The sequence below is a fragment of the Pelophylax lessonae genome, assembly GCF_965119305.1.
Source record: "Pelophylax lessonae genome assembly, chromosome: 6".
NCBI lineage: Eukaryota > Metazoa > Chordata > Amphibia > Anura > Ranidae > Pelophylax > Pelophylax lessonae.
In genome coordinates this window covers 178,726,713-178,974,600 of record NC_138773.1, presented here as the reverse complement: position 1 = coordinate 178,974,600, position 247,888 = coordinate 178,726,713, and the positions used below count along the sequence as shown (strand labels likewise).

Sequence of the window (247,888 nt, the reverse complement as noted above, 5' to 3'; positions counted from 1 at the left end):
GTCCCACGTCTCTGTCCCTATCTCGGCTTCCTATCCAGTACTGACTCACCCATCTCTCTCTTCCCCTTGTTGGATTGAGTAGGAATGGTTTGAATTCTCAGTACAAACCCACGTATACATCTCCCGGCATGTGATTCTGGGGAAGGCTAAAACTATCAAGTTTTTAAATACGACTCTTTACAGATCGAATGACCAAAAAAAGACATGGTATGTATATGATGAGATATGATGAATAATATACAACTAAAAACAAATGATACATAACTAGAAGTTGTACTATGATATAAAATTAACAATTTTGTTTCTATCTTTGTAGAACAATGTAAAATAGTTATAAAACATTCAATTGGAACCAAGGTCTAAAAATACCCCTGAAGAAGAATATAATTGAAACGCGTAGGGTCTTCAAGACCACATTACAGGTTCCTCCATGTCGAAATAATCTTTGGATCTACCAATATAAAGAGTCGCTCAATTTTTAACGTTGTCTTTCAAAATTGTGCAATTGTGTAATATTTTTGGCCCTTTTGCCAATTAATGTATATATATATTTTTTATTGTGTTTAAAACAAATAAACCTTTTTCTTTGGTTATACCCACCTGTGTCGTTACCCGTTATAGTCCCAATCTGGGGGATATTATCCATATTTATGCTTTATACTAGCTAAAGGGATGAGGGTTTAAAACGACCCAGCACTTTTTCAAACCTACCCAACTCCCACAACCCCTCTTGTTATCTATATAACCGGGTGGAAGACACCCAAAACCCCCCTTTTCCTTTTTCATTGTGGTTGTTGGCGCAAATAAGTAATTAATCTACAACATACAAAGAAGTATATATTTGGAACAATGATGAGATACAGAGGTAAGGGCTGGGAGACCTTTGTCTCCCAGGCTTACCTTGATTTCTCAAACAAAGAGAAAAAAGATTCAGAAATTAACACAATATTTTTCAATCTTAGAAAGCTACTGGAGAGAAAGTCATCATATTATTGGCATACACATTCATTTGAGCAATATAATCTCAATAATGTAGCACCATTTGGACTAAGAGTACAGATTTTCCCCACCCTGGAAAACCCAGACTCTTCTTTCAAAAAAGAATGGGAAACAATCCTATTAAGATGCTCTCAGGATATGATGGCACTTCTGACAGTCCAATATAAAAAGAAAATGAAAGAGATTGAGAAGGAATTAGAGACCGTATATGAACAACTCTCAAAACTAAAGACCCACCCTGCATTTTCAAGACTTGAAAAAGAACTTGATGAACATCTAGATAAATACAATAAAGATATTATTATCAAAAAAGACAAAAAATTACATAGAGATATAAAGGCCTTTAATGATGAAAGAGCATATACATGGAATACAATAAGAAATCCAATCAAAAAACAATTTCAAAGAAATAGAGGTCCCCAAAAACAGGAAGACTACTCTTCTCTATCTGATGCATCTTCAACTTCTTCTCTTTATAACAGGTCTGATCTTCCCACACGTATAAAGCACGGAAACAAAAAGAAACGTAGCTCTCAGGAAGAGGGCTCGCACGAAAACCAATATAAAAAACGAATCACTGAAAAAGCAACACATGCACCTCCATCTTCAAAAACTTCACTGGTGACAGGTAATACTACGGGTGGTTTGGCCTCCTCCTCACTATCTCTTCCACCTCCGTCTCGAAGTGACACCCCTATTTCTCACAATTCTAACACGCTTTCCATTCATGAAGGCAACACGTCTGAATCTATGTCTACTTCCTTTCCGGGTTTTTCCCGCTCTCTTGTGGACCCTCTGCCACCCAGCTAACACAAGTTGTCGATGATAAAAAAGATATGAGCTCTAATTTAAATGTTGTAAACTTGTCGAGTTACCCTTTGAATGATATAGAGAGGCGCGTTTTGATGCGAGGATTAAGTTTCTGTCCAAACGAAGATATAGATAATTTCGAGGTCATCAAGGACCTTCAACTTTTTGCCAGAAAATTAATTTTAAAACAAATGTACAGTAAAAAAAGTTCAGAGCCAAACACCCAGCTAGATAAAAAAGAAGAAGAGGCAGTAAATACTCTAGTGAGCCTCCTCGATGAAAACGATCCCCCTGACCTTATTGATCAAGTGAATTTAGAAGTCCTTCTAGTGGGTGAGGACACACAAAATAGAGATCCCTCGACATCGATAGCCACCGATAAAAATAAAAAGAAATCAGATTTCTTTCCGGCACTAAATACCAATCCTAATGTGCAAGCTTTTGTCAATTTCACCACTAATGAAATAAAAAAGATTAAACCAAAAAAATCTACGGGCAATCTATCACGAGAAGAACAAAAAGCACTACGGGACCTATCAGATAATACCGACCTTGTCATAAAACAATCAGACAAAGGCGGTAATATTGTCGTACTGGACAAGGAGATCTATGTCAGTATGTGCATGAGAATTCTAAATAATACAGAATGGTATAAACCAATTACAGCATCAAAAATTAAAAATTTCTACACAGAATTCTACCACCTAGTGGATACTGCCCGAACCAAGAATGTCCTGAACAAAAACGATTGGGAATTCGTGCGCACTAAAATACCACGCACTCCCACGTTTTATGCTCTTCCGAAATTGCATAAAAGTCTATCGCAACCAACAGGACGCCCAATAATATCAGGGAATGGCTCACTAACCGAAAATCTCAGCCAATTTATAGACAATTTTTTACGCCCATACGTTATAGGTCTACCGAGTTATATAAAAGATACCATTCATCTGCTTCAAAATGTAGAGGGAATACAAGTTCCCCTACAAACATATCTGGTGGCTATCGATGTCGAGGCCCTATACAGTTCCATCCCCCACGACAAAGGTTTGGCCTGTATCCAACACATATTGTCACAAAATTGTCGATATGATTGGCCTCTAAACAATTTCCTTTTGGATTCTCTCAACTTTATTTTACATCACAACTTTTTCACCTTCAATGGTTCCCACTACCTCCAGGTACAGGGCGTTGCGATGGGGACAGGTTGTGCCCCATCGTACGCAAACCTGTACCTGGGGGAGTGGGAACGCTCCCTACATATGGGGGATTTTGGAAGTGATGGTATGGAACATGCCATTATATGGCTAAGATATATCGATGACGTCCTAATGATCTGGGACGGTAATCTGACTGAACTCGATCAGTTCCTTAAAAAACTGAACAACAATACATTCAACCTAAAATTTACTGCAAATTGGGATCCGGAGATGATTACCTTCTTAGACATTCAACTAATCAAGGACTCAGAGGGCTTTATAAGAAGTAATCTATATAGAAAGCCAACGGCAGGGAACTGCATATTACACGCCAGCAGTTTCCACCCAAAACCACTTATAAATTCCATACCGTTCAGTCAATATTTAAGAATCAGGAGAAATTGCTCACGTGAACAAGACTACAAAAAAGAAGCTGATAATCTGAGAAAAAGCCTATCAGATCGAGGATATTCTAAATCCTGTTTAAAAAAAGCCTTTCATAAAGCCAACGAAAAAAATAGGCAGGAACTCCTTTTCAAAACACGGACAAAGAAAGAGATAGATGACACTCCTCGCATCATTACGCGCTTCTCTAATCAGCAAAGAGATATCCAACGTATCATAGAAAAATATTGGCACCTCCTCAAAATGGATCCAAACATCAAACAATTTGTCTCTGAAAAACCACATTTTACCTTTAAACGTGCAACATCGTTAAAAGACAAGCTTGTTGCTAGCGAATTTAAAACTGGACCCTCAAAGGATCCATGTAAATATCATGGTACCTTTAAATGTGGGGGTTGCCAATACTGTCAATTCATGAATGTAAGGAAGGGCATTAAATTGCCAAATGGAGAGTTGTACCGTCCACACCACTTTGCAAACTGTAGGACCCAAGGGGTAGTGTATATGCTTAAATGTGAATGCCCCTCTTTCTACATAGGAAAAACTAAGTTAGAATTTTGGCAGAGAGCATACAAACATATCCATTCAATGAAAACTAAAAATCCAGATCTGCCCCTAGGCAGACATGTCATCCAGATGCATGATGGGAGATTCCCTAAAATCTCCTTCATCATCTTAGATAGGGTCCATATAGGTATTCGAGGTGGAGACTGGAACAAAATTCTCCTTCAAAAAGAACAAAAATGGATCTTCAGACTTCAAGCCACTACACCTCCAGGCTTGAATGAGATGATCTCATACAAGCCCTTCCTGGAGGGATTCGTATCGGGAAAATCTGAGTGGAAAATGACTTAAAACAAAAAATCCTATATTAGGTCCCATGGTCTATGTCCCTCTCTTCCCTTCCCTTCTCTTTAAAAACGATGAAGAGAAGGAAAAGGAAGGGAGAGTAAAGAGAAACAAAAAATCCTTTTTCCCCTTCCCCCCCCCCTCCCCTTTTTTTTTTTTTTTTTTTTTTTTTTATCTCTGCCTGTGTTATGCCTAAAGATCTAGGTGATGATGTCACGCTTTAAACATTTGATGCCATGGGCTATATCTACTCAAAAAGTTCCCTGGGAATTTATGTAGTGACTGGGGAACAATATGACTACATATCCTATACTTTCATTTTATTTTATTTATTTTTAAATGTAGCAGGCATATCTGTTTCAAGAAAGTGACAACAAAGATATCATTCGTGACATCATGACCCAAGATACGATAGGCAAAATAAAATCAGAAGTGCAATATTGTATTATAGAATAATTTTTTGTATTCAGTGATATATTATTGGCATCAATATCCATGAATGTATATTGTCTCCATCAATGTATGTAAATGTATAATAATAACAAAGAAATCCTGTCAATATACCTGCATGATGTGGAAATACATCCCTTTTGTTATACATATTTAACAATAATGTAAATACCAACAAACTTCAAAACGATAGTTAGATACATTGTATGGTTTAGATAATACATTATGTCCAATGTATGTTGTTATTTACATCTTCCTTTCTCTCCTTTTGCTTTCTTTAAATCCATGATTTGTCATACAGATCGTAGGCCTCCCCAGGGGCATTCTGGGACTTGTATGCGGAAAGATCGGGTAAGCCACACAACGTGTGACATCACATCCGCCCTTGGAGGAAGCGGAGATGGGACGGTTCCAAAGTGGGCGGTCCGCACAGTCGCTGCCCGGCACACGTAAGCCATCCGATCTCTGGCAATCCATGCCTTAGAGATGGATGGCTTTGCGGGTCAGGATGGTCAAAACTGACCGCCCTGTTTCCCCCTCTCGTGCGTCGGTGGGGGAGCGATGCGGATCGCGATCCCGAGTTTGTTGACGGCGGGGTTGCCGTGGTGACGGTCGGATTCCATCCTGACGTATCATGACGGCTGGCCCCGATTGGCTGGCATCCCGTGGGACCCCCCTCCGCACCGCCCCCTCAGGGGGCCCTCCCACCATATACACCTGTTTTAGATCAGTCAATCCAGTCTCACAAATTCAGACATAAAAAGCCATCCCTCCCACAACCATTTAGGCATTTCTTCACTCACAGGAGGAGAGGGACACACACTCTGCAATCGGCCTATTTCCCAGGAGGTAATCTTTGAAATATAAACACTTCTTAAGATACTTATAGACAGATGCATTTTCTGGTCTGACTTTCTTCTTTAGAAGTACAGACTACAACCATACACCAAATTTGTTGTATGAATAAATGCATACTTACCTACTGACACATAACTTTACATTTAAAATAGATGTCTCCTCTGTCTCTTTGGAAATTATATGGCCATTGAAAATACCTGGCAAGTGTGATTATCTGACCTGTCGCACCCTCCAAAGCCTCCTTCCTTTCTTGACAACATATCTGTATAAGGTAGGCATCCCTTTGAGAGCACGAATGTATTTTGCAAAGGGAACAATCTATATCCTGCAAGATGATATCTATCTGGTTTTATTTTTTAACCCATATTTCTATTATAATATTTAAATGATTACTCAAGACCTAGGAATATGTAAACCTAAAATCCTACAAACCTGATTTAAATTTTAAATAGGTTAAGAGATAAATCTCTTTATACTGTTATTTTCTAACTAAGAAAGTATGTTACCAACAAATAAGAATACAACATTTATATTTTCTAACTTAATTTTTTAGAATGGCGGACTGAATAAGCTGGTGTTCTTTTTTGGGTAAGGACCCCTTGTAGTGACTCAGTGCTTCCGTCCCACGTCTCTGTCCCTATCTCGGCTTCCTATCCAGTACTGACTCACCCATCTCTCTCTTCCCCTTGTTGGATTGAGTAGGAATGGTTTGAATTCTCAGTACAAACCCACGTATACATCTCCCGGCATGTGATTCTGGGGAAGGCTAAAACGATCAAGTTTTTAAATACGACTCTTTACAGATCGAATGACCAAAAAAAGACATGGTATGTATATGATGAGATATGATGAATAATATACAACTAAAAACAAATGATACATAACTAGAAGTTGTACTATGATATAAAATTAACAATTTTGTTTCTATCTTTGTAGAACAATGTAAAATATTTATAAAACATTCAATTGGAACCAAGGTCTAAAAATACCCCTGAAGAAGAATATAATTGAAACGCGTAGGGTCTTCAAGACCACATTACAGGTTCCTCCATGTCGAAATAATCTTTGGATCTACCAATATAAAGAGTCGCTCAATTTTTAACGTTGTCTTTCAAAATTGTGCAATTGTGTAATATTTTTGGCCCTTTTGCCAATTAATGTATATATATATTTTTTATTGTGTTTAAAACAAATAAACCTTTTTCTTTGGTTATACCCACCTGTGTCGTTACCCGTTATAGTCCCAATCTGGGGGATATTATCCATATTTATGCTTTATACTAGCTAAAGGGATGAGGGTTTAAAACGACCCAGCACTTTTTCAAACCTACCCAACTCCCACAACCCCTCTTGTTATGGTTACAAGATCGAGTTTCTCTCTCGGCCGGCGAGCAGATTTTTTCCCTCAAATCTTCAGCTGTCTCCGGAGCGCTTGCAGGATCTGCACCTGGCGGTGCGGGCCCAGGGAGTGGTGATTCCGGTGCCTCATCGGGACAGATTTCGGGGGTTCTACTCCAATCTGTTCACTGTGCCCAGAAAGGAGGGCAAGGTGCGTCCGATTCTGGACATGAAAGCTCTGAACCGCTTTGTGCGGGTTCGCAAGTTCCGCATGGAATCCCTGCGCTCAGTGGTGGCTGCCCTGGTTCCGGGGGAATTCATGGCATCTATCGACTTGAAGGATGCGTACCTTCACATCCCCATTTTCGAGGGTCACCAGAGGTACCTTCGATTCGCCATTGCGGAGGATCATTACCAATTTGTGGCGTTACCCTTCGGTCTCGCTTCAGCTCCGCGGGTTTTCACCAAGGTGCTTGCGCCGGTCCTGGCGTTGTTGAGAGCCCAGGGCATCTCTGTCTTGGGGTATCTAGACGATATCTTGATTCGGTCTGCGACCAGTCAGGGCCTGGTGAACGACCTGTCCGTCACGATGCAGAGTCTACAGGAGTTCGGTTGGACGATAAATTTTCCAAAGTCGACGCTGTGTCCGTCGGTTCGTCTTCCCTACCTGGGGATGATCCTGGACTCTGTTCAAGCGAAGGTCTTCCTGCCGGAAGACAAGCTCCGGACACTTCAGGGCGAAGTCAGGTCCCTCAGGGACACTCAGTGCTCATCCATCCGGACATGTATGAGGTGTCTGGGATTGATGGTCTCGGCTTTCGAGGTGATTCCCTTCGCCCAGTTTCACACACGGGATCTTCAGGCGGAGATCCTGGCCAAGTGGGACGGGCGTTCGCAATCTCTGGATCTGCGGATTTCGTTGAGCCGCCTCACCCGAAGGGGTCTTTTATGGTGGCTCCGGTCCCCGGCGGTGTCGGGGGGCAAGTCCTTTCGTCCTTTGTCGTGGACGGTGATCACCACGGATGCCAGCCTGTCGGGCTGGGGTGGTGTTCTGGGCGTTCTATCCGCCCAGGGAACTTGGTCGGGGGAGGAATCCTCCCTTCCGATCAACATTCTGGAATTGCGAGCAATAAATCTCTGCCTTCTGCGTTGGACGGACAGGCTTCAGGGCCGTCCGGTTCGGGTGCATACGGACAATGCCACAGCGGTGGCCTACATCAACCACCAAGGGGGCACCAGGAGTGCCCGAGCGGCACGTCCCGGCGATATCTGCAGTTCACATTCCCGGAGTGGAGAACTGGAAGGCGGATTATCTGAGTCGCCAGACCCTGGACCAGGGAGAATGGTCCCTCCACCCTGATGTCTTTCAGATGTTGTGCGCAAAGTGGGGTTCCCCAGATGTGGACCTGTTCGTGTCTCGTCTAAACAACAAGGTGGAAAGGTTCGTAGCAAGGACGCGCGATCCTCGGGCAGACGCCTCAGACGCGTTAGTGGCGCCCTGGCATCAGTATCGTCTGATGTATGCCTTTCCACCGATTCAGCTGCTGTCGAGGCTCCTTCGCAGGTGTGCCTCGGAACCGCACACGGTGATTCTGGTGGCGCCAGACTGGCCTCGCCGGTTTTGGTACGCAGACCTCGTGAATCTGGCGGTCGACACTCCGTGGCGTCTGCCTCTTCGAGAAGATCTCCTGTCTCAAGGACCGATATTCCATCCTGCTTTACAGTCGCTGGCTTTAACGGCCTGGCTGTTGAAAGCCAGGTCCTGAAGGATAGGGGTCTCTCCCCACTTTGATCAAGGCTAGGAAGGCCTCTTCGGGGAAGATTTACTACCGTACTTGGAAGGCGTATTTTGCCTGGTGTGAGTCCCGGGGGTACTCCCCTCGCTCATACTCGGTATCGAGAGTGTTGGCCTTCCTTCAAATGGGCGTGGACCAGCGTTTGGCGTTGGCCACGATTAAGGGTCAGATTTCTGCGCTGGCCGTTCTTTCAACGCCCTGTGGCGTCTAATTCTTTGGTTAGCACTTTTGTTCAAGGGGTGCGGCACTTGGCCCCTCCTCGGAGGGATCCTTTACCTCCATGGGATTTGAACCTTGTTCTGTCCGTGTTACAGCATGCTCCCTTTGAGAAGATCAGGGAGATCTCGTTGTCTCTGTTGTCCAAGAAGGTTGCCTTTTTGGTAGCGATCACTTCGGCTCGCAGGGTGTCGGAGCTGGCGGCCTTGTCCTGCAGCTCTCCCTACTTGGTGATTCACTTGGATAAGGTGGTCTTATGACCTAACCCTTCTTTTCTTCCGAAGAGGATCTCGGAATTTCACCTCAATGAGGACATTGTCTTGCCTTCGATTTGCGCGAAGCCTAAGCATCCAAAGGAGGTGGCTTTGCATTCCTTGGATGTTGTTCGGGCGATCAGGGTTTACCTGTCGTCGACGAAATCCTTTCGCAAGTCGGAATCTCTATTTGTCCTTCCAGAGGGTCCTCGGAAGGGCATGGCAGCGTCGGCTGCGACCATCGCCAAATGGATCAGACAGACCATTGTGCAAGCCTATGCTTTGAAGGGGAAGGTTCCTCCTTTCCCTGTGAAGGTGCACTCTACCAGGTCTCTGAGTACATCTTGGGCCTATCGTCATCAGGCTTCTGTGGCCCAGGTGTGTAAGGCGGCGACTTGGTCGTCCGTTCACACCTTCTCCAAATTTTACAAAGTGGATGTTCAGGCATCGGCAGATGCTTCCTTTGGCCGTAAAGTTCTTAGTGCGGCAGTGCCTTAGGGTCCCTTGTTTGGGTCCTTGGCTGTTGGGGTGTTTTTACCCCTAGGTTACTTGTTCTTTCCTGGGTTGTTGCTTCTGTTGAGCACGTTTTTTCCTGTTGCCCAGTTGGTTCTCTTACTTTGCTAAGGTTCCTTTCTCTGCTGTGGGTACTGCGTTGCTTTAGGCGTGGCTGCGTTTTCCCACCCCTCATGTCTACACTGCTCTGGGACGTCCCCATTAGTGAAGATTATGAAGTGGCGGCGACTGTCGGAGGACGTAAGAGAAAACTGAATTTTTGTAAAATCTTACCGTAAAATTCCTTTCTCTGAGTCCTCCGACAGTCGCCGCCCCCGCCCCTCTTTTGGGGTTTGTTTATGTACTCTACTGCTATGCTACTGAAACTGAGTTGAGAATGCAGGAAGCAGGGAGGTATTGACTGAGGGGACCGCCCCCTAGGGGTGTGATATGCTAAAAGCTTTTATATTAACAAATCTTGTTGCCTAGCTACTCCTACGGAGCAAAGGTCAATACTCCATTAGTGAAGATTATGAAGTGGCGGCGACTGTCGGAGGACTCAGAGAAAGGAATTTTACGGTAAGATTTTACAAAAATTCCATTTTTCTCTGGGGCTGATTGAGCTTATGGATCAAATGGCTCAAGCCCTGCTGTATATATGTGATGCGTCGCTGCATGCGGCTTCCCTGGTGGCCAGAGTTTCTGCAGTGGGGATTGCTATTAGACGCATGGTGTGGTTAAAGAGCTGGTCTGCGGACCAGGCTTCCAAAAAAGGCTCTTTCTGACCTTCCCTTTATAGGGGAGAGATTGTTTGGATCATCCCTGGATGAGTTGATCCAAAGGCCTTATGGGTGGGAAGAGTACTTCTTCCTCAATCTTCTAAGGGCAAGGCACCACGTCCTAGACGGGGACTTCTTTTACTGTTTATAGGCGGCTTTTTTGTGCCTCCGGATCGCAGGAAAAGGGAAAGGTTTTCAGGTCTTCTGGGGGACCCAAGAAGACATGGTTAGGTAAACCAGACAGGCCAATCTGGATCTGCAGACAAATCATTGCCTGCATGAAGGGGCGCCCGCAGCTGTTTCTGGGGTGGAGGGACGTCTGCTTCTTTCCGGAAACCATGGACTTCCTTGTTTCAGGACAAATGGGTTCACAAACTAATCCGATCAGGGTACAAGATTGAATTCCAGTCTCAACCGTCAGGCAGGTTCTTCCCGTCCAACCTGCGCCTATCTCCAGACCATTTAAGGGGTCTACGAGAGGCGGTACAAGACAGGCTGTCACAAGGAGTGATTGTGCCGGTTCCTTCTCAGGAACACTTTCAAGGGTTTTATTCAAACCAGTTTACTGTGCCCAGGAAGGAAGGCAAAGTGCGTCCAATCCTGGACCTCAAGGCTCTGAACCGCTTGGTGCTGGTACAGAAGTTTCAAAGGGAGTCTATTTGCACGGCAGTGGCCTCCCTACACCAGGGAGACTTTTTGGCCTCCATAGATATCAAGGACGCATATCTACGCTGGACACCAGTGTTTTCTTGGCTTCCCTATAGGAGAGGAGTATTATCAGTTTGCGGCGTTACCCTTTGGTCTCGCCTCTGCCCCCAGGGTCTTTACCAAGATGCTGGCCCTGGTGTTGGCATTACTGCGGCAACAGGGGATTTCGGTACTGGGGTACCTGAACAGTCTCCTATTGAGGGCGGACTCATTCAGCCCTGTTGGGCGACTTGATGATCACTGTCCAAACACTGCAAGAGTTTGGTTGGAATATAGATTTAAAAAAATCTGCCCTGATACTTCACTGAGATTAGATTATCTGGGCCTGACTCTGGATTCTGCTTTGGCGAGGGTCTTTCTTCCCCTTGACAAGCTGCATAAGTTGCAGGGGGAGATCCGGTTGTTGTTGGAAAACAATCTATCCTCTCTGCGGACTTGCATGCGGGCCTTGGGTCTGATGGTATCAGCCTTCGAGGTGGTTCCATTTGCTCAGTTCCACACGAGATCCTTACAAAGGGAGATTCTTGTAAAGTGGAACAAGGATCTGAAATCCTTGGACAACTTGATTCGGTTGTGGTGGCTTCACTCGTCAGCACTATGCCAAGGCAAGTGCTTTCTTCCGTTGTATTGGATGGTGGTAACCATGGACGCCAGCCTGTTAGGCTGGGGAAGAGTGCTGGGAAGGCTCTGCTCCCAGGGATCCTGGACAGTACAAGAGCCCAACCTGCTAAATATCTTGGAGCTCAGAGCGATTAAAGCTTTGCCTGAGTCATTGGCCACCTCGTCTGCAAGGTTGTCCGGTCCGGATCCAATCAGACAATGTCATGGCGTACATTATTCAAGGGGGCACGAAGAGTCTTTGCGGCTGAGATTCTGTATTGGGCGGAGAAGTTTGATCCAGCTCTCTGCTGTGCACATCCCAGGTGTGGACAACTGGCAGGCGGATTACCTGAGTCCTCAGGTGTTGGATCAGGGGGGGACTGGTCCCTGCACCCAGAGGTGTTTCACCTCCTGTGTGTCCATTGGGGGATGCCCGATGTCTATCTGTTTGCTTCTCGAATCAATGAGAAGGCAGAGGTTTGTAGGCGGGTCAAGGGATCCTCTGGCCGAGGCCACAGACGCACTGGTGGCTCCTTGGGGGTAAGTATCGGCTTATCTATGCGTTCCCTCTGCTGAAACTCCTGCAGAGGATTCTGTGCAGAATAGAGGTGGAAGGGATTCTGGTCATTCTGGTGGCTCCAGACTGGCCTCGCTGGGCTTGGTAGGCAGACCTGGTAAAGTTGGTTGTCGATGCTCCTTGGAGACTTCCTCTCAGGGAAGATCTGCTGTCTCAAGGGCCGATCTTCCATCCTGCTTTACAGTCAATGGCTTTAACGACGTGGCTGTTGAAAGCCAGGTATTGAAGGATGTAATAAGAAGGACATGGGGAAAAAGGGGAGGAAAGGGGATGTGGATTAAAGGGAAAGAAAGGGGAATTTGGGACTTTATATGAAACTCGTGCCATTGAGTCTCCATCCCTATGTATATGAAAAAAATTTGAGAACACATAGTGTTCAAGAAAAATGTGGGACTTTACATGAGGTGTAACCAGAATAGACATAATGATAACACTATCACATATACATCTGCTGGTAAGCATAGAGAAGCATAGGATTGGTCATTATGTGTTTATTAAACTGTACATGGCAGATAATATTAGGTACAATGGATACGAGACAAATAGGAGGGGACATACACAAAATACATATTTATAAATGACATACTAAGACCATAACAAATGTTTGAAAATGATAACAGGATAAACCAAAACTTATGGAGTAGCAATGAATGTTGATGTTGGGATGCATGTTGAGTATGGTGAAAAAATTGGAATGGCCTCCATGGCTCGACGCGTTTCGTGAATTATTTTCACTTCCTCAGGAGCAGGCACATTTCTAATTTCTAAAAAATATGATATATATGTAAGGTAGAACCAATCATGCATCCAAAGCAAGTATTTGGGAACGACTAAAGTATAAATAGCTTACAGTGGAATGGTGGTTGTCAATGAGATGGATGATCTCCCAGAGAAACGTCCCCATTGGGAACTGAGGGGGCGCTGTCTCCGCACAAAGCCACACCGCATGTCCAGTAAAGTGATGTGAATGGCCCAGGATAGGTCTTGGGCTGGATAATAGGTAACAATCTGATAAAAGGGTACCAAAGGAATATATATTAGAAATGGGACCATAAATATATAATTAGAGTCATTGAGCCCAAGACCGAAGTGAGCAAGGAAATATCTGTGTGGAAGTTGGGACCAGAAGGCACCAATAGATCAAAAAAAGTGAAAGGTAATCAGTGAAAAGGATAAAATAACCATAGATAGGTGCATAAGTTATGATATCAAAAGTGATGCTAGAACAAAATAGATAAAAGAGACACCTGGTGCATAAAGGTAAAAAAATTTTTTAAAACCCCATTAACGAAATAGTGAGCCAATGTAGAGATTAAAGTGCCAAAAGTGATGATGAAACAAAAATAAAGGGAAAAGGCGTCAGGTGCAAAGAAAGTGGAACCCCAGTGGCAGAGATAGTGCACCTAAGTTATGAAACAGGAGACAAAAGGTAGACCTGCATTGTGGCATCGGCAGGGATGGCTCCCAGCGTCACGAACTGTTCAACGAGAGGACAGCCACCGGGCAGACTGAGCTGGCCGGTTGGCGTCCCAGTAATGAACAGTGATGGAAATCACGTGCAGGGACGCCGACGCCAGGAAATGACGTCGTGCTCCGGACGGAAAATCGTGGCGCCGATTCGCCGTGGCCACACCTACATCCCTCACACCAGTCCCGCCTAACAGGCCGGGGCGGGGGAGGGGGAGCAGAAGCGGCCAGGGAGAATCGCAGTTCCCATAAAGGAACGGTCTGGGGATAGCAACCAGCCCCGATGACAACAGCCAACCATCGATTGAATGAGAAAGTAAAATACAAGGGTGACCACCTGGGGGTCATCCCAATATTAAAAAATAAAAAATATAATTAGCAATTGTTAATAATGAATAATGGGAAATGGGGGAATAAAAATGGGATATCTTGGATATAATTGGGTATATAAAGTTAAGGTATAATGGTTAGAAACACTGGTGAACACCTCCATCCCTAAATCAATGTAATAAGAAGGACATGGGGAAAAAGGGGAGGAAAGGGGATGTGGATTAAAGGGAAAGAAAGGGGAATTTGGGACTTTATATGAAACTCGTGCCATTGAGTCTCCATCCCTATGTATATGAAAAAAATTTGAGAACACATAGTGTTCAAGAAAAATGTGGGACTTTACATGAGGTGTAACCAGAATAGACATAATGATAACACTATCACATATACATCTGCTGGTAAGCATAGAGAAGCATAGGATTGGTCATTATGTGTTTATTAAACTGTACATGGCAGATAATATTAGGTACAATGGATACGAGACAAATAGGAGGGGACATACACAGAATACATATTTATAAATGACATACTAAGACCATAACAAATGTTTGAAAATGATAACAGGATAAACCAAAACTTATGGAGTAGCAATGAATGTTGATGTTGGGATGCATGTTGAGTATGGTGAAAAAATTGGAATGGCCTCCATGGCTCGACGCGTTTCGTGAATTATTTTCACTTCCTCAGGAGCAGGCACATTTCTAATTTCTAAAAAATATGATATATATGTAAGGTAGAACCAATCATGCATCCAAAGCAAGTATTTGGGAACGACTAAAGTATAAATAGCTTACAGTGGAATGGTGGTTGTCAATGAGATGGATGATCTCCCAGAGAAACGTCCCCATTGGGAACTGAGGGGGCGCTGTCTCCGCACAAAGCCACACCGCATGTCCAGTAAAGTGATGTGAATGGCCCAGGATAGGTCTTGGGCTGGATAATAGGTAACAATCTGATAAAAGGGTACCAAAGGAATATATATTAGAAATGGGACCATAAATATATAATTAGAGTCATTGAGCCCAAGACCGAAGTGAGCAAGGAAATATCTGTGTGGAAGTTGGGACCAGAAGGCACCAATAGATCAAAAAAAGTGAAAGGTAATCAGTGAAAAGGATAAAATAACCATAGATAGGTGCATAAGTTATGATATCAAAAGTGATGCTAGAACAAAATAGATAAAAGAGACACCTGGTGCATAAAGGTAAAAAAATTTTTAAAAACCCCATTAACGAAATAGTGAGCCAATGTAGAGATTAAAGTGCCAAAAGTGATGATGAAACAAAAATAAAGGGAAAAGGCGTCAGGTGCAAAGAAAGTGGAACCCCAGTGGCAGAGATAGTGCACCTAAGTTATGAAACAGGAGACAAAAGGTAGACCTGCATTGTGGCATCGGCAGGGATGGCTCCCAGCGTCACGAACTGTTCAACGAGAGGACAGCCACCAGGCAGACTGAGCTGGCCGGTTGGCGTCCCAGTAATGAACAGTGATGGAAATCACGTGCAGGGACGCCGACGCCAGGAAATGACGTCGTGCTCCGGACGGAAAATCGTGGCGCCGATTCGCCGTGGCCACACCTACATCCCTCACACCAGTCCCGCCTAACAGGCCGGGGCGGGGGAGGGGGAGCAGAAGCGGCCAGGGAGAATCGCAGTTCCCATAAAGGAACGGTCTGGGGATAGCAACCAGCCCCGATGACAACAGCCAACCATCGATTGAATGAGAAAGTAAAATACAAGGGTGACCACCTGGGGGTCATCCCAATATTAAAAAATAAAAAATATAATTAGCAATTGTTAATAATGAATAATGGGAAATGGGGGAATAAAAATGGGATATCTTGGATATAATTGGGTATATAAAGTTAAGGTATAATGGTTAGAAACACTGGTGAACACCTCCATCCCTAAATCAATGTAATAAGAAGGACATGGGGAAAAAGGGGAGGAAAGGGGATGTGGATTAAAGGGAAAGAAAGGGGAATTTGGGACTTTATATGAAACTCGTGCCATTGAGTCTCCATCCCTATGTATATGAAAAAAATTTGAGAACACATAGTGTTCAAGAAAAATGTGGGACTTTACATGAGGTGTAACCAGAATAGACATAATGATAACACTATCACATATACATCTGCTGGTAAGCATAGAGAAGCATAGGATTGGTCATTATGTGTTTATTAAACTGTACATGGCAGATAATATTAGGTACAATGGATACGAGACAAATAGGAGGGGACATACACAAAATACATATTTATAAATGACATACTAAGACCATAACAAATGTTTGAAAATGATAACAGGATAAACCAAAACTTATGGAGTAGCAATGAATGTTGATGTTGGGATGCATGTTGAGTATGGTGAAAAAATTGGAATGGCCTCCATGGCTCGACGCGTTTCGTGAATTATTTTCACTTCCTCAGGAGCAGGCACATTTCTAATTTCTAAAAAATATGATATATATGTAAGGTAGAACCAATCATGCATCCAAAGCAAGTATTTGGGAACGACTAAAGTATAAATAGCTTACAGTGGAATGGTGGTTGTCAATGAGATGGATGATCTCCCAGAGAAACGTCCCCATTGGGAACTGAGGGGGCGCTGTCTCCGCACAAAGCCACACCGCATGTCCAGTAAAGTGATGTGAATGGCCCAGGATAGGTCTTGGGCTGGATAATAGGTAACAATCTGATAAAAGGGTACCAAAGGAATATATATTAGAAATGGGACCATAAATATATAATTAGAGTCATTGAGCCCAAGACCGAAGTGAGCAAGGAAATATCTGTGTGGAAGTTGGGACCAGAAGGCACCAATAGATCAAAAAAAGTGAAAGGTAATCAGTGAAAAGGATAAAATAACCATAGATAGGTGCATAAGTTATGATATCAAAAGTGATGCTAGAACAAAATAGATAAAAGAGACACCTGGTGCATAAAGGTAAAAAAATGTAAAACCCCATTAACGAAATAGTGAGCCAATGTAGAGATTAAAGTGCCAAAAGTGATGATGAAACAAAAATAAAGGGAAAAGGCGTCAGGTGCAAAGAAAGTGGAACCCCAGTGGCAGAGATAGTGCACCTAAGTTATGAAACAGGAGACAAATGGTAGACCTGCATTGTGGCATCGGCAGGGATGGCTCCCAGCGTCACGAACTGTTCAACGAGAGGACAGCCACCGGGCAGACTGAGCTGGCCGGTTGGCGTCCCAGTAATGAACAGTGATGGAAATCACGTGCAGGGACGCCGACACCAGGAAATGACGTCGTGCTCCGGACGGAAAATCGTGGCGCCGATTCGCCGTGGCCACACCTACATCCCTCACACCAGTCCCGCCTAACAGGCCGGGGCGGGGGAGGGGGAGCAGAAGCGGCCAGGGAGAATCGCAGATCCGGTGGCTGTCCTCTCGTTGAACAGTTCGTGACGCTGGGAGCCATCCCTGCCGATGCCACAATGCAGGTCTACCATTTGTTTCCTGTTTCATAAGTTAGGTGCACTATCTCTGCCACTGGGGTTCCACTTTCTTTGCACCTGACGCCTTTTCCCTTTATTTTTGTTTCATCATCACTTTTGGCACTTTAATCTCTACATTGGCTCACTATTTCGTTAATGGGGTTTTACATTTTTTTACCTTTATGCACCAGGTGTCTCTTTTATCTATTTTGTTCTAGCATCACTTTTGATATCATAACTTATGCACCTATCTATGGTTATTTTATCCTTTTCACTGATTACCTTTCACTTTTTTTGATCTATTGGTGCCTTCTGGTCCCAACTTCCACACAGATATTTCCTTGCTCACTTCGGTCTTGGGCTCAATGACTCTAATTATATATTTATGGTCCCATTTCTAATATATATTCCTTTGGTACCCTTTTATCAGATTGTTACCTATTATCCAGCCCAAGACCTATCCTGGGCCATTCACATCACTTTACTGGACATGCGGTGTGGCTTTGTGCGGAGACAGCGCCCCCTCAGTTCCCAATGGGGACGTTTCTCTGGGAGATCATCCATCTCATTGACAACCACCATTCCACTGTAAGCTATTTATACTTTAGTCGTTCCCAAATACTTGCTTTGGATGCATGATTGGTTCTACCTTACATATATATCATATTTTTTAGAAATTAGAAATGTGCCTGCTCCTGAGGAAGTGAAAATAATTCACGAAACGCGTCGAGCCATGGAGGCCATTCCAATTTTTTCACCATACTCAACATGCATCCCAACATCAACATTCATTGCTACTCCATAAGTTTTGGTTTATCCTGTTATCATTTTCAAACATTTGTTATGGTCTTAGTATGTCATTTATAAATATGTATTTTGTGTATGTCCCCTCCTATTTGTCTCGTATCCATTGTACCTAATATTATCTGCCATGTACAGTTTAATAAACACATAATGACCAATCCTATGCTTCTCTATGCTTACCAGCAGATGTATATGTGATAGTGTTATCATTATGTCTATTCTGGTTACACCTCATGTAAAGTCCCACATTTTTCTTGAACACTATGTGTTCTCAAATTTTTTTCATATACATAGGGATGGAGACTCAATGGCACGAGTTTCATATAAAGTCCCAAATTCCCCTTTCTTTCCCTTTAATCCACATCCCCTTTCCTCCCCTTTTTCCCCATGTCCTTCTTATTACATTGATTTAGGGATGGAGGTGTTCACCAGTGTTTCTAACCATTATACCTTAACTTTATATACCCAATTATATCCAAGATATCCCATTTTTATTCCCCCATTTCCCATTATTCATTATTAACAATTGCTAATTATATTTTTTATTTTTTAATATTGGGATGACCCCCAGGTGGTCACCCTTGTATTTTACTTTCTCATTCAATCGATGGTTGGCTGTTGTCATCGGGGCTGGTTGCTATCCCCAGACCGTTCCTTTATGGGAACTGCGATTCTCCCTGGCCGCTTCTGCTCCCCCTCCCCCGCCCCGGCCTGTTAGGCGGGACTGGTGTGAGGGATGTAGGTGTGGCCACGGCGAATCGGCGCCACGATTTTCCGTCCGGAGCACGACGTCATTTCCTGGCGTCGGCGTCCCTGCACGTGATTTCCATCACTGTTCATTACTGGGACGCCAACCGGCCAGCTCAGTCTGCCCGGTGGCTGTCCTCTCGTTGAACAGTTCGTGACGCTGGGAGCCATCCCTGCCGATGCCACAATGCAGGTCTACCTTTTGTCTCCTGTTTCATAACTTAGGTGCACTATCTCTGCCACTGGGGTTCCACTTTCTTTGCACCTGACGCCTTTTCCCTTTATTTTTGTTTCATCATCACTTTTGGCACTTTAATCTCTACATTGGCTCACTATTTCGTTAATGGGGTTTTAAATTTTTTTACCTTTATGCACCAGGTGTCTCTTTTATCTATTTTGTTCTAGCATCACTTTTGATATCATAACTTATGCACCTATCTATGGTTATTTTATCCTTTTCACTGATTACCTTTCACTTTTTTTGATCTATTGGTGCCTTCTGGTCCCAACTTCCACACAGATATTTCCTTGCTCACTTCGGTCTTGGGCTCAATGACTCTAATTATATATTTATGGTCCCATTTCTAATATATATTCCTTTGGTACCCTTTTATCAGATTGTTACCTATTATCCAGCCCAAGACCTATCCTGGGCCATTCACATCACTTTACTGGACATGCGGTGTGGCTTTGTGCGGAGACAGCGCCCCCTCAGTTCCCAATGGGGACGTTTCTCTGGGAGATCATCCATCTCATTGACAACCACCATTCCACTGTAAGCTATTTATACTTTAGTCGTTCCCAAATACTTGCTTTGGATGCATGATTGGTTCTACCTTACATATATATCATATTTTTTAGAAATTAGAAATGTGCCTGCTCCTGAGGAAGTGAAAATAATTCACGAAACGCGTCGAGCCATGGAGGCCATTCCAATTTTTTCACCATACTCAACATGCATCCCAACATCAACATTCATTGCTACTCCATAAGTTTTGGTTTATCCTGTTATCATTTTCAAACATTTGTTATGGTCTTAGTATGTCATTTATAAATATGTATTTTGTGTATGTCCCCTCCTATTTGTCTCGTATCCATTGTACCTAATATTATCTGCCATGTACAGTTTAATAAACACATAATGACCAATCCTATGCTTCTCTATGCTTACCAGCAGATGTATATGTGATAGTGTTATCATTATGTCTATTCTGGTTACACCTCATGTAAAGTCCCACATTTTTCTTGAACACTATGTGTTCTCAAATTTTTTTCATATACATAGGGATGGAGACTCAATGGCACGAGTTTCATATAAAGTCCCAAATTCCCCTTTCTTTCCCTTTAATCCACATCCCCTTTCCTCCCCTTTTTCCCCATGTCCTTCTTATTACATTGATTTAGGGATGGAGGTGTTCACCAGTGTTTCTAACCATTATACCTTAACTTTATATACCCAATTATATCCAAGATATCCCATTTTTATTCCCCCATTTCCCATTATTCATTATTAACAATTGCTAATTATATTTTTTATTTTTTAATATTGGGATGACCCCCAGGTGGTCACCCTTGTATTTTACTTTCTCATTCAATCGATGGTTGGCTGTTGTCATCGGGGCTGGTTGCTATCCCCAGACCGTTCCTTTATGGGAACTGCGATTCTCCCTGGCCGCTTCTGCTCCCCCTCCCCCGCCCCGGCCTGTTAGGCGGGACTGGTGTGAGGGATGTAGGTGTGGCCACGGCGAATCGGCGCCACGATTTTCCGTCCGGAGCACGACGTCATTTCCTGGCGTCGGCGTCCCTGCACGTGATTTCCATCACTGTTCATTACTGGGACGCCAACCGGCCAGCTCAGTCTGCCCGGTGGCTGTCCTCTCGTTGAACAGTTCGTGACGCTGGGAGCCATCCCTGCCGATGCCACAATGCAGGTCTACCTTTTGTCTCCTGTTTCATAACTTAGGTGCACTATCTCTGCCACTGGGGTTCCACTTTCTTTGCACCTGACGCCTTTTCCCTTTATTTTTGTTTCATCATCACTTTTGGCACTTTAATCTCTACATTGGCTCACTATTTCGTTAATGGGGTTTTAAATTTTTTTACCTTTATGCACCAGGTGTCTCTTTTATCTATTTTGTTCTAGCATCACTTTTGATATCATAACTTATGCACCTATCTATGGTTATTTTATCCTTTTCACTGATTACCTTTCACTTTTTTTGATCTATTGGTGCCTTCTGGTCCCAACTTCCACACAGATATTTCCTTGCTCACTTCGGTCTTGGGCTCAATGACTCTAATTATATATTTATGGTCCCATTTCTAATATATATTCCTTTGGTACCCTTTTATCAGATTGTTACCTATTATCCAGCCCAAGACCTATCCTGGGCCATTCACATCACTTTACTGGACATGCGGTGTGGCTTTGTGCGGAGACAGCGCCCCCTCAGTTCCCAATGGGGACGTTTCTCTGGGAGATCATCCATCTCATTGACAACCACCATTCCACTGTAAGCTATTTATACTTTAGTCGTTCCCAAATACTTGCTTTGGATGCATGATTGGTTCTACCTTACATATATATCATATTTTTTAGAAATTAGAAATGTGCCTGCTCCTGAGGAAGTGAAAATAATTCACGAAACGCGTCGAGCCATGGAGGCCATTCCAATTTTTTCACCATACTCAACATGCATCCCAACATCAACATTCATTGCTACTCCATAAGTTTTGGTTTATCCTGTTATCATTTTCAAACATTTGTTATGGTCTTAGTATGTCATTTATAAATATGTATTTTGTGTATGTCCCCTCCTATTTGTCTCGTATCCATTGTACCTAATATTATCTGCCATGTACAGTTTAATAAACACATAATGACCAATCCTATGCTTCTCTATGCTTACCAGCAGATGTATATGTGATAGTGTTATCATTATGTCTATTCTGGTTACACCTCATGTAAAGTCCCACATTTTTCTTGAACACTATGTGTTCTCAAATTTTTTTCATATACATAGGGATGGAGACTCAATGGCACGAGTTTCATATAAAGTCCCAAATTCCCCTTTCTTTCCCTTTAATCCACATCCCCTTTCCTCCCCTTTTTCCCCATGTCCTTCTTATTACATTGATTTAGGGATGGAGGTGTTCACCAGTGTTTCTAACCATTATACCTTAACTTTATATACCCAATTATATCCAAGATATCCCATTTTTATTCCCCCATTTCCCATTATTCATTATTAACAATTGCTAATTATATTTTTTATTTTTTAATATTGGGATGACCCCCAGGTGGTCACCCTTGTATTTTACTTTCTCATTCAATCGATGGTTGGCTGTTGTCATCGGGGCTGGTTGCTATCCCCAGACCGTTCCTTTATGGGAACTGCGATTCTCCCTGGCCGCTTCTGCTCCCCCTCCCCCGCCCCGGCCTGTTAGGCGGGACTGGTGTGAGGGATGTAGGTGTGGCCACGGCGAATCGGCGCCACGATTTTCCGTCCGGAGCACGACGTCATTTCCTGGCGTCGGCGTCCCTGCACGTGATTTCCATCACTGTTCATTACTGGGACGCCAACCGGCCAGCTCAGTCTGCCCGGTGGCTGTCCTCTCGTTGAACAGTTCGTGACGCTGGGAGCCATCCCTGCCGATGCCACAATGCAGGTCTACCTTTTGTCTCCTGTTTCATAACTTAGGTGCACTATCTCTGCCACTGGGGTTCCACTTTCTTTGCACCTGACGCCTTTTCCCTTTATTTTTGTTTCATCATCACTTTTGGCACTTTAATCTCTACATTGGCTCACTATTTCGTTAATGGGGTTTTAAATTTTTTTACCTTTATGCACCAGGTGTCTCTTTTATCTATTTTGTTCTAGCATCACTTTTGATATCATAACTTATGCACCTATCTATGGTTATTTTATCCTTTTCACTGATTACCTTTCACTTTTTTTGATCTATTGGTGCCTTCTGGTCCCAACTTCCACACAGATATTTCCTTGCTCACTTCGGTCTTGGGCTCAATGACTCTAATTATATATTTATGGTCCCATTTCTAATATATATTCCTTTGGTACCCTTTTATCAGATTGTTACCTATTATCCAGCCCAAGACCTATCCTGGGCCATTCACATCACTTTACTGGACATGCGGTGTGGCTTTGTGCGGAGACAGCGCCCCCTCAGTTCCCAATGGGGACGTTTCTCTGGGAGATCATCCATCTCATTGACAACCACCATTCCACTGTAAGCTATTTATACTTTAGTCGTTCCCAAATACTTGCTTTGGATGCATGATTGGTTCTACCTTACATATATATCATATTTTTTAGAAATTAGAAATGTGCCTGCTCCTGAGGAAGTGAAAATAATTCACGAAACGCGTCGAGCCATGGAGGCCATTCCAATTTTTTCACCATACTCAACATGCATCCCAACATCAACATTCATTGCTACTCCATAAGTTTTGGTTTATCCTGTTATCATTTTCAAACATTTGTTATGGTCTTAGTATGTCATTTATAAATATGTATTTTGTGTATGTCCCCTCCTATTTGTCTCGTATCCATTGTACCTAATATTATCTGCCATGTACAGTTTAATAAACACATAATGACCAATCCTATGCTTCTCTATGCTTACCAGCAGATGTATATGTGATAGTGTTATCATTATGTCTATTCTGGTTACACCTCATGTAAAGTCCCACATTTCAAATTTTTTTCAGGTATTGAAGGATAGAGGTCTTTCTGACTCTGTGATTCCTACACTATTGAAGGCCAGGAAGTCTACTTCCCAGGAAGATCTATCATTGTACGTGAAAATCATACATTTCATGGTGTGAATCGCTGAAGGGCACCCTCGCTTGTTCTCGGTAGCTAGGGTTTTGACCCTTCTTTAAAAAGGGGTTGAATAGCGTTTGGTTTTAGGCACTATCAAAGGCCAAGTGTCTGCTTTAGCTATTTTTTTCCCAACGTCCTTTAGCTACACATGCCCTGATTCACACTTTTATTCAGTGAGTGCGTCATATGGTTCCTTCAAGGCGATCCTCACTGCCTCCGCTGGATCGGTCAATGAACGATGAAGAACTGGATTTTTGACTTAACGTAAAATCCTTTTCTCTAGTTCATTGACAGATGCAGCACCCGCCCCTCTAATTTTGAGTGGAATGGGGTTGTTGTCTTCTAAACACTGCTTGCAATGAAACTGAGGGCTGTAGCAGAGTGTGTGGGGTTATGCCTGCAGGGACTGCTCCATAGGCGTGGTGAAGTTTTTTTTTTTTTTCTTGCCTAGTGTCCTACTCCCTTTAGGGAGCAGCATAACCCAATGGTCAAGAAGATATTAAGTCTGCGTTTGTCAATGAACTTCAGAGAAAACGATTTTACGGTAAGTCAAAAATCCAGATTTTTTGTTCATTGATGGACACAGCTCCATATCTTCTTTCACCCATGGGTTATGCTGCTCTTCTTAGGAGTAGGACACTAGGTGGAAAAGATTAAAAAAAAAAAAGCTTGACTACGCCCCTAGGGCAGTCCCAGGGGGTGTACTCCCACTTCCTGCTATAGGAAACAAGTTTTTTGGGGGTTTTTTTTCTGGGCAGTCAGGACTTCCTTGCTGGGAATGTCTGATCCTAGCATGTTTTTATTTTTAAACTGAACTTTTTTTTCCTTTTTTTGTTTTCTTCTACAATCAAGTCTGTTCCAGTGAGAATTGCAATCAACCACTGGACTGGGTGATGCACTGGATATCCTAGATCTGCAGACCTCAGCTCCATGCTAGGTCAGCCGCAACAAAGCCCCACTGGAAGGGGGCTGGCCGGCGAGTGAAACTCCTCCCGAAGACACACAGGACCGGATCGTGGCCTGAGTCGAAGAGTCGCTCTGGCCCGCAGCACCCCCCATTCCAAGATGGGGAGGTGATCTGTCCGGAGTGGTGCCCATCCGGTTCCGAAGGTATGGGGAGTAGTGTTCCTCATTTCCTATGGGAATTTGGGGGTGGATGCAGCCCCTCCCTGGGTTGGTCAGCCCCTCGTGCCCTTCCTTCCCTGATGGCACTCCCTCCTCATTTGTGGGTCACCTGCACTAGCTACCCCCCCCTTATGGCTGGGGTGGCGGTACTGATTGGTGGGATGGGTGAGAACTGTGGCTAGAGAGGGGATAGGGGTGAACTGCAGCAGCTCCATTTGCCATTTTTACATGTGGCATATGCCTGGAAGGGGGGTCCCTAGCTAAGCCCCCCTTGCTGATAGGTATCTGTTTGGGTCCCTGAAGCCTAGGGAGTCACGTTTTTCCATAGTTTAATGCATGGGAGCTCGGCAGCCATGTTTGTGTAGTCCGGTGATCATGTTTTCTTAGTTTCCCATTGAAGTCTATGGGCAGCCATTTTCTTGTAGCCTACAGGAGCGGTGCTCGGCGGTGGCCTCTAGCAGCAGTGTAGTTCTCTTCTTCCTCTCTGAACAACATGGAGCGAGCAGCTTGGCGCTTTCTCTCTCCTGCTGCAGCGGTGGTGGTGAGTCCTGGGGCGATAGATACTCCATCCTCCTGCTATAGTAGCGCTGATAGGTGCGCTGGGACTTTTAGCGGTGGTTGTTTGTCACTGCGAGTTTCTCAGTCTTTTTGGGCAAATGTCACTGGTGGTCCCCAGGTTACTCTTGAGCCCCCAGAGTGCGGGTCACCACCTGACCCACTATCGGAGGCTGCGGGACCCTCTGGGTCTCAGTCTGCCCTGGCAGCCATGACCGCAGTCCTGCAGTCATTGGTGTCTAAAGTGGATATGGCTAGGAAAAGACCTAGTAAAAAGTGCTCTCCGCCTTCACCTGCTTCCTCTGCATCCTCAGATTCTAAGGCTAATCTGGCCGCCACGAACACGAGTCACCCCACAGGGTCTGTGTCCATGCACTTTGAGTGTTCAGACAGTAAAGATGAGTCCTCTTCCACTACCTCTGCGCAAGAGAAAGTGCTTGCGGAGGCACTGATTATATCAGTGCGGTAGACTTTAAAAATGGAGGACACAGCTACTGCTGCATTGGTGCAATTTGGTACCCGCATGCCTTCCAGGGCGACTAAAACATTCCCTTTTCACCGCAAATTTTGACGATTGTTGCTGGTTAGTGTGGTTCCCCAAAATGCATGGTTGGGATACCTAAGCGTTTCGCTGCTAGCTGTGGAGGATGCTCTGTCTTTTAAAGACCCTGTAGACAGGAAGGCCGATTCTCTAGTTGGCCACCTGTTCACTGTGGCTGGTTTGATCTTGAGGCCGGTGTTCGCCATTTCCTTGGTCTCTCAGACCTTAACAGAATGGGCAAAGCTTCTGCGCCAGAATTTAAAATCCCTCCCATGCCTTTTCGGGAGGTTCCAAGAGTCCCTGGATTAAAAAGTCAAAAGCGGGCTCTGCTGGTCCCGCAGACAAGTCCTCCTCTGCCTGAAGTGTCGCCCTTAACCGTACATGAGGTGGGGGGGACGTCTTCACTTCTTTCCGGAACCGTGGACCGCCTTCATTTAAGACAAATGGGTTCATGAGTTGATCTGGTCCATTTACAAGATCGAGTTACGGTCTTCGCCCCCAGCAAGGTTCTTTCCTTCCAACCTGCGCCTGTCCCCGGATCGGATGCAGTGCCTTCTCTGAGCGGTTCAGGATTTGCTCTGTACCAGTTCCCGAGTCAGGGGTATTATTCGAACCAATTTACTGTTCCAAGAAAGGAGGGCAAGGTCCGTCCAATCTTGGACCACAAGGCCCTGAACTGATTTGTGCGGGTTCAGAAATTCAGAATGGAATCCATTCACACTGTAGTGGCATCCCTTCATCAAGGGGATTTTCTGGTCTTTATCAATATCGAGGATGCTTACATTCATATCCCAATATATGTTGAGCACCAGCATTTTCTTCGCTTTGCCGTGGGCACTATAATTTTGTAGCATTACCCTTTGGTCTCGCTTCAGCTCCTCGGGTGTTCACAAAAGTGTTGGTCCCGGTGTTGGCCTTTCTCAGGCAGAGGGGAATCGCGGTACTGCAAGAGTTCGGCTGGCCACTGAATTTTCAGAAATCAGCTCTAACTCCGTCCAACAAACTGGACTACCTGGGTCTGACTCTAGATTCAGCTGGAGCCTGGGTTTTCTGCAGCAGACGATTCGGCTTCTGTTATCCAACCGCCGGTCATCTGTTGGACTTGCATGCAAGTGCTGAGCTTGATGGTCTCCACCTTTGAGGTGGTTCTGTTGGCTCAATTCCATACCAGACCTCTGCAAAAGGAGATTCTGTCCAAGCGGGACAAGATTTCACGGCCCCTGGCCACTTATGGTGGCTTCGTTCCGTGGCTCTTTAGCAGGGGGAAGTCTTTTCTACCCCTGTACTGGACAGTGATTTCCACAGACGCGAGCCTGTCCGTATGGAGAGGTGTTCCAGGCTCAGAATCAGCCCAGGGGTTCTGGAAATTCGGGCGATCAGGCTTTGCCTGTCCCAGTGGACAGATCGTCAGCAAGGGTGCCCGGTAAGGCAACGCCACAGTGGTGGCATATGTCAATCAAGGGGGCACCAGAAGTGCCCTGGCAGCTGGAGAAGTGGCCAGCATTCCAAGGTGGGCAGAACGTTTTGTTCCAGCCCTCTCTGCTGTGCACATTCCAGGGGTCCCGGAGGTGTTTCAACAACTGTATCTCTAGTGGGGGACCTCCCAATGTGGACCTGTTTGCCTCCCGCATCATCCGGAAGGTTCCCGAAGCTTGTTGCAAGGTCTCGAAACCCTCTGCCAGATGCCGCAGATGCTCTGGTGGCCCCTTGGGGCCAGTATCAACTCATATATGCCTTTCCTCTGCTCCAGCTTCTGTCGTGACTTGTGCGCAGAACCAGGGCAGAAAGGATTCCAGTCATTCTGGTGGCCCCAGACTGGCCTCGTCGGTCTTGGTACATGGGCCTGGTATGACAGGTAACCGACGCCCCTTGGCGGCTTCCTCTCAGAGAAGATCTTTTGTCTCAAGGACCAATCTTCCATCATGCTTTGTGGTTGCTGGCTTAAGGGCCTGGCTTTCAAAAGCCAGGTACTGAAGGACAGAGGGTTGTCAGATTCAGTAATTCCTACTCTAAATAAAGCTAGAAAATCTACTTCTCAGAAGATTTACCATAGAGTTTGGAAGGCGAATATTACTTGGTGTGAATCTTGTTTTTTCGACGTTACGTCTGCTGGAATTTCTACAAGTGGTGTCGATCAGTGTTTGGCCCTGGGTACCATCAAGGGCCAGATTTTGGCAATTTTCTTCCAACAGCCGTTGGCTTAAAATTCTGCTTGAAAGTTCACACTTTCAAGCAGGGGGTCCACCACTTGGCTCCTCCGGTAAGGTCCCCGTGGGATATTAATCTGGTACTGTCAGTTCTTCAAAAACCGCCTTTTGAACATATTCGTGAACTTCCTCTGCTTACTCTGTCACAGAAGGTGGCTTTCTTGGTAGCTATTACTTCTGCACGCAGGGTCTTGCTGGCTGCGTTGTCCTGTCGGTCACCTTGCTTGGTGGTCCACAGAGACAAGGTGGTACTGCGTCCCCGTCAGTCGTTCCTTCCTAAGGTTGTCACGGGGCTCCACTTGATGACATTGTGTTGCCTTCATTGTGTCCTAAGCCAAAACACCCAAAAGAAATTGCATTACATTCCCTGGATGGGGTTTGGGCTATCAGGGTGTATTTGGCAGCAACTGAGTCGATCTCCCTATCGGATTCCTTATTTGTCCTTACGGATGGTTCTCGTAAGGGGCAGACCGCATCTTCTGCGACCATTCTCAGATGGATTAGGCAGACGGTTGTGCAGGCCTATTCCATCAAGAATCAGGTTCTTTCTTTCCCTGTTAAGGCACATTTTACAAGGGTGCTTGGTGCATCCTGGGCCTTCCGTCATCAGGCGTCAGTGGTCCAGGTTTGCAAGGTGGCCACCTGGTCCTCTCTACTGTAAGATCCTGGCACTCTCAGTGCCTTTCTATCTCCTCACTTCCGGGTTGCGTTCCACCACTCAGGTAGGTGGAACGCATATAGGTGTGTATTCCTTTAACAGTGCTGACGTCATCATCAGGCGCCGCACTGAGCGGCTATTTCAACTGACAGTCTGCACTCACACATTGTTCGTGCAACCGCTCCTGATACCTGCCTAACCTGACGCTGCCGAATCTTCCAGCTACATACCCTATACCTGGATTGACCGGAGCCTCGCTACCTTGTCCTGCACTCCCTCACTACTGGCTATTGATAAGTACCCCACAGGGGACCCCCTCTTATCAACAACACTTGCTAACTAATACCTGCATTACAGAACTGTTGCTAGCTCTAGGATACATGCTCTCTAGTATCTATCACCTGCATTACTAAACTAGATTGCTAGCTCTTGTGCCTACTGCTTACTAAACCCTGCATTCCTGAACTAGATTGCTAGCTCTTGTGTCTGCTGCTATCTGTTACCCTGCAACTCTGTTTGTGCATACCTCTGAACACCACATCGGTTACCAGCCTATCCGATTCTCACATCGGTTACCAGCCTATCCGATTCTCACATCGGTTACCAGCCTATCCGATTCCCACATCGGTTACCAGCCTATCCGATTCTCACATCGGTTACCAGCCCTATCCGATTCTCACATCGGTTACCAGCCCTATCCGATTCTCACATCGGTTACCAGCCTAGCTGATTCTCACATCAGTTACCAGCCCTATCCGATTCTCACATCGGTTACCAGCTATATCCGATTCTCGCATCAGTTACCAACCTACCTCCACACACCTACAAAGAGACTAACATACCTGTGTTATCCATTGTAACTATTACTTCTACCTATCATCATCTACTATCACTCCTGCAACATCACTATCTGAGTGCTTATCATCATCTACTGTCACTCTTCAAAGCCTATACCTTCAGTGTATCATTTCACTGCTACTTGCATAATTACCTATCACTCCTGCAACATCATTAACTGAGTGTTTGTGTATGTGCATACTGAATCAGGCCGAACCACTGTGATGAGTCAAGAGTGTTGGATCAGGTGATTTAACATATCTCTACAAGACTACTGAGTGGAATTCTGCAGCTGTAGATCCAGCCCCATTGAACTAAGAACCCAGAGCGTTACATCTACATACATTCACAAAATTTTACACGGTGGGTGTGTTGGCATCTGCGGATTCTTCTTTTGGCCGCAATGTTTTGCAGGCCACTGTTGCAGAGGCTTCTGCCTCTTGAGGGTGTATTTTTTTCCTGGTAGGTGAGCTCCAGTTGCTGCTGGTTGAGCTCTTTGGTTACCTGGTTGGCTATGTTTAACCCTCTTTGTGAATTCTGTTTATTGCTGTGTTTTTCCCACCCGTCGTGCTGACACTGCTTTGGAACGTCCAAACGGTCAAAGAAGATATGGAGCTGTGTCCGTCAATGAACAAAAGAAAATGGGATTTTTGTCTTACCGTAAAATCTTTTTCTCTGATGTTCATTGACAGACACAGCACCCACCCCTCTGTGGAGTTGGGTTATGTATTCTTCTAACACTGCTTGTTACAAAACTGAGATCCTATAGCAGGAAGTGGGAGTATACCCCCTGGGACTGCCCTAGGGGAGTAGTCAAGCTTTAACTCTTTTCCGCTTAGTGTCCTACTCCCAAGAAGCAGCAGCATAACCCAATTGTCAAAGAAGATATGGAGCTGTGTCCATCAATAAATATCAGAGAAAAGGATTTTACGGTAAGACAAAAATCATCCCATTTTCTCTTTCGTTCATTGACTGACACAGCTACTGATCTTCTTAATAACTGGGTTATACTGCCCCCCACAGGAGTAGGACACTAGGCAGAAAAAGTCTGGGTATGCCTATAGGCAGTCCCGGGGGGGGGGGGGGAGTGGGGGTATACTCTCTCTGCTATAGGTACTAGTCAGCAGTAAGGACCTAGTTTCATGTTGGGATCTCTGGTCCTTGCAATTTTTTCTGCCAGACTTGGCGACGGGCTGGATAATCTACATCCAGTGGTCACCCCAATTTGGCCAGCGAGCGCATACATACTTTAACTCTGTGCTAGGTCGGCCATGACATAGCCCCACCGGACGGGGGCTGGCCTTAGAGTTAAATGCCTCGTGAGGTATGGTGAGTAGCTGCCCCCCTCTCCCCCTGGAGGGTTTTGGGTTGGATGTGGGCCCCTCCTTTTGACGGTCAGACCCCCAGGTTCCCCTCCCTGTCAGGCACCCTACTTAATCTGTCTCCCCCCCCCCTCCATTTATGCTGGGGCTTTGTGGGTGGTCTGGTCCCCCGGGGTGGGGACAGGACAATATTGGGGGGGGATGCGCCACTGGCGACCAGACGATCGGCTGTGGGGGGGAGTTTGTACCTGGTGGGAGCTGCCCGGGCCTGTCCTTGAGGCCTAGGGATCCCTCCTGGGAGCCTTGTGGGGCTCCGCAGTGCTGCCATTTTGCTGTAGCCTATGTGCTCAATGCACAATTGCCATGTTTGTGTAGTCCGGTGGCCATTTTGCGGTAGTTTGCCATTGAAAATGGCGGCAGCCATGACTGTGGAGCCCTGTGGGTGGCGATTTCGGCAGTGGGAGCCCCCCCTTCTCCCCTGTGCTGACTCCTGGATCTTTTCACTTCCTGATCGCCGCACGTGGAGTGCAGATTATCCTGGTTGCTGCAGGTGCCTGCTTCTGCTGTGTGGTGAGTCTGGTGGGGTCCTCTCCCTCTCTGCTGAGGATCGCTTGGTGCTTTGTGCCTGGCGACCAGGTGGTGCCAGCACAGTGGGGGTTGTCCCTTTGCAGTGTTTTACACTTTTTGTGGGGTCTCCCTGGTGACTCATGGAGTCTTTGGAGCACATCTCCCCACCTGATTCCTTCTGAGGCTGCGGAGCCCTCCAGATCCCAACCATCCATCGGTGCACTGATGGTGGTCCTGGAGTTCTTTGTGTCCCGGGTGTAGTTGGACTTCAGGCAACGAGCTAGCAAAAAAACGTCTTCCCCTGCCTCATCTGTCTCATCAGATCCTGAATCTGATTCGGCCACCCTGGATGTGGGTCTCCCTGCTGGGTCTTCGACCACGCGCCCAGTATCCTCAGATAGCGAGGATGATTCCTCCACATCTGCAGCCACGCAGGAAAAGGCACTGGTGAAAGCACTGATTTTTATCTGCGCGTGAGACCTTAAAGACACAGCTACGATAGAGGCACAGATTCTCTTTAGCACTCACAAGCCATCCAGAGCAGCAAAGGTGTTTCCTTTCCCCGCCTATTTTGACAGAATTGTCGCTGAAGAGTGGGGACGACCAAAGCATCACCTTGGGGTCCCTAAGCGATTTGCTAGGCGATGCTTCTATGAGGAGTCCCTTATTAAAAAGGGGACTGTTCCACCGGTGGTGGACCCTCCGGTTTCCATATTGAACAAGGCAACCATGATACGGTGGAAGAGTCCCCGGTCTTTAAGGATCCAGCTGACAGGAAGGCGGAGGTGTGGTTCGCAATATGTACACTCTGGCTGGTGCGGCACTGAGGCCAGTATTCACCATTGCCCTGGTGTCGCAAACTCTGACTGAGTGGGCTAAGCTTTTGCTTTTGCAGCTCTTCCCCTGCCTTTACTTAGCTGGCAGACCAGCTGGTCCATGGGCTGCAGTTTATCTGTGATGCGGCTTTCCTAGTGGGCTCGGCTCTCTGTTTCGGCAGTGGTCCTTCAGCGTGTCTTCTGGCTCAAATGCTGGTCTGCGGACCAGACTTCTAAAAAGGCCTTGACTGATCTCCCTTTTCAAGGAGATTGCCTGTTTGGGGCTACCCTGGATGACCTCATTATAGGTCTCGCAGGGGGGAAAGAGTACCTTTCTTCCACAGGCTACAAAGGGCAGGGATCCTCGTCGTAGATGTGGGCTCTCTTTCTCGGCTCATACGTTTTTTCATAGTTCAGGATCGACTGATAAGGACTTGAAGCCTTTTGGGGCCTCTTCTGGAGGATCCAAGCAAACCTGGTCTGGCAAGCCAAGAGCGGGTTTCTCCAGACCTGCGGTCAAGGCTTATTCAACATGCTCCCTCACCCATATCAGGGGTGGGGGACATTTTCACTGGTTTCCTGACCCGTGGACTTCCCTGATACAAGACATGTGGGTCCACAAAGTCATTCGGTCCTACTACAAGATCGAGTTTGGCTCTTGTCCCCTGGAAAGGTTCTTTCCTTCCAACTTGCGACTGTCCCCGGACAGCTTACAGGGTCTGTTTGGGGCGGTAGAAGACCTGTTGCTTCAAGGAGTGATTGTCCCGGTTCTGACTTTGGAAAGTTTTCAGGGTTTTTACTCAAACCTGTTTACAGTTCCCAGGAAGGAAGGCAAGGTGCATCCAGTCCTGGACATCAAGGCGCTGAACTGCTTTGTGCGGGTGCAGAAGTTCAGAATAGAGTCCATTCGCACCATGGTGGCATCCCTGCATCAGGGAGATTTTCTTGCTTCTATCAACATCAAGGATGCTTACCTTACGCTTCCTCCGCTTTGCTGTGGGAGAGGAGCAATATCAGTTTGTGGCGTTACCCTTTGGTCTCGCTTCTGCTTCTCGGGTCTTCACAAAAGAGTTAGCCCCAGTGCTAGCATTGTTACGCCTACGAGGGATCGTGGTACTGGGCTACTTGGATGAGCTTCTGCGAGCGGACTCTCCGACTGCTCTGGTGGAAAACCCGGAAATCACCATACAAACTCTGAGGGAGTATGGCTGGATTCTGCATTTTCATCCAGAGGTGTTTCATCAGTTGTGTCTTCAGAGGGGCATCCTGAGATGGTTATTTTGGTCCTTCGGCTCAACAGAAAGGTGCAGAGGTTTTTGGCACGGTTAGGGGATCCTCTGGCGGACGGCACAGACGCGCTGGTGGCACCTTGGGGTCAGTATCGTCTGATTTACGCCTTCCCTCCTCTTAAGCTTCTGCCCAGACATCTACACAGGATCGAGGCAGAAAGGATTCCAATCATCTTAGTTGCCCTACAGACTGCCCTCGCTGGGCCTGGTATGCCGATCTGGTGTGGCTGGTCCCCGACGTTCCTTGGAAGCTTCCTCTCAGGGAGAATCTGCTGTCCCAAGGGCCAATCTTCCAACCTGCTTTACAGTCGCTGGCTTTGACGGCTTGGCTGTTGAACGCCAAGTGCTGAAGGATAGAGGTTTGTCATGATTCCAACACTGTTAAAAGCTAGGCAATCTACTTCTAGGAAGAGCTACCCTCGTAAATGGAAGACGTACATCGTGTGGTGTGAGTCTCTTGGGGTTCTTCCTCGCTCTTTTTCGGTTGCTCGGATCTTGACCTTCCTTTAACGGGCGGGTTGTGAAGAAACTCGCCTTGAGTACTATCCAGGGCCAGGTGTCAGCCTTGGCAGTCTTCTTTCACTCCCTTGGCCACACACTCCCTGTGCGCACTTTTCTTCAGGGAGTTCAGCACTTGGCTCCCCTGGTGCTGTACGTTACTGCCTTGGGACCTCAATTTGGTGTTCTTAATCCTCCAGAAGCCTCCTTTTGAGAATTTTCGCGAGATTTCCCTGCTTACGCTGTCTCAGAAGGTGGCCTTTTAGGTGGCTATCACTTCTGCACACAGGGTGTCAGAATTGGCGGTGTTATCCTGTGGTTCAAAGAGATAAGGTGGTTCTACGCCCCTGTCCGTCGTTCCTTCCAAAGGTTGTTTTTAATTTTCATTTGAATAAAGACATTGTGTTGCCTACCCTGTGCCTCAGGCCAAAACATCCAAAGGAAATTGCTTTGCATGCCTTGGTTGTGGTCCGGGCAATAAGGGTGGACCTGGCAGCTACGGAGTCTTTTTGGAAGTCAGACTCGTTATTTGTGCTCGCGAATGGGCCTCCCAAAGGGTTGCTCGCTTCCTCTGCAACTTTTCCAGATGGATCAGACAGATGGTGATTCAGGCCTATTCCATTAAGGGTTAGGTTCCTCCTTTCCCTGTCAAGGCGCACTCTACTCAGGCGCTCAGTGCCTCCTGGGCCTTCCTTCATCAGGCGTCAGTAACGCAGGTTTGCAAGGCGGCCACGTGGCCGTCAGTGGACACTTTCACAAAGCTCTATAAAGTGGATGTGTTGGCATTTGCGGATGCTTCTTTTGGCCGCAGGGTTGGGCTGGTGATTTGAGGACCTAGTCCTCATTGAGGTTGTATTGTTTTTTCAGATGGGCTCCAGTTTTGGTTGAGCTGTCATTTACCTGGTTGGCTATAGTTTAGCCTTTAGAAATTTATTTTTTGCTGTTCTACCCAGGGCTGCTGTGGTAATTCATGGGGCCCCATACTGCCTACCTGTCAGGACCCCTCCCCCAGAAAATATCACATATTTTAGCAACAAATACACTAAAATCATTATGATATGACTTGTTTACTGGGCCCCCTCCACTCCCTATCCTGAAATATCCCCTTGTGTGCAGGCAGCAGCTGCTGGCAGGAGAGGAAGGAAGCCAGCTAAGCTGTGGGTAAAAATGGTGCACGGGGGGGCCCAGAAAACAGAGGAATGGGGGGTGCAGATCCCAGAACTCATTCCCCTGAAGCACAGCTGAAGGGAGGGAGTGGAAGAGAAGCTGGCAGTGCTGCAGGGGAAGGCAGAAGAGGATCAGTGTCTGCAGTAAGCTAGTACAGCCAGCCGTCGTCCGCAGGTGCCTGGGCCCCCTTTTTGAACTGATGGAGTCCAGGCCCAGTACGGGACGGCTGACTGTACTGCCTTATCAGCAGCCCTGTGTCCCACCCCTCATGTTTAACACTGCTTTGGAGTGTCCCAATGGCCAAGAAGATCAGGAGCTGTGTCTGTCAATGAACAAAAGAGAAAATGGGATTTTTGACTTTCCATAAAATCCATTTCTCTGATGTTCATTGACGTACACAGCACCCACCCCTCTTTGGAGTTGTAATTCTTCTGAAACTGCTTGTACCAAAACTGAGTACCTATAGCAGAGAGAGGGAGTATATCCCTGGGATTGCCCATAGGCGTAGTCAGACTTTTTTTCTGCCTAGTGTCCTACTGCTGTAGGGGGTAGTATAACCCACTGGTCAAGATAAAAAGATCAGGAGCTCTGTCTGTCAATGAACATCAGAGAAATGGATTTTACGGTAAGTCAAAAATCCCTTTTTTTTTTTAATACACTTGTTTGAATAATTATTTTTCTGTAATGTGAAAGATAATGTTACGCTGAGTAAATTTATACCTAACAGAACTGGTGATTAAGGAGAAACATGGACTTTAAAGGCACAGGGTAAAATAAAACATATACATTTTATTGTTGTACATTTAAAAGCAAACACGTTGCCTAAAGGCAACAATACACTAGAAATTGATGTGATCAATAAAGGATGATATTCATAAACAAGCAAGTAGGTGCTAATCAGTCGGTAATTAAATAGTTATCTGAGAAATGTTCTACTTGTTCTACAATGATCCATTGAAGACGACAGGAATTGTAGCTGTCCCCCAAAAGATCTGTCGGTGTGGTGGTCACAGATGCAAATAGAAATTCTTTGAGCTATAACACTCTAACATGTTTCGCATAATGCGTCATCTGGAGCTTACAGTTCATTGCTCTATATTAGTGGTCCTCAACTCCGGTCCTCAGGGCCCACTAACAGGCCAGATTTTAAGTATTACCTTGAGGAAATGCAGACTAGAGTACTGCAATCACTGAGCAGCAAATGATATCACATGGGATGTATTTCAGTTATCTTGCAAATCTGGCCTGTTAGTGGGCCCTGTAGGCCAGGGTTGAGGACCACTGCTTTATATAATAGAACATAGAAGTTAGCTATAATACATAGACATATAGTAATAATATAAAGCATAATTCCTTTGATATTCCAAGAAAAACCTACACATCACATTGATTTGAAGACATTAATTTGAGATATTGAGCACAAACTTCACAGATCTAACTGGAATAAGTGCCACTGTTTTGTGTTTTCTCCATTTAGGAGTACAAATGGCAAAAAATGTGGCTCTTTAAGGCCATTGGGCAGAAGTGACCTTTGATGTCGCTCTTGTCCTCCAAGGGCACAGAGTCGAGTGGGGGACATCTTGCCCTCACTCGAATTCCTGCCTATCAGGAGAGGGTTACGGTGCCGGTAAGCGGAAAAAACAACCGGGAATCGTGGGCACCTCTCCCGCCGCTCATAAAAGTGACCCTGTGGCGAATTCGCTATTGGGACTTAGGTATTTAACTTCAAATTATCAAAGTAAATACACGGTGGGCAGTCCGGAAGTAGTTAAATGAAAATGAGGTACAAAGAAGCATATTTAAAATATTTGTTTCTACTATTGTGGTTAGTGTTTAGCAGAGAGTTGAAGGGGAGCCTTTCCTTCAACTTTAAGGGTGACTTACTGACTGTATTAGCACCAGCAGATTGACGAAAAGTAAATGGTACGGATATTAATAAAAAAGCCTGCGATATACTGTATACCAGAAAGCTACAGACAAGTGAGCCCAACATCTGTAGAATGTAAACTATTGAAAGGAATAATAAGAGACCATTTCCAAGAATTTGCTAATGAGAATAGTATCATTAGTGGTAACCAACATTGATGTATAAAAGACCATTCTTGCCAGACCAACCTTTTAACTCTGAGGGGGAGGTGAGTTGTAATTTTCATAAAGAAAGGCATGCGGACATTAGTTTATCTAGATGTCTGTGGAGTGGTGCTGCAGACAGGCACAGCTCGTTGACAGGAATCAGGTGAGTTTTTAGGAATGGGTACAAGAGCTAACTGGACGTTTTTTACCTTAATTTGTTAGTAAAGTTTTTTTTGGACTCGTGCCTACAGTTAAGCCTATCATAAGGCTTACTGGTAGGTACATTGAATCTGCTAAACTTGCGGTGTTTAGGAGATATTCCTGATGCATGCAGCTGATGACTTCACTGGCGTATGCACTCTGAGGGTTCGGCATACCATGGCAAACCTTGAAAAGCTTTGTGCTACAATTGACACCCTAGCTGCTCCGGCCTTTTATACAGCCGGAGCCCGCTAACCCAGAAGGAAGACCGGGTGAAGAGGGAGGCCCTCTCAGCGGTGACAGCGCGCTGCTGGAGTCCTTCGTTCTAAGGGAAGTATTTCATAATGTGCTAATATGCAATGCATCCATTGGTTACCGTGGCTGTCAATTAAAGTCAGCCAATTAGGAGAGAGGGAGGCAGGGCTGGGCTAGGGCCAGGGCCGGATTAAGAGCATCATGGGCTTGGTGCTGAGGATTTTGAAGGGCTTTAAGGACCGTGCCTTGGCATGCACCCAGAGGAGGAAGGGTGCAGCCATGCATGCCTAATTCAACATGGGATGCTGTCTCTGAAGCCCATAAATACATCCATGCATCGGCAACTGTCCCTCCTTGTCCGGCCTTCGTGCTGTGTGGGGAGGTTATGAGGGAGCTGCCTGGGGAAGCGAGCATAGAAGCCAGACTTCTGTGTTTACAAGTGACAGAAGAGCGGTAACAGTGAATATGGCCAACCCGGGGCCTATATTAAGGTAGGGGCCTGGAGCTGCAGCTCCAATAGCCCCTATGTTAATCTGGCCCTGGCTAGGGCTGAATGGCAGCTCCATGTCTGAATGAATACACGGAGCTGCAGCTCTGCTCAGGTGCCCCCATAGCAAGCTGCTTGCTGGGGGGGGCACTTGACAGGAGGGAGGGGCCAGGAGCAGCAACGAGGGACCAGAGAAGAGGAGGATCCGGGCTGCTCTGTGCAAAACCAACTGCACAGAGGTAACTATAACATGTTTGTTATTAAAAAATAAAAAAGACGAGACTTTACAATCACTTTAAGGTAAAAAATGTTTTGACTTTGGAACCACTTTATTATTAAAAAATGTAAAGTAATGCACTTTGGAGCTAAAAATCTGAATGCAAGTTCCTTGATAGGGAGAATCAATACTGGAAAAGGATCTGGGGGTCCTAGTATATCGAACTCAGAAATACCAAGCTGCAGCAAGCAAAGATCAGATATTTTCGGTGTGTTTAGACAGCTTGTCTGCTTTTAATTATTGTGAGTGCGAATTGCTTTTATGACTTTATTAAATCTGAGAATCAGCTTTTACTACACTATGAGAGTCTTTCTATTTTATATAAGGTTGTTGCTGGACCACATCAACTAATAACCAGGAGATATGTGTTTCAATGGCTTACCTACATTCAGGCGTGGATCTGTCTCCAACCAAAATAAGAACAATTTAATAGTCCAGAGGACAGACCTCTGGAAAATAAGTTACTTAGGTAATCCAAGCAGTGTAATTTTGATACAAAAAAATCTTTATTAAAACATAACTCAATTAGGCCCCTTTCACACGTGTGGGACTTGTCCTGCGACTTGGGACTGCAAAGTCACATGACAAGTCGTACCCCATGATTTCAAATGAGTAGCATTCGTATCTGTGCAACTTCAAAGTAGTCCCTGCACTACTTTGGTCCGTATGACTTATTTGGAACTCATTGATTGTAAAACATGAGGTATGACTTTGCAGTTCCAAGTCACATAAGTGTGAAAGGGGCCTTAATTAAAAAATACTAAAATTGATTAAAAAAAAAAAAACTGCAAAAAGTTTAAAGCGGAGTTCCGCCTCCCCCTCCAAAAATTAAAAGTCAGCAGCTACACATACTGTAGCTGCTGACTTTAAATATTAGGACACTTACCTGTCCTGGAGTCCAGCGATGTCGGCACCACAGCTGATGTTTCCATCAGCTGTCGGGTGCTGCCGCTACCATTGCCGGTAAGGGAACCCGGCAGTGAAGCCTTGCGGCTTCACTGGGCGGGTCCTTACTGTGCATGTGCGAAGTGTGCTGCGCATTCCTACTGGCTTGGCGGAGGAGGGAGGAGGAGGGGGCCGAGCTTCCGAGGGATGGTGCCGTATCCCGGAAGTGGGGAAGGGTACCTGTTCCACCCTCCCCCCTGAAAGGTGCCAAATGTGGCACTGGAGGGGGGGGGAGGAAACAAAAGAGCGGAAGTTCCACTTTTGGGTGGAACTCCGCTTTCAGTACCTCCACCTTTCACCAATAAAATTGACAACATTTTTAAAGTTCCTAAACAAACTTTGTCTGGACTAGGGGCTAAACACAAAAGATTATTAGAAGGATCACAATAATCTATCTAAAATTCCAAGTAAAAGGAGTATCGTGTAGAATGCATTAATTGAATAAGAGACAAAAGTAGTGACTGCAATCGCTCCACAGTCACTTTTGTCTCTTAAAGAGGTTGTAAACCCTGGGGGGGGGTAAAAAAAAAAATCCTGTAATGCAAAGGCACAATGGGCTATTATGCATCGAATAGTAGCTCATAATAAAATACCTTAGAATGAAGCTGTCTCAGCGACACCCGCACATTGCTGAGACAACTGACATGTTCCCCAGGGTTTCTTCCGGGTTTGCGGGCTCTGTGTAATGTTCTGGTACCTTTGGGTACCCTAATTACTCTTTCATAAGTGTATGCGCCCCACCATTCTCTTTTGGTAAGGTGCGCATACACCTTTAAGACTGATGCTGTTATCACTGAGCGCCGGACTGGATGGCTATTTAGATCGCCGGCTCTCACTCACATGTGTTCGTTCAAACTGCTTTGTGCCTTGATGCTAACCTGTCTTGAAGCTCTCATGTGTAATGTTCTGATACCTTTGGGTACCCTAATTACTCTTTCATAAGTGTATGCGCCCCACCATTCTCTTTTGGTAAGGTGCGCATACACCTTTAAGACTGATGCTGTCATCACTGAGCGCCGGACTGGATGGCTATTTAGATCGCTGGCTCTCACTCACATGTGTTCGTTCAAACTGCTTTGTGCCTTGATGCTAACCTGTCTTGAAGCTCTCATGCTTGCAAGCATACCTCGCTGTCGGAACCACGCTGCGCTGATCCCTGTATCCCGCTACGGGATCATCCGCTCTTGCCGAACCTCTCCTCTGCTACATTGCTATTAGTGATAAGTACCCCACAGGGGAAACCTCTATAACCTTCATACTAAAGCTTACACTATCTAGCTCTGCATACTAAGGACTATTACTACATCTGCATTATCTAAGATTGCTAGCTCTTGAGCCTACTACCACCTGTTCTTGCACTGGGTTGATCTCTCTTGTATGTCCACCTGCTACTCTGTCATCTGCTACCATACATGATTGCTAAACCTATCTGCATCCCATCTGCTACTATCTTACTTTCAAGAACATTTCCTTTCAAGTGTCTGTCATCTACCATCTCTACCCAACCTGTCTCTTCAGCCTATCATCACTGTGTTACTATATACATAAGTCACTCTAGGAAACATCTTATTGAGTGTGTGTATTTACTTGCTGAATTGAGATCATCCACACATGATGAGTCATTGGGAGTTGGGATTGGTGTCTCAGCGTTTCTCTACATGACTACTGAAGTGGAATATTTCTGCAGCTGAAAATCCACATCATACATAAAACGCAGGAGCGTTACAGATTGAACGAACCACAAATGGATTCAGCAGAAATAACCACTCAGATGACACAATTAAAACAGCAAGTAACTGCGTTAATACACGCACTTGCTGAATTAAAAGAAGGCAATCAGGCTCTGTCGCAGCAGGTAATTAGACTGACACAACTTGCCACTGCTCAGTCCCCTGAACCCAAAATAAATCCTCCTTTGGTATTTACAGGCGATCGCAAAAAATTTCGCGAATTTAAAAACACATGTGAGTTACTTTTCTTGCTAAAACCCCGTACCTACCTTACTGATCACATTAAGGTTTGTACTATTATTTCTTACCTAACAGGCGATCCTCGGGCCTGGGCAGACTCTCTTTTTGAGAAAAGCGACCAGCTTCTCAACTCCTATGCCTTGTTCCTAGCAGAACTCACTAGCCTATATGATGATCGCAATAGGCAGAGTACTGCCGATCTTCAATTAAGATCCTTGAAACAAGGTAGGAGACCTGTAGAAGACTTTGTCGCAGAATTCAAGAGATGGACCCTTGATTCAGAATGGAATGATGCATCTCTGAAAACCCAATTTAGGCTTGGCCTATCAGAGGCCGTTAAAGACGAGCTCGCCCGAGCGGATCTGCCAAAAACCCTGGATGCATTGATACAACTCAGTATCACCATAGATAGAAGACTACGAGAAAGAAAGGCTGAGAAAATGGGAATGCCATTGTCCAGTTCTTCTCGGATTTCGGCCGTTGACCCCGTTCCTATGGAGGTAGGAACCATACGCCCACCTCTATCAACTATGGAAAGAGCCAAAAGACGATCTGGTAATCTCTGCTTGTACTGTGCATCCCCGGATCACAAGATAAACGTCTGTCCCCTAGTCTACAAAAAGAAGGGTGAATGTTTACATGTCCTCCTAGGGGGATTGACAACTTCAATCACTAACCCTTACCTTTCTGTTTGCTTAACATTACAGTGGGACCAGAACAGGATTACTACTAAGGCCATGATTGACACAGGATCTTGTGGAATTATATTGACATACGTTTTGCTGCTTTAAATAAAGTTCCTATTATTTCTAAACTTAAACCTGTCTCAGTGAGTCTTATTAACGGTGTTCCTTTATCCTCTGGTCCGATCACTGATCAGACACAGGCACTCCTAGTCACTACTAACGGGTCTCATATGGAGACCACTACCTTCGATCTAATACCTTCACCCCACTTTCCCATTGTGTTGGGACTTCCCTGGTTGCACACACATCAACCAACCATAGATTGGAAGGAACGGACCCTGGCCTTCCTCTCTTGCTATTGCGAGGGTACGTGTAACCTCCCGTCTTTCGGGAAGATCCTGTCTGTGGTGACAGATGAGATTGCACCACTATGTTATCAGGACCTCTCTGAGGTTTTTCTTGAGAAAAATGCTCAAGCACTACCTCCCCATCGAGACTATGATTGTAGCATTGATCTACTCCCAAATAGCAAATTGCCGTTCGGTCATGTTTATCCTCTTTCACAGGATGAACTTTCCCATCTCAAAGACTATTTGGATGAGAATTTGAAGAAAGGTTTTATTAGACCTTCCACTTCTTCCACAGCAGCAGGACTCTTTTTTGTCCGCAAAAGGACTCAAGTCTCAGGCCTATCATCGACTATAGGCAATTGAATGATATTACAATAAAAGATCGCTATCCTCTACCGCTTATCCCTGAGCTCATTGAGCAGGTGCGTGGAGCTACCTATTTTTCAAAATTGGACCTGAAAGGAGCATACAATCTCATTTGAATCCGTGATGGACACGAGTGGAAGACTGCATTCAGAACCAGATACGGATTGTTCGAATATCTTGTAATGCCATTCGGGCTATGCAACGCCCCTGCAGTTTTTCAACGATTTATAAACGATATTTTCAGAGACTTACTAGATGTCTGTGTTGTGGTATATCTGGACGATATACTTATATATTCACGATCCCTGTCTGAACACATAAGACATGTAAGACTAGTATTATCGAGATTGCTTGCACACAACCTTTATGTGAAACTGAAAAAATGCTTGTTCCATAAAGAAGAAGTACTGTTTCTAGGCTACATCATATCCAAAACAGGAATCGAGATGGACATGAGTAAGATATCCTGCATTCAGGATTGGCCTACACCAACCACACGCAAGGCGCTACAGCGATTCCTTGGATTTTCGAATTTCTACAGGAAGTTCATCAGAAACTTCTCTGCCATTGTGAGACCCCTCACACAGCTCACTAGCATTAAAAAACCATTCAAATGGTCAGATGAAGCAAATAAAGCTTTTCACCTGTTAAAGACAAGGTTTACTTCTGCTCCCATACTACGCCATCCAGACCCATCCCTCCAATACATTCTGGAAGTAGATGCGTCAAACATGGCAGTAGGAGCAATACTCTCCCAACGACCAACTCACACTTCACCACTTCATCCAGTCGCCTTTTTTTCTAAATCCCTAAGCAGTCCAGAGATAAATTACCCCGTGGGTGAAAAGGAACTGCTTGCTATAAAATTGGCTCTGGAGAATTGGCGACATCTACTCGAAGGCACCCAATTACCAATACTTATATACACGGACCATAAAAATCTCCAATATCTTCAGACTAACAAAACTCTCTCTCACCGACAGGTACGATGGTCACTATTCTTTCTAAGGTTTAACTTCCTAGTGACCTGCACACCTGCAGATAAGAACAAAAAGGCGGATGCACTATCACGACTAACTGAAGAAAACTACTTCGAAATCCCTTCCGTTCCTATAATACCTCACAAACGCATTATTGGAGTTGTCCGTTCCTTGAAGGAAGAGGTTTTGCATGGTATAAGTTTGGATTCACCCCCACCACAACTAAATACTGATGCAGAAGGCTTCCTCTACTACAACGACAAACTTTACATACCACCTACCATACGCACCAAGATCTTGGAATTATCGCATGATGTGCCTATGGCAGGACATATGGGTATGACAAAGACTCTTAATCTGATTACCAGGCAATTCTGGTGGCCTGACATGAAAACATCTATACAAAAATTCGTCTCTTCATGCAATGTCTGTGCCAGGTCCAAAATTGACACTACGAGACCATCCGGTCTACTATGCAGTCTACCAATACCCCAAACTCCATGGGAAGTTGTGTCCTTGGACTTTATAGTGGAATTGCCTCCTTCCAAAGGATTTAATACCATCTTAGTGTCAGTGGACCATCTGACAAAAATGGCACATTTCATTGCTATTCGCAGACTACCTTCGTCCAAACAAACGGCAGAACTCCTGATGAAACATGTCTTTAAGTTACATGGTATCCCAAAAACTCTTCTGTCTGACCGTGGATCACAATTTATTTCCAAGTTCTGGCAAGAACTATGTCACATACTACGGATCGAGCGGAAGCTCACTTCTCCTTACCATCCGCAGACCAACGGACAGACTGAAAGAGTCAACCAATGCATCGAGCAATATTTACGTTGTTACACTTCTTACCAACAGGATGATTGGGTGGATCTTCTCCCTCTGGCAGAATTTGCCTACAACAACGCAACCCACAGTACGACCAAGCAGAGTCCGTTCTACTTGAACTATGGGTTTCATCCCTCGATTCTTCCACCACGCATCTTTCCTTCAAATAACCCAGTAGCCTCAGACTATCTTACCCAAATAAAGGACTCTCTGGGTTTGCTTAATACTACCATTGCACACGCTCATAGTCAACAAAAGAAGTACTATGATCTTCGCAGAAGACCTTCTCCTCAGTACGCTATCGGGGACCTCGTTTGGCTCTCAACAAAAAATTTAAGACTGAAAATCCCTAGCAAAAAGCTTGGACCTCTGTTCTTGGGACCTTTCCCAATCAAGAAACTTATTGGAAAAGCTGCAGTACAGCTTACATTGCCAATAGACCTCAAAATACATCCCATTTTCCATGTGTCGCTACTGAAGCCCCATGTTCCTGACCAAGGAATAAGGCCTACTATCCCACCTCCTCCTCCTGTACAAGTTGAAGGTGGAGAAGAATATGAGATAAAAAGAGATTCTGGATTCTCGTATCCACAGAGGAAGACTTCAGTACTTGGTTCGATGGAAGAACTATGGGCCCCAAGACGACACCTGGCTAAACACCTCTGACATACATGCCTCTAGATTAATCCGCAATTTTCATGCGAAGTACCCAGACAAGCCAGCTCCAGAGGCCTTCAGGAGCCGGCCTTAAGGGGGGGGGGTACTGTAATGTTCTGGTACCTTTGGGTACCCTAATTACTCTTTCATAAGTGTATGCGCCCCACCATTCTCTTTTGGTAAGGTGCGCATACACCTTTAAGACTGATGCTGTCATCACTGAGCGCCGGACTGGATGGCTATTTAGGTCGCCGGCTCTCACTCACATGTGTTCGTTCAAACTGCTTTGTGCCTTGATGCTAACCTGTCTTGAAGCTCTCATGCTTGCAAGCATACCTCGCTGTCGGAACCACGCTGCGCTGATCCCTGTATCCCGCTATCGGATCATCCGCTCTTGCCGAACCTCTCCTCTGCTACATTGCTATTAGTGATAAGTACCCCACAGGGGAAACCTCTATAACCTTCATACTAAAGCTTACACTATCTAGCTCTGCATACTAAGGACTATTACTACATCTGCATTATCTAAGATTGCTAGCTCTTGAGCCTACTACCACCTGTTCTTGCACTGGGTTGATCTCTCTTGTATGTCCACCTGCTACTCTGTCATCTGCTACCATACATGATTGCTAAACCTATCTGCATCCCATCTGCTACTATCTTACTTTCAAGAACATTTCCTTTCAAGTGTCTGTCATCTACCATCTCTACCCAACCTGTCTCTTCAGCCTATCATCACTGTGTTACTATATACATAAGTCACTCTAGGAAACATCTTATTGAGTGTGTGTATTTACTTGCTGAATTGAGATCATCCACACATGATGAGTCATTGGGAGTTGGGATTGGTGTCTCAGCGTTTCTCTACATGACTACTGAAGTGGAATATTTCTGCAGCTGAAAATCCACATCATACATAAAACGCAGGAGCGTTACATAATGCTTGCAAGCATACCTTGCTGTCGGAACCACGCTGCGCTGATCCCTGTATCCCGCTACCGGATCATCCGCTCTTGCCGAACCTCTCCTCTGCTACATTGCTATTAGTGATAAGAACCCCACAGGGGAAACCTCTATAACCTTCATACTAAAGCTTACACTATCTAGCTCTGCATACTAAGGACTATTACTACATCTGCATTATCTAAGATTGCTAGCTCTTGAGCCTACTACCACCTGTTCTTGCACTGGGTTGATCTCTCTTGTATGTCCACCTGCTACTCTGTCATCTGCTACCATACATGATTGCTAAACCCATCTGCATCCCATCTGCTACTATCTTACTTTCAAGAACATTTCCTTTCAAGTGTCTGTCATCTACCATCTCTACCCAACCTGTCTCTTCAGCCTATCATCACTGTGTTACTATATACATAAGTCACTCTAGGAAACATCTTATTGAGTGTGTGTATTTACTTGCTGAATTGAGATCATCCACACATGATGAGCCATTGGGAGTTGGGATTGGTGTCTCAGCGTTTCTCTACATGACTACTGAAGTGGAATATTTCTGCAGCTGAAAATCCACATCATACATAAAACGCAGGAGCGTTACAGATTGAACGAACCACAAATGGATTCAGCAGAAATAACCACTCAGATGACACAATTAAAACAGCAAGTAACTGCGTTAATACACGCACTTGCTGAATTAAAAGAAGACAATCAGGCTCTGTCGCAGCAGGTAATTAGACTGACACAACTTACCACTACTCAGTCCCCTGAACCCAAAATAAATCCTCCTTTGGTATTTACAGGCGATCGCAAAAAATTTCGCGAATTTAAAAACGCATGTGAGTTACTTTTCTTGCTAAAACCCCGTACCTACCTTACTGATCACATTAAGGTTTGTACTATTATTTCTTACCTAACAGGCGATCCTCGGGCCTGGGCAGACTCTCTTTTTGAGAAAAGCGACCAGCTTCTCAACTCCTATGCCTTGTTCCTAGCAGAACTCACTAGCCTATATGATGATCCCAATAGGCAGAGTACTGCCGATCTTCAATTAAGATCCTTGAAACAAGGTAGGAGACCTGAAGAAGACTTTGTCGCAGAATTCAAGAGATGGACCCTTGATTCAGAATGGAATGATGCATCTCTGAAAACCCAATTTAGGCTTGGCCTATCAGAGGCCGTTAAAGACGAGCTCGCCCGAGCGGATCTGCCAAAAACCCTGGATGCATTGATACAACTCAGTATCACCATAGATAGAAGACTACGAGAAAGAAAGGCTGAGAAAATGGGAATGCCATTATCCAGTTCTTCTCGGATTTCGGCCGTTGACCCCGTTCCTATGGAGGTAGGAACCATACGCCCACCTCTATCAACTATGGAAAGAGCCAAAAGACGATCTGGTAATCTCTGCTTGTACTGTGCATCCCCGGATCACAAGATAAAGCTTTGTGCCTTGATGCTAACCTGTCTTGAAGCTCTCATGCTTGCAAGCATACCTCGCTGTCGGAACTACGCTGCGCTGATCCCTGTATCCCGCTACCGGATCATCCGCTCTTGCCGAACCTCTCCTCTGCTATATTGCTATTAGTGATAAGTACCCCACAGGGGAAACCTCTATAACCTTCATACTAAAGCTTACACTATCTAGCTCTGCATACTAAGGACTATTACTACATCTGCATTATCTAAGATTGCTAGCTCTTGAGCCTACTACCACCTGTTCTTGCACTGGGTTGATCTCTCTTGTATGTCCACCTGCTACTCTGTCATCTGCTACCATACATGATTGCTAAACCTATCTGCATCCCATCTGCTACTATCTTACTTTCAAGAACATTTCCTTTCAAGTGTCTGTCATCTACCATCTCTACCCAACCTGTCTCTTCAGCCTATCATTACTGTGTTACTATATACATAAGTCACTCTAGGAAACATCTTATTGAGTGTGTGTATTTACTTGCTGAATTGAGATCATCCACACATGATGAGTCATTGGGAGTTGGGATTGGTGTCTCAGCGTTTCTCTACATGACTACTGAAGTGGAATATTTCTGCAGCTGAAAATCCACATCATACATAAAACGCAGGAGCGTTACACTCTGGCGCTTTGAGTGGCCAGAGCCGCGATAACGTCACGCCCGTGCATGCACACGGGAACCGCTGTTTACGTCACAGGCTCTGAAGGTCTGGCACGGTATGCCGGACCTTTCAAAACGCATGCGCTGATGACGTCATCGGCTGCATGCACTCTGATTTACTTCTAAACTGTGCAAGTTTAGGAGATATTTACAGTACCTACATGTAGGTCCCAGTAAAAAAAGAGTTTATCATTATTATACAGGATTTATATAGCACCAACAGTTTGTGCAGCGCTTTACAATGTGAGGGAAGACAATACAGTTACGATACAATTCAATACAGGAGGAATTAGAGGGCTCTGCTCGTTAGAGCTTACAATCTAGAAGGAAGGGTCAAGTGAAACAAAAGGCAATAACCGTGGGGGATGGGCAGATGGAGAAAATTGAGGTATAGTTGTTAGGTGTGGGTAGGATAGGCTTCTCTGAAGAGGAGGGTTTTCAGAGATCGCCTAAAAGCTAATAGAGTATGAGATAATCTCACAGATAAGGGTAAGGAGTTCCATAGGATTGGAGAGGCTCTGGCAAAGTCCTGGAGGCGAGCATGGGAGGAGGTGACGAGGCAGCTAGAGAGCAGGAGGTTTTGAGAGAAACGAAGAGAGCGATTAGGTTGGTATTTTGCAGAGATGTATAGTAACGAAGTAGAACTACTTAAGTACTGTACTTAAGTACCGAAATGCGGTATCTGTACTTTCCTAGAGTAGAATTTTTTTCTCCTACTTCTACTTTTACTTCACTACATTTTTTCGATGATTTTGATACTTCTACTCCGATATTTTTTTTTGTGCTGCATAGTTACTCGTTACAATTATAAAAATTACCACTGCCAGAACAGTAGATGGCAGGTTGCATAAAGCTCAAAAAATGTGTATAATGTCATTTGTAAATCAGCGCATACGAAAATAAAGGCTGTGTATAATAAAAGCTTCTATACCAAATCTTTCCAATAAAAAGAAAATATGAAACAAACAAATAAATGGTGCTACAGCGCTTAAAGTGCATCAAGAAACTACTAACAAACACAGGTTAATCATTTGAATAAATCATTTGAAATAATAAAAAACAATATGATGTTCAAACTTTTGACTTCTTTCTTTAACTACCTCAATACTGGGCACTTAAACCCCCTTCCTTCCCAGACCAATTTTCAGCTTTTAGCGCTGTTGCAATTTGAATGACAATTGCGCGGTCATGCAACACTGTACCTAAACCAAATTTGTGTCATTTTTTCCCCACAAATAGAGCTTTCTTTTGGTGGTATTTGATCACCGCCAGGTTTTTTCTTTTTTGGTGCACAAATAAAAAAAGACTGAAAAGTTTGAAAAAAAAAAAAAGTTTTTTTGTTTAGGTTATAAAATTTTGTAAATAGATATGTTTTTTCCTGCACTGATGAGCACTGATGATGCCGCACTGACAGGCACTGATGAGGAGACACTGATGGGGTGGCACTGATGGGGTGGCACTGATATGCAGCACTGATGGGCACTGATAGGTAGCACTGATATGCAGCACTGATGGGCACTGATATGTGGCACTGATAGATAGCACTGATATGCAGCATTGGTGGGCACTGATAGGCAGCGCTGATGGGCACTGATAGGCAGCACTGATGGGCACTGATTGGTGGCACTGATGGGCACTGATAGGTGGCACTGTTGGGCGGCAATGATCGGCACTGATCGGCACTGATGGGGGGCACTGATCGGCACTGATGGGGGGCACTGATGGGCACTGATAGGCGGCACTGGTGGGCAGTAATGGGCACTGGTGGGCGGCACTGATAGATGGCAATAACGGCACTGGTGGGCAGCACTGATAGATGGCATTGGTGGGCAACACTGATAGGGAGGGCACTGGGGGGCTCTCTGAGCCCTGCTTGCCATCCCTGGTGGCCATGGTGGGCATCCCTGGTGGTCATGGGTGGGCATCCCTGGTGGCTTAGTGGCACCCCTCCCCCCCCAAGGCTGTACTGGTAATCAATCATCTGATTACCAGCACAGACCCCCCCTGTGATCAGTGAGTAATTAGAAATACTCACTGATCCCCCCAGCAGCAGCACCGATCCTCTTCTCTTCTCCTCACTGACAGGATCTGTCAGGAGGAGAAGAGATCGAAGCCGTTACAACGGCTCTATTGACATTACATGACGGCTGTGATTGGACACAGCCGTCATGTGATCAGGAGGGCCAATCACAGGGCCCTCCTGCCGAATGATGTTGCTCTGTGTCCGAGGGACACAGGCACATCGAGATCGCGCCGCTGCGCGTGCCCGCGGCGGCGCGATCTCTCTCCTTCTGAAGGATGTTCCAGAACGTCCATTCAGAAGGACGAGACTCCCACCCGGCCGTATATTTACAATTACTTACAATTACTTAAGTACTTGTACTTTTACTTTCAGTACTTGGAGTAGAAATTTTTTTTCAAAACTACTGGTACTTTTTACTTTTAGTACTTAAGTAGCAAATTTTTTGAAAAAACTACTTGCAATACTTAAGTAAAAAAAATGTTGAATACTTTAGTACTTCTACTTAAGTAACTTTTTCTGCGAGCACTTCCACTTCTACTTAAGTCACTTTTTGATCGAGCACTTGTACTTTTACTCAAGTAGAAATTTTGAGTACTTTATACAAGTCTGGTATTTTGAGACTAGGTTAGTGATGTAGCTGGGGGCTAAGCTGTGGATGGCTTTGTAAGATTTTGTTAGTATTTAGAATTTAATTCGTTGGGTGAGCGGAAGCCAGTGGAGGGCTTGACAGAGAGGAGCAGCGGACACTGAGCGATTGGTAAGGTGGATGAGTCTGGCGGCTGCATTCATGATGGATTGACGGGGGATAGCCTGTGTAGAGGTAAGCCAATGAGAAGGGAATTGCAGTAGTTGAGGCGCGAGATTACCAGGGAGTGAACTAAAAGCTTTGTTGAGTCTTTGGTTAGAAAGGGGCGTATTGGACCAGGCTGGCAGGTGGGTGACCCATCTAACACATATCCTGAGGGGAGGTTCTCTGTTGTCCTTTGAGCAACTACAGGATCGCTTCTTGATTCCTGGAACCAGTGGCGGTTCTACATTAAATTGCTCCCCAGGCGAGACTCCCTCCCGGCGCCCCCCCCCCACCCCCCCAAAAAAAAAATAACATGACAAAACTTCACATTTTGTACACACCACACGTTTTATTGTAGTAATACTATGTCATTCCATAACAGACCAATTTTTGCATAAAAAATAAATAAATAAATAAACTGCTCATAACTTAAATATACTCTGTACAAACCAATATTATTTAAGAAAAAATATTTTAAATTATTAAGAATAATATACAAATAAAATATAGAATAAATCACACTAAAGAAAATTAAATTATTTCACTGCAGAACAGAAAACACAAACTGAAACTAAAATCTGACATTTCTGGCCTTTCTAGATGCAAAGTCATCAATAATGGCATCATATGAGATATGCTCCCCTACTGAATGATTAATGCTTATGATAGCAAGGCCAGTGAGCCGTTCCTGAGACATGGTTGACCTCAGGTATGTCTTGATTAACTTCAGTTTGGAAAAGCTCCTCTCTGCTCAGGCACAGTCACTGGCAGGGTAACTGCAATCCTGAGAGCAGTCCAAAAGTTGGGGTAGATCTCATATAGATCCTTATCGTGCATGAAAGTGATAAGCTCAAGGAGGCTCATGGTTTTTTGATGGCAGGTGAGGGAAGTTCTTGATTTCCTGCAAAAGCTCTCTACTGTCCAAATCAGAATGCCCTTCGAGGTGCAGTGTGGTACCTAGTGCATTGCACTGCTCTGCCAGCTCCTCATCTGCAAGACTAGGGAAATTTGTCAAAACCCCAAATTTGTTTTCCACATTTTCCAATGTGGTAAATCTCTCCGCGATGGCTGACAGGGCTGCATCATGAACAACATTGAAGAATCCAATCTCCAACTTCCTAAGGGCATCACTGAAAGGCTCATCATGTGATTCATATGAGAAGTGGCGCTTTGTGGACCTCAGCCTTTTTTGTTTCAAAACAGCTTCCACATTCATTTCTTCACAAATGTCTTTGGCCGCCATCTGTGCAGTCACAAAGCCACTTGCCCTGTAGCTCTGGAGACCTTGCTCAGTCTTCTTCAAAAGATTCACAGCTAGGTCGACATGCATATTTGGAGACTGCATGAGTTTGCTGACATGCTGTATTGCAGATAACATGTCATACCAAACAACTGTGCAGATGCTGAAGCGGTATGACCCCCAATTTCTGTGATGGTTTGTATATTAGGCTTTTACTGTGGTTTTTTTTTTTTTTTTTTTTAGCAAGGTAAGCATAGCATGCACCATAAGCAAGAAGGCTAACAACAAACCTTAACGTTAGACCACTAATTAACACAATGACATGAATACAGAGAGAATATTGTTGCATACCTTTATCTTTTGCCCGTTTCTCCTCATCTTCTTTTCTTTTTTTCCTAAATTGGGCACCTGACAGCTTTGGCCTTTTTCTCTCCAAGTAATCAGCAATCAATAGATTTCCCATCCCCCAACGCTGTCACTCACGACCAGAAGTCAAGACTAAACCAATTCACCTCCACATCATAATCGTTTTATATTACCTATTTTTATTAGCCATTTCACACAATTAAATAAATAAAAAAAATGTGCAAATTATTGGTCTGTGTTTAAAATATTTTGAATGAAATGTGCATTATTTGTAAGAAAGTCAGGTGTGTCACTGACATAGTTTAGCCCCCCTCCTTGTCCGCTTCATTTGGGAGAGGTGAACTGTACTCTTCACCTCCCCCCACACCCCCCGTCCCTTATCCCCTTCCTCCCCTCTCCGCTCGCTCAGCTTCTGTGCGGCTCCTTCAGCAGCAGGGGCGGCGCAGGTATCATAGATAATAGAAAACCGCTTAGCGGCACAGATGATTTTTTTTTTCCTCCAAGTTCATGTGCCGCCCCCCACGTGTCATGAAAAAATGCCGCCCCGGGCGGCTGTCCTGTTCGCCCATGTATAAAACCGCCACTGCCTGGAACTATAGGATTCTATTATCTGCAACTGCAACATGCTGTGCGGGCTCAGGCCACCCTGGGCCAGCTTTACATGTCCTCCACTCCAGTCTTCTCCCTTATGCAGCAATTTAATGACACCAAAGGGTTTATATCCAGCTTCTACTGGGTACATATTTGGAGAAATACCCTAGCAAGGTGTGTGAACAATGGTGCACTGATGTGGGGGAGATGCCCCCTTCAATGCAGTAAACAGCGTACATGCCCCCTTCAATGCAGTGACCAGCGTACATGCTCCCTTCAATGCAGTGACCAGCGTACGTGCCCCCTTCAATGCAGAGACCAGCGTGCGTGCCCCCTTCAATGCAGTGACCAGCGTACATGCCCCCTTCAATGCAGAGACCAGCGTGCGTACCCCCTTCAATCCAGTGCACTTACCTGGATCATCAGCAGCAGTAGTGGCAGCAGCGGCGGCACGGCTTCTCCTCAGTCCCCCAGCACGTCTCCTCGGGTCCTTCCACTCCCGCCTTCTCCTCGGCCAATGGCATGGGGTTTACCTTGCGGCCAATCAGGATTCAGGTATTAGACCCGCTCCCTGATTGGCCGGGAGGAGGATACGTGTGACAATAGCGAATTTTCATTTGCTATTGTCACACAATGGGTGGAGTGGGGGCACACTGCTCTGTGGTAGATGTCAGAGGGAAGAGGGGGACCTAATTAATTTAATGTGGAGATGCCCGAAGCTGCACCGATACTGGCCAGATGTGACATCAGCTATTAACAGGATGTTGGGGGTGGAAATCCCTAGGGATCCCAGACAGTACCTTTTCGATATACTAGACCATGTAGTCGAAGATAGGTTTATACGGGAGGACGCCACCCGAGCCCTGTTTCAAGCTCGTTTACTTATCCTACGACTCTGGACCGCACAGAATCCTCGAACCTATGGGATGTGGCTGGAGCAGCTAGGTGTCACTCTACGCATGGAAAAGATTATTTACCAACACAGGGGTTCTCCTCTACAGTTTTCTAAAACATGGGGAGTCTGGTTGAATTCTCCGGGTATGGCCCCCACTGACCTGATTATGGAACATTTGTTAACATAACTTATCAGAGTGTCTCAAGGGCCTTTATATTGGAATAGAGGCGAGGGGGAAGGGGATGGGTATATTTGTCTGGATGAATATAGGTATTGTGGTTTGGATTGTGCACTTTTATTTTGCTGAAGAGTTGAGATTTGTACTCTGTGAAAAGCCTAAATGTGGAAACTAATTGTACATTTACCTGTTGTTATGGTGTGAGTTTTCTCAAAAAAATTTTTCTTTGATTTAAAAAAAAGAAAGGGCCGTATTTTGGAGATGTTGCGGAGGTTGAGGCGGCAAGATTTGGACAGTGATTGGATGTGGGGCTTGAAGGAGAGTTCAGAGTCCAGGACAACACCTAGGACCGTGGGGATGGGCTGATGGTAGTGCCATCGATATTGACAGAGAGATCCGGGGAAGGGGCTCGTGGTGGAGGAAAAATTAAAAGCTTGTTTTTTCTTTTTTCTTTTTTGAAAAACAGAGATTTTATTGTGAAAAAATAAACCAACATGCTACAGACAGAGATCCAAACTTAATCATTAACATTTGTTACAGTGCAAGCATAAAGGAAAACAAGCAGTAAAATGCAGAGGGAGAGAACAATGCGGTCGGTACAGTCCAATAAAGCACAGTACACACACAGAGCAACATATATAAGACCATTAACCACATGTGTCCGAGTTCTGGAGCCAGCGGTCCCAGATCTTATTGTATTTAGCGGGACATCCCCGGTTCTTATACATTATTTTATGGTATGGCAGAACAGAGTTGACTTCTTTCAACCATAATTGAAAATCAGGGGGGTTCTCTCTCATCCACTGTCTAGCCACAAGCTTCCTAGCAAGAAAGGGCGTGTTTTGTAAAAAGGTTTTCGTGAATTTATCCATGTCTTCCTCCGGGTATATATCCAGTAAGAATTGCTTGGGGTCTAGCTGAAGAGGGGACCCCATAGTGTAGTGTAGAAAGGCTACAATCTGTTGTCAGTAAACCTGGATTCGGGGACAGTGCCAGAGTAGGTGATAAAATGTGCCTGGGGACAAGTGACACGTGGGGCATTTCTGGGAGAGGTTAGGTCTGTAGCGTGCCAGCCTGACAAGGGTGAGGTAGGTGAGATGGACTATAAGCAGCTGGGTTAGCCTGTCAGACAGTTTAGGAGACACCTTCTGACATGTCTCCAGGGCCTCACCCCAGTCCTCATCCTCAATTTCGCCCACCTCTGGCTCCCAGCCAGCTTTAACAGCATACGCTATGGCAGTAGAGGGGGGCAAGTGCAATTCTAAGTACAGTATAGATATCAAGTGGCGGGTTTCAGTACTCTTAACTATCTCCAGAACAGGAAGGGATTCCAGTGGGGGTGTGCCTAAAAGGCATGTCTAAGCTGATAATATCGAAATAACATATACAGTGCCTTGCAAAAGTATTCGACCCCCCTTGAACTTTGTGACCTTTTGCCACATTTCAGGCTTCAAACATAAAGATATAAAACTGTAATTTTTTGTGAAGAATCAACAAGTGGGACACAATCATGAAGTGGAACGAAATTTATTGGATATTTCAAACTTCAGATCCGTCTTTGAAAAAGGAGCGCGCGCTGGTATCCCAGCACAGTGCGCATACTCGGAAACGCGTCAGTCATTACGCCGGAAGTTCCTATGGATGAGCATCACGGCCACCCTGCGGTCCAAGCCTCCATCTCACTGCGATTTCACCCTGCAGTCCAAGCCTCCATCTCACTGCCGGGACACCCCCCACTTCCTGCCGGACAGGAAGAGGTAGAGCGGAGATGAACACAGACCTACAGTGGTGACTCTAAGCCTCCAGCCTCCACACGGACACCGGAAGGACCCATCTTGTCTGCCTATATTTACCTTGATGTAAGTTTTTACTATTTGTTTGCCATATTAAATTGCAGTCTTAACTCAGAGGCGCCTGTTTTCTCTTTTGTTTGTTGCATGTTTGGAGATCGCTTCTGCTCCCTAACAGGCTGGCCCTGTTAGGGAGCAGTTTCCTCATCTCACCTTAAGACTTTATCATAGCCTCCATGTGCTATTATATGGACTACCGTTTTATGTAGTGCTAACAGCTTGCGCCACTTGTTCCATTTCTTGTCTGTTTTTTTACATAAAGCAGGGGGGAAAGTGGGCACCCCTGTCTAGTGCCTCTGGCAAGCGGGAACCCTTCAGAGGACCACCCATTAGCCAACACCTTTGCAATCGGGGCACTATAGAGAAGCTGGACCCACTTAATAAAGTTGGGCCCGAAGCCAAAGCGCCTAAGACACTCCCACAAATAACCCCACTCGACAGAATCGAAGGCTTTAGCCGTGTCCAGTGTCACCACCACTCTCCCTCCGCAATTCCGGGTTTTGGGATCAGTACGATCGTGGCCTCCCGCATGGTCAGGGGCAAAATGGATTCTCAAACATAGAGCTGAATAGCTCAAGTAGCTTTGGTATTGGGAGCTCTAAATAATGGGCATAAAATTTGACCTTCAGTGCCCGGGGATTTTGACCTGGGGAACCTGGACATAGCCTCCGCCACCTCTTCCTCTGTGAGTGGTTGCTTCAGGGGGAGCATCTGTTCCTCTGTTAGTGTAGGGAATTCCACAGTGTCTAGAAATGACTGCATGGCGGTACGGTCAATGGGGGCCCTAGAGGAGTATAGTTGACTGAAGAAGAGACCGCTTCATCACCTCCTCTGGGTCTGTTGTCAGGGTCCCCGATTTAGTCCGTAAGGTGATCACCACCGGTGGTCTGTCTTCACAATGCACCAAGTAAGCCAACAGTCTTCCCGCCGCTCTCCATGCTCGAAGATTCTCTGCTTCTGGAATAGCAACTTAGACTTGGCCCTTTCATATTCTATCTGGGAGACCGCTCGCGACAAGAGTCTGAGCCGGGAGGCATTTGCCGGTGAGGGGTCTGTCAGATATTCACCATCTGCCTCCTGTAGTGCAGTCACCGCCCGGGAATATGCCTCCACTGAGCTAGCTTTAAATTGTTTTATGCGGGACTGTAGAGATGACCTGGCATGCAATTTAAATGCCTCCCATATCGCTAAAGGGGAGGCTGCCCCCACATTATCTGCAAAAAACTGGGCCCAGCAGGCGTCCAGTGAGGTCTCTTCAGGTAACAATGTTAACCACATAGGGTTGAGACGCCAAGCTGGAGGCGGTTTGCCATGGCCAAGTCTTATCGCCGCCCAGTAGGGACTGTGGTCAGACAACGATAATGGGGAAAATCCAACCGCCACCAGTCTAGGGGTCAAAGCCGGGAAATCAGAATGAGATCAATCCGGGACAAGGTGTGATGTGTCGAGGAAAAGCAGGAGTACGCTCTCTGCTGGGGAAATTTGGTCCGCCATGAGTCCACCAGGCCCACAGTCGCCAGCAAACAGGCGAATCTGTTACTGGTCGCCTGCTGCGGAGCCAGGGGGTGGGGTTATAGCCTGTCAAGGGAAGGGTTGAGCACATTATTAAAATCGCCCAACCAAATTGCCGGTATACTTGGGAATTTGGACATATAGGAGAGGCCCTCAGCGACCACCGACATGGAAAAAGAAGGGGGTACATAGAAAGCCAAAATTAAAAAGGGTTCCCCAAAAATCAAGAAACTGAATCTACCCTGAGGGTCCGTCCGAGATCCTTGGAGCTGAAAATGCACCGCTTTGGCCACCAGTATCGCCACCCCCCTGGAGTGTGAGGTGTACATGGAGTGGTATGCCTACCCCACCCAGGGTCTTTTCAAAGATTGGTGCATATGGCCATCTAGGTGAGTTTCCACAAGTATTAAGATATCCACCAGCTGTTTTTTAATAAGCTGAGCGTTTAAGTTTATCCCGAAGGCCCCTGACATTCCAGGTCATTAATTTCAAGGTGACCATCTAACTGAAAGTTAGGGTTCAGATTGCAACAGCTCCAGGATCCCAGACATCACCCCAAAGCATATGTGCCCTGTTAACTGTATATCTTCCACAACTGCATTGAAATCAACATAGCTAATCGCACTGCACCATCTCTGCACAAAGAAAGGAAGTTGCAAAGTAAAATTGGTCATTTAACATAGCATGAAGAGCACATTTTCAAAAACAATAACCCCCCATCCCGCCCTGCACCAACCCCAACATGTGCGGGCATTAAATCTCACAAAAACACAAACAAAGGTCCCCAAGAAACACTGATGAATAGAAAAATGTGAGGCTCGAGCATGTAAAATCCTGAGTAACACCACATTGATAACAAACCTGTGGGGGTATGTAACAAGTCTCAAGCAACCATGATAGAGGGAAAAAAAAGAAAAAAAAAAACCTTGGGGACCAGGCACCCGAGCTGTGCGGATGCAGGGGCCGAAAAACCGCTGGGCGGCATATTGGGCTGTGGACGCAGCCCCGGTAGTAGTGCAGGCAACGGTGGATCCGGTGCCCTCCGCCGGATTGGAAGCAGGTCGAGTCTCCACACTGGTGTGGATAAAATGACAGGATAGGGGTGGCGGCCCAAAACAGGGAGTACAGTATCCCCCCTCATGACTCCGAGTGGTAGTCCCGCGTGGAGTATTCATCTCTCTGGAGAACTGTGTGCTGAGCAGTGTTAATTTCGTCGACTAAAACCGACTAAAACGTTTTCGTCGACTAACACAATTCAGATGACTAAAATACGACTAAAACTAAAATGGCATTTTAGTCTTAAGACTAAAATACGACTAAAACTAAAATGGCATTTTAGTCAAAAGACTATAACTAAAACTAAATCGAAATTTGCTGCCAAAAATTAACACTGGTGCATGCTCAAAGCATAAATAATAACATATTCGATTTTTCACTCCAGGACCAGCAGTAGTATATAATGAGTTAGGAAATTGTAGCGAAATGCTTAAATAATGCATTACAAATTACAATTGAACTACACCTATTCGATTATAGATGACTAAAATGAGTTTTAGTCGACTAAAATGTAGGGCGTTTTAGTCGACTAAAATATACTGGAGTTTTAGTCGACTAAATACGACTAAAACTAAAACACTTGCAGAAGACTAAAATAGGACTAAAACTAAAATGCCATTTTAGTCCTAAGACTAAGACTAAAACTAAATTGAAATTTGCTGCCAAAATTAACACTGGTGCTGAGGGGGGGAGAATAATGAAGGAGGGTCACTGAAAGGGGGCATCCGGCATCGTAAGGCATTGGTGAAAGGAAGAACAAATAGGGATAAGGAGAGGAATCAGTAGCAGCACCTGAGAGAGGGATTCCCACTGCCTTCTATCCGCGGGTGTCAAGGTGTTCCAGCCAAGAGATGACTGCCTCAGGGTCCTCAAAAAAGTGGACACGATCCTCACCCTTCACACGGAGACGAGCTGGGTACATCATGGGGTATTTGATGTGCTTGACCTGAAGCCTCCGTTTAGCCTCCATGAAGCCCTTGCGCCGTTTTTGCACCTCTGCAAAGAAATCGGGCAACACAGCCACTCTTCCATTGCCAAGCGGGATATTCCCCTTCACTCTAGCCAAACGAAGGATGGTGTCTCTGTCACGGTAGGTGAGAAACTTTGCAATGAACGTGCGCGGTGGAGCACCCTGGGGCGGCGGGCGGCCTGACAGGCGGTGCGCCCGTTCCACAACAAATGTTGGTGACAGAGACTCCCTGCCATAAGTCTGGATGAGGAGCTGTTCCAAATAGAGGGGTCCGAGCCCTCCACTCCTTCAGGTAGCCCTGTAAACCGCAAGTTGCAGGGGCGTAATCTGTTTTCCAGATCATCCTGCTTTTGCATGATTTGTGTGACCTGCTGCTGGAGTTGGTCAGTAGAGTGCTGAAGTGAGGGGAGGGAGTCCTCCATGCTGCTGATCCTGTTCTCGGCCTCGGACACCCTGTCCCGCAAATGTCTCATATCTTGTCTGATCAGGGAGGTGTCGACTTTCACCTCATCGATTTTTGAGGTAAGGGTTGCTTGGCAGGCTGATATGGCTTCCAACACCGCTGCAGTGTCTGCCCCCCCCCCCGCCGCCGCTCCGGCCTCTCTGTCCTGGCGGCGGAATTTGTCGAGTTTGGCGGCCGCCTCTGATGTTTTTTTTGGTGGAGACATGGCAGGACTGGCGCCGGAGTGCCCTGGGGAGCAGCGGGTCACAGTGAGATAGCGCAGGGAGACAGGATGGGTGATTTAGGATAGGATTCCGGCGGAGCTCCAGCTACTCACGTCCTATCTCATGCCGCTCCAGGCCACGCCCCCAAAAGCTTGGTTTTGGATGGATTGAGTTTGAGGAAGTGGTGTGACATCCAGACTGATATATCTGATAGCAAATTAGTAAAGGAGACTGAGGGAGAGAGTTGAGGGGTGGATAAATAGATTTGGGTATCGTCAGCATAGAGATGGTATTGGAAGCCGTGGGAGGCCATCAGCTGACCCAGAGAGGAGGTGTAGATTGAAAATAGGAGGGGTCCAAGAACAGAGCCTTGGGGTGGACGAGCATGAAGAAATAGACTCTGGATTTATTATAATACAGGGACACTTGGGGCTTTCTTGATCGCACCTCCTGAACTTTTATTCTCATACATATACACTTATAGATAGTATATATGTTGTTGTATTCACTATTTATTTATATATATTATAGCGGTGCACTTTTTCACAACAAAACTATAATTCTACCATTTTACAAACTCTGTTTTGGCTACATTTTGAGTATGCATTCCAGTGTTGGTCACCAAACTTCAGGAAAGATGTCTTTGATTTTAAGAAAGTCCATAGTAGCAAAGCAAATAAGGGGGCTGGGGGACCTCGGCTGTGAGGAATAAATACAAAAATGAAACGTATTCTCCCTAAAGAATAGGCCCTTAAGAGTGGATATGATGACAATATACAAATCTTTAATCAGTTCCCGTCCGACCTATAGTCAAATGATGGCTGGGCAGGACAGCTCTAGATCCAGGTGGACGTCATATGACATCCTCCTTGGATCGGACCGCACTGCAGTGCGTTCTGTCACGCGTTGTGTCCACCAGACACAATGGATGACAGGTCAATGTACCGGCCCAATCACAGCAGAACACATGACAATTGTACACAATTGATGGCTTCCATTCATGCCATTCATGGTGTTGATCTCTGTGATTGGTCACAGTGATCACATGGTACAGACAGAGCAAATCACAGTCTATCTGTACCATGTGATTAGCTGTGGCCAATTACAGATAATCACAATAGTAAACACTAAAATAATTAATTTTATTCAGAAAATATGGTTGTTTATAACAGTAATATTCACTGTTAAAAGCAATCGTAGTGTGCAAAAAAAAAAAAAATCCCGATCGCCCCCTAGAGTAGTACACTATTACTATGGTAACACTGCTTTGGTCATAGTATGCAAAAGAAAGTAATAACAGAATGTCAAACATTGAAAAAGATTATTAAATTATTATTATTGAAAAACATTTTGAAAAGTAACATTTTTTTAAATTTCCTAATTTAAGTGTGAAAAAAAAATCCTACTTAAAAAACTCCCCATGCCTCTCACTAAATACATAGAACTGTCTACTTTACAAAAGGGGGTCCTTTGGGGAATATTTGTATTGTCTTTGCATTTTCAGGCCTCAAAAAAGGAGATAGGCCATCTGTACATCAGGATTGATCAATTTTCAGATGTATGTACCATAGTCTGTGGACTCTATAACTTTCCTACAGACAAAATAATAAACACTAATCTGGGTTATTTTTACCAAAGAAATGTAGCAGAATACTTTTTGGCCTACATTTATGAAGAATGATCATTTATTTGCAAGAGTTTACAGGAACAAAGAAAACTTTTATTTTTCTTTTAATTTTCGATCTTTTTTTATTTATTTAGCAAAAAACAAAAATAAAACTAGTGATATATAAATACCACCAAAATTAAGCTCTATTTGAGTGAAAAAAACAAAACACATTTTTATATTGGTACAGTGCTGCATGACCGCGCAATTGTCATTAAATGTGCGACAAGAAATTTGGCCAGGGCAGAAAGGGGGTTAAAGTCCCCAGTATTGAAATAGTTAAAGGGTAATTCCACTTTCGTGGGGGGAAAAAATAGCAAATAAAGAAAAAAATATTATAGCATATACAATTGCGACACAAGTCATATTGTAATACAATGTAATTAAAAATTACTAGTGGTTCACCGAAATTTCGGCAACTGAAATTTTCGGCCGAAAATGGGCCTATTCCATTTCAGCCGAAAACGGATCAAAGATGCAGAAAATTAATGGCCGCAGAAGGGGGGCGCAGCGCAGGTGAAGTGTATATGAACCAAGAGCGTAACTAGAGGAGTTGCAGGGGTTGCAATTGCAACCGGGCCCCATGCTTCAGGGGGTCTGTGCGGCTCCCCTGTACACCTGGATAGGAGGGGCGGTAGGGGCAGCATGTAGAGAAATCACTGTTCTCCTTTTTCCTCCTGTAGCTGCAGGAGGAAAATGGAGGAGATTGGTTCCTCTGTATGCTGCCCCAGCCACTCCTCCTATCCAGTTCACTTGTGTTCTGCTGTCTCTGGACCCCTGTGTGCTCCCCTGGTCCCCTCCCCACTCCACTGTGCTTCCTCTCCTGCCGGATGCTGCAGGGGATGTCACAATAGAGAACCAGGAAGGGGTAGGTAAATATGTAATTTACCAGCTCCTTCCATTTCTGAATGGACAGAGTCATAGTCAGTGACATTGTAAAAAAATAAAATAAAATGATAAAAAAATAATACAATTAAAATAACAAAAAATAAAAACTACGGACACCAGTGGGTGAATTTCCAGGATCGCAAAGGTCACACTTGCGACCGGGCCCTGGCATTCCACCACCGTGGGGAGGGCCCAAGATGGCAGGAAGGGGGCCCACTGCAGAACCATAATAGCCCCACAACGAGAGTAAAAGGACCCAGGATCAGTGGGAAGAGCCCCAGGTGGGAAAGCTCTTTATGGTTTCTTGCACCGGGGCCCGGAAGGTTCTAGTTACGCCTCTGATATGAACTAACACACCGGGCGGGTGAGCGGCCGCTAATAGCTGTAAGGAAGTGAGCCCTACACTTCCCTGTTAGGCGGGTATCTCTACTTTTTTCCTCCGCCGGGCGCCGACCACTTTAGTCTGAGCTACACTGGTTGCTAGGATGGCCGTTACATCCCGAGGAGAGGACCCAGAATGCACTGCGGAGGAGGATCTTCAGAATGGCTCCACCCACCTCCTCCTTTCATGTGCTGCGAAAGGTAGAAGGTAATCTGGCTGGCTGACTGCTTCTCTTTCTCTCTCTCTTTCCCTCTCTCCTTGCACCCCAGCCACATAGCACAACCAGGACCTTGACCTTAATTACAGCAGGAATACTGTTTGGTCAAGAACACACAGGCTGAACCTTTTTATTGAGCAGTGATGGAGTGGTGGGACAGTTGTCCTCATTCTGCTGTCTTCCATATGGAAGTTCACTGTCATTAAATTTGCATTACTGCAGGGCTTGATTGGTACCTAATGCTAGCTCTCCTGCTCTTAGGCCAAATGTTGCTGAACAGTCAATTACTCGAGGCTTATCACAAGACGTCACATGCACATGCAGAAGACGTCACATGACGAAACGCGTACAGCGCCGTCACGTCATTTCCGGTTCCGGTTTTCAGTTGGAACGCATTGCGTTCCGGGACGCCAATACCACGCTGTTTACCATATGATCGATTATCCCTCCACGGAACATCGGACATATTGGAACAGGACCCTAGTACTGGACCCCACGCTAGGATATCTGCGATACCCCGCGGACCCCACACCATCCTCCCCCAGGAAGGGAACCACTACACAGAGTAAAGACCAGCGAGGCATATCTCCAGTACCCACTCTATACCCCTGTGTGGGGTGGGTATATCTGGTGAGTAGGTTTTTCATCAGTAGCCACTTTGCAGCTCACCAGTCACCCACCTTGGGGGTCACCGTAAGTCTCTGCCCACCTATCTCACTGGGTATACTCACCTATTTATGGATTTACTCTAGTATATGAATTGACTGATCATCACTTATTGTCACATTTTGGAAAGAAGTTTCCCGCACATTTATTGCTTTTGCACAATTTTCTGATCACGAACTTATATCTTTTATATTTTTTATATGTTAATTAGTACTATCACTTATTGGTGCACTTTGGATAATACTCCCCTGTATATTTGCACATTTACCCTGTTTGGTCAAGGTTTTCCCGCACTATTTTACTAATTTTTATCATCGCGATTTTTGAGTCATTTTATATTATTCATCGATTGATCTATTTAATGTTGTTTATATATTCACTCTGTTGATTATTTATTTTCATCACTATTGCATATTGTATATATACACATATTTATTTATCTCAGCACATCTTTGCACATTGCACTTCGCCACTTTGTGGCTATTTTCCATAGTCTTTTCTATATACAATTCATCCGATGATATATTTTTACATAGGTATACCTACCTAATTACACTTTATAACATAAGCAGTGCCATCACCCCCATTCTCATCTATTTTTATAGTCTTTTGGCTATAGTTTAAGTGAGGCTGCAGCTTATTAGTACTTGTCTATATCCTTTGATTCCTTAGCGCGGATTCTATTATCTTTTTTTTATCACAAGACAAGCTCATGTACTTATGTGGTTGGATTTAAAGTGCATTTAAATGATTGCATAAGTGCAATAGTTTGTGCTTTATATCTGCCTAGACTTCAGATGCAGGGGTTGTATTATATATGGGGGGAAAAAATACTTTTCTCAATTCAAAAGTATTTTGAAATTGAATAATTCTTACCACGCATATATAACATGTAAAATATACTTTGTGCGCAAACAACGCATGACTGGCAAGCAGAGTAGATGGACTTTTCAGCAGCCAGGCCTTTCTAAGCAGTTCCATTGCCTTTACCAAGTATCTGGAGGTGCCATGGCTCTGATACAGGCAAGAAGTCCAGGCAGAGGGACTCTGCCAGTGTTATGTGTGGATTCCACCCATTCTGGTCATTTAGAATGGATTGTGCAGCATGTTCTGACCTGTATAGACACATAACATTGTTGTTTTGTGCATTATGGCTAATTTACTGAAAATTGAAAAAACAATTTTAAAATAATTTGGGGGAAAAAACGGAAAATTTATATCAAATACTTACCGTAATTTTCCTTTCCTGATGGACTCCATGGCAGCATACGTATCGGGTTTGGCCCCGCCTCCAAACCTACCCATAGGACCTCACTCCCATAAATCTTTGCTCCTGTTCAGCACACGTGTTCTGTAACTATCCTCCACAGAAATCCGGGAGGGAACTCCTGCTGCCATGGAGTCCATCAGGAAAGGAAAATTACGGTAAGTATTTGATATAAATTTTCCGTTTTCCTGACAGACTCCATGGCAGCATACGTATCGGGAAATAACTCGCCGTACACACAGGGTGGGCAGGTGCTGAACAGAAAAAATTTAATGCATTTTGTCAAACAGACAGGACTTGCAAACCAAAATTCACAGACGAAAGAGCCGCTGGCTCAACACAGTAATGGGACAAGAACGTGTTAATAGAGGACCACGACGCTGCTCTGCAGATGACTTCAGGAGCCACATGTCTGGATACTGCCCAGGAGGTAGAGATGCTCCGCGTCGAATGAGCTGTAACTACTGCTGGAGGGGTCAAGCCCTTAGCCCTATAAGCCCACTGGATGGTCTGGATGATCCAAGAGGAAATGGATCTCGTCGAGGCTCTTGAACCTTTGTTTTTTCCATAGAAGGTAACAAAAAGATGTTCTGAATTTCTGAAAGAGGAAGTGGCATCTAAATATTTCTTAATACATTTTCCAACATCCAGCGGATGAACCAAAGATTCTTCCTCTTCCTGTCTAAAGGTTGGTAACACTGTTTCTATGTTTTCATGGAAGACAGAAGTCCTTTTTGGTCTCGCATCCAGCATGGGAATGAGCACCACTCTGTCAGGAAAAAATGTTAAGAAAGGCTCTTGTGTCCCAAAGGACCCAATTTCCGACACTCTTTTTGCTGAGGTTACAGCTACCAGAAACACTGTTATCAGTGTAAGCTCTCTTATGTTCAAAGAATCAGACATGTCTTGAATCTGACCCGCCAGGAAACCCAGAACTAGTGGCAGATCCCACTTGGGAAACCTGGGTTTTCTCTGAGGTCTGATTCTCACTGCCCCTTGGAAGAATTGACGAATTAGGGCATGAGTGGCCCAGGAGATCCCTGTAAAAGCAGAAATAGCTGAGACCTGGACTCTGAGCGAACTCACTGATAGAGGCAAGTCCAAACCTGATTGGAGAAAGCTCAATACATCCTGGATCTTAATTGAAGATTGAGGATCAGGTCTTGTAGTCAGCTGTGCAGAAAATTTTTCCCAGATTCTCTGATAAACCCTGTTCGTTGAGCTTCTTCTAGCACTAAGCAATGTCGAAATCGCCGTTTCTGGACAGCCTAAAGCCTGTAACCTCCTCCTCTCAACATCCAGACCCTGAGATGTAGACGGTCTGGGCACGGATGGAGTACAGACCCCTGGGACAACAGATCCGGTCTGAAGGGTAGCGGGATTGGGTCTCGGACACTGAGTAGCGTCAGAAGGGGAAACCATGGCCTGTTCGGCCAGAAGGGAATCACCGCCACTACCTCCACTGGCTCCGACCTGAGTCTCCGAAGAAACTGTAACACAATCGGAATTGGTGGGAAGGCGTATGCCCTGTGGAATCTCCACTGATCCGAGAGTGCATCTATCCCTGATGCTTGTGGATCTCTGAATCTTGAATAGTACCTCGGCAGTTTGTGATTGCAGGGGGAGGCGAAGAGGTCTACCTCTGGAGAGAGCCCCAATGTTAGGATCCAGTCGAACGTTTCCTTGTGAAGGGACCACTCGTTGTTGTCCAGGTCCACTCTGGACAAGAAGTCTGCTTTGACATTCTGGACTCCTGGAACATAAACCGCTGAAAGATTCGAGAGATTTTTCTGTGCCCAGGACATAATCGGCTCCACTTCCCTCAATAGGGACCAGCTGCGTGTTCCCCCTTGCTTCCTGATGTATGCCACTGCTGAGGTGTTGTCCAGACGCAGCATGACAGGTTGGTCTTTTGTCAGGTGAGAAAATGCCCGAAGAGCTTGGATTGCTGCTCGGAGTTCTAGTATGTTGGATACTATTCCTCGAGTGGAAAACTCCCACCTGCCCTGCGCCACCTCCGACAGACAGTGGGCACCCCAGCCTATGTTGCTGGCGTCCGAGGTAACCACTACCCACGGAGCTGGCTTCAGAGAGTGGCAGTTCAGCAGGTGGTCTCTGCACAACCACCAGGGGAGACTCGCTCTCATTGAAGGGGTTAAGAAGATGCGTTGATCCAGATGCCACGTATCCCATTGCTGAAGGAATCCCTTCTGAAAGGGTCTCATCCTCCACAGGGCCCACTTCACCATGGGGACTACTGCAACCATAGTCCCGATCACCTTCAGGCATTGACGTGCCTGAAGATGAGAGGATGAGAGGGCAAAGCGAATCCTGTCTCGAAGTGTCCCTATTTTTTCCTCTGGAAGAGAGATAGTCGCCCTCTCTGTGTCGAACAGAGCGCCCAAGTAGATCAGGGACTGAGTTGGAATCAGGTGACTCTTCTCCTTGTTGAGTAACCAACCAAACTTCTGGAGAGTGGACACGACCTGCTCCAGATGAACTAATAGTTGGTCTCTGTCTTGGGACAACAGGAGGAGATCGTCCAAATAGTGGTGAAGACGGATACCTTTCAATCTCAGTAGGGCTACCACGGCCAATAAGATTTTTGAAAAGGTCCGTGGAGATGTTGAGAGCCCGAATGGGAGACAGATAAACTGAAGATGTAATCCTCCCACTTCGAACCGGAGAAACCTTTGAAAATCTTCGTCCACAGGGACATGAAAGTAGGCGTCTTTCAAGTCGATGGACACCATCCAATCTGCCGGCTGAACTGACTGCTGTATGGACAACAGGGTCTCCATTTTGAACCTTTCTTTTTTTATGAACTTGTTCAAGAAGGTCAAATCTATTACTGGTCTCCATGATCCGTTCTTCTTTTGGACCAGAAAGAGCAGAGAATATATTCCTTGGCCTCGCTCGGACTCTGGAACGGAGATGACAGCCCCTTGAGCAATGAGAGCTTCGACGTAAGAAAACAAAATCTGACGCCTTTCTTCTAGGAATTTTATGGCAGTAGGCAGGAACCTTGAGCCTGGCCTCTCCTTGAAGACCCACTTGTGGCCTGAGGACACCGTCCTGACGGCCCAGGGGTCCTGAATCGAAGCCGCCCAGACATGCCGGAAGGAGCGTAGACGCGCACCCACCCGACATGTCTGAGCGGGCCCACCTTCAAAAGGACTTAGTGGGCTCACGGTCCCCCGAGGAGACATTCTTTGTCGTCTTCCTGGAAGACTGTCTAGATCTCCAGTTCCGATTGAACTCCTGACCAGGTCTATAAGAACGAGCTTCCCTGGCCCGGTCAGGAACAAATTTTCTGGTAGGCTGTCCTTTCTTGACGTTGAACTGGCGCCGATCCTGGGGAAGAAACCCAGACTTACCGCCCGTAGCCCGGGTTATGGCCTCGTCAAGTTTATTCCTGAAAAGGGAGGACCCCTCAAAGGGAATACGGCACCAAACTTGCTTTGATGCCGGATCCGCAACCCAAGGGCGGAGCCAAAGAGCTCTCTTAGCTGTGACCGAGGACAGCATAACCCTTGCCAATAGACGGATCAGGTCTATGGAAGCCTCCCCAAGGAACAACGAGCCCAGCCTAAGCTCCTGGATTGGAGCGCTTCTGGCCACCTCCTCCGACACCGATCTGACCGATTCGTCTACCACATCAGCCCAAGACTCCATGGCTTTGGATAGAGCGGCTAAAGCCAGGACTGGCTTACAGGCCATACCTGCTGTAAGGTAGATTCTTTTCAAATCGGAGTCCATCCTTCGGTCCAACGGGTCTTTAAATGAGACCGTATCCTCTAAGGGAAGGGTCACGTGCTTGACCAGTCTCATGACTGCTGCGTCAACTAGAGGAGGAGACTCAAGATGTTTCACATCATCCTCTTTGAAGGGGTAAAGTTTAGCCATCTTGGATACTAAGGAATTCTTTCGTTCCACCTTTCTCCACTCCTCCAAGATAATTTCACCCAACTCTCCCAGGAAGGGAAAATTAACACGCTCCTTATTGAGCTGTTTAAAGTACTTCTTCTGCTTGGGAGGGGGAACAGTTGACTCTTCCCAATTTAAGGTCTCTCTGACCGCTTTAACCAGGGAAGGCACCAAGGTATATTCGAAACCCAGGCAGGGATCCTCATCTTCAGAGTCGCTACCTGACAAGAGCATCGACTGATGGCTTGTGTGGGCCGACTCGAAATCTTCCTGTACCTGAAGTGCTACAGGGGAAGGGCTTGGGGAAGCCGTTGCAGTGTCTTGAGAACGACTGACACCCATCTCTGCCAAAGAGTCCTTTACTACTCTCTTGACCAAAGCCTCAATGCGTTGATCGGAAGTATCCCTTTCTCCCGCAGCCTGGGAGAAACATCTGTCACAGAAAAGCTTCCTCTCCGGGACACTAGCGCCACAGCCCCTGCAACCTGCTTTGTCAGGTCTCCGTGCGTGGCTGGCTGAAGTAGACGCTTTACGATGATGTGAGCCCGAACGGGACTTTCCTGTAGAGTGCCGGTGGCGAGAGCTCGAGCGCCTTTCACTTCTTTGAGAAGAGTGCCTAGTCTCTGAACGAGGAGGGCTGTAAACAAGAGAAAAAACAGAAAAAACAGACAGGAAGCTAGGAACACTTGAGTTCCTACCCCCACCCCCTATAACCCACAACCCCACCAAGAAGCCCCAAATACCTGTTAGGGGCGGGCTGACCACCGGAGGGCAAAGTAGCTTCCATTCTGATGCTGACCTACAAGAATGAGCCGGACAGCATGTCAGAAAAACCAGCAAAGCGGGGGGGGAGGGGGGGGGTTGCTCCCAAACTGGGGCCAGTACTCACCAGGAACCAAGGTTAGCAGGCAGAGCGGCAGCGCACAGCAAAACGATCAAAAAACGAACGATTTTCGTATATGTAACACCCAGTATCAGCAGTGTGTACAAACACAACATTGCTGACAGCTCTGGGGTTTAAATATGGCGCCTGGTGACGTCATCAGCGATCGCCACTGACGCCAGCTTACTGCGCATGCGCCGTGCTTACACTGCGCATGCGCGAGAACCAAGCCTCGTTCCCGAGGCGCCGCACATGCGCAGTAGCGCGCACCGGAGGCCGGTCAGGAAGTGAATCGCTGACCGGCACCGGACCACTAGCCACCAGGGAAAGCAGGAGAAAACCAGGTAAGACATAAAGGCACTAGCATGAGTAATAATATAAACAAAATAGCTGCCATGGAGGACTTTGTACTCACGAACCGCAGATCACCAGGGATGGATGCACACACCGGACTTATCTCATTCTTAGGGTACCGGCCACCCGCAGCAGCTGGGCTTTTTGGCCAAGGCTGCATACCTCTTCGCCCCTACTCCATACCCCGCAGCAGCTGGGGCTTATTGGAGAGCTCCATACCCGACTGGTAGAGCCATCCATCACCCGGAATCCATCTTCAGGTAGGATATCAGGTAATCCTTTGGAGGACAAAAAAAGAACACGTGTGCTGAACAGGAGCAAAGATTTATGGGAGTGAGGTCCTATGGGTAGGTTTGGAGGCGGGGCCAAACCCGATACGTATGCTGCCATGGAGTCTGTCAGGAAAGGTCATTTTCGGTTTCAGTTTTCGGCCAAGGGCATCCTGAATTTTCGGTTTCTGTTTAGGCCCTTTAATTTTATTTTGGTGCATCCCTAAAAATTACCTCTCCTTTTCAATCTGCAGCTCTGTCATTTTCTGAAAATGCAATGCAATATAGCCAGCTGGAGATGTTCTGTACAACTCCATGTGTGTACGCCCCACCAGAAACATAATTTCCTGCATGTGTGATTGGCTTGCCAATTTTCCCAGAAGTCTGCCCTAAGATGCAAGTCAGATTTCATTCATCCCCTGCAACAAAAATATCATTTTTGGTGAGATGCTCCCAATAGAAATCACATCTAAAGGGATGCAGGCCCAGCAGCTTTCCTCATTTGAGCCCTGCAGGTGCACAGCTGATAATTATGAAACCACTCCCATTAGACTCACTTTCCCACATGGACGCAGACAAACACACAGGGATTTATTCAGAATAACTAGGTAGGAATCTGCAACATTTGGTAAAATCCTTGTAATGTACATAGATACCCGAGGGGAATGTTTTTTTCTCAACGCTTTAAATGATGAAGCTAGAATTGAGAGGAAGCTATTAATCTAATGCCTCTAAAGACATGCAACCACACAATGAAGTTGGACGAGAAGCTGTTCATCCTTAACCTGCTTAAGAGGTTCTTTACTGTTAGAGCAGTAAGGATGTGAAACTCCCTTCCATAGTTGGTGGTGTTAGTGAGGAGTGTAGATAAATTCAAAAAACCTATAGAAGTGTTTCTTAGCAAACACATTGTTCAGGGATATGGAAAATGGTATTGCCATGAATACACACTCAGGTTGAACTGGATGGACCAGTGTCCTTATTCAACTTTACCAACTATGTAACTATATCAATGAAATTTAATTAGAGACAACCTATTGTATCTGCAATAGGATTAAGGATAAGTTAACCTTCTGGGGAAAAATAATAAATTAACATATTTTTGCAGGAAAATAAATGTGCATTTATTTTTTCCCCCTAAGAAGCCTAGGAACGGCTGATTTTCTCCCACAAGGTATATTGGACCATGCCCCTTGACTTATTATCCTGTTCTTGGGCCCTTCCTGTGGCCAGAGGTTGTGGAGATTGTCCAGATACTGAATCACGGATCAGAGGATTCAGGAGGCTATGTTTGAGGAGTTGTATCAGTATTGGTTGGTAAACCCCTATGGGGGCCTGGGTTGCCTTCAAGGCATGGCTCTGTGGGGAATATACAGTATATCCTGTATTGTGGCAGCCCCGAGGGCCTCTGTGCAGGCTCTTGAGGAGATGGAAAGGGATCTTCTGGAGAAGGAGGCTGCCTATGTGGCTAATCGTGACCAATCCAGCTACGGGGTGTGGAAACAGGCTCTACGGGAGGTGGCACTGCTTCCACTTGAACTTACCCAGAAGTCAATGCTCTTCACTGGCCAGAGGGTATTCAAATATAGCAATAAGAATGGTAGGCTACTGGCCTAGCTGGCTAGGGGCCACTACTTGGCCATTTGTATTAATGGGAATAAGGGTACTGATGGGGAACTGTTGTGGTCTCCGGATGGTATTAATCGTACATTCCTTCAGTAGTATCAATCTCTATATGCCTCCCGAGTAGATTACCTGGACTCTGGACTCTATGATAATCTCGACTGGATTGACTTCCCCATGCTCAACCCTAATTTAAGTGCTAGTCTTGACCGGGATATTACTCTAGCTAGAGGGTGTTCAGGAAGCCCCAGCACAACTCCAGGGGGCGGATGGAATCCCTGTAGAATTTTATTCCTTGTATCAGGAACTGCTTGCACCTAGGCTCACCTCCTTGTTTGTGCAATTCTTATCCCTGGACTCACTTCCGGAGTCTACGTCTGAGGCCATCATTGTGTTAGCGCCCAAGCCAGGTAAGAATCTTGCGGATTGTGCCTCTTATAGGCCCATTTCATTGATTAATGCCGATGCCAAGCTTTTGGCAAGAATCTTGGCTAACTGTCTATCCTTGAGGACATTATTCAGGCTAACCAAACTGGCTTCTTGTCTGGTAAGTGCACTGACATCAATCTTCGCTGACTCTTCCTTAACCTTTCTGCTTCGCACTCTAATGCTGGACAAATAGTCAATGCATCCATGGATGCGGAGAAGGCTTTTGAATCTGTGGAGTGGGACTATCTCTGGGAGGTGATGTGCAGTTTTGGCTTTGGGCTGAAGTTCTTTCAATGGCTGGGTATGTTGTACCGTGCACCGTGTAAGGTAAAGTCTACTGGCTTGGAAAGATCGGTTTGTAATTGGATAGAGAATTGGCTAAAAGATATAATTCAGAGAGTAATGGTTAATGATTGTTACTCTGAATGGTCTAAGGTTATCAGTGGTGTACCCCAAGGTTCATGTTGGGACCCTTACTTTTTAATATCTTTATAAATTATATAGGGTCTGGGATTAAAAGTACCATTTCAGTCTTTGCAGATGACAACAAGCTTTGCAGTGGAATAACTTCCTTACAGGATGTCTCCAACTTACAAGCTGATCTCAATGCACTGTTTCATTGGGCAACTATGTGGCAAATGAGGTTTAATGTTGATAAATGTAAAGTTATGCACTTTGGGGCTAAGAATATGCATGCATCATACATACTAGGGGGAGTAGAACTGGGGGAATCCATAGCGGAGAAGGATCTGGGTGTTCTGGTAGATCATAAGCTTAATAATAGCATGAAATGCCAAGCTGCGGTTTCCAAAGCAAGCAAAGTCCTTTCTTGTATTAACAGAGGCATGGACTCCAGAGAGCGAGATATCATTTTTCCCCTGTACAAACCATTAGTAAGACCTCATCTGGAATATGCAGATCAGTTTTGGGCACCAGTTCTTAAAAAAGATATCGGGGGAACTGGAGAAAGTGCAGAGAAGGGCAAACAAACTGATAAGAGGCATGGAGGAGCTCAGCTATGAGAAAAGATTAGAGGAACTGAATTTATTCTCTCTTGAGAAGAGGAGATTAAGGGGGGATATGATCAACATATATACATACATAAGGGGTCCATATAGTGAACTTGGTGTTGAGTTGTTCACTTTAAGGTCAACGCAGAGGACAAGGGGACACTCTTTATGTCTAGAGGAAAACAGATTTCATCTCCAAATACGGAAGGGTTTCTTCACCATAAGAGCTGTGAAAATGTGGAATAGACTCCCTCCAGAGGTGGTTCTGGCCAGCTCACTAGATTGCTTTAAAAGAAGGTCTGGATTCTTTCCTGGGTGTACTTAATATACAGTAAGTGGGTACTAAAATTTTTTTTTAGGTAAAGTTGATCCAGGGAATATCCAATTGCCTCTCGGGGGAACACGAAGGAATTTATTTCCCTTGCTGTAGCAAATTAGATCATGCTTTGCTGGGTTTTTTTCGCCTTCCTCTGGATCAACTGCGGGTATAGGATTGTGTATATGGGATTGTATGGTTGGGTTTTCAATACTGTTTTTTTTTCTGTTGGTTGCACCAGATGGACTTGTGTCTTTTTTCAACCTGACTAACTATGAAACTATGAATGTAACTATGTGGCCCGTATGTGCACCAATGGCTGGCTCTCAGAGACTGTTCCACTGCAGAGGGGTACCAGGCAGGGATGCCCACTGTCTCCTTCCTTTTTTGCCCTGGCATTGTAACCTCTGGCCATCATGATTCAGAGCTCTCGACTTGTTGAGGGGTCACTGGCGGGCCTTTTGGAGGAGAATATTTTGCTCTGTGCCAATGATGCTCTCATCTATCTCCATGATGCTAACTCCTCCATAGGAGCTGCATTCGATATTTTTAACGAGTTTGGTCGCTTTACGGCATTCAGATTAATCAGAGGTGTGCCTCATAGGATACCCTGCCATTGAATCTGCTTATCTGATACCCTGCCATTATCAAAATGATTTTCCTCCCTAAATTGACCTATACATTTCGTAATTGCCCTATCTGGGTCCCTGGGTCTTTCCTTTTTGCCCACAAGTGGTTCCTACAACCGGACCGATGGTCCCAGTTTCAACCACTCTGGGGGAATCCCAATTTGTCCCATTTCAGACTCCTACCTGACCCCCCGATTTGGGATAAGTTTGGTATAAAAACACTGAGGGATGTATTTTCTGGGGGCTCTTTGCTCTCTTTTAGAGACCTTTCAATTAAATTTAGGCTCCCTAGGTGGATGTATATCTGTTACTTCCAGCTGCAGCATGTGGCTCGTTCCTAATTTCCAGTACCCCCTGAACTAGTTACTGACCCCATTGAGGATCTCTTAGCACAGGATTTTCTATCCCAACCTCTCTCCTTAAGTTACCTAGTATTTCTCTGTGCAGACTCCCCTAAAATGGAGGTGCTCTGGGAGGCCTGGAAGGCTGATATTACCTCATTGGACAATGAGGATTGGGAAGACTGTATTGAAGATAGCTTCAAGTTGATGATCCCCGCTAGGAACAAGTTTGTTCAGGTGAAGTTCCTACATAGGGTGTACTACATTCCTGAGATTTGCACAGGATTTACCCTGAAAGGTCTCTGGACTGCCCCCAGAGCCGGTTGGCTGTGGGCACTTATTACCACATATTCTGGAGTTGCCCATGAGGCATCACGGTTTTGGTCGTATGTATTTAAAGTTGTCAACCTCTGTCTTCAGTTGACCCTTCCGATCTCCCCAAATTTAGCACTGCTTGGTTTTCAGGATGATGTACAGAGGCCACGCTGTACTAAACTGTTGATCTCTTATTTGTTGATTGTGCCAAAAAAAAAAATAATTCCAAAGTGGAATGCATCCTCCCCCCTCTCTGTGGTCTCATGGGAAAAAGCCATTGATGATATTTTTCAATGTATAAGCTGAACTACATTAACAGGACTTGTCCTTGGAAATTTGATAGAGTTTAGCCATGGACGGCCAAGTGAAAAGGTCTTTTTTTTCACTGTACTTACGTGCTCTTCTGGGCTTTGCGCAACTGTGCCCCTATATTCTATCAGGTAAATGGGATGTGGATAGGGTGCTGCCCTTTGTATTGTATAACGAAATTATACTTATAATATCTGCCACATGCTAATGACCCTGTTTTGTTTAACTGCCAATTATGATATTCTTCTTGTCCTTTTTGTATTTTGTACCCATGCCAAGCTTTCAATAAAGGGATGCCAGACTCCTGCAGACAAGCCCTGCAGCTTACAGACCGTACCTGCATGAGCTAACTGTTTACAAGCTGCATGGCTTGGTAATGAACTACAAGGCCACCTATCAGCAACCTCGCAGTCCATTCAGAACTACAAGCCATCAGCCACATTGTAGTTCATGCATTCATAGGAAACTGAGAATGAATGATGGATCCGCATAATTTTCAAAACAGTGACAGCAGGTACAGGAAGAAGATCCCCGCTCATTGTCATACGGAAGGAGCTGCTAGAACATGTTACATTTTTCACCCAAAATACGGGTGGATAATGTAACATGCTTCAAAAGGTGAATTTATACTTTAATTTGCTTAATTTTATTTTTTGTTTCACACTTTCTACTCTTATGTCTGAACCTGTTTTTAACTTTTCTTTTTTCAATTTCCTAACTTTTATCTCTCTAGGTTTCTTTTCCCCTTGTTAGCGTAGACCTTTCCTGTTTTGGTCGAACACCTAGCAAATGTTGGGAAATCGTTGCATATGTGATATTTCTTTGTTTTATATTAAAAAACACAGGGTGATTAAACTCTGACAAACAATAATTCCAAGCCATTGCAGGATAACACCTCTTCAGTTTTTTGTTGGTGTTAGGAGAATGGATATCTTTTCAGCCTTCCTGGGAAAGGCTTAACCATCTGTTTTATTTGACTCCCTATTACATTGCTGCTGGAGCTAGTTTCTGGATAAAAGGAATGCAGATCAGTCTCACTTCATCCTGATGTTAGAATAGTGTACCTGGACCCCACTGGACTGAAATTTTTGGGGTTAACCTGGAAGTGACTTTCAGGCATCAGGTTCAGTTTTTGCCACTTTCCAGATCCAGTGCTAGTAAAAGTTAGCCCAGAACACTTTCCAGGTCCCAAGCTGGTGGCATTGCCTCAGCAATTTCTCTTTGTCTGAATATTTACTTTAACCTTGTTTTTTTGGTTCACTGATTGCTGTCCAATTTCTTATTTCTGCCAGTTCATCAATTTTTTTTTTTTTACCTGCCATTCATTGTTGACCAAGCACATTCCCGCTGCTTGCATGAGACATGTGGAACTCAGATCCACAGTCTCATTTCTGGCTGCTTGACCCTGTATCTGTGTCAAACATCTGTATTCATGCTTGAGCTACAGTGCCTACACCTTTGCAGGTGCTGTCTGATTCTAGAAAGAGGGGAACCTCTAACTCACAATCTACTAACAGCTCCAGTGCCACTTGCAGCATGCCCTCGGATGTGGCCGAAGTTTCTAACCTGGAATTTTCCCCTTGTCTTAAAGGAGAAGAACAGCCAATGCTTGCTTGGCTATAATTCTCCTGTGGATCACAGAAGTGCAGTTCGCTCTACATTTGTGACCCGTTTTCAGCAGACGGCGGGCTGAAAGCTCACGTCACAGAGCTGGTCCAGATCGCGACAATGGAGTCAGGATCCACCCACATGAATGGACTGCCATCCTGATAGTCAGAATCTCTTTGCTCTGGGAGCTGTGAGAACTGAGCGATCAGCAGTGTTAGATCGCTTGGTTCTCAGTGTTAAAATGGGCCTGGGGACAGATGCAGCATCTGACCGATGCTGCCTTTACCTATGTTAGTGCACCAGAAGGCCATGGCCGTCTTAGGAGCTCCAACGGATCCTAGACTAGGAACAGCACTAATAGGGGCTTACCACATCAAAAAAGAGACAAGAGCTTGGCAGCGATGGCAGAAGACTGCGATTCCTTAGAGATAGGTTCATCAGTAAGGCACTGAAATCCCTCTGATGGTAAGATAGAGAATCTGGGGTAAGAAAGGCACAGGAGTGTGTTGTCGTGGTCAGTAAACATCTGCGCCTTTTTGGTCCATAACATCCTGTATGACTACACTGTAATCTTCCTTAGATAGAGCAAGCAGGCATTACACTTCAGGGAGCTAGGGATGACTCCAAAGATGGCAGACTTAAAAGAAGGTGTGAATGGAGAGCAGGTGTGTTCAATTTGGTGTTATCGCTCTCACTCTCTCATACTTTACATTTAAATTTACACTGTTATACAAGCTGTACACTCACTACCGTGTTTCCCCCAAAAATAAGCCCAGGTCTTATATTAATTTTGGCACCAAAAGATACAGTAGGGCTTATTTTCGGGGTAGGTCTTACTTTCATGTGCTGTCCCTCTCTTTCCTCTCTGCGTGCCAAGAATCCTGTGTGAACCTTGTTTAGTGTATATAAAATCCTAGGATGCGCTTTATTCGTGTTTTATATATGTCCAGTGTGTGTTTTTGTAATACAATAGTGTAAAATACCTTCATTGCTGCTCTGTGCTCAGCTACAGTAATCTCCCACTCTCTCCTGTCTTCTCTCATACCGTGGCTGTCAGACTCAGAGGGGAATATCAGCCCCTCCCCTCTGCAGTTTATCGCTGCTCCGGGATCAGCTGATCTGCCACCCTCTCCTCCCCCGCTGACAGCTGATGGTCACGGAAGCGCCGATGTAAAGGTATTTCCCACAATTCTAATCGAACATCCAGCTCTTCTGTGTTACACTGCAGAGGGGAGGGGCTGAGATCCCCCTCTGACAGGACAGCTGAGGTATGAGAGGAGACAGAATCAGCTGAGAGCAGGCGGCGATGCAAGGAATGTATTTCACAATATTATATTACAAAAACACACATTGGACATTATTTAAAACACTAATAAAGTGCATCCTAGGATTTTTCATACACTGAACTAGGGCTTATTTTCGGGGTAGGGCTTATATTGCAGCCCTTCACAAAAATAATACTAGGTCTTACTTTCAGAGTAGGTCTTACTTTCGGGGAAACACGGTACTTTACATTGTAGCAAAGTGTAATTTCTTCAGTGTTGTCAAATGAAAATATATAATAAAATAGTTACAAAAATTTGAGGGGTGTACTCACTTTCGTGAGACACTGAATATATGCGAGATCAGGTTGTGAGTATGTGTGGTAAAATCATTCTTAGTTGATCAGCCACCCTGCCGCCAGCAGGTCTGCCAGGCTTAGCTTCACACTGCCGATCGTGTGCGTGGTAGTGATGCAAGTCTCTAGGAGTTCCTCTGCTAGTGGTGCAAGTCCATCGGGGCAAAGATTACTGGCGTCCCATGATGTGTCCGTGAAGTCAACGCGTTTCGCTTATGTGCAAACGTAGCTTCGTCAGGATGACATATACCTCACCGTGCTCACCTAAATAAGGTAAATCTCCACGGAGGAGCCACCCATAAGTTTGTGACATTGTCAAACAATCAAATATTCCAATTTCTCATTAATTTTGTGTTGTTACAGGTTAATATTTTATCTACAAATACAAACATAAACCTCGACACTTACAAATGCAATACCAACCGTTCTATCTGTTTGGCTATGGGTAGAATCAATTGATAAGTCCATATATTAATAGACCGGGGAAAGGCCCACGGAAATCTATTTCATTTTTTTTCAAATTCCTTATTTATAGCAAAGAATAAAGTAGCCAGCGGAACAATGCTCAACATAATAATAACAATATCTTGCATAAAACTCAGATGTTTCAAAACAGTATTATAGTATACAGCAAGATACATAAAATGCACAATATTCTGACATCAAGAATACTTCCAAAAAACTAGTAGGTAACTGTAACTAATATGCCTGAATTTGCTCGAGTGAACATTTCAGTTCCTAGAGGGAAAGGAACGAGAACAAAGAAACTAAAGAACACCTAGAGAAGCCAAAAAAGGAAGAAAGAGAAGGAGAGGGATAAGGGGGAAGAAAAAGAGAGAGAAAAAAAGGGAGGGGGGGCAGAGTGATGGGGTGCACATGTGCATTGGCAAGAAGGAGGGGAAGACTTCATTCTCCAGAGTAACTCTAGAAAGAGTGTCTTTCCTTCGTCCGAATACACAAACATGTTCCAATATGACCATGTTTTAATATATTGCTCTCTCCTGTTTTGGGCTGTAAGCATCAGATCCTTCAGAGCATAAATACTCCTGACTCTATTAGGCCATTTAGCGATGGAAGGAGGATTAGGGTCTTTCCAGCACAGAGTGTTAGAAGATTTGGCGGCATTGATCATGTGACGAAGGACAGATTTCTTATATGTCTTAAAGAGGAATTTGTGAGCAGTGGAGAAAAAGAAAAGCAGGATCCTCTGGTATTGGGTAATCAGCAAATTGTTGAGAGATCTTCTGCACCTAGATCTAACTGTAAGTTATCTGCATTGTTTAATTAAATCTTACCCTGATTTACCGCACCATGAGAGTTTCCCTCTTATATTTTAATCGCAATGAGTGAATGTCCCAGAAATTGATGACACACTGTGGGTAAAGGAGGATATCGCTTATAAAGGAAAGGATTATTCAGTTTACCATTGCTGAGACCCATATATATATATATATATATATATATATATATATATATATACTTTGAAGCACTGCATATTGTTTGGAGAATACTATAAGATTGGCGACATATATAAGCATTATACTTACTGGAGAAGATCAAGAGGTCCTATATGGTGAACGGTTGCACCTAAACGCTCATTTGAGTGTTAATGGAGGTGAGCGGCCATGACACCTAATGCTGGATTTTTTTAGCTCACCTACCACTGCACCTGGCTGTCACTGGAATTATTGTTTTATCCTTTTAGCCACTTGATTTTTTTATGGACATTCGAGCACTTTATTTATTCACCGGCATCTTTTTATTATCACTGGATTTCTCTATGGACTTTTTAGTACCTTATTTATTCACGTTTAATATTAGCACTTGTATACACTAGCACATGAATATATTTTACATACATTGTATTGAGACTTTCTGGATTTATATTGCTAATTTCTTCATCAATATCTTTACTATATTTCACATTTGGATTTACATTTTGTCTATACTTATTTGATGTAGCTGAATCACCGTCACATTTTTAGCTACTGGTGCTCAGTTGTTTATCACCATTTCTGCACTTTCTCAGCAATTATCACTTTATTATATTTATAGTATATTTTTTATGTATTTATTCGATCTATTTATGACCGTTGACTGATTATTGCATCTTTTATACTACACTGCGGATATTTATTGTGATTTGATTATACTGCTGCATCATCATTTTTTTACTTCATCTGCTACTACGTGTTTCATATATTTATTCCTCCATTATTGGGTGGTCCAACATCTTTAAGGATCTGAGCGCTGATTCTCTCTATTTCATATATTCAATTGATTACTTGTGATATAGTATATATGATCTTTTATTCTGCGCCAAAAATTGCACTTGGTTTTGCCTATATAGAAGGCTTCGCAATCACAGAACATAATATATACAATGCCAATGGTTTGGCAGTTTACATGATATTGTAATGCATGTAAATTTCCATTTGGAAGATAGATGGTTTGGTTTTTAAACACCCATTGGCAGAAATTGCAAGTTTTGTATTTCCAGGTTCCCCGGATATCACTTTCCGGATTCTGGTTCCGCGTTCCCTCAAAGTGACTCCTAGTTAACCTGCCTTTAATGGATTTAGCTCTCCTGTATGTAATCTCTGGGTAGTATTTTTATATATTTATCCAAAATAGGGTAATTTTTGAGGAGGTACCAGCATTTCTGAAGAATATGACGAACGTTGTCATGCTGCCTATTGAAAGAGGTAATTAATCTGATTGTCTCTGATTGTTTTCTGTCTTTCTTTTTGTAAAGAACTTCCCCTCTAAAAAAAATTTGTGCTCAGTTAAAAGTTTTTTTAGACAATTTCGTAAGCAATCTTTGTAGCAATCTATTTCTTAATGCATTTTCCTGATTCTGAAAGTCTGAATTACTTGAACAGATCCGGCGAAGCCTGAGATATTGGCTATAGGGAATGCTACGTAGTAATGGTTTGGGGTGAAAGCTTTCTGCATGAGGCGGATTATTGCCAGCTGTGGGCTTTCTATATAGGGTGGTACCTATATAGCCGTCATCCTGTCTTAAAACCTGAACATCCAAAAATATAATTGCATGTGGGTTATATTCCATCGTAAATTTCAAATAAATGCATTATGTTCAAGGGTCTGCAAGAATACTTCCAAAAGGGAAGGTATACCAGCCCAAAAGATTAGCATGTCATCAATGTATCGATACCAGATTAGTATTGAATCCAAATATTTCGTGTATCTATCCTCTGAGAACAAAGACCGCTCCCATCACCCCAGGTACAGGTTGGCATATGAGGGCGCACAACAAGTGCCCATAGCCACCCCCTGAACCTGGAGGTAATGGGAGCCGTAGAAGAAAAATACATTGCTAGTAAGAATATGTTCAAGCAAAGACAGGATGAAAAGACTATATGCCTATGAGTCTCGGTACCGTTCTTTCAAAAATTCATTAATAACTTGTATCCCCGTATACCTGCCATTTAATTTTTATTAAACCAAGAGGGATAAATAATCTAAACTTGTATATCCACCATTTTTCCTTCTTGAGCAAGACTCTGATAAAGTCCCCTCTTCTTGGGGACAGCTTGAGGCCATAGATATCTTTGACCTTTATGCCCTGCAAGCTAACCCCATGTACCTTTTGGAAATATTTAGCTAGGGGCTTTTACGCTTTTCTTTCCTTAATTTCTCTAAAATGCTCAACAATCCTAATGCGTAATTGTCTTTGCATGGACAGTTGAGCATATGGCAGTCGGCTCTCTGCTCGGGGAGCTGTCAGAACCGAGCGATCGGCGGTGTTCGATCAATTGGTTCTTAGCGTTGAGGCCCTGGGGGACAGATGCAGCATCGGACCGATTCATCCACGAGGTAAGTATAGTTAGGTAAGTATAATTCTGGAAAAAAAAACATACTTCTTATTTAATGACTTTTAATTTATCAAGGTACATGTGTTCTTTTGCTGTTATATGTTCATAACCAAATTCAAGAGTGAAAAGCAAAAGGTAGGATATCCAGCGCACTAAAAGCCTGAAGAAGAACGCATGTTCTGAATGCATGCCACGCCTATGGCTTGGGACTCCCGGGACGTTGGCTCCCCCCAGGATCCTCGGACCATCTCCAGGAAGTGTTGCTATCCACCCACACAGGCTCCATCCGGCCTCCCTGACTAGAATCGCTGACCATCCAGTGATACACAGCAGGGACTCTTATTCTTTTGCGCTTACATACCATCATCTTGTGAGTTGTTTACTTATTATGGCTATTAAAGTCTCATACTGCTACTCTTAGATGGTGCTGCCTCTCTTGTAATTTAAGAGTGAACTTCCTCTTTAACCAGTTCTGGACCGCCCGCCGCATGTATACTGCGGCAGGGCGGCCCAACTGCACAAAATCACGTATAGGTACACGCACCCACCGTTCCCACAGTGACCTCATTCGGTTCAGAACCGATCAGTCATCAGGTCCAGGCCAATGATTTATGGCCTGGACCTGCTGATCAGTTCTGACCAATGGGAGAACCTCCTGTACCTGTGTAATGTAAACACAGACACAGGAAATGATGCAATCTCCTCTCTTGGAGCCCTTTTCAGTTCCAGCGTAAGAGGAGACAGCATCACAGTGAGTACACAAGCACTACACTGATACCAGTACACATAGGCACACATTTAACCCCCTGATCACCCCCCCCAGTTAACCCTTTCACTCTCTGTCACAGTGTCACCATATTACAGTATACAGGTAATTTACTGATCACTGTATTAGTGTCACAAAAAATTCCTTCCTGATCCCCCGAGAGGCAATCACTTATTCCCTGGATCAACTTTACCCATACATATTAGTACCCAGTTATATTATGTACATTTAGGAAAGAATCCAGGCCTTTTTATAAGCAATCTACTGAGCTGGCCAGAACCACCTCTGGAGGGAGTCTATTCCATGTTTTCACAGCTTTACCTGTGAAGAAACCTTTCTGTATTTGGAGATGAAATCTGTTTTCCTCCAGAGGTAAAGAGGGCCCTCTTGTCCTCTGTGATGACCTTAAAGTGAAAAACAACACCAAGTTCACTATATGGACCACTTATGTATTTATACATGTTGATCATATCCTCCCTTTATCTCCTCTTCTTGAGAATAAATTCAGTTCCTCTAATCTTTCCTCATAGCTGAGCTCCTCCATGCCTCTTATCAGTTTGGTTGCCCTTCTCTGCACTTTCTCCAGTTCCCCGATATCCTTTTTATGAACTGGTGCTCAAAACTGAACTGCATATTCCACATGAGGTCTTACTAATGATTTATACAGGGGCAAAATGATATCTCTCTCTCTCTGGAGTCTATCCATAACTCTCTTAATACAAGAAAGGACTTTGCTTGCTTAGTAAACTGCAGCTTGGCATTGCATGCTATTTTTAAAGTGGAACTTCACTCTCTCAATCAACATTGACTATTTTTAATCCTTGTGCTGCTCACATTTGTAAATAGATAGGAAAGTATACCAAAATCTACTTGTTTTAAACTTTTTTTTTTTTTTTTTACATTTCTTCAATTAGTTCCTGGTTCCCATTTCTAGGCAAATGATGTCATACATCCCAGAAGTCTTCAGGAGTGGAGTGAGAGTTCTGAGCTCAGCCAATGCCCGAGCTAAGGGAAGAGGGATTCCAGGAAGTAAATGCTACATGAATCATCTGCCCTTTATCAAGATGGTCACTGCCAGAAATACCAGAGCATGTTTTTCAAAATGAATTCTCAGCAAAATAAAGCATGGAGACATGAATGGATGGGGGAGTTTGCTTTGAGCATTAACAATGAATTAAATAGCATTTTTGGTTTGTGGGGCTCAGATGCAGTGCAGTTCCACTTTAAGCTTATGATCCACCAAAACCCCCAGATCCTTCTACACTATGCATACCTCCCAACTTTTTGAGATAGGAAAGAGGGACACATATTAGCAAAAATATGTAGTCATAGGACACACCCTCTGCCACGCCCATTTAAAGGACAATTATACCAAAAAAAAAGATTAGCTAAACCCACAAGATTTTTTTTTTTTTGTACCACTGCTATTCTTTAACGACTTTTAGACCGGAAGGATTTGCCCCTTAATGACCAGGCCCTATTTTACGATTCGGCACAGCGTTACTTTAACGGACAATTGCGCGGTCGTGCCAGGCTGTACCCAAATACAATTGATGTCCTTTTTTCCCCCACAAATAGAGATTTCTTTTGGTGGTATTTGGTCACCTGTGCGATTTTTTATTTTTTGCGCTATAAACAAAAAAAGAGCCACAATTTTGAAAAAAAAAAAATTTTCAAATTCTGCTATAGGACATTCAAAAAAAAAAAAAAAGTAAAAATCAAAATTTTTTAACATTTTAGGCCAATTTGTTTTCTGCTACATATTTTTGGTTCAAAAAAAAATAACAAAAAGGGCTCTTTCACAAGGAGCGGACTGCATTGCGATCCGCTCCGTATGTCCGCATATCATCCCATCCGTTTGCGGATGATATACAGACATAATGTAAGTCTATGGGCATTGCGGATGTCAGCGGATGACACCGCTGACATCCGATTTTGCTTCCTTTCCGTTTTTTGAACGGAGGAAAAATAGGGTTCTGTTCCGCAAAAGTTATCTCGTCTACTAACTATGGGAAAGATTTATGTCATTTTATTGTTTTTTTATTTTATTTTACTAGTAATGGCGGCAATCTGTGATTTTTTGCTGGACTGCGACATTGCGGCGGACAGATCGGACCCCTAACTGACATTTTTGACACTTTTGGGGGTACCAGTGACATTACTACATTAATCAGTGCTAAAAATATGCACTGTTACTGTTATAATGACACTGTCAGGGAAGGGGTTAAGGCGGTGTCAGGCGGTAATCGGAGCCGCCTGACCCGTGCATCGGCTTCCCCGCTGCCGAGTGGGGGCGGGAGTGCATCGCTGGTGGCGCACGCTCGACCCCTAGCTTCCCGCGCGACTGATGTAGGTCTACGTTGGTTTTGCGCAGGAGACCCACCCTGCCGCAGTAAATTGGCGGCGGATGGTCGGGCAGTGGTTAAAGAGGTTGTAAACCTGGGTGGGAAAAAACAAAACCCTGTGAGACAAAGGCATAATGAGCTAGTATGCATCTTACCTTAGATCAAAGCTGTCTCAGCAGTGCCCGCACACCACTGAGACCGCTGACTTCTTCCCGGCTGTTTCTTCCGGGTTCACGGGCTCTGGCGCTGTGAGTAGCCGGAGCCGCGATTATGTCATTCCTGCACATGTGCGCGGGAGCCGCCTGTTTGCGGCACAGGCTTTGAAGGCATAGTAAGCTGGACCTACAGAGCGTATGCGCCAAAGACGTCAACAGCTGCATGCACACTGAATATCTCCTAAACTCTGCAAGATATTCCCATTTCCAACAGGTAAGCCTTATTATAGGCTTACCTTTAGGTACAAGTAAAAAGAGAAGGTTTACTTTCTCTTTAAAGATGGGTTTACACATATGCGGCCATGGTTTCAGTTCAGGAGTCAGGTGCGGTTCTGTTTACTGGTTTAGGTGCGATTCGGGTGCAAGTTTTTACCTAAAATTGCACAGAAGCCTTTTTAAAACCACACCGCGGCCGCCCCACACATGTGTGAACTAGCTCCATTGAAAGTTGGTCTTATTCACATGTTGAAATGGATGCGGTTAAAAATGCATCCAATTTACATATATGTGAACCGAGCCCTATACTGGCTTTTGACATTTGCTTATGCAGCAATTTAGAAATTGGATAAAAGGTTTAGCACTGGTAAACACTTTTTAAAAGCTAAATAATGCATTTTATATCCAACTATATACAGTCAGGTCCATAAATATTGGGACATTGACAAAATTCTAATCTTTTTGGCTCTATACACCACCACAATGGATTTGAAATTAAACAACCAAGATGTGCTTTAACTGCAGACTTTCAGCTTTAATTTTAGGGTATTTACATCCAAATCAGATGAACGGTGTAGGATTTACATCAGTTTGTATATGTGCCTCCCACTTTTTAAGGGACCAAAAGTAATGGGACAGATTAACAATCATAAATCAAACTTTCACTTTTTAATACTTGGTTGCAAATCCTTTGCAGTCAATTACAGCCTGAAGTCTGGAATGCATAGACATCACCAGATGCTGGGTTTCATCCCTGGTGATGCTCTGCCAGGCCTCTACTCCAACTGTCTTCAGTTCCTGCTTTTTCTTGGGGCATTTTCCCTTCAGTTTTGTCTTCAGCAAGTGAAATGCATGCTCAATCGGATTCAGGTCAGGTGATTGACTTGGCCATTGCATAGCATTCCACTTCTTTCCCTTAAAAACTCTTTGGTTGCTTTTGCAGTATGCTTCGGGTCATTGTCCATCTGCACTGTGAAGCGCCGTCCAATGAGTTCTGAAGCATTTGGCTGAATATGAGCAGCTAATATTGCACGAAACACTTCAGAATTCATCCTGCTGCTTTTGTCAGCAGCCCCATCATCAATAAATACAAGAGAACCAGTTCCATTGGCAGCCATACATGCCCACGCCATGACACTACCGCCACCATGCTTCACTGATGAGGTAATATGCTTTGGATCATGAGCAGTTCCTTTCCTTCTCCATACTCTTCTCTTCCCATAACTCTGGTACAAGTTGATCTTGGTCTCATCTGTTAATAGGATGTTGTTCCAGAACTGTGAAGGCTTTTTTAGATGTTCAAAAACAGGTGCGTACAAGAGCAATAGCCCACATAAGCACTAGCAGCGCTAAATACAACCTATCTAAAAAAGATCAGCGGATATATAGCTATATACATTTAGCAAGTGGATTCTTTCGGACCAATATTGTTGGTAAAGTCCAAAAAAAGTTTTTAGGGTAGGAGTCCTGCAGAAAACAAGGTGTATGGGAGACTTAGTGTTCTGATGTAAATAGTAAGAACCAGTGCTGCAAAACACAGAATCTTCCTTGCTGGTCCTACAGCAACCACCAAGATCCTTCACCACACCGCTGTGCTCCCCCCTATAGCGTGCACACGTACCCTTAGCACTTGGGTAAAGCGCTTTATCCAACCAGAGATCCTCCACTTTAAAATGGCGATCCTCCTTGGCATTAAACTCCAACTGGTAGAGCAATGGTCAGCACCTCCTCCTCTCCTCTCACATGCAAAGAGAACGACAGGGACCCATAGCGTAATATGCACACACTAAACTTTTATTAATAATTAAAATCACACTCACATGGGATGAAACATGATTAGGCAGAAGTACATGTCCAAGACAATATCCCGGTCCTCCCGCCGTCAACGTTGTCCCCACTGAGCCACACGATATGGGTGATCCTGCTAGCAATGTCCCAAATACATCCGGAACTCTAATGGCGTGACCCGGGGACTCCTAGGATACTCTAAATGTACCAAAATAGGGTGCGTGCTCACGTTCTGACGCGTTTAGTCTGCACTGACTTCTACTGAGGGCGTGAGCACGCAGCCTCATCACCTCTCTAATATACCCCTTGGGGACAATAAGTGGGTGGTACCTTTGCTCCCTCCGTTGGCGCCGACCGGAAGCTCGTCATCCGTCGGCCTCCAAGTCTGCCCATTTGATTGCCGGAGACACCGGAACCGCCGCTGTGAACGCTGCCTCTCTGCGGGAATCGGAAGCCGGAAGTGGAGCTGAGAACCTCCACATCCTGTCCCGGGCGAAGAACGCCGCCTCTCAGCGGGAACCAGAAGCCGGAAGCGGAGCTTAGACTTTTTTAGATGTTGTTTGGCAAACTCTAATCTGGCCTTCCGGTTTTTTGAGGCTCACCAATGGTTTACATCTTGTGGTGAGCCCTCTGTATTTACTCTGGTGAAGTCTTCTGTCATGAACCTGGTTGGAGGCTGAGGTGACGAGAGGGCTCCCCTTGCGGCTGAGTGCAGAGCACCCCTGGAGATGGTGACAGAGGGTGCTGTGCCCAAAGGTGCACGGGTTGCCTGCAGGTGTAGCTGTGTCAGGAATCGGATCCGCAGTAGGAAAGACAGTCACTTGGATCACTGGAAGTGCAGGCAGGTTAGTGCAAATCAAGGTAAGAAGCCAGGCCGAGGGTCAAACACAGGTAGTCGATCAGGAGCAGGCAGGGAGAAGTCCATAAGGCAAGCCGGGTTCAGAGCAGGAGAAAGCCAGAGCAGGTCAAGGATAGCCGGGTCGGTAACGGGTAATCAATCAAGCAGGAGTTTCAAGCATTCGTGGAGGCGTGAACCGAATTATTATATGCAAATTCGGCACATGGAAGAAGAGATGCCCAGTTGCCCTGGGTAAAAGGTAGAGAAATATCTTAGGTATTGCTCCAATGTTTGATTGGTCCTTTCTGTTTGTCCATTACTTTGTGGATGGTATGCGGACGACAAACAGACTTGGATTTGTAGAGTCCTGCACAATGATTTCCAGAATCTGGAAGTGAACTGCACCCCTCTGTCGGACACAATACTACTTGGTAGTCCATGTAGTCGGACAATTTCTTTAATGAATATATGTGTTGTATCCATAGCTGGGGGGGTGCCTATCATAGGCAGGAAGTGAGCCATCTTGGACAGTCTGTCGACTACAACCAAGATGGTGGCGAATCCGTCTGAAGGGGGTAAGTCGACAATAAAGTCCATTGATATCATCCTCCATGGCTGATTTCTGGAACAGGGAGAGGTCTCAGCAAGCCCCAAGTCTTGGTATTGTGACCTTTACTGCGGAGACAAGTTATGCAGGAGTCCACATAATCTTTACAATCCTGTCTGAGATTGGGCCACCAGAAGGATCTTTGAACAAGATCACACGTTTTTCTGACGCCAAAGTGGCCGGTAAGGAGGTGATCATGACAAGCCTTCAGGACTTGGGGTCTTACTTCAGGAGGGATGAAAATTTTGTTATCATGCCATAAGAGATTTCCGTCTCTTTGTAATGCCAAGGTTTCGGCTTCTGGGTACTGGGCAGAGGCTTGCTTGATAATTGTGCTTAGATCGGTTTGAAGCAGCAAAAAGTTGTGTGGTGACAGGATCGTGCTGGGAGTAGGTGTTTCCGGGGTCTCTGGGAACATGCGGGAAAGAGCGTTAGCTTTCCCATTTTTGCATCCTGGGCGATATGTAAGGTGGAACCTGGAGAAGAATAAGGCCCATCGGGCTTGCCATGGTCTGAGTCGCTTGGCGGTCCTGAGGTACTCTAGGTTCTTGTGATCTGTAAAGATCATAATGGGGTGTGTAGCACCTTCCAGTAGGTATCGCCATTCCTCCAGTGCTGACTTGATGGCTAGTAGCTCCCGGTCACCCACATCATAATTCTTCTCTGGTGGAGTAATCTTCCTGGAGAAGAAAGCGACGGGGTGAAGCAGGGCCTTGGGCCCCTGGCGTTGAGACAGAATGGCTCCTGTGGCAACTTCAGAGGCATCTACCTCAAGAACAAAGGGCAAAGCTGGATCTGGGTGTTGCAGTACTGGAGCGGATGTAAAAAGGATCTTAAGCTGATCAAAGGCTAACTGGGCTTCCTGAGACCATTGGAACCAGACATGCTGGCGGGTTAACTGGATAATGGGAGAAATGATTGTAGAAAAGTCCTTGATGAAGCGTCTGTAAAAGTTAGCAAACCCGGCAAACCTCTGGATGCCTTTCTTGTCAGTGGGAGCTGGCCAATTGATAATAGCAGCCACCTTCTGTGGGTCCATAGAGATCCCTTCTGTGGAGATGATCAGTCCCAGAAACTGAATGGACAGTTTTTCAAACTCGCACTTCTCTGCCTTTGCATACAGTCCATGTAGTCTTAATGTGGCCAAGACCTTTTTTACATGCACCCGATGAAGATCCAGGGAGGCAGAGAAGATGAGAATATCATCTAGATACACTATTACAAAGTGATCTAGGAACTCTCGAAAAATGTCATTTACTAAATGTTGGAAGGTGGCTGGAGCATTACATAGTCCAAAGGGCATGACTAGATATTCAAAGTGCCCGAAGCGGGTCCTGAAAGCTGTCTTCCACTCATCTCCCTCGCGAATGCGGACCAAGTTGTAGGCACCGCGTAAATCTAGTTTGGTAAAGATTCAGGCAGAACGGAATCTTTGGAAGAGTTCAGGAAGAAGAGGGAGTGGGTAACGATTTTTAATTGTAATTTTATTAAGTTCCCGATAATCCACACAAGGTCTCAGTGAGTGGTCTTTTTTCTGGACGAAGAAGATGCCCGGCGCCAGCCGGAGAGGAGGAGGGGCGAATGAATCCTTTCTCGAGATTTTCATTGATATAAAGGCGTAGAGCCTCCAATTCAACTTCGGAGAGAGGGAAAATTCGCTCAAAAGGAATCTCCGCACCTGGAAGTAGCTCAATAGGGCAATCATAAGGCCGATGAGGTGGTAGGGCATCAGCCTTTTTCTTGTCAAAAACATCCAGGTAGGAATGATAGGCGGGCGGTACTACTTGGCTAGTACTGGTGATGGGTTGAACAGACAGACAAATGGGAGGCTTGCTGATTTTGGGGACAAAGCAGTGCTGCTGGCAGTATTCGGAGTTGAAGGAGATTCTCCCCGATGGCCAATCAATTTGAGGATTGTGCGCCCGGAGCCAAGGAATTCCGAGAATAACAGGGAACATAGGGGAACACAAAATGTCAAAACAGAGAAATTCCCGATGACCAGAGTTCGTCCAGGTTAGGATGGGGATAGTCTCCTGTGTCATGGGTCCGGATCTGGGAATAGTCCCATCAGCTAGATGGACTTCAAGTCTCTGCTTCTTATTCCTAAGCGGTATTTGTAATCTCTTTGCCAAGGTGATGTCCATGAAGCAGCTGCATGCTCCGGAGCCAAGGATTGCCTAGAGCGGGATCTCCCCTTCTGCCACCTGCAACGAGATGGGTAGGACAAGGTGAGCAGGAGGGGATCCAGAGACCTGGAAGTAGACAGGACATGGAGGAAGGCACTTACTAGGTCTCACGGGACAGTTGCTTAGGGAATGTTCAGAACCTCCGCAGTACAGGCAGAGATTGGCCTGTCGTCGCCGTAATTTCTCAGCAGGGGATAGGGTACTCCGTACTCGTCCCAATCTGCATCGGTTCTCCTTCAGCAGCAGGAGCAGGCAGAGATTTAAGCACAGGTGCAGGTGAGGGTGGAACCCTGGGGAGCATCCAGGAAGGCCGGCACATACCAGTCTTTTCAGACCTTCGCTCCCGCAGGCAGCGATCAAGCTGAATAGCCAGCTTAATAAGATCATCCAGGGTGACTGGGGCATCAACTCTGGCTAATTCGTCCTTAACCACTTAAGCCCCGGAAAATTTTACCCCCTTTCTGACCAGGGCATATTTTGCGATTCGGCACTGCGTGACATTAATGGACAATTGCGTGGTTTTGATGTCCTTTTTTCCCCACAAACAGAGCTTTCTTTTGGTGGTATTTGATCACCTGTGCGATCTTTTGATCATGCGCTATAAACAAAAAGAGTGCGTCAATTTTGCAAAAATAACAAGATTTTTCAAATTTTTTTATATGAAATTCCCAAAAAATGTAAAAATCTAAATTTTTTAACATTTTAGGCCAATTTGTTTTATGCTACCTATGTTTGATAAAAAAAAAAAATCGCCAAAAAGCATATTTTGATTGGTTTGCGCAAAAGTTATTGCGTTTACTAACTAAGGTAAAGATTTTTGTCATTTTTGTTGTTTTTTTTTTTTAACGAGTAATGGCGGCGATCTGCGATTTTTTTTGTGGGACTGCGACTGGGACTGTCCCTAGGGGCGTGTTTCTTACTGTGATTGTCTGTGGCTACTAGTGTAAGAACAGAGATCAACAGTCCTACAGTACATAGTAGAACCGTGTGATCTCCATTCTTACACAGGGAAGAATGACAGGCGGCTTTGTTTACATTAGCCGCCTACCTTTCTTCCGGTGTAACGGACGATCGCGAGTGCCCTGCGGACATGGGGTCCGCCGGGCACACGCGGGGGGGACCGTGACTGCGGGGGAGCGCGCCTCCGGTGGCACGCGGGAGCTCCCTAGAGCCTCACAGGCTAGAGATGTAGTGCTACGTCACTTTGCCTGTGAGGGGCTGACCGCCGCAGTAAGTGGTCGTGCGGCAGTCGGCAAGCATTTAAGGACTTCAGATAGACCAAGCCGATACTGGTATTTGAGGGCTGCATCATTCCAGCCGGTATCTGCCGACCACTTGCGGAAGTCCACAGTATAATGCTCCACTGGGCATCACCCCTGTTGAAGGTTATGAAGGGCAGTTTCTACAGTCGTCACACGTTGAGGGTCGTCATATAATTGTGCCATAGCATCCAGGAACGTGGAAACTGAATTAAGCACCGGGCTTTTCTGCTCTAATAAATGGTGAGCCCAAGACTGGGGGTCTTCTGAGAGTAGAGATATGATAAACCCCACCTTCACGGACTCCAGGGAGAAAGTCCAGGACTGGAGGGCAAAATATAACTGGCAGGCGTTCTGGAATGCCCTAAACTTCCGTCGGTCCCCCGAGAAGTGTTTGGGGACTGGAACTCTGGGTTCTGGAACTGGCATGACCACCGAGGAGGCCAATGCGGGGTGTTCTTGGGCTGAAGCAGCTGAAGCAGAGGGTGCAGCAGGTGGATTCTGGACGTTTGGTGCTGCAGATACTGCAAGGTTCTGTAGGCGACCCTCTAATTGAAAGTATCCATCTTGCAGATTCTTCACTGCTTGGGTAAGGCCGGCAGCCTGCTGGCACAGAGCCTCTAGCGGGGAAGCACCTCTTTCAGCCTCGGACATAGGGCTGGATTATGCTGTCACGAACCTGGTTGGAGGCTGAGGTGACGAGAGGGCTCCCCTTGCGGCTGAGTGCAGAGCACCCCTGGAGATGGTGACAGAGGGTGCTGTGCCCAAAGGTGTACGGGTTGCCTGCAGGTGTAGCTGTGTCAGGAATCGGATCCGCAGTAGGAAAGACAGTCACTTGGATCACCGGAAGTGCAGGCAGGTTAGTGCAAATCAAGGTCAGAAGCCAAGCCGAGTGTCAAACACAGGTAGTCAATTAGGAGCAGGCAGGGAGAAGTCCGTAAGGCAAGCCAGGTTCAGAGTAGGAGAAAGCCAGAGCAGGTCAAGGATAGCCGGGTCGGTAACGGGTAATCAATCAAGCAGGAGTTTCAAGGCACAAGGAAATCAGGTACTAGCTGAAGATAATCCAGCAATGAATGGCAGCCAGTGCTGAGTTTATATAGGAAGTGGGTGTTGATAATTGGCACTAATTAGGACGTCCCACATGGCCATTTTGGAAATTAGCATATATGTCATTTCCTGACAGTCCTGCGCGGCCATTTTGGAAATTGGCATATCTGCCATACCCTGACAGTCCCGCGCGGCTATTTTTGAAATTGGCATCTTTGCCATTCTTTATCAAGTTCTTCCCTGACATCTTCTCCTGGAGAGTGTTCTTGATCTGGCCAACTGTTGTAAAGTGTGTTTTCTATACCAGGGAAATAATTCTTCGGTCATCCACCACAGTTGTTTTCTGTGGTCTATTGGTGTTGCTGAGCTCACTGGTGCATTCTTTCTTTTTAGGGATGTTCCAAACAGTTGTTTTGGCCACACCTAATGTTCTTGCTATCTCTCGGATGGGTTTGTTTTTTTTTTTTTCAGCCTAATGATGGCTTGCTTCACTGATAGTGACAGCTCTTTGGATCTCATATTGAGAGTTGACAGCAACAGATTCCAAATGCAAATAGCACACTTGAAATGAACTCTGGACCTTTTATCTGCTCCTTGTAAATGGGATAATGAGGGAATAACACACACCTGGCCATGGAACAGCGGAGAAGCCAATTGTCCCATAACTTTTGGTCCCAAAAAAAGTGGGAGGCACATATACAAAATGTTGTAATTCCTACACCTTTCACCTGATTTGGATGTAAATACCCTCAAATTAAAGCTGAAAGTCTGCAGTTAAAGCACATCTTGTTCGTTTCATGTCAAATCCATTGTGGTGTATAGAGCCAAAAAGATTAGAATTGAGTAGATTGTCCCAATATTTATGGACCTGACTGTAGATCAGACCAAAATGAGGAACAAATGAGGAGGAAATAGGGACTTTGTTCCAATTCAGGGACAGTTGGGAGCTATGACTATGGATTCCTTTCATTTTACTCCCCTTAGTATGTATGATGCATGCATATTCTTAGCCCCCAAGTGTGTGTAGCATTGCCCCCTAGAGGACTGCTGAGAATTGCACTTTCTGGATTCCCCTGGGTTACCCTTAGCAACTGACAGTGTTGGGGTAGTTACTCAAAAAATGTAACTAGTTACTAGTTACTTCTGTAAATTGTAATGAGATTACTTTACTAGTTACTGCATTTGAAAAGTAACTTCACTACTTATTACTTTACTTTACTTTTGATAAAAAATATGAACAAATTCCAATGCGCATATTTATTTGTAGTGCACAAAAAACAATACAATATTTATTGTTTTATCTATATATATATATGACCACAGCGTGCCCCCTTTCAATGCCAGAGTGACCACAGCGTGCCCCCTTTCAATGCCAGAGTGACCACAGCATGCCCCCTTTCAATGCCAGAGTGACCCCAGTGTGCCCCCTTTCAATGCCAGAGTGACCACAGCGTGCCCCCTTTCAATGCCAGAGTGACCACAGCGTGCCCCCTTTCAATGCCAGAGTGACCACAGCGTGCCCCCATTCAATGCCAGAGTGACCCCAGTGTGCCCCCTTTCAATGCCAGAGTGACCACAGCGTGCCCCCATTCAATGCCAGAGTGACCACAGCGTGCCTCCTTTTAATGCCAGAGTGACCACAGCGTGCCCCCTTTCAATGCCAGAGTGACCCCAGTGTGCCCCCTTTCAATGCCAGAAGGACCACAGCGTGCCCCCTTTCAATGCCAGAGTGACCACAGCATGCCCCCTTTCAATGCCAGAGTGACCCCAGTGTGCCCCCTTTCAATGCCAGAGTCACCCCAGTGTACCCCCTTTCAATGCCAGAGTGACCAGTGTGCTCCCAGATTGACCACAGTGTGCCCCCAGTGTGCACCCTTTCAATGCCAGAGTGACCAGTGTGCCCCCAGATTGACCACAGTGTGCCCCCAGTGTGCACCCTTTAAATGCCAGAGTGACCAGTGTGCCCCCAGATTGACCACAGTGTGCCCCCAGATTGACCACAGTGTGCACCCTTTCAATGCCAGAGTGACCAGTGCACTTACCAGCAGTGGCAGGCGTCTTCTCCTCGGTCCTCCCGCCTCCTCCGAGTCCTCGGCCACACACGATCCCCCGCTCTCCTCGGTCTTCCCACCTCCTCCAGGTCCTCGGCCACACACGATCCCCCGCTCTCCTTGGTCCTCCCGCCTCCTCCGAGTCCTCGGCCACACACGATCCCCCGCTCTCCTCGGTCTTCCCACCTCCTCCAGGTCCTCGGCCACACACGATCCCCCGCTCTCCTCGGTCCTCCCGCCTCCTCCGAGTCCTCGGCCACACGCGATCCCCTGCTCTCCTCGGTCCTCCCGCCTCCTCCGTGTCCTCGGCCACACACCATCCCCCGCTCTCCTCGGTCATCCCGCCTCCTCCAAGTCCTCGGCTACACACAATCCCCTGCTCTCCTCGGTCTTCCCGCCTCCTCCTCAGCCCGCGCGAGATGCCGGCTTGGGTAACGCAGGAAAGCGCGTTACTCAAGCCGTGTAAAGTAACATAGTTACCCATGTTACGAATGTAACGCGTTACGTTAATACGTTACCAAAAAAAGTAACGTAGTTAACGTAACGCGTTACATTGTAACTCGTTACCCCCAACACTGGCAACTGATAGCAGACAAATAGCATTTAAAGTCCTTGGCTCAGTCAATAATCAATCCACGAGATGTTGTTTTTTTGTATTTCATTTAGAACTGGGATAGGAGAAGGGATGAGTGGGATACTCCAGCTATGAACTATGCACAATTCTGAGGACACTAGCTGCAATGTGTGTGTGGCAATGCCGCTGCTTCACCTTGCCACTGAAGCGAAGATAGAAAGTATGATCCTGTTTAAGTTACTCTTCAGGGTCTAACTTGGCACCCCCTTTTTCACTTGCTGTGTGTGTTGAACTCCTGTCCACTGACCCTCCACTGGTGCGGTTCCCTTCCAGGGTAGACCCCTGGCAAGCTTCCCGGTACTCACGGACACTGTTTTTCCCCAAGGTTACTCTGCCTCCAACTCCACTTGTCAGCTTCCTGGACCTCCTGGCTCAGCACTACACACATGGTTTACTAAGTAGACCGCCTGTGACCACCTTCCACAGCCAACAGGAGGAAAGACAGCCATCACCTTCCTCCTGGGGCCTGGCTTCCCGCCCAAAGACACCCTGTCACGTGTGCCCTTGGCTTTTATAACATATCCCAGGATGCACCACTGTTGGGCCAACCCACTGGGATAGTAACAAAGCCGGTGTGTCACTGGCTGGGTTTCCTCCACTGTTCAACAGGCTCCCCTATTGGATACAGAGGGGACACTCCCTCAGACCAGATGAATCACACATGGACTCATGTAACAGTCCTAACTACTGATCAGGTTCCCCTGATAAGCAGATGGAGCAAATTATGATTTGCCTGCTGCTACCCTGTTAAGCAGGCAGAGCAAACTATTCTCCTTCCTAGCACCTATCTGGGAGGGTGCTACTTGTATCATATTATTTTCTCTTTTTTTTTTTGTCTACCTCAAAATCAAAATCTTGCAAAGGAAGCAACTATCTGCAAGGGGTTGGTCTCCCCACCAGTTAATGTCTTCTTATATTGAACCGATTTTAAAGCTGGCTCCATGTAATGGCTGGAATACACGGGCCGAATATCGCCGATCATTTGACCACCGACTTATGAAAAAGTGTTCCTTGGTCAAAAACGTTGCCAACATACACAGGCCGAATATCACCCGACCGCTTGACCGCCGACCATCGAAACAGTGCATGCGTGATGATGTTATACAGATTTTAAATGAACGACCTTAACACCAACGTATAGAATATCGTTCGTTCGCAAGCGAGACGACAGAATTTTTCGTTTTTTTCAAAAGGGATTTTTCATTCACAATATCGATATCGGTCACTGATGGCTGGGCATTAACGAGTAGAATATCGGCCGATCCTTCGCTGAACTCAAATTTTCGGCCGATTTTCTTATCGTGTATTCCGGCCATTACAATGTGACTTTTCATTCAATAATACTATTGTCATTTTATTTTTTAGAAGCAAAAGAAAAAGGTTTGGGACTTTATATGAGGCGTGTGACCACCTATGACCATATAGCATGAGAATAAACAGAATGCGTACACAGATGAAATGCATATAGGATAAAATCTAATTATTGGATGATTTATTTGGTAAGCAAAAAATAATATGGACAAGGACATGGTACAACAATAAAAATATATAAATATACAATTTCATAAAGATTGCAGCCATATATTCTCTACGCGTTTCGTGTTTGCACACTTCCTCAGGAGCTGGCGCAATCGAAAATCTATAAAAAAGGATATATGTGTAAACCAATATTGCATACAAAAGTATAAACGCCCATTGGAAACAATGTCTACCACAATACATTAATTGCTTACAAATCAGTCCAAGCTGTGCCCCTTAGGACTAGTGATGGAGGGTCCTCTGAACCTTCCGATTTTATTTTTTTTTTATTGGAATTTTAATTTAACAATTTCAACATTAACATTTACAGCTATTATTTATTTCTATCTCATTGCTTGGTACATGTCACAACAGTTAGGAAAATGAAGAAATATTGTCATTTTATTTTACCATAACTTCATATATTACATAGCACAAGCACACAGTAACGTGTCTAGTCAATGATTCCACGCAGATTGAGGCCACAGCGCATGTGCACAAATGTACAGTCACCTCCTTCCTTCCGCCGTACACAGAGGGCGGGGCATCGCCATACAGTACACGACCCTAAGGCGGAGAGGCGCAGGCGCAGTCAACTCTGTATTTACCAGCGGAAGCAGTGGAGCCTTGTCGTAGTACAGGCCGCGGGCAACATGGCGAAGATCGCAAAAACACACGAAGGTAGGTGGAATGGACGCGGGAATGACCCTGTGACTGGAATATATAGTTCTGTGCTTTGTGTGTAAGCTGGCGAGCTTACTGTGAAGGTTTCCTATGAGCGGAGCCTTGTGCGGGCCCGCCGTTGCTCCTACAATGGCGCCGCAGCTGGTGTGTCTTGTAGGGGGGATGGAATACATATTGGAGGCTGGTGTAGTGGTCGTGTCTGTGTGTGGGGATGAGGAGAGCTGTGCGCTCCGGGCTTTGTCCCCACATCGGCCACTAGTCGGTGTGTGTGTTCACGTCCCTCTCCTGAGGCCGAACACTCGCTGTGTCCCCCTCCAAATCCCATCTGTAGTTGTTGTTGTGGTCAGCTCACACGTGTTTTTCTGAGATCACATCCAACTGCTGATTACCACACTACACACTGAGCTCCCTGATCCCCCCCATTATTATCAACAGCACCCACACCCAGAGATTGCATTGTCCATTATTAGTGTAAGAGTGGGAAAGAGCTCAGGTGTCTGTGACCCCCCCACATGGTAGATTCATTCCCACTTCCTGTCTGTGAAATTGTTACCTAACTGAGGTAAAGCCAGCTGGAAAACGTACTGTACAGGGAATATCCAATCCTGATCAAAGAAAACGTAACCGCTTCTGGGCTGGAAGTTTTTACCCTGCTCAATGACCAGGCCTTTTTTTGCCATTCGGCGCTGCGTTACTTTAACGGACAATTGTGCGACGGTGTACCCAAATACAATTGATCTTTTCTCCCCACAAATAGAGCTTTCTTTCGGTGGAATTTGATCACCTGTGTTTATTTTTTTTGCGCTATAAACAAAAATAGCAACATTTCTGAAAAAGAAATTTTTCTCACTCTACTATATAACATCCCCCCCCCCCCCCAAAAAAAAAAGTAAAAATCAATTATTTTTTCATAATTTTATGCCTATTTGTATTCTGCTACATTACGTAAAAAAAAAAAAGCTCAAAGTGTATTTTGATGGTTTTTGCAAAAGTTATCGTGTCTACAAATTAGGGTAAGATTTGTCATTTTTTACTAGTAATGGCGGCAGTCCAGTGTTTTTTAGCGGGACTGCGACATTGCGGCGGACCCCTAACATTTTAGACACTTTGGGGGGATCAGTGGCATTACTAAAGTAATCCAGTGCTAAAAATATGCACTGTTACTGTACTGACACTGTCAGGGAAGGGGTTAACCCAGGGGCGATCAAAGGGTTAAGTGTGAGCCTACGGGAATGCTTTCTAACTGTATGGGGAAGGACTTGTGGAATCAACACAGAGACCTGTGATCCTAAATAGGAGGATCACAGGCTCTCTGTGTTCATTCCTGAGAGAACAACGGTCTGCTGTGTTTACAACAGCAGACCATCGTTCTCACAGCTGGGAGTGTTTGGAGGTGCCCGGTGGCAATCACGGCCGCCAGTCCCGTGGATCCGCTTCCTAATGGTGACGGACACGCGTGCCCCCAGGATCGCAGCCGAGCCAGCCTGCCGCAGTATATCTGCGGCGGATGGCCAGCAAGTGGTTAAGTTGGATACGGACTATACAATTTTCTTTAGATTTTCTTTCCCCTTAGATTTTCCAACAAAATACCCAATCACTTGAAGTCCTGGATAGAGGTAGCCATCATCCCTGTTGAGAATAATAAAGGAATACCCCCTTGATATATGGGAACTGCTAGCCAAATAAGTAAAATTATACATTTTATTTGTTCTATGTAAAAAAAAAAAAATGTATTTAAGTCGCATAATTGTTATACAAAAAAAAAAAATCATCTGAAAGTACAAGTGTGTAACAGTAGTAGCCTTGTGGTGAGGCTACCTATAACGCTTGCTGGTAAGTATACAACTTTAGCAGAGATCTTGTGCAAAGAATATATGTGTGGCAAACTTTTTTTTTTTTTTTTTTTAAACATACCAATTTAATATATTTATATACCATTGTGTATATGTAAATTTTTTTTTTTTTATAAAAGTACAAGTAACTGACATGTCACGTCTATGAAAGTTTTGCTCATCATTTCATGTTGAATCTACGAATATAAAGATAATGTAGTTCCTTGTCCTTTCTAAAATGATAGGGAATTGTGTAACCTCCTATCTCCTAATATCCCTGAAGAAGGTGGTGGTCGTCTGAAACGCGTACTGGAAGAAACCCTAGTTTCCAAGACTGAGGTTTCAACATTAATGATGAGCAACCTTTCATAGCCGTGACATTTTAATGTCTGTTACTTGTACTTTTAGGCTACATGTACACGGGACGTTTTAAAAAGTCCTTTGAACGCTGGAATTTTACAGCTATGTAAAGGACGTTTAAAACGTCCATTGTGTCGCGCTTGCAGCTGCGTTTAGCGACGTTTGCGCTCAGATACGTTTTTAGAGGTCAAAAAAATCATTCCCCTTTAAAATGGAAAAACGCAAACGCTAAACGTGGGTGATCGCGTTCGGTCGCGTTTTGCGTTTGAAACGCCGGTAAAAACACGTTCTGAACATCCTGAACGCAAATAATTGCTTTCCAAAAAACGACACTGAACTCAACTGCCTGTAATTGACTGTAAACGACCTGGTGTACATGGACAGATAAGATAACAGAGGAGGGTTCAGGGGCTGCTGAAAAAAACGCCCAACTGCTCCTAAACGTCCGTTTACAAGTAGCAGTGTACATGAGGCCTTAGATGTAATTTTTGTTTTTTTGTTTAACAATGATGTGACCGTAAGGGCCGGTTCACACTTGTGCGATGCGGGAAGGCTGCGAATACGCAGCCTGTTCCCGCATCGCATCCGCACAAGAGGCAGTTCACACTGCCATATGCGATACGCAGGGGGTGTCAATGAAATGTTAAGACACCCCCAGTTTGATTGCATATCGCAGTGCGATCTGACAGTTCACACAGAATCGGATCGCACAAGTGTGAACCACTGTGCGATCCGATCCTGATGCGGCTGAAAAAATGCCTCCTGTGTGTCTTTGGTGCAGGTGCAGTTCAGCCACCAAGTGTATGGCTGAATTCGCATCCGCACAGGAGATCGCATGTAATGAAGGAGCAGTGCGCTCCGAATTACATGCAATCTCCGCAGCCGCACATATGTGAGCCGGTGTAACGTTAAAAAACCATACCCACGTCACTTCCGGTCTGAAACAGCTGAGCAGTGCAGTAGTGCGCATGCTCAGAGCCCCGGATACGTGATTGAAGAAGAGAGAATTTGAGAAGTGCGCATGCTCAGTGGGCATGAAATTATCACGGCACTGTCTCTAATGTTATACTTGCGACGGGTACATTAAAACACTTCGGGTGCAACATAAATCATGTCCTCTCCTATCGCTGTAACTTCCCTCATCTCCGATAATAAATATAAAAGCGGCGGCGGGTGTATGAGACGTAAATGTGACGGCGATCGCGGCTCCGTGATCCGCTTTTATATTTATTACCGGAGATGAGGGATGTTAAAGCGATAGGAGCGGAGATGATTTATGTTGCACCCGAAGTGTTTTAATGTACCTGCCGCAAGTTTAACTACCGTGAGAAATCCATACCCTCCGTAGCGGAACCGGAAGTGACGAGGGTATGGTTTTTTCACGGAACACCGGCACTTGATATATTTTTCTCAGATCGCCTTTCAGGACAGCACCTGGAGAGAGCGCAGCTCCACCCAATCCACAGGAAACACTGCAAATAAAAACTCCTCCTCTTCCACCATGCCTCAGTCATTTGTGTTTCCTCCGCCATGGTGGAAGCATTGCAGGAGCTATGTGGAAGGGCTGCACTCTCTCCAGGGGGAGAGAAGGATTTGTTGCCCAGTTTTTGTTTGCTGTTTCAGCATGGAGACCATCCCAGCTCCCCTCCCTGGAGTGTCAAAGGGGGTATGCTCCGGAGCCTCTCACCTCGTTCGCTCAGGGGAGCTGAAACCCATCGGAGGATCCGGTCCGGGCGTCAGAGGTCCGCGCTTCGGCCGGTCGGCGGGCGGGGAGCCGCTTTTGGCATTCGAATCTCCCGCACTTTCGGACTCTGATCCCGGGGACGCGCGGCGTCACTTCCGGTGGACGGGACTTCCGGTGGGGGCGTGGCGGCGTTTGCTCCAACCGCAATACACGCAGGGGTCAGAGGCAGGTCACGAGGTCGGCGCTTCCGCTTCCGGTCCACAGAGGAGGACGCGGGAAGCGGTATTTAAATGGAGAGATCTGCCAGCAAGCTGCGCTTTTCAACAACATGGAGGAAAAGTCTGCAGCGACGGTGGAAGCAGGCACCGCCAGCGCCGGCCAAGCTCAGGTAGGAGAGGTGCGGTGGTGCATCTTTTTTCTTTACTGTGTGAGCTTTTATTGTGGGGTTTCTTCCTTCCTCCTTTGGAGCCTGCCCTGTAGACTGAGTAACTGTTCCCAGTCTAACAGGATATATATGCATCTGGGAGTCTTTTCTTCTGATCCTTTTTGGTGTGGGTCACGATTTTCTCCCTTGCAAGAAATCACTAGGTGGTGGTTTTCTTTTATAGTGGTTATTGGGCTTTCATTGGTGGCATATTGGTGGCTTTTTCTTTACTAGGTTAAAGCCACAGTGAAGACAAGAGCCCCAGCATCAAGGAAATGCCCTTCATGCAAGAATCCACTCAGAGATTCCTGGGTGAAGCCACTTTGTAAAGCATGTATTGCTGACCTTGTGAAGGAAGAGTCTAGTCAGCAGAATAATGAATTCATATCTTCATTTAAAGAACTCACAGACACCCTGTCCTCAGTTCGTTCCCTGTTATCCAGGACGCCACAAGTTCTATCAGATTCCCAACAAACGGGTGGTACATCTTCCCAGCCGTCTACTTCTAAGTCTGCAGTGTCAAGCGATTCAGAAGATGAGGAGGAGAGTGCTCTCTGTTCCATCAGGGATTCAGAGGAGGAAGAGAAGGAAGAGGTGGCTAGTTCTTCCAGATACAAATTATCCTTGGAAGAGGTTGATGAGTTGCTGAAAGCGATTTACACCACGTTGAAAATCGCAGAAGAAAAGGTGCAAGTTTCACTTCATGACAAAATGTACCAGGGCCTTGAACAGACAAAGCGCAGGGTTTTTCCTGTTCATAAAGTCCTTACGGAATCTATTGAAAAAGAGTGGAAGGACCCAGAGAGGGCCCCTTTTTTCTCTAAATCCCTAAGAAGGAGATTTCCGTTTGAAGAGGATACGGCGCACCTATGGAACAAGAAGCCCAGAGTGGATGCTGCTTTTTCTCAGGTGTCTCGCCGCACGGATTTGGCGTTCGAGGACATGGGTGTTCTGAAAGACACCATGGATAAAAGGGCAGATTCTCTCCTTAAAAAGGCTTGGGATTCCTCTACGTCCAGCCTTAAGCCGGCCATGGCCTCCACGGTGGTAGCCAGAAATCTTGAGTGCTGGCTCGAACAACTTAAAGGGCATGTGGAGGCTGGAACAGCAAGGAAAGATCTCCTGGATTCATTTCCGCTGCTCCTAAAGGCAGTAAAATATATGGCCGATGCTTCTGCTGAGTCTATCAAAATGTCTGCCAGGTCAGCAGCCCTCGTCAACTCTGCCAGGAGGGCGGTCTGGTTGAAAACCTGGACAGGTGATTCAGCTTCTAAGGTGAAACTCTGTGGTTTACCTTTTGCCGGTGACTTGCTTTTCGGGCCTGAATTGGAAGCAATTCTTGACAGAACGGCGGATAAGAAGAAGGCCTTTCCGTCAAAAAAGAAATCGCCTCCTAAGAAGAGATTTCGTTCTGTTCAACAAACCAACAGAGGTCGTGAACAAGATCAGAGATCAAGATGGACCTCCCATAAAGGCAAAGGGAAAGGTGGAGTCCTCTTCAGACCACCTGACCAGGCCAATAAAAGCAAGTGACAACAGTCTTCCAGTGGGAGGAAGGCTGTTATGGTTCCTCCCACGTTGGGAAGAGGTATCCGCAAGCCCCTTTGTAAAGAATATAGTGGCTCAAGGATACAAACTGGAGTTTTCGGAGACACCTCCAAGCAGATTCCATGTTACTCCCCTTCCAAGGGATCCGGAAGAGGCTTCCTCAATGATGTCTCTTTTACAAGAGCTGATTCAACAGGAAGTGATTATCCAAGTCCCCGAGGGGCAACAAGGCCGTGGGTTTTATTCTCAGATCTTTCTAGTGAAAAAACCCTCAGGCAAGTACCGAATGATCCTAAATTTGAAAATCCTAAACAGATCAATTCGGTACAAGCACTTCAGGATGGACACCATTTATTCAGTGACCAAACTGTTGTCCCCAAACTGTTTCATGGCATCCTTGGATCTGAGGGACGCTTACCTGCACATCCCAATAAATCAGTCCTAAGGCTGGCGGTCAATCTCGGGGAATCGGTCTGGCATCTGCAGTTCAGGGCCCTCCCCTTTGGCCTCTCATCTTCTCCAAGGGTGTTTACCATGGTAATGGCGGATGCCCTAGAGCCATTAAGGCTGAGGGGTATTTCAATTGTCCCTTACCTGGACGATCTGCTAATTTTTGCAGAGTCCAAGAGCCAGGCGTTGGTACACCTTCAGGAGACTCAGGACCACCTAGAGAGTCTGGGGTGGCTCATGAATTTGGAGAAATCCAGCTTGATTCCATCTCAGCAGATAAAATTTCTGGGATACAGAATAGATTCGGTCCTCCAGAAGGTGTTTCTACCTCAATAAAAGATCGAGAAGACTCAGAACGCAGTTGCTCGATTACAAACCAATCATCAGGTTACTGTCAGGTCGGCCATGGCAGCTTTGGGCTTGCTCACAGCCGCTATCCCTGCAGTACAGTGGGCAAGACTGCATTCCCGTCTTCTCCAGAGAGACATTCTGCAGAGTTGGTCATACCCGGAACATCTGGAGAAATCCATCAGAATCTCCACGAAAGCAAAGAGATCTCTGTGGTGGTGGAGGAATTCCAGAAATCTGGAAGAAGGTCTGCAATGGACTTTCCAGACGAACAAACGTCTGACGACGGATGCCAGTTCGTGGGGTTGGGGAGCCCACCTGGAAGGCCGGACGATGCAAGGGACATGGTCCAAAGCAGAGTCCAGGAAATCATCCAACTGGCGGGAGTTGAAAGCCATCCTTTTGGGTCTTTGGTCCTTTCAACAGACAGTCAGGGGCCATCATGTGCAAGTTCTGTCGGACAACATGACAGCAGTGGCCTACGTGTCAAAGCAAGGAGGCACAAGAAGCAGACAGCTATCAGATCTGGCAATACAGCTACTCTCCTGGGCGGAGAAAAATCTAGCCTCTCTGACAGCGGTGCATCTGAAGGGGTCACAAAACCTTCTAGCAGATCTGCTGAGCAGGAAAAAGGTGTTGGAATCAGAATGGAGTCTGAACCAAGAAGTATTCATGCAGATCGTGGAAGTCTGGGGTCTTCCCCCAAATAGATTTGTTCGCTTGTCAACAGAACAACAAAGTCCAAAGATTCTTTTCCCTACACAGGGAGGATCAGGACTGGGGCTTGGATGCTCTAGCCCATCCATGGGACTTCCGTTTGTCTTACGCTTTCCCTCCATTCCAACTGATTCCGTTGGTTCTCAAAAAGTTCAGGGAAGAAAAGACCAACTTGATTCTGATTACACCTTACTGGCCAAAGAGACCTTGGTTCGCCCTCCTACTGAATCTTGCCTCAGAACCTCCCTGGAAACTTCCGTACAGGAGAGATCTTTTGACACAGGGGAACCTAGTGTACCCAGAACTGGACCGCTTACAACTGACAGCGTGGTTACTGAAGAAGACATCTTGAGAGACAGAGGCCTGTCAGAAAAAGTTATCTCCACCCTTCTCTCCAGCAGGAAGAAGGTGACTAGGGATATTTACTTGAAAGTCTGGAGAAAATACAACTTTTGGTGTTCCAGCAAAAATTTTGAATTTAAAAAATTTAATTTCAGTGCTTGAGTTCCTCCATGAGGGAATGGAGAAAGGACTAGCAGCAAGTACTTTAAAGACGCAAGTAGCGGCACTTTCAGTTTTTTTCGAAAAGACTTTGTCCCAAGAGACTCTAATCATTCGTTTTTTCAAGGCATTAGCCCGCAACAGGCCAATAGCCCTTAAAGTATTTCCCAAATGGGATTTGACCATTGTGTTACAAGGTTTGACTAAGTTTCCTTTTGAACCTTTAAAAGAGGCTTCCCTGAAGAATTTAATTTTGAAGACTATCTTTTTGATAGCAATAACCTCGGCCAGGAGGATCAGTGAGATCCAGGCCCTCTCAATTTCAGACCCTTTTTTGACAATTTTTGCAGATCGAGTAGTCCTAAGAACGGACCCAGCCTTTCTTCCAAAGATTGCTTCATCTTTTCATAGATCACAAGAAATTGTCTTACCAACTTTCTCCTCAACTCCTAGTAATACTCGGGAAGAATCCTTTCATACCTTGGATGTGAGGAGATGCTTACTTCAGTTCCTCCTGGTAACTAAGGAATTTAGAAAGACAAATGCATTATTTGTCATCTTCTCAGGGTCCCGTATAGGAGAAAAAGCATCAAAGAGCACTTTAGGCAAATGGCTCAGATGGGCAATTGAACAGGCTTATGTAGCTCAAGGAGAAGAACCTCCAGAAGGCATCTTGGCGCATTCTACAAGGTCTGTGGCAACCTCATGGGCTGAAAGGGCCGGTGCTTCGCCTGATCAAATCTGCAAGGCAGCTACCTGGTCCAGCTATTCAACCTTTATTAGACATTACAGGTTGGACTTGTTGTCAGCTCAGGATCAAGCCTTTGGCAGAAAAGTTCTGCAGGCAGTGGTCCCACCCTAAGTGTAAGTTACTCGCTTATCCTCTCCAGGTGCTGTCCTGAAAGGCGATCTGAGAAAACCTTAGTTACTTACCGGTGACGGTATTTCTAAGAGCCTTTCAGGACAGCAGCAGCTACCCCCCCCCTTGGTTTTGTTTATAATATAATATAATTTGTAAATGTTTAACCTGTGGTAGTTTATGTTTTCCAGCATGTCGGAGGCTACTCTATGACTGAGGCATGGTGGAAGAGGAGGAGTTTTTATTTGCAGTGTTTCCTGTGGATTGGGTGGAGCTGCGCTCTCTCCAGGTGCTGTCCTGAAAGGCTCTTAGAAATACCGTCACCGGTAAGTAACTAAGGTTTTTTACATAGAACAAATAAAATTTGTTTTACTTATTTGGCTAGGGGTTGCCTTTATAGTCCCATATATCAAGGGGGTATTCCTTTTATTAGATTTACCAAAACCATATAATATGAGGTCAAACCTAAAGACTTTCAATTTGTATGTTATCAGGCAGGCCCTTGCACTACATAATTGAAGGCAAATCTAAAGGAAATCGGAACAATAAAAGCTATATTGTGTGTATCCATCTTTATTCTAGGTTCACACTGGTGGATTTACTAAAGGTGCCTGTGCACCTTGGAAGTTCTCCAGAACTTAGTGAATGTGGCAAAGCTTTGTGATGAATACCCAGAATTGTATTACTGCTTGCACATGATTAGATGATGGATGTCAGCAAGGTTTCACCCCATTCACTAAGCTATAGGTAGAATGAGTGTGATTGTACTTGCAAAGTGCACTGTCTTTGCCTTTTAGGCCTGATTCACACCTGCGTTTTTCAGTTTTGCAGAAATACACTACAGTCCATTTAACATGGTTTCCTATGGGTCACGTTCACATCTGTGTGTTTTCCACAGGTGTGTTTTTTTTTGGAAAGGGTCAGGGATCACATGTGCAGTACTAAGGCACTTGCAGATTAAACCGAAGCAGCTTCCTTGACTGTAAAGTATGAGGATTTAATTCTGCTTTAAGGCTGCCAGTAGATCGAGGGAGAGAGTGGATTACTGTATTTTAACCACTTACGGACCGCCCACCATGTATTTACGCCGGTACTTTGATGTTAAATAACGGTGGCTTATGGAAGCAGATGGCTGCCATAACCCTGGTATTTTTTTAAACGTCGGGCGGTCCGCTTAAAGGGTGGTCCCAGCGGGATCACCTTTATGGGCAGCATTAGAGGTGCCCCCCCCCCCCCCCCCCCCCCCCCCCGCCGCTTCCTGGTAGTTTTGACTGCTTACCGGACCCGTCGGTAGTGGGGAAAATTATCTGGTCTGCTGTCCCCTCAGGCAGGAAGTCGAGTGTGGGAAAGATGGCTCTATGGTCTTGGAGGTCCGGAGCGACGCCATATGTCGCTTCCTAGCAACGGATTTAAAGAGCCCATTTTTTTTTTCATCATGGAAAAAGAAATTACTTTAATTTTTTTTTTTTTTTTTAGTGTGGATATGAGATCTGAGGTCTTTTTGACTCCAGATCTCACATTAAAGAAGTCCTGTCATGCTCTGTTACAAGGGATGTTTACATTCCTTGTAATAGTAATAAAAGTGATCAAAAAGATTTTTTTTTAAAAGGACTGTGTAAAAATAAATTGGAAAAAAAATTAAAGCGCCCCGTCCCCATTAGCTCGCGCACAGAAGCGACCGCATACGCAAGTCGCGCCCACATATGTAAATGGTGTTCAAACCACACATGTGAGGTATCACCGCGATCATTAGAGCAAGAGTAATAATTTTGAGTCCTAGACCTCTGTAACTAAACTGGTAACCCGTAAACATTTTTAAAGTGTTTTCTATGTGGATTTTTAAGTACCAGTGTTTGTCGCCATTCCACGAGCGTGCGCAATTTTTAAGCATGTCATGTTGAGTATCTGTTTACCCAGGGTAACATTATCTTTTGCATTATAGAAAAAAATTGGGCTAACTTTTCTGTTTTATTGTTTTTTAATTAAAAAAAAAAAGTGTAATTTAAAAAAAAAAAAATTGTGTTTGTAAGACCACTGTGCAAAAACGGTGTGTTAAAAAATATTGCAACGATCTCCATTTTTTTCTCTAGGGTCTCTGCTAAAAAAAAAAAATATAAAGTTTGGGGGGTTCTAAGTAGTTTTTTTTTTTTTTTTTTTTTGCTAGAAAATTAATTTTAACTTGTAAACAAGTTTCAGAAAAAGGCCCGGTCCAGAAGTGGTTAAACAGTATAGACATCTATTTCGTGCCCTGATGCTCATCAGTAATGCCAGTCAGTGCCCAGCAGTGCCGCCTCGTCAGCGCGCATCAGTGAAGGAGAAAAGTTACTTATTTACAAAATTTACTAACAAACTAAGAAAAACTTTTTTTTTTTTTTTCTTTAGTCAAAAATAAAAACACAGCAGTGATTAAATACTACAGAAAGAAAGCTCTATTTATGTTATTAAAAAATTATTTTTAATTTGGGTACAGTTTTACTTGACCGCGCAATTGTCATTCAAAGTATGACCGCACCGAAAGCTGAAAATTGATCTTGGCAGGAAGGGGGTTAAAGTGCCCAGTAGGCAAGTGGTTAAGAAGAATTCCAAGTATGGATGTTTTATAGGCAGTTGTATTGCTTCAGTTTGTACCAGTGTACTATGTACGTATGTGTAATACCTGGCTGATGCCCCTGGAAGCTGGAAATACAGCTACTCCAGTAATTTCCACTTCACAGGTTCCATGCCACATGGCTGCCCTGCTGCATCCTAACCACAAGAGGTTTCTTTTGGTGGTAATTAATCACTACTGGATTTCTAATTTTTTGCTTTGTATCAATCTTTAATTAAATTAAAAAGTTTAGGCCAAAATGTATTTGCTATATTTTTTTGGTTAAAAAAAACCCCACATCGGTATATATTCTTTAGTCTATGTACAAGGTATAGAGTCTACAAACTGTGTTGTGTGTTTGTGTATGTATGTATGACTGATCAATTTTTATATATATATATATATATATATATATATATATAATGTATGAAAATTGATCAGTCCTTATGTAATGACAGCCTGTCTCATTTCTTGAGGCCCTAAAATGCCAGGACAGTACAAATTACTCTTTTTGGAAAGTAGACAGTCCAAGGTATTTAGTAAGAGGCATTGTTGTGTGTTTTTTTTTTTTTTTTTTTTTTTTTGTCGCTTTTCTTGGAAATTTAAGAAATTTTAAACTTTTTTTTTTTTTTTTTCCTGCACTGATGGGGTGGCACTGGTGGGCGGCACTGATTGATTGCAATGATGGGCAGCACTGATGAGGAGGACGTTGACGGGCTCCCTGAGCACCGATGGGCATCCCTGGTGGCCATGGGTGGGCAATCCCTGGTGGCTCTAGTGGCATCCCCCAAGGGTCTGTACTGGTAATCAATGCTCTGATTACCAGAACAGGCCCCCCCCACCTGTCAGGAGAGCCACCGATTGGATCTCCTCTACTCGCGCCTGTCATGCGCGAACAGAAGAAAGCCGATCAACGGCACTTCTTATTTACTATGTGACCAGCTGTGATCGGAGATACGATGAGACACACATCACTACCGATCGCCACTCTGCGCCCCCCCCCCCCCCCGGGGGGTGCGCAGAGCGGCCTATCCTGCTGGACGTCATATGACGCCCAGTCAGGATAGTGCAACCACTTTGCGTCTGTCTATATTTGTTATCCGACGGGCGGGAAGTGGTTAAGATATTTCTAACTCGCATCAAAGGCATACTTAAGAACTACACCCCAAAACACATTCTGCTACTCCTTCCGAGTGTTGTGATATCGCATGTAAGACTTTTTCATGGCTTTACCACATATGCCTAAAATCCAATGAGCACCTTCAACTATTTCAGCGGCATAAATGATGCATCTATATGCCTGACCACCTATGCTATTATTGCAGGCCCTGGAGCACCAGGATTGTGGAAACATTCATAAAATGGCCACATTTCGGAGAGTAAACACTCCAAGGTGTTTTCTAAGAGGCACGGTTAGCCTTTTGAAGACTAAATTATTTTCTCTGTCGTCCATTGACCGACGCAAGCTCATCTTCATGAGCTGTGTGGGTTATGCTGCCACCTGCAGGAGTAGTCTAGGCAGTATTTTGGTACAAAGTTTTTACATATACACGCCCACGGGGCTGTCCCTCCAGACATAACCCTCAAACACCACCCAGCACATCAGTTTTGTAGAGAAGGAGTAGGACCTAGGTTTCCTGCTGGGACTCCGGTCTCTGTTTTTTTGTTATTTTTTTTTTAAGAATATTTTCTTTTATTTCTCTTTACTCACTTGCTAGTGTTTAGGGAAGAATTTCCTGGTGATCTACAAGCGATGCCGACTGAGACTTCGCATTGGATAATCTAGATCCTTATGGTCCCCCCCAGCCTGGCCTATGAGCGTGAGCAGGTTATAGTCCCGCACCAGACCTAGCCACGACAATGTCCCTCTCCCGGATGGGGACGAGCCTGCGAGTGGATGCCTCGCTGGGACTCAAGTACCTGGAATGCCCTGAGTCGCAGCGTACCCCTCGGCTGGCAGCACCCCCACTCCGGATGGGAGGCAGTCTGCCTGGAGCGAAGCCCACCCGGACCATGGTATGAGAGTAAATGTGCCCCCCCCCTTGCCCCTGCTGGCCTTGGGGGGGATGTGGGTCCTCTCCTCGGGATAATGGGATTTGTACCTTCTGAAAGAACCCCCTGGCCTGCCCGATGCCCGTTCTGTGTGTCCTTCCCCCCCCCCCCCAGCTTCCCTGTCACTGCGGGGGCTGTGTGTCCTGGCACCCGAGGGGGGTGTCATGGTACCTTGGGCTTGCTGGTTCCTGTTGTGGATCCTGAGGCCTTCATAGTGTTGGGCGCTGCCATTTTAAGTGTGGGCAATGTAGTTTTTTTCCCCATAGACTTGTATGGGGCTGCCATATTCCCTGAGCTTCTTATTAAAAATGTATGGGCAACCATGTTTGTGTAGCCTTTGTGCTGCACTGAGCAGGGTGTCCTTTCACTCAGGTGAGATTCCTGTGCTCTGTTTCCTGCTGCTGGCCGTAGTCATTTCCTGTTTCTGGAACGATCAGGGGGATGCTTTTTCTGAGGTGGTACAGTACTGGGGTCCCTGCGGACATATCCCTGCATGCCCTGCTGTTTAGTTAAAAGGGATCTCTGCAGACCGCTTCTTAAAGAGACAGTACTCCGCTTTTTGCAACTGGCAATATGGAGTCGCTTTTTGCAACTGGCAATATGGAGTCTCAAACTGTGGATTCACCCTCAGACCCGTTCTGTGCGACTCCGGGACAGTCCGGATCGCAGTCGCTGGCCACGATTTCAGCAACTTTGGAAAGCCTGGCGTCAAAAGTTGATTTAGTCATTAAAAGGGCTGATAGCCGAAAACGGCCGCTGCCTTCTCCGTCTAAGGAGGTGTCCTCTGATTCAGAGGATGATGCGGTTGCCCAGTATGCTCCCCTTTCTAAGGGGTTGCTGTCCTCGCAGTCAGATGGTGAAGAGCACCTGTCTTCTTCAGCTGCAGCCCTGGAACACACTTTATCGGAAGCCCTGATTATTTCAGTACGGGACACTTAAAAATTGGCTGATAAGCCCACGCCGGTAGGGACGCAGGTGGCTTTTGGCTCTCTGAAGTCTCAAAAAGCTGGCAAGGTTTTCCCTTGTCCTGACACTTTTCACGATATTGTGAATGACCAATGGCGGCACGTTAAGTTAGTTGTGCCAAAACGCTTTATACGCCGATTATCCTTTTGCTGAAAAGGTCTCCATTCATTGGACGGTGCCACCTAAACGGGACCATCCTGTCTCCAGATTAAACAAATCTACCCTTGGGCCTGTGGGAGATTCCCTGATCTTTATGGATTTGGTGGACAGGGGGTTGGAATCCCTTTCCCGCCATCTTCACGTTTTGGCGGGTTCCATTTTGAAACTGATGTTTGTCTGTTTTAGTCTCGCAGATGATGACAGTGGATTAGGGGTTTGCGGGTGTCTTTGGACCCGAGACTGTTCCTCCCCAGAACAGCTGGAACCATTGGACCAGGTGATCCCAGCTCTGGTGTTCCTGTGTGATGCATCTATGCATGCGGGCCCTTGGTCTGATGGTGTTGACCTTCAAAGCAGTCCCGTTTGGTCAGTCTCACGCGAGACCCTTGCAAAAGGAGATTCCCCGGTCATTGGACCAGAAGATTCGCTTGTGCCATCTTACAAAGGTGGCTCCAGTCTTTTCTGTCCTGTGCAAGGGCAAGTCCTTCCTGCCGGCGTTTTGGATGGTTGTCACCACGGACCACAGTCTGTCAGGCTGGGGTGGAGTGCTGGGGAAGCTCTGTGCCCAGGGGACTTGGTCGACAGAAGTGTCTTCCCTGCCGTTCAATATTCTGGAGCTGAGAGCAATCAAGCTCTGCCTGCTTCACTGGACGAGTCGGCTACACGGCTCTCCGATTTTGATTTGGACAATGCCATGGCTTACATCAGTGATCAAGGGGCACCAAGAGTGCTCTGGCGGCCAAGGAGGTGGCCGAGATCTTGATTTGGGCGGAGGCCAAAGTTCTGGCTCTTTCTGCAGTCCAAATTCCGGGTGTGGAGAATTGGCAGACGGATTACCTGAATCGTCAGGTGTTGGATCAAGGGGAATGGTCCCTTCATCCGGAGGTGTTTATCTCCTGTGTGTCCAGTGGGGGACCCCGGGCGTGGATCTGTTTTTGTGTCCCGTCTCAACAGAAAAGTTCCGCGGTTTGTGGCCATATACTCTGGTGGCTCCTTGGGACCAGTATCGGCTGATTTATGCCTTTCCTCCGCTCGTACTTCTGCTGCGGTTTCTTTGCCGGGTGGCGATGGAAAGCATTCCGGTTGTTCTGGTTGCACCAGACTGGCCTCGGCGGGTTTGGTACGCAGAGCTGATGAAAATGGTCGTGGATTCTCCATGGCATCTTCCTCTGCGGTAAGATCTACTATCTCAAGGACCGATCTTCCATCCTGCTTTACGGTCGGTGGCTTTAACGGCTTGGCTATTAAAAGCAAGGTGTTCAAGGATAGAGGTCTCTCTGACTCAGTGATTTCGACTTTTTTTTTTTTTTTTTTTTGAAGGCCAGGAAGTTGACTTCCAGGAAAGATCTATCACCGTATGTGGAAATTGTACATTTCATGGTATGAATCGCTGCAACTGCACCCTTGCTTGTTTTTCTGTGGCTAGGGTTTTGGCCTTTTTACAAAAAGGGGTTGAGCAGCGCTTGGCATTGGGTACTATCAAAGGCCAGGTGTCGGCCTTGGCTATATAATTCCAATGTCCGTTGGCTACTAATGGCTTGATTCGCACTTTCATCTAGGGGTTATGTCATCTGGCTCCTCCGAGAAGATCTGATCAATCTGGTTTTGTCTGTTCTTCAAAAGCCTCCCTTTGAGAATATTAGGGAGATTTCTCTGCTTTCCTTGTCAAAGAAGGTTGCCTTCCTAGTGGCTATCACTTCTGCTCGCAGAGTTTCTAAATTGGTGGCGCTATCCTGTCGTTTGCCTTATTTGGTGATCCACAAGGATAAAGTGATTCTCCAGCCCAAACCGTCTTTTCTCCTAAGGTGGTGTCCAGATTTTCATCTTCATGAAGACATTGTGTTGCCTTCCTTATGTCCTAAGCCTAAACATCCCAAAGAGATTGCCTTGCACTCTCTGGATGTGGTTGGGGCGATAAGGGTTTATCTGACGGTTACTGAGTCCTTTAGAAAATCCTGACTCTTTTTGTCCTTTATGGATGGTCCTTGCAAAGGTTTGGTTGCGTCCGCTGCGACCATTTCGAGATGGATCAGGCAGACGGTTGTTCAGGCTTATTTACTAAAGGGTCAGGGGTTCCTCCTTTCCCTGTGAATGCGCATTCTACTTGAGCGCCGAGTGCTTCTTGGGCTTTTCGCCATCAGGCCTCTGTTCTAAAAGTTTGTAGGGCAATGACTTGGTTGTTTGTACACACCTTTTTACAAAATTTTACAAGGTTGTTTGTTGGCCTCTTCAGATGCCTCTTTTGGCCGCAAGGTTTTACAGGCTGCTGTTTCATAGGAGAATGTTTGTTTGTTTTTTTTCTTATTCTCTTAGGGGTCTTTTACCTGGAGGAGCTCATGTTGTTAGGTTTGGCCTTTTGAAATTTCCGCTTCTTTCTGGTTGCGGTTTTCCCACCCCTCCCACACAGCTCATGAAGATGAGGCTGTGTCTGTCAATGGACGATAGAGAAACTAAGATTTTTGTAAGATCTTACCGTAAAATCTTTTTCTCTGATGTCCTTTGACAGACGCAGCACCCGCCCCTCTGATGGGGATTTTTTTTTTTTTTTGTCTTCACTGCTTGCAACTTAACTGATGTGTTGGGCTGTGTCTGTGAGGGTTATGTCTGGAGGGACAGGCCCATGGGCGTGTATATGTAAAAACTTTGTACTAACGTACTGCCTAGACTACTCCTGCAGGTGGCAGCATAACCTACACAGCTCATGAAGAGGAGGCTGTGTGTCAATGGACATCAGAGAAAAAGATTTTATAGTAAGATCTTACAAAAATCCTATTTCTCTTACGTCCTCCGACAGTCGCCGCCTCTTCATATTCGTCACATATGGGGTATTAGACTTTGCTCCGAAGGAGTAGCTAGGCAACAGAATATGTTAACAATAAAGCTTTAACATATCCCACCCTCAAGGGGTGGTCCCCTCAGTCAATACCCTCCTACTTCCTGCAACCATATCTCAGTTTTAATGTCTAGCTTGTCAGGAGTGGCTGGCTCTCTCTGTGCTGGGACTTTTTGTCCCAGACTCTTTCTTCTTTTTAATATTTTGTTTGAGTTTTTTCTCTACCTTTACTTAGCTGTTATTTTTGTCAGCATTAGTTAGTTCTTCGGACGAAGAGGATCATGCGGACTGGGTCTCGGGCTGATCCCCCTGATCGCAGGTCGTGGGTCAGTGGCTTCCCAGTCTGCCATCGAGCGTTCAGCCAGGTAACGCTCCTGGCACAGTGAACGACCCATCCCTGTTCGGTGCAGGGATGATTGGTGAGGTGGCTACCTCACCGGACGCTGTGCGGTTTCTTAACCGCCATTGTGTGCGTCTTGAATTGCGACTCTCCCTGCCTCATGTGCAGCGGCTTGTTCGCCTGTGCGGGTTCCCCACGCCATGTGAGGTAAGTGTATCTATGTGGGGACCTGTCTGTCTGGGGGGGGTCTCAGTCTGGGACTGTGTAACCTGCCTTTATTCACACTGCTTGTCTCCCTATCTCTCGGCTGCATGCTGTGGGCTGCAAGGGGGGGGGGGGAGCTGTGTGACACTGTGTGTGTCAGGCTGGGCAGTGTGGGAAGCTGTGTGCTGTGGGGCATGTTTTTAATGGCATGTTGGGGCATATACAGCGATCGCTGCGGCGATCTAACATGTATCCATATAATGGGATAAAATTGTGTGTGTTTTTATGCACTATGGAGCGGCGATTTCGGCGCCAAACGACGCCATTTTACCGGCGCCCGCTCCGGCCGCATGGTTTACATGCACGGCGGCCATTTTCTTGTAGCCTCCATAGGCTTACATAGAGCGCCCTGGCAGCATCACTTCCTCTTTCCTGGAACACCGATCGAGGCAGCAGCAGCAGCGGGGTCTCCTCAGGTTTTATCCTTCTATTCCTGTTTTCCATTGCCTGTATTCAGTCTGTATATTCCCTGTGGGGGTCTCATTGTGCCTGAGTGTGGTGCGGTGGGCTGCGCTTGCCGCGCTTGCTGAAAGGGGGCAGTTAACCCTTGGTTGTCTGGCATACAGGGGCAATGGATTCTCAGGAGGGCAAGTTTCCCACAGTATTGGTGGAAAGCCAGGGGACCGCTGTTTCCCCCCCAGGGGGGGATTTAGCCACTATTGTGGCTGGCCTTGCTGCCCAGGTGCAAATGCTGGTGGCTGCTCAATCTACTAAACGGCCCAGAGTTGCTCTGTCCTCTGAATCTGAGGGTGAAGGTGATGGGGCTGTTCTGGCAGGGACCTCCTTATCGGGGTCCCGCTCCTCTCTTGATCTAGTGGGGTCTGAGGTGGAGGCTGAAGTTGAGGGGGTCGATAATTCTCCCCCTGGCTCGCCTGAAGAGCTTGCAATCATGGATGAGTTGATTGCTTCCATTAAGCAAACGCTGCGTTTGCAGGACGAAGTGTGTCCCCCCGCTGCCTTGGCGGCTTATGGGACGCAGAGAAAACGCAGGACGCCGCAGGTTTTTCCCTGCAATGCTGATTTTCAGCGCGCTGTTAAGGATCAATGGCGCGATCTGCGCAAACCTTTTGCGGTACCAAGTAAATTCAAGCTGCGTTATCCTTTCTCGCCTGCCACTGATGAACGGTGGTATGTGCCTCCGCCAGTGGATCATGCAATTGCGGTTTTGAACAAAGCCACTGCGATTCCTGCAGAGGGTTCCCCTGTTTTCCGTGATGCCACGGATAGGAGACTGGAGTCTCTTGCCCGTCATACTTATTCTGTTACGGGTTCTATGCTTAAGGCTCTGTTTGCTTCTCTCATGGCGGCCCAGGCGATCGCAAGTTGGACGCAGATGCTTAGGCGCGTCCTAGTGGCCGATTCGGCCTCGGCGGCGACCCTGGATATGGTGGATCAGATCCACCAGGGGGTCATGTATCTGTGTGATGCGGACCTGGACCTGATTCCGTTGGCTGCACGTGTGCACAGCGTGGCGGTGTTGTCTCGCCGCCTGGTTTGGTTGAAATGTTGGTCGGTGGACCAATCTTCACGTAAAACCTTAGCCAATCTGCCTTATGATGGGTCTCGCCTTTTTGGGGAGTCCCTGGATGTGTTGATTAAGGGGATCACCGGGGGTAAGAGCACTCTCTTGCCCCATTTCCCCAAGGCTAAGGGGGCTTCTGGGAAGAAGCATGCGAATTTTCGGCCCCCTCAGGGGTCCTTTCGTGCCTTTCGGGCGCACTACAAGGGCAAACCGTTCAAAGGCCAAGGCTCTCAGAAGAAGCCCTGGTCTGGGAAACAGAAGTCCGGCCAATCCGGACCTGCGGCCCATAACAGTTCGGCCTGAAGGGGCGCCCTCACCCAGTTTTGGGGTGGGGGGACGCTTGCTCGGTTTTCTTCAGCCCTGGTTGGCCCGTGTGCGGGACAGATGGGTTCTGGAAATCGTTCGATCTGGTTACAAGATCGAGTTTCTCTCTCGGCCGGAGAGCAGATTTTTTCCCTCAAATCTACAACTGTCTCCAGAGCGCCTGCGGGATCTGCACCTGGCGGTGCGGGACCTGAGGGCTCAGGGTGTGGTGGTTCCGGTGCCTCATCGGGACAGATTTCGGGGGTTTTATTCCAATCTGTTCACCGTGCCCAGGAAGGAGGGCAAGGTTCGTCCGATTCTGGACTTAAAAGCTCTGAACCGCTCTGTGCGGGTTCGCAAGTTCCGCATGGAATCCCTGCGCTCGGTGGTGGCTGCCCTGGTTCCGGGGGAATTCATGGCCTCCATCGATTTGAAGGATGCGTACCTTCACATCCCCATATTCGAGGGTCATCAGAGATACCTTCGATTTGCCATTGCGGAGGATCACTACCAGTTCGTGGCGTTGCCCTTTGGGCTCGCCTCGGCTCCGCGGGTCTTCACCAAGGTGCTTGCACCGGTTCTGGCATTATTGAGGGCCCAGGGCATTTCTGTCCTGGGGTATCTGGACGACATTCTGATTCGGTCTGCGACCAGTCAGGGTCTGGAGAAGGACCTGTCTGTCACAATGCAAACTCTGCAGGAGTTCGGTTGGACGATAAATGTTCCAAAGTCGACACTGAGTCCGTCGGTTCGTCTTCCCTATCTGGGAATGATACTGGACTCGGTGCAGGCGAAGGTCTTCCTGCCGGAAGACAAACTCAGGTCTCTTCAGGAGGAAGTCAGGTCCCTCAGGGACGTTCCACACTCGTCTCTGCGGACGTGTATGAGATGTCTGGGATTGATGGTCTCGGCCTTCGAGGCGATTCCTTTCGCTCAGTTTCACACGCGGGGTCTCCAGGCGGAGATCCTGTCCAAGTGGGACGGGCGCCCTCAATCTCTGGATCTTCAGATCTCGTTGAGTCATCGCACCAGGGAAAACCTTCTGTGGTGGCTCCAGTCCCCGTTGGTGTCCGGGGGCAAGTCGTTTCGTCCGATCTCGTGGACGATAATCACTACGGATGCCAGCCTGTCGGGCTGGGGTGGTGTTCTGGGCGTTCTGTCCGCCCAGGGGACCTGGTCGGAGGGGGAGTCTTCCCTCCCGATCAACATTCTGGAATTGCGTGCGATAAGGCTCTGTCTTCATCGCTGGACGGACCGGCTGCAGGGCTGCCCGGTTCGGGTGCAGACGGACAATGCCACGGCGGTGGCCTACATCAACCACCAAGGGGGCACCAGGAGTGCCCGAGCGGCTCGAAGTGGCCGACATTCTGTCTTGGGCCAAGACTCATGTCCCGGCGATAACGGCGGTTCACATTCCGGGAGTGGAGAACTGGCAGGCGGACTATCTGAGTCGCCAGACCCTGGATCAGGGGGAATGGTCTCTCCATCCGGCTGTCTTCCAGATGTTGTGCGCGAAGTGGGGTCTTCCAGATGTGGACCTGTTCGCGTCTCGCCTCAACTACAAGGTGAAGAGGTTCGTGGCAAGGACGCGCGACCCTCGGGCAGATGCGTCGGACGCGTTAGTGGCCCCGTGGCATCGGTACAGGCTGATGTACGCTTTTCCACCGATTCAGTTGCTGTCCAGGTTCCTTTGCAGGTTACACTCGGAACACAGCACGGTGATTCTTGTGGCACCGGACTGGCCTCGCCGGTCCTGGTACGCAGACCTCGTGAATCTGGCGGTCGACGCCCCCTGGCGTCTGCCTCTTCGAGACGATCTACTGTCTCAAGGACCGATTTACCATCCTGCTTTTACAGTCGCTGGCTTTGACGGCCTGGCTGTTGAGACCGAGGTCCTGAAGGAGAAGGGTCTCTCTCCAGAGGTCGTTCATACCTTGATCAACGCGAGGAAGTCTTCCTCGGGAAAGGTTTATTACCGTACTTGGAAGGCCTATTTTGCCTGGTGTGAGTCCAGGGGGTTTTCACCCCGCACGTACTCGGTTTCCCGTGTGCTGTCTTTCCTTCAGACGGGTGTCGATCAGCGTTTGGCGCTGGCCACGATAAAGGGTCAGGTGTCTGCGCTGGCCGTTCTGTTTCAACGTCCCGTGGCTTCCAACTCCTTGGTTGGCACTTTTATTCAGGGTGTGCGGCATCTGGTTCCTCCTAGGAGGGATCCTTTGCCCCCTTGGGACTTGAATTTAGTCCTTTCTGTGTTACAACGTGCTCCTTTTGAACAGATCAGGGAGATCTCGTTGTCTCTGTTGTCCAAAAAGGTCGCCTTTTTGGTGGCGATCACTTCGGCTCGCAGAGTGTCGGAACTGGCGGCTTTGTCCTGCAAGTCTCCGTACCTGGTTGTTCATTTGGATAAGGTGGTCTTGCGACCTAATCCTTCTTTTCTGCCGAAACGAGTTTCGGAATTCCATCTTAACGAGGATATTGTTTTGCCTTCGTTGTGCACGAAGCCTAAACATCCACAGGAGGTGAGATTGCACTCTCTGGATGTTGTTCGGGCGATTAGGGTTTACCTTAAATCGACTGAGTCTTTTCGTAAGACGGACTCCTTGTTTGTTCTTCCAGAGGGTCCTCGGAAGGGCATGGCGGCTTCGGCCTCTACCATCGCCAAATGGATCAGGCAGACCATTGAACAGGCCTATGCCTTGCAGGGGAAGGTTCCCCCTGTGCCTGTGAAGGCGCACTCTACTAGATCACTGAGTACGTCTTGGGCCTGCCGTCATGGGGCTTCTGTAGCCCAGGTGTGTAAGGCGGCGACTTGGTCGACCGTGCACACTTTCACGAAATTCTACAAAGTAGATGTTCAGGCATCGGCGGATGCTTCCTTTGGCCGCAAGGTTCTTAGTGCGGCTGTTCCATAGGGTCCCTTGTTGGGGACTCCTGGCTGTTGGGATATCTTTTGTATCCCCTGGTTTTTTTGTCTTTTCCTGGGTTGTTGCTCCTGTTGAGCACTTATTTTTGCTGTTGCCCAGCTGGTTTCCTTCCTTTGGTAAGGTTCCTTTCTTTGATGTGGAGACTGCGTTGCCTTTCGGCGCGGATGCGTTTCCCACCCCTCATGTTTGCACTGCTTTGGGACGTCCCCATATGTGACGAATATGAAGAGGCGGCGACTGTCGGAGGACGTAAGAGAAAACGGACTTTTTGTAAAATCTTACCTGTAAAATTCCTTTCTCTGAGTCCTCCGACAGTCGCCGCCCCCGCCCCTCTTTTGGGGTTTGAATGTATACTCTACTGCTATTCCACTAAAACTAAGATATGGTTGCAGGAAGTAGGAGGGTATTGACTGAGGGGACCACCCCTTGAGGGTGGGATATGTTAAAGCTTTATTGTTAACATATTCTGTTGCCTAGCTACTCCTTCGGAGCAAAGTCTAATACCCCATATGTGACGAATATGAAGAGGCGGCGACTGTCGGAGGACTCAGAGAAAGGAATTTTACAGGTAAGATTTTACAAAAATTCCGTTTTTTGCCACAATTTTTTGGAAAGTGCAGAAAGAAAAGAAAACAATCTTTTTTTTTTTTTTTTCCCCTGAAAAACCATAAATTTAATAAGATATTTCTCACACACAGCATGGGCATATAGGCAGTATGGCAGGCATATAGGCAGTATGGCAGACCTATCAACAATCCCACATCATTGCGATGTTCACCCTTCTTTATCCTATCCAAATCCTTGCGTCTTTTTTTTTGGTTGGATTTTCAATTAAAAAAAAAAAAAAAGGTACATGTTTGAACTTGCCTACAAATTCAACTTAACCACTTAAGCCCCGGAAGATTTTACCCCCATTCCGACCAGGGGGTATTTTGCGATTCGGCACTGCGTGAATTTAACGCACAATTGCGCGGTCGTGCGACGCTGTACCTAAACGAATTTGACGTCCTTTTTTTCCCACAAACAGAGCTTTCTTTTGGTGGTATTTGATCACCTGTGCGATTTTTTTGATCACGCGCTATAAACAAAAAAAGAGCGTCAATTTTGCAAAAATAGCAATATTTTTCACATTTTTTTATATGAAATTCCCCCAAAAAAAAATGTAAAAATCAAAATTTTTAAAAATTTTCGGCCAATTTATTTTATGCTACCTATGTTTGGTAAAAAAAAATCGCAAAAAGCGTATTTTGATTGGTTTGCGCAAAAGTTATCGCGTTTACTAACAAAGGGAAAGATTTTTGTCATTTTTGTTTTTTTTTTAACGCGTAATGGCGGCGATCTGCGATTTTTTTTTTTTGCGGGACTGCGACATTGCGGCGGACAGATCGGACCCTTGACTGACATTTTTGACACTTTTGGGGTTACCAGTGACATTTCTACAGTAATCAGTGCTATACATATGCACTGTTACTGTAAAAATACACTGGTAGTGAAGGGGTTAACTTTATTTGGAAGGGAGGGGCTGTGTGTGTCCCTAGGGGCGTGGTTTCTACTGTGATTGGCTGTGGCTCTAGCTGTAAGGACACTGATCAACGGATCTACATACCAGATCCGTTTTATCAGTGTCTTTGCAGCGAGGAGAATGACAGGCAGTTTGTTTACACAAGCTGCCTGACATTCTCCCTCTCCCCCGCCGATCGCCGAGTGACCGGCGGACATCGGGTCCGCTGGTCACACGCGCGGGGGGGTCCCCGGGGGGCGCGCGCTCGCTCCCTAGACCCTCACAAGCAAACAACGTAGCCCTACGTTAGTTTGCCTGTGAGGGGCTGACCGCCGACGTAGATAGTCGTGCGGCGGTCGGCAAGTGGTTAAACAAACCTACAGAACCTATCTTGTTGGTAACCTGGGGACTGCCTGTATGCCCATGCTGTGTGTGAAAAATATTTTATTAAATTGACGATTTCGCAGAAAAGGTTTCCTTTTTTTTTTCTTTCTGCACTTTCCAAAAAATTGTGGCAAAAATAATTATTACAACCCAAAACATATTCTACTACGTTTCCCCGAGTATAGTGATAGTTAGTGTGAGACTTTTTACTGCTTGGACTTGTATATCAGATAAAATATGTTGTGTGTATCACAAACCAACTTTATCAAAACCCGTGTACTCTAATGGTCCCCTCTAGATGAGTGGTCAGGGAATATAGCTTAGTGTAGCGTCACACATATCCGTCTCCGTTCCTATAAGCCAAGTCTACTACTACATGGCTGCACCCAGGACCCATGTTCACTGACCAGAAAGTACAAGAGGCTGAAGAAAGGAAGAAAACAATTTTGTGTGGTTTCAGTAGTGCAATTGTCCGCAGGGGATGACGGGGACAGGTGTCTGCAAAAATGTTCTTGGGGATGCTTTTGAGGGGTCTAAAGGGTTAAAGCAGGTAGTAAGGAGACAATACAATGCCTCCTCAGAGCGCTCTTCAGAGAGCATCTGACAAGCCGTAACACAATCACTCTTCAGAGAACATCGCACATTGGAATTAGTGCTTATGGTATCACTGTGATTGGTGCGGCCTGGTGCTGTTGCAGTAATCAGAGACAATGGCTGGCAGCACTGACAAACTGTGATATATCAGCAGACACTCATTGTACATGATCACTGCCACAGCAGTGCAGTGTCGCCATAGATACTGTACTTTGGTGACAGGATGTTTTTTTTTTTTATATCATAATGACATGCTTTTTACCTAGGGATCGACCGATTATCGGAAGCTGATATTCCTTTTTTTTTTTTTCCAAGTATCTGCCGCAAACTTGCCAATAAGACCACTATTGCTTCAAGTGGTTGTACCGGAGTGATGCCTGCAGCCAGAGGCATCACCCTGGTACTGTTGTTTAGAGCGGACAGTCAGCTTTCTTGTAATGACAACCGATGCAGCTGAGCAGCCGCTCGATTGTCAATACAAGGAGCGGTAGGGGACAACCCCTCCCCACCGGAGACCCGAGTGGGCAGCTTCGCTGGCCGATGACCTGAACAAAGCCGCATTCAGTTCTGATCGGGTCCCTGATGTAAAAGGTCACAGATTAATAAAAATAAAAAATGACTGCATTCAAAGCAGCCAAACTTGCCCCGTTCTCCACGTCCTGTTTCTGTGGTTATGGGGAATGTATACCCAACTTCTCTTATGGGAAGTGAGGATTGTCAACATGTATGCTCCTGATACGACCTGCGCATCAATGGGGCACCCCCCTCATGGCAACTTTGTGGGTCCAATTTATGGCCAGTCGCAATGGTTGGGGAGCCAGCCATAGGTCTTACTGCCACTTCTGCATTTAAGCAGCGGGGTCGGGGCTGTGCTGCCCCCACTTGGTCAAGACCTTTTCATTAAAGCACCCTGGAGCTTTATTCTCTTCAGCATTTCAGATGCTAGTTTGATGGTGAAGCTGTTTAATATTCGTGGTTCACGATAAATGTGGCACCAATGTTTTTCCCTGTGAATGTTCCTTTTTATGTTTCTGGATATAATGATAAAGATAAAAAAAAAAGAAAAATAGCCAAACTGGTGTTTTTTGAATGCTTTAATCAGGGCTTGACAAATTTGTTTGGTATCTAGGAGCCAGCTAAAAAAGTTAGGAGCCAGGTTTTTCTTTTTTTAACAACAAAGCTTTATTTTCAATGACGAAAATAACCAATCTTAAATTTAACCACTTTACAACCGGAGGATTTTGCTGTCTTCCGTCCAGGCCACTTTTTGCGATTCGGCGCTGTGCGACTTCAACTGACAATTGCGCAGTCGTGCGACGCCGTACCCAAACGAAATTTACGTCCTTTTTTTCCCACAAACAGAGCTTTCTTTTGGTGGTATTTGATCACCTGTGCGATTTTTACTTTTTGCGCTATAAACAAAAAAAGAGCGTTTATTTTGAAAAAATAACAATATTTTTCACATTTTTTTTATATGAAATTCCCCCCAAAAAAGATGTAAAAACCAATTTTTTTAAAAGTTTTTGGCCAATTTGTTTTATGCTACATATGTTTGGTAAAAAAAATCGCAATAAGCGTATTTTGATTGGTTTGCGCAAAAGTTATTGCATTTACTAACAAAGGGAAAGATTTCTGTCATTTTTGGTGTTTTTTTTTTTAACGCGTAATGGCGGCGATCTGCGATTTTTTTTTTTTGCGGGACTGCGACATTGCGGCGGACAGACCGGACCCCTGACTGACATTTTTGACACTTTTGGGGGTACCAGTGACATTACTGCAGTAATCAGTGCTATATATATGCACTGTTACTGTAAAAATGACACTGGCAGGGAAGGGGTTAATTTTATTGGAGAGGGAGGGGTTAATGTATGCCTGGTGCTTACTGACGTGTAGGGGGGGAGGTGACTGTGTGATTCGTGGACAGATCGGATGTCCAGCTATGCTGAACAGTCCGATCTGTCACTCCCTGTCACTATGGAGATCCGCCCGCTGTGTTTACACACAGCGGGCGGATCTCCAGACTCGATCCCCGACGATCGGGTAAGAGCAGCGGCGATCGCCGCTGCTCCTCCCCTGGCCCGACTCCCGCTGTGAATGAAAACAGCGGGAGCGAGCCTCCGGCGGCGCGCAAGCGCCGCCCAGAAGGGGAGGAGTCCAGTCACGTTAATACTACGTGACTGGACGGGAACGAGCCACTCTGCCGCAGTAGTATTACTGTGAGCGGTAGTAGAGTGGTTAAACAGTGCAGCAAGGTTGGGGCGATAAGAGATCCAGTGACCAAGAGTAACATATGCCACCTTAGGCCCATTTCACACGGGTGCCTACGCTAAGCAGAATCCACATGCTCAGTGGGGATCTCTCTCTGCTCTCTGAGCAGGCAGATGACAGGTTCTGTCCGCTCTGCTATGCAGACGCAGCCCATTCTCCTCTATGGGGCAATCAGATGGAAACGGACCGTCTGTTTCCATCCGATGCCATCCAACCCGATTCACTGGACGGATGGTAAATTGAACCACCATCCGTCTGTTTTTGGCAGACATGATCGGATGGCGGCAGCTTGCCACTCCATAGAGACTGAAGGGTCCGATCAGGTCCGCCTGAAAAACTGACAGGCGGACCTGATCAGAAAGCCAGTGTGAAAGGGGCCATCGGCTGTGTGGCATGGCAGGGCAGGGAGATGATGAAAAATTTATTTTATTTTTTTCCATAAAAGATTCTTATTGTGAATAAGGGATTTTAATGCAAAACAAAAGATCAACACATTGCAAGGAGATTTACAAAATGCAATTTTTAAAGTAAGGCCCCTTTCACACAGTCCGCATTCCGTTGCGGACCGTGCTCTGCTCAGTGGGGATCGATCCGCCGATCCCCGCTGAGCCGGCGGATGGCAGCTCCGTCTCCGCACACAGTGCGGAGAGGGAGGTGTCAGAGCCCAGCTGCTCTCTATGGGGAATCGGGTGAGAGCGGACCGCCTGTCCGCTCTCATCCGATCCCCAGGACGGATGGAAAATAGGTTTCCATCTGTCCGGATTTCACGGACAGGATCGGATGCGGATGGCAGCGGGTGTCAGCGGATATGTCACCGCTGACATCCGCTGCTCCATAGGGCTGAATGGGGCATCCGATCAGATCCGCCTAAAAAACTGACAGGCGGATCTGATCTGAAGGCCGGTGTGAAAGAGCCCCAACACTTTTGCAGAAGTGCATAAATATGTAAAACACATTATCCTTGAACTTCCAGGAGAGAGCAGTGTAAAATGGGATTTAAAAATAAAATCAAATAATACCCACACTCCCTGCACACTTACCTTTAACAAAAGGGCGCCAGATGAAGACTGAAAAAACTTCCGTCTCTCCACCGGAAGGAGAAGGGCGGGCATTGAGAACAAACAGTAGAAATTCCTTGCATTGCTAGTTACTGCGTGTTGTAATACTCCTGGCCACCACAAGAGGCCACCAGTTCCCCATTGGCAGCATCTCCATGAAGAAGGCCCAAAAGCCGGGGCCTCAATTTTTGGATGATGCGGTAGTTCGAGCACTCGGGGGGGGGGGGGCGCAAAGCGACAGGACATCTCCTGCAGTGCACCCCAGGCCGCTAATTCTAGTCGCAAATGCGACCTGGCGCCCGGGGATTGTCGAACCCTGCTTTAAAGTGCAGACCCCAGATCCCTCCATAAATAGTACCTGTCACTGCCGGTTACTGTCACAGGAGATGTTTACATTCCTTGTGACAGCAAAAAAAAGTAAAGCCGTGTAAAAATAAAAACTATGAACTAGGGATGCACCAAAATTTCGGCCACCGAAATTGGGCCTATCCCGTTTCGGCCGAAAATGGGTTAAAAATGCCGAAATTAATGGCCGCCGTGAGGAAGGAGGAGGGCGCAGCGTAGGTTTGAAAAGACTGCCTCTGGCCGGCCGCCCACCTCCCTGTGATGTCCGTACTACTATGTGTATGAATGAACTGACCTGACACCAGGCGGGATAGCGGGCGAGCGGCCGCTAATAGCTGTAACTATGTGAGCGATTCACTTCCCTGTCATGCGGGTATCTCTGCTAACAGGGAAGTGAAGCGCTCACATAGTTATAGCTATTAGCGTCAGTAAGGACGCTGAGGCGGTGGGGGGGGGGGGGGGAGCTGAGGCGAGCTTACCATTGGTATTAGTATTATGCAGCATGAGGGGGTTAATGTATTGCCACTGCTGGTCACTGATGCATTAGTGACCGACCAGTGGCAGTTAATTAACCCCTTTGTGCTGCATTAGTGCAACGAGTGTTAATTAACACTGATACTGGTTGCACTAATGCAGCACAAAGGGGTTAATTAACTGCCACTGGTCGGTCACTAATGCATCAGTGACCAGCAGTGGTAATACATTAACCCCCTCATGCTGCATAATACAAATACTATTGGTAATTAACCTCTTGCCAACCCGTCACAGTACATATACTGTGACAGGGTGGCAGCGACAGGTGTACGTCACTGCCTGTTTTTGGTGTATGCCCCTCTTCTATCTATTTTAAAATTATTTGGGGGGAAAAAGTCGTTTTCGGCCAAGGGCATCCTGCATTTTCGGTTTCGGCCCAGAATTTTCATTTCGGTGCATCCCTACTATAAACGTGCAGAATATCGGTACCTAATATCGGCTATCAGCCTGAAGAGTGGCCAAAAAAATCGGCCCTGAAAAAAAACATATTGATCGATCTCAATTTTCACCAGACCACTGACGTGTCGCCATAGTGATACTGTCCTACTCTGGGGTAGAGAGAGAGAGAATCAGAATTTTATTTATATTTATTTTTTTTACACTGATTGGGGATATCTCTGTAATAAATGATCAGCAATACTGTTCAAAGGCTTTCATTCATGATGCTTTTGTTTACTACTGTGATTTTTTTCCTCATACCATGTGATCCCTATGACCAATCAGAGATCACACAGTAAACAATGGTGTCATGAATGACAGCCTTGCTTACTACTGTAAAGGATCGCTGTGATCGGTCATACCAATAACATGGTACCAGTGTCAATTACAGCGACCTGATGCCTCGATCTGTGATCCGCTGTGTCCGTCGTATGGTTACGTCCACCCACACTGGCACTTCTCCTGTATGCAAAAGGTCCACGCTGCTCACAGGTGAGCCAGCTCCAGTGGCATGATCTCCTTGCTGCAGGGTGTTCGCCCAGTTGCAGCTGAAACAGTAATGAAAGCAAAGTCTGAATGACTGCACACTAAACTGAGATCCAAATGCCTTTTATTTGCATAAGATCATGAAGCGCACTAACTACATGTACAAGCAAGGGATGATCAGCTTGCATGTTTCACACACAAAACATGTAAGCCACTCCTCCCTTGCTTGTACATGTAGTGCTCTTCATGTTCTTAATGGTTTTATGAGAATAAAGGAGAATAAATTTGGATCTCAGTTTGGTATGCAGCCAATCCGGTCTTAACCTTTCAATACTTCTGTATCGCCGTGTATATATATATTGGCCGGACAGGAGGTGGTTAAACTGAAAAGGCAAAAGTAAAACTAAACCTAAACTATAGAAATATTTTACATCTTAAAGGATAAGTCCAGTCAAAACAAAACCTAACTAACGCTAGACCTGCTCTTTGCCACACTCTAAGACTATTCCATTTAACCCTGTAAAGCAAAAATCATTGTACCTACCTTTTCCACACCCGATCCGGTCCAGTCTCCAGCGACAGAAACTCTGAGGACCGACAACGGCTGTGAAATGAATGGGAATTGACGTCACCCATAGACTTGCAATGGGGCTTGCGTTGTTGAATGCCTCCACGCTGAAGCCGCCGCTGACAGCTCAGCGTGGGACCGGACCGGATCAGCTGCAGAAAAGGTAAGTACAGTGATTTTTTTTTTTTTTTTTTTGCTTTACAGGGTTGGATAGAATAGTCTTAGAATGTGGCACAGAACAGGTTTAGCGCTAGTAAGGTTTTCACTGGACTTATCCTTTAAATTCTGTTTGATCTGTAGTTGCCATGAAGCTGTGCATGTGATCAGGTATTGTTTTTCAGGATTTATATAGTGCTAACAGTGTGTGCAGCTCTTTGTTAGGGCAGACACTACAGTTACAATATAATTAGGGATGCACCGAAATGAAAATTTTGGGCCGAAACCGAAAATGCAGGATGCCATTGGCCGAAAACCGAAACCGAAACCGACTTTCCCCAAAAAAAAAATTAAAATAGATAGAAGAGGGGCATACACCAAAAAACAGGCAGCAACGTACACCTGTCGCTGCCACCCTGTCACAGTATATGTACTGTGACGGGTTGGCAAGAGGTTAATTTAATTACCAATGGTATTTGTATTATGCAGCATGAGGGGGTTAATGTATTGTCACTGATGCATTAGTGACCGACCAGTGGCAGGTAATTAACCCTTTTGTGCTGCATTAGTGCAACCAGTATCAGTGTTAATTAACACTGGTTGCACTGATACTGGTTGCACTAATGCAGCACAAAGGGGTTAATTACCTGCCTCTGGTCGGTCACTAATGCATCAGTGACAATACATTAACCCCCTCATGCTGCATAATTAATACAAATACCAATGGTAAGCTGCCTCAGCTATCACCCCCCCCCCCCTCCCCCCTCCTCCCTCCTCTCTCAGCCTCAGCGTCAGCGTCCCTCTCCAACTCACTCAGCTCCTCCGGTCACTGTGTCCATTATTCAAATGTCCCGCCTCTGGCCGGCCGCCCGCCTCCCGGTGATGTCACTACTACTACGATCTGTCCATGAATGAACTGACACACCGGGCGGGCGAGCGGCCTCTAATAGCTGTCACTATGAGCCGTTCACTTCTCTTCAATTCCCTGACAGTCCGAACGGCCGCTAATACATAGTACTATGTGATCCTTCCTGTCAGCTCAGCGGGACTATGACTATGTGTGAATGAGATCTGATCTGACCTGACACCGGGCGGGGGGGCGGGTTGGAGCGGCCGCTATTAGCTGTAACTATGCAAGCGCTTCACTTCCTTGTCAGGCATGTATCTCCGCTGACAAGGAAGTGAAAGGCTCACATAGTTACAGCTAATAGCGGCCGCTCCAACCTGCCCCCCCGCCCGTTGTCAGGTCAGATCAGATCTCATTCACACATAGTCATAGTCCCGCTGAGCTGACAGGAAGAATCACATAGTACTATGTATTAGCGGCCGCTCGCCCCGCCCTCCTGCCTGGTATGTCCATTCACTAATGCAGAGATCCTAGTAACAGGGACGTCATTGAGAGGCGGGCGGCCGGCCAGAGGCGGGACTTTTAAAACCTGCCCTGCGCTGCGCTGCGCCCTCCTCCTTCCTCACGGCGGCCATATTAATTTCGGCACCGTTAACCCATTATCGGCCGAAATGAGAGAGGCTCATTTTCGGCCGATAATTTCGGTGGCCGAAATTTCGGTGCATCCCTAAATATAATTCAATACAGGAGGAATCCAAGGGCCCTGCTCGTTAGAGCTTACAACCTAAGAGGGGGGGGGGTCAAGTGATACAAAAGGTAATAATAACTGTGGGGGATGAGCTAATGAAGAGAATAAAAGAACAGTTGTTAGGTGGGGGCAGCCTAGGCTTCTCTGAAGTGAGGTTTTCTTTTCCAATAGTTTTTATTAGGTTTTTCCAAACAGAACAAATAACAAATACATCATATACAGGTACACTGGTTGAAGAAAGTAACAATCACGATTAACATTGTACACTTGGCTCCACCAACAGTCAGTGTTATAATACACCCCTCAGACCAGCCCCCGACCCGAAACTCCCTCAGGGGCCCAGCAGGAAGGCCGAGCCCGGCCACCCCTGACGGGAGCAATACTGTGGCCCATCTCGGCCCCCCGCTACACCCCACAAGGTCCGGGCACTGACCCCCGGGGCCCCCCCCTATTCTCTGAGAGTCCAAGGTGGTGGGCACTTACACCGCCAAATACTCTTCAACCCTTGTGCACCTGAGTAAGCAACATATTGGTATACCAGACTATCAACTGGACAGTCATTAACCTTAGCCTCAGATACAATAACTAGTCAACATTCAAAATCAAATAGAAATAAGCGTGGCGAAATTCCCCGGTGCAGGACTAGCCCTACCCCGGGTATTTCAGTGACCAACTACTCCATACCTGTTCAAACTGCAAACTTCGACCATGCATATTAGCAAAAAATTTCTCATAAGAGTATTGAGAACGTACCCTGTTGATAACCTCCAATGTCGTAAGAGCAGCGTCAGACCTCCAAGCTGCTGTAATTGTCAGTCTCGCTGCTGTCAGGACATGGGCAGCTAATGTTCGATGGAGAGGAGGAATTTTTTGGATCCCCAGGTTCAAGAGGGCCAGACCTGGGGACATCAGAATCGGTTCCCCGGTCAATGACCGTAGTAGAGCGAACACAGCCGCCCAGTAGCTCCTGAGTCTTTTACACTGCCACAAAAGATGAAACAGCGTTCCCGATTCCCCGCATCCTCTCCAGCAGGTAGGGGCAATATCTTTAAACATTTTCCTCAATCTCACAGGAGTTAAATAGCTGCGTTGGAGAATTTTTAGGGCCACCTCCCAGTGAGTAGTGCAGTGGGAATAGGAATAGCCAGCGCGGACAGCCACCTCCCAGTCCCGCTCCGAAAACTCCTCCCCCAAGTCTGCCTCCCAGGCTGCCACGGAGGCCGACTTGCTATTTCTAAATTGGTTCTGCAGTGTATGATAGAACCACGAAAGACCCTTTGACTTATGATATCCATTGAGCATATATTCCCATACTTCCGAGGGTACTTCAATTGTTGGATCAGGGTATTTAATGTGGTAGTGATGCAGTTGGGCCCAAAAAAAGGAAGGCTTGTCCGAACACATAGCACGCAGTTCCCCATATGTGGCAGATCGCGGTAGCTCCCCAGGAGGAATCCTCAACGTAGGAATGAGATATTCATAAGCTGCTAACCTCAAGGTCATCTTAGTCCTAGGGATCCCTGTCAATGCTTGCACCTCCCCCCAGGCCCCTAGAGTAGCCCTAAGAGAGGCCAAATCGGGGGTGTAAACTTCACGTTTCGCTAGTGATGCCAACAGTAGGGCAGGGAGGTCCTTATTTGCCACTACTGCCCTTTCTAGATGTACCCAAAGTTTATCTGGTTCAGGATCGAACCAGGCTTTTGCCTGATCTAACAAAGCCGCGGAATGGTACTTCCGAAGGCATGGGAAGCCTGTCCCCCCTTTAGCCCTGGATTTAAGTAACACAGAATACGGAATCTTCGGTACTTTGCCCCCCCATAAGAACTTCCTGAACATTTTGTCCATGTTACGGAAGAAGGATGATGGGATCACCACCGGGATTGTCCTAAAGTAATATAAAATCTTAGGCAGCACCAACATCTTGAGCGCAGCTATACGCCCCAACCAGGACAGCTCGTAAGATGCAATATGTGTTAGGTCCTCCATTACTGTAGATAACAATTTAGAGAAATTGACCTGGTATGTTTGAGATGTCGGAGCCACCAAAGATATACCTAAGTATGGGGGTGATTTATTTGACCATTGAAAGGGATACTGAGTTTTGAGCAACCTCAGCTCCTTAGCGGATAGAAAGGTCGACAGGCACACAGATTTAGTCACATTCAGTTTATAGTAGGAGATGGCTCCAAATGCATCTAGTTGGCGCTGCAAGCTGCAAAGAGACGTCATCGGGGAGGTCAAAGTAAGAATCACATCGTCCGCAAAAAGCCCAATTTTGTGGTCCCTGCCCCCCACTTTAATTCCAGATATTCCCGGGTCGCTTCTAATGGCCTCTGCCAGGGGTTCCATTACTAGGGAAAAGATGAGTGGGGACAACGGGCACCCTTGGCGCGTACCATTAGTGATTGCAAATTTTTCTGATAACGCACTAGATGTAAACACCCTGGCCGAAGGTGTTGTGTAGAGTGCCGAAATCGCAGAGAACATAGGCCCTTGAATCCCGAATTTAGCTAAGGTCGCCCTTAGGTACCCCCAGTGCACCCTGTCAAACGCTTTTTCAGCATCTAACGTCAGGAACACCGAGGGCACCTTTCGTTTTTCAGCGATCTGCAATAGATCCAGCATTCTCCTAGTTCCATCCGGTGCCTGCCGACCCTTCACGAATCCCACCTGATCCTCTTTGACCAGGCCGGGAGTCACCTCCGCCAATCGTACTGCTAATATTTTCGCGTATAGCTTTAGATCCGAATTCAGGAGGGATATGGGGCGAAAGTTTTGGGGCGCATCGGGTGATTTACCAAGCTTGGGGAGTGCAACTATGACTGCCTGCAGCATTTCCTCCGGGAAGGAGGAGCGCTGCGCAGCCGCATTGAACAATTTGCAGAGATACGGGGTTAGGGTATGCTGAAACGCCTTGTAATACTCGGCCGAGAAGCCGTCTGCTCCAGGGGATTTATTTAAGGGCATTGACATTATAGCTTTCTGCACCTCCTCCTCCGTTATGGGGGAGTTCAAGGTTTGCAACATATGTTCTGACACAGTGGGGAGTCGTAAAGAGTCTAGGAATGAAGCAATAAGGGAATCCGAGGGCTGCGGAGTATTGCCGTCCTCTTTAAGGTTGTACAATGAAGTATAGTAATTGGCAAAGGCATTAGCGATGGCAGTTGGGTGATGCACCAGTGAATTCGTTTTAGGATCCCTGATAGAAGAAAGCTTAGCCCTTTGCTGCCTTTTCTTCAAGTAATTGGCCAACATCTTGCCTGATTTGTTACCCTGGGAGTAGTAACGTGCCTTAGTTTGGAATAGAAGTCTCTGATGGTCCTCTAAAAGTTTATCCCTAACCAGCTGTCTACAGGCTGTTAGCTCTTCCAGCTTAGAAGGAATAGGGTCCGATTTATGAGCGGCCTCCAGAGAACGCAATTGCTCTAGAAGCATCTTCATAGCCTGGGCCCTCTCTCTCTTAACTCTAGACGCCTGCTGGATCAAGATTCCCCTAGCAAATGCCTTATGGGCACACCAAAGCGTGAAGACATCCATCCCCGGAGTGTCATTATGTTCAAAGTATTCCCGGATCCGACCACCCAACCGCTCCCGATGGCCCACGTCCCGGAGCAGGGAAGCGTTATTGCGCCACAGATGGACTGGGGTGGTTATATGGGGCTCCGAGACTGCCACAGAGACCGGAGCGTGGTCAGACCAGGACATTGTGTGAATTGTGGATTTTTCAACCACTCGCAGAAATTGCAAGTCAGCCACAAATAGATCCAACCTCGAATAGGATCCATGAGGGGCCGAGTAGTAAGTGAAATCCTTCTCTGCAGGGTTAAGGCAGCGCCATACGTCATACAGATTAGAGGAATGCAGAAACTTTTGAAGGGTAGCCCTCGTCCTTCCCTGAGCGGGAGAGCAATCAAACTGAGCATCCCCAATGCAATTAAAATCCCCACAATACACTGTGAGACCCCTCTTCACACGGTCCACCTTCTTCACAAGCGCCCTCAGAAACCTGAGTTGTCCCTGGTTGGGAGCATAGAGATTTACAATTGTATAGGTAATATTATTATTGTCACAGATCAATATTAAAGATCGTCCTGCGTCATCGGTGACTATGTCATGCAACTGAAAGGCCACGGAGCCTTTAATCGCAATGAGCACTCCTTTTTTCTTAGTGTCACCAGAAGAGGTAAAAACATGCGGGTATAGCTTGTCAGAACACTTAGGTGACTTGGACCGTGCGAAGTGGGTCTCCTGTACACACACAACATCGCCCCTGAGAGCACGGGCCTCCCGCCAAAGAGACCTGCGCTTGAAGGGGCTATTGAGACCGTGAGCATTAATGGAAACTATATTAATAACCATTTACAAGCAGGATAAGAGAAGATATGTCCACATGGCAGTCCTTAATTTCAAAGTAATGAGAAAAAAGAAAAAATCCTTCAGGTAAGAAAAGGCAAAAATATCTCCCGGGCGGGAACAGAGGGAACAGGCTAGGTCGAAGGAGACAGTACTTACAGTTCACACGTATAGGTGCATTCACATACCATTGCTGACGTTGTAAACATGGTCCAGAGTTTCTGTCCTTGGTCATTAGAGTGGTAGTTTCCAGAGCATCGTAGCAGTCATTGAGGCTAAAAAACTGAGACACAACAAAAGAGAACAAAAAAGAGATAGCAAACACTTAACGAAGGGTATGGGGTATACCCCATCATGCGATAATATCGCAGGCACAGGTGAAGGGGGTTCAGCTCCAATCACCCGGTCACTCCTGGACTCCGACTCATCCAGGTAGCAAATCCTCCAAAGCAGACCAAATATAAAAAAAAACGAAAAGAAAAAGTAACAAAGTTGGCCACAAAGAAGAAACCGTATGGGGCTGAGTATCCGCATGAGACCCATGTGACTATTAGCCCTAAAGCCGATGCTGTAGCCATAAACTCATCTGTTGACCCGCCGCCACTCAGGCTCCAAACGAGAGGGTTCCACTCCGGTAGAGGATTCCTGTGGGTCCGGTAGGAGACCCCATTTCTTGGTCAGGGCAAACCCTTCCTCCACTGATCGGATGACATGCGTGCGACCATCCTTAACAATGAGGAGTTTGGTAGGAAATCCCCAGGAGTATTTCACTTGGTTGTTACGGAGTAGCTTGGTCATAGGGATCAATTTTTTCCGAGCCGCCATGGTAAATTGAGATAGATCTGCGTACACTGATAATCCATGATACGGTGCTGGAAGTGGGGAGGTGTTCCTTGCAAAGCGCATGAGGTCATCTTTAATGTGATAAAAGTGTATACGTGCTATAACATCCCTTGGGATTTTCTCGGGTAGATGTTGCGGCTTTGGCAGGCGGTGTGCACGATCCACCGCCGCCTCTACCACCGGTATGTCCGGAATGAGAGCCAGCAACATGGCTTGTACATATGCTCGCAGTTCAGAAGGGGGGACTGACTCTGGGACCCCCCTCAGCTTCACATTATTACGGCGGGCCCTGTCCTCCAGGTCCGCCATCTTGCTCTTTAGGGTCTCCAATTCATCCCCCTTCGCGTTATGATCATCTACTAGTTCATTGTGGGCTATAGAAAACTCCTCCATTTTATTTTCTATGTGATCCACCCTGCCACCCAGGTCCACCACCTCCGTTTTTATGCCGTTGACACAGGCCACTATTTCCCTGTGAAAAGCGCCATTTATGGACATTAGCATGTCTTTCATAGTGACATCCGTAAGCGGTTGTCCCGTCGTGGGAAAGTCCTTTATATTGGCGTAAAATTCTAAAGTGCTGTCCAGAGAGCTAGGGCCCGCGCTATTGTCCCCAGCGCAGCGGTGAGCTTCGGACCGCTTAGGGGCCGCTTTTTGTGGGCTGCGGGACGGGGATCCCCCCTGGGAGGACTTGCTGCTAGCGGAGGATGACCTTAAGCTCGGATCCCCCCCGATCCCGGGAGGTGATCCGCCCGAGGCTCCGGCGCTTCCAGCCCTCGGGTAGGCCTCGGCGCCATTTTGGGACCTCGGAGTGCTGGTTGAGGCAAAGAAGTCCGTTAACTTACGAGGTCTTCCGCGGTCCTTTCTCTTCCCCATGGTCGCCTGTAGTGTCCGCAAGTGTCTTAAGGGCCACTGGAGTCGGAGTCGCTCACCCACGTCGCTGGAATCGTTGCGGAGAGACCGGGAGTGTTAGAGCTCTTCACTCACGCGGCCATCTCCGTCGGCTGCCGGCCACGCCCCCCTGAAGTGAGGTTTTCAAGGATCGCCTAAGAGTGGACAGAGTTTGAGAGAGTCCGATTAGATTGGGGTAGGGAATTCCAAAGGATGGGAGAGGCTCGGGAGACATCCTGGAGGCGAGTATGGGAGAAGGTAACTAGAGAGCTAAGAGAGCTGGAGATCTTGGGAGGAACGGGGAGGATGATTTGGTCGGTATTTTGAGACTATATATGACCGTTCTGTTTGTTTGAGAACAAAATCAAACTTCACAGTTATTATTCACAGCATACTTTGAAGATAACTGTTTTGGGAAACTGTTAAATTGATGGGTCCCGCTTTAGTTGTGTTTTATATTTAACCACTTCCCTCCTGGCCTAGTAATACAGCCGGATGGGAGTACTGCCATCCTGGGTGAACATCATAGGACATCCTCTCGCTCGCATGCTTCGTGTGTGCCCTAAGGGCCAAGCAAAAAAAAAAAACAACAAAAATGACAAAAATCTTTCCCTTTGTTAGTAAACGCGATAACTTTTGCGCAAGCCAATCAAAATACGCTTTTTGCGATTTTTTTTTTTTTTTTTTTTTTTTTTTTTACCAAACATAGGTAGCATAAAACAAATTGGCCGAAAATGTTAAATTTTGATTTTTACATTTTTTTTTTGGGGGGGAATTTCATATAAAAAAATGTGAAAAATATTGTTATTTTTGCAAAATGTACGCTCTTTTTTTGTTTATAGCGTAAAAAGTAAAAATCGCACGGGTGATCAAATACCACCAAAAGAAAGTTCTGTTTGTGGGAAAAAAAGGACGTCAAATTCGTTTAGGTACAGCGTCGCACGACCGCGCAATTGTCCGTTAAAGTCACGCAGTGCCGAATCGCAAAATACCCCCTGGTCGTTTAGCAGGAATATCCTCCGGGGCTTAAGTGGTTAAATGCCACCAAAAAATAAAATCTGTCTCCAAAAAATGAAAACATTTTATTTGGGCACAGTGTTAAAGTAGAATTCCAGACTTTACCTAACTAGTCTTAAAAAAAAAAAAAAAAAAGCTCCCTCCCCCTCCTAACACCTATGCTGACTAACCTGTGTAAGAAAGATCTTTTATACATGCCGATTTTCAGCCTGCTTCAATCTGGTCACTGAATTCAGCCGACCTTTGTCAGCCAGCAGTTGCTGCATGGGGGAGGGAGCACTGACAACAGATGGGCCCCAGGAGTCTGACATCACTGCTCCCAGGTACAACCAGCTGTTATCAAGCACACTATATTCTCCCTTGCAGCTGGCGGTAGCCACGGAAGGTCACATGATAGACATAGGTAGAAATAGGTAAGTATACAGATCTTTCTTAAAGCAGAACTATACTCTCCTTGAATCCAGCGATGGAACATCCCCAGAACTCCCCATCGGCACAGGTGTTTTGTCCTGATGTGTATGGCAGTGGCAGGAATCTACAGATTCCTGCAGCTGTTTGACACCTGTGAGTGGTTAGCTGTGGCCGCTGAGCCCATACACTACAATGACAGGTTGTCGGTGGCCGCAGCTATTTGTTTGTTGTTGTTTACACAGCCAGTGATTACCAGTTATTGCTGCTGGGTGCACTGTATTTTTTTTATATTTTCTGTTAACTGTATTTTAATGCTTTTTATGCTATTTTGTCCTTCTCTTTAGATATTGAAGCACAGATACTTGAAATTCAAGGAAAGAAGGCAGCACTCGATGAAGCACAAGGAGTTGGACTTGATTCAACAGGTTACTTTGACCGGGATATATATGGTGGAAGTGACAGTAGATTTTCAGGATATCTGACATCTATTGCAACAAATGAGCAAGAAGAAGTAAGTGTTTTTTTTTTTTCTTTGTAAATTTGACATCCTGTAATCTGAGCTGTGCGGGAGCCTGAATTTAAGACCACATTCATCACTTAATTTTTTTAAAACAAATTTCTCTGTGTACTTCTTTAAACATGGTAATCATTCCATAGGCATTACTCCCCACGCAAAGAGGGACTGAAAATGTAATGTGCATTCATTAGAAAATTTTAGAATAACCTTTTTCTAGTCCTTATCCAGGATAGCAACCTGAGTGATTGGCTCCTTAACAGGAACCAAAATATGGCAAACTGTTAAAAAAAACCCTCATCCCTGAGTTTTAATTGCTTTTTCTTCCGGTGGACAGTTAAACATTTGTTGTTTTCAATGACCAGGCAACTGTTCGGTTGAAGGTCTCTCTCTAAAGTGGATCTGCAATGCTGGCCTAGTTCAGTTTTTCTGCATTGTCTCCTGAGGCACCCCTGGCTTTATTCCCTGTCTTCCTCTCCTTCAGTGAAGGAGGGGGGGGGGGTTGTTCCCTGGAGGGGCACAGTGTGTGCTGGCTCGGTTTTCCCAACAGATTTGTGCTCCAGCTTGGCTGGGAGGAAATTTAATGTGCGTTCCAGGCCTTGCTGGCAGTGGTGACGTTAATGAAGAAGTTATGCGCATGCGTGGCTGGCTGGGTGCGCACTCTGGGCCTTTATATTTCCGCTTCTGGGCCCTGTTCTGTGAAGCTGCAGTGGAAAGGGTGTGTGATACAGGCCTCCCTTTTCTTTTGGAGATGGCGTCCCTTCTGGCTGGGTGTAGTATTTCTTTGGGTGTAGTATTTCTTTTTAATTAAACAAAGTCTTTATTGAGAAAAAATAAACTCAAATATAAGGAATACAAGTGCTTTTTGAGAACACAAAATAAGATAACACATCTCCAGGAATACAGCAGGTCATGTACAACGAGTAAACAATACATAACATCTCATCTGTGGTGGAAAAGGTATTTCGATTTGACGGTAGCATATGTAGCTCATGGGCATCGCCCCACTCGTGCTCGTGAGCAGTCCCACGTACCGATGGGTGTAGTGTTTCTGGTAGCCACTTACACATTGCCGCTTCCTTTCTAGGAGGGACAGTTTTGGAGGGGGTTAGTTTGCTGCTACCTTTCCACCAAGGAGGATTCTGGGGACATAAAGGTAGCACCCATAGCTGTGACAAAGGGGGGAAAATGGCAAGTAGTGAGTACTTCCTTTTGCAGTTCAGGAATGGTAGAGTGTCTCCAGTGCAGCTGGTGATTTTAGGGCATTTTTAGGATCCCCTTTTCTTGTGTAGAACCTTCCTCTATTGACAATTATGCCCCTAAAGCTAAGCCACCTTAGTCGGCAGTCCTTACCCCAGTAGATGCTGCAGCCGTTGTAACACTAGATTGTCAATATTTCACTCTAAGGGCTCTTTCACACAGTCCGCCTCCGTAGGTGGATCCGTGTTGCTCAGCGGGTATCGATCTGCGATCCCCACTGAGCCGGCGGATGACAGCTCCGTCTCCGCTTGCAGAGCAGAGAGGGAGGTGTCTTAGCCCCGCTGCCCTCTATGGGGGATCGGATGAGAGCGGACCGCCTGTCCGCTCTCATCAGATCCGATCCGCTCCGATTACTGAACGGATGGAAAAATAGGGTTTCCATCCGTCCAGATTTCACGGACAGGATCGGATACGGATGGCAGCTGGTGTCAGCGGAGGTGTCTCCGCTGACACCTGCTGCCCCATAGAGCTGCATGGAGGATCCGATCAGATCCGCCTAAAAAACTGACAGACGGATCTGATCGGATCGCCCGTGTGAAAGAGCCCTAAATCTTTCTGTTATAAGTGTGTTCACAAGCTTACTGGGAATGAAGCAGCAGCCCTTATAAAGGGTTTTATGTCTGTGCAGGTGGAGATTGTTTCCACATTTCAGTCCTTTTTAGGATAGGTTTTAAGTACCCTTTTAATGTAATCAGTGGCTTTCACTTCAGGTGTAGCCTAAGCAACATACTTTTTCATCTTCATTAAATATGCATCTACCCGGGAATATTGATTTTATACAGTTATGGTTATATCTGATGTCTGGCTTGCATAGTCTCATGCAGGAAACAAAAGGATTCCTCCCATATTTTTTATTTTTTTACAGTCTTTTGGCTTGTTAAAACTGCACCACAAATGACTACAATAGCTGGTTGTTAACCACTTAAGCCCTGGAAGATTTTACCCCCTTCCTGATCAGGGCCTATTTTGCGATTCGGCACTGCGTGAATTTAACGGACAATTGCGTGGTCGTGCGATGCTGCACCTAAACTAATTTGACGTCCTTTTTTTTTCCCACAAACAGAGCTTTCTTTTGGTGGTATTTGATCACCTGTGCGATTTTTATTATTTTTTTTTTATTGTCATGTGCTGTAAACAAAAAACGTCAATTTTGCAAAAATAACAATTTTCACTTTTTTTTTTTTTTATATATTTACAAAAAAAAATGTAAAAATCAAAATTTAACATTTTAGGCCAATTTGTTTTATGCTACCTGTATATGTTTGGTAAAAAAAATTGCAAAAAGCGTATTTTGATTGGTTTGCGCAAACAATTGCGTTTACTAAGAAGCAATGTAAAATCAAGTACAGCGCCACATTTATAGATGACAATGAGAAGACAGTGAATAAACAGAGTCCATAAAGTCAGTGAAACCAGATGCTGAAGTGCAGAAATGAATGCAAAAGAATTCCGACACCATGAGTGAAGACACAATCCTGACGATCACCACGTGCACAGATAAGGTGATTCCCTTACCAGAACTTTAGACCCTCTGTTACGGAAGGTCCACCAAGCGTAGAGCATGAAAGCAACCACCAGGGCAGGGTCCACTCCAAAATTCAGCACCAGGTCCACCACGGAACTTTCATTAAAGACAATACATCCTCATATGCTCAAAAGCCACAAATGTTGAATGTTGGTATCCCTCCAAAAAACAAGTGAGGCTCACATAGTTAAGTACGTACATTTATTGAAGTAAAAACGAAAATAGAACACTCACATGACATCTGTTTGATTCAGGCATGTAATAAAATAGGCCGCGGCTGGAGGCGTGTCTGCATGGGAGCTGGCGTGCTGACGCGTTTCGTCTGACGGTAAGACGAAACGCGTCATACACGCCAGCTCCCATGCAGACACGCCTGTCAGGGTTGTCAGGGTTTTTGCGCAAACTTGTTTACATTTCCCTGGAAGGAAGGCAGGGTGCGTCCGATCCTGGACCTCAAGGCGATGCACTGCTTTGTGCGGGTGCAGAAGTTCAGAATGCAGTCCATACGCATGGTGGTGGCATCTCTGCGTCAGGGGGATTTTCTTGCCTCTATCGACGTCAAGGATGCTTACCTTCACATTCCAATATGTGCCGGTCGCCAGCGCTTCCTCTGCTTTGCTGTGGGAGAGGAGTGTTATCAGTTTGTGGCGTTACCCTTTGGTCTAGCCTATGCTTCTCGGGTCCTCACCAAAAAAATGCTAAAATAAAACTTTAATACAGTGTTTTAAGAAGTTGTATGCTTTTTTTTTTTTTTTTTTTTCTCTATCGTTCATTAACGGATGCAGTCATCTGATGCATATCAGTAGGGTAATACTGCCCCCTACAGTTGATCAAAAGTTGGCCTTGAGTACTATCAAAGGTCAGGTCTCGACCTTGGCTATTTTCTTCCAAAGACCATTGGCCGCCCATTCCCTGGTGCGTAGTTTCATCCAGGGGGTGCAACACTTGGTGCCTCCGGTGCGACCTCCGCTACCGCCATGGGATCTTAATTTGGTGCGGTCGGTTCTCCAGAAGCCTCCCTTTGAGAATATTCGGGAGGTCCCCCTGCTTACCTTGTCTCAGAAGATGGCCTTCTTGGTGGCCATCACTTCTGCACGCAGGGTGTCGAAACTGGCGGCGCTGTCCTGTCGTTCTCCCTATCTGGTGGTTCACAGGGGCAAGGTGGTACTTCGGCTGGATCCGTCCTTCCTGCCGAAGGTGGTTTCCAGTTTTCACTTAAATGAGGACATAGTGTTACCTTCCTTATGTCCTAAGCCAAAATATCCTAAGGAATTGGCGCTGCATACCCTGGATGTTGTTCGGCCGCTCAAGGTGTATTTGGCATCTACTGAATCTTTTCGCAAGTCTGACTTGCTCTTTGTGCACACGGATGGCCCAAAGAAGGGGCTGCCTGCGTCTGCTGTGACTTTTTCTAGATGGATCAGACAGACAGTGGTGCAGGCTTATTCCGTTAGGGGTCAGGTTCCCCCCTGACCTGTCAGGGCGCACTTTACTTGGGCGCTTAGTGCTTCGTGGGCTTTTTACCTTCAGGCGTCTGTGCTTCAGGTGTGCAAGGCAGCGACTTGGTCTTCTGTTCACACCTTTACCAAATTTTATAAGGTAGATGTGTTGGCATCTGCGGATGCCTCCTTTGGCTGCAAGGTTTTGCAGGCTGCGGTTTAGGGGGCCTCTTGGCCTTCCTTGAGGGTGTTTTTTTCTGTTTGTGTTCAGGTGGACCTCATCTGGTTGTTCTGAGGTGTCCTGTGTTGCCTGGTTGGCCATATTGGCCTTGGGACTGTTTTTTCTGTGTTCTGGTTCCCACCCCTCATTTTGATACTGCTTTGGGACGTCCCTACTGATATACATCAGAGGACTGTGTCCGTCAATGAACGATAGAGAAAATTGGATTTTTGACTTGGGAACGTAAAATCCTTTTCTCTTAGGTTCATTGACCGACGCAGTACCCGCCCCTCTATTTTTTGAGTGGGTTGTTGTGTTTTTCTCTGACACTGCTTTGATACAAAACTAACATCCTATGCAGTAAGAGAGAGGGTATACCCCCAGGGACTGCCTGTAAAAAAAAATTTCTGCCTAGTTTCCTACTCCTGTAGGGGGCGGTATATCCCTATTGATGTACATCAGAGGACTGAGAAAAGGATTTTACAGTCAAAACTCTTTTTTTTTTTTTTTCTCTCTCTTTCGTTCATTTATGGACACCTAGCTCCTGATTCTTCTTAACCATTCTATTATACTGCCCCCTACAGGAGTAGGACACTAGGCAGGAAAAAGCTTGATTATGCCTATGGGCAGTCCCAGGGGGTATACACCCACTCTCAGCTATAGGCCCTCAGTTTTTTTGTTGTTTTCTGCCTAGTCAGGACCTAGTTCCTTGCTAGGATCTCTGGTCCTGGCATTTTTTCTCATTTTAAATTGAGGTTTTTTCCCCCTCCATTTTGTTTCTGTGAGAACTACTATCAAGTGTCGGATTAAGCGACAAACTGGATAATATAGATTCATGGGGTCTGGCCAGCGAGCGCAGGCAGACCGCAGCTCCGGGTTAGGTTGGTTGCGTCATAGCCCCACTGGACGAGGGCTAGCCTGCGAGTTAAACGTCACCGCGATCTCTGTGCGGTGCAAATTCAGCCATACAGTTTGTATGGCTGAATTTGCACGGCAATCGCACCGAACACACAGGACCTTTTTTTTGGTCCGCAGCAGAATCGGATCGCATGGTGGTTCACACTAGTGCGATCCGATTCTGTGCAAATTTTCAGATCACACTGCGATATGCAATCTGATCTGGGGGTGTCGTTAACTTTTAATTGACACCCCCAGCGTATCGTATATGGCAGTGTGAACTGCCAGGGGTGCGGATGTGATGCAGGAACACGCGCTATATATATATATATATATATATATATATATATATATATATATATATATATATATATATATATAATTAGAGAGAGATTTATATTATATATTTTTTCTTTTTTTTTTTTTTTTTTTTTTTTTTTAATCAAGATACAGTTTCAAGATGCTGCTTGCGCTAATCCTCTGTATATCAAGTCTGGTTCGTCATTCTCCACAACTGCTTTGGAGGCCTTACCCTGACCCCTCTGGTAATAATTTTCTGATGTGTAGTGTTATCCCCAGTGACCCAATCTTTAGTGGATGCAGAGTTAGAAAGGCTGGTAAGGCTGAAGCATTGGGAGAAACCACACAGATGGTATTTAAAATTCTTACATGGTAATGGTTACAGCTGAGTTGAGTTTTGACGTCATCTCGAAGTAGAATGTTGTGCCCGGTGTTCCTTTTCCTGCTCTTCAGTGTAGATCATACACCATCCTGCTTTTGCACTTGCTTCTGAAATGCCTTTTGAATTGTCTGATCTCCAGTCTTGTTCCACTGGTTATCTAAGGTGTCTTGATCACCTCTGTCCACCTGCAACCCTCATCTGCATGAGTTGCTTGAGTTTTTGAGTGTGCAAGATCTTGCCCTACTTTGGGACTGGTTTCTTCTACCTGGTGTAACATGTATTTTCAGAGATGCGCAGAGAACAATCCCTCTGCAACTGGTGACCTCAGTCCATACTCTGCTACTGTTTCTTGGGGTGATTTTCTCAGTATCCCCAGAAGGTAATGGCGCCTGTAACCTAGATTCTGGGATTCTGGGATCCTGTTCTTTTGATGCACTCCTACTTTTACCCCAAATTGACTCATGCTTGGAGTGGGAGGGGTTGTCTTTAAAACTTTCATTGTCCTCAAGGCAGCAGCAGTATTAAGTCTCAGAATAACTTGTATCCCTTAAATATCAAACCTTTATAAACTCCAAAAAAGAAAAATATTGTTGACCCAAAACCAATAATTCCCTTTTTGTAGGCCTTACTTTGTATCAGATCTGATGAGGCCACATTCTGGAAAATTTAGCTGGTATCTTCTGCTAAAGGTTAGATAAGTTTGTTGCAGCTAACTATCTTTGCCGAGTTGCCACAGCAGAAATGCCTCCAAAATACGCTAAAGCCTTTTATCAAAGATCCATGTCATATACTTCACATTTTAATGTTTTACAGTGATTGTTTTAAATTCTGTGTAGGCACTCTTTGATTTCATGTGTGATAATGTTAACAGCATGTTTTCTAACAATTCTATTTTGTTGTGCAGGATGATGATGATGAAGGTTCAGGAGCAACATTTGAGAAAAAACCAGGATATCATGCACCTGTCGCTTTGCTTAACGATATCCCTCAGTCATCTGAACAAGTAAGTATTATGGATACATAGTGGTTGGTTAAGTAGCTGACTTATTTAAAGTGCTAGTTAACTTTCCTTACTTTTTGAAACCGAGCCCTCCAGCTTTGAACTGTCACTGCTCCTAGGACTTCCATCTTTGCCTGGTCCTAATTCCGGGTTCACAATCCCCACCCGTTTGGTTGGGCTATGATGACTTCGTTCCTGAGCATGTGCACGGGAGTCACCATCATGGCACTGCACTTTCTGCAGTTAGGGCACACTGAGTAAGCCGTGAATGCAGAGCTGCTGCGCATGCAGCAGCGACATTGGCTGCTGAAGTCATTGTGAATATCTTCTTTATGGAGCAAGTTTAGAAGCTATTCACGGTACCTACAGGTAAGACCTATTAAAAGCTTACCTGTAGGTACAGGTGTGTAATGTTTACTGCCGCTGTAAGAAGATGATACATTAGACTAGTCCCTGATGGCAGAGATTTAAGGTTAGTCCACAGCATCTAGCAGTTCTGAATCTCAGATGATAAAATAATTGAGCAGTTTAGAAAACCTTGCCTGCTATTCCTTTTTCCTGTTTTTAACTGGGCTAGCACAATGGTGTGTGTAGCTCTTCCACCTCTGTTGCCTAAACTGGAATACTACATTTCAAGCAAGTGGAACCGTGCCAAGGTGCTGAATTTAGTACACTGCAGCTGTTCGAATGAGATAAATCTAAATCTTCGTATCTATAGGGAAACCGCGCAGAGTCAAAAATTAGGTGTTCCTGTTTAAAGTCTGCTAGTGCACAAGACACCTAAAAAAATAAAAAAAACTTATCACATGTCAAAAAACATGCTAATATACTCTGGGGAAATTCACAGTGCTAAGAATCCTATATTCTCCTTATACCTTTTTGCATTTCAAAGCCAATACAAAATAAAGTGCAGCGCTGTGAAGTACGTGTTCACTGATTACCCCTTGTAATTTGCTGACATGCTATTGTGCTACAAATAGTTTTTCTCAAAAATAAACAAAACATTCATGTGCGAAAGTGAAAAAAGTCCTGTGGTTACTAAGTAAGGGTCCTTTCACATGGCCGCTCCGTGTGTCCGCAAATCATCCCATCCGTTTGCGGATGATTTGCGGACATAATTTAAGTGAATGGCACTGCGGGTGTCAGCGGAATACCATCCGCTGACACCCGAATTTTCCTCCTTTCAGTTCTGTTGTGTTTTTACGTATGGAACAGAACCCCATTTTTTCTTCCGTGTAAAAAACGGAAAGGAAGGAAAATCGGATGTCAGCGGTGTCATCCGCAGTGCCATATACTTACATTATGTCCGCATATCATCCGCAAACGGATGGGATGATATGCGGGCACACGGAGCAGATGACAGAAATGTCATCCGCTCCGTGGAAAAAAAAAAAAAAAGTCCCGCAGCGGACCTTTCACACGGAGCGGCCGTGTGAAAGGACCCTAAATCTATTGATAATCAAAAACATTAACAAAAGTCCCCATGAATTGGCATCTTCTCTGTGTGTAAATAACTTTTTAGTGAGGAGATCTGTCTCTTAAAGTGCCCCCATATCTTATCTACCTCCACACGTTTGTGAAAACCACCATCACTTGTGTCCAAAAAAATGACTCCCCAAATGTGATTGCTGATAAAGTTATAAACTAGCGAACAGCCCATTCCCTTTAGGGAGCAATCCTCTGCAGGAACCTCGGATGTGTGATCGCCTGTCAGTCGTAGATGCATCAGATCCTTGGATGGCCATTATTGCAATATAAGAGATGGAAAAAAACTTTTTTAAAAAAGGACTTCCAGTTCATTTAAAAATTATACATTCACGTTTAAGTGTCTCCACTGACACAAGTAAGCAGGCATGGAATTAGTACCGGGATTGGTCGGACATTACCAGAGCTGCAACCAACAACCCAGCATACCATGGCAACACCACATCCAATCCCCGCCCAGGGTGTCATATTGGATGTGGTGTCGCCAAGTTATGCTGGCTTGTTGCTCATGGTAATGTCAGAGCAATCCTGGTACTAATTTTATGCCTGCTTGTGTCACTGGAGATTATTATTATTATTATACAGGATTTATATAGCGCCAACAGTTTGCGCAGCGCTTTACAATGTGAGGCAAGACATTACAGTTACAATACAATTCACTACTGGAGGAATTAGAGGGCCCTGAGGGAACTGAATATACTTGGAGATACTTTTAAATGTGAGTATAACCTTTTTAAATAAACAAGTCATTTTTTTAAAAGGGCTTTGTGCCACATGGAGTGTTTTTTTTTTTTTTCTTTTTTTTTCTTCATTCTCATATTGCAATAATGGCCATCCAAGGATCTGATGCATCTATGGCTCTGACATCTGATCACACATCCAGGGTTCCTGCAGAGAATTGCTCCCTAAAGAGAATGCGCGGTTTGCTGGTTTATACCTTTTTACCAGCAATCACATTTAGTGAGTCATTTTTTGGACATAAGTGGTGGTGGTTTTTCACTAAGGTGTGGAGGAAGAGTATAGGACGAACAGGGGGCACTTTGAAGAGAGCAATCTCCACATTGAAATGTTTATTTACCCACAGAGAATGTCAATTCATGGCGACTTTTGTTATTGATTATCAGTATTTTTACATGGTAACCACGGGACTTTTTTCACTTTCACACATTAATGTTGATTATTTTGAATGTTTATTTTTGAGAAACTAGTTACTTTCTCTTTCGTTCATTGACCATTGGTTTATACTGCCCCCTACAGGTGTAAGACACTAGGCAGAAAAAAATTCTGGCTACACCCATGGTCAGTCCTAGTGGGTATACTCCCTCTCTCTGCTATAGTCACTTATTTGGTAGATGCACTGATTGTATCTATGCATGAGATCCTAAAGATGGAGGATGCTGCGGAGGTGGCGCAGGTTCCCTTTGGCACTCACAAGCCATCCAGAGTGGCAAAGGTGTTTCCTTTCCCCGCCTATTTTGACAGAACGGGGACGACCAAAGGGTCCCCATGGGGTTCCTATGCGCTTTACTAGGCATTACCCCATATGAGGAGTCACTCCCTAAGAAGTGGACTGTGCCACCTCCGGTTTCCGGATTAAACAAGGCAACCATGATTCTGGTGGAAGAGTCCCTGGCCTTTAAGGATCCGGCTGACTGGAAGGTGGAGGCTGTGGCCCCCAATTCCTCCCAAACATCAGCCTAAGCTCGATGAAGGGTAAAACAAAGACTCTTTATTCAACAACTCACTTCCAATCTATACAGTCTTAGGTGCTTGATTACAGATTATTGTATACAGAACATAACTAACATACCTGGCCATCTGGACAGAAACAATAGGTGAATGATACTGCAGGCTCAGACAGGATTAGCATTATCATAATTGACTCAACAAACAAGCCCAAAACATAGCCGAATACACATTCCTAGATGTGTGAACACACACCACCTCCAAAGGGATGAAAGCAGAAGACATAGGCTCGCAGGCTGCCCGTCTCCGCTTTCAACACACCTTATTATAAGTGTCAATACACATCCCCACAGTAGACAATAGCTGAGTCTTATGTTGTTAGCATCTGTTTAGTCTCTCATTGTGTGAAGTCCTTTTGTTGTAATAGGCAGCTTAGGCCCAGAGTCTGTCTCTCTTGGGGTGACATGGATTTGAATTAAAAGTAACAGTACTCCAAGGGTCCCCCAGCATACACCCCCACAGAGAGCCGCGCTCCCCTACAAGCCAGGACCCGTAGTCCGTGGGCAGAAGGCTGGCCTCCACACTCCTCCAGTAGCCCGTGGCGAATGTCCCAGCTAATGGGCGTTCGTTACAGCCGTAAAATCCAGTTCTCTGAGTTTATCAACTGACACAGCACCCACCCCGCCTATAGAATTCTGATACTTCTTGCTACTAAACTGATTACCTAGAGCAGAGAGGGGGGGATTATATACCAGATGAGGACGGCCCATGGGCGTAGCCAGGTGTGTTTTGTTCTACTTAGTCCTACTCCTGGAGGAGGCAATATAACCCACTAGTTATGATTTATGGAGCGCTGTGTCCGTAGATAAACTCAGAGAAATGGATTTTATGAAGTACAAAAATCACTTTTTTTTTTTTTTTTTTTTTTCTTACCGTAAAATCCATTTCTCTGATGTTCATTGATGGACACAGCACCCACCCCTCCTCTGTGGAGTTATTCTCCTGACACTGCTTGTAACAAAACTGAGTGACTATAGCAGAGAGAGGGAGTATACCCCCTGGGACTGCTCATGGATGTAGCCAGAATTATTTTCTGCCTAGTGTTCTACCCCTGTAGGGAGCAGTATAACCCAATGGTCAAGAATGACAGGAGCTGTGTCCGTCAATGAACATCAGAGAAATGGATTTTACGGTATGTCAAAAATCCCATTTTTTTTTTTTTTGTAGCACAATAGCGTGTCAGCAAATCACAAGGGGTAATTGGTGAATTAAAGGATAACGAATGATTGTTAGTACTGTAAGTTTCACTAGAGCAAATTAGCACTTTATTAGCATGCTTTTTTTGACATGTGATATGTATTTTTTATATTTTTTTATTTATATATATTTGTGCACTAGCAGATTTTAAACCGGAACACCTCAATTTTGACTCAGCGCTGTTTCCCAATAGATACTAACTCTTGTAACCATCACCTTGCGTTTAAAGCAGAAGCCGGGCCATGAGACGTTTTATAGGTTGGTGTGACCATGCATTTACAGTTGTCTATTTACTGAAGTGTATGGCCAGCCTTAAAGGATAAGGATCACCTTTCTGGAAAACAAATGTGCACATATTTTTGCAGAAGAAAAGTGTTCCCCCCCCCCCCCCCTACAGGAGCTTGCAGAGCATTGCACCTGCGATCTGTGGATCACGGATGCAGTGTGGTGGGCTCCTGTAGAAAGTCCTAAAGCTTTCTTGCCCGCACCTCTGTATGGGCTTTCTGTTAGCTAGAGGAAGTGTCGGTGAACTACAAGGGCACTCTTTAGCTTCACTACAAGAATCCTAAAGATGCATCTCTATATGTCAGAGAGGCAAAGCAGTAGAGGGCAGACTACCTGAGCTAGCAGTGGGACTTATCAGACACTCCCTGAAGAGGAGATGGACTATGATGTGAAATGAAGGAATGGGCAGTATGTGGCAATTGACTTTCTGGAGTAGTCAAAATTTCTAGCAAGTTGAAAGGCACGTAGGCCCATTGAAATTGAAGGAAGGGAAAAATTATTTTTGTTTCAAAGTACTGTTGTTCCTCATGTAGGCCACGGCAGCTTGCACTACAGTGGGATGAGAAGATGTTGCAGGGGCCGTGGCTATCGGCGTTGTCACTGCTTATGCAAAAGCCTGTAGTTTTTCTGCCAGTCCACAGGTGTTGACTAAAGGATTTTTTTTACTAGGAGCCTGTAAAGCATTGCACCCAGTCAACAGATCCCAGGTGCAATGCAGGACACCTGCAGACTGTCTAAGCTATCTGCTCCATGTAACCTGTTCCCAAAGGTGAACTTATCCTTTTTAACATTGACTGTGCTGCTGTAGGTAACCATACAGATGTAATTTTCATTCTTTAATTTTAATTTAGAACTCAGGACGGTTTAAATTGATTTTAAACACTCACCTTGGTAAAACAACCCATTCAGTTTTAAATAGAAATGAAAGCGAAAACATTTTTATAAATCAAAAAAAAAAAAAAAACATTCTAAACACCTCTTCTTTAATAAGGCCCTGTTCACATCTAGGGATTTGGGATTGTGATGGTAACGCTGGGATTCTTCCCATGATTCGAAATTGCACTCTAATGCTGGGAAAATGTGGTACGCTTGTTTTTGTGCCATTAATTTTTAATGGCATCAAAACATGGTGCGGTTTTGCTGTCGATTGTCACACAATCTATCACGGCTATCTGCATTGCCCAAAAGAAGCTGCTGCTCCTTTTTTGGACGAGAAGCTTCACATGATGCAATTTGCTGCAATTGCAGTGGCAAAACCGCAGCACATTCTTAGGTGCCATTGAGAATGAATGGCACTCGAGCATGTTTTGTAATTGTAGTGCGATTTGAAATCGCGGGCAGAATCGCAGCAAATCTGTGTGAGATACCAAATGTAAAGTGATCACATACAGTGCTGTGAAAAGGTATTTTCCCCTTTTTTTTTATTTATTTTTTTTTTACATATTTGTCACACTTAAATGATTCAGATCATCAAACACATTTTTATATTGCGCAAAGATAACCCAAGTAAATCCAAAATACAGTTTTTAAATATCATTTATTAAAGGATAAACAGCTGTCCAAACCTGCCTGGCCCTGTGTGAAAAAGTAACTGGACTGATGAGACTAAAGTTGAACGTTTTGGAAGGAGGGCGTCCCATTACATCCTGGTGGAAAACTAACACAGCATTTCATGAAAAGAATATTATACCAACAGTCCAACATGGTGGAGGTAGTGTGGTGGTGTGGGTATGCTTTGCATCTTCAGGACCAGGACAACTTGCTATAATAATTGATGGAACCATGAATTGTGCGCTCTACCAGAAATTCCTAAAGGAGAATGTCTGGCCGTCTGTTCGTGACCTCAAGTTGAAGCGCACTTGGGTTATGCAGAAGGGCAATGATCCAAAACACACCAAGTCCACTTCCTGAATGGCTCAAAAAATAAAATAAGGTTTTGGAGTGGCCTAGTTAATGTCCGGATTTAAATCCAATTGAGATGCTGTGTCATGACCTTAAACTGGCCCTTCGTGCTCAAACCCTCCAATGTGGCTGAATTAAAACAATTCTGTAAAGAGTAGGCCAAAATCTCTCCACAGTGATGTGAAAGACTCTTTGCCAGTTATTAAACGCTTGGTTACAGTTGTTGCCGCCAAGTGTTTCTGAGGACCAAGATCCAGAGGAACTGCAAGCAACAGCCGGCTGAGGTTTCGCACTGGATAATCTAGATCCTTAAGGTCTCCCTGATAGTTTCAGTGCGGGAAACTTTAAAATTGGCTGATGAATCCACAGCGCCGGGTACACAGGTGTCTTTGGTGTTCCCTTGCCCAGAATTGTTTCATACTATTGTGGATGAACCATGGCGGAACATTAAGCACATGTTAGTGGTGCCTAAGTGTTTTGCACGCTGTTACCCCCTTTGCGGAGGCAGTATCCGCTAGGTGAACTGTGCCACCAAAATTTGATCCCCCTGGTGTCCAGGTTGAATAAAGCGACTCTGGTACCGGTGGAAGGGTCAAAAACTTTTGCAGACCCCATTGATAGACGGGAGAATCCCTGTCCCGCCATTTACACGTGTGAGCAGGTCCCATTAAAGACTACCTTTGTGAATGTTTTGGTAGCGCAGATTGCTACGGAATGGTTGAAGTTACTTAAAAGTAACTTTGAAGCTGAACGGCTCCCCCCTGCGGTGCTGGAACTACAGAACCAGTTTGCTCAAGCCCCGGTGTTCATGTATGCTACATCCCTGGATTCAGTCCTGTTGGTGGACAGGGCGTCGGCAGTGGGGATTGCTATTAGGCGCATGGTGTGGCTAAAAAGCTGGTCGGCAGACCAGGCTTCTAAAAGGCCTTGACTGATCTTCCCTTAGGGGAGAGGATGTTTGGATCCTCTCTGGACGAGTTGATCAATGGTATCACGGGGGATAAGAGCATCATCTTCCCCAATCCTCTGGGGCAAGGCGCCGCGTCCTAGGCGGGGGTCTTCCTTTAATGCTCATAAACGTCTTTTTCGTGCTTCTTGGTTGCAAGAAAAAGGTAAATCATTCAGTTCTTCTGGGGGTTCCAAGAAGCCGTGGTCGGGGAAAGCAAAGACCGGCCAATCTGGACCTGCAGACAAGCCCTCGTCTGCATGAAGGAGCGCCCTCACCCGATTCTGGGGTGGGGGGACGTCTTTGTTTTCTTTCTGGAAACCCTGGACCTCTTTGATTTGGGACAATTGGGTTTACAAACTGATCCGATCTGGGTGCAAGATCGAATTCCGATCTCTCCTGTCGGACAGGTTCTTCCTGGTCCGGTTAAGGGACTTGCGAGGGTCGGCACACGATTTGCTGTCGCAAGGAGTGATTGTACCGGTTCCTTTTCAGGAACATTTTCAAGGGTTTTAGTCAAACCTCTTCACCGTGCCCAGGAAGGAAGACAAGTTGCGTCCAATCCTGAATCTCGAGGCCCTGAACCGCTTTGTGAGGGTATGGAAGTTTCGGATGGAATCCATCTGTACAGTAGTGGCGTTACTACACCAAGGAGATTTCTTAGCCTCCATATAGATCAAGGACGCATATCTACACATTCCTACGCAAACCTGGTAAGGTTGGTCGCCGATGCTCGTTGGAGACTTCCTCTCAGGGAAGATCTGCTGTCTCAAGGTCCAATCCTTCAAACTGCTTTACTGTTGCTGGCTTTTAACGGCATGGCTGTTGAAAGCCAGGTGTTGAGAGAGAGAGAGAGGGGTCTTTCTGACTCTGTGATTCCTACGCTATTGAACTTCTAGGAAGATATATTGTACGTGGAAATCGTATATTTCATGGTGTGAATCGCTGAAGGTACACCCTCGCTTGTTTTCGATAGCTAGGGTATTGGCCTTTCTGCAGAAGGTACCTTGAGAACGTCACATCTGACGAAACGTACGTCGGTCGCGGCGTGCTGACGTCACCATTCTGAGACTGAAGGACGGGCGGAGGAGCCGACCGGCCGGCGGCTCGCTCATACCTACGCTTCCTATTACATTTTGCTTGTAAGTTGCTTTCTTTATTACAATAAATCGTTGGTTTTACACTATTGGAGCGCTTTTGCTTTTTTTTACATACCTGCTATTTTGACAACTTGGAGTATTCGATTCAGTTATCCGGGCAATATCAGAGGACATCTCCATCAGATTGTTACTGGCGCTGTCTTTTCCCTTGTCTGGTAAGCGGCTCTATTGTCGGTGGTGGTCCCCTTTCACCTTGGTGGCCAATCCTAGGCTGCCTTTTTCTGTATTCACGCTGCTATCTGCTTTTTGGCAAGCAGATTGGACCTAAGGGTGTTGGTGCTTTACTTCACTTTAGTAACTACCTGGTAGCGATTAGCATTTGGTGGTGGCACTCACCTTGGGTGACTTTATGATTAGTGATACACAAACCGTATTATGCTATGGAAGCCTTTTTCTTTTCATATGCCTTTGATGTTTGAATACTGAGACACCATTTAAATTCGGGGAGTCATTTTGAAGTCGCTGAAAGGAATACCTCTTGGATGTTGGGCGTATATTTACCTACCTCTGGTAAGGAGATTTTACACCTGGTGGCTTCATTATTTCATCTTGGTTTAGTGCAGATTCCATATTTTTGGATTAACTCTAAGAAGTTTTGGACAATTTATTTGTGGTTTCGCATCACTTGGTGTATGGCCCTACCATCACTATCGTTTGCATCTGATTAATATCTTTTATTACAATATTACTCAATTTAGCGCAACTTGCCTGTATATATTGTATTTTGTTGTTTGTCGCAATTTAAGTTGCTGCTTATCCAGACGAGTTAGCGCAGTTATTTCCCTCCTTTCTTTGTATTTTTCAGACGCCCGTTAGCTATGCATACTTTGATTCATACCTTTTTTATACAGGGATTGCGCCATATGGCTCCTCCAAGAAGGTCCCTGCTACCTCCGTGTGACCTCAATCTGGTATTCTGTTTCTTCACAAGCCTCCTTTGGAGAACATTCGGGTGATTTTCTCTGCTTTCGTAGTCCCAGAAGGTTGCCTTCTTGGTGGCTATCACTTCTGCTCGCAGAGTATCTTAACTGGCGGCGTTGTCCTGCCGCTCACCTTATCTGGTGATACACAGGGATAAAGTGGTACTTTTGACCTGATCAGTCGTTTCTTCCTAAGGTTGTTTCTGATTTTTAATCTGAATGTAGACTTTGTGTTGCCTTCACTCTGCCCTAAGCCCAAACATTCTAAGGAATTTGCATTGCACTCTTTGCACTCTTTGGATGTGGTTCAGGCGATCAGGGTCTATCTGGAGACCACTGCGGTTTTTTTTTTTTTTTGGAATATCAGATGCTCTTCTTATCCTTAACGAAGGCTCTTGTAAGGGATTGGCTGTGTCTGCGGCGACCATATTCGGATGGATCAGACAGTAGTTCAGGCTTATTCGCTGAAGGGTCAGTTTCCTCCTTTCCCGGTGAAGGCGCATTCTACGAGAGCGCTGAGTGTCTTGGGTTTTTCTCCATCAGGTGTCGGTGCTGCAAGTTTGCAAGGCGGCAAAATGGTCGTCTGTGCATAGGTTTACAAAATCCTACAAAGTAGATGTGTTGGCATCTTCGGATGCTTCTTTTGGCCGCAAGGTTTTGCAGGCTGCTGATTAAAGAGAACTGTTTTTTTTTCTCTTTGAGAGTGTATTGTGTTTTCAGGGTGAGCTCCAGTTGTTCCTCGTTGAGCTCCATGTTCCTTGGTTGGCTAAGTTTAGCCTTTGGGGAGTTGCGTTTCCATTTGCGTTGTCTTCCCACCCCTCATGAATATACTGCTTTGGGGCATCCCTATAGTCTGACTAGATGGAGCTGCATCTGTCGAACGGTAGAGAGAACTGGATTACCGTAAAATCCTTTTCTCTGAAGTTCGACAGATTCAGCACCTGCCCCTCCTACTTCTGAGTGAATGGGTTTTTTTTCTATTTGAAACACTGCTTGCAACTAAATGGTTTGATAGCAGGGTGTGTGGGGTTATGCCTGCAGGGACAGCCCCCATAGGTGTGGTTAAGCTTTTTTTTCCTGCCTAGTGCCTATTCCTGATAGGAGGAGCATAACCCTATAGTCTCTAAATTGATGGAGCTGCGTCTGTCGAACTTCAGAGAAAAGGATTTTACGGTAAGTTCTTACAAAAATCCAGTTTTTGCCTTAATAATAATAATAATAATAATAATTAAAAAAAAAAAACCATTTTGTGTTTACTCGGAGGGTTTGGAGATCTGAAAAATTTAAGTGTGACAAATATATGCAAAAAAATCAGTAAGGGGGCAAATAACTTTTTCATAGCACTGTATTCTCTGCTCTGATGCATAACAGCTAGACACTGATCTTCATGGTGAAACACTGTGCAGGAAGGGGGGTGTCAGGACAATTCTAAATATTGGAGGAGAGCAGGCTGAGTTCCCTGCACAGCTAGAGTACTGACCACAGTGTGTTCTCCTGCTTGTGTGGTCAGTTTTTAATAAGAAAGAAGAGGGACTGGCATTAACGCTAGGGATTTCACACAAAGGAAGAAATATAAATAGAACAGGATACTTTCTCCTACAAGTACACGGTACAGCAGGCACATATCAGGAATATGAATGTTGGTTAAGTTAATAAAACATATTTTTTTAAGTTTGTGCATTTCAAGGCTTCGAGTAACCTCTAAGTTATGATTTTGTGCATTTTCTCCTAGTATGATCCATTTGCTGAACATAGACCTCAGAAAATTGCAGATCGGGAGGATGAATATAAAAAACATAGGCGGACAATGATCATTTCTCCAGAGCGTCTTGACCCTTTTGCAGACGGTAATTGGCTTATGTGTTTTAATTTAACATGTTTTAGTTTTTTTATTTTATCCTGAATTTAACCCCTTATGCTTTCATTGCCATGCTTATGCCTTTTTTGGCTTTTCTCCCTGTACTTTATCATTGCCGAGACACTATCTAATCCCTTCACAGAACATTTCTAGTCTGAATAGCATTACAGCACACTTTATTGATTTAAATCATTTCACAACATATTATAATACTTTTATGGCGACTTAAAAATGGATTGCAAAATGCATTCCAATATGACGGTATTTGACCATAAGATTCTTAAATACAAAAGGCTTTCCTTTTTATATTCATACAAACATACTGCTGGAGAGAATCTTATCTTGGTGCATACCTTTTATAAGGCAGGCATCTGGGGACTTGATCCCCCACTGATCATTTGCTGCTTCATAATATTGCTTTTTACTTAAGTCTTAGCTGGAGAGCCACAAGTTAGTTGCCTGAGTCTGTGTCTACACAATTTTAACTGCAGGTCATTTGCTTTAAAACCTGCATGTATCAGTGATGGGTTTGGTGTATTGTATATTGTAAATGATAAACAATGCTTGTCAGACTTCACAGGCCCATACTAACTGTCCTTAATTTCTTTCCTACAGCAGTACTGCTAAATACAAGTCCTGTCTGCATTCTTAAGGGTGCAGTGCAACACATCCTGTGTAGCTAATGGTGAAAAAAAGTAATCCAAAGGAAGTCCTATCTTTTCTAGTGTCCGCTTGACACTGCAGATTGGGCGTGGTCTCCAACATCTTTCTGTTTTTTTTTTCTAAGTTTTTTTTTTTTCTATTGGTGTGTGCATGATCACGGTATGGAGATTCAGAGGCACCCTTCATCCCCCCCCCCAAAAAGTATTTTGATTTTAATGAAAAGGGAAAATTTGCTGACAAATGGAGTTATGAGGTTCATATAGTTATGCCAATAACTATAGCTCTAAATTTAAATAATGGTCATTTACAGTTTGGTGTATTTGCTAAATGAAGACCTATTTAACGCAGAGATGCATGCACTTTCATAAAGGTGCTGTTAACTTCAAACTAGTCTTTGACGAAAGGGCAAGTCCACCTAAAAACTTAATAAGCTTTGAGTTGGTTCTGGCAGGGATTGTCCACTCCATAGGCTTCTACATAGGGTCTTGGAACCTTATATTGATGTCCCCTCCTCCTAAACCTCCCCACTTCTACTATGGCCATGATGTGCCATGCAAAACTGCAGTGTCACCAGGTATTTCCTGCATTCTGTATGCAATTCCTACATATAATTTAGAAGGTGATGTGACCCCATTGCTCAGTAAAGACTCTGGAGTTGAATGTAGTGTTTTGTGGGGAGAAGAATGTGGTCCGTGAAGGAACATATGTAGTGTGAGTGAAATCAAGGCTTCAACAGTTTAGCCAAAATTCATTCATCATTATTTTGCCAAAGGATTTTGAACATGTGAAGGGATTTAGGCAGCTTTGCTTTTCATCTTTCAAACACAATGTTTTCAGTGGGTGTTTGACTAAATATTGGATTTTAGTGCCAGAATGTTGCAGTTGGTCACCTCTGCTCACTGAAAAAATCTATTTTGAGTGGACTGATTGATGCTTAGCAAAAAGTACTAAGTATATTGTTTTTCAAAAGCAACTGTGTTTATGAGAAAATCGGGTTTTTGTCTAGAGCATTAAGCTTGGCATTATTTTCATTTTTCTGATTATATATATTTTTTTAAATATTTTTGGATTAATTTTTCTTGTATCCAAAAAGTGGACCTGTGGTTCAGACTTTGGTTAGCTTTTAAAATGTGTTTTAAGATTGCTTTTCTTTATGATGCTGCCCAGTTTCTCTAGACAGATTAACTCATTCTCATTTTTTTAGATTTTCTTAGTATTTTGTTAGAAACTGAAGCCTAAAATATTGTGAAGCCATAATTGGGTATAGTATATACTGGTGCTTTTAACAACTTTACCCAGGTAATGTTGAGTATACATTTTCCAAAGTGTTACTAATGGTAAAGAGATGATTTTCTAGGCTTCTATTCTGCTGCTTGAAGTCAGAACTGCTGATGGAGACAAAGGAATGAAAGTGTACGTATTATGGAACAGTGCCAACGGAACTCACCACTTCTGAAGACACTTCAGTGCTTTGCCATATTTTTTTTCTTTTAATCTGCATTTGATGTTTGCTGTAAAACTGTAGCTTGTATTTTTATATAGGTTACATATGACAATAAAATCCATTAACGTAAGAAATGTAACCTTTAATTTTAGTTGATTTATAATAAATCAAATATCCCTAGTATTTTGCTAGAGAGGGATTAACCATATTTTAAATAGACACTTGCAAGTTACTTTTCTTGTTGTTGATTTCTGTAGGAGGCAAGACTCCAGATCCTAAAACAAATGCACGAACATACACAGATGTTATGAAAGAAAAGCAGTTGAGAAAGGAACAGGTTGGTTGACAAATGAAGAATTCAGGTTAGCATTTATCAAATACTAGTGCAATTAAACTAACCTCTTTGTTTGTTTTTCTTAGTATGAAATTCATCAGCAGATAGCAGAAAAGGCAAAGTCTGGTGATTTAAAAGTGGTCAATGGATCATCTGCTTCAGCAGCATCACAACCATCTTCAAAGCGTAAAAGAAGATGGGATCAAACAGCCGACCAGACCCCAGGGTCCACACCCAAGAAGGCCTCAAGCTGGGATCAAGCGGAGGTCGTTGTACTTTTATCTAGTTACTTTTTATCTACGTTTTTGATTTTTTTTTTTTTTTTTTCTTTAAGACTGATCATTTATTCGCCAACTCTTTGCAGTTGTAGTTTAGTCGGATAACACAACAATAGCAGTCAGTCCTATGAATATGTCCACTCTTGGAATGTTATCGTTTTCACTGAGACAAACAAACACACATAAAGATTTCTTGTCGTTGTCTTTGTTAGCTAGTGAGCTTTTTTTTAACAATGGTTTTTGTATTTTGAAGACACCTGGACACACGCCTTCATTAAGATGGGATGAGACCCCTGGTCGTTCAAAGGGAAATGAAACCCCTGGAGCTACTCCTGGCTCAAAAATCTGGGATCCTACTCCCAGCCATACTCCTGCTGGAGCAGCAACTCCAGGTCGTGGTGATACCCCGGGCCATGCCACTCCAGGGCATGGAGGTGCAACTTCTAGTGCACGTAAAAACAGATGGGATGAAACGCCTAAAACAGAACGTGGTAAGTTTGGCAATACAAAATATTGCTGTATTTTTTTGCTTGCTGTTGATATCCATGGTCTACTTCCACTTGCTGCAGAAAGTGCATCTTCCAACCCCACCACCAAGTTGGTTGAGCTGTTTCATGGGTCAAAACAACTAGAATGTTGGGTTCTGTTGTATTCAATCATGCTGCAATACATAGTGTATGTGGAGTTTTAGTTGGGCATTGCTTGTAAACTTTGCTTAAAATTATGCAGATACTGTGCAGTGAAGGGTCTGATGGGAACTGGCAAGTTTTTGCCTAAAGTAAAATGCTAGCAAGCTTCCCTTGATTCATTTCAATCTTTTCTTCTATCTGCAGATACTCCTGGTCATGGAAGTGGATGGGCTGAGACGCCACGCACAGATCGTGGAGGAGAATCAATTGGGGAAACCCCAACTCCTGGAGCAAGTAAAAGAAAGTCTCGTTGGGATGAAACTCCAGCTAGTCAGATGGGTGGTAGCACTCCAGTACTGACACCGGGAAAAACGCCAATTGGTACCCCTGCTATGAATATGGCTACTCCTACACCAGGTGAGTAACCTTAATTTGACGTCTCCTCTTTTTTTTTTTTCATTGCATGAAAATTTTACATTGGAATTTTCCACTGTATTCATTTGAAGTGAAGAATGCAACGGAGATCCTAAAATGCCATTAAGATTTCAAAAACACTTTTCAGAAGCATTTTTAAAAGGTCTCCCAAACCGCACACACAGCACATTTACTTTTTGGCAAAACTAGTTGTATGGATTGAGCTGAGTGTTTATGAAGTAAACAAGAGATGAAGTATTCTGCATTTTGGCTACAAATTGGATTTGGGAATCGAAATCTAAACACATATGGATGGCACCAATCTTGAAATTCTGTGAGTTGGCCACCAAGACTAAATGACTACTGCAGCTGTTGGTGCCCTTAAAGCGGTTGTAAACCCTACGCCCCGACGCGGACCCCCGGACATCGCTGCGGGTGCTGCCATGATCCCTCGCCGTCTCTTCCGGGTTCGGCGGCTCCGGCGCGGTGATTGGCCGGAAGAGACGGCTCCGGCGCGATGATTGGCCGGAGCCGCGATGATGTCACTCCCGCGCATGCGTGCGGGAGTGATTTTCCGGCAAGCTCCCGGCAAATTAATTGAAGGTCCCCCCGGACCTTCAGAGCGCATGCGCCGCTCGCGAGAGCGGCTGCATGCACTGTAAATATCTCCTAAACCATGCCGGTTTAGGAGATATTATTTGTACCTACAGGTAAGCCTTATTATAGGCTTACCTGTAGGTAAAAGTGTCAAAAAGCGGGATACTACCGCTTTAAAATCAGGCTGGTCTGCTTGGAAGTTAATTGAAAGTGTAACACCAAGACTTTTATTAACTCCAGTACTAGAATAATGCTTGAGTTATATCTGACACTTCAGAGGAAATGGTGCGTATTGGAGTCTTACTGGTATGCCCAGTAAGCTTCTGGTTAAAGCAGACGATTGGGCAAAAGTCCAATTAGCTTAAATATAAATCTTTTTTTCTCTTTCGTTTACTGACGGACACAGCTCCAGAATCTTCTTGACCATTGGGTTATGCTGCCCCCTACAGGAGTATGACACTAGGCAGGAAAAAGCTTTACCATGCCTATGGGGCAGTCCCAGAGGGTATACTCCCACTTCCTCCTAAAGGGATTCAGTTTTTATCTGCCTAGTCGGGAGTAAGGATCTAGTTCCTTCCTGGGATCTCTGGTCCTAGCATTTTTTTTAAAACCGATTTCTTTTCCCATTTTGTCGTTGGTGGCTGCTGTAGGTATCAGTGGCCATGTTTGTGTAGTCCGGGGGGCATTTTCTTGTAGTTTCTTATTAATATAAAGCGGTGGCCATGTTTTTGAAGCCTATGGAGCGGTGAATCAGTGGGCCTCTAGTGTTACTTCCTGGATTTCCACCTCTCTGATTGCCACACAGCATGCAGCCTGGCGTTCTGCGCTATCCTGAGTCTGTGGTCTTGAGTCCTTGTGGGTGCAAAACGGCCTCCCTCTTTCTGCTATAGCAGCAAACTTGGTGCGCTGGGACTTGTGGTGCCTCTTGTGCTGTGGTGGGATTTTTTTTGAATTTTTTTTTTTTTTTGCTACTGGTCCCCTTAAGCATGTCTCACCACCTGACCCCCCTCTCAGGGGCTGTGGGATTCTGGGTCCCAGTCTGCTTAGTGTACTATGACAGTCCTAGGGTCACTAGTGTCCAAGATGGATATGGTCCAGCAAACCAGAATGGGCAAAAAGCCTCCCCCGCCTTCACCTGCATCCTCTGTCTCCTGAGATTCTGAAGTTGATATGGCCGCCGCAGATGCGCTGCGTCCCACGCTTCCTGAGTGCTCTCTTAGTGAGGAGGATTCCACTTCCACTATGGGTGCTCGTGAAAAAGCGCTAGTGGATGCATGGATTTGTATCAGTCCGGGAAACTTTAAAACTGGAGGATGCAGCTGCTGCGTCAGATGCCGGTACAATTCTGTACCCGCAGATCCTCAAAGGCGGCAAAGGTTTTTCCCCTTTCCCGCCTATTTTGACAAAATTGTCGCGAGTCAGTGGGGTTTCCCAAAACGCTCTGTCGGGGTGCCTAAGCATTTTAAGGTATCCTTTTGAAGAGTCCTTGTTAAAGAAACTGACAGTACCCCTTGTGAAGGACTCTCAGGTTTCCAGGTTGCATAAATCCACCCTTCTCCCCCGGTGGAGGACTCTCCGTCCTTTAAGGACCCTTTTGACAGGAGAGCTGAATCTCTGGTCCGAAACGTTATCATGGTCGGTTCCATTCTCCGACCGTTTTTTGCCATAACCTTGGTTTCCCAGACCTTAACGGAATGGGCTAAGCTCCTGCGCCAGGATTTGGAAGGGGAACAGATTGCCCCCTAACCTCGTGGAGCTGACGGACCAGTTCATCTGTGATGCCTCTCTGGATGTGGCTCCCTTAGTCTGCAGGGTATATTTTACAGCGGTGATCCTTTGGCGCATGATATGGCTCAAATACTGGTCTATGGACCAGACTCCCAAGAAGGTCCCGTCTAATCTCCCTTTTGTGAGAGATCGCCGGTTTGACGAGGGGAAGAGTACTCTAATCCCACAGGCTACCAGGAGCAAGGAGTCTTGTTGCAAATGTGGCCCTTTCTTCTCGGCTCACAAGCAGCCCTTTCATTCCTCGGGATCTCGGGACAAGGGCTCGTCAAAATCAGTGCAAACCCCCTCAGGAGATTCAAGGAGGCCGTGGTCTGGTACGCCGAGAGTGGGTCCCTCCAGACCCACAGAAAAGCCCTTTTCTGCCTGAAGTGGGCGCCCTCACCCGTATCTGAGGTGTGGGGGGGTGTCTTCGCTTCTTTCCGTACCCATGGACCGCATGGATTCAAGACAGGTGGGTCCATGAGCTAACCCGGTCCAGGTACAACATCGAGTTTCGGATTTTGTCTTCCCTTCCAACCTGCGCTTGTCCCCAGATCGCCTGCAAAGTCTCCTCGGGGCGGTGCAAGAGCTGCTCTTACAAGGGGTCATTGTTCCGGTTCCAGATTTGACACACTTTCTGGGGTTTTATTCAAACCTTTTTACTGTTCCCTTTAAGCAGATAAAGTTCGTCCAATCCTGAACCTCAAGGCCTTGACCAGGTTTGTGCGGGTACAAAAACTCTGGGTGGAATCCATTCGTACGGTAGTGGCATCCCTTCATCAAGTGGATCTTCTGGTCTCTATCGACATCAAGGACACTTGCCTTCATATCCCAATATATGTCGGGCATCAGCGTTTTCTTCGATTTGCCGTGGGCGAGGAGCATTATCAATTTGTGGCGTTACCCTTTGGTCTCGACTCAGCTCCTCGGGTGTTCACCGAAGTGTTTGCCCCAGTGTTCGCATTGTTGCGACAGCGGAGGATTGCGGTGCTGGGGTACATGGATGATCTTCTTCTATAAGCAGAGTCTTTGACTGCTCTACAGGACAACCTAGACATCACCGTTTGCAGGCGTTCGAGTGGACTATGAATTTCCAGAAGTCTGCTCTGGCTCTGCCCACCAAGTTGGACTATCTGGGTCTGATTTTGGACTCTGCCTCAGCCAGGGTGTTTATCCCATTGGACAAATTCCAGAAGCTGCAGGCTGCCATTCGACTTCTGCTGTCCAGCAGTCGATCGTCTCTCCGCACTTGCATGTGGGTGCTGGGCCTGATGGTGTTCCGTTTGTACATTTCCACACAAGACCTCTGAAAAGGGAGATTTTTGCCAAGTGGGTCAAGAATCCACAGTCTCTGGACAATCTGATCCTGTTGAGCTGGGGAACAAGAGTGTCCTTGATTTGGTGGCTTAGCTCTTTGACCGGGAAAAAATCCTTCCTTCCCCTGTACTGGACGGTGATCACCACGGATGCCAGCCTGTACCGGTGGGGAGATGTTTTGGGTACAGACTGTGCTCAGGGAGTTTGGACTCTGGAGGAGTTTATGCTACCAATCAACATACTGGAACTTCGGGCGATCAGACTGTCTGGCCCATTGGATGGTTCGTCTTCAGGGATGTCCAGTACGGATTCAATTAAACAATGCCACGGCTGTGGCAATGTCAATCTTTAAGGGGGGCACAAAAAGTGGCCTAGTGGCCCGGGAAGTAGCCGGCATTCTAAGGTGGGCGGAACATTTTTGTTTCAGCTCTCTCGGCTGTGCATATTCCAGGGGCTGAAATTTGGCAGGCGGATTACCTCAGTCTACAGACCCTGGACCAAGGAGAATGGTCACTTCATCCAGATGGGTTTCATCAGCTGTGTCTCCGGTGTGGAACTACCAAGGTGGATCTGTTGGCCTCTCGTCTCCACAGGAAGGTGCAGAGATTCGTGGCAAGGTGTTGGAATCCTCTCGCTGATGCCATGGACGCACTGGTGGCTCCTTGGGGGCAGTACCGTCTGATATATGCCTTCCCCCTCACACTTCTGCCGAGGCTTCTGCAAACGATCAAGGCAGAAGGAATTCTGGTCATCCTGGTGGCCCCAGACTGGCCTCGACGGTCTTGGTACGCCGACCTAGTCCGGGTGATCGCCGATGTCCCTTGGCGACTCCCTCTAAGGGAAGACCTGTTGGCCCAAGGGCCGATTTTCCATCCTGCTTTACAGTCGCTGCTTTACAGTCGCTGGTTCCTCCTTGGGACCTCAATTTGGTACGGTCGGTTTTTCAGAAACCTCCTTTCGGAAATATTCGTGAGATTCCTCTGCTTGCGTTGTCCCGGAAGGTGGCCTTAATGGCGGTTACTTCCGCATGCAGGATGTCCGAGCTTGCAGCTTTGTTTTGTCCAACTTATTTGGTTTTTCACAGAGATAAAGTGGTGCTTTGCAGTAGTTAAGGCAAATCAGACTCGCAAGTCCGTCCTTACGGACGGACTTCACAAGGGGTTGGCTGCGTCTGCTGCAACCATTTCCAGCTGGATTAGACAAACGGTAGTGCAGGTCTATTCAGTCGGGTCAGGTTCCTCCTTTCCCTGTTAAGGCGCAATCCTCACTGGCGCTTAGTACCTCTTGGGCCTTCCTCAATCAGGCGTCAGTGATGCAGATTTGCAAGGCGGCCACCTGGTAGTCTGTGCACACTTTCACTAAATTTTTCAAAGTAGATGTGTTGACATCTGCGGATGCTGCTTTTGGCTGCAAGGTTTTGCAGACTGCTGTTTGAGAGGACTTGATCCTCTTTGAGGGTGTATTGTTTTCAAGTGAGCTCCAGTTGTTGGTGGTTGAGCTCCGTTACCTGGTTGGCTAGGTTTAGCCTTTTGGGAATTTTTTCTGCAGTGCTTTTCCCACCCCTCATGTTTGACGCTAGTTTGGGACAACCCAATGGTCAAGAAGATTCTGGAGCTGTCTCCATCAATGAACGAAAGAAAATTAGATTTTTGACTTACTGTAAAATCCTTTTTCTCTGATGTTCATTGACGGACACAGCACCCAACCCTCTTTTGAGTTGGGCTATTTTTCTTCTGACACTGCTTGCAACAAAACGTAATGCATATAGCAGGAAGTGGGAGTATACCGTTCTGGGACTGCCCCATAGGCGTGATGAAGCTTTTTTCCGGCCTAGTGTCCTACTCCTGTAGGGGGCAGCATATAACCCAATGGTCGAAGATTCCGGAGCCGTGTCTGTTGATGAACATCCGAGAAAAGGATTTTACAGTAGGACAACCAGGAAGTTGGCACACTTAGTTCATCTACAGTTTCCCATGTTGCCTCTCCACCTCCATCCAATCGGTTGGACAGATGAAGGCAAAGTTTATTTCCTTTCCTTGGTCCTAGTATGTTGTTTATACATAGATATGTAAGTGAGATAGGGACCATAGACTTTAAGCTCATTGAGGGCAGAGGCTGATGTGAATGTACAGTAAAGTGTCTGTGCTGTATTAATGCCTGAAAATACCTTTTTTTTTTTTTTTCCCCTCTAATCTGAAAATGGCTGCCTTAACTGCAGTTAGAGGATAAAGGGGAGCATTCCATCATAAAAGATCTTTAGAAAGGCCAGCCCAAACCTCTGTCTGTGAGGAAATACTATCCCATTTTTTTTTTTTTTGTTTTGTTTTGAGAGATTCCCCAAATAAAGACGTCATCCTTAAGCGCCGGTTCACATAGGAGCGACGCTACTTTCAGGGGCGACCTCCGAGATCGCGGTGCGAGCAGCGCGCTGCGACCTTGGAGCGGCCGCCACGGACTTCATAACATTGAAGTCTATGGCGGTCGCCTCCTGGTCGCCCCAAAGAAGCTCCGGACCCTTTTTCTAGGTCGGAGCGACTTGTGTCGCTCCTATTAGAACGGGTCCGCAGCTTTCCTATGGGAGGCGACCTGCGGCGACCTGTGAGGCGACCAGGTCGCCTCACAGGTCGCCCTAGTGTGAACCGGGGCTTATATGCACAAGAAACCTCAAATTTAAAGCACAGAAGATGTGCATGTACAACTGACGTGGTTAGATTTTATATATGTTTTTTTAGAGCCTTGTTTCAGGTTTTTAAAAGCTTTTATAATCTTGTATGTTGCCTGTTCTAGGACACATTATGAGTATGACTCCTGAACAGCTTCAAGCATGGCGTTGGGAGCGGGAAATTGATGAAAGAAATCGCCCACTTTCAGATGATGAGTTGGATGCCATGTTTCCAGAGGGTTATAAGGTATTGTTTAATATCCATTTTGGTGCTGAATTTTTCTATTTGCATGTTTCCAAGTAGGAGATGGTTAGTTAATTACAATTTCCAAAGCTGAAAACCAGTAAATGTATTTCCTGAAATTTGGGGACATTTTTTCAATTTAGTTAGGATTTTTTTTGGAGGGACCAAACTGCACACTTTTCTTCACAATTCATTACTGTGGGAATCAATAACATTAATCTAGAACTTTAACTTTTCCAGTTAATGCTCTTTAACGAAACATATATTCCACATAATTAATTTTGCTACCAAAACTAGTGTATTGTAAATCGCCTACAGCATTGCACCTGCTTCTACTTGCCCAAGGCTGCCATTTTGCTGAAGCACAGAGCAGTCCCTTCTTTCCTGAGAACCCTCCCTTTCTCCTTAGTGTCAAAAACAGTCATTAAAATGTTTGCATTTCCAGCCTTGATTCTATGCCTTGGTTCAGCTAGAGGGGATGTCTGCAGTAGCTGAACAATGTTCAGAATCACAGTGCTGCTGCAATGACTAATCTATAGTCTGCTTACATATGTCTCCCTGGCAGCAGAGTTTGTCCTGTCACCTCTCCTGTTTCTTTTCTCTCTCTCTCTCCCAATCTCTGTTCCATTGGCACATGCTTTGTCCTTCCTTTTGCCCCCCACCAGCAGCAGTAAATCTTGAGTCTGTCAGCAGGTTGGGTTCTAGTGGGACTTCCTCACTGCTCTAGTTATCAGCACAGGGCCGAGAATAGAAAACTGAGGCTGCGCAGAGCATGATAAAGTGCCTTGCTAGATTTTATCCCGTATAGGCCCCCCTTTTTTTTTTTTTTAAGTTAATGCAGAGAATATATTAAGGTAAAAAAAAAAAATCTGTCTTTAAAACCACTTTAAGGTCTGAATCTAAATTGTCCCTTTTATTCCAGGCTGTTTCTATTATAGTATTGTACATGGCAAATTTAGATTATACATTTACTTAGGACTCGGACTTGATTTAAGGACCCAGAAAATCCTAATTTTTGCATTTTTTTTTTTTTGCAGGTTCTTCCCCCACCAGCTGGATATGTCCCAATACGCACACCAGCACGTAAACTGACTGCGACTCCAACACCATTGGGTGGCTTAACTGGTTTTCATATGCCTGCTGAAGACAAAACCATGAAAAATGTCAGTGATCAGCCATCAGGAAATCTTCCATTCCTTAAACCAGATGATATTCAGTACTTTGATAAACTACTAGTAAGTGATGATCATTGTCTTTTTATTCTTTGCAATTGTGCAATTGTACAGACATGTTTGCAGGTCTAGTATGCTTTCATCATAGAAATGACATTTAATAACATTAGATGAATAAACTGCTGTTTGTTCTGTAATGCACTTGTTCTCTAAAACCAATTTCATTTTCTCACAAATCCTTTTTTTTTTTTTTCTACATATGTTAAGATTGAGTGTGTTTTTAATAGTTTGTCTTTTTAAAATAAAATTACCAGATAAGGTTCATTATTATTATTCATTATTAGGATATTATCTGTGTAATTCTATGAATATCTAATGCAATACAGGCTGAGAGTTTTCAGTATTTAGTATCTGATTACATTTTTTTTTTCCTAATTTGAGGTTGATGTTGATGAATCTACCCTTAGTCCAGAAGAGCAGAAGGAAAGAAAAATAATGAAGCTACTGCTGAAGATAAAGAATGGCACACCTCCCATGAGGAAGGTACAGAATATGCGGCTACTGTCCTTTTTGTCTTTTCCTTTTCATGTGAAATGTAACTAGAAAAGGAAACATACTATCAATGTTTCTGTGAGGAAGTTACTCAGTTTCTTATTTAGACTGTTGGATCAATTATCATTTGGACCAAGTTTGGTCACATTGTAAAATATAGAGGATTTAAAGCATTGACGTGGTAGATGATATAGTCTCTAGATCAACTTTTCTTTACAGCACAAACACTTTTGTTAATTTTTAATTAAATATTATAAGGAATGCTGCTCATAGTCATTCTTGTGTTGAGATTTAGGGTGTGAATTAGTTTTGGGTGTTTTTCAGTTTTTATGTAATGCTTTTAAGTTTTTTTGGAATCCTACTTGCCTTGGTGGAGATGCTGCATCTGTCACCTGCTGGCTCTAAGACTGATCGCTCCGAGCTCCATGAGCAGAGAGCTGGCAGCAGTCAACTGAAAACCAGTCAGTTTGTTCTGCACTCCTGTGATCCACAGGCAAAGTACAGCCAAACAAGCTCTGGCTTTACTTTTTTCCTTTTTAAGGGTTTATGGAAATGTCTTCACAAAGTGAGTATTGAATGTTGTGGCCTTAAATTTTCTAAAATGGAGCTTCCCCCCCCCCCCCCTTTTTTTTGTTGTTAGGCAGCACTGCGGCAGATTACAGACAAAGCTCGGGAATTTGGCGCTGGACCATTGTTTAATCAAATCTTACCATTGCTGATGTCTCCAACACTTGAAGACCAGGAACGACATTTGCTAGTTAAAGTCATTGATAGAATCTTGTACAAACTTGATGATTTGGTTAGACCATATGTGCACAAGGTATGTAAAATGTTTTAGTGATCTATTTGTAACCTAAATCTAAGCAATATTTTTATTCAAATGGGTGTTTATTCAAAAGTAAGATACAGTCTCTGATACAAGTTATGTCAATTGACGAGAATGATTCAACAGTATGAGAAGCATTTACAGTGCCTTGAAAAAGTATTCATGCCCCTGTTAGAATGGCCCAGTCAAAATCCAGCCTTAATCCGATTGAAAATCTGTGGCAAGAATTGAAAATTACTGTTCACAGATGCTCTCCATCCTTTCTAACAGAGCTTGAGCTGTTTTGCAAAGAAGAATTGGCAAAAATTTCACTCTATAGTGCAAATCTGGTGAAGACAAACCCAAAAAGACTTGCAGCTGTAATTGCAGTGAAAGGTGGTTCTACAAAGTATTGGCTCAGAGGGGCAGAATACAAATGTACGCAAAACGTTCCAATATTTAGTTGTAAAAAAATTTGAAAACCATTTATTATTTTCCTTCCTCTTCACAATTGTTTGCCACTTTGTGTTTGTCTATCACATAAAGTCCTAATAAAATACATTTAGGTTTTTGGTTGTAACATCAACAAATGTGGAAACTTTCAAGGGGTATTAATACTTTTTCAAGGCATTGGAAGTCAAAGTGGTAGACCTAACCGTCAGCTATAATAATAGTATGGCAAAAGATGACAACAATTGCATGAAAGCCAAACATGGTGCCTTATTAACATACGTACATCCTAGAAGTTTCAAGATGTGATATCCATCTATCTAAATATATTTATTCTATATATAATGTGATTTTCTCACCCCTCCTGGGTGGTATGGTGTGTTTTTTTTTTTTTTTTTTTTTTAATTTTCTTTCTTTAATCTATTACTCATTCTTGGGTCCTCTACCGGAGGCCTGGGAGTTTGTGGGTTCTTCGCAGTATTTTAGCTGTTCCTAGAATTGCACTCTTCTGGACAGCGATCTTGTCTTGGATGTTCCACCTGGAATCTGTTGAAGCCATTCCCCCAACTTGGGAGTTACAGCCCCGAGTGCTCCTATCTTAACTGGGACTACTTCTGCCCCCAGTTGTGACACTAGATTTCTCTTGATGTTCAAACGTTGTGTAACCTGCTGTTTTGGTTTTAGGGTAGTTGGTCTCTTATTCATCCATAGCTCCCACATACATTTCATGTAGCCTCTCATTGGGTCTGCTGTTGTAGTAGCATTCAAGCAGGTCTAGATTCTCGCTCCGTGTCCAGGTGGCGACCGGACGATCGATCGTGCAGGGGGGTTTCACCTGTCACTACCAGGGCCCCCCATTCTGTCGATCTCATTCAGGGGGCCCTCAGAAACACTGCAGGCCACTCAGGGCTGCCATTTTCTTGTAGCCCATGTGCTGCATAGGATCGGAGGCCATGTTTCTGTAGCCTGGCGGCCGTTTTGCGGTGATTCCCCATTGAAAATCACAGGCGGCCATGTTTTTGGAGTTCGTAGAGGCGTGTTTTTTTTTTTTTTTTTTGGGCAGTTTTGGCAGTGGAGCCCCTCCCTATTTGTTTTAGCATGGCACATCTTGCTGACACTCAGGTTTTTTTCTTATCAAGATCGCTGCATACACATATATACAGACATCCTGAGCCTTCCTGGTGCATATCTGGTGTGGGTGGTGGGTCTCGGGAGGGGGGGGGGGGGGTCTCTGTCTCTCTGCTGAGTCTTCAGTGCTTTGTGCCTGACCCCTTGGGGGCGCTTTAGCGCGATGGGACATTCCTAAAAAAATATTTTAACTGCGGGTTCCCCTGGTGTAACATGGACCATGTGGAACACGTTTCCCCACCTGACCTCCTCTCGGAGGCCGCAGGGTCCTCCGGATCCCAGCCATCCATAGATGCACTGTCGGCGGTCCTGGAATCTTTTGTGTCCCGGGTGGAGGCAGCCTTTAAGGGGCGAAGTGCTTTTCAAAGTGATCGCCTGTTTGGGGCTACCCTTGATGACATAATTAATGGTCTTACAAGAGGGTAAGAGTATCTTATAGGGGGTAAGAGTACCTTTCTCCCCCCAGGCTAACAAGGGTAAGGACCCTCGTCGTAGACGGGGTCCCTCCTTTTCAGTGCACACAGTTTTTTTTTTTTTTCCCGTCCCTCAGGGTTTAAGTGAACAGGGGGTCAAAGGCCTCCAAGGCCCCCTCGGGTGGCTCCTAGCGACCCTGGTCTGGCAAACAGAAATCGGTTTTATCCACACCTGCGGGTAAGACCTCTTCGACCTCCAGGTGTGCCCTCACCCATATCTGAGGTGGGGGGAGGTCTTCGCCGGTTCCCAGATACGTGGCTCTCCCGAATACAAGACAAGTGGGTACACAAGGTCATACAGTCGGGTTACAAGATCATGTTTAGATCTGTCCCTCCGATAAGGTTCTTCCCTTCCAATGTGCGACTGTCCCCGGATCGCTTACATGCTCTTTGGGGCTGTGCAACAAGGAGTAATAGTTCTGGTTCCGAATTTGGAACGTTTTCAGGGCTTTTACTCAAACCTGTTTACGGTCCCCAAGAAGGAAGGCAAGGTGCTTCCAATTCTGGACTTAAAAGCACTGAATTGCTTTATGCGAGTTCAAAAATTCATGATGGAATCCGTTCGCACGGTGGTGGCTTCCCTACATCAGGGGGATTTCCTGGCCTCCATAGACATCAAAGATACCTACCTTCACATCCCAATATGTGCAGGACATCAACTGTTTCTGTGTTTTGCTGTGGGAGAGGATCACTATTCGTTTGTGGCCTTACCCTTTGGTCTCGCCTCTGCTCTTCGGGTCTTCACAAAGTTCTTGGCTCCAGTCCTGGCGTTGTTACGCCAGTATGGGATATCAGTCCTGGGTTACCTGAATCATCTGCTTCTCCGTGCAGAGTCTCCCACGGAGCTGGCGACAAACTTTGAGATCACCATGAGACCTCTGGAGGAGTTCGGGTGGATTCTGAACCTTCAGAAGTCGTCCCTGGTCCCTTCCTTGAGACTGGATTATCTGGGCCTGACTTTGGACTCGTTCTCAGCCAGGGTGTTTCTTCCGCTGGACAAACTTCAAAAACTCCAGTCTGCGAATCATCTATTGCTGTCCAGCAAATGGTCGTCCCTTCGGACTTGTATGAGAGTTCTGGGACTGATGGTGTCGTACTTCGAGGCGGTACCTTGCGCTCAATTTCATACGAGATTACCCCAGAAGAAAACTCTTTTCAAATGGAACAAAGATCCAAGTTCTCTGGACAATCGGATCCAGTTGAGCCAAGGGGTCCCGGTTATAGTGGCTTAAGTCCCCGATGCTCAAACAAGGAAAACCCTTCCTCCCCATATATTGAACAGTGATCACCACGGATGCCAGTCTGTCCGGGTGGGGAGGTGTTCTCGACAAGCTTTCTGCTCAAGGGGTCTGGTCTCTGGAGGAATCCAGGTTACCAATCAATGTTCTGGAGCTGAGAGCAATCGGGCTTTGCCTAATCCAGTAGACGGAAGACCTTTGGGGGCTATCCAGTGCACATTCAATCGGACAATGCCACGGCTGTGGCTTATATCAATCACCAAAGGGGCACCAGAAGTGTCCTTGCGGTCTTGGAAGTGGCAGGCATCCTTTGCTGGGCGGAACGATTTTGTTCTGGCTCTCTCCGCTGGTCACATTCCAGGAGTGGAAAATTGGCAGGCGGATTACCTCAGTGGACAGACTTTGGATCAAGGGGAATGGTCTCTCCACCCGGAGGTGTGCCAGCAGTTGTGTCTTTGTTGGGGCACTCCAGAAGTAGATCTGTTGGCATCGCGGATCAACAGGAAAGTGCAGAGGTTTGTGGCCCGCTCTCGGGACCCTCTGGCAGACAACACACATACACGCAGGTGGCTCCGTGGGGTCATTATCAGCTGATGTATGCCTTTCTCCCTCTCAAGTTGCTGCCAAAACTTCTTCGCAGGATCGAGACAAAAGGGATTCTGGTCATCCTTGTGGCTCCGGACTGGCCTCGCTGAGCTTGGTACGCTGACCTGGTCAGGCTAGTCGCAGACGTTCCTTGGAGACTTCCTCTCAGGGAGGATCTCCTGTCTCAAGGGCCAATCTTCCATCCTGCTTTAGTCGCTGGCTTTGACGGCTTGACTGTTTGAAAGCCAGGTGCTGAAGGACAGGGGATTGTCTGCTTCAGTGATCCCCACTCTGCTTAAAGCGGGAAAAGCGACTTCTAGAAAGATCTATCATCGTACGTGGAAGTCGTATATTGCGTAGTGTGAGTCTCTTGGGGTTCCCCCTTGCTCTTACTCGGTGGCTCGGATCTTGGCCTTCCTTCAAGGGGGAGTTGATGAAAAAGGTATTTTTGAGTATTATCAAGGGTCAGGTCTCAGCCTTGGCAATTTTCTTTCAAAGGCCATTGGCCATCCATTCCCTGGTACGTAACTTTATTGCGACACTTGATACCTCCAGTGCAACTGCCATTGCCACCTTGGGACCCTAATTTGGTGCTGTCAATTCTCCAAAAACCTCCTTTTGAAAATATTTGGGAGATTCCCCTGCTTACCTTATCCCAGAAGGTGGCCTTTTTTGGTGGCTATTACTTCTGCACGCAGGCTGTCCGAAGTGGCGGCGTTGTCCTGTTCTCTCTATCTGGTGGTTCATCCGGATCCTTCCGAAAGTTGTTTCCAGTTTCCACTTAAATGAGGATGTTGTGCTACCCTCCTTGTGTCCTAAACCTAAACATCCTAAGGAATTTGTACTGCATACTTTGGATGTAGTTCGTGCAATCAGGATGTACTTTGTGACTACTGAGTCTTCTCGAAAGTCAGATTCGCTCTTTGTACCCACAGATGGACCAAAGAAAGGGCTGCCTGCATCTGCTGCGACTATTTCCAGATGGATTAGACAGACTGTTGTGCAGGCTTATTCAATTAAGGGTCAGGTTCCTCCTTTCCCTGTTAGGGCGCATTCTACGTGGGCGCTTAGCGCTTCCTGGGCCTTTCGCCATCAGACATCTGTGGTTCAGGTTTGCAAGGCAGCTACCTGGTCGTCTGTTCATACAATACAAACTTTTACAGAGTGGATGTGCTGGCATCTGCAGATGCTTCCTTTGGCCGTAAAGTTTTAAGGGTGATTTTTAGTCTCCCTTGAGGGTGTTTAATGGTTTTTTCAGGTGGGCCTCATCTTGTTGTTCTGATGAGTCCTATGTTGCCTGGTTAGCTATGGTTCAGCCCTGGGGAATTATTTTCTGCTGTTCCCACCCCTCATTTTTATGGCACTGCTTGTGGATGTCCCTACTGGTATGAAGTACAGAGACTGTCCGTCAATGAACAATAAAGAAAATTGGATTTTTGTCTTACCGTAAAATCCTTTTCTATGAAGTTCATTGACGGACGCAATACCGCCCCTCTATTTTGAGTTGGGTTGCTATTGTTTTCCGACGCTGCTTTGTTACAAAACTGACATCCTATAGCAGAGAGGGGGAGTATACCTCCTGGGACTGCCCATAGGCATAGCTAGAACTTTTTTTCTGCCTGTTGTCCTACTCCTCTAGGGGGCAGTATGACCCTTCTGTTATGAAGAACAGAGACTGCATCCGTCAATGAACTTCAGAGAAAAAGATTTTATGGCAAGACAAAAATCAATTTTTTTTTTTTTAACCTGCATAAAAAAGTGCATTTATTTTTAATTTTTTTTTCAAAAAAGTAAACATCCTTTTAAGGATCAGGTTTCCCTTTTCCTGCAGCACACTCTACCAGACCTGTGAGTGCCTTCTTGGCATCCGGCTATGGATTCCAAGCTTTGCAAGACTGCCTCATTGTCTTCTGCTCCTATGTTCTTAGTATTACTAGGTGGTACGTTGAGGCCTCATCTGATCCCATCCTCGGGCATAAGGACCTTCAGTTGGCTCTTTGAGCTGCAAGGCAATCCCTAGTTCTATTCCTTTGTGGGCCTATGAGTACAGTACTTTCTCATCCATTTTAGGACACAAATGTTTGACTGATTTTTGCTCCCTCTACAGAAGAAATGGAAACTAGCAACAAAAAAGCCATTGGTAACCACAGGGTAACACCATCTACAACCTGTTTTTTAGTGTCCTCAGGCGAGCGGACAGGTTTGCTGCAGCTCTTGTGTTTTTGGGTTTCTTTTTTTGTGTTCCTACTTATCTGTTTGGTCCTCCATCTGTTGCCAGCTTCAGGTGTTGGGAAGCCTTTGTTGCTATGTTTCCTACCAATTTGTTTGAACTGCTTTTGGACATCTCAGTCTACCTGTATACTTCACTGTTTTTTCCTTTTTTAATGTACAATTTTTGACATGCTTTTCTGAAGTACGTGAAGAGAAACTAGTCCCTCCCCTCTGTTCTTATGATCCACTCTTACTATTTGCTTGCTACAAAATTGAGGCATGCTGTGAGTGGGAGAAGTTATACTGAGCTGTCTTTTATAGGTTTGACGGTCAAAGAATTCCTGTGTAACTCAAAGGATAAGACGTTTCTCTACTGGCTGTATAATCCTTCCTCTGGTTTTCATGCTCTCAGTACAACTTTTACTACAAAGCTGGGACATGTGACTTGTAAAGGTTTATCCTGTGCTGAACTACTTCTTATGTTTTTGTTTGTTTTTCTTTTCTTTTTTTTTTTTTTTGTCCTATTCTCCTGTAGCAGTGGTATAACCCAATAATTGTGTCCCTTAATAGACACTTCTCTATTAAAAGGGTTTTTCAGTGAGTACTAAAATAGACTAGTTATAAGCAGTAAATGGCACCCCTCATTGTACATTACAGCAAAGCTGGAATTTTACTAAGACAATCATTTGTGGAAATCTTTCCGAAATGAATGCTTCTTTTGAAGAGTTGTTTTAACATAGGTAGGCTGAACTTGTTTTTCATTAGGACACTTTTTTATATACTGAAGGATTGTCAAATTTAGTTGTAGTTTTTTAAAATCTTTATCTAAACCTTTTTTGTATTTCTTGATTTTGGTTTTCAGATTCTTGTGGTTATTGAACCCTTGCTGATTGATGAAGACTATTATGCTAGAGTAGAAGGCAGAGAAATTATATCCAACTTGGCTAAGGTAAGTGTTTCTTTAGGAAAAATGAATCTAAATATTTTCTTTTTGTTAACACCCAAAGTAAATTGGGTAAATGCGTATTCATTTTCTGTTTAATATTTAGTTGTAATCAAATCCTACTCTACTGAGTGGAATTTTATTATTGTATCATACATATTACAGGTTCCTTTTTTCTAAAGCTGATCATGGAGCTAGTAGATTGTGCAATTTGTACTGGAAATCTCCATGTCTAGGGTAGACTTTAGAGCTGTAAATAGTATTTGTATCTGCTGGCTTCCAGTCCATTGAGATCTTTAATGATGCGTAAAGTAGCGCTTTAAATCAAACAAATGTGCAAAAAGTGAAATATGGAATGGCAAATATTTAAACATGCATGCTCCAATAGGAAATAGTAGAGAACGTGCCAGAGAGTGCAATATGGAACAGCATTCAATAAATTGCAGATATACATCCAACATTTACCTATGCATAAAAGTGCATGGACACAGGGAGCTGTGACTCGGCTTGAGCTTCCTGTGGGGGCACTGAACAGGAGGGAGGGAGGAGCCAGGATCAAAGAGGAGGATCTAGGCTGCTCTGTGCAAAACCACTTCACAGAGCAGGCAAGTATAACAGGTTTGTTATTTTTATAGGGGAAAAAAAAAGACTTTACAATCACTTTAACATAGGCTGGGCGGTCAGCAAAGAAAACAATGGTCATCACTCCAGTCAATCCAATAGAATGCCAGGAAATAAATACAAATCTCTATTGTTAAATCCATACTAAAAATCAAAGTTTATTGAAAGCTTACAGGGTTTACTAACGAGCTTCACAGCAGGGTGGATCAGCAGGCTGATTGTGTAGAGCAGAGAGCACTAGATGGTGCTCGATGGCTAATGCAAATAGACTCCAAGAGTAGCCGCGCATTGGAGCAATTATTTGCACATTATTTGTTTAATCTATAGCGCTGCTTTGACACACATATTATGAGAATTGGGATCACAATTTTTTTTTTTTTTTTTTTTTTTTTTTTTTTTTTTTTTAGCAAGCTGTGTTTTTGAGTCTTACCTAACGCAGATTTTCGACACTGTTTTACCATTAAAGATGCACTCGCTTTGTAGGGCAAGGTGACTCGAAAGGGCCCTCCTCCTGACCCTTATATATTCACCCTGCAGCTTCTCTGCAGTTGTTAAGAATACCTGGCACTTTAGGTAATGAGAAATATTTGACCTGCTCCCCGTAATGATGCCTGGAACCAACAGCCAATTGCAGGCACCCACGCACTGTCAAAACTGGCATCACTAGTCTCGACACTGCAGATCCACACGCTGGCTCTGAAAGATCATAGAGTGAAAATAAAGATAACATACAGATTTGAAGCTACATTGAACCATAAACCATAAACCATGGGTATTTAAATTTAAATTATAACTTTTAGTCATTCTTATAATACTTTGTCTGGACTGTATACATGTACAAAAAAGGGGGGTGGGTTTATGCACACAATAAATAATCAAGCCAAAAGAGCGCATGAGTTCTAACAAATGCATGCTGTTGTCACCCATGTGAACATTTGACCCACAAACTATAGATTTCCCTTTTTAAATGTAGTTTAATGTGTATTTTTGTATGTAATTGGATAACAAATGGAAAATGTTTCAAATTGAGTTCTAAACATCCCACCTTTTTTTTTTTTTTTTTTTTCTCAGGCTGCTGGTTTAGCCACAATGATTTCCACAATGAGACCAGATATTGACAACATGGATGAATATGTCCGTAACACAACAGCCAGAGCTTTTGCGGTTGTTGCTTCTGCCCTTGGCATCCCTTCCCTTCTTCCATTTCTGAAAGCCGTTTGTAAGAGCAAAAAATCATGGCAGGCCCGACACACTGGTATTAAAATTGTGCAGCAGATTGCTATACTGATGGGATGTGCTATCTTGCCACACTTGAGAAGCTTGGTTGAAATCATTGAACATGGTAAGCTTTAGTTCATATTTTGACTACTACATTGACCAACATGTTCTATAAAGACTATTCTTCTCCACACAAAGTTGTTTTCAATGTTCGCTGGTAACCAGTTTCCACACCTCTGCCGCCTAGATTTCAGCCATTAAAGGCATTGTAAAGGCAGGCGCTTTCTCTTTCGCTCAATGACAGACACAGCTCCTGATCTTCATAATAGTTGGGTTATATTGCCCCCTACAGGAGTAGGACACTAGGCAGAAAAATAATCTGGCTACCTCTATGGGCAGTCCCAGGGGGTATACTCCCTCTCCCTGCTATAGATCCTTTTTCCTAGTCAGGAGTAAGGACCTAGTTCTTTGCTGGGATCTCTCTGGTCCTGGCATATTTTTTTCAGTTTTTTTTTTTTTTTTTTTCCTGTGAGATCTACAAATCCGTGAGATCTACAAATCCATGAGATCTACAGTCATCTGCCGGATTGGACGACTGGCTGGATAATCTAGATTCAGTGGTCACCCAAGCCTGGCCAGCGTGCATGTGCAGACTTCAGCTCCACGCTAGGTCTAGCTCGACATAGCCCTCCTAGACAGGGGCTGGCCTGTGAGTTAAACGCCCTGCGCATCATTCCTCCTGGCAGCAGCCCCCCCCCATTTAGGTAGCAAGGAGTTCTGTCTGGAGTGGTGCCCGCCTGGTTCCGGGTATGGTAAGTAATTGTCGTCGTCCCCGGAGGGTTTTACGGGGTGGACATGGGCCCCTTCTTGGAACAGATGGACCCCCGGGTTCCCCTCTTCCTGTCAGGCACCCCCTTTCATCTGTCCCCCATCCTACCCCCCCCCCCCCCCCCACACACACACACACACACTTTGTTGGGGCTGTGTGGGTGGTCTGGTCTATTTCCTGGGGTGGGGGCAGGGATGCTTTGCTGGATGATCAGATGTGCGGTGGGGGGGGGGGGGGTTTGTACCTGGTGGGGGCCCCTGCCAGGGCCCTTCCGTCCTGCCCTTGAGGCCTAGGGATGTTTTGCTGTAGCATGTGTGTTTTATATGCACGGTGGCCATGTTTGTGTAGTCCGGCGGCTATTTTGCAGTGGTTTGCCTTTTGAAAATAGCGGCGGCCATGACAGTGGAGCCCTGTGAGTGGCTATTTCGGCGGTGGGAGCCCCTCTGCCTCCCTCCCCGCTGACTTCTAGATCTTTTCACTTCTTGATCACTGTACGTGTAGTGCAGATTATCCTAGTGGCTGCAGGTGCCTATTTCTGCTGGGTGGTGAGTGTGGTGGGGGTTCTCTCCCTTTCTGCTGAGAATCTCTTGGTGCTTGTGCCCTGGGGAATGGGTGGTGCTGCCAGCGCGGTGGAGGTTTTCTTTTTTGCCGTGTTCTACACTTTTTGTGGGGTCCCCTTGGTGACTCCTGGAGTGTTTTAGAGCACATCTCCCCACCTGATCCCCTTTCTGAGGCTGCGGGGCCCTCCGGGTCCCAACCATCCATCGATGCACTGACGGCGGTCCTGGAGTGATTTGTGTCCTCGGTGGAGGTAGCATTCGGGTGACCGGCTAGCAAAAAGCGCCCCCTGCCTCATCTGTGTCAGATCCTGAATCTGATTCGGCCCCCACAGGCGTAGGTCACCCTGCTGGGTCTGCGACCACACGCCCAGGATCCTCAAATAGTAAGGATGATTCCTCCACATCTGCACCCGTGCTGGAAAAGGGGCTGGTGGAAGCACTGATTGTATCTGTGCATGAGACCTTGAAGATGGAGGATGCAGCTGCGACAGAGGCTCACAAGCCATCTAGAGCGGCAAAGGTGTTTCCTTTCTCCGCCTATTTTGACAGAATTGTCACTAAAGAGTGGGGACGACCAAAGTGTTCCCTTGGGTCCCTAAGCGCCTTACTAGGCATTACCCCTATGAGGAGTCCCTTATTAAGCAGTGGACTGTTCCACCGGTGGTGTGCCCTCCTGTTTCCGGATTAAACTAAACAAGGCAACCATGATTCCACTTGAAGAGCCCCCGGTCTTTAAAGATCCAGCTGACAGGAAGGCGGAGGCTGTGGCCTGCAATATCTACACTCTGGCTGGTTTGGCGCTGAGGCCGGTATTCACAATTGCCCTGGTGTCACAAACTCTGACCGAGTGGGCTAAGCTTTTACGCCATGACCTGGAGGGAGAACAGCTCCTCCCTGCCTTTGCTGAGCTGACTGACCAGCTGGTGCAGGGGCTGCAGTTTCTGTGATGCCTCTAGATGCCGCTCTCCTAGTGGCTCGGCCCTCTTTTTCGGCAGTAGTCCTTCGGCTTGTCTTTTGGCTTCAATGCTGGTCTGCAGACCAGCCTTCTAAAAAAGCTTTGACTGATCTCCCCTTTCAAGGGGATCGCCTGTTTGGTGCTACCCTGGATAACATCATTAAAGGTCTCACAGGGGGAAAAAATACTTTTTCTTCCACAGGCTGCTAAGGGCAAGGAACCTCGTCATAGACGTGGGCCCTCCTTCTCGACTCATAAGAATTATTTTTTGTCCCTCAGGGTCGACTGACAAGGGCTCGAAGCCTTTCAGGGCCCCTTCTTGAGGATCCAAACTAACCTGGTCTGGCAAGCCAAGAGCGGGCTTCTCCAGATCTGCGGACAAGGCTCCTTAAGCGTGAAGGTGCGCCCTCACCCGTAACGGGAGTGGGGGGGGGGAGGGAACGTCTTCGTTGGTTTCCAGAACTGCGGACTTCCCCTGGTACCGGACAAGTGGGTCCACGAAGTCATTCAGTCCAGCTACAAGATGGGGAGTTTCACTCTTGTGCCCCGGCAAGGTTCTTTCCTTCCAACTTGCGCCTGTCCCTGGACCATTTACAGGGTCTGTTTGTGGTGGTAGAAGACCTGTTACGTCAAGGGGTGATTGTCCCGGTTCCGACTTTGAAACGTTTTCATGGTTTTTTACTCAAATCTGTTTGCAGTTCCCAGTAAGGAAGGCAAGGTGCGTCCAATCCTGGACCTCAAGGCGCTGAACCGCTTTTTGCGGGTGCAGAAGCTCAGAATGGAATCTATTTGCATAGCGGTGGAATCCCTGCATCAGGGGTATTTACTTGCCTCGATCGACAGGGATGCTTACCTTCACATTCAAATATGTGCCGGTCACCAGCGCTTTCTCCGCTTTGCCGTGGGAGAGGAGCATTATCAGTTTGTAGCGTTACCCTTTGGTCTCGCCTCTGCTCCTCAGGTCTTCACCACAGTATTAGCTCCCGTGCTAGCATTGTTACGCCAACGGGGGATCTCGATACTGGGCTACTTGGACGACCTCCTGCTGTGAGTGGAATCTTCTGCTCTCGTGGAAAACCTGGAAGTCACCATACGTACTCGGAAGGAGTTCGGTTGGATTCTGAATTTTTAGAAGTCTGCTCTGGCTCCGTCCACAAAGCTGGACTCTGCCTTAGCCAGAGTGCTCTTTCCTGTGGACAAACACCAGAAACAGCAGGCTGCAATTTGTCTCCGGCTGTCCAGCAGATGGTCATCCCTCCGGACTTGCATGCGGGTGCTGGGCCTGATAGTCTACAATCGAGGCGGTTTTGTCTGCACAGTTCCATACGAGGTCCCTGCAAAGGGAGATTCTGGCCAAATGGGACAAGGCTCCGCAGTCTCTGGACAATCGGATCCGGCTGAGCCAGGGAATGAAGGAGTCCCTGATATCGTGGCTGGGCAAAGCCTTCCTCCTCTTGTATTGGACAGTGATCCCCACGGATGCCAGCCTTTCCGGCTGGGGAGGCGCCCTCTGCAAAAATTTGGCTCAGGAGATCAGACTACCAATCAATGTAATGGAATTCTTGAGTGATCAGTGTCCAGTGCACATTCAATCGGACAATGCCACGGCCGTGGCTTATGTCCATCTCCAGGGGGGCACAAATAGTCCTGGCGGCTCTGGAGGTAGCCAGCCTTCTAAGGTCGGCAGAACGGTTCGTTCCAGCCCTCTCCGCCATATACATTCCCAGGGTGGAAAACTGGCAGACGGATTACCTCAGTCAGCAGGCGTTGGGCCAAAGGGGAGTGGTCCCTTCATCCAGAGATGTTTCATCGGTTGTGTCTCCGGTGGGGCGTCCCCGAGGTGGATCTGTTGGCGTCTCTGCGCAACAGAAAGGTGCAGAAGTTTGTGGCGCGATCATGGAATCCTCTGTTGGATGCCACAGACGCTGGTGGCCCTGTGTGGTCAGTATCGTCTGATTTACGCCTTCCCTCTAATGCCCTGCCAAGACTTCTACGCAGGATCGAGGCAGAAGGAATTCCGGTCATCTTGGTGGCTCCGGATTGGCCTCGCCCCTAACCATTTTCTGATCAACATGTGAATGTAGAACATCCTGTCAGTAAGTGTTTTTTTTACAAGATCATGGTTGCAGCCATGATCTTGGTAAAGGTTTTTTTTTTTTTTTTTTCTCCATGCGGTGATTTGCGGTTTTGTAAAAGTGATCACAACTTTACAGTGCTGTTAGGGCCTCCCTTAAACTGTTGCTTTTGATAGGCTGATCCGGATAGCTATACTGACTAGCTCAAGCAGCAGTGTGAAATGCAGTGAGTAAACCTACAAAGAAATATTATAAGATTAGCAAAAAAATATATAGTTAGCGATGAGGAAAAAATTTCCACCTTCTAGGACAGGAATCCTCAAACTCCTGCCCTCCAGTTGTTGCGGAACTACAAATACCATGAGGCGTTGTAAAACTGACATTCGCAGACATGACTTGGCATTATGGGAAATGTAGTTCCTGAACAACGGGGGGGGGGGGGGCATAGTTTGGAGACCCCTGTTCTAGGGCAACAAGGCTGGCTTAAATTTTTTTTTTTTTTTTTTTTTATTTGCAAGTGTTCCAACCTTCTGTAGGCAGCAGTATAACCTATAACTATATAACCTTTTCATACCAATTTTAGTTTTGTAATAAGTGTATAATAAAATATTAACCTATAAACCATTCTAATTTTACAAAAGTCCCAAGAGCTGTTGGTTATCTAAAGAAACAGCACAGCTGATGTAACGATCCCACTTAATCCACACACTGAGAGTGAAAAGGCAGAAGTTAAAGTGAATGTAAAGTCGTCTTCCTTTATTTGAAAAAAAATAAAAAAATACAATAAAAGAAATGTTATACTTTTCATTAAGAGAAAAAAAATGATTCTTTACTTCCCATAATATCCATATTCTCTGAGTTCTTTTAGAACTTTTTTTTTTTTTTGGTCAGCTTTCTAGACATCTACCTCCATTATGGTCTCTTCGCATTGAGACGCTTAGACACAATTTGCCAGTTTCTGGTGGGGATTAAGATGGTTCCATCCCCCAAACCTGGAATGACTTCTCTGAGGCCGGGCCGCTGAGTCTGGTTCCCTGGAACACATTCCAGAGCTGTCAAAATTCTTCTGCCAGCCGATGATTTGACCTGACCTTCACTGGGCATCGCCTAGGTTGGGCAACCTACTCCCTATGGTAAACAGTGCAGTTTGTGTCGTTTCTGACTGCACTATCTTCTAGTGTTAAAGTTTGGCTTTTGGAATCTCCTCAATGGCTAATATAGATGGGGGATGGCTTGGTAATTTGATACCCCACTTTCTACCCGCAGGGAAGTAGTCATCGCTTGGAGGGTCCTGTATTCCCCTGAACATCAGCAGATAGACATCACTGGGACCCTGCTGCAGATTTCTCCTATGGATAACAAATTTAGTCTTTTGGACTTCTACTTTAGGAAACATACATTATCGATCTATTATTGACCATATGTATGGCCTGCCACAAAACTGAAGAATGAATAGAGAGGCAAGGTGTTATACAGGGGCAGCTTTGCTATGCCTTTTTTGGTTTGCCAGTGTCTCAACTTTCCACAGGTGGATGTATAACTCAACTCTTTCAGAATTCTTCAATTTCTGTATCCCTCAATGGACTTCTAGAAAGATTTTACCAGAAGTACAACATTTCCTTTTCTCTTTCGTACATTGACAGACGCAGCATATCATATTGTTGACCATAGGGTTATAGTGCCACCTTCAGGATTAGGACACTAGGCAGAAAATAACAAGCACATCACTGCCTATGGACAGTCCTAGTAGGTAGTAAAGCCCATCTCTGCTATAGGCAGCTTAGCTCATTTTCCAACAAATAGGCCTGCACGTGACTGTCAGACTACAAAATAGAATTTCTTTCTTTCCAGTCTTCATCTCTTCCCATAACATCGGCAGGCACATTATGGGGTGATGCAGGACCTGCTTCTCCAGGGCATGATAGACCCGCTTCCAAATTTGGAAAAGTTTGTTTTCTACTCCAACCTGTTTACGGTTTGGAAGAAGGAAGATGACTATCCGATACTGGTCCTCAAGGCCCTGAATCGCTTTGTGAAAGTACAGAGGTTCAAGATGGAATCCATGCATTCTGTGGTGGCCTCCCTTCATCAGGGGTGTTTCCTGGCCCCCACAAACATCAATGACACATACTTACACAGTCTTATCTGTGCCGGGCACCAGCACTTCCTGCACTTTGTGGTTGGGGATGTGCATTATTGGGTGTTCGCCAAGGTGCTACCTCTGGTTCCAAGGCTGCTGAGACAATGGGGGAGTGCTGTGATAGGCAATCTGGACGATCTCCTCCTGCAAGCGAAGTCTCTTTCTGCACTGAGCAGCGTGGCCATCACCATGCGCATTCTGCAGGTGTCTGGAATATTTGGGGCGGAACCTTGACTCAGTGCAGGCAAGATGTTCCTGTGGTTCAGTTGCTGCTGTTCCACAGGTAGTCTTCTCTGCAATTTTGCATGCAGGTTCTAGACCTCATGGTGTCCACCTTTAAGCCCTGGTTCGCTGCGTTTCCTGCATCGCACGGCAACGCAATCTTACGGCATCCATTCAATCTGCTGCGGGTGTTGATGTTCTCTTAAAGACACTACCAAAACATCGCAAAACGCAGTGTTATTGCCAGAATCTCATCGCATGGCAATCCTTGGGTGTGGAGTTACGGGTCTGAGCGGGGCGATTGGATTCCAAAGGAGTTTTGATTACCCATCACTGTTCCGGAGCTACGAGTGATTAGATTCGGTCTTTCTCATTGGACAAAGCTTCTGCAGGGGAGCCCAATCAGGATCCCGTCAGACAACGCACTGTGGTGGCATATGTGAATCACCAGGTCCGGCTGAGGAGTTTAGCAGAGCCATTGGAGGCCTTGCATATGCCTCGGTGAGAAGCAATTCCTGTGCCGGCTCTATCTGCTGTCTACATTCTGGGCGTAAAAAAGCTGGCAGGTGGCTTACCTTAGTCGTCAGATGCTGGATCAAGGAATATAGTCCCTGCACCAGGACATGTTTCACCAAATCTGCCTGTGGTGGGGCATGCTGGACATAGATGTGCTGGCTTTTAGTCGCAGCAGGAAGGTGTTGAGATTCTTGGCAAGAGCGAAGCATCCCCTGTCGAATACAATGAATGCTGTTGCTTTAGAGCTATTAAGTAATTTTATGCTTCTCTTCTCCCCCCCCTCCCCCCCCCCCCAAGCTTCTCCCTAGTCTACTGCACAGGATGGAGGCTGAAGGGATTTGATCATTCTTGTAGCTCCAGATTGACCTTTGGGACCCTGGTATGCTGACATGGTGAGGCTAGTTAGACATTCCCTGGCTGTTTTTCCTCTGTGCCAAGATCTTCTGTCCCTATAAATGATCTTCCACCCTGCTTTAATGTCTCTTGCTTTGTTGGCTTGGATATTAAAAACCATGCTCTGAGTGACGGGGTTGTCAGCTTCTGTGATTCCCATCATGCTAAAGGTGTTTGTAAATCCACCTCTCTGAAGATCTGTTCCCATACTTGGAAGGCTTACATTTCATGGTGTGAGGTTGTGGATTTGCACTCGCACTTCTTCTTGGGGTCTGAGATCTTGGCCTTATGCCAACAGGGTGTTGATCAGAAACTTGCCTCGAGTAACATTAAGGGCACGTATCTACCCTTTCGATTTTTCTTTCAACGCCCATTGGCCTAACACTTTATGGTTCGTACCCTCATTTAGGGGGTTTGACATGTAGCTCCCCTGTGTGGTTTTGGTTGCCGCCTTGGGGCCTAAATCTGATTCTTTCGTTTTTTTTCAAAAGCTCCCATGTGACAATATTGGGGTATCTTCCTTTTACACTCTCCCAGTAGGTTGTCTTTTTGATTAATATCATGTAGCGTGTTGGAGCTGGTGGCCTTGTCCGAAGTTTCTCTATTTTGTTTTACACAGGTTTTAGGTGGTTTTCCAACTACATCCCTCCTTCATTCTGAAGGTGATGTCAGACTTTCAACTGAATGAAGACAGGGTCTTGCATTCCCTTTGTCCATTCCCTTCACATTCTAAGGAGGTTGCCCTGCACTTCTTGTATTTGGTCCAGGCGGTTTGTGTGGACCTTGTCTGCTACAGCCTCCTTCCAGAGGTTGGATTCTCTTTTTGTGATGCCACTATTTCTTGCTGCATCAGGCATACTGTTGTCCAGACTTATGCCATAATGGGTTGTGCAACTCCCATGCTCGTTATTACACTCTTATCAGGGCAGTTAGGACCTTCTGGGCATTCCGACTTCAGGCTTCTGTGTGTGTCTGCAAGGTGGCTACAAGGTTAGGTCTGCCTGCATTTTTTGCAAATCATACGTGAATGCATACTACTAAATGTGTAACCTAAACCTATGAAAAGCTGCGGTTTGTTTTTGGTGTCAGGTCACATTCACTTAATTTGCCAAGCTCAATTATTCCAACTGCCCTACAACCATTGTTGTTTTCTTATTTGAACCTGTTCACGTGTTGTAATCACTTGTATGGGTTTTTAAATGACCTAGATTTGTCAGTGAAATCTGATATTGCTAAGTGACCATAAAATATTTTGGTTTGGTGTACAGTCATTTCACTGATCAAGTTCTAGCTGGTTATGTCATGTAAGCAGCAGTAGGTGCTTACTGATTTTAAGCAGCACCTAATCATTGTTACTACATATAGATGCACTGATCATAAAAGGAATTTCTAGCATTCATAGATGCCATTTAAACCTTTATTGATTTTAATTCTGGTGAGACACATTTTACATGTCCCCAAAATATAAAATTTTTTTTTTTTTTTTTTTTCAAATTTCCTGAACATTTCAGATGTTTGTTTTTCCAGTTTAATAGTTTATGAATTAATGGTATCTGTTTGTGGTTTTAGGTCTGGTTGATGAACAGCAGAAAGTTCGTACCATCAGTGCCCTGGCTATAGCTGCTTTAGCTGAAGCAGCCACTCCTTATGGTATTGAGTCTTTTGATTCTGTGCTCAAACCACTGTGGAAAGGTATTCGACAGCACAGAGGAAAGGTATGTAGAACACTTATGTCAACTTGTGGTTGTGGGGTGTTTTTTTTTTTTTTTTTTTTTTCACATTTAAAAAAAAATCATTTATTTCTGCAAAGCCATTTATAAACCGCACTTCAGAAGTCGTCCTTGGGTGGCTAATGCGACATTAATGACTGTAATATTAGCTGTAAGACAGCTGAAATCAGTGTACAGAGCCAAACCAAGTGGCTCTGTACCTTGTGATCACTGAAATGAACACCCATCATAAGAGATTACAAATGTAAAAAATACTATTTACCTTGGAGAGGAAGAAGGAAGTGATGAACAAATCCCTCATAAGTGCCAGATCACAGGCAGCAGCAGATTGTGTAATGAGGTTGCTGCAGGCGTATAGAGAGTCGGTAATCGGCATAAAAAGTCAGTTTAATAGTCTGTAAAAATATTATATTGATAGTCCTTAGGTCTTAATAAGGGGGTTCACTTAGAGCATGCTCTTCCCAAGAGTAGAAGCCAGTTCTTGTATCAACAAGGAGATAAAAACCCAGAAAAAATGCCTCAAAGTGTAGTATGAGACAATTTTTTTAGTATACGGAGGGGCAACTCGCATGTATTACAAATGTATAAGGCTCACATGGATAAGAATGCCAGATGTCCACAAGCCTGGAGCCACAAGACTTTTTATTGCTACGAATAAGCCAAAAAGAACACACAAAAAACAAAATAAAAAAATGTTTTATGAATCATACATTTTTGTCCTTTTACGAAGTGATAAATGATTTATGTTGTATTTAACCAGGGTCTGGCTGCATTCTTAAAAGCCATTGGCTACCTTATACCTCTCATGGATGCTGAATATGCGAACTACTATACCAGAGAAGTGATGTTGATTTTAATCCGAGAGTTTCAGTCTCCTGATGAAGAGATGAAAAAGATTGTTTTAAAGGTATTTTCCTTGTTTTACTAATGTAGCATTATATTGGTTACGTTATGTAGCTTGAGCTTTGCCCATTTGCTTGTACTTCATATTTCATGCTTTTTAAACTTGCCCCTTATGAAAAAATTACCCATGAGCCATGTGAGGCTCCTAGTAAACATGCTTTTCTGAGGTTTTGGTAGCTGGAGGGCTGCAGTTGGGGTGGGGGGTCGGGAGATGACTGCCTATGGATCCATTTTTAATAAAGGTGAGGTTATTAGGTGAGTGCATGGAGAAGGGACATGTAAAAGATGTAATTCTTTTATTTACCCTGGCTGTCTATATCTGTTTTAATGGTAATTATATCCTTTGGCATTGAATGGTGTTCGGCTTCTGCTAGTGTCTCTGTAAACCACTTACCGTTATGTTAAAAATGTAAAATGTTTGCAACAATAAAACTTGATTTACATTTATTTATTTATTTTTAATTATTTTATTTTTATTTTTTTTACAGGTGGTGAAGCAGTGTTGTGGCACTGATGGTGTGGAAGCAAATTACATAAAGACAGAAATTCTTCCTCCATTTTTTAAACACTTCTGGCAGCACAGAATGGCCTTAGACAGAAGAAACTACAGACAGGTACACACAGTCTACTTTTTACTAATCTACTTTTTACTTTAACCTAATAGTTTCAGTTCTTCTTCCTCTTCTTTTTTTAAAATATATTTGAATTGTTTTTTTTCTTGTGTGCAGTTGGTGGACACTACAGTTGAGCTTGCAAATAAGGTTGGAGCTGCAGAGATAATATCTAGAATTGTGGATGACTTAAAGGATGAAGCTGAGCAATATAGAAAAATGGTCATGGAAACCATTGAAAAAATAATGGGCAACCTTGGAGCTGCTGACATTGACCACAAGCTTGAAGAACAGCTGATTGATGGCATCCTTTATGCTTTTCAGGAGCAGACCACAGAGGTATGTTGCAGAAGTGCATTCCTCCACAGTAGCCACAGTGTGTGTGTTTTATAATTTGAATATGTAATTTCAGAATTTACATGTTCAGGAGGAGACTGAAGGGTATGTACTCTGTTAATGTGTGAAAAATGAGTTTGCGTTACAAAAATAAAAGCACCTGAAAGCGCACATCCAGTTTGTATAGGTGATCGTATGTGTATATCAATTAGTGCCGCCTTAAAAAGATAAATATCAATATACAAATATAACCAAACGTGTATGGCTGTACAAAAAAAATAAAATCCTTATGACTATATAATCCCCCCCCCCCCAACAACAAAAGATTCCAATCAATTTCAATAAAAGTGTGATTAAAATCTTCCGTTAAGTACTACCACTACCACCCGGAAACCCCCAAGGGTTTGAGCTTGCCTCACTGACTGGCCCCTGTAGTGGAGGAAAGGAAGCATTATATTGCTTATGATGTCAAATCAATAGATGCTCCAAAGGATTATATAGTCAGCATAACTTTTTTGGATTTGTATGTATGCTTTTTAAATTTTTTTTTTTTTTTTTTTTTTGGGTAAAGGCATATGCATTTGGTTATTTTTGTATATTGATATTTAATTTTTATAGTGCAGCACTAAATGTCAGTTAAATCCTGAGAGGTGGGGGCGATGAGGCCGAGCCACGCTGGACACAGTGTCTTGGGAGCGAGCCCCGCCATGTGTGTTCTCAAGTGACTTGCAATGGGGGAACACACAGAAGATGGGGAGTTAGGACCCCAGTACAGGAAGTAGGCATAAAGGGTTGGAAAAAGGTTGGTACCGGCGCTACCGGTTATAGATATGTCTTTGTCTAGATCCTATATGTGTATACTCATCACAAAATGAACAAACATATAAATAAGTAAATAATCCACAAGTGATGATAAAGTGCAAAAGAAATATATAGGATCTGTCTTTGGGCTGGAATGTCTATGCCCATAAAAGTGCTCAGTGCTGAAAATAAGTGTTAGAAACCTTAAATCAAAGTGCAAAATAATATATTTATTCATACAATGCTAGTGGTGCAATATCAAGTGCAGGAATGTGAATAAATGTATTGAATAAACTCTAAGAGCCGGTTCACATAGGCGTGACCCAACTTGCCGGGGCGACCTGTGAAGTCGCAGTGCGCAGCTCGCACCGCGACCTCGGAGCGGCATGCACGGACTTCATATCATTGAAGTCAATGCAGGTCGCTCCAGGTCGCCCCAAAGTAGCTCAGGACACTTTTTCTAAGTCAGAGCGACTTTTGTCGCTCCTATTAGAACGGGTCCTGTGCTAATCTATGGCAGGCAACCCGCGGCGACTTGTGAGGCGACCAGGTCGCCTAACAAGTCGCCCCAGTGTGAACCGGCTCTTAATGAACGACCACAAACCATGTATAAATCAGATGTAAATAAATAAATAACGGGAAAGTACCCATTTAAAACAGTGCTGGGGCCAGTGCTCGTGAAAATAAAAAAAGTTGGTGAGATGAATGAGGCTAGTGAATTAAGTGCCCTATATCTGTGATGCCCACTAGGTATTGCACTCGCCCTTTCCACCCTTCAGCATAGGGTGTTGACTGAAGTTAAGGAGAGTTTCCAAAGTCAAGCAAAAGGGTAACCCACGGGGTACAATCTGTTGTAATGAGCAAAGCTCAGGGAGATCCTCAAAGAATGCTGGTCCAATCTCATCTGTCAATTCCGGCAATGTCTCCTGTCCATTTCCTGAACTAAGCTGAAACACCGGTCTGTGTGCCTTTCACAGAGCTACCCCCCCCCCCCCCCCCCACAGTTAGCAAGCACTTTAGGCATACATTTAACTTCTTGATCACCCCCAATAATTAACCCCTTCCCTGCCAGTGTTAGATATTTAGCACTGATGTCACTGGTCCCCAAAAAGTGTCAAAAGTGTTAGTTAGGGGTCCGATCTGTCCGCCGCAATGTCGTAGTCCCGCTAAAAATCGTTGATCGCCGCCATTGCTAATGAAAACAAAAAAATAAAGTCCAAAAATCTATAACTTTTGCACAAACCAATTAATATACGCTTTTTGGGATTTTTTTCGCCAAAAATATGTAGCGGAATACAAATTGGCCTAAACTGATCAAAAAAAATTTAGATTTTTAAAAAATTTTTTATATTGAATGTTTTATAGCAGAAAGTAAAAAAATATTGTGGGTTTTTTTTTTTTTCAAAATTGTCTGCTCTTTTTTTGTTTTTATATAGCAAAATTTAAAAACCGCAGAGGTGATCAAATACCACCAAAAGAAAGCTCTATTTGTGGGGGAAAAAAGATCAGTTGTTTTTGGGTACAGCGTCCGCGCAATTGTTAACCGCTTGCCGACTGCGCACAGTATATTTACTGCGGCAGTCAGCCCCGGCCAGGCAGAGTGACGTAGGTCTACGTCGCTCGCCTGTCACTCCTTCTAGAGCCAATAGCGGGCGGGCGTGTGTGCCCGCCTCGGCTCGTTCACGGAGGAGTGCGGGAGTGTGACTGGCGGACCCGATGTCCGCCGGTCACACCACGATCGCCGGTACAGCGGGAGAAAGACAGAGCGGCTTATGTAAACAAGCCGCCTGTCAGTTCTCCCTGTGTAAAAATGAAGATCAGACGGTTCTACTATGTAGAACCGTTGATCTTTGTTTTTACACCAATAGCAATGTCCCACTACAGTTAGAAGCACAGCCCTAGGACATACTTAACCCCTCCCTGTCCAATACTGTTAACCCCTTCCCTGCCAGTGTCATTTTTTTTTTTTTTTAACAAACCTTGGTAGCGTAAAACAAATTGGCCGAAAATGTTAAAAAATTTTGATTTTTACATTTTTTTGGGGGGGGAATTTCATATATAAAAAAAAAGTGAAAAATATTGTTATTTTTGCAAAAATTACGCTTTTTTTTGTTTATAGCGCATGATCAAAAAATCGCACAGGTGATCAAATACCACCAAAAGAAAGCTCTGTTTGTGGGGAAAAAAGGACGTGAAATTCGTTTAGGTACATCGTCGCACGACCGCGCAATTGTCCGTTAAAGTCACGCAGTAAAAAATCGCAAAAAACCCCCTGGTCAGGAAGGGGGTAAAATCTTCCGGGGCTAAAGTGGTTAAAGCAATGCAGTGCCGAATCACAAAAAATGGCCTGGTCATTAACCACTTTACCACTAGAGCATTTTGCTGTCCTACGTCTGGGCCACTTTTTGCGATTCGGCGCTGTGCGACTTTAACTGACAATTGCACGGTCGTGCGACGCCGTACCCAAACGAAATTGACGTCCTTTTTTTCCCACAAACAGAGCTTTCTTTTGGTGGTATTTGATCACTTGTGCGATTTTTACTTTTTGCGCTATAAACAAAAAAAGAGCGTTTATTTTGAAAAAATAGCAATATTTTTCACATTTTTTTTATATGAAATTCCCCCCAAAAAAGACGTAAAAACCAATTTTTTTTTAAAATTTTTGGCCAATTTGTTTTCTGCTACCCATGTTTGGTAAAAAAAAATCGCAATAAGCGTATTTTGATTGGTTTGCGCAAAAGTTATTGCGTTTACTAACAAAGGGAAAGATTTATGTCATTTTTGGTGTTTTTTTTTTAACGAGTAATGGCGGCTATCTGCGATTTTTTTTTTTTTTTTTTTTTTTTTTTTTTTTTTTTTTTTTTTTTTTTTTTTTCTGGACTGCGACATTGCGGCGGACAGATCGGACCCTTGACTGACATTTTTGACACTTTTGGGGGTACCAGTGACATTACTGCAGTAATCAGTGCTATAAATATGCACTGTTACTGTAAAAATGACACTGGCACGGAAGGGGTTAATTTTATTGGAGAGGGAGGGGTTAATGTATGCCTGGTGCTTACTGACGTGTGGGGGGGGAGGTGACTGTGTGAGACAGGGACAGATCGGGTGTCCAGCTAAGCTGAACACTCCGATCTGTCACTCCCTGTCACTAAGGAGATCCGCCCGCTTGTGTTTACACAGGCGGGCGGATCTCCACACTAGATCCCCGACGATCGGGGCAGAGCAGCGGCGATCGCCGCTGCTCCTCCCCTGGCCCGACTCCCGCTGTGAATGAAAACAGCGGGAGCGCCGCCTACAGGGGAGGAGTCTGGCGACGTACGTCTACGTCGTCAGACGGGAACGAGCCACTTTGCCGCAGTACTATTCCAGTACTTAGCGGTAAAGTGGTTAAGGGGGGTATAAACTTCCGGAGCTGAATTGGTAAACAATGACTTCAGGGTGGGAGGGGGGACACTATTTTTATATATAATATAGTGTTTGGGGGGGGCCTGAAGGAAGAGGGGTTGCAAGAAACAGAGTAGGTGGATTAAAAGAGAAGACAGCCAGGAGTGGAAAGCCAGAGGAGACTTCACACAACCTCAAACCAGGTACAGGTCCTACAATTCCCGCAAGGAGGTTTTGCAGTTCAGATGGCTCCCTGAACACCTACCAAGCGAGCCTTGTTTGGTGGCATTGTTCGCATGTATCCAGTTCTCATTCCAGAAGGGACTCCATCCTCTCAATGTAATCCATCTCTGTAACCCGCTAAATCAAAGGAGGAACCTGTTCCATCGCTGCTTTTAATGCCTAAGGAGGCCTTTTTTGAGGTGTTTAAGGGAAACTGGGTAAAATAAATCAGATCCTGGAAATCGTAAATGGGGGACCATTCCCACCAAATATGCAAGAGGGAGCCCCTTACGAAATGGCAGCACCAGTATAGGTCTGAAACAGATGGATATATCCGATGGAGAAGAGTTTGGTCCTGACGCCTACATGAGCAGAGCTTGAAATTCGTCTTGTGGGCCTTAAGGCCCGTACACACGATAAGAAAATCTGAAGGGAAATTTTGTGAGACGACCGATCTGCCAATTTTCGGATTGTTAGTATGGTGCTTTCGACAGCCGACTCCAGGATTTTTTCAGCTGAAAAGTCGATGTGCAGGCTATAAAATTGTTATCGTCCGTCAACACAACGTCCGATTTTCGTCTCATTAGTACAGTTTTCATCTGAAAAAAATCTTAAGAGCAAGACTAGGCATGCTCAGAGACGAAAGAACACATACAAAACAATCCAACACGTGACATCACTTCTGAAGTAGAACTCTGTCGTACGGGAAAATTCGTATGAAAATAACCTCTTCACTTTCCACATCAGACTAGCATGCCACAAAAAAAACGGACGACAGATCGTTCGATAATCTGATCGTGTGTACGGGGCTTTAGTTGCCAGAACCCCCCCCCCCCCCCATCTCTCTTTTTTAAAATGGTTTACAATCACTTTAATTACATTATAGTGTCCATATCCTGTTCAGATATTCCCCTCCTCCCTTACTAAAGCCACCTTAAATGTAGCTGTGAAACAGTTTTTGCTGTCTGGCTCCTGAATTCTTTATGCTCATCTACGCCTCATCAAGCTAGTATAAGCTTTCCCGATGAAGTAGGTTGAACTTGGGTTGCAAATGTGTGAAGAATGAATTGCAGACCTTGGAAAGCATGTGGTGCCTGGCAAAAAACAGGAATATTTATAAAACTTAATGCAGGAAAAGTACACACACACACACACACACACACACACACACACACACACACGGCTGCATCCACTTTATTTGTATTTTGTGCTTATTTTGGCAAAGTGTGTGATAAAGTGCTTGTACGCCTGTGTCCGTGCCGTGATGGTATTTGTGACTATATTAGGCTATTTGAGGCTATAATGTGCAAGTCCTGTAACGCTTAACTTTTTCTTCTTTAGGATTCAGTTATGTTGAATGGTTTTGGTACAGTTGTCAATGCCCTTGGAAAAAGAGTGAAACCATACCTTCCACAGATCTGTGGTACTGTTTTGTGGCGTTTAAACAACAAATCTGCTAAAGTGAGACAACAGGCTGCTGATTTAATATCTCGCACTGCGGTTGTCATGAAAACATGTCAAGAGGTAACAAACTTTCTTCCTTTTTAATAGATTTACACCTACTTAAATTTGATGTTTTATTTTCTAACTCTCAAAATTTATGCTGATTTTTAGGAAAAACTAATGGGACATTTGGGTGTTGTGTTGTATGAATATCTTGGAGAGGAGTATCCTGAAGTATTGGGAAGCATTTTAGGGGCTCTGAAGGCAATAGTCAATGTTATTGGTAAATATAATATTTTTATTATCTCAAATGTTTCTTTATTTGCCAGAATCTATAGTTTTAATTGTGTGTCTTTTACTAGGTATGCATAAAATGACTCCTCCTATCAAGGATTTGTTACCAAGGCTTACACCTATTTTGAAAAATAGGCACGAGAAAGTACAGGAGAACTGCATTGACTTGGTTGGACGTATAGCCGATAGGTAATTTTTACTTATTTTTTTTCTTTTCAAATTGTTTGTCTCTCTCTTTTCAAATCGTGTATTTGTATACTCATGTGATGTGCAAGTCAGTTGTCAAAAATGTTCTCATTCATTGAGGGAGGAAGTCTTTAATCTTTTGTGTTTCACTGCTTTTACATCGCTGCTGGAGCAAGATGTCCCTAACACTGAGCCACAGGTGTCAAGCTGGCAGCCCTCCAGCTGTTGCGGAACTACAAGTCCCATGAGGCATTGCAAGCATGACTCCCGAAGGCAAAGGCATGATGGGACTTGTAGTTCTGCAACAGCTGGAGGGCCACCAGTTTGACAAAAACGGCTCCAGGGCTGTTTTCAGCATACCTAATGATGGTTCTTGTGTTTGCAGACTTAACGTTTTGCCAGCTTCTCAGTCATTTGCATCCTCATTTGCTCATTGCAGTTGGGTGTGGCCTGTTGCTAAGTCCTTTCAGTTGAGCTCTGAAAATTGCACTCCTGCACCTTCCCCTACAGATTCTGATTTGCTACAGGTTCTAAGCCATCAAGCCACAGTATAACTGATTAGAAGTCCAGATGTTGACCTACACCAAGAGTACTGAATTAAAATTCATGGGGGTCCAGTTAGTAAAATCTTTTTCCAGCATGGGCCTGAATCACATATTCATGCTATTGCTCAGGTCCTTCACATAATAGCACCCTATTCTCCTAGGCATTCCCATCTCTGCAGCTGGGGAATGTAGGTTAAATTGCACATGTTCCTAACCTGCAGCGGAACCAGAGCCAAACCACATGTTCCCTCCCCCCCACCCCAATTAATGTCCCCGGGAACCCACAATTACAGTACTCGGCTCCTTGCTGTCCTGGGGCACCCCCCATACCCTCAGCACCTACATAACTGTTAGCTCACTCTCCTACATTATCCCCCCCCCCCACACACACACACACACACTAATGTCCTCAGTCCGCCTTTTACATTTCCCCTACCTCACATAGATGGGAGGTTTGAAGGCACAGCAGGTCTGAATGAAGTTCAGGATCTGGAAGCTGGTGATTGATTGGTTGCTAGGATGCAGGGCAGTCCAAGCAATCACCTGCTTGTTTACCTCGGGCTGCTCCCGCTCTCCCTCCAGAACTGTCCTACCTCCCACTGTCGGCTCTGCGAAGATGACAGCGGTGGCAGCTGAGAGAAGAATAGGCTCCTAAATGGCACGAGCACACCGGTCTGGGTGGGACAGTGATTGGTTCTGAATCTGGACTGCAGTCTGCCATTTAGTGATGTCTGACCTAGAAAAGTCAGCATGGTGCCTCCACCAGTGCACTTTCCAGTGTTCGGTCCTTTAACCTTTTCACAACCTCGCTGTAGCCGTCATTCGCACATTTCCGGGAGTGCGCTTTTTTACGTCCTCCCGTGATTACGCTTCTTGTGCATCCCCTGCTGCGTGCATAGGCAGGGACCTGTGATCTATGTGTTTTTGGGACACAGCTGATCGCAGATTGGGGTAAAAAGCTAATCACAGCGGCTCTTTACCATGTGACCACTGTGGCTGATCAGTGTAAAGGATTTGCCGGCTATCGGCATTCCTCTCCTCACACTGACAGTGTGTGGGGAGAGAAGAGCCAGTATGCGGCAATCCACACGGGACATGGACACTGATGATCAGTGCCCACCAGTGCTGCCTCATCAGTGAAGGAGAAACATTTATACGTTACAAAATTTTACAACAAACGAAGAAAAGACTTTTTCTCTTTTGTTTATTGACGGATACATCTCCTGATATTCTTAACCATTGAGTAATACTGCCCCCTACAGGAGTAGGACACTAGCCAAAAAAAGTCTGGCTACACCTATGGGCAGTCCTAGGGGATATACTCCCGCTTTCTGCTATAGCCACTCGTTCCTTGCTGGGATCTCTGGTCCTGGCACATTTTTTCTTTAGATATAATTTTTTTTTTTTTTTCCTGTAAGATCTACAATCAACTGCCGTACTGGGCGACGGGCTAGATAATCTAGATCCAGTGGTCACCCCAGTCTGGCCAGCGAGTGCGCGCAGACCTCAGCTCCGCGCTAGGTCAGCCGCGACATAGCCCCACTGGATGGGGACTGGCCTGTGAGTTAAACGCCTCGCGAGGTCGCTAATGACTGGGTCTCGGCCCGAGTCGCAGAGTTTCTCCTGGCAGACAGCCCCCCATTTTGATGGAGGGGTTCTGTGTGGATGGGTGCCCACCCTGTTCCTGGTATGGTGAGTAGCTGTGTCCCCCCCCCCCCCCCTCCCTTGGAGGGTTTTAGGATGGACATGGGCGCCTCCTTGGGATGGTCAGACCCCTGGGTTCCCTTCCTTCTTGTCTGGCACCCCCCTTTAATCTGTCCCCCATCCTTCCCCCTTCACTTATGCTGGGGCTGTTTGAGTGGTCTGGTCCACCTCCTGGGGTGGGGGCAGGGTGCTATACTGGCAGGGGGGTGTTTACCTAGTGGGGCCTCCTGCCAGGGCCCCCCAACCTGCCTGAGTCCCTAGAAGCCTCGTGCGGCCAACATTTTGTTGTAGCCTGTGTGTTTTTATTCACGGTGGCCACGTTTGTGTAGTCCGGTGGCCATTTTGCGGTGGTTTGCCATTGAAAATGGCGGCGGCCATGACATTGGAGCCCTGTGGGCGGCGATTTCGGCAGTGGGAGCCCCTCCTCATCCCCTGGCGCTGACTCCTGGATTCTTTTACTTCCTGATCGTCACGCCTGCAGTGCAGATTATTCTGGTGGCTGCAGGTGCTTTTTTTTCTGCTGGGTGGTGAGTCTGGTAGGGTTCTCTCCCTCTCTGCTGAGGATCATTTGGTGCTCTGTGCCTTGCAATTGGATGGTGATGCCAGCGCGATGGGGGTGTCCCTTGCAGTGTTTTACGCCTGTTTTGTGGGGTTCCCCTGGTGACTCATGGAGTCTTTAGAGCACATCTCCCCACCTGCTCCCCTCTCTGAGGCTGCATGGCCCTTCTGGTCCCAACCATCCCATCGATGCACTGACGGCGGTCCTGGAGTCCTTGGTGTCCCAGGTGGAGGTAGCTTTTGGGCGTCAGGCTAGCAAAAAGCGTCGGCTGCCGCGGACATGGGTCACCCTGCTGGGTCTGCAACTACGCGCTGGGATCCTCTGATTCAGTGCGAATGATTTCTCCACGTCTGCAACCACGCACTAAAAGGCACTGGTGGAAGCAATGATTATATCTATGCGTGAAACCTTGAAGATGGGAGGACGCAGCGGTGACGGAGGCGCAGGTTCCCTTTGGCACTCACAAGCCATCCAGAGCAGCAAAGGTGTTTCCTTTCTCTGCCTATTTTGACAGAATTGTCGCTAAAGAGTGGGGACGACCAAAGCGTCCCCTTGGAGTCCCTAAACGGTTTACTAGGTGTTACCCCTGTGAGGAGTCTCTTATTAAGAAGTGGATTGTTCCACCTGTGGAGGACCCTCCGGTTTCCAGATTAAACAAGGCAACCATGATTACTGTTGAAGAGTTCCCTGCCTTTAAGAATCCGGCTGACAGGAAGGCGGAGGCTGTGACCTGCAATATGTACACTCTGGCTGGTTCGGCACTGAGGCCTGTGTTCACCATTGTCCTGGTGTTGCAAACACTGACCAAGTGGGCTAAGCTTTTATGCCGTGACCTGGCTCCCCTTGCCTTTGCTGGACTGGCGGACCAGCTCTTCCAGGGGCTGCAGTTTATCTTTGATGCCTCTTTGGATGCAGCTCCCCTAGTTGTGCTGCTCCTTCAGTGTCTCTTTTGGCTTAAATGCTGGTCTGCGTTGCAGACTTCTAAAAAGGCCTTGACTGATCTTCCCTTTCAAGGAGATTGCCTGTTTGGGGCTACCATAGATGACCTCATAGAAGGTCTTGCAGGGGGGAAAAGTACCTTTCTTCTGCAGGCCACTAAGGGCAAGGAACCTCGTCGTAGACGTTGGCCTTCCTTCCCAGCTCATAAGGCCTTTTTTTCTTCCCTCAAGGTTGACTGACAAGGGCTCGAAGCCTTTCAGGGCCGCCTCTGGAGGATCCAAACGAACCTGGGCTGGCAAGCCGAGAGCGGGCTTCTCCAGACCCGCGGACAAGGCTCTTTTAGCATGAAGAAGTGCCCTTACCCGTATTAGGGGTAAGGGGGACCTCTTCGCTGGTTTCCAGACCCGTGGACTTCCCTGGTACAAGACTAGTGGGTTTGGCTACAAGATCGAGTTTCTCTTTTGTCCCCCGGCAAGGTTCTTTCCTTCAATTTCCAACTGTCCCTGGACCGCTTACAGGATCTTTTTGGGGCAGTACAAGACTTGTTCCTTCAAGGGGTGATTTGTCCCTGTTCCGACTTCGGAATGTTTTCAGGCTTTTTACTCAAACCTGTTTACAGTTCCCTGGAAGGAAGGCAAAGTGCGTCCAATCCTGGACCTCAAGGCACTGAACTGCTTTGTGCGGGTGCAGTAGTTCAGAATAGAGTCCATTTTCATGGTGATCACTTTGAGAATCTTCGGGAGATTCCCCAGCTTATGCTGTCCCAGAAAGTGACCTTTTTTGGTGGCTATCACCTTTGCCTGCAGGGTGTCGGAACTGGTGATGTTATCCTGTCGTTCACCTTACTTGGTGATTCACAGAGATAAGGTGGTTCTTCGCCCCTGTCCGTTACTTCTTCCAAAGGTTGTCTGAGTTTGATTTGAATGAAGACATTGTGTTGCCTTCCCTGTGTACCAGGCCTAAACATCGTAAGAAAATTACCTTGCATGCCTTGGGTGTGGTCTGGGCAATTGGGTTGTACCTGGCAGCTACTTAGTCTTTCAGGAAGTCGGACTCGCTATTTGTGCTCATGGATGGGCCTCGTAAGGTTTGTCCGCTTCCTCTCTGACCATTTCCAGATGGATCAGACACAGTGATTCAAGCCTATTCCATCAAGGGGCAGGTTCCTTCTTTCCCTGTTAAGGCACTTGGAGCCTCCTGGGCCTTCCATCTTCCAGCGTCAGTGACGCAGGTTTGCAAGGCAGCCACCTGGTGGTCGTTGGTGCACACTTTCACAAAGTTCTAAAGGGAATTGTTTTGGCATGTTCGAATGCTGCTTTTGGCCACAAGGTTTTGCAGGTTGCGGTTGAGAGGACCTGATCCTCTTTGAGGGTGTATTTTATTTATTTTTTTTTTTTCAGGTGGGCTCCAGTTGTTTTGGTGGAGTTCCTTTTGCCTGGCTGGCTACTGTTTAGCCTTGGGAATTTTTTGCTGTTCCCACCCCTTATGTTTAACACTGCTTTGGGACGTCCCAATGGTTAAGAATATCAGGAGCTGTGTCCACCGATGAATGAAAGCGAAAATGGGATTTTTGACTTACCGTAAAATCCATTTCTCTGATGTTCATTGATGGACACAGTACCCACCCCTCTGTGGAGTTTTATTCTTCTGACTGCTTGTAACAAAACTGAGTGCCTATAGCAGAGAGAGGGAGTTTATCCTCTGGAACTGCCCATAGGCGTAGCAAGACTTTTTTTTTTTTTTTTTTTTTTTCCCCTAGTGTCCTACTCCTCTAGGGGGCAGTGAAACCCAATGGTTAAGAATATCAGGCGCTGTGTCAGTCAGTGAACATCAGAGAAATGGATTTTACAGTGTCAAAAATCCAATTATTTTTTTTTTCTCCCCCAAAATGTTTTTTTGTTTAGCAAAAAATAAACTCGGTGGTGATTAAATACCACCAAAAGAAACCTATCTGTCTCTGAAAAATGATTAAAATTTTGTTTTGGTACATTGTTGACCACACAATTGTCACTCAATGTGCGACAGCTCTGAAAGATGAAAATTGGCCTGGGAAAAGGAGGAGGTTGAAAGTGGTTAAACCTCCTTTTAGACTGCAAAACCTTTTCCATTGCACCCACATTTCCAACTCTTTGGAACATTTAAAATACCATGACAATTTCTTTGCTCCTCCCAAGTGTCTATAGGCCTGGTTCCCATTTTGTGGAAGATTTTGTTCAAAAGTGGGCCATACCCAACGAGGACCCGTATGGAGGTACAGGTTATTGAGCTGCAAGAAGTCAATGAACTACATTGCGCTTATCAGCACGCAGGTAGTTCATTGAGAACTACAAGCCGTCTGCCATGAAGGCAGATGGGACTTGTAGTTTATTCAGTCACACATCTCTGTGAATGAAAGATGCAGCTGTGAACTGTAGAAAGCATGTGGAATGGAGTGGAATTGTAGCTGGATTTGCAAGGAAATTCCCTCCACCTAACCAAATCTTTGCAAAAGGTATAGTAGTAAAGTAGATACAGTATACCAGATGGGACATGTTGTTTGTTTTTGTGTTTTATCCTTTCTTAATTAAAATACATGCTTAAAATGATTTTTGTGTTTTTTCTTTTTTTTTTTTTTAGGGGAGCAGAATATGTTTCAGCAAGAGAGTGGATGAGAATTTGTTTTGAACTTTTAGAACTGCTGAAGGCTCATAAAAAAGCAATCAGGAGAGCCACTGTGAACACGTTTGGCTACATTGCTAAAGCTATTGGGTAATGTTTTCTGATTTATATATAAGGTTTAACATATTACAGGGTGTGTGTGTGTGTATATGTATGTTTGTGTGTGTGTGTGTGTGTGTGTATATATGTGTGTGTGTGTGTGTGTATGTGTATATATATATATATATATATATATATAACACCATAGATGTGTGTATTCACGAGCAGTGTGCTGTACTATATTTGCATGAGTGAATGTTTAACTGTTTATGTGAAACAAGTCCTGGGACTTCTCAATTGCTCTAGAAATTAAGGCAAATAAACCTATTCTTGTGCACATTGTTGATGAAACTTGTTAGGTAGTTTAACTTTGGGGAAGCATATTTCTGCTGTTTGATACCATTAACTAGTTGTACAAGGCAACTGGATAAATATTTGAAATGGCATATCAAATTTCTAGCAGTATTGTGTCAAGTACATCGGACATGTCTGTCACAGCTGCTGTGTGGTTCATAACTGCTTTGAAAGAAGACTACATAAATTGTTGATTCTCTGCAGATTGATTGCCTAAGTTTTCAGTAGCATGTTATTTGAAGCAGAGTTTGTCATTTGTTTTAAAGCAGAACTAAACCAATTAATTTAGCAGTATTCCAAAACCATTACGTTAAACACATACTGTGAATATTTGCTGTCACAATGAGCTTGAGCTCTCAACCAAAACAGTCAAGCCATCAAGGCTGGTATCATAATGGATCACATATGCAGCCCCATGGCAACTGCAGCTTAGTGGCTAGGTTTAGATTCTTTTTAAGTGTACTCTTTGCTGCTTAGAAGTGAAACCTCAGAGCAATGCACACAGAGAAGCTAAACGAATGAGATGCATTTTGGTTGCTTTAACCAGTTGGTCACTAGAATTGTATGATGAACCTAAAATGTACTCTAAAATGGCACATTTGGTATGGATGTAGCACAGTCCATAAATGTAAATTTTTGTATACTTATGGCATTTGTGTATCTTTTCTTTTTTAGACCTCATGATGTGCTTGCTACACTGCTTAATAACCTAAAAGTGCAAGAAAGGCAAAACAGAGTGTGTACCACTGTTGCAATCGCTATTGTTGCAGAAACATGTTCACCTTTTACAGTTCTACCAGCGCTAATGAATGAATATAGAGTCCCAGAGCTTAATGTTCAGAATGGTGTATTAAAATCCTTGTCATTCCTTTTCGAATATATTGGAGAGATGGGAAAGGACTATATCTATGCAGTGACACCTCTGCTCGAAGATGCTTTGATGGATAGGTAATCCTTTTTTTTTTTTGTTCTAAGCAAATTTGTATGCATCACTTTTTTTTTTTTTTTATTTATGAATATCATTGCTTGGTGTATTATTCCTGGAACTTACACCTCCATCTGCAAGGTTTACCACATTATGTTGTTTTTAAAGGCGTTGTAAAGGCAGAAGTTTTTTTTTTAACTTAATGCAAAAAGATAAAAAGCTTTCTGTGTGTAGCAGCCTCACTCAGCCCCCCTAATACTTACCTGAGCCCCATCTCCAGCGATGTCCACGAGTACCTCAGCCATCTGGGACTCTCCCTCCTGATTGGCTGTGACACAGCTGCAGAGTTATTTACTCCTGAGGTTGTCTAACAAAATCAGTTAGCCAATCAGGAAAGAGGGGGCGGGGCCAAACTGCAGCTCCGTGTCAAGCTGCTTGCTGTGGGGGGCACTCGGTGGGAGGGAGGGCGGGCCAGGAGCAGCAGCGAGGGACCCGAGAAGATGAGGAACCAACTGCACAGAGGACATGAGTATAATATGTTAGTTTTTTTTTTTAACTATTAATGCTGTGTAAAGTGACCACTAATGCTTTGCACATGCTGGTATTACGTACAGCAAGATGGCCTTTCCACCAATAGCAAATGGTGGACCAAGAAAAAAATGTGCGGAGGTTTGCAGCTTCTAAATCCAGTAGCCTACCTTGTATTCCCTAGTTCTTAAAGTGGGCATTCCACATTCAGTAATTCAAGTTAAACAAACCATTATGGAGTTGTTCATTTTTCAAAAGAACAAGGTTGGTAAAATAACTACACATTTTTGAGTCCCAGGATCTACCAATATTTGTACCAGTACATCACTGGTGTACCAGTACATCCCAGGTTTGAAATGGTTATACCAGGATGATGCCAGCAGCTGCAGGCATCATCCCAATATCTTCTTGTTTAGTCAGCGATGCTCTTTTTTTGTAAAAGCAACCCAGCAGCTAATTGGCCATCTGGATAGATTTTACAAGGTGGCACAAGGGGTTCTCCTCTCGTGCTCTCCTGTCCTGCAGGCTCACTATAGAGCTGACTGAGGACTGGAACAACCATGATCATTTCCATGGTCTACTAAATTCAAAGTAACAACTATTTTGTAATTTCCGGTTTCGCCAGGCTCGAAACAAGTTATTACTGGTTTGAAATCTTGGTTTGATCAGATACTTTTAGGGCAGAGGGGAGATCATGAGTCTAATGGACCACAGGTCTCTTGGTAAAGAGTACCTGTCACTGCCAATGCTATCACAAGGGATGTTTTTCATCCCCTGTGATGGTAATAAAGTTGATTTAAAAAAATACAGGGTTAAAGAAATTAAAATAAAAAAAAAAATCTTTTGTTCATTGACGTACACAGCTCCTTATCTTGACTACGTGGGTTATTCTGCCCCCTACAGGAGTAGGATACTAGGCAGGAAACAACTTGACTACGCCTATAGGGCAGTCCAAGGGGGTATACTCCCACTCTCTGCTATAGGTACTCTTGAGTTTTTTTTTTTTCTGCCTAGTCGGAAGTAAGGACTTAGTTCTTTGTTGGTATCTCTGGTCCTGGCAATTTTTTTTTTTTTTTTTTTTTCCCTCTTAAATTGTTTCCTCTTTATTATTTTGTTCCTGTTGAGACTCTACAATCAATTGCCGGGCTAGGCGACGGACTGGATAATCTAGATCCAGAGTGTTCCCCCAGTCTGGCCAGCGAGCTTGTGCAGACCGCAGTTCCGGGCTAGGCCGGCCGCGACATAGCCCCACTGGACAGGGGCTGGCCTGCGAGTTAAACGTCTCGCGAGGGTGCAAACGACCTGGCTTCGGCCAGAGTCGCAGCATTCCTTCTGGCCGACAGCACCAAATTACGATGGAGCGGTGATCTGTCCAGAGTGGTGCCCACCCTGTTCCTGGTGTGGTAAGTAGCTTTCCTCCCTCTTCCCCTGGAGGGTTTTGAGGTGGACGTGGGCCCCTCCCTGGGATGTTTGGACCCCCGGATTCCCTTCCTTCCCAGACAGCGCCCCCCCACCCTTTCTCGGGGGAGGGGGGGGGTCTTCTGCAGGCCTTTTTATGTCTGTTTTGGGTGTTGAGCTGGCGATAGGGGTGGGTGGGGAGCGCGTCCCTGGCGACCGGACGATTGAACTTTAGAAGGGGGCCTAGCGGGGGCGCCTGCCAGGGCCACCCTTCCTGCTGGGATGATCATTTTTGAGCTCCTGGGGTCCCCCCGGGGAGCCACGTGGAGCCGCCATTTTCTTGTAGCTTTTTATGATATAGATGGACTCGTTTTTTTTGAAGCCGGATGGGCAGTGATTCGGCAGTTGGGAGCCCCTCCTCAAGCCTATACTGCTGATCTCTGGATTATTTTCTTCCGGATTGCCGCATGGTGTGCAGTTAGTTCAGTGCTATAAGTGCCTGATCGGTGGTGGTGAGTTTTTGTGGGGTTCTCTCTCCCTCTCTCTGCTATAGCAGTGGTAGTGCTGTGCCTTGTGGTGCCACCAGCGCAGTGGGGTGTCCCTTGCTGTGTGATGCACTTTTTTTTTTGTGTGGGTTCCCCTCTACATTAATGGAGTCCCTGGAGCAATATTTAACCCCCTGATCTCCTCTCGGAGGCTGCTGGGCTCTCTGGGTTCCAACAACTGACTGCACTGATGGCGGTCCTCGGTGTCCAAGGTAGATTTGGTCCTGGGGAAAACGGGCTAGCAAAAAGCGTCCCCTGCCTTCAACTACTTCATCTGGTTCATCAAAGCCTGAATCTGATTCAACCGCTGCGGAAGCGAGTTATCCTTCTGGGTCTGCCTCCGCTCCCCCTGCGTGCTCAGATAGTGTGGATGATTCCTCTAGCCGCACATGAAAAGGCGCTAGTGAATGCGTGAATTGTATCAGTGCGGAAAACGTTTAAAGATGAAGGATGCGACTAACCCAGCATCTGAGGCATGGGTCACCTTTGGCACCCACAGGTCCTCCTCCAAGGCAGCTGTTCCCCCCCCCCCCTTTCTTGCTTTCTTTGACAATATTGTCACAAAACAGTTTGGGGGTGCCCAAAACGCACTTTCTCTCTCGTTTGACGGACACAGCTCCTCATCATCTTGACTACGTGGGTTATGCTGCCCCCTACAGGAGTAGGACACTAGACAGGAAAGAACTTGACTACTATGCCTATGGGGCAGTCCCAGGGGGTATACTCCCACTCTCTGCTATAGGTTTTTCTCTGCCTAGTCACAAGTAAGGACCTAGTTTCTTGCTGGGATCTCTGGTCCTGACAATTTTTTTTTTCTTACTTTTTAAATGGAATTATTTGTCTCTTTATTATTTTGTTCCTGTTGAGCCTGTCCGAGTGGGGGGTGTCCTCGGCACAGTTTGTGCTCAGGGGGACTGGGCTCAGGAAGAGTCCAGGCTACCGATCAATGTACTGGAACTCTGAGCGATCAGGCTTTGTCTAGATCTTTGGACTATTCGTCTTCAGGGGTGTCCGGTACGCATTTAATCGGACAATGCCACGGCCTTGGCTTATGTCAATCACCAGGGGGGGGGGGCACAAGAAGTGCCCTGGTGGCTCAGGAAGCAGCTGGTATTCTGAGGTGGGCAGAATTTTTCGTTCCAGCCCTCTCTATTCTGCACATTCCAGCAGTGGAAATTTGACAAGTAGATTATCTCAGTCGACAGGCGTTGGACCAGGGGTAATGGTCACTTCATCTGGAGTTGTTTCATCAGTTGTCTCCAGTGGGGTACTCCTTGAAGTGGATCTGCTGGCCTCTCGTCTCAACAGGAAAGTACAGAGGTTTGTGGCACGATCTCGGGATCCTCTAGCTGAAGCCACAGACGTCTTAGTGGCTCCTTGGAGTTAGTATCGTCTGATTTACGCTTTTCCTCCTCTCAAACTTCTGCCAAGACTCCTGCGCAGGATCGAGGCAGAAGGGAATTCCAGTCATTCTAGTGGCTCCAGATTGGCCTCGCCGGTCTTGGTACACCAATCTAGTACGGCTGGTCGCCGATGCTCCTTGGAGACTTTCTCTCAGGGAAGATCTTCTGTCCCAAGGGCCAATCTTCCATCCTGCTTTACAGTCGCTGGCTTTAATGGCTTGGCTTACAGTCGCTGGCTTTAATGGCTTGGCTGTTGAAAGCCAGGTGCTGAAGGATAGGGGGTTGTCTGAATTGGTGATTCCTACGCTCCCAAAGGCTAGAAATTCTAACTCTTGGAAGATTTACCATTGCACTTGGAAGACGTACATTGTGTGGTGTGAGTCTCTTGGGGTTCACCCTCGCTTCTTTTTCGGTGGCTCGGATCTTGGCTTTCCTGCATCGGCAGGTTGAGCAGCACCTGGCCTTAAGTACCGTCAAGGGCCAGGTTTCGGCCCTGGCAGTTTCTTTCAACGTCCATTTGCCACACATTTCTTGGTGCGTACCTTTATCCAGGGAGTTCGACACTTGGCTCCTCCAGTGCAGTCTCCATTGCCGCTGTGGGATCTTAATTTAGTGTTGTCAGTTCTCCAGAAGCCTCCTTTTGAAAGTATTCGGGAGGTTCCCCTGCTTGTGTTGTCACGGAATATGGCCTTTTTGGTGGCTATTACTTCTGCGCGCAGGGTGTCAGAGCTGGTGGCGCTGTCTTGTCGTTCATCTTAACTGGTGGTTCACAGGGGTAAGGTGGCTCTTCGTCTGTGTCATTTACAGTCATTAGTTACTTCCAAAGGTTGTCTCGGATTTCCATTTGAATGAAGACATTGTGTTGCTGTCCCTGTGTCCCAGGCCTCAGCATCCTAAGGAAATTGCCTTGCATTCTCTGGATGTGCTTTGGGCAATTAGTGTAGCTGGCAGCTATGGAGTCTTTTTTAAGTCAGACCAACTTTTGGTCCTCACGGATGGACCTCGAAAAGGTTTGGCTGCTTCTGGTGCGACCATTTCCAGATGGACCAGACTGACGGTGATTCAGGCTTATTCCATTAAGGGTCAGGTTCCTCCTTTTCCTGTTAGGTGCATTCTGCTCAGGCGCTTAGTGCTTCCTGGGCGTTCTGTCCTCAGGCGTCAGTGATGCAGGTTTGTAAGGCAGCTACCTGGTAGTCTGTGCACACTTTCACAAAGTTTTAGAAGATGGGTGTGTTGGCATCTGCGGATGCTTCCTTCGGTTGCAAGGTTTTGCAGGCTGCTGTTTAGAGGACTTGGTCCTCTTTGAGGGTGTTTTTTACTTTTTTTTTTTTTTTTTTTTTTTTTTTTAATAGGTGAGCTTCAGTTGTTTTTATGGTTGAGCTCTATGTTACCTGGTTGGCTATGTTTCACCTTGGGAAGCATTTTTTCCCACTGCTTTGTGACATCCCACGTAGTTAAGAAGATGAAGTCCTGTGTCCATCAATGAACGAAAAAGAAAATGGGATTTTTGACTTACCGTAAAATCCCTTTCTCTGATTTTAATTGATGAACACAGCACCCACCCCCCTCTGAAGTTTGGGTTTTTTCTCCGGGACACTGCTTGTAACAAAACTGAGTACCCATAGTAGAGAGTGGGAGTATACCCACTGGGACTGCCCCATAGGCGTAATCAAGTTCTTTCCTGCCTAGTGTCCTACTCCTGTAGGGGGCAGCATGACCCACGTAGTCAAGAAGATGAGGAGCTGTGTTCGTCACTGAACATCAGAGAAATGGATTTTACGATAAGTCAAAAATCCCATTTTTAAAGCACCCCTGTGCACGCATGCCAAGGCGAATGCACTTGTCAGTCCCGTACGCATAGGTAAACGGGGACCGTAACACACCTGAGGTATCCCTGTGATTGTCCAATCAAGAGCAGTAATTATAGCACCAGACCTCCTGTGTATATCTAAAGTTGTAACCTGTAAAGGCTTTTAAAGCTTCACCTATTGATAATTTAATGTACCGTAGTTTTCCGCCGTTTCACGGGTGTGCGCAATTTTAAAGTGTGACATTTTTGGTATCTATTTACTCTGTGTAACATTATTTTATCAAAAAATGTGATATTATATGGCGTATGTGTGCACTAAAAATCAATAAGTGTATTTTTTCCCAATAAATGGCATTTGTAAAACCACTGCGCAAATACTGCGTGGCATAAAAATCTGCAACACCCACTATTTTATGATCTAGGGCCTCTGCTTAAAAAAGTTATTTAATGTTTGGGAGTTTGTAATTTTTCAAGCAAAAAAATGTTCATTTTTACATATATGTAAGAATGGGCCTGGTCTTAACTTAGTTAAATTGTGCATGATTATATTTAGTTGACCAAACTAAAAAAGTGAAACGTGATTTATTTTTATTTTTTTTTCCCCTACAGAGATCTTGTTCACAGACAAACAGCTAGTGCCGTTGTACAGCACATGTCCCTTGGAGTTTATGGTTTTGGTTGTGAAGATTCTTTAAATCATCTGTTAAATTATGTATGGCCCAATGTGTTTGAAACCTCTCCTCATGTAATTCAGGCTGTCATGGGAGCACTTGAAGGCCTTAGGGTTGCTATTGGGCCATGCCGAATGCTGCAGTATTGCCTACAGGTATGTCCAGAGGTTTTTTTTTTTCTGCTTTGGGTTTTAGGGGTAAAACAAAATTACTTTGCTGATTCACAAAATGCAAATTGCGGGGGACTTGCACTCCCACTTGCTCATGGGATTAGAACCAAAAAGCATGCAAGTTTGAAGAAAACAAATATACATAGCTTGAACCTGTAAGTAACTGCTGTGGTAGTTTTCAAATCACCATGGGTTGCAGGAAAGAAATTCACTTGATTGTCCCATAACACTGACAGCGTTGACAGGGAAATCCCTCTTGCAGAGCAATTGTATTTCTCCAGCAGGGACATCTTATTACAGCTGCTAGCAATAATCGCATGTAAAATCCGGCAAGCTGGTTGTACCCAAGTTGATCAATCGATGGGTACATTTAGCCTGCCCATACATCATTCAAACCATCAATGGTCAGCCTTAGTCATAAGGAATGGCCAGGGAATATCTCTCAGAGGTTCAAAGAGTCTGCAAATGGTCAAGATCAAGTTAAGATACCACAGAGACTATGGGGGCCGTACAGGCGGAAAAATTTATGCAACGCCTTGCACAAGGCTTTAACTAAAGAATGAGATGTGATAAAACCGTTTACACTTCTGTATATAAATATTCTGCTCATAGGTCTTGATGTTTTTTGAAAGATATTTATGAATTTACACATAAGCATAGTTGCTTGTGACCCTATAAAATTTGATATTAGTGTTAATACTATTGAACGATAAAGGGGGTGTTATTTGGTTTCCACAGTAGACCTAAACTAGTTAACATTATTTCTCTGTCGCTCATTGACAGACGTAGTCCTCGTTGATTAATAACAACTCTGGTTATACTGCCCTCTACAGGAGTAGGACTAGACAGGAAAGGAAACGTTCTGGCCACACCCTAGGGGCAGTCCAAGAGGGTATATCCTCTCACTTCCTGCTACAGCAAATCAGTTTTTTTCTGTCTAGTTAGGAGTAAGGACCTAGATGCCTTGCTAGGATCTTCGGTCCTGGCAGGATTTTTTTCTTAGATTTTTTAGACAGCTTTTTTCTCCAGTGTTCCTGTGAGATCTTCAAGCAAGAAAGCTGGAACTGGGCGACGGGCTGGATGTTGAGATCCAGTGGTCACCCCAGTTCAGCCTACGAGCGCGTGCAGGCCATAGCTCCGCGCTGGGTCGGCCGCGACATAGTCCCACTGGACGGGGACTGACCCTGCGAGTTAAACGTCTCGCTTAAACGCCAATGACCATGAGTCACTGCGTCCGTATTGGTCGACAGCCCTCCCACCCCGGTGGAGAGGGGTACTGTCAGGAGTTGGCGCCCGCCTGGTTCCGGTATGGTGAGTAGTATGTTCCCCCTTTTTCCCCCTGACGTGTTAGTGGTGAACGCGGGCCCCTCTCTAAATAGTAAGGATGGGTCTCCCCTCTATCCTATAACATGTCACAGATCCCCCTATTTGAGTGTGATTTTTGTGAACAAGAAACCAGGAGGCTTGGTTTGGGAGCTGACAATCTAATGTCATTTCAAAACTGTAAAGATGACTGAAGTCAGTGGCAGTACTAGAATATTACTGTGGTAGCATAAGGTATCCTACCTGTCAGAGGTGTTCACAGGGCGATGTCTATGCATGTATAACTGCAGTCCAGATCGCATTCCTCCAGCAAGGGCAGGCTGCCTTCCGACGGCCCATGGACCGCATGCGGCCCGCCAGGGTCCGGTACCGCCGGCCAGGCTGATCACCATCCAGGGTGAAGTTTGGGGGGCCGATGCACTCCCGCAGGCCGCTAGGCCGAATACAGCATCCCGCAGGCCGCTGCTAAGCCGCCGCTATCCTACAGGCCGCCGCCATTGTCTTGCAGAGCACACAAGGCCGCCATATTGGCGTAGCCTCGTGTCTCCAGCATGGGGGCGGCCATGTTTGAGTTGACCAAACACCTCGTGGAGCCAGAGGGAGGCACCGGAAGGCGTGTTAAGGGGCAGAGCCGCCTCCTTTACCCAGGAAAAAGGGCCAAAGACTTCCTGTCTGTAACAGGACAGCACTGAGCAAGCTGATGAAAACTTCTGTGCATCAGGGATGAGCCTTGGGGTCTCTCTCTCTCTCTCTCTCTCTCTCTCTCTCTCTCTCTCTCTCTCTCTCTCTGGGGTCCAAAAAGGCACGTAACACTGAGGGGCGCTGTTGCGACTGGGGGATACAAAAAAAAAAAACGTTTTTTACTTTGTCATTTTTTGTCGCTGGCAAATGTCTTGTATAATCATTGACCCTGCCGCATAGGTATCCCCACCTGATCCCCTCAAGGTGAACGCAGGACCCTCCAGTACCCCATTTGTTTTTAATGCATTATCGGCAGTTTTGGAGTTTTTGGTATCCCGGGTGGAGGTGGCCTGTCAGGGACGGGGGTCAAGAAGCGACCCCCGCCTACCCCTATTTTTTATCTGATACTTCAGATACGGATTCGGAGCTGGTCAATGCAGCTGCAGGTCCCTCTTATGGGGCTGTTGTCTCAGGTAATGTCTCCTCAGCAGTGAGAACGTTTCTGCTTCCGCCATAGCACAAGAGTGGTGGATGCACTAGTTGTGTCTGTCCGGGAAACCTTTAGTCTTGAGGTTACACCGGCAGAGGTAGCTGAGACTGAAATTCTTTTTTTGTACTTGTTAGCCTACCAAAAGGGCGAAGGATTTTCCTTTACCCAAATGGGGTCGTTTTGAAACGAACCCCTGTTATTTCCTAACGCAGGGCTAGGCTCTATCCGTTTGAGGAATCCCTCTTTAAAGGATAGACGGTACCACCTGCTGTCTTGCCACAGACTGTTAGGATAAAGAGGACCTCGTAACCAACGAGGACATTCCCTTTCTGCTCATAAAGAGTTGTTCGTTCCCGCGAGGGCGGGCGATAAGGCGAAACCCTCCAAAGCCCCTTCAGAGGGTTTTTCAAAGGGCGCTGGTCGGCTAAACAATAAGACCGGCTCAGCCAAGCCTGAAGAATACAGCCTGATGCGCCCCTACCCATCTCTGGGGTGGGGGGATGTCTTCACCGGTTTCCTGATCCATGGCTTGCCAGAACCCCGGACTAAGGGGTTCGCGAGGTCATACGGTCAGGATACAGGATCGAGTTTCGATCACTTCCACCGGTACGATTCTTCCCTTCTACAATTGAAGATGGAGTCCATCCGAACAGTGGTGGCCTCCCTGCATCAGGGGGAGTTCCTGGCGTCCATAGACATTTAGGATGCCTATCCTTGTATCCCCATCATCGCAGGACATCAGCGTTTTCTTCGCTTTCCCAAAGATCATCCCTGGTTCCCACCAGGAGACTGAACTATCTGGGCCTAATGTTGGATACATCCTGGGCAAGAAAGTTTCTCCTTGCGGAGAAACTCCAGAAGGTTCAGTCAACGATTCGGATGTTGCTGTCCGTCAATTGGCTGGGACTGATGGTGGCCTTCTTAGAGGCAGTACCGTATACCCAGTCTCCTACCCGAATTCTCCTGAAGGAGATTTTTTTCTAATGGAATCAGAATTCCGATTTCCTGGACAATCTGATCCGGTTGAGCGAGCGGACCAGGAAGTCTCCGATGCTCAACCAGGGGAAGTCATTCCTTCCGATAGCATCCAGGTTACCAATAGGGTATCGGAACTGAGAGCGATCAGATTTTGTCTGATTTACTGGACCGAGCAGCTCTAGAGCAGCCCGATTCGGATCCAATCGCACTATGCCACGGTCGTGACTTATGTCAAGAAAGGGGCACTTAAGAGTGTCCTGGTGCCCATCGAAACGACTAGCATCTTTCATTGGACGGAACGCTTTGTTCCGGATCTCCCCGCAGTGTTCACTCCGGGGGTGGGAAATCGGCAGGCTGATTATTTCAGCCATCAGATTCTGGATCAAGGGGTATGGCCTCTTCATCCAGAGGTTTTTCACTAGCTGTCCCTTCATTGGGGCACCCCGGATGTGGATCTGTTGGCACCTTGGCTCAACAGGAAGGTGCGGAGGTTTGTAGCTCGCACCCGCGATCCTCTAGCGGACGCAGCAGAAACGCTGATCGCCCTGTGGGAGCAGTATCGGCTACGGCATGCCTTCCATCCTCTCAAGTTACTGCGGGAACTTCTTCGCAGGATACAGGTGGAGGGAATTCCAGTTATTCTGGAAATTCCGGACTGACCTCGTCGAGCCTGGTACGCCGACTTGGTGAGGCTAGTCGCGGACGCTTCTTGGAGACTTCCTCTCAGGGAGGATTTGCGGTCTCAGGGACCGATCTTCCATCTTGCTTTACAATCGCTGGCTTAATGGCCTGGCCATTGAGACCCAGGTACTGAAGGACAAGGGAGTGTCAGCTTCAGTTATTCCTACCTCTAGTTAAAGCAAGGAAAGCGACTTCCAGCACATGGAAGTCTTATATGGCGTGGTGTGAATCTTTTGGATTTCCCCCACATACCTATTCGGTGACCCGAATCTTGGTCTGTCTGCAACAAGGGGTTGAGCAGAAACTGTCCTTGAGCACTATCAAGGGTCAGGTTTCAGCGTTGGCAATCTTCTTTCAGAAACCTTTGGCTAATCATTCCTTGGTGCGGAATTTCATCCAGGGGGTGCGACATCTGGCTCCGCCAGTGCGCGCACCCTTACCGCCTGGGATCTTAATTTAGTGTGGTCGGTTCTTCAGAAACTTCTCTTTGAAGATATTAGGGAGATTCCCTTGCTTACATTATCCCAGAAGGTGGCCTTCTTGGTGGCCATTACTTCTGCACGCAGGGTGTCAGAACTGGCCGCATTATCTTGACGTTCCCCATATCTGGTGGTTCATAGGGATAAGGTGGTTGTTCTTCCAGATCCATCCTTCCTTCCTAAGTGGTTTTCAGAGTTTTCATCTGAATAAAAATATTGTGTTACCTTCCCCGTGTCCTAAGACTAGCCATCCTTGGGAGTTTGCATTACACTCCTTGGATGGGGTTCAAAAGGATACACTTGACTACTACGAACTTGTTTTCGTAAGACGGACTCACTTTTTGTGATCACGGATAGCCCTTGAAGGGGGTTGCCTGTGTCTGCCGCGACCATATCTAGATGGACCAGTCAGACGGTGGTACAGGTTTATTCTATTAAGGGTCGGAATCCTCCGTTCCCTGTTAAGGCGCACTCTACTCGGGCGCCTAGTGTCTCCTGGGTCTTCCGCCATCAGGCGTCAGCGATCCAGGTTTTCAAGGCGATGACTTGATCGTCGGTTCATACCTTTACAACATTTTATAAAGTTGATATGATGGCATCGTCAGATGCCTCTTTTGGCCACAAGGTTCTGCAGGCCGCAATCTGAGGAGACTGTTGGTCTACCTCAAGGGTTTGTTGGGTGTTTCACTTAGGTCTCATCTTTTTGCTCGATGAGTCCTTGATGCTTCTGGTTGGCTCCGGTTGGGCCTTCTGGATTTTGATTTCTGTTATCCCACCCCTCATTTGTGGTACTGCTTTGGGACGTCCCGAGTTGTTATTAATCAACGAGGACTACGTCTGTCAATGAGCGACAGAGAAAAATGGATTTTTGTAAAATCTTACCGTAAAATCCTTTTCTCTTAAGCTCATTGACAGACGTAGTACCCGCCCCTGTTTTTTGAGTTGGGTTGGGTTAAATTCTCTAAACACTGCTTTGTGACATAACTGATTTGTTGTAGCAGGAAGTGAGAGGATATACCCTCTGGGACTGCCCCTAGGGTGTGGCCAGAACGTTTTCTTTCCTGTCTAGTCCTACTCCTGTAGAGGGCAGTATAACCCGAGTTGTTATTAATCAACGAGGACTACGTCTGTCAATGAGCTTAAGAGAAAAGGATTTTACGGTAAGATTTTACAAAAATCCATTTTTCAACACCATGTGCTCAAGCTTAGCTTTGTGAAATGCTAAGACAAGTGGCCTAGACCTTTACCAACTTGGGTCAAGCACTGGTCACTAGGACTTGAACCCATATACATGAATCAGCCAATAGACATTACTGACACATTTTATCACCATCTCAGTAAACCCATCATTAGGACTAAGCCATGGTACCTAGCTTACAGATTAGAGTTTAACTAATTGAATTACTACTATATATTTTGGTTGGAACTGGTGGTTTTACATATGCCGAAGTCTCTCGGTTTATTGTAATATTTTTATTTTGTGTTTTTAGAATTTGTATTTTTACGTTAGGCTGTAGATATGAAAAGTTTTTATAATCTGTTTTGGGAATGGGAGCCACTGGTTGAGTCCTACTTTTCAATGGCTAGTAGTGATTAGTATTTAAATGAATGGACTCACAGGTGTGCTCTGTTATGAATAAGCACATGTAGCTTGATACTCATCATTGCTGTTCCCTGTTTGTTCTAGCTGTGATCTCTTTGTATTGATGGATTACCAATACATTGGTTTGATATTTTTATACATTTGAATGCGGTCACCCACCTGAAGTATCTTGCGCTTGCAAACCAGGCCAGCACCTCCTTGTATAGAATGGGGGGGGGGGGCTAGAGAGGTGGGATGACCTGGAGCAGTGTCTTCACTTTTAGTTTGCTAAAACCCATCATTGAACTAAACAGTGGTACCTAACTTACAGACTGGAACATAACTACCGTATTTATCGGCGTATAACACGCACTTTTCCCCCCTGAAAATATAGTGCAAACAGTGGGTGCGTGTTTTACGCCGATATATATTTTTTCCAATGAGGGGAGGGGAGAATCGGGCGGTTGCCCCGCCTCTCCTGGCCATGGGACAGCCCTGCCAGCGTCTAAATACCTGGTTAACTTTGTTCTTGCTGGCTGCTCTCCTCCCCTGCTCCTCCTCCTCTGAGTGTAGCTTCAGATTGGTGGAGGAGAGCGATCACATGAGCAGCCATTAAACGTCCGAGAAGAGCAGTCACATGACCGGCCATGAAAGAACGGGGCGCTACTGAGGTATTTAGAGGCATCGGTTTACAATAACAGTGACACCTTGTAGGAAGTATCTATGGAAAGGGGCTGGCAGTGATTTGTTTTTACTTTAGAGTACGCTGTCAGGGCTGTCCCAGGAGACTGGGGGTCTCCTGGTAGTGCAGGGGGGCTGTGCAATGTAAAGGGGGCTTTGTAATAAAAGGGGGTATGTAGTGTGCATGGGGGGAACTGTGCAATGTATAGGGGGGCTGTTTAATGAAAGGGGCAGTGTACTGTTATTTTTAAATATTTAAAAAAATGTTTTCCTAAAACTTCCCTCTTAAAGTGAAGGTGCGTGTTATACACTTGTGCGTGTTATACACCAATAAATACGGTAGTTGAGATACCACTATATATTTTGTTCGGAACTGGTGGTTCTCTGTTCCTATCCTTATTCTAACTTGTAAAGTGATTTTCCAAAAACAAAAATGTAGTATATTGCAGCTTACCAATCCTTAGATGTGCTGGTTGCATTGGTTTTTACATTTTAGGCTTTTTTTCCCCCCTTGTTTAACCTGGTGATCCAGTCAGCAACACTCTCTTCTTAACCACTTACGGACTGCCCGCTGCAGTTAACCGTCGCGATTTTGACGTTAAATACCGGGTTTATGTCCGTAGAATGGCTGGCTGCCATAACCCCAATATTTTTTTTACTTGGCGGGCGGTCCTCTTGCTCATAAAAGTAGTCCCAGCAGCGGATTCGCCGCGGGATCAATTTCATGAGCGGCGGGAGAGGTGCCCCCCCTCCTGCCGCTTCCTGGTTGTTTTCCCAGCTTACTGGAGCCGTCGGCGGCGGGCAAAAGGATTCGGTCCTCTCCCTTTCTGGACTAGTGAGGGCAAGCTGGCCCCCACTTGACTCTTTGGCCTTGGAGGACGGGAGCCAACGGCCTTAAGTAAGCACCCCCCCCCCCTTTTTTTTTAAAAAAAAAAATATTTTATTTAATTTTTTTTTACTTTGATTTTTAGTGTAGATGTGAGATCTGAGGGGTTTTTCACCCCAGATCCCAAAATAAAAAAGACCTGTCCTGCCTATTTCTATTACAAGGGATGTTTCCATTCCTTGTAAAAGGAATAAAAAGTGGTCAAAAATTTTTTTTTTTACAGGGACAGTGTAAAAATTAAAAGGTAAAATTAAAGCATCCCTCCAAGCTCGTGTGCATAACGCAAGTCACGCCCACATATGTAAACGGTGTTCAAACCACACGTTTGGTATCGCCTCGATCGTTCGAGCGAGAGCAATAATTCTAACCCTAGACCTCCTCTAACTCTTAGCTGTTAACCTGTAGAAATTTTTAAAGCGTTGCCTATGAAGATTTTTAAGTACCAATGTTTGTCGCCATTCCACGAGCGTGCACAGTTTTGAAGCATGACATGTTGGGTATCTATTTACTCTGCATAACATTATCGTTCACATTATAGAAAAAAATTGGGCTAACTTTACTGTTTAAGTTTTTTTTAAATGCAATGAAATTTATTCCCCCCCCCCCCCCCCAAAAAAATTGCGTTTGAAACACCGCTGCGCAAATAGCGCGTGACAAAATATTGCAACGACCGCCATTTTATTCTCCGGAGTCTTTGCTATAATATAGATAGATAGATAGATATATAGAGATATATATATATATATAATATAATGTTTGGGGATTCGTAGTCCTTTTCTAGCAAAAAATACAGATTTTAATTTGTAAATAAGTGTCAGAAATAGGCCTGGTTCTTTAAGTGGTTAAATGGTAAAGCAGACCCATTTGGACAGCAGCATTGTGAGTCTGGGCGGGGGGGGGGGGGGGAAGAGGAGTGTTATGGGCCATACACACTGTAAGATTTTCTGAAGACTTTTTCCTTTAGACTTACCAAAACCATATAATATGAGGTCAAACCTAAACACTTTCAATTTGTATGCAATCTGGCAGGCCCTTGCACTACATAGAAAAGGTAAATCTGAAGGAAATCTAACCACAAAAGTTGGATAGTGTGTATCCAGCTTTAGACTAGCAGATTTAGATGGACTTGACTAATAAATTGAAGCTGAACTCTAGTGGATTTGGATAGACTTGACTACACTATAAATCTCAACTCTGGCAAACACTTTATAATCTGTTACAGCAGCAGTTTTTTTTTTTTTTTTTTTTCTTCCATTTTGGGATAAAGGTTTTACATCAATGAATAAAAGCTGACCATTGTAGCATGGTCTCAACCCTCTAATTGCCTCTTTGTCTGGCCAGCTTGGTATGTTAAAGTAAGTTGAAAAAGACTTACTAGCCAAATCACCAGGTGAAAGTCTAAAAGAAAAAATAAATAAAAAATGCAGCCACCGTATCGAAGGCCTCATGCACACAGGGCTTTAATTTCTCTCCTCGTAACGCCTTTTACTCTTGGCTGGAAAAAGCTGCTTAAATGCACCTACAGCAGTGTATTGCACTTGCGTTTAGGCGCCTCACAATTTGAGCGTTAATGGATTCTATTGCCCTGCATATTCATTTTATTCTGGCCATTGGAAAAAATGACTGCTCAAGAGCTAAACACATCTAGACATGTTTACGTGCAAGAAGAGGTGTTTTTTGTTTTTTTTTTTTTGTTTTTTTTTTCTGCCTGTAAACGCTTCCCTTCTGATACGCCTTTAAATGCCTGTGTGTGCATGGACACATAGGCTAACATAGAGGTTTATTTACAGGCAAAAAGTCTTTTTTTTTTTTTTTTTTTTTTTTGAATTTGTTTATTTAAACAAGAAAGAGGACATATCAAAATGCACAGTTGCCACGCAGGGCAAGTGCAAGCACACAAGAAAAAAAAAAGCAGTAACAGTAAAACCCCCTTGAAGGTACCTAAAAAATAAGTAAGGATTGGGCAGGTTGAAGTTGCTTTTCAGAGTGTCGGGAGTGCCACAATTACCCGTTGGACGTAACCTCACCCAGCGTCTTAACTCCCTTAGATGCCCAGATGACGGGGTCTGGTACAGAGTGGAGATGGGGAAAACGAGGATTCAGCCACAAGGGGGAGGCTGGGGAAACCCCAGGCACCAGCAGCACCTGCATCTGGTCCCAAGCTTTGATAGTGGTACGCATCGTCCCTGTTAGGGGAAAGTTGGCCCCAGGGCCGCGATACAGAAGGAGTCGGAGACTCTCATACAAGCCCAGCACCGCTGCCTCCAACACTGTGGCGGAATCCCCATAGTCACTGTGAAGCCACCTGCGTGCAAACACCCCTTCTCCCGCTAGAAAGTACTTATACAAGCCCCCCCCCCCCCCAACCCCCCCCCCCCGTCCCCATGGTTCCTGAAGCACCTTTTAGGCCTATTCTAGGAGGAGAGTTTTCCCAGACAAAGGAGCCTATCAAGCCATGCACCCTACGGAAGAAGGAACGGGGGACCCACACAGGGGAGTTGCGGAGAAAGTACAAAAAAAGGAAGTGTGTTCATTTAAATAAGGTTTATTCGCTCCATAACCGACAGTGGCAGATTTCCCCACACCTCGGTTTTCTCTCCACTTAAGGACATCCAGTAGGGGCAGTAGATTCAAAGACTCTGCTCAGTGACGTATGTTGGTGTGAGCAAAATTGGAATTCAACAAAGCCAGTTGCCGTGTATGTTGGTGTGGAAAAAAAAAAAAAGGCATTTTTAAGCCCTGTGTGCATGAGCCCTAGGTATTTTTAAGCAGTAATTTATTAAATTTCTTTTTGGGAGGGGGTGGGGGGGGGGTTTAATACAGCTTAAAGTGTAATTTTTAGTGAAGGAGTCACTTAAACAAGGTGATCTCTTCAGCACAATAGACTGTTTTGAATAAATAATTTTAAGAATTGGCAATCCCACAATTTTGTACAACTGGGCCAGGTGTACAAAAAACATGTTATATAAGAGCTTCATTCTGACCTATGATCTAAATTGTTTTATAATTAAAAGCAAGTTAACACATTTTCTGTTTCTTTTAAGGGCCTCTTCCATCCTGCCAGAAAAGTCAGGGATGTTTACTGGAAAATATACAACTCCATATACATTGGTTCACAAGATGCTTTGATTGCCCATTATCCCCGTATCTACAATGATGAGAAGAACACTTATATTCGTTACGAGCTTGACTACATCTTGTAAAATGCTCTGTTTTTTTTTTTCTGTTGTCTTTTTGTATTGTTCTTGCTGGCTGGTGTTAGTGCTCACCTATGAAAATGTTCTATAGCATGTATTTAGGCAAGGCTGCTTAAGGCATAGATATTACAAGTAGACGTGGCCAACAAAAACTGAAATTTCTTTATATAAACCAGGTCTGTTTTAGACAACATTCCTAGTTTTACAATGCGTATCTGAGGAAATAAACATTTTATGTGTAAATTACTTGCTACTCTTTTTATTTAGACTTTAATTGGCCTGTATATTTCTGCAGTGCATTTTAAGCTGCTAAGTGGGTGGTCAGTTTGCCTATTCTGACACTTTTTGGCTTCCACAACGCTCTGAGTTGGGTAAATAGGAAAGACAAAAGATTCTGAAGCCCTTGGAGTACAATATGTCCAGCTATTTAAGTAATTCGCAAATCTGCACTGACAGAATGAAGGTAACCCAGGTAAAAGAGAAACCCATTTTCTCATTGGCAAACTGGAGGGAATGAAAAGCTGCTAGAGCTGAAGTGATATCACATATGCCAGAGCTACTGGGATGTGCCAACAAAGTATGTCAACTTGGAAGTGTCGTAAAGATTTCCTTGATATTTAAGGTTTTCAGTTTCTGCAACAGAATCAGAAGTAGTAATATATTTTGTCTAAAATTCCTAGTAGGCACTGCATTATCTGGAACTGAAAGAGACAACTATGTTTAGGATAGAAGGGTGACTGGATATAGTTTGTGATGTATAAAACATGTTTATACCTATAGGACAGCTTGTTCAAAAATGCCCAGCACCAAAAATTTAGATGTCCTAGATACATATTTCTTGGTATGGATCTTTGCCAAAATACTTTAACTGCTCCATAGCACATCAGATGAAAGACGGCTACACATTTTGTATAGATGGCATCCCAGCTATGACCAGCCAGGTTTAAAATGTCTGTTTTCATGGTGTACCAAGCAAGCAGTTTTTTTTTTTTTTTGCACTTTTTCCTGTAATATTTGGATACTGAGCTTGAGCATTTGTGTCTAACCCCAAAGCAGGGTGCTCCAGTCTTCTCTTTATAGCTTTGATTTTTTAATTTGAAGTATTCATTGTTGACTCTAACAGAGCAGAAGAACTTTTTTTATTTAAGGAAAAAAAAATGTGTGGCAAAATGGTTGCATCAATATCCTTTATCGATCAGTAGCAATCTAAATGAAAGAGCACGTTTGTAAACGTTGCTTTGACGGTTTAGAGAATTTACAAGGTTTGCAACAAATAACATACAATTGTGAATATAAAACAAAATGTCTTTTCTGTATGCGTTTTGATATTGTAGGTTGCAGAACAATAAAAATGCAAATTAAATAATAAAACCACAAGAACCAAAAGGTTTGATGTCTTTACAGTCTGGCATTATTAATAGTGCAACAGGAGGGGAGAGAGTACCTAATATAAGAGATTGATTTAAAAAAAAAAAAAAAAAAATAGTAATTCACAAAGCAGTTAACAATAAATATTACTATGCAGTGGTTAGACAATATTGAAAATTTGCACTGGTGACAAAGGTGTTTTTTTTCTCTTTTATGGAGGTCAGCTGTATAAAAGGCAAAGTTGAACTGACTAGTGTAAACCTTTGAGTATAACAGTACCTATAACGTGCAAGCCCATGCGCAAGAAAAAAAAATTCTGGGCAGTTTCAACATCTAGATTTTTGCATACACTTGGAGAACCTCTTTGATGTTTGTGTTGTAAACCTCAGACATGATATCTGAACAAAGCACATCCTGCTATACTGTGTACCTGTCTATATCCAAAGCACTGAGTGGGATTTCTCTTTGTTGCCTCCTTCCTCTGTTATCTGTCTAAGTCACTTCTGACAGCTTGTCCCCATCACCAAGAGAAAAAGGGTGGCAGGGCAGACCGATCCTCCACACAGCCTGTGATTGACAGCCACAGATGTGCTTGTTCTCCTTTAGTGTAAGGAGGGGAGATGTGCCTTCCCTCCATTATTCTCAGAGGTCTTCTCCCTTGTGCACTGTAAATTTAGAGCCACAGCCCTGCATTGTGCTATTCTGGTCACAATCAGAACTATACTAGCGTCCCCAAAACCCACAGTGTTGGCAGAATCCGCCCCAATCACTGCCAGCACTTAAGTTTAAACCCCCCCCCCCCCCCCAAAACAATTGCAATGTCAGTATAATTTTTTTGATCACTGTCCCCTCTGATCTCTGCTAGGACAGCAATTGTATTTCATTCTAGTGTGCAAGCAGTCCCTGATTACCAGGCAGGATCTGGTTTCCCCCCCCCCCCCCCCCCATAGTCCCCCACTAGGTACCTGTAAAGTTGGTGCCCAAAATGTCCAGAAAATTACACTAGTAAGGAGGCGTACATGATTTTATGCATGACAGATGAGCGCAAAGGGGAGGCATCACTGTCAGAATCTGGCTCAGAATATAAACCTGTAGAAAACAGCAGTACCCTGACAGCTTAAATGATGAAGAGGTCCCTGCTAAAATCAGGCGTACCCTACCCCATATTGCTGAACTGCTAAAAACACATAATTCTGCTCAAACACAGCATGACGCAAGTACTAGTGCTGCACTACGTTTTGGTAATCTGGCAAGCACCAGCAGCATAGTATATCCTGGCCTTTTAGACAGCAGCATGGCAATATTTCATGGTCAAGTGGCAAGTCCCAGCAGTGCAGTACAAGCTGGTGAGGTGGCTATCACTAGTTGCGTAATGCAACCACATCCACCAAGAATTAGAGCACAGGCCCATAATAGCCTCCCAGAAGTGCTTGCAAACACAAAATGCCTGCCCCCAGATTCAGCAGCACCCGGTATATTGAACCCCCCCCCCATTTACAGGCCAGTCAGGGGTTCTTGTTGAAACAGCCAACTTAACAAGCCCCTTGACTTTTACTTTTTAACCTCCTTCCTTCCGAAAGACGGCTACAGCGCGGGCTCTAATTTCCGGGAGGCCGTTTTTATACGGCCTCCCAGTGACAGGCTCCCCGCGCGCTCCCGCGAGCGCGCATCGGGGAAAATCTGTGTCGGCCATGTCAGCCAATCACAGATCGTGGTGAATGGCCAATCACAGCGGCCATTTACCACGTGATCGGACCTCATCGCCAGCTCTCTTCCTCACACAGAGACTGCAGTGTGAGGAAGAGGAGAGCCAATCAGCGGTAAGCTGACAGAGGAATGTAATCAGGGCACTGATCACCAGTGCCCTGATTACACAAGAGGAGAGAAACAAAAAACCCAGAAGGTTATTAAATACCACCAAAAGAAAGCTTTATTTGTGTGAAAAAAATGATAAAAATTTCATATGGGTACAGTGTAGCATGACCGCGCAATTGTCATTCAAAGCACGACAGCGCTGAAAATTGGCCTGGGCAGGAAGGGGGTAAAAGTGCCCAGTAGGCAAGTGGTTAAAGCGTTTTTTCTCTGAAGACCTCTGTAATTTAATTTTTTACCAAAGTAATGTATATGCCCTACAGTAAATCGCTGCCAACCCAAATGTATTCCTTATCAGGCCATTCAAGGCGATGCCTATCGGTTTCCGAATTCAAAAATTTTTTGGGCCTAACCCTTAACATGGGCATTACAGAAAATGATTTGCAGTCATATAGGTCCACAGACCTCATTCATCTTATGCCCGTGTTCTCTGCTGCAATGGCCAGGAAGAGATGGGAGATGATAATGCGTTCTTATGCATTTCAGTGACAATAACCTTTGTCATCCCTGGGGTGACCCTATGATTGGCTCCACCAAGTGTCCCCTAATAGATTACAGTGGATATAGAAAAGAATCTCCCTCCTTTTTAAAATCACTTCTGTCGCTCATTGACAGACGCAGTCCTCTTGAATAATATCAATTGGGTTATACTGCCCTCTACAGGAGTAGGACACTAGGCAGAAAAAAACGTTCTGGCCACACCCTGGGGGCAGTCCCAGGGGGTACATCTTCTCTCTCCCTGCTACAGGATGTTAGTTTTTTTCTGCCTAGTCAGGAGTAAGAACCCAAGTTCCTTGCTGGGATCTTTGGTCCTGGCAAGATTTTTTAGATAAATCCTTTTTAGTTAGCTTTTTTTCTCCAGTTGTTCCTGTGAGATCTTCAAGTAATTATGCTGGAGCTGGGCGACGGGCTGGATGTTGAGGTCCAGTGGTCACCCCAGCCGGCCTACAAGCGCGTGCAGGCTCCAGCTCCGCGCTGGGTCGGCCGCGACACATTCAAGCAATTAGGCTGGGTCTGGGCGACGAGCTGGATGCTGGGATCCAGTGGTCACCCCAGCCGGCTTGCGAACGCGTGCAGACCCTTGCTCCGCGCTGGGTCGGCCGCGACATAGTCCCACTGGACGGGGACTGGGCCCACGAGTTAAACATCTCGCCAGGTCGCCTACGACAAATCTGAAATTGGAGTAGTGGCGTCCGTGTTGGCCGACAGCCCCCCACCGCGGTGGAGAGGGGTTCTGTCAGGAGTTGGTGCCCGCCTGTTCCGGTATGGTGAGTAGAATGTTCCCCCTCTCCCTCTGTCGGGTGGACGCGGGCCCCCTCTGTGGGATAATCGGACCCTCATAATCCCGGGTTCCCCTCTATCCTGTAACATACTCCTCCACTCCAGGAGGCTTGGTTAGAGACTTACTATCCTAAAGGGATCCATGACTAAGGTTGTAAAGGATGGAGTATGGTGCCGCGGGCATTACTAGTAGAACGGTCATTCAGATTGTCAGACACTTACCATTTAAATCGCTAAGGTTTGTCAGGGATGGAGGATGGCCAGTAAAACAATCGGGCAGATTGTCGGACACCTACCATGTGATCGGTCGGTTGCAGCGCACGGAACACCATCCTTTCAAATCCGTAAACTAAGGGTTGTCAGGGATGGAGATGGCGCCGCAAGCATTTCCACTAAAAACGGTTATGCAGATTGTCAGACACCTACCGTTGATCGGTCGGTTGCAGCCCGGAACACCATCCTTTCGAGTCGATCGGTCGGCTGCAGCATGGAAGCCATGACAGACGGTCAGGTATGGGGCCACGGGCGTTACACTGACACCGGCAGAGGCTGCAAACGCGCGGAGCGCCATTTTTTCGCGGGCCACGCGGGGCCGCCATTTTGGCGTAGCCTAGATATCCCCGCTATGGCGGCGGCCATCTTGGATACACCCAGCCTCGTGGAGCAGCGGTGGGAGTGCCGGAAGGGGCGGGGCTGCTTCCTTTACCCGGGTAAATCAATCCACAAGACTTCCTGTCCTGTAAAGACAGCGCTGAGAGTAGTCCGGTAGGAACTTCTGTGCATCAGGTGGTAAGCCTTGGGGGTGTCTCTTCTCTCTCTCTGTGGGGGCTCCAAAGCAAGTGGTCACTGAGGGGCGCTATTGCGCTGAGGGATTACTTTAAAGAGTTTTTTTTCTTTAGTTTCAAATTTTGTCATTTGTTTGCTGACAGGTTCCTGGCTTTGCCATGGACCCTGCGACACATGTATCCCCACCTGATTCCCCTCGAGGTGACCACGGGACCCTCCAACTCTCCACTCACTATAGATGCATTATCAGGGGTCCTGGAGTCTTTTGTATCCCTGGTAGAGGTGGCTGTCAGGGACGGGGGGGGGCGAAGAAACGACCCCCGCCTACCCCTATTTCGTCTGACATATCGGATACGGATTCTGAGCCGGTCGAGGCTGCAGGTCCCTCTTCTGGGGCTTGTGTCTCGGGTACCGTCTCCTCAGATAGTGAGGAGGACGTTTCTGCCTCCGCCATAGCACAAGAAGAAGCGTTGGTGGATGCACGAATTGTGTCTGTCCGGGAAACCTTAAGACTTGAGGTTACACCGGCAGAGGTAGCTGATACTGAAATTCCTTTTGGTACTCTCAAACCTACCAAGATGGCGAAGGTGTTTCCCTTGCCCAAATGTTTTGGTAATATAATTAGAGGAATGGGGTCGTCCAAAACGAACCCCTGGTATTTCCAAACGGATTGCTAGGTGCTATCCGTTTTGAGGAATCCCTCCTTAAAAAATGGACGGTACCACCATTGGTGGATTCACCGATTTCCAGACTAAATAAAGCTACTGTTATCCCGTTGGAGGACGCTCCGTCCTTTAGGGATCCGGTGGATCGTAAGGTGGAAGCTCTATCCCGCTCCATTTTTTCCCTAATAGGGTCAGCCTTTAGGCCATTGGTTGCCATTGGTCTGGTTTCACAAACATTGACAGAATGGACCAAGTTGTTACGCCGTGACCTAGAGGGGAGAAGTATCCCCCCGGCAGTATCGGACTTGCTGAAGCAGATGATACAAGGGCTACAGTTTGTCTGTGACGCCGCTCTGGACGCCACTCCATTGTTGGGGCGTGTATCGATTTCAGCAGTGGTCCTCAGGCGTGTGTTGTGGTTAAAGTGCTGGTCGGCGGATCAAGGTTCCAAAAAAGCTTTGGCTAATCTCCCCTTTCAAGGGAATCGCCTGTTTGGGGCCACCTTGGATGAGATTATCAAGGATCTCACTGGGGGCAAGAGCACTTTTTTGCCACAGACTACTAAGGGTAAAGGACCTCGTCACAGACGGGGGGCCTTCCTTTTCCGTTCATAAAAAGTTTTTTCGCCCCGCTGGGGCGGGCGATAAGGCAAAGCCCCTCCAGGGGGTTTCAAGGGGTGCTGGTCGGGGAAACAAAAGTCCGGCTCTTCCAGAGCTGAAGATAAAACCACTAAAGCCTGAAGGTGCGCCCCCACCCATATCTGGGGTGGGGGGACGTCTTCACCGGTTTCCGGATCCATGGCTTTCCAGAATCCCGGACAAATGGGTTCGCAAAGTCATACGGTCGGGATACAAGATCGAGTTTCGATCACTTCCACTGGTGCGATTCTTCCCTTCCAATATTCGACTATCCCCGGATCGCTTAAAAGCTTTGCGGGGGGCAGTAACGGATTTGATGCAACAAGGAGTGGTGGTCCACGTTCCTTGGACAGAACGTTTTCAGGGGTTCTATTCAAACCTATTCACAATACCCAGAAAAGAGGGCAAGGTGCGTCCAATTCTGGACTTAAGAGCACTCAATCATTTTGTTCGGGTACAAAAATTAAAGATGGAGTCCATTCGCACAGTAGTGACCTCCCTGCATCAGGGGGATTTTCTGGCGTCCATAGACATCAAGAATGCCTATCTTCACATTCCCATTTATGCAGGACATCAGCGTTTCCTTCGTTTTTCCGTGGGAGAGAACCATTATCAGTTTGCGGCGTTACCCTTTGGTCTCGCCTCTGCTCCCCGGGTCTTCGCAAAGGTGTTAGCCCCAGTTTTGGCGCTGTTTCGACAGCGGGGCATATCGATTCTAGGTTACCTAGACGATCTTCTTCTCCGTGCGGAGTCTCCACAGGCTCTGTTGCTAAATTTGGAGATCACTATGATCTCTTTGCAAGAGTTCGGGTGGCTGGTGAACCTGCAGAAGTCATCTCTGGTTCCCACCAGGAGGCTGGAATATCTGGGCCTAATTTTAGACACATCCCTGGCAAAAGTGTTTCTTCCTGCGGAGAAACTCCAGAAGATTCAGTCAACGATTCAGTTGTTGCTGTCCGTCAACTGGCCTTCCCTTCGGACTTGCATGAGGGCCCTGGGACTGATGGTGGCCTCCTTCGAGGCAGTACCGTTTGCCCAGTCCCATACCCGAATCCTTCAAAAGGAGATTCTTCTCAAATGGAACCGGAATACCGATTCCCTGGACAATCGGATCCGGCTGAGCGAGCGGACCAGTGAGTCTCTGGTCTGGTGGCTTCGGTCTCCGATGCTCAGCCAGGGGAAGTCATTTCTTCCGATATACTGGACGATTGTCACCACGGATGCCAGTCTATCCGGATGGGGAGGAATTCTCGGCAGATTATCTGCTCAGGGGCTTTGGTCCCTGGAAGAGTCCAGGTTACCGATAAATGTATTGGAACTGAGAGCGATCAGACTTTGTCTGATTCACTGGACCGAGCAGCTCCGGGGCAGCCCGGTTCGCATCCAGTCGGACAATGCCACGGCTGTGGCTTACGTCAATCACCAAGGGGGCACCAAGAGTGTTCTGGTGGCCAGCATTCTTCGTTGGGCGGAACGATTTGTTCCAGCTCTCTCCGCGGTATTCATTCATTCAGGATCAAGGGGAATGGTCTCTTCATCCAGAGGTATTTCACCAACTGTGCCTTCGTTGGGGCACCCCGGATGTGGATCTGTTGGCATCTCGGCTCAACAGGAAGGTGCAGAGGTTTGTAGCTCGCTCCCGCGATCCTCTAGCAGACCCGCAGACGCGCTGGTCGCCCCGTGGGGGCAGTATCAGCTACGGTATGCCTTCCCTCCTCTCAAGTTGCTGCCGAAACTTCTTCGCAGGATAGAGGTGGAGGGGATTCCAGTTATTCTGGTAGCTCCGGACTGGCCTCGTCGAGCCTGGTACGCCGACTTGGTCAGGCTGGTCGCGGACGCTCCTTGGAGACTTCCTCTCAGGGAGGATCTGCTGTCTCAGGGACCGATCTTCCATCCTGCTTTACGATCGCTGGCTTTAACGGCCTGGCTGTTGAGACCCAGGTGCTGAAGGACAAGGGTTTGTCAGCTTCAGTTATTCCTACTCTAATTAAAGCGAGGAAAGCGACTTCCAGAAAAGTCTATCATCGCACATGGAAGTCTTATATCGCGTGGTGTGAAGCCCTTGGGTTTCCTCCACGTTCCTACTCGGTGGCCCGTATATTGGCTTTTCTGCAAAAGGGGGTTGAGCAGAAACTGTCCTTGAGCAGCACTATCAAGGGTCAGGTTTCAGCGTTAGCAATCTTCTTTCAGAGGCCTCTGGCTACTCATTCCTTGGTGCGGAGTTTCATCCAGGGGGTGCAGCACCTGGCTCCGCCGGTGCGCACGCCCTTGCCGCCCTGGGATCTTAATTTGGTGTTGTCGGTTCTTCAGAAACCTCCCTTTGAAAATATTAGGGAGATTCCCTTGCTTAGGTGGCCTATTTGGTGGCTATCACTTCTGCACGCAGGGTGTCAGAACTGGCCGCATTGTCCTGTCGTTCCCCATATCTGGTGGTTCATAGGGATAAGGTGGTTCTTCGTCCGAATCCATCCTTCCTTCCTAAGGTGGTTTCAGATTTCCATCTAAATGAAGATATTGTGTTACCTTCCCTGTGTCCTAAGCCCACTCATCCTCGGGAGTTTGCGTTGCATTCTTTGGATGTGGTTCAGGCGATCAGGGTATACTTGAATACTACGGACTTGTTTCGTAAGACGGATTCACTTTTTGTGATCACGGATGGCCCTAAAAAGGGGTTGCCTGCATCTGCCGCGACTATCTCCAGATGGATCAGACAGACGGTGGTACAGGCTTATTCTATTAAGGGTCGGGATCCTCCGTTCCCTGTTAAGGCGCACTCCACCCGGGCGCTTAGTGCTTCCTGGGCCTTTCGCCATCAGGCGTCAGTGCTTCAGGTTTGCAAGGCGGCTACATGGTCGTCGGTTCATACCTTTGCAAAATTTTATAAAGTTGACGTGATGGCAGCGGCGGATGCCTCTTTTGGCCGCAAGGTTCTGCAGGCCGCTATTTGAGGAGACCGTTGGTCTACCTTGAGGGTTTTTTTCTGTTGGGTTTTCAGTTGAGTCTCATCCTTTTTGTCTGATGAGCCTTTTAAGACTTCTAGTCGGCACCGGTTGGGCCTTCTGGATTGGATTTTGATTTCCGTTATCCCACCCCTCATTTGTGGCACTGCTTTGGGACATCCCAATTGATATTAATCAAGAGGACTGCGTCTGTCAATGAGCGACAGAGAAAATTGGATTTTTGTAAGAACTTACCGTAAAATCCTTTTCTCTTAAGCTCATTGACAGACGCAGTACCCGCCCCTCTATTTTGAGTTGGGTTGGGTTGAATTCTCTGACACGGCTTTGTGACATAACTAACATCCTGTAGCAGGGAGAGAGAAGATGTACCCCCTGGGACTGCCCCCAGGGTGTGGCCAGAACGTTTTTCTCTGTCGCTCATTGACAGACGTAGTCCTCCTTGATTAATATCAACTCGGGTTATACTGCCCTCTACAGGAGTAGGACTAGACAGGAAAGAAAACGTTCTGGCCGCACCCTAGGGGCAGTCCCAGAGGGTATATCCTCTCACTTCCTGCTACAGCAAATCAGTTTTTTTCTGTCTAGTTAGGAGTAAGAACCCAAGTTCCTTGCTGGGATCTTTGGTCCTGGCAAGATTTTTTTAGAAATACTTTTTAGACAGCTTTTTTTTCTCCAGTGTTCCTGTGAGATCTTCAAGCAAGTACGCTGAAACTGGGCGACGGGCTGGATGTTGAGATCCAGTGGTCACCCCAGTTCAGCCTACGAGCGCGTGCAGGCCATAGCTCCGCGCTGGGTCGGCCGCGACATAGTCCCACTGGACGGGGACTGACCCTGCGAGTTAAACGTCTCGCCTGGACGCCAATGACCAACAGAGTCACGGCGTCCGTATTGGTCGACAGCCCCCCCCACCCCGGTGGAGAGGGGTTCTGTCAGGAGTTGGCGCCCGCCTGGTTCCGGTATGGTGAGTAGAATGTTCCCCCTCTCCCCCTGTCGGGTTTGTTGGGGACGCGGGCCCCTCTCTGGGATGGTCGGACACTCAGTTTCTGGGTCTCCCCTCTATCCTATAACAGGTCACAGATCCCCCAATTTGAGTGTGATTTTTGTGAATCGAAACCAGGAGGCTTGGTTTGGGAGCTGACTATCTAAAGTCACTATATGACTGTAAGGGTGACTGAAGTCAGTGGCAGACTACTAAAAGGCATTACTATTGAGGTATAGAGGTATCCTACCTGTCTAGTGTGTACACAGGCCGATGCCTATGCCTGGGTTACTGCTGCCACAGATCGCCATCCCTCCAGAAAGCGAGAACACCTCCCGCAGGCCGAGGCACTTCCGCAGGCCGCACAGGCCGAATGCACTCATCCCGCAGGCCGCTGCTAGCTGGTAAGCCGCCGCTATCCTACACAGGCCGCCGCCATTTTCCTGCAGATCGCACGAGGCCGCCATATTGGCGTAGCCTCGTGTCTCCAGCATGGGGGCGGCCATGTTTGAGGTGACCAAACACCTCGTGGAGTAATTTGGAGGCGCCGGAAGGCGTGTAAAGGGGCGGAGCCGCCTCCTTGGCCCAGGGAAAGCAAGCCAAAGACTTCCTGTCTGTAACAGACAGTGCTGGAAGCAGGTTGATAAGAAACTTCTGTGCATCAGGTGAGCCTTGGGGTCTCTCTCTCTCTCTCTCTCTTTCTGAGGGGTCCAAGCAGGTAGACTGAGGGGCGCTACTGTGCTGGGGGACTAAGTTTAAAAAAAAAAAAAAAGTTTTTTTCTTGCAATTAATTTTTTTGTGTTTGCTGGCAAGTGTCTTGTTACATGAACCCTGCCACACATGTATCCCCACCTGCTCCCCTCAGGGTGGCCGCAGGACCCTCCAGTACCCCACTTGTGATGATGCATTTTCAGCAGTTTTGGAGTCTTTGGTATCCCGGGTGGAGGTAGCCTGTCAGGGATGGGGGTCAAGAAGAGCGACCCCCGCCTACCCCTATGTCATCTGATACCTCAGATACGGATTCTGAGCTGGTCATTGCAGTCCCTTTTCTGGGGTTGTTGTCTCAGGTACAGTCTCCTCAGACAGTAAGGAGGACGCTTCTGCCTCCGCCATAGCACAAGAAGCGTTGGTGGAAGCACTAGTTGTGTCTGTCCGGGAAACCTTAAATCTTGAGGTTACACCGGCAGAGGTAGCGGAGACTCATATTCCTCTTTTTTTTTGGTACTAGAAAACTTACCAAAATGGTGAAGGGTTTCCCTTGCCCAAATAGGGTCGTCTGGAAATAGCAGGGCTCGTTTACGAACGCATTACTAGGCGCTATCATTTTGAGGAATCCCTCATTACAAAGATGGATGGTACCACCAATAGTGGACTCACCGATTTCCAGACTAAATCAAGCCACTGTTATCCCGTTGGATTGACAGAATGGGCCCCACCCATCTCTAGGGTGGGGGGACATCTTCACCGGTTTCCGGATCCAGGGCTTTCCAGAATCCCGGATAAAGGGGTTCGCAAGGTCATATGGTCGGGATACAAGATCGAGTTTCGATCACTTCCACCGGTGCGATTCTTCCCTTCCAATATTCGACATCCCCGGGTCGCTTAAAAAGCTTTGCGGGGGACAGCTTGATACAACAAGCAGTGGTAGTTCCCATTCCTTGGAGGAGTTCTAGTCGAACTTGTTCACAATGCCCAGGAAAAAGGGCTAGGTGCATCCAATTCTGGTCTTGGAAGAGATAGTCCATCCATACAGTGGTGGCCTCCCTGCATCAGGGGGATTTCCTGGCGTCCATAGACATTTAGGATGCCTATCCTCATATCCCCATCTTCGCAGGACATCAGCGTTTTCGTTGCTTTTCCCAAAGATCATCCCTGGTTCCCACCAGGAGACTGAACTATCTGGGCCTAATTTTGGATACATCCTTGGCAAGAGTGTTTCTCCATGCGGAGAAACTCCAGAAGATTCAGTCAATGATTCGGATGTTGCTGTCCGTCAACTGGCTGGGATTGATGGTCGCCTCCTTAGAGGCAGTACCGTTTGCCCAGTCTCATACCCGAATTCGCCAAAGAGGAGATTCTTCTCATATGGAATCGGAATCCCGATTCCCTGGACAATCGGATCCGATTGAGTGAGCGGACCAGGGAGGCTCTGGTCTGGTGGCTTCGGTCTCCGATGCTCAGCCAGGGGAAGTCATTTCTTCTGATAAATTCCAGGTTACCGATAAATGGGTTGGAACTGAGAGCGATTAGACTTTGTCTGATTTACTGGACCGAGCAGCTCCAGGGCAGCCCGGTACGGATCCAATCGGACTATGCCACAGTCATGACTTATGTCGATCACCAAGGGGCACCAGGAGTGCCCTGGCGGCAATAGAAGTGGCCAACATTCTTATTGGGGGAACAGTTGTTCCAGTTCTCTCCGTGATATTTATCCCGGGGGTGGACAGGCAGATTATTTCAGCCGTCAGATTCTGGATCAAGAGGAATAGTCTCTTCATCCAAAGGTATTTCACCAGCTGTCCCTTCATTGGGGCACCCCGGATATGGATCTGTTGGTAGGTGGGCTCAACAGGGCTCGCACCCGCGATCCTCTAGCGGACGCAGCCTCTCAAATTGCTGCTGAGATTTCTCCGCAGGATAGAGGTGGAGGGAACTCCAGTTATCCTGGAAATTCCGAGCTGGCCTCGTCAAGCCAGGTACGCCGACTTGGACAGGCTAGTCGCGGACGCTCCTTGGAGACTTCCTCTCAGGGAGGATCTGCGGTCTCAAGGACCGATCTTCCATCGTGCTTTACAGTCGCTGGTTTTAATGGCCTGGCTATTGAGACCCAGGTACTGGGACAGAGGGTTGTCAGCTTCAGTTATTCCTACTCTAATTAAAGCAAGGAAAGCGACTTCCAGCAAAGTCTATTATCGCACATGGAAGACTTGTATCGCGTGGTGTGAATCTTTGGAATTTCCCCCACGTACCTATTCGGTGACCTGAATCTTGGCTTTTCTGCAAAAGGGGGTTGAGCAGAAACTATCCTTGAGCACTATCAAGGGTCAGGTTTCAGCATTAGCAATCTTCTTTCAGAAGCCTTGGGCTACTCATTCCTTGGTGTCCAGGGGGTGCGGCACTTGGCTCCGCCAGTGCGTGCGCCCTTACCGCCCTGGGATCTTAATTTGGTGTTTGTCGGTTCTTCAGAAACCTCCCTTTGAAAATATCAGGGAGATTCCCTTGCTTACATTATCCCAGAAGGTGGCCTTCTTGGTGGCTATCACTTCTGCACGCAGGGTGTCAGAACTGGCTGCATTATCATGCCATTCCCCATATCTAGTGGTTCATAGGGATAAGGTAGTTCTTCATCCGAAGCCATCCTTTCTTCCTAAGGTGGTTTCAGATTTTCATCTGAATGAAGATATTGTGCTACCTTCCTTGTGTCCTAAGCCCAATCATCCTCAGGAATATGCGTTGCATTCCTTGGATGTGGTTCGGGCACTCAGGGTATACCTGAAGACTACGGAATCGTTCCGTAAGACGGATTCACTTTTTGTGATCACGGATGGCCCCAGAAAGGGGTTGCCTGCATCTGCCGCGACTATCTCCAAATGGATTAGACAGACGGTGGTACAGGCTTATTCTATTAAGGGTCGGAATCCTCCGTTCCCTGTTAGGGCGCACTCCACTCGAGCGCTCAGTACTTCCTGGGCCTACCGCCATCAGGCGTCAGTGGTCCAGGTGTGCAAGGCGGCTACCTGGTCGTCGGTTCATACCTTTACAAAATTTTATAAAGTTGATGTGATGGTATCGGCGGATGCCTCATTTGGCCGCAATTTGAGGAGACCGGTGGTCTACCTCGAGGGTTTTTTTCCGTTGGAATTTCAGTTGTCTCATCGTGTGATTGATGAGCCTTTAAAACTTCCAGTTGGCAGCGGTTGGGCCTTCTAGATTGGATTTTAATTTCCATTTTCCCACCCCTCATTTGTGGCACTGCTTTGGGACGTCCCGAGTTGATATTAATCAAGGAGGACTACGTCTGTCAATGAGCGACAGAGGAGGATATCAATGCAGTAGGGACCAGAGCACTTGTCAGGATAAAAAAGGAAAAATGGATGGGGCAAAATACCATAAAATTCGTGAGGAAAATCTGCTGCCCTTTACAAGAAAGTTTTCAATGGGAAGAAGGTTTACTTCCCAACATGACAATGACACAAAGCACACAGCAAAAAAGTAGCAATTCAGCAAAGAGTGGGCAAATATTGCATAGTCCTAGATGTGAAAAGTTAGCGGAGACCTATCACAACAGACTAAAGGCTGTAGTTAAAGCAAAAGGCAGTTCAACAGAATACTGACAAGGGGGTGAGCCTTGTTCGAACTCTGCAATTCTGTTTTTTTTCCTGACATATTGGTGTTGTGTCTTTTACGTGGATGTTATAAGTTGCATATAAATACAGCTGGATGAAACAAACTGTCTTCATGTCAGGCTGCAAAGTAACAAAAATTGGATTTTTGTAAGAACTTACCGTAAAATCCTTTTCTCTTAAGCTCATTGACAGACGCAGTCCTCTTGATTAATATCAATTGGGTTATACTGCCCTCTACAGGAGTAGGACACTAGGCAGAAAAAAATTGATTTTTGTAAAATCTTACCTTAAAATCCTTTTCTCTTAAGCTCATTGACAGACGTAGTACCCGCCCCTCTGTTTTTGAGTTGGGTTGGGTTAAATTCTCTAAACACTGCTTTGTGACATAACTGATTTGCTGTAGCAGGAAGTGAGAGGATATACCCTCTGGGACTGCCCCTAGGGTGTGGCCAGAATGTTTTCTTTCCTGTCTAGTCCTACTCCTGTAGAGGGCAGTATAACCCGAGTTGATATTAATCAAGGAGGACTACGTCTGTCAATGAGCTTAAGAGAAAAGGATTTTACGGTAAGATTTTACAAAAATCCATTTTTTTTCTGCCTAGTGTCCTACTCCTGTAGAGGGCAGTATAACCCAATTGATATTAATCAAGAGGACTGCGTCTGTCAATGAGCTTAAGAGAAAAGGATTTTACGGTAAGTTCTTACAAAAATCCAATTTTTGTTACTTTGCAGCCTGACATGAAGACAGTTTGTTTCATCCAGCTGTATTTATATGCAACTTATAACATCCACGTAAAAGACACAACACCAATATGTCAGGAAAAAAAACAGAATTGCAGAGTTCGAACAAGGCTCACCCCCTTGTCAGTATTCTGTTGAACTGCCTTTTGCTTTAACTACAGCCTTTAGTCTGTTGTGATAGGTCTCCGCTAACTTTTCACATCTAGACTATGCAATATTTGCCCACTCTTTGCTGAATTGCTACTTTTTTGCTGTGTGCTTTGTGTCATTGTCATGTTGGGAAGTAAACCTTCTTCCCATTGAAAACTTTCTTGTAAAGGGCAGCAGATTTTCCTCACGAATTTTATGGTATTTTGCCCCATCCATTTTTCCTTTTTTATCCTGACAAGTGCTCTGGTCCCTACTGCATTGAAATCCTCCCCATAACAGGATATGACCACCTTCATGATTTACTATCAATGGTGTTATTTGGATGGTAAGCTGTATTCTATTTCTGCTAGACATATTGTTTGATGTTAGTAAGATTATATCTAGACGACTGTTCCTGATCTTTGCTGACAGTATTACGACAGGAAATGTACCAGGGGATTGGAGGAAAGCTAACGTGGTACCGATATTCAAAAAAGGGCAGAGGCATGTCCCGGGAAATTATAGGCCTGTCAGTCTGACATCAATGGTATGTAAACTTCTGGAGGGGATGATAAGGGACTATATCATAGAGTTTGCTAATAACAACATCATCAGCAGTAATCAGCATGGGTTTACAAATGGGCGTTCTTGTCAAACCAATCTGTTAACATTTTACGAGAAGGTGAGCTAGGTAGGGGGGAGACCAGTGGATGTGGTGTACCTGGATTTCACTAAGGTGTTTAATACAGTTCCCCACAAGCGCTTAATTTATAAAATAAGGTCTTCAGGCATCGACTGCAGGGTTTGCTCTTGGATACGGAACTGGCTAAAAGGGCGTGTCCAAAGGGTGGTAATAAACAGCGCATACTCAGACTGGTCTGAGGTGGTAAGTGGGGTCCCCCAAGGCTCAGTCCTGGGACTAACCTTGTTCAATTTATTCATAAACAGCATTGAGGACGGGATCAGTAGTTCTATATCAGTTTTTGCAGATGACACAAAATTGGGCAGGGCAATAACTGCAAAGCATGAAGCAGATATCCTACAGAATGACCTGCACAAAATAACAGAGTGGGCAACGACATGGCAAATGAGGTTTAATGTGGAGAAGTGTAAGGTTTTGCACTTGGGGACTAAAAACATAAAAGCACAATACACTTTAGGGGGGGGGGGAATCAAAAATGGAGAAAGATCTGTGAGTCTTGGTAGGGGATAGACTAGGCAATAGCATGCAATGTCAAGCGGCACCTGCCAAAGCCGGCAGAATATTCGCATGCATAAAGAAAGGGATGTATTCCAGAGATAAAACTATAATCCTTCCACTTTATAAAACTCTGGTCCGACCACATCTGGAGTATTCTGTCCAGTTCTGGTCACCAGTCCTCAGGAGGGATGTGTTGGAGCTGGAGAGAGTCCAGAGAAGGGCAACTAAACTAATTAGGGGATTGGAGGATTGGAGGACCTTAATTGTAAAGAGCGTCTGCAATCGCTTGATTTATTCTCCCTGGAGAAGAGACGCCTGAGAGGGGATATGATAGCAATTTATAAATATCTCAATGGTGATCTCAGCATAGAAAAAAAGCTATTCAGTCGCAAGGATTGCATGAGGACTCGAGGGTATACAATGCGATTAGAGGAGAAGCGTTTTAACCTCAGGCAACATGGGGAGTTCTTTACTGTTAGGGCTACAAGATTGTGGAATTCTCTACCAGAAGAGGTGGTTTCTGCAGGAAGTAGGGTGGCTTTCAAAAGACTCTGACGTACATCTCAAGGAGAAGAACATTCAGGGGTATGAGAGATGATTACAGCCACACACACCTACACAGGTTGAACTGGATGGACTATTGTCTTTATTCAACCTCACCTACTATGTAACTACTATGTTGCGGCCAAATACAATTTGTCTCCTCTTACCATAACCCCTTTTTCCATGTGGCCTCAGAATCTTTAAGGTACATTTTGGCAAAATTCAGTTGTGACTGTATGTGGCTTTTTTTTTTTTTTTTTTTTTTTTTTTTTTTTTTTTTTTGCAACTCTGACATACAGTACAGACCAAAAGTGTGGACACACCTCATTCAAAGAGTTTTCTTTATTTTTATGACTATGAAAATTGTAGAGTCACACTTCAAGAGGTAGTCACCTGAAATGGTTTTCACTTTACAGGTATGCCCTGTCAGGTTTAATAAGTGTGATTTCTTGCCTTATAAATGGGGTTGGGACCATCAGTTGTTTTGTGCAGAAGTCAGGTGGATACACAGTTGATAGTCCTACTGAATAGACTGTTAGAATTTGTATTATGGCAAGAAAAAAGCAGCTAAGTACAGGAAAACGAGTGGCCATCATTACTTTAAGAAATGAAGGTCAATCAGTCCGAAAAATTGGGAAAACTTTGAAAGTGTCCCCAAGTTCAGTCACAAAAACCATCAAGCGCTACAAAGAAACTGGCTCACATGCGGACCCCCCCAGGAAAGGAAGACCAAGAGTCAACTCTGCTGCGGAGGATAAGTTCATCCGAGTCACCAGCCTCAGAAATCGCAGGTTAATAGCAGCTCAGATTAGAGACCAGGTCAATGGCACACGGAGTTCTAGCAGCAGACACATCTCTAGAACAACTGTTAAGAGGAGACTGTGTGAATTAGGCCTTCATGGTAGAATATCTGCTAGGAAACCATTGCTAAAGAAAGGCAACAAGCAGAAGAGACTTGTTTGGGCTAAAGAACACAAGGAATGGACATTAGGCCAGTGGAAATCTGTGCTTTGGTCTGATGAGTCCAAATTTGAGATCTTTGGTTCCAACCACCGTGTCTTTGTGCGACGCAGAAAAGGTGAACGGATGGACTCTACATGCCTGGTTCCCACCGTGAAGCATGGAGGAGGAGGTGTGATGGTGTGGGGGTGCTTTGCTGGTGACACTGTTGGGGATTTATTCAAAATTGAAGGCATACTAAACCAGTATGGCTACCACAGCATCTTGCAGCGGCATGCTATTCCATCCGTTTGCGTTTAGTTGGACCATCATTTATTTTTCAACAGGACAATGACCCCAAACACACCTCCAGGCTGTGTAAGGGCTATTTGACCAAGAAGGAGAGTGATGGGGTGCTGCGCCAGATGACCTGGCCTCCACAGTCACCGGACCTGAACCCAATCGAGATGGTTTGGGGTAAGCTGGACCGCAGAGTGAAGGCAAAAGGGCCAACAAGTGCTAAGCATCTCTGGGAACTCCTTCAAGACTGTTGGAAGACCATTTCAGGTGACTACCTCTTGAAGTGTGACTCTACAATTTTCATAGTCATGAAAATAAAGAAAACTCTTTGAATGAGAAAGTGTGTCCAAACTTTTGGTCTGTACTGGTCAAGCCACGTTGTGGAGAATTTGTGATCTTGTCACATGCACACAATGACCACTTTGTCATAAATTCCACCAACTGTTTCAGAGTTGCTATAGGCCTCTTGGTAGCCACTTTGACCAGTTTCCTCCTAGCTCTTTCATCCAGTTTGGAGCGATGCCCTGATCCAGGGAGAGTCTGTTGTACAAAATACCTTCCACTGCTTAACCAGTTCAGCTCCTAAGCAATTGTTTGTCACATGCATGTAAAAATCGTAGTTTTAGTCACCGTGCTACTGGCTCTGTGAAAGTGATCAAAACCCACACAAGCCGATGTGATTAAAATGTTCACTACGTACTTCCAAAGAGCTCAACTGGTTAATATACTTCACTGTGCTTCTAGGCATTGATAAAACCTTTTGAAATTTTGTTTGTATCCATCTCCTGCTTGTCTAAAACTTTATCCCGGAGATCCTTTGACCCTTCCTTGATTGATTAGTTGCACTACCAGTTGAATGCTTAAGTTGCACTACCAGGGATAAATGCTCCAGGAAAAAGCTCTTTTCATTGTGAGCTGATCAAAATAACCACAGCTAATCAGTTGAAAGTCAGATGGCTTTGTGTTCCATTGAGAAGGTGATTCACTACACCTGATTTGAGTTTACAAGTCATTTTTAGGTGGAGGGTAATCCTTTTTCCAACTCAGTGATTCTGTTTGATTTTTATTTTTTTTGGACATGGCGGTATATCTTTTACTTGGATGTTATAAGTTGCACTGCGTAAATACAGCTGGAGAATAAAAGTCTTCATTTCAGTCTGCAAAGCAATAAAATGTGATATATTTAAAATAGCATCTGTACCCGTCCCAGAAATTTTCAGATGTGCATTTGCTCCAACAAAACCTCTGCACAGACGAGTCCCTTGTACATTTTACTGGCAGGCTTGCAATCAAGCAATGTTTCCCCAGCAAGTGTGCCAGATATGGGGTAAAAATGTATAAGGTCTGTGAGAAGGCCACAGGCTATACATACCGCTTTTAGAATTTGAGGGAAAAATAGTCAAGTGCAGCCCTTCCGGATGCCCTGCCTACATGGGAAGTAGTGGTAAGATAGTGTGCTACATGTGGATACCCTTGCTCCCTATGGGGTACCATTTTTGTACAGATACAACTTTTATGCAAGCATGCCACTTTTAAGAGCCCATTCACACTAGCGCGACTTGTGAGGCAACTTGTGTTGCCCCAGGTAGCTTGACATAACAAAAGCAATGTTAATCAATCAGTGCCGTCTTAATTGGCACTACTGAAGTTGCTCCGACTTCAGAAAAGGGTCCTGTACTACTTTGAGGCGACCTGTCATCCGACTGTCCCATATACTTCAATGGGAGTTGCCTCCTTATCTTAATTGACACGACTTGTTATCAGACTTTCCAGGAAGAAGAAAGAGATTAGCCAGGCATTCCCCACAGACAAAGTCGCCTGTCTCTTCAAAGTAGTGCACAAGTCTCTTCCAAGTCTCTAAACAAGTCTCTGCAAGTCACGGGGCGACTTTCTGGTAGTGGTAGTGTGAACCAGCTCTCAGAGATGTGTTGCTAAAAAAAGATTGACTGCTTTGGCACCGTGCAACATAATCGCAGCTCATTACACCCAATTTAGAAAGGGGGAGACAGACTGCTTGCAGAATGAAGAACAACTCGCAGTAAAATGGAAGGACAAATGTGATGTTTTCATCCTGTCTTCCATTCATCCAGACATGATGATCCAAATTCACATGGTATCTGTTGTCTTTGAAAAGCCTCTGCGTCCACGACTATAATCTACGTATGGAAGGTGTAGACTTCAACGACCAAATGATGAAGCCGTATAAAAAAGTACATTTATTCCTCCATTCACATCAATGTGAAGAAAATCCTTTTTTTTTTTTTTTTTTTTTTAACTGCGGATGGAAAAATCTCCCCCTGCAGTGACTGACATATGTATTCTGACAGTAGCACCCTGTTGCTGTCAGAAATCACAGATCCTGCTGCAGTTGATTGGCATTCCTGCAAAGCATAACACAGAGTAACAATAGATCATTAACTCAATAAACCAACTTTCGAGACTTTGATTTTAGGGCAACTTAAAATGTTATAGTTTCCTGGCTACCTAACAACATCTTTAGAGACCCTTTTTGTGCAGAATTGTGTGGACCCCTATACTGTGCCTTGCTGTACCCTAGACTAATAGTTCACTTCAGTGTAGTACCAACAGAAGTAGTCCTTGATGCAGAGGCCAGGCTGGTGAGGACAGGTGAGACTTAAAAAAAATAAACACATGGGTTTCACGCCTTATTTAGTGTTTACCAGAGACACATCTTTTTTGGGGTGAATTGTGTTGGCGTAGGTTGGAGTACATCTGGAAAATGGCTCTTACGCAGCCAGCTAACCACATCTGGATTTGGGCCACAGTGCCTCCTGGATACAAAAGGGCTGAGACAATCGCTTCTAGAAATTTTAGAAAGGATCCAGTTCTTCCAGTAGTTTTGAATAAAAAAACAAGAAAAAATATATTGGGTTCTTTTTTTTCGTTTTAGTCCAACATTAAATGTTTGGGGGTGGATGTGTGGCAGAAGGTTCTAATTTTGGGCATACTACACTTTTGGGCAGAGATTTCTTTATCCATATCGATGTGAATGAAGAAAGCTGACCGCAGACTGAATAAAAAAAAAAAAAAAGAACTTTACATGTATGCCCAACATTGGGAGTGTGGCAGAAACTTATATTGCTTGCCATGCACGTAATGTTTTCCCTCTCGTTCATTGACGGACACAGCTCCTGATCTTCCTAACCATTGTGTTATACTCCCCCGCCCCCTACAGGAGTAGGACACTAGGCAGAAAAAAAGTCAGGCTACGCCTATGGGCAGTCCCAGGGGGTATACTCCCCCTCTCTGCTATAGGTACTCAGTTTTTTTTTTCTGCCTAGTCAGGAGTAAGGACCTAGTTCCTTGCTGGGATGTCTGGTCCTGACGAATTTTTTCATTTTAGATAGATTTTTTTTCCCGTGAAATCTACAATCATCTGCCGGACAGGGCGACAGGCTGGATAATCTAGATCCAGTGGTCACCCCAGCCTGGCCAGCAAGTGCGCGCAGACCTCAGCTCCACGCTAAGCCAGCTGCGACATAGCCCCACCGGACTGGGGCTGGCCTGTGAGTGACATGCCTTGCGTGGTCGCATACGACCGAGTCTCGGCCCGAGTCGCAGCTTTCAACCTGGCTGATAGCCCCCCTATTTTGATGGCGAGGGGTTCTGCCTGGGGTGGTGCTAGCCTGGTTCCTGGTAGGGTGAGAAGCTGTCCCCCCCCCCCGCTCTCTCCCTGGAGGTTTTTTGGGTAGACGTGGGCCCCTCCATGGGACGGTCGGACCCCGGGTTCCCGTCAGGCAACCCCTTCATCTGTCCCCCTACCCCCCCCTTCTCTCCACTAATGCTCGGACTGTGTGGGTGGTCTGGTCCACCTCCCTGGGTGGAGGTAGGGCGCTATGGTGGCAGGGGGGTGTGCCGCCGGCGACCGGACGATTGGCTGTGCAGGGGCGGGGGGCTCCTGCCAGGGCCCCCTGTCCTTGAGGCCTAAGGATCCCTCCTGGCCCTGGAGCCTCGTGGGACTGCCCTTTTGTTGTAGCCTTGTGCTGCAATGCACAGTGGCCATGTTTGTGTAGTCCGGCGGCCATTTTGCATTGGTTTGCCATAGAAAAAAGTGGCAGCCATGTCTGTGGAGCCTTCTGGGCAGAGATTTTAGTGGTGGGGGCCCCTCATCCCCTGGTGCTGACTCCTGGATCCTTTCATTTCCTGAGCAGTGCAGATGGTGGCTGCGGTGCCTGTTTTCTGCGGGGTGGTGAGTCTGATGGGGTCCTTTCCCTCTCTGCTGAGGTGCTCTGTTACTGACAACAAGGTGGTGCTGCCAGAGCATTGGGGGTTGTCCCTTAGCAGTGTTTTACACTTTTTAGTCCCCCCCCTGGTGACTCATGGAGTCTTTGGAACACATCTCCCCTCCTGATCCCCTCTCTGTGGCTGCGGAGCCCTCTGGGTCCCATCCATCCATCAATGCACTGACTGTGATCCTGGAGTCCTTGGTCCCAGGTGGAGGTAGCTTTTGGGAGACAGGCTGGCAAAAAGTGCACCATGCCTTCCCCTGCCTTATCTGTCTCATCAGATCCTGAATCTGATTCGGCGGACGTGGGTCACCCTGTTGGGTCTGCGGCCATGTGCCCTGAAACCTCAGATAGTGAGGAGGATTCCTTCACTTCTACAATCGCGCACAAATAGGTGCTGGTGGATGCACTGATTGTATCTGTGCGTGAGACCTAAAAGATGGAGGACGCAGCTGCGATGGAGGCATAGGTTCCTTTTTGGCACTCAAGCCATCCAGAGCAGCAAAGGTGTTCCCTTTCCCCTCCTATTTTGACAGAATTGTCACTAAAGAGGGGGTGACCACACCATTCCCTTGGGGTCCCTAAGCGATTTGCTAGGCGATACTCCTATGAGGAGTCCCTTCTTAAGTGGACTGTTCCACCGGTGGTGGACCCTCCGGTTTCCAGATTTAACAAGGCAAGAAGAGTCCCTGGCTGACAAGAAGGCGGAGGCTGTGGCCCCCAATATTTACACCCTGGCTGGTTCGGCATTGAGGTTGATATTCACCATTGCCCTGGTGTCGCCGACTCTTACCAAATGGGCTAAGCTTTTGCGCCGTGACCTGGAGGGGGAGCAGCTCCCTCCTGCCTTTGCTGAGCTGGTGGGCCAGCTGGTCCAGGGGCTGCAGTTTCTGTGATGCCTCTTTGGATGCGGATCCCTTAGTGGCTCGGCTCTGTTTTGGCAGTGGTCCTTCGGCGTGTCTTTGGCTCAAATGCTGGTCTGTGGACCAGATTTCTAAAAAGGCCTTGACTGATCTTCCCTTTCAAGGAGATTGCCTGTTTGGTGCTACCATCAATGACAGCATTAAAGGTCTCACACCTGGAGTCTGGACTCGACCTTAGCCGGAGTACTCCTTCTTCTGGACAAACTGCAGGCTGCAATTCGCCTCCTGTTCAGCAGATGGTCATCCCTTTGGAATAGTATGTGGGTGCTGGGCCTGATGGTGTCGACCTTTGAGGTGGTCCCGTTTGCACAATTCCATACGAGGTCCCTGCAAAGAGAGATTCTGATCAAATGGGACAAGAATCTGCAGTCTCTAGACAACCAAATCCAGCTGAGCTAGGGTACAAAAGGGTCCCTGATCTGATGGTTTCCTTCTCCGGCAGGGCAAATCCTTCCTCCCCTTGTATTGGATGGTGGTCACCACGGATGCCAACCTGTCTGGGTGGGGAGGCATTCTCAACACAAATTCTGCTCAGGGGGTGTGGACCCTGGAAGAGTCCAGACTACCGATCAATGTCCTGGAGCTCTGAGCGATCAGACTGTGCCTGGAACATTGGACGGATCGTCTCCAAGGATGTTCAGTGCACATTCAATCAGACAATGCCAT

General features: G+C 45.7%; 1 protein-coding gene across 2 annotated transcripts; it reads left to right on the top strand.

The window, feature by feature from the left end:
- The first annotated feature begins 99,424 nt into the window (after positions 1–99,424).
- On the top strand, positions 99,425–223,550 carry SF3B1 (splicing factor 3b subunit 1). 2 transcript variants are annotated; one of them, XM_082260850.1, is made up of 25 exons: positions 99,425–99,576; positions 140,039–140,205; positions 147,136–147,234; positions 158,605–158,719; positions 161,095–161,174; positions 161,258–161,440; positions 161,703–161,940; positions 162,283–162,495; positions 168,961–169,082; positions 170,117–170,314; positions 170,693–170,794; positions 171,444–171,623; positions 178,556–178,642; positions 180,329–180,599; positions 189,735–189,880; positions 190,656–190,802; positions 191,287–191,412; positions 191,527–191,748; positions 197,497–197,679; positions 197,770–197,881; positions 197,961–198,081; positions 204,442–204,573; positions 205,552–205,824; positions 212,095–212,311; positions 223,152–223,550. In XM_082260850.1, exons 1-25 carry the CDS (start codon positions 99,549–99,551, stop codon positions 223,308–223,310), a joined length of 3,921 nt encoding a protein of 1,306 aa, XP_082116976.1. In that variant the 5' UTR covers positions 99,425–99,548; the 3' UTR covers positions 223,311–223,550. The 2 variants fall into 2 exon arrangements, with proteins under 2 accessions (XP_082116976.1, XP_082116977.1); XM_082260851.1 differs by lacking the exons at positions 99,425–99,576; positions 140,039–140,205; positions 147,136–147,234; positions 158,605–158,719 and adding an exon at positions 158,980–160,806.
- Positions 223,551–247,888: the final 24,338 nt, after the last annotated feature.

Bases quoted from the DNA above. Each gene is read 5' to 3' on its own strand.
- SF3B1 (XM_082260850.1), top strand. From the start codon at position 99,549: ATGGCGAAGATCGCAAAAACACACGAAG. The intron at 191,749-197,496 runs GTATGTTGCAGA...TTTCTTCTTTAG, and splicing joins TTCAGGAGCAGACCACAGAG to GATTCAGTTATGTTGAATGG. The intron at 198,082-204,441 runs GTAATTTTTACT...TTTTTTTTTTAG, and splicing joins GTTGGACGTATAGCCGATAG to GGGAGCAGAATATGTTTCAG.